Genomic DNA, 288,358 nt, shown 5'->3' with positions numbered 1-288,358 from the left:
TTTAAAAAGAGGTGCCTGAGTGGCTCAGTCAGATGAGCATCCAACTTTGGCTCGGGTCATGATCTCACAGTTCATGGGTTTGAACACCCCCTTGGGCTCTGTGCTGACAGCTTGGAGCCTGGAGCCTGCTTCAGATTCTATGTCTCCCTCTCTCTCTGCCCCTCCCCTGCTTGTTCTCTCTCTCTCTCTCTCTCTCTCTCTCTCTCTTTCTCAACAATAAATAAGTAAACATTAAAAAAATAAGTTTTTATAGAGGGATAGACACCAGGGGAAAGAAGTCATAGAATGAGGAGGTCAAGAGCAACAAAGATAAATTTGGAGGACTTTATAATCCTGCCCAAGATTGGCCTTGTCGACAGCCAAAGGAAAGAAAACTCTTCTGTGCAGTGATAGTGTCCTGTTGGTGCAGTTGATAAACCATGGAGACTCTCAGTTAGTATTTTTATCCTGACTATTCAAATCACTGGTCTTCTACTCTTAAGCGGGTCCAACAAAACCTGAAGTGTGCAGCCACCCTGCTTTCACAGACGTGCAGGTCCAGATATCTTTCCAGAGCATAGAGACCCCATGGAAGCACCAGGCAGAATATGAAGAGTGGGTATATATGAGGTTATGAAGACAGGAACCTAGTCGCCATTCATCAAGGAGTACTGAGTGTCCCACTAAAGGAGGGATCACATACACATTTAATTCTCGTGTCTTCTCCGTAAGGTGTTAGTATACTGGTTTTAAGAACAAAAAATGGAAACAGAGTATTTAATTTGATTCCACAACTACTGACTCCAAAAGCCTTTGGTCTTCCTACAGCATCATATTCTTCCCTCCTTCATATCCTGCAAAAACATTCAAGACTCACAGGTAAAATTTCCAGCTACATGGACAGTCCCAGCCTAGTTGCCTGGGTTGGTGCTTTTTCAGCAGTGACATATTTGGAAACATTCCCGGAGCTCCGAGCTGGGTGTTTCTATCCTAACACTGTAATCAAGTATATTAAGCATGACTCAGAGGTGAACTAATAAAAGTGCTCACGAAACAGACCAAACAGCCTGTTCATTCCCACAGACTCATGGATGGAAGCTTGGACCACCACTCTCTAGGTATGAATTTATGCTCAGAAGCTTGAAGCTAGACGAGATCCCACTCTGCCTGCCAACCTCCCAAAGAAAAAGCTGGATTCCTGGTAGTCTTGGGCAGCGATTTCTAAAGTGTGAGCCTCAGAGCAGAAGCAGCAACAGCCCCTGGGAACTTGTTAGAAATGCAAATTCTCCAGCCAGTACCAGAATTACTGAGTCAAAAACTAAGGATGGAGAAGGGCAATCTGTGCTTTAACAAAATAAAGGTGATTCTAAGGCACATTTAAGTTTGAGGACCTCTGAGCCTCCCTCCTATACCTTAATAATTCCATCTCTCATTGGTCCAGTCGATCAGCTAAGCCACAAAGATTGAGTGATCCCCAGCTGTCCCAGACTTGATAGAACTATAAAAGAATTGTCTCCACCCTCAGCGTTACATACAGACATGGAGCAAATACTGAACAATTTGAGTTAGTGCGCAATATCACGCTCCAGTGTGTAGTTCATAGTCCTAGAGAGAACCATGTGGCTGTTACATATGGTTAGCAGAGATCAGCCAATTATAATTCAGGTGAGCAAGGAAAATGCATACTCAAACACCACTTCAAACAATGCGAAAGATCTGTGGATTGCTAAACAACTGTAGCAGCCAACGGCTGGCCTGATGCTAATCCCTTGGAAATGGGGTGGCTCTTGGAGAAAAGCATAAAGGACACGAAACAGAATCACAAACAGTTCCAGATTCTACACATAATTGCCTCTGGCTGGAAACCAAAGGCTTGCGTGCTCAGCGTGGGAAGTACTTTTGCTCATGCATCAAGCCATACTTGTGCCCACAGATAGTGATCTCCACATTAAAGGATTCCAATCGCAGGGTCTGGGCAGAGGACTAGGCACACCAATCAGTGTGGTAGATCAGAGAGTTGCATTTTGGATTTGGCCCAGCCAGAAAGGATTGAGGTGTCACACGAGGTCAGCAGAGAAGTGACTGTCAATTAGGCATTCATAGAGTGCCTTCTGTATATAGAACACATTGGATATAAGAGGTGGTTAAAACTTTTGAGAAGTTAAAAAATGTCATAGAAATGCCAAAAAACCCCCCAAAAAAAACAAACAAATAAAGAATTGAAAAGCACAAAGACAGAATCATGTAAATACAGACTGAACTGTCTTTACTGAGAAGAGTTATCCAAAGAGTGACTCGAACCAGATACTGTTAGCAAAGGAAAATGCAACTCAAGTATGGAAAATGAACAGAGGGTACAGATTTAACTTTAAGGAAAGGAAAATAGAATCGATGATGGTTGGAGGCAAGAGGGGGAAAAGAAATAAACAAGATAAAAAGCACTGATTTTTTTGAGAATAAAAACGTAGATCCCTTTGTCAGGGAGGCTGGGAAAGGCCCTGGGAAGACCAGTGAGTAGGGGGACGTTGAGATCTGTTGTCTAGAAACCTAACTCTGTTTCTTTAAAGTCTACATTCAGAAATCAATACAGACTTCTGGGAAGAATAATACCATGTCAGAAATTATGGCTCAAGACTACTCCCCACTTCCTAATAGTGCTGAGAGTGAGAGGGCTCCCTTCTTGCTATGCGGTTGTGAGTTAGATGCAAGGTCAAGAAAATGGAAGAAACGGCACAGAAATGAAGGGAAAAGACTCAGTGGAAAAGTTGCCAACACCCAGGGCATGGTTACATTTTCTCAACCCTGGCTGCGTTAAGAGAACCATCAAATGTCCAACTCCAACCAATTAAATTCTAATCTCTCCAAGCTGACAAGACATTGGGACCTTCTTAAAAGCTCTTCCAATATTGCCACTGTGCGGCCAGAGTTAAAATCCAGTAGGCTAAAGTATCAGTTCTAGGGACAAGGATAAAGGAGCAGTACCTTGGCTAAGATTAGGAGTCTCTGATTCGACATATTTAATTAGCTGGTTACAAGAATTTTCAAAATAGCTTAAGTGTGGTGAGAAGGAAAGATGGGAGTTTAGGGCAAAAGATAAAAAGTGGGAGTTGCAAACTTACAGGGATCCTTCAAGCTGCATTAGCAGGTACACTTCTAAGAGTCTATGGACAGAACAGACAAGCCAACGTGGACATTGTGGACAACTGCTTCGTGGCTTGTAAGAATCAAGGAGGGAGGGGTACCGGGTTGGGGGGCACCTGGGTGGCTTGGTCGGTTAAGCATCCGACTTTGGCTCAGGTCATGATCTCACAGTCTGTGGGTTTGAGCCCCACGTCAGGCTCTGTTCTGACAGCACGGAGCCTGGAGCGTGCTTTGAATTCTGTGTCTCCCTCTCTCTCGGCCCCTTCCCCGCTCGTGCTCTGTCTCTCTCTCACTCTCTCAAAAATAAACATTAAAAAATTTAAAAGAAAAGAATCATGGAACAGGTTATGGCTCAAAGAAATGGGAGATCAGTGAATGAGAGTCAAAGGCAGAGGTAGATCCTCAATGATGATGTTCAACTAAGTGTCTTATTAATACTGAAATCTGATTTTCTCCATTATTCTCTTCCTTCCTTCTGTTTCCATTGGATTTAGGATTACCAAGTGATATCCCAGTGTATCTGTAGACTTTTCCCTGTCTTTCAAGTGATGTTTCCTTGCCTTCTCATCTCTGACCTTTAACTTGTCATTGACATTCCAATAGTATTTTCCTTAGTTTCTGTGCTCTTTCATGCTGTGTACTGCCTAAAAATTATCAAGTGCCTAACTGTATGGATACATCAGGAATGGCTTTCTTATGGTTACCTATAGCTACCTATAGTTATCAAAGTATTGCAAACATCTAGGGCAATTCATACCCACTAATGTTACAATTTTTAACTGAACTAAGAATAAGTTGACCTGTCCTGGGTCTAAATTAATAGCACTATTTTTTTTTTTTGCCTCTAAGCATTGAAGCAAAATTTTCAAAACTTAAAAATCTCAGAAAGATACTCCCTCATGTATCCATCCTTGAAATCTTACTTAACTCAAGTCATTCTTAAGCAAATAAGTAGTAAGAGGAATAGATTACTGTGATAGGTTTAGACTAATCATTTGTAGTAGAAAAAGTTGGTTAGTCAGCCACAGTGATCACTGGGCTGGTCAAACTCTGGCAGATGTTCACCATCAGTGTCCATCATGCTCATCAGAGCAGTTCTCCAACATCACAGTCGTTGAATGTCTGAAACCCTTCATGGTTTCACAAAATTCGCAAAGTCACTCTGTATGTACGTGGCATTGTAAACAACGGACAGGCCGAGGGAGACGGACAACATGTGATGGTCGGGCATGGAATAGAAATGATAGGCGGAAGCCCAGGGTTATTTTGAAAGAACTGAGAATGGATTAATTTGGTCTGTGGTCAGTTCCTTAGTGAACATTTTTATGTTTTGATCACTCTCGCTCTCAACGATTATCTTGAGAGACCCACACAACTCATTTTTCTGATAAAAATATACTTATATTGCCCTACATGGGGGACTATTTGTGTTTATGAGTGTGTATTTCTTAGTTCTCTAGGTGATTTTTCATCAGGCATATCTTTCTGTTATGACCTTTGTTTTAAAAGTGAATCTTTGAAACACAGATCTGATGGAGTCACCTTCTGGGTTAAAACACTTCAGTGGTTTCCCATTGCTCTTAGGTTAAAGACCAAAATCCCTAACAGGGCCTCCTGGAAACAACCTAAGTATCAATCAATAGATGAATGGATAAAGAAGTTGTGATATAGATATAGATAGATATAGATATAGATATATAGATATAGATATATATAATGGAAAATTACTCAGCCATAAAAAAGGAAGGAAATCCTTCTATTTGCAACAAATTGGATGCAGGGGCACAAGGCCTTATGGTGCATTGCCACCTTCTGCCTCGTAACACGCTGAATCTTGTTCTTTGTGTTCCGGCATTTATAAAATGGTTCCATAAGAACTTTGCTCAGCTTATGTGTGACATCTCTTTTGGTTCTCCCAAGTTTTCCTACGCATCGTCAGCTGGATTATGGCAGCAGCCTTTTGGGGCCGCTTCACCTCGTCTTCCTGCCGGAACTTCTCCACTCACTGCTTTGCAAAAAGCCAAGCAGCTCTTGTCATTTTATCTTCCTCTACAGAACTGGCTTTCCCCAGAGAGACACACATTCCCCTTCTTTCCAAGTTCTTCAGGTCTCTGCTCAAATGCTCCCTTATCAGAGACAGACCATCGCTGACTATCCTGAGACAGTACCCCACCCCCACCACTACCTCAGCACTCTGTCCTGCTACCTGATTGATCTAATTTTTGAGCACTTAGCACTATCTAATGTGTGTGAGTGTGTGTGTGTGTGTGTGTGTGTGTGTGCCTACTTATCTATTGCTAATGGTCTGGCTCCTCTCACCAGAGTTGAAGTTCTATGAGAGCAAGGACTTGGTTTTTGTTCACTGCTGTATTCACAGCATATAACACAACACCAGGCAAGTGGCAGGTCTTCAATAAATATTTGTTGGATGAATAAACGAATGAATGGATCAATTGACATTTGTCTTACAATGTCTTCTTTCAAAATGTGTTGACATTTCCGTTCTCCTTGACTGAGTCCAAGCACGCCTCTCCATTTGGGCTGGATTCACAGAGTCTGCAGTGAGGTGCCTCCGTCTGCCAAGGGGTGGTTCCCCAAGGGGCTATCACAAAGAGAGCTGCCCTTTTGTGCGGGTCTGCATGCAAAACATTAACTGGTCTGTGCATCATTTTGTCAGAAGCTAGGCCCTGCCACTTTACCAGGGAGCCCATCAAGGCAGTCAGCAATAAAAGTGGCAGCTTTGAAAGTTCTGGAAGATTCTCCTCGGGGCCCTCGTGGTGAGAGTCTCATTTCGACTCCCCTTTTCCAGGACTCCTGACCATCCCAGTCTTCCTTCTGTCTCCTGCTCTCCCAGCTCGTGAGCACTGCACTTTAAAACTAACATTCGGCCATTCTCCACCAGTCAGGACTACAATGGTGATGATGTTGATGATGAGGATCAGTGAAATGACACTATTTCTCTGACCGTTTCAACCCGCGGGTAGACACAGTTTTGTCAGTCAGCAACGTTTATTGACCATCACACATGGTACAGGTGCCGAGGGAAATAATAAAGGTTTGTGTTATAAAGTAATTACCTTGGCCATGGAAAACACTCAATAAATATGTGTTGAGTGATTCATTATTGAATCTGTATTCACACTCTTATTCAGTTCTTCTTCTGTTAATTTTTATTCTAAATCCAAGGCCTATTTTATGAAAACTTTTATTACAACCCAATGAAAATAACTAATGGCACAAATGAGGAATAAAAGAAAACCAGATAATATAACAAGCCTAGCAATATTTCATTTGAAAGCATAACAGAGCTGGGAAACTGGCTCTTTCTCTCCAAAAGAAGCTCTGGGGGCTACAGCAACACAAGGAAGGTGAAAGGGTACCTGTTACCCTTGAACAAATTCTGTAACCCAGACTCAGATTAGACTGTGTGATGATCCACACAAGCCTAAATTGAATCATAGTCTTGCCCTGTATATATTTTCATGAGTTTTGTGAGACAATGAACAGCTTAAACAAGTTTAAGCGAATAGTTAACCTACTCCAGAGAATGAGGCCGATGGTGCTGGCTGCCTCCTTGGTATGCGTTCTTTCATCCCTCATTACTGACAGAGCCCAGACTTTGTGTAGGGCAGCAGCTTAGCCTAATAGAAGCATGCACCTTTCCAGAATCTTTGCAGCTCAACGTGGTTATACTACCCAGCACAGGATAATAAGGGTGAAGTGTAAGGTCATAGGGTTATTGCTCTAATGAAAAGGGTCTAACTCCGTTGGCAGGCGTCTTTTGCCCTCACCCCTTCTTGCTTTTTCTCTTTTGAGGGTAGATGCAACGCCTAGAGGTGGAAAGAGTTGTCTTGCACCCCTGAGGATGAAAAGTACATGGGGAAAATGGTGGGATAGGAAGCTAGAAAAAGCCATTGCTCCCAATGGTTTCTGTGGGTGGCTACACCAACCTTGAACTACCATGTCGGACCTTGTGGAAGCCACTGTAGTCTGGTTCTGTGCAGTCTAATGCACCCCTAACTGACTGAAGAAGCTTCTGCTGGCCCCATGAACATGCAATTTGATATAGACACTCAGACACCCCATAAATGATTCTTCTTGTCCATGTTATGTTTTCTATCTGCGATTTAGCCTTTACCAGTCTATCAGCCTGGTTCATATCACTATTGTTACTCATAAAATTTTGGTTCTTAAAAATAATGTACAATTTAAAATTTTTCACTGACATAGCCTTCATTAATAGGACTGTGGAATTGTTGCCATCTCTTAAAGTATAATACCATTTTTTAGTTATCTAGTAACATCTATAACATGGGCAACGAAATGAAGAGACACATCTTAGTAGGTAAGTAAGCACAAAGGTGTCATGGTCATAGAAATCGGGCTTGGATCCTTTCTCTCCCCTTTACAAACTTTGTGACCCTGGACATTATTTAATCTCTCCTCTTGCTGCCTGCCATCCCACAAGTCCTGTGCCACCACATCCATCACCGCACTTACCACATCACGCTGGGATCAACGTCTTACTTGTCTTTCTCTTCAACTGTACTGTGAACATTTTGAAATTAGGGACAGTGTGTTTTAAATGACTTCCTTTTCCCAATATCTAGCACAGTGCCTACCACCTAGAGGATACTCAGTGAGTATTTGTTGAATGCATAAGTAAACAACTCTGAAACCGTAACTAATGAATCAGCTTTCCAGTACGATATTTCCCTACACAGAGAGTTTAGGAAATACAGAATGTGGAAAGAGGGGAGGTAAGTTGGAAAGTGACTGTCATGAGTGCCAGGGGGAATATCCCACCAGAACGTAGTTCGCCAAACCATTATGGTAATGGCCTCTCAAATGGAAAGGCAATGTGCCTTCTCCGTCTCTCTCTTATTTGCAGTGCAACATGTGGGAACTTATACGGCTACTCAATGGAATTCAAAATCAGTTTGAAACAAAACCATCCGCTGGACGTGCAGTCCATTGCTTTCTGTAGGCTTGGCTTCCTTCCTTCCCACCCGTGGAGAAAGACTCTGTGCGCCCTGGACTGGATAGTGTGCAGGGAGGTGGAATCCCCCTCTGCCCGCCTACGACTCCAGCATCAGAGTCGCAGAGCTATGCACCATGTACACGTGGGACCTTCAGAGGGGAAGTGGTGCACAGAGGACAGGGGTGGGTGGCCTTGCCTCTCCCGACAGACCGAGTGGACGGCTTCTCTGAAACAAGAACCCACACGCCGCTATGAGTCAGAGCATCCACAACCCAGATGGAACACCCACTTTATGTAAAAACAAAAAACAAAATTCCTCCAGGAGCTAGGAAGGGGAGAGATATCCAGTAAATGGTGTCTGAGTTTTCTGTTGAGACCTTTTTGCAGCAGGCACTGTGCAAATCACTTTCCACGCCTACCTCACAGCAGCCCTGTGAGATGGGTGCTACTGGTGTCTCCATTCACAGATGAAGGAGCTCAGGCCCCGAGGGTCGAGCAACCTGCTGGAGGTTGTACAGCTAGAGAATTATGGCATCTGGATAGAACCCTCGGTCTGTGATTCCAAAGCCTATGCTTTTAAGCATTCTGATAACCGTCTCAAAGAGCCTAGTGCCTACTGGGAAACACACTCACACATACACATGCACACACATATGCATATCTCTCTCTCTCTCTCTCTCTCTCTCACACACACACACACAAACACACAGCATCCAACCTAGCGCTGCCCTTCTCCTTCACCTTCTGCTCCTCATAAAGGCCCTCTGAGTTAGTCAAGAACTCTCCCTTACAGAAAATGCCATGTGTTTAAAAAGTCTGCAAGGAGCAGAGTCTTAAAAAGACTTTTCAGGGCATGAGATTCTATTCCTGTGTGGGACTTTTTAAATGATCAATTAGGATATCTCATATTGACCTCTTAAAAACACTTTTTTTAATGTTTATTTATTTATTTGAGAGAGAGAGGGAAAGAGCAAGGGAGGGGCAGAGAGAGAGAGAAGGGGAGAAAGAATCCCAGGCATGCTCTGTGCTGTCAGCACAGAGCCCAGTGTGGGGCTCAGTCCCATTAACCATGAGACCATGACCTGAGCTGAAATCAAGAGTCAGACCCTCACTCAGCTAAGCCACCTAAGCACCCCTTAGAAATACTTTTTGATCCAAAGAAGTTGCTTATCTCTAGTCGGTTTTGTTAGAAGTCAAAAGGATGAGTGCACAGAGACCTAATCCTCTATTTCAGGCTTAAAAAAAAAAAAAAGTCCCATCCCATTCTGTGGAATGTTTCCTATTTTTTTTGATACAAAGAAAACTTACTTCTTTTGTTACACATGATGTCACAGACATTGAGAAGACAATCCTTAGAGAGCTTCTATTTGAAGTGGTTCAATTAAAAGATGAGTCACATTCTCAGTACTGTTTTCCAGGTTCTGAGATATTTTCCACTTTTTTTTCTTTCCCACAGCCAACACAAGGAAAATGGACTGTGGGTCAGGTAATGTAGGCAACAGACCACGAGATCATTGCCAAAAATGTAACCACCCAATCGACTCCAAAGGAAAATATTCATTAAAGTGACACATGTTAATAGTGTTGAACTCAAAACACTTGTTTGGACATCCAGATGTCGGAAAGTGCCATATCCTGATTAGCTGAAATATTCTCAGTTCTTTCAGATCTTCCTTCCTTATTTTGATTGCAAGTCAAATTTCAGGGAAATTCTTTCCCACTACTGTCTACTGATCACATCACCAAAGCATTTAAAAATCTTACTTGTTTCCTATAAGAAGAAATGGAAAGCATAACCACAAATATTTGTGTAAATGTCACCATGTATTATTGGAAGCTTTGTTCAGTCGGTTAGAGAGTTATTGCAGCAAGTTCTCCTGGGCGGACCCCTCTCAGACACTCCTACTCGGAACATGCACACCCACACACACCCCACACTCACTCACTGTCAGCTTTTTCAAGGTGGGAATGATTTTCCATTTCTTTTACCCTCTATATGTGGTCCTCAGATAGAAGGTATATATATATATATATATATATACACACATATATGTTCAATAGGAGTACTTTCATGCCAAGGGGAAGAGGAAGGGCAGGAGAGCTGTTCTCTGCCAAAGAAGACAGAAAACAAAACCCACAGAAAGAGAGAGAAAGCGCCTCTGGGAGGTAGCCAGTCCAGTGCCCCAGCCTGTCATTCACCAAAAAGGAAGAAAAAAGTGAGGCAGCGATATTCAGCCTTAACTCTTTCCTGGAATGCTCTGGATCAAATGCCCCGGGTTTCATTTCTATGGAATTAGATCATAAATGGGACCAAGCTCACTGTTCAGTCATTTGCCACCAAATAGCAAGAATGCAATGTCCTAACATGGAAAGAATGTCATGCCCTAAACATTTATTTCTGGCCATGGCTTTCCCAGCCTTGAGATCAAAACTTCAGCTCGTAGATAAACACAGGCCATCGACCCCTCTCCTACCCACTCCTCACTTCCCCTGATAGATAGCACCCTGCTTGTCCAGCCTGGCACGTTCATCTTGTCCACGTTTTAGCCTGGCTAAGCTGCAGTGATCTTTAACCGAAGTTATGTTTATACAAGAAATCTCCCTTGCATTTTCTCACACCCATTCATCCCTCTGGTAAGACCAGGATTTCGCTCTCCGTCCTCCTTTGTCTCACTGGTGTTTCTAGGAAAGCAATTCTGTATTTTATTAACTCAATAGCTATAGGTCATTTCTCCAACTCCGTCACTCATGTATGGCTGTTTCTATATGAGAGGTGTGTACAGGGAGAGTATGTGAGAGGGCACAGGGATCCAATGGGTTTTCCAAGCACTTGGGTGTAGTTGGATCACCTCTGCGCAACATCATGAAACGCCAGAATTGCTTTTATTTGCATAAAATCTGTGCATGAAGAGTGATTCATTGCCTCAAAATCAACACAGCTTCTTGCCCAATAGTCAAATGCTTTGGCCCCTGTGTAGTCCGTTCTGTATCAAAGGAACCGTACTTTCTGATACAGAGAACAATCTAGATTGGCAGTTTCTCCACATTCTATCTTGTAATACTTTGTCTGCCTTTCCATGCCCAGAAGTAGCATTTGCCACATGGTTGCACAGCAAAAATTCAGCGAATTTATTTGATATCAGATTTTCCAGATTAAAAAGAAAAATCCTTAATGATGGAAAGGAAAACATTGGCCAAAATGAACGACATCTGGATCCAAACCAAGAGTCAATACTTTTATCTCTGGTCACACCTTAGTTGTGTGCATTGCTTGTTCCCAAACTATTTGTGTAGATGTGTTGCTTTACATAAGAGCTATGGTACTCCAAAATATGCCACTGGGAGGAGGTGACTACGGACTCTAGGGTTAGACTATCTAGGATCCAGTCCCAGTGGCCCTTCTTATCACTGGGCAAGCTGTTCATTTTCTAAACCTCAGTATCTGAAAAGCAGGAGGTAGCGACAGTACCTTACCTTTTAGGGTGATTGGAAGATTTAAATGAGATATTTCATATAGCACTCTTAGCTCAGCACCCTATCCAAGAGACAAGGCTTATAAATTATTATTATTATTAATACTATAGCAAATCTTATTTTAAGGAAACTATGGCAACTCACTAGTTTATTCATTTACAACCTTATAAAGAATCATTTTGTAAAGGAAAGCAATTGTTTTACAAACCAGAAAACTGTGCCCTTATTAATTGTACATATGGATGGGGGGAGTGGGACAAAGGATGACTGCATCAATTTTATTAATAAATTTTACCAAATATATTTATACACACAAGAAGACATATTGATGTATGTGTATATACATATGTATATATACATACACACACACGTATATATATGTACTATACACACATCAGTGTTGTACGTATGTGCATATATATACACATTTTTTTCTCTCTCTTGAATCAAATATCAGTGCTCCACAAGTGGGAGGATCTACTGAGGACACATACCAATGTTTTCCTCTTCTCCAAAGATCCCAGGAGGGAAAATCCACTTACTAATTCACAGCTTCCTGTACTGCAACACTCCAGGCTCATTTCAGAAGATGAAGTTTAGTGACTTATACGTGTCATCACCATTACTCCTCCCACAGCCTCAGCTTGTAACTACCTCCACAGTCACTGTGGGCACAAACCTCCCAAGTCTACCAGCAGGACTGTGTGGGATTCCAGCCTCTCCTACATGTTCACAGCATAAATCATCACTTATGTTGACTTGAACGGGTCCACACTGAGCAGGACTTCTCCCTTATTGAGTAGTAGTCCTTCAAAGGATCAATGAGATTCTCTTTCCCTCTTTCCCTCTCTCCCTCTCTCCCTCTCTCCCTTTCCCTCTCTTCCTCATAAGGATAGGGAAACTTAGAGTGCTTTTAAAGCCCCTGGGTCCTGCAATATCTCCAAACATCATAAATCTTGCATTTCTCCATTCCATTCTATTCTAACCAGACCCCATCAAATTGTGTTTTAAGGGATAGAGTTTTTCCTTTTCAACAACAACAACACAACAACAAAAGTGGAGAAACAGAAACTATAGACAGAACAACATAACATTCCATCTAATATGCTTTTACCTCTTTGGTTAGGATTCATAAAGTCTTTGTCATTGGAATTCGGGGGTAAAAACCAATTCCAGCCGACATGTACTGTGTATCCAAATTGATGTGGATCCTTTCTCATCAGTGAGTAGAGGTTTCGTTCAGGAACTACCATCATTGAGCTAAACATGAGAACTGAAACGGTTGTTTTTTATCCTTCAATTCAGGGTCCACTTAAGCTTCACAAGAAAGAAGAGAATGGAAGAGGAATGGAAGGGAAAGAAAAGGGAGAGGTAGACAAGAGGTGAAGCAGTTCTTCTGTCTGTGTTAAGAAGCAAAATTAAAGATAGCAAAAGAATTGAAGCCCTGCCTAGTCCCAACTTTAAACCCTATCTAAAACGGTCTCCACCTGCCTTCTAACCCCTTCACTTTGCCTGGGTTCCTGAGCACATTCACCCATCACCTGATTGGCTAATATTAACTAAGAAGAGAATGTTCCATCTTGAATATAAATTTGTCCATACTTTTCATTCATCCTTTGTTCATTCATCCTTTGAATAAAATCCTTCTTGCCCATTAAGTTCAGTAGGCTATAATAGCCTTCTCAGTGTCTTGAATTTCCTTTCCCATGGATGCTGGCTCCCGGTCTTTGAAATAACAATTGAAAGCCGTTAATTTAATTGTAAAAATAACAATTAAAAGCACTCACGTCTAGTTATTTAGGCCCTTAGCAACAGCCATCCCCTGGTTTGTGTAAGGGTGGGAAAGGCTAGGGAAAGGAGAAGAGAAAGCAGAAACCCACTGGGCGTTATTCTAATCAGGGTTCTCCAGTTGGCATCAAGCACAAACGGGCTCCTGTTCTGCAGGGCAGTTATCCCCAGGGTGCTGGAGAGGAGAATAGCAAGGCAGAGCAGGTGCCGAGCTTTCCCTACTCACCATTCAGGAAGATTTCATTTTCTCTGTGCCAGGAAGTCGGTACCGCTAACAAAAGTCTAAACTTGCTACGGGTCATGCTCAAGGGGCAAAGCCAATGGGCAGTCAGTGCCTCCAGACCGGGTGAGGGTAGCAACCTGAGAAAAAGCTCAGAGAAACAAGAACATCTTGGTCTGGAGAATATAATGGCTATTTAGTCAGTGAGCTGGGCTGAGGAATGTCTTTCCCTCCCTCAGCCAACTTCATGGAGGCATATCTCCAAATGGATGATACCAGAGAGCAGAGATATGTAAATGGAAACTGATATCCATCAGCCACAGTGTAGCAGGCTACCAATGGCTCCACTGAGGGCCTGGTTCTCACCGAGGAAGGATTCCTAAATCCTTGTCACAAAAGAGCAACCTGAATGTGACCTCCTTTCTCTAAATGATATGAAAAGAGCCTCCTTGCCCGAAAGCACAGAGGGAGGTTTCACAGGGCTTTTTTTTTCTTTTTGGTTAAAAGTCTACTCTTACTAGAAAGGGGAAAATCTGTTGCTTCATAAAGATTATGAAAATTAGTGTGATAGCACGGAAAAAGCAGAAAGAGCACATGAAATGGGAATCAGGAATTTTGTCCCAGCCTCAGAAGACATGTCATGTAATCTCAACAGATCTATTTTCTCAACTTCAAAATGTGACAATTAGACCTGATTGACCCCAAGACTCCTGCCATTGTGAGATTCTGTGCCTTATGAGACTTTCTTGTCAGATACGGGCACCCTTCTGCAATAGAGCTGTACTGGACATCACACTTGGATGAACAGATCATGGGTCCAGATTCTCTGAGGTTTCTCTCCTTCATCTGTAACAAGAATCAATGCAATAAAACAAAAGCAGAAAAAAAGGAAATCAAATTAACTGTCAGTAATTAATAGCTGTTAGTCTGAATTGTTCATGCTTTTACAAAATGGTAGTCTGAGAGGACAAAATTAAGACTGCATACACAAAATTAAACAGAGAGCATTAAACAAATAAAACTTATAACTAATAGTGTATGAAGGCAAAGGATTAGCAAAATGTGGACAATGGGAAAATGGTGGCAAGATGGCTAGCATTTCATACTGGACTTAGTGGCAAAGTAGGGGGAAGAGTGATATAAACCAATTGGAAAACGCAACAGAAAATCTTGATTAAAAAGTTACTAATTGGTTGCAGTAATTACTAATTCGTAATTAGTAATTAGTAATTTGAGGGGTACTGAGTGTGGCCCCTCAGTTTTGTGGAGTCGTTATCTTCTCAGTAGTAACCATATTGGGATACCATATTGGGAAATTCACAGTCACTTGCCCTTCATCTGGAAAGCCTGGTCAGGTTCCCTGAGAGAGAACCCCTAGTGATCCATCAGACTGTGTAGATAGTGGGTTGAAAGTTGCCCATTTGAATTTCACCTCTTTCCACACCTGCTTTGTTCTCTGCTATCTCCCAGTGCTTAGCACGGTGCTGACACACGCAGGACATTCAGCAAAATTTATTGAATACGTTTGCAAACTAAACAGGTGTGTAATCATCCCTTTGTCTTTTTAATTTTTGTCAGTTATTCTCTACTCATTTATTCAAAAATGATGAATCAGTCACTCCACTAGTTGCTGGGGATAAGATGTGATCCAAGCAGACATCATTTCTCTTTATGGAGACCTCGCTGTAGTAGAAAAGATTGACGTTAGCCAGACAGCCACATAAAAATGCCATGTATAAGTACAAAGGACAATATTTACCATGAAGGAAAAGGTAGAACAATGAAAAAAGAGGCCTGACTTGGTCCTGGTCAAGGATGAGAAGACCTGTTCCAGAAGCTTCCTTGCAGCAGTGACCGTTGAACCAATACCCGAAAGCTGGGTAGTAGCCAACCATGCAAATATGGAAAAAGAGCAATCTGGACACAGGGAATAAATAGCATGACGTAGAACAGAGCATGGCAGGGTGGAGGGATTTGAAAGAAGACTGTGGTAGCTGGAGCACAGAAAACGAGAAGGCACCAGAGGTGTTGTGGCATCCTGCAGGCCCTTAGTAACCACAGTAAGAGTTACCATTGCTGAACAGACACTTTGTGTAGGACACTCTTCTACCAGCTGAGCCCACCAAGAAGGTAAGACTCAATCCCCTGCTCCAAATAGAACTCTAGTTTGTGAAAATAGAATATTTTTTGTACATGATGAAAAAAAAAAAAAGTTAACAAGTATCTTCTTCTAGGGACCAAGAGAATGGGTGACAAACATTCGAAAGATAGAGATCTCTCTGCACTTGGGAAGTTAGGAGAACCAGGAAGCCATCCCGGAAGAGGAAGAACTTGAAAGCACTGAAAATCAGGACAAATTACATAGAATTTTCAAGTACGAAGACGAGGGGAGGAAATTTGTAAGCATGCTTGAGGAGACATCCTAAGATGCCTCGGACATGACCTATCTGACAGCGTAAAAGCAAATGAAAAAAGGAGCGTCGGACAAATCTCCACATAAACACCCACGTGAATGCCTGTGTGACTGATTTCAACTGAGTTTTTCCCCTGAATTCCATCAAAACAGAGAGGAGATGACACACACCAATTTATTTGTTTTGTGTATGTATTCCACAAAGATTCGTTTAGCAAAGGCACAGTCTGCATGTAAATTTTTCCATCTGCAGCAGAAGGAAAATGGATCTGTTCCTACCAACTTAACCCAGGACTCAAGAGAATGAACCAGCAGAGAAGGGAGATGTATTTAGGCATTTGTACTGTCTCCAGGGATAAATTAAGCACACATCCCTATACTTACATGTTTGTCTTCGAACCAGTTTCAACTGCTTTCTTACCACACAATAATGTTAATAAGTGTGTTTCCGGAAGATTTTAAGGACTTGACATATATGAACTCATTTTATCTTCACAACTACCCGAATATGGTTAGTACTGGTATTAATTCCCGTTTCACATTTGATAAACCAAGGCACAGAGAGGATAGCTGACTTAACCAAGGCCATAGATGGTCAGGAGGGGAATTAAGATTTGAACCCAAGACATCTAGACCCAGATCTACACTCTTACCCTTTACATTAAACTGTCCCCCTGACATACATAAACCAGGGTCAGCAAATATGTTCTAGAAAGGCCCAGATAGCAAATGTTTTCAACTTTGCCGGTTATACACCATGACTCTATCGTTTCACTGTTGCAATGTGAAGGCAGCCACAGACAATATGTAAACAAATGAGCATGGCCGGATTTGACCCATGGCAGGCCTGACCAACCCTTGACATAAGCTGTCACTGCAAATAAAAAAAAAGGATCACATTTCATAAATTACACAGTATGAAACAGATTTCACTTATTGGTCTTTTTAGTTTCAATTTGTACATATTCATTTGTTTATCCAACCAAAATATATTGAGTGAATACTCTGGGCTAGGCACTTTTTAGCCTTAAAGAGACATTAGTGAGACAGATAGTCTCTACTCTCCTGGAGCTGTGTTCTTAGTGGAAGAAACAAGACAATAATCAATAAGAATATGCTGGATATTTATAGAATATCGTGTGACAATAAGTGTAATGAAGAGAAACAAAGTAGGACAAGGATCTAAGACTGACTTTGGCAGCTGCTGCTGAGATTGTGTTCAGGGAAAGTCTCCCGGATGGGGAGATTTGTGTTAAGTCTGGCTGAGATCACATAGAGAATACGTACAGCTTGAAAAGAGAATAGGTCTGAGGACCAAGCACTACAGTCCTCCAACATTTGAAAGCTAAGAAGTGAGGGATCCAGCAAATACTGAGAAGGGACAGCCAGTGGAGTAGGAGGAACTCGAGACAGTGATATCAAGAATCCAGGTAAGGAGAGCCCCCTGGGTGGCTCAGTCGGTTAAGCTTCTGAATCGTAATTTCAGTTCAGGTCATGATCTCACTGTTGGTGAGTACAAGGCCTACATCAGGCTCTGACAGCACAGAGCCTACTTGGGATTCTCTCTCTCTCTGTCTCTCTCTCTCTCTCTCTCTCTCTCCCCTCCCCCACTTGTTCTCATTCTCTAAATAAACAAACAAACAAAACAAACAAACTTAAAAGAAAAAAGAAGCTGAGGAAGGAAGCATTTCCATAAGGAGAGTGAAGTCAAGCGAACCAAATGCTACTTCCATTCACCTGGAAGAGGTCTGAGAGGTGCCCATCAGTTTTGGCAATGAGCATGTTCTTGGTGACTTTGACAGTAGCATTTCCAGAGGAGAGAAGAATGCTTGATTGAAGGGGATGTAAAAACAAGTGAAGGAAGAGAAGGAAGACGTTTCCTGATTGTGGAAAAACTCCTTCCAGGAATTTTGCTCTCAGGAAAAGAAATACAACAAGGTAGACACAGGATGGTACAACATAAAGAAAGCATGTTTGGATTTTTAAGTAAGAAGATAAAATACAATATGTTTTCTTACTAATAGAAATAATCCATTGGAGAAGGAAAAATTGACGAAAGGAGACAAACAATAAGTACACTTGCATTTGAAATTGGTATCCATCTAGTTAACAAACATTAGTATTCTTTAATTGTTTCATGTAATGCTGATCTCCATCTCATGTAATCTAATGTAATGTCCATGTAATGGACATCAGTCCATCTCCAAGGTACACAGGTATAATTCAGGTGTCATTTCCATGTAACAGCTCAGTGAATGCAACACAGAAGCGGGGCTGATATCTAACCAACCTTCACCAGTGCAAACATACCAGTTGTTTGTGGTCACGATTCTGATTGTTTGAGGTAAGTCTAGTAGTTAGACATTTTGATGATCATCCCTGCTCAGGAGCTTTCATTATAATCATCATTTTTATACATAGTCATTTTATACATAATCAAAGTCTCCTAAGAATTTTTGCTTTTCTGTAGAGGTCACCAAAAATGAAATAAAAAAATATATGGATGTTAGATTTAGAACACTAAGCATAGGTTAGTAATTTTCTAATAATTAGTCGATTTTAGATAAAGCACACTCCTCTCTTACTCTGTCTACATTTTGGGTAGTCATTCAGAGTTGCTTGATGTGGGCATTTTTAGAAATATTAGGGTACCCCAAGTAGAATGATAATCTCATTCCCAAAACATTTTGCTGCTGGGTTTTCTTAACTAAACTGTGGGGGATGCAGGCACAGAGCAAGTGTGTGTGGACTTACTGAAAGCTCTGAATGTGCCCAACCACAGCAAGGATTTCTGCAGGGTTTATGACAGTAGACCTGCTGGAAGGGCAGCCTCAACTCGCTGCATTCCTGAGATGCACAAATGCCTTTGAAGGAAAGGTATCCTGTTTGGAGGAAATGCCAGAATCATTTTCAAATTCCCAGGTATGGAGACAAAATTAAAAATTAAGTAACACCATCAAACTCCTATTAAGAATACATGATGAATAATGCCAAACTTCCTTTAAGATATTTTCCATTCAACGTTTTCTCATTTTCTCATTTTATTTTATACTATAGAACATATAAATTTGGTGTAAGAAGGGGGACAGTTGGAGTAGATTCCTGAGCTCCGCAAAGGCAATCACCCTGACGTTTTTGTATCCCACCAAATGGCACTTAGGCAGGTGTTTGATGGATGAATGGATAAATGAATAAGCAAACACTGAGAGCCCAACTTTGCATCATATCTGATCTCTTGCACACTGTTTTTGTGATTTCTATTGCGTGATTTATTTATGTCTGCTTTGTTTTTCATACCTAAGTAACTCAAGTCCAATCTCTCAATCCAGATTTAGTTAACAAAGCCTTTAATGATACCTTAAATATTTATGACCCAGTACTAGAGACATATTTGGGGTATTGTTTAGTGTGCTATTCATTTTTTATTTGGTTCCTCTTCTTTCTTTTTTTCCTTTCTTTTTTTATTTCTTAGAGAGAGATTGCATGCAAGTTGGGGATAGAGGCAGAGGGGGTGAAAGAAACAATCTTAATCCGGTTCCACACTCAGCATGGAGCCCAATGCAGGACTAGATCCCAGGACACTGGGATCATGAACCTGAGTCCAAATCAAGAGTCAAACTCTCAACCGACTGAGGCACCCAAGCGACCCACCTTTCTGTCTTTTTAAATAAAGATCTAGCCACCACTCTCTTATCAGGTCATTTATTCATTTAACACACATTCACTAATATGAGGTAGACCAGTGTCCTCAAAGCTGGAGACACTCAGTGAAAGAAGGTGCCAGACTTCTGTGAACTCACTGGCTAGAGGCTGTGGCCATGACAAAGCCTGGGGTTATTTTAACAACAGCTCCTTCCTCCATCACCACCCTCCTTGATGTCTCTAACATTCATCCTTGAATCATCCAGGTCAAGTCAGGGTCTGAATCCTGCTTGTTTACCCTTGGAAATATATCTCTTCAATGATCATTAGCAAATGAATTTCCCAAAAGCTGTAGCATTATCATATAACCCTCCTGAGGGCAAGACCCAGGATTCCTTAATATTCTTCAGCCTTTAAACACAGATGACGATAGCTATATGTTATCTTGGAACGATTTCTATTCCTGGTCTTGGCTGCTGGAGGAGCAGGAGGGTTTATAGAGTTAGAACCCCTCTAACCTTCAGTCTCCTTGAATATAAAATAAGATCGGTGGAGTTGATAGTCTTAAGATCTTTCTAACCTCCAATGACTGTGATTGTTTAATACTAAAGAAATGTTCATTACTCAGCTAGAAGGAATCTCTGGCACCTAAAAGTATATTTTGAAGGAAGTGTAGTTTCGTAGTGAAATTTGACCTCTGAAGTACCTTGAAGAATCAGAGACATGCTTTCAGATGCAAATACCCACTTTAATGCAAGTGACTTAAAATTAAGAGCTCTTAAAGAGTTGCAACTAAATAAAAAGGAAACTACTTTTGCTGAACACTGCACCCAATTTTCTCAAGCCAGTGGCAAACAAGTACTTAAATCTGCTCAGAGACTTTTTATTTTTAATCTGATCTTCATGTTCTGGGAAAGCCAAGGCAGCAAGTTGTAGGAAATGAGCCCTGGAGTTTGGAAACTCCAAAGCACGAAGACTTGCCACCCAGCATCTGATCTAACAGCAATAACTGAGGATAGTAGACACCTCCCTGTTTTCTTGTCCAACAAATCAAATGGTCATATCCAGAGACTACAAACAACTTATGCAGTTCTGTTGTATCATGGTTTTAGGCAGTCTATAACATTAGTATGGTTATATCCTAATATTTCAGAAGCCCTATACAGCATCAATGTAGCAACATTAGATACTCAATGATCCAAAAACCTGTCATTGTAGTTTTATTTTAAATGACAACAAGCTCATAGTTTCTCGTACTCAAGGAAATCCAGGAGGCACAGTTCAGTTCAGCTGATAACCAAGCACCTACATATACATGGACCTGGCTGGACACTATAGGAGACGTAGAGGAATCTATCATAGACTTTGTCCCCAGGAATCACAAGAAGGACATGCAAGGTACATACCAGTCATTCATTCCTTTACAATTGTTCAAGCCCGACAGTAACAATGCCAGACACTTTCTGCTCCGGGTCCCTTGGGAATAGAGTAGAGAGATAAAGTCGAGCACGAAGCAGTTAGAATTCGGCGGAGGGAGGAAACGTGGCACGTTATTGGGATTAAGAAAGTTGGCAGGTGAGTAGGATTCAAGAGGATGAAATGTGAAGTGAAGATTAGACAACGGGCAGGAGTCTGACAGGCAGAGGTAGAGAGAAGAGCATCAACAACTAGGTAGACTGCAGGGGGCATGGCTTTTCCAGTGCCACAGGCTGACTGGACATTAGAATATGGAAGAAGCTGAAGATGAGACTTGAAAATAGACTGGACCAGAGAAGCAAGTACTCGCATGTCCCTGTTCTTATTCAGCCTGATCCCACGAGGTATTACACGGATGCATGGACATTCACCGTGAAAGGGTAGAGCACATTGCTGCTTTAGAAAACTTCCAAAACATGCCAAAAGGAAGCACAATTCCTTCCTCTTGGGACCATCTTGCGTGACAATGTGTGCTTCAGGAATTAAAATAGAAGCTTTGTTTATTGTAAGTGAAAAACTGGCCAAAAGGAAGTGATGCCTTTATACAGTGACTTTCTGACTTTTCTGGATCATAAAATGTTCTTCATTATTCATTACCACAAAACAGAGGCATTTCTGTTGTTTGCATTGAAGACTTACGTAGCTATCATCCAAAATACATTATTGACCTTCATTTACCCAAAGGAACAAGTCTATTACTTTTCACCTATTGTTTCAAATCCTCCTTTTTCATTATGCTCTCCTTCCCTCCTTGTTCCTCTCCATGCTAATATATATTACAAAGGCAGAAAGGACTATCACGTAGGATATCAAGTAATAAAATAATCCCATTTACAAGTGTTTAAATAAGATCCCATATCTACATATAAGCCCATGTAGGCAAGTATTCGGAAGAATTATATAGCTGCATGGTCAAATTCTGCTTCCCTGAGTCAACAGATAAAGAAACTTATACAAAAAGAAACCAGAAAAATTATCAATGGTACAGTAGCAGCTAGGCAGTTGAAGAACCAGGAACAGAATACGGGAGCCCTCTCTGCTCATTCTATTTCATTATTTCTCCACACTGTCCCCTTTAGAGCAAAGATAACACCCAACCTTTCTTGGAAAGCACCACATTTTTCAGGCTATGTTTCTTTTGGAGTTGTTCTGGAGACAACAACATCATTAAAATTTGAGGCAAAGGACAGACATAATGTCTATCTGGTTGCTATTAGTATTTTGGAAACTCCAAATGAAATGCTTCTTTCTAGTTAGCAACTAGAGGTGTTGATCAAACAATAGTTTCCCAGCCAACCTAAAAACTGGATGTACCCAGATGACTTTGCACTCAAACATTGGGATTTTGAGGGCATGTGGATAAAGCTTGATTAATGTCGTACCGCCCTTGGTAAAGCCATAGAATACTTTGGTTTACGGTGCTAAGTAACATGACATATATATGACAAAAATCTCATACACTGACTCAGTGGTATTCCCGAAACAGTCACTTCACATGACAATACCAGCTTTAAAATCCAAAGCAACTTTGTTCCAATGCCCTAACCCATCAGAGTCAGCGGTAATCTATTGACTAATTAATCTCGTAACCACTCAAGAACTCTGTTTTACCAACTGAGAATATACTTAGGCATGAAAATATGGGAAAGCATTCAGATATGAATTGCTGAAATAACTACAAGGAAATCGCACTGCACACATACAAGTTATGTTGACATGGAAGAATATCTCCCCATCAGTCTGAGTAAACTATTACATAACAGCTAAGCTATAATAAAATCCTGATTCCAAATCAAATAAGTCTCCCAGACTTCTAAAATGAGTCACCAACAGCTTTATAAACATACAAAATACTTGACAAGGAAATCTCTGATAATTTTTTAGTAATTATGTCTGCAAATCGTTCCTTGCTGACATCACCATTAGAAATGGTTTCCCATAAGTTTGCATTGCCTCTTCACATCTGTTCATTAATCACTAATGCTTTGAATATTTCTATCATTATTAGGTAATTCACAGGGTTTACATGATTCCATAGCACTCTCCTCAGTGGAATTCTTAATTAGTGTAATCGATGTGATCAAAGCCATTATGATCATGGTCTCATGTTTCTTGCAGTATTTAGTGCAGGTTCACAACATTGACATACCTTTATCCTAAAACTGTGTTTCACAAACAAAGATGACACAACCTCTAAACATCTCAAAACAATGCAGGAGAAAGAAGGGAGCAGAGCTCGCGGGGGAAGTAGGGGAGGGTGGTCACCGAATTGACATATTTCGTGTTTAAAGACATTTCAAAGCCCTGGCGTCATCTCTCTTTGTGTTGGACATGAGATTTAAAGTTCTGTTCTGACATGTGATTCACAAACCAGCCCTGAGCCAAATATGAGTGTCCGAAACTGGGTTCTTCGTACTGTATTGTCTGGCAATGGGTCTAGGGGAGAGTAAGAACTATGAGAGTAAGTAAGCACTGCTGATCTGGAGTAAAGAAAGAACAGTCACAGCCTGGGCTCCAGGGTGGGTTCATCCTGGGAAGGAGGACAACATTGCTGAAAATTTCGGTCTAAGACGAAAGGAAAGGGGTTGGGAACAAGAGGACTCTTTGGCCTAAACCAGGCCATTATAATGGATGTGACCCAGAATAAACTAAGTCCTTGATCTCTCTGTAACTGTACTCATCCAGTGATAAACACTGGCTCCCTGGAAGCCTGAGAAAGTACAATATTTAGAGGAGTTCAAAATGTGTCTAAATGGAATTTGGATTTCTCCCTAAATGACCTGTGTGGTTGGCATGCCAGAAGCTTGCCGCTGGAATGCCACTGGAATGAAGATGGTTGAACAAGCAAAGGAATAAGCACAGTACTTCCTGTTGAAAAAAAAATTGCTGTCTTCACCAGGCCTGAAGCCTTCAGTTGAATATGTAGAGTAAGGACATGGGAAAGATGTTTTCTATGGGAAAATGGTAGTTTTGAGGGTAGGCTTTAGCTTCATACAAAAGAAAAGCTTTTTATCATGGAAGTTATCCAACATAGTAATAGGTTAACTAGTAAATTAGTATTTCAGAACAGGAAGCACTCAGGTAAAAGTTTTATATAAGTGGCATATAAGGGATTCATTCATTCATTTATTCATTTATGGCATGGCATTTATGGAGTGACTATTGAACATAAGGGCTGATAATGCAGAGACTAGTAACATAGAGCCCCTAACATCCAGCAATTCATGGAATACTGAATAAGCCAGACTTGCAAAAAGAAAAGTAAAATACAATGTAGTCAATGATGAGCTGACAACATGACCCAATTTGGGGCCATACGTAGAACACTACTTTATAAGGAGCTGAAGGAAATAAATATTCTTCTACCAGACTTGTGATTGGTGGCTTTTCTGTGCTTACAAAACAAAACAAAACAAACAAAACAAAACAAAACAAAACAAAACCTTCAGATCTATCATTTATATTCCTGGAAAAGACAATAAGCCTACTCCTTTAATTTAAAGAGAAGCAGCAAGTTGGAATAATACAAAGAGAATAGCAGAACAAGCACTACCACCAAAAAAAGTGAATCAGTTGGGGAGAAAGATAAAGGGAGAGTAAAATGATATCAGTAGACCCTTGGAATCATGCTTTCTATGGCAAAAACTTGTTCTCCCTCTTCTGTGATCCAAGAAGCAAATGTCTTCTAATTACCCTAGTTATAAGACCCTTGTGATTTCAGAAATTGCCCTGATGGGCAATTCCCTCTCTCTCTCTCTTTCTGTCTCTCTGTCTCTGTCTATCTCTCTCTCCAGCTTATTTCATTCAATAAGTTAATGTCAAAAACTTATAGTCATGTAACTTATGCCAGAATGTTTGAAAATTTAGGGAAGAATGAATGACGAGAAAAGAATGAAGAAAGACAACCACTTATTTTATATAAGATTCCTGCAATAAGAAAACCAAAGGATGAGAACCATGAGCCATGGTCAATTATTTTGAAGAACTCTGAAGAACAGGAAAAGTGACAGAAGCCTGGGGAGAGAAAAATGTGGTTCTGGACCAAGCTCACTCTGGGTTCACTGAATTAAGCAAGAAGTATTAACTTATTTCCTGTTCTGACAGCTGAGAACTTTGACCGTCTGGGGAGGACATTTGACAAGGTGAGTCATGATGTCCCAATGGGGAAAATGAAGAAATGTGTACCAAAATGATTAGTTGGTTGGTGACTTTATAACTGTCTAAATGACTGTAACCTAAGCGAGGTAGCCATAGAGGGCACCTAACCTGGAAAGAATATTCTCACAACAAGCCATGGATGCCCTAAACGTATTTCTCCCTGAATTCAATGAGGACACTGCTGATGTGCTGATGACCTATATAGACAACATGAACCAGAAAGAGATACCTGATTAATTAGTTGAGAGGATTCTGCTCCAAAAGAGATTTTGTCAGTCATGAACAATCAGCCAACTAGCAAGGAGAAACGTAATAAATTTAAATAGAAAATTCTGTAGCTGATCTAAAAAATCCTATTTCAAAAGTAAAAAATAGAGACACATGGTTTAAGAGAAGAAGACTTGAAAAGAACCAGAATACATCATGATATGCTACTGAAAGCCAATGTGACATTTCAGTAGTATTAAAGTATGATTGTGGGGCACCTGGGTGGCTCAGTCGGTTAAGCGTCTGACTTCAGCTCAGGTCACGATCTCACAGTCCGTGAGTTCGAGCCCCGCGTTGGGCTCTGTGCTGTCAGTTCAGAGCCTGGAGCTTGCTTTGGATTCTGTGTCTCCTTCTCTCTCTCTGCCCCTCCCCCACTGATGCTCTGTCTCTCTCTATCAAAAAATGAATAAATGTTAAAAAAATTTTTTTTTAAAAAGTATTATTGTGAAGGTAGAACACAGACTAAGTGTAGAAATTGAAAGCATGCAGATTTCAGTGCAAAACAAAGAAGAAATTTCTTATACCTACACTGTTGAAAATATGATGGCTTTCTGGAGGAGGGTCAGAGCTTATTGGAGTGATTTTTTTCCTTTGTGACTATATAGGTCTATGCTGTCTGATACAGTAGCCACTAAGTGCATGTGAGTATTGAGCACTTAAAGTGTACCTCGTCCAAGTTAAGATGTGCTTTAAATGTCAAATACACTGGATTTTGAAGACTTGGTATAAAAAACTTGAATGTGAAATACCTCAGCAATGTTTGTATGATTACATGCTGAACTGATAATATTTGGGGAATATTAAGCTAAATAAAATGTAGTATTAAAGTTAATTTCACCTGTTTCTTTTTACTTTTTTTTATAAAAATTTTTTTTAACATTTTTATTTATTTTTGAGAGACAGAGAGAGACAGAGCGTAAGGAGGGGAGGGGCATAGACAGAGGGAGATACAGAATCTGAAGCAGGCTCCAGGCTCTGAGCTGTCAACACAGAGCCCAACATGGGGCCCGAACCCACTAACTGTGAGATCATGACCTGAGCCAAAGTAGGACCCTCAACCGACTGAGCCACCCAGGCGCCCCTGTTTCTTTTTTACTTTTAAATGCGATCATTAGAAATTTTTTAATTACATATGTGGCTTTATTTTTGGTTCAGATTCTGTCTTTAGTGGATGGTACTGGTGTCTTAAGGGACTGGACATTCACAGAAAATGTGGGATGAATTTACACATTGGATGAGGATTGGGCCCAATCTCTACATCTTTCAGACTCCAAATTTCATGCTATAGGCTAAAAAGACTACCAATAAAAACTGAAAAAGCAATTAATGCTTCATTGCTAATTTGAAAAATGCCTTTCTAGCAACTACCATTTGTTGATTTAAGAGTCCTGCTTAGGTTAAGACCATTTGTGGAAGAAGCGAAATGGCAGTGACTCATCACACAAGTGTCTTTGGATTCTTGGCATTTTCTAATAGAACCATCATGTTGATCAGCCATCCTGTTGATATCTGTAGTCAGAATCTTAAACTAGTGTTCATTATCCTTTATAAAAGGCACTTTTATTGATCATATTCAAGAATTTTCTAATTCTTATTTCTACAGCATCTTATAGATACGATGTTTAGCAGTTTAACAAGTGAATGGGGAAAAAAGCTTCAGAAAAGAACAAAATACTCAACTTTGAGTATGTACCCTGTGTGTTAAGGAAAACCAAAGAGAACAAGTACAGTCTATGTTGATAAATTGCTTTATAATCATATGATGCTCTTCATGTTTCAAGGTTAAACTGTTTATCTCCTTAACTAGATTATTATATCACTTTGAAATCAGCATGCAAGTCCCTTATATGAAGGGTGAGCTTTGCATAAGAAATCTGTGAAATGCAGACAGATGCTCACTGCATGGACAGATTACTGTAAGGCTCATGATTTGGAAAGACTAGTTAATTTTCAGAGAGAAGTAGAATTTTCAGATAAGCCCAGAAGGCAATATAGGAACTCATTCTGTTTCAGATCACTGTAAATTCTAACACCCATCTACCTCCTTCCAGAAATCAATAAAGCCTTCAAAAAGTTTATAATCTAGGAGATCGCCATCATGGATCATAGGATTTTAGAGCTGGAAGAGCCAATCCTGAAATCTATATCTCCTAACTCTAGTCTTGACCTCTTACATTCTACCCGTATGTTACTACTTAGTATCTTGTATGATTGTAAGGTGTTAACATTTTATGGCAGGGGGGACGTCGTGGTTAGTTTCATGATAATCCTGGACTCAAAATGCTCTGCTTTTCAGTGGCCTTCATAAAATGCTGATCTAAAAATTCTGACCAAATTTCAGGATCCCAAGAGCTCTGCAGAGACTGTTTATATAATGGTTATTCATATTGTTTTACAGGCATTTGGCTCGATTGAAAGCTTATGATGGGCACTTAGAAGTCAAATGACAAAAGTCGTCAAAATAGCCATGAAGGATGATGTAAAGGCATCTCCATTTCAGGATGGGGAGAGCACAGAAATGTTCTACCTACTGGCTCATAGATAAAAATAGCTGCCTCTACTGGTGCCAGGTACTTTACACGATTCTCTGTTTATCCTCATAGCCACTTTATGAGGTGGATGCTATAATATTCCCATTTCATACGTGAGGAATTTAAAACAAAGAGAGCTTTTGCTACTTGTTGGACGTTACAGTCACTGGGATTGGAGCTCCACCTTACATTGATCTGATTCCATTGATCTGCTATCTGAAGACCTGCTGTCGTACTGAGGCCAGACTGCCCTTCCCAGCTGGGAGCCAAGACGGTCTCAGATGAGTCTCCCCGAGACCTTCATGGCCGTGAAGAGTTGTTTCCTCTGAGGTATGAGGGGTGCTCCTGAGAGCAGGAGAAAGGGCAGGTGAATTGCCAAGACACAACTTGTACCCTTGGGGGAGGCTGTGCCCAGAAAGTCCTTGATAATAAAGGACCTCACTCCAAAGATCCTAGAGACCTTGTAGCTCCATGCCTCACTCGGGAAGGTACCTAAAACAAACAAACAAAACAAACAATCAAAAACAAAATCAAAAATTACCTAAAATTAGGGCTCAGTAATATTGGCAGCCGAATGTCACTGACAGTTAACTCTTTAACTGCCACCAGAAAGAGGTAAAACAATGCCTCCTATTTCCCATTGAAACTTGCCTCTTATTTTTTTTAAATTATTTTTAATGTTTATTTATTTTTTGAGGGAGAGAGAAAGAGAAGATGAGTGGGGGAGGATCAGAGAGAGAGGGAGACACAGAATCTGGAGCAGGCTCCAGGCTCTAAGCTGTCAGCACAGAGCCCAATGCGGGGCTTGAACTCACAAACTGTGAGATCATGACCTGAGCCAAAGTCAGAGGCTTAACCGACTGAGCCACCCAGGTGCCTGAAACTTGCCTCTTAGTAAGGAGGACACTCTTCAGGATGAGCACTGGGTGTCATATATAAGAGATGAATCACTGGGTTCTACTCCTGAAGCCAAGACTACACTCTATGTTAACTAACTTGAGAAGAGAGAAAGAGAGAAAGAGAGAGAAAAAGAGAAAGAAAGAAAGAAAGAAAGAAAGGTGCCTCTTTTGTACCCTTCATCATTATGGTGCTTCAGAGGAGTTCTGTGCAAATTAAAACCCCTTATGAACTTGCTATCTCTGTCTTCTGATCCAAATTTAGCCTAAAAAGTGAAGGACTCTGGTCATAATCAGAGGCCAAGAAAAAAAAGGCATATAAACTCATTACCATTAAACCTCAGAGTTGTTATCCTAACAATGTTGAGTCAGAAATGTTATCTACGAGTAAAAGAAACCAAGCAAAAGAGAGATGATGGCATCCGTCTCCAAGAGACAAGCAGGAAATGATCAGAAATGTTGGATGACCCCACATCATTGCCTGTGTAAACGGTGCCAGTACCAGATCAAGTTCTGAAGGCATCCTGAGAAAAGGAGGCGGAGAAAGAAGAAGGAGGGCAATGACCACCTCCTGCCAGAAGGAAGCTGGAGCAGGAACATGGCATAACTGAAGGAGCCCAAGAAAAACAAGAGCTGGGTGAAAGAAATGTCAGAGGGGGTGAATCTCGGTTTTGCACTTCCTCTAGGTCCAATCTCTGACCAAATTTAGAAGTAAACAACAGCTGGGAAGGAAGAGGAAGAAAAGCAAGAAGAGGCACATTTGTCCAGGTGCTGTGAAATGTGAGGGGGAGGCGGATCTGCAGGAAAGTGGCATCCGATGTCAATGAGAGAACAGAGCGTCAGTGGGGAGCCCTGAAAGCCAGGGACAGCCAAGTGCCACAGGAGAAAATGCCGGCAGATGGCTCCCCAGCCAAAGCGACGTTGGAGGAGTCAGGAGGGAAGCAAGGTAGGGGAAAGGAGGCAGAAGGCCTGAACGGACAGACGGTTGGAAGCAAAGAAGACATACTTCCTGACCTTGAAGAGTTTATCTCCACATAACCTTTACTGCCTGGCTTACTTGTAACCACCAGATCCTCAAAATTATAATAAAGACGAAAATGTTTTCCACAGCTCACATAGTCAGTTAAGGTTAAAGGGGAGGGAAGGTGAAATAATGTGGATCCCTCCACCCAAACTCAGCCTTAAAAGGATAACTCAAATCACAGAGCCTAGAAGAGAGCACTCTGAATAAGAAGAGAAACTTGCTGGATAGAAGAGCGACGTAGTCAAGGCAGTCAATTATCAGTACAATTCAAGTGGCAGATATTTTAATCACCTATTTAACGGAGTTAAATTTTGTGTTTGCCCTAGCTGATAAGAAACAACAATCTGGCAATAGAACCAGTTGGTGACAAAGTACTATTTAGGAAAAAAAAAAAAACATTCCATATTTAATGTCATGTAAAGGTAATGGCCTCATAAATGTGCATCCGAATGACACATAATCAGTGCCATTATTATTATTATTATTATTATTTATTAACAAGAGTGGTATGGAACCCAATTTCCCAGTGGCTGAGGTCAGCCCCAAATGGATGACTCACACACATGGCTGATCTACATAAATAGCATGTGCTAAGATTACCATCTGGTATAACAATCTACATCACAAGACTCCACATTTCCTGTTACCCAGGGTAAGTAAATTTCAAGCATGAGGGAAAATTTTAGCAAGTTTCTCCAAGTACCTTCACTGAGAGACTAATGTGGCTTGTGCAGAGAGGAGGGGAAGGGAAATTATGAGGTAAAGGTTATTCTCTCTTTCATCTCCCCCTGACTTCCCCTCACAGGAGAGAAACACCACCTTTGCCATTCTGGTTCACCTCATTTAGAAAATCAAATTTGCCTAATTAATGTCTAACAAAGACACTCCAGGCATTGTGTGAGACAAGCACTTGAAACAATAATGGGTAGTATACATTTGAAAACCGTTCTCCTTTCCTTTCTCTCCATGTTCTCTCCTTTTTTTTTTTTTTTTTTCCTGGAATGAAGATAACAACATGTGTCATGAAAACACGCAAGGAAAGCCATGGCCCATGTAGATGACTCTGGTCTTTTGTATTTCGTTTAAATACACCCACATTTGGAATCATTCTCAGACCCAACTAACTTTGATTCATTTTTAAAGACTTGTCTGCCTATAAAGATGTGATTACTGTCATAACAAGAGCTGCTGGACTTTCCGTCTGAGGCAGGTAAGGAAGCTCCTGCCTGTCTGCCTGCAGGAGGCTCCCTGGTGCATCTTCTCAAAACCCAGCTCTTCTTCCGAGGGCCCCCCTGAGTCCACCAATCACAGAAGCCCCCCAAAGGCTTTGGGGAACATAAGACACAAGCCAGGAGCTCCCCTCTTAGTTTGGTTCTTCAGATTCTTTTTGGTTAACTTTCTCTTTTTTTCTTTACATTTTCACAAATCTGGAAGTTGGCAATTTTGCAATTCGGTTGTTAAAATGAAGATTATAATCCATCAAGGGGCACCTGGGTGGCTCAGTCGGTTAAGCATCTGACTCTTGGTTTCAGCTCAGGTCATGACCTCCTGGTTTTGTGAGTTCAAGCCCTGTATTGGGCTCTGTGCCCCCAGTGTGGAGCCTCTCTGCGATTCTCTCTCTCCCTCTCTCTGCCCCTCTTCCGTTCATGCTGTCTCTGTCTCTCCTAAAGATAAATAGACTTTAAGAGAAAAAGATTACAATTCAGCTAGGTAACAGATTTCTTTCTCTCTTTGCTATTTGTTAGAATGTGGTGTTATACAAATTAAAGTATAAACAAAGAAATGTACTATAACTAGGAAAAAGCAAACAAATAGTTTACAACAACCTTTGCATGTGAGCAAGAACTCTGCTTATTATTAATAATACAAAGCCCTTTGCCCAATATAGCAGGGACTGACAAGCTTTTTCTGGAAAATCAGATAGTAAATATTTTAGGCTTTGTGGAACCAGAATGGAGGATATTGTCTAGGTATTTAGATAATAAAAGAGAAGACAAATTGTCACAATTTTTATTAATAAAATTCAAAATACAATAATAAAATTGGCTGTAATTTTGTATAGTATGGGTCTACTAATAAGAAGATAGAAATTATTGGGGGGGGTGGTAACATGTTTTATAGTTGGGGTTTAGAGTTGATGTTCCCTATCAGTAAAGTGAGGCGAATGCTCACCGGTATCGCTCTTGGCTCACGGGCTGTGCAAAAACAGACAATGGACTAATTGACCTAAGCGGCCACCCACCGTCTGCCAAATTCTGCTTTGTACTCTTGGTGCTTTCACGTGAGTAGAGGTTCTCATATCTATTATCTTATTTGTGCTTCACAACAATTCTATGAGAAGTCTAGATAGATACATCATACCCATTTTGTAGATGAAGTTCCTAAAACTTCCACAAATCCTGAGGGAAAAGCTAGTAAATGCCGGGCCCAAGGCTTAACCTTGAACTTCCTAACTCTTCACACATTCCAATTTAGGGCAGATAGAGGAAGTCTTTGCTTCCTCTCATTTGCCAACATAAAAACGGTCAAATTAAATGCTAGTATTACTCCGAGATGGTATTAATGTTACCCCCAAAATTCTTGTAATCCCATTTTTGTACTGTCTATCAGAATATCTTCAATGACAGCACATTTTCTTCCTTAGACAATGATTTGACTTTTGGAAAGAGCCCTGAATTCTTTGATGCCAAGTTTCATAACACAAGCTTAGTTTGAGAAACAAACAAGGGTTAGCTACAATGTAATGAGACTTTCTCTCTGGATTGACCTGAAAAAACTAATTGTGAAGACAACGTCCAAGCAGAAATCCCTACTTCTGCCCCCAAAAAGCAAAGAAATCTTCCCTGGATAAATGAATAGCCTTTATATGATTATATGAATATAATCTTTATACCATTCTAGAATTAGAAAGGACTTTGAAGATAATTTTTCCAATTTCCATCATTTACAAAAGAAAAAGGAAAAAAAGACTCAGAAAGATTACTTTGCAGAATAGCATTCCTTTGGATTGTAAAATCTAATATTTAGTTTTGAAACCCCTTGCTCAGCAATAACAAACATTGAAGGAATTCTCTCTGCAATATAGCTTATAAATAACACTGGGTATAGTGACATTAAACTGGCAAGGGTAAGATTCCCCCCCCCCCAAAAAAAAAAAGATTGGAAAGTTTGATCTTTTAAAGGCAAGCTACTGGTTCAGATGACATCTCAAAAGGTTTTCCGGCCTCCAAACTCCCTGATACTGTGTAAAATCATCTGGAGTTAAAGTCACGTTTTGTAGATAGTAGTGACCATTTATTGAGTGCTCCCTATGTCTTGCAGAGTGCTCAGCTCTTAGCTCATATAATCCTCACAGCAATCCTATATGATAGTTGGTGTTATCCCCATTTTATAAATGAGAAAAGCCACATAGAGAGGTTTGCCTATGACCACATTTATAGCTAGAGGCAGATATAGGAATCCAATTTAATCAGTTAATTAGAGTTCAATCCAAGAAGCAAAATCACCAGGAACGATATATATTTGACCATACACAATCCTAGGAACTGGCTAAACAGTTTAAGTACTGTTGGACCTGACGTCAAAAGGGAAGGGTTTCAGGAAATGAAAGATGGACACAAAGTAGGGGAAAGCAAGAACAATCCATGAGGACAACTCAACAAATCCATGAAGATAGGCTGGAATCTATGACGCTAAACCAAAACCAAAGTGAGCCTCTTACTGCCTCCGAGTCTCCAACCCCAATGATAGATGCATCATTGTACAGAAGAGCTGTATACTCTGCCACGGTACTGCATGGGACCCTCTCCAGGTTCTCAACTTCCAGTTTAATGAAACCATTGCTGTTTCCATTGTCTTGGGAACTAAGACCTCTAGACCAACAGAGAATGGACATGAAGAAAAAATTCCACTCGTTTTTCACTAGGGGTGAGAATAAGAGAAACCATCCACATTTCTATCTCTGTGAGATAGATCAATCCTATCTAAAAGAGAAAAAGGACCATCTGTTGCTCACAAGTTTAGGGCAGATAAAGCACCTTGGAGGCTATTACTATGGTCATCCGTGCTGTTGACATCCAGTTGACTCTGTAACAATTCTCCAAAAAGCGACATTACCATTCTATCAGGCCAAATGCTTCAGAGTGATGGGGACCCAGTAAGACCACTGAATTACATGAGTATGAGCCCACTGCAGTATTTAATTTCCTGTAGAATAAAGCCCTTTGTCAAAAGCAATGTTCTATGGCGGTCACGGTATTCTGTAAATCCACAGATAGTAGTGTTAGCAGAAGTGTTAGCGGGAAGGTAAGGCGAAATCTACTTCTAGAGTAAATTCTAGCCCAATAAGAACAAAATGCTGGTGTTGTCCCTTACTAGAAGGAATTGACCCAATGCAATCAACCTGCTACCAGGCATTCTGGTTAAACCCACCAGGGAGTGGTGCCATGTTAGGGGCTCAGTGCTGCTCTCTCCTGTTGGCAAGGATTTGTCACTAATTTTCCAGTCACTAATTTTCCACTTGAGTGCCTTCCAATTCTCTGACCATCTAGAAAAGCCAATAGCCGCAGCCCATGAACCATTGTACATCTCCATCTCTTACTCTCTCCTTCTAAGCAAAACGAACAACTAATTACACTGCTTAAAGTTTTGCACACTAATAGACTTTTCCTTGCTCCTGTCTTTAGGGCCACCGCAGAGTGGACGTATAAATCTGTTACTATTTTCTTCTGGTTAGTTCCAGTATGCCATCCAGAACAATCCATAAACAAGGTATAAATGAACCTCTCCTCAGTCAATTGATAATAGGGAACTTCCATGAGGACATATGCCCATGCTGAGACAGAAGAAGCAATGTAGCAATGGGATGCCCTATGAGTATCTCTGCTTTTGCACGTGCAACTTACTTTTGCCTTCAGGAACTGTTTTAACCTAATCTCATCTATACCACTTCCACTTAATAACTGAGCACTTCTATGCACACACAACTTTACTGACCCAAATGCATGTGCCTCCATAAGCCATGATCTTAACTATTGTGTTCTATTGCTGTTGGAGTTCATAACAAACAGGAGTGTTGTATTTGACCCAGAAGGAGACATCAGGGAACCATCGTTCTTTCCAACATCAATGCAGACACTATTTGTGTTAACACTACTGATTTCAAATATAGAGCAGACTTAATGAAAGAGTTGTAGCCCAAGCAACCCTGGAGAAAATGATACTGGAGGACGCTCGCTTTACATTCTTGGAGATGATGACCTGTAACCAGTTAACTATACAGGAGAAAAGATCTCCCAAATTATATATAATTTAAGTTCTAAATATCTTTTTAAGTAAATAGGTACTTCCAATTTTTTATTGTTGCTGTTAAGGATGTATTTCCATTGCAAAGGAGAAAGTATTCAGCCTCCTATAATTTTTTTTTAATTTCACATATTTAAAAAAAAATTTTTTAATGTCTAGTTTTGAAGGAGAGAGAGAGAAAGGGACAGAGCACGAGTGGGGGAGGGGCAGAGAGAGAGAGGGAGACACAGAAGCCGAAGCAGGCTCCAGGCTCCGAGCTGTCGGCACAGAGCCTATTGTGGGGTTTGAACTCACAAACCATGAGACCGTGACCTGAGCCGAAGTCAGACGCTTAACCAACTGAGCTACCCAGGCGCCCCATCATATATTTATTTTCAAATTTTATTTTAGAGAGTGAGAGGTTGCAAGAGAGGGAGAGGGACAGAGGGAGACAGAGGGAGAGGGAGAGAGGGAGAGAGAGAGAGAGAGAGAGAGAGAGAGAGAATTTCAAGCAGGCTCCATGCTCAGTGTGGAACCCGACACGGGGCTCAATCCCACAACCCTGGGATCATGACCTGAGCTGAAATCAAGAGTCAGACGCTCAACCCACGGAGCCACCCAGGCACCCCGTTCAGCTTCCTGTAAACTCTAATTTTCTCCTCAGGTTTTCTAAAATAAAATATTATACAAACTATGATAACTGCTCACAAATATGTAACATTATTCCGTCATCAACCTTAAAGCATTTTGCATCCACATTTTGCAAATGTTATACACTATAACTAACTATAAGCTTGGTTGTCCCTTTGGGAGGTTCTAATTTGATTCAGGCACATTTGATTCCTTTCCTCCACAAAGAGGGAGAAGGTAAGAGGAAAGAGAAACACTTCTTTTGTGAAGCATGATGGGGGAAATATCTTATCTTAGGAAACAGAGTGCAAATAGGATATTGTACAAGTATAGTTTTGATGTCAGTATTACTATTTCACCCATCATGGACCAAAGGAAGACTCCATGTAAGTTGAACCTGTGAATAAAAAAATGTTGGTTTATCAACATTTTACAAATAATAATAAGGGTATGATTTTCTTCCAAAGAGCCCGCTGAGCACTGCATTTCCAACGATTACAATTAGAAGTAGAGCGAAAAATCCCCAGAAATTTGAGCAAGAACTTTTCTTTCTAGTCTTTGGGTGACTTTTACTCTCTGGGCTCCACAATGGTGGCTGAGGCCTGAAAATGTGGGCATCCCTACCTAAGCCTTTGGCACCCTGGGAATTTTTCTAGTTTCTCCTGTGGTGATTGTCCCACCCTGGCTACTATCGGACATAAGTTGAGAAAAGAGGTTGAAAATGCAATCGCTGTCAAGGCTTAAAAAAAAAAAGGGAGGGCGGGGGGGGGGGTAAGTGGTGACAAGGATAATCCAAGAACTGCAATGACTGTCGAAGGCAAGCAGAATCTAAGAATTGCAGTTAAGCCAAAGAGTATTAATGCTTGGCTTTGGAATGGATCATCAAATTTAGGAAGCCTTCTTGTTAAACTCTAACAAATACTAAAATGAGTCTATGCCCTGGGGAGATCCACCAACTCGGAGTTCTGGGAGGCCGGCCTGTACTTAACAGCTTTCTTCAGCTGACGTAGAAAATGGGCACTGCACATAGATTAATGGAGAATTGATTTTGTATGTGGAGTGATGAGAAATACCAGCGAGGTAAAGAAAGAGAAGAGGTGAAGCCCGAAGGAGACACATTTCGCAGGTACCCAGGCCCACACTGCCGTCAATCTGATCCGAAATTCTGTACACCCCGTACTGAAGAAGACACTTGCAACTGTCATGGGTCACAACACGAACTCCTTTATTCCCATGGCAAATAGCATTGGCAAATGGAAAATGATGCTCCATGCAATTAAGGTTGGTTGGGAATTTTTTTTTTTCTTTTCACATATGGCAATATTTATCTTCAAAGTTTTCCTCTTTGGCTCAGGGGCTCCTTTGTAGAGCAGCTGGTCTTGTGTGGCCTAATTGTGAGATGATTTGTTGTGTGATTCAGTAGCATTGTTTATTTGTACAGTGGTTCAGTGGAATTTATAAACTGCATAATATTGTTCTAGACTGTTTTCTTTTTATTAAGACGCCACATTTTCTCCAGCATTCATGACTGGGATTATAATTAGGTGGAGCATTCAAGATATTTTCATCCCAACTTCCTCTGTTAATTAATGGCATTAAACAAGAAATGTTTGCATTTCAATGAAAAGATGGAGGCAGGCAGGGAAAGAGGACGAAGGGATGAATTGACTTGAAATCAATCTTTGTTTTGCATACAAGAGCTTGTTAACAAATACTCAAATAGAACGAATACAAGCTGTAAGTTATTTCTAATCAGTCCTAGCTGTTCTCAGGAAAACCAAGTCAAATCATGGAGTCTTTTAGCAAAGATCCCTTTTGCTATTCTTGGTCTGTCCCTGAGAAACCCTCAGTAAATGGTCCCAGTGACTTGTCACACGTTCTTTAATGATGAAATGTTCCAGTGTTGCCAGGCCTATAAAAAGTTCTAAGAGCAATTTGACCTTCCCACTTAGTTTCCTTTATTAAAAAGAAGCCGCATGTGGGGTTTTTTGTTTTGTTTTGTTTTCTTTTTTTTTTTCCAATCAGAATATGTCTAAATAAAGTACAAATGGAATTTTCAAGGGGCTTTGGCCAGGGGTGGGGGGGGCGAGGGGGAGGTTATAATTCCAGAATCGAGAATGGGACTCAAAAGCTTACAATGCTAAGATATGTTGGAGCTGGAAAGAAAGGCTTGAGGCAACATAGGGATGTCACAAGGGAAAAGCCAGCTAGCTATTGGTCAGGCGGTTTCCAACATGGCATTGCTTTGGTGAATGAGTCATAGAACAGAGTCTGGCCCCTGCCTTTTCAGTCAGCAACTGGACCTTATCAATAATCCCAGACGTCGTCAGAATCTTGGGGAGAGACTCACACTCTCAGTTCACGGGAGATTAATGTTTAAACCAAAGGTCAACTTACTAATTTATTATGAGGGATATCTATGTCCAGTGTCCTAAATGCTTGCCCCTCCCATCTAAGACACCCCTTTCCATGGACGGAGTAGCTAGAAGGCTGGTTATTAATCTGAATGTTGCTTGGCTGGCGTGGAACTGAAACAAATGGGTGGGGGAATGTCTTGAGGATCATGTCATCTAAGCAAAGATAAGGTTTAATGAAATTCCCATCATCTCGGAAACACTATACAGATATGTGTCCCAAATTCAGTCATTTCAATCCTTCAGCTAAGACTTAACATAAATCATTAATTCTGTTTTTCCTTTCTTTTTGTGCTGCATGTCTTTATTTAAGTGTTAAGATTGGGGTGGTGGCTTGGTCAGTTAAGCGTTCAGCTTTGGCTCAGGTCATGATCTCAGGGTTCATGAGTTTGAGCCCCGCATCGGGCTTTGTGTTGACAGCATGGCACCTGCTTGAGATTCTGTCTCTCCCTTTCTCTGCTCCTCCCTCCCTCTCTCTCTCTCCTTCTCAATAAATAAATAAACTTAAAAAAATAAATAAATAAGAAGAGTGTTAAGGTTATTATTAACCAATTATCAAATGGCTATTCCTGTGGGCACCAGAAAGTATGCTATCTACTTCCATTATAGGCTTATTTAATGTCTCTAAATCTCTAAGAACATCTTTTTTTTTTTTTTTTTTTACCCCATCTCTAAGTTTCTTGGAGAATCCTTGCCATCATCCCAATGTATCAACTTCAAACTTCAGGATTCAATCATCCACTAAAGGTATGTTCGTTTATCTGGAATGTATTGAGCAAATGCTAAGCGCAGAGGACTAGGTTGGGTACAGTTAAAGTCATAAAAGGCAGAGGAGATGAGCCCTTCTGTCAGGAAACCTCAAATCCAATTAGGAAGATGAGCTCTCCTCACATGAATTCTAAAGAACAGTGCAGTACGTGGCTTGGTGCCAAATGTGTAGCGGAATTCAGAGAAAGCAGAACATAGGGTCCTGCAGAGAAAGTTCCATGGAAGAAGTGGAAATGAGGAGGGAAACTGTACATTGACCTCAAGTTAAGGCAGGGTTTCTCAGTCTAGGTGCTATTGACGTTGGGTGGGGACCTGTGCTACGCGTTGTAGGATGTATAGCACCATCCCTGGCCTCAGTCCAACTGGCTGGTGGCATCCACCCACCAGGTATGACGGCCACAAAATCTCCACACATTGTCAAATATCCCCTGGGGGACAACATCACCTCTGTTGAGAACAGGGGTTAAGGTGGCCACTCACCTAAGTGAATTATTCACCTGACCCTTAGAGATGGGTGACCAGTGCCTCGCAGACAGGTTAACGCTACAGACCTGGAGTTAGAGCGGGCAACACAAGGATGTGAACAGTAACATCAGGGAGGCAGGGATAGCGGGAAGAATCTAAGCGATGTGGGCCTGGGACTGGAGATAGCATAGTGCATAACTCTAGTTATGAAATTTATTTTTTATACTTAAGCTGATGTTTCAAAAATGTTTACAATGTTCCTGCCTTTATTCTGAATTGGTACTTCTTTTTTTTTTTTTTTTTTTTGATATGTGATTCATCTTTTATAAAAAAAAAAACCTCAAATAAAAAGCAAGGTTGGCTGCATGCAACTAATTATTTCAGGAGACATTTAAGTAACCTATAGGAACAGATAGGATTATAGGTATGACATCAGAACAAGAGGTTTTTTTTCTTTTTTTAGGGGCAGAGGGCTCACTCCTGACTATACGTGATTTTGCTTGAGAACATGAAATCTAAACTGAGTGCGGAAATATATTATTATTCCAGGACACGTTTCAAAATAACAATCACCACAAGCAATGTCATTACAATCCATTATATAATCCCTTTCCAGGGTAGTTTCTTTCCATCGGGGCTACATGTGAGCAAAAGTCTCAGCCATCAGCAGCCACTAGTTTTCCCGAAATGCCTAATGTAACAAGCCAGCTTTGGAGGAAAAAAAAAAAAAACCAAACTTGTTACCTCTGCACAATTTGTGACTTTGCTGGTGGGCCTAGAAGGGAACCCAGGAAAGGCCCGCCGGCAAAGGGGCCCCTGATCCTATGCCGGGAAGTCTTCCTCGGGTTCACCGTGTCCCAGATTCATTTTGTAATCGTGCTAGCAGGAAGTGAGAAGGCGCAGCGAGTGGTGCGGAATACATCCTTTAAAAAAACAAAAATCTAATTGACCTTTCCAACTTGTGCAGATGTTCAAAACCGTTTTGCGCTTTCTGCGTGTCTGTAACTCACCCAAAACCAGGTACCGTGTTGGTCCGAGGTGATCCGTTGACACAGAAGGTGGCGGCCGGGAGCCTAAAGAGGCACAGAGAAGGGCAATCAAATGAGAGAGGAGAGCGGGATCTCTCTGAAACCAGACTTAACAGCCGGGTTAAGTCAGCTTCCATTCTTTTGATTCCACTCTTTGCCTGGATGCTAGCACCTCGGGAGCAGCGGGGCAGAAACAACGCTGATTCAGAAAGTCTGGTTGCCAGACTTTCTGTCAGAAACAGAAAGACGGAAAGGATTCTGTGCTGAGAAGGCAAGCGGGACATGGTAAGGCCTGTTCTCCTCGCTTGCAGAGGGAACAATCAGAATCTCTGGAGTCAAAAAAACTCAGCCTGGAAAGCAGCCTTAATTTTCTTTCTTTTTTTTTTGAAGTGCTCACTTTCTTCTGATTTCCAGTGTCTGGATTGGCTTCCATGGGAAATGCCACAGTGGGGGAAGTGTTCTCACACAATGTCTTGTGCCTCTCCTCTCCCAGACAAAATCATTTCTATGCAATGGTTCTTTGAGGCTGTGGATAAAGGTTCAGGGTAATTTTTACTTGGTCCCAAGAAATTCATCTCTTCTTTTTAATCCTCTCCTTCCCCGTCCATGACTAGTTGCTTCCTTTAAAAAAAGAAGAAGAAACCACTCACATTATGACATACACTAGAATAACTCCAAGACCTATTCTTAGATTGATATATAAGGAATTTACTCACCACTCCCTTCAGGATTAAGGAGCATTAACCTTTGGAACACAGTCTTTATATGCATGTCAGAGTATTTTTAAGAATGGGAAAACCCAGGATACAGATAAACAACACGGGTTCCAAACGGGGGTTATTTTTAGACCTGAGATTCCAAAGTGTATAAGACCACAGATACCAAAATGGTTCTCATCCTCATGGACATGCCCTCCCGTCACCTTCACAGACTGTTCTCCCCTTGATCTGGTGCACTGTCTGTACATTTGCAAACACACGCACACGTGCACACACACACACACACACACACACCTCAGACCTCTTCTTAAAACCCCACTGACACAATCTCTAGTTTTGACCATAACCCAAACCATGATGAGGAGTAGAAATATTGAACTGTCATTTCCTGCACATAAAAGGCCATTCTTACTAAGCCTTCCTCCCAAAACCTTTCTTAAAAATGCTGGGGTGGCTGTGAGTTTTTCTATCAGCATTTAAATGTTAGTTATTCCCACGAACCAGTCTTGAACGCGTGAGGGTCTAATGGGAAATGCTGTGGATGCTCTCCTTCCAGCAGTTCCTACCAACAGCCAGTCTCCGAGAAATGGACAGAGGAACCGCTGAGAAGAATGGAGAAAGCTCCCTTACGTGACATGGCATATAACATGCACGATGGAAAAAAAAAGTACTAACACTTGAAAGTTTAACTCATTTGTGCTGACCTACAGCACTCCTTGGAGGTTTCACAGGGAACACGCAGAATCCCATGCTTATTCCCAAATTGTGGATCTGTCTAAAATACAGAGTACCCTTTCAAGGATCTTCTGTCTTCCTCTCATCTAGGACACACGTCATCCCCTGCAGGACTAATGGGATCTGAGGATAACGTGAACTGTTTGCCTGATTCTTTTGGAAAGAACAGCAGCTGTATGGTTCTGGCACCTGGAAGGAATCGACTTTTCTAGTTGGCTTTGCCCAAATTGTCTGAGTCTGTTTATGTTCTAGGGAAGGAAAAAATCTTTATGCTGATGATTTTTATCATCTTAGTCAACTGATCCAGTATCTGGGATTTGTTCCAGAATAGTGCAGTGAGGGGAAGAAGAGAGTGACTGAAAACGTAGACAAGGCCCGTGTACCTGAGGGTTTGTTGTGCTGTTCATGCTACTTTTGTGTATGTTTGAAATTCTCCATAATAAAAAGCTTTTTAAGATTTTATGTAGCCACTCATTTATTTTCAACATCAACTCTAAGTGACTCTGTCAAAAAAGCACATTTTCCCAGTTTAATTTACACGGCCCAAACATACTTACAGCTAGCAACCTAGTCTGGAGCATTATGAGGCCGAGCAAACAATAAGACACCCAGAAGCTCAAATCCTGGTTTCGCTACTTACTAAGAGAGAGATTTCAGGCAAAATTACCTGAATTCGGTAATTTCACATCTAAATTGTAGACAGTAATGCCTGCAGGATCATAGAATCGCTGTGAAGCTTGAAGCTAAGATATCGAAAAGGGTCCTGACACAATAGGTGATTAATAAATGTCGGTTTCATTTTTCAACAAAACCATTAATGGAAGATAAAATGCTGCAGTTAGCTCAAGCTCCGAAGAAACAGAACACGTGTTCCTTTGAGCATGTACTTGACCTACATGTATTAAGCCTGTTTTGTGTGATTCGAACTGAGCTGGACACAACACAGAATAACACAGGATCATAGATTTACAGGATTCCGTAGCCTAGTAGTAGGCGGGTACGTACATTTATACAACCAGCTGGGGGAAAGTCAAAATAAGGGTATGTATGAGGAACTCCTGGAGCCCTCGAGAAGACACCGTGAGCTCAGCCCACAAGGGGTCACTGAGTGGTTAATCAGGCACTCAGTTAGGGCATCCTACTGACCACTAAGCCCTGCTCCACAGTCTCCCGGGGAATCCATCCAAGCTCCCAGCCAATCCATTGCCTCCCCTGCCCATATCCTAGGTAACCAACAGACAGCCACGGAAACGGAGCATACACAGTGGAAGGAAACCAGAACAAATAACCTCTGGCATTTCCACTCATTTCAGGACAGTACGTCTGAATTGTTAATAAACAGAGAACAGAACTGTTGGAAGGAACGTTAGTAGATTGGAGGGTCCGGCTTGAGGGGCTGGGGTGAGGGTTTGGGAGGCCAGATACAATGGGGACACTTGAGTACTTGAGAGGCTCTGAGGGGTCAGTTGCAAAGCCCCCCGGGGCTTCAGAAGTCGGTCTCTTGGAGGCTCTGCCTTTGGTCAGGGGACAAAGAAGGTTTGAAAACTGACAAAGAGAGAAATGGCTGGGTGGTTGGGCACAGAAAGAGGCAATGTGCAAATAACTGCCCCCTCCTATTTTCTATTGGCACTATAAATACCATTCTAAAATGTTACCGTAACTTAATGAGTCTCTTTTAGGAAGCATTTGGTAGTGAGTCATCTCAAAACTATGTATGAAGCTGAACACCCGGCTCTGATTCTGTGGAGCTCCTCAGCTGGCTTTCACTGGATCTGCTTGGAAATCCCATTTCAGTGGCGAGGAAAGGCCGGGGCGGTGTGTAGACAAGGTCACCTTTGCAGCCACCGTATCACAAACTGCATTCACTCCTGTCTCTCCCAGGGGGCTCTCAGGAGAAGAAGGGGAAAGGGTTCAGAAGCCACTTTCAGGAAAGGAAGGCAGGGGCTGATTTTAACGAATAAAAGGTTTTTGGAACAAGATCCTTTTCACATGATGGGCGGCAGACAAAAGGGAACTAGGCCGATGGCTCAACACAAGGGATGTAGAGAGACTGGACACTATCCCCAAACATCCTAGATCCACTTCCCTCTGTTATCACTGCCGCAGCGCTGGCCAAGCCGCCATTTTGGCCAACTGCCTAAGTAAGCTCCACTCGCTTTCCTTTCAGACCTCGTCCGACTCTCCACCTCGTGGCTTCTCAGAAAGTCAGCGAAAAAAATCATGGGCCTGCACTGGACAACAGTCCTAGCAAAACTGTTACATTACCTTCCAAAGTGAGGGCCTTGCGCGTTGCATCAAATCCTCAACTGTGCTGTGCAAAATAGGCCGTGCTTATGAGCCCGAGGTTTTTGGTGTTGTTTAATGGTTCTGCCTTTTGAATGAGAATGATTTGTCAGTGTAATATTAATATACGTTTACTACATGAAGATTATAAGGTGAAAAACCAACACAGAGAGATAAGAACTATTATCCCACTCCTGGGACATAAGAGTGAGGAGCATTTGGGTACATTTCTCTGCTGAATTGCACAGGGCTTAAGAGCATAGACTTGGAGACAGTCACCTGCTTTTACATTAGAGCCTCCACTTGAGACCTAGGTGACTTTGGCCAACCTATTTGACCTCTCATCGTCCCACATGCCTCATCTGAAAAATGGGGGCTATAACAGAATCAACCATAAGGTCATCATAAAGACTTATCTTCAGAAACTGTGTGCTACAGCAAAAAGAGACATAACAGACAGGGGTTCTGGGGCACCTGGGTGGCTTCGTCGGTTAAGCATCCAACTTCAGCTCAGGTCACAGTCTCACGGTTCATGAGTTCAAGCCCCACGTCAGGCTCTGTGCTGACAGCTCGGAGCCTGGAGCCTGCTTCAGATTCTGTGTGTGTCTCTCTCTGCCTCTACCCTGTTCATGCCCTGTCTCTGTCTGTCAAAAATAAATAAACATTAAAAAAAATTAATAGATAGGGGTTCAGTAATCAAGAGCAGAGGGGAAGGAGGGGAAAATTATTCCTGGCAACCTGTGCAAACTAACTCCTGGGATTGATTATAAAATTTAGCTCTGACTTCACTGGCAGACAAAATAAAAATAGATCACTGATGCATCATGTTCTCTTATAATCTCATTAAAGAAAACTTCCTGTTATATCAGGAAAGACTTGTATTCTATTAGCAGATGACTGTAAGAGGAATATTTGTATGCTCTTTTATATGTGGGACCAAAAAGAACACAGTCAGGATATATTTTAAATATTTATCAAAATATAGATGTTTCCGGAAATCGCCTTTCATCTTCCCTTCATGCTCTCCAAGTACATAATTACTTGCTTTTAAAATTAAATAATACCTGTAAAAACAAACTTAAATCACCTCACATACAACAGATCATCCTTGATTTAGCAGCTTTTACTTGGCTTATCATAAGTCTATGTGGTTTAACATAGCATTTTATTTTAATGCTATATTTAAAACATTTTTTTTTTAACATTTATTCATTTTTGAGAGACAGAGTGCGAGCAGGGGAGGGACAGAGAGAGAGGGAGACACAGAATCCGAAGCAGACTCCAGGCCCTGAGCTGTCAGCACAGAGCCTGACACGGGGCTCGAACCCATGGACCACGAGGCCATGACCTGAGACAAAGTCGGACACTTAAACGACTAAGCCACCCAGGCGCCCCTCTTTTACTGCTATGTTTAAATTTTTTTTTTTTTCAACGTTTATTTATTTTTGGGACAGAGAGAGACAGAGCATGAACGGGGGAGGGGCAGAGAGAGAGGGAGACACAGAATCGGAAGCAGGCTCCAGGCTCTGAGCCATCAGCCCAGAGCCCGACGCGGGGCTCGAACTCACGGACCGCGAGATCGTGACCTGGCTGAAGTCGGCCGCTTAACCGACTGCGCCACCCAGGCGCCCCTTTACTGCTATGTTTAATTCCTACTTAACAGTTTCTTAATAGAAATATTAAAGAACAACATTCAGCTGAGTAAAATTGAAAGCCTTATTGGCTTCATTCAGTGATTCATGAATCCGACAGCACCTCACTGGACAGCGGACAGAGCAGAGCTCCAAAGAGTTGTACGATTTGAGAAGGTTTTATAGAGCAAAGTGAGCAGGAACAAGGAAGTTATTTTGGGCAAAACAAACTGGTTACTGTTATAAGATTACTTTTCTTATATGAAGCAAAGGGAGCCCTGTCAGGTAACTTGTGCAGGCAAGCACTGATTGGTTGACCTAAGCCTTTCTTTTCTGGGAAAGTCAAGCATAGGAATGTGGGTAAGCTTTGGTTTGCTGATATGGGGCTTAGCATAAGGGATTCCATCTTGGGCTCAGCCTGAGATAATGCATGAAGTTCACTCCGCTTGAGAAGAGACCATGAGTTAAAAAATAGAGCCTAACTAGTATGTTGATTATGGCATCAAAAACAATATTTTTTTACAAAGCTTGGAAAAATGAATTAGAACCAAGATTGCACTGAACTTATTAAACATGCTTGGGAATAATTTAAAGCTCTTCATAAGTTGTTTACATACCAAACACTGACAACAACTAAAAATAGCTCTTCTGTGTTTTATCTGTATTGTCCTTTTATTAAGCCTCCCAAAACCTCTATTCTGTAACATTTTCTTTCTCCCAGCACTTTGAAGTGGGACCGAAACTTTGAATACTTGAAAATATCAATGTTGCATTTTTAAGTGACATCTCACAAGTAGACTTTCGATTAATTCAAATGGTTCAATTAATGCATCTCTATAATTAAAGCTATGTAGATACTGACAAGATAAAAATAGCTCAGTGATCAGAACCAGGCCCCTAGAACTATAGAAAGTTCCAAAACCGTCCATGGAACAGGCTTCCTTTTTGAACAGCTGGTTTGTGTTGCAAAAGATCACAGAAAGCTCAAGATAGCATTTTCTTTGTATATAAGACTTGTGAGTAAGAGTTAACAAGATCTGTAGTTAGGAAATTCCATCACAAATTTTCAAGGGGTGTGTGTGTGTGTGGATTTATTTTGTAATTTGTGCACTGACTGGTGTTTCTGATAGTGATTGTCGCTCATGGAGGTGGGAAGAGGGGGAGCCTTTTCATACCACCTGCAGTGCCCTCCTGTGATGTGAGGCCTGCTTTTGGGCTCACTGTAATGGTATTGGAGGTGACTTAAGGTTCTAAACTACTCAACTCTTCAGGAATGGTCCCTGAGCTTTGCAGATTGAGCATCAGATGGCCATGTCCAAGTATCAGCCACATTACATAGCACCCAACACACCCAGGCTGGGGTGGGGCTGGGATTTAGGCAAGAGAAATGGTGATGTAGTAAAAGAGCCCAGCATACAAGCTGAGGAAGAAATTTCTGCTCTAAGGCTCCGTGCAGGATTCCAATTGGTTCCCTTTATTGGTAAAGTTTTTCTTTGTGGGTTTTCTTTCTGGTCTGTTGAGGACTTGACCAATAGCCCCTGGAATGTGTCAGCTCTAATTGCCTGTGTGGATTGGCACAAGTCATGCCTCAAAATTGGAATGCTGTCACATATAACATAGTCCTGCAGAGGAATAAATGTGGCCTGGAAAATGTTTTATCCAAACATTCCTTAAAAGCAATTGTGTTCTGCCATGGTAAGGGGGCAGACAACCTTTACAGGACCAGCTGAGTGAATCGCCAGGAAGCCGGAGTCTCGACACGCGTCAGGACGCTGCTACCTCTCCTGGCCCCTAAAAAAAGCAGATTTCCTTTTCCTCCCAGGACATCAAACAATGGCCAATCGCACTCTGGGGTACCCCAGCACCGTCGTAGCCAGGGAAGCTTTCCAAAAGAAGTGGGTAATTGGAGAGCTGTGAAGACAGACGAGGCATCCATGGACGCAGATTTGCTTTGGGGTGAGCCTCCTAATTGACGAGTGCCTTACACAAGTGTTGCCTGATGGGCAGGTAATAGCTGCCAAGCAAACCTCGTTGGAACAAGTTTGAGGAAAGCATGGAAGCCGTCTTCAGGAGGAGATCTGCCACTAAGAAAAAGGCCACGAGCTGAGGATATAACATGATTAGAGAGATGAAGAGAGAACACCGGAATCTATGCAGCGTCTCATAGGTGCCACTGTGAGTTGGCATTTTTACCAATATTATCTGAGGACTCTGAAGGTCAAGCACTCACATTCTTTGGCAGCACCTGTTTTCTTTAGAAATAACTGCGGCAATCTGGTTCCTGTGAACCAATTAAGCGGTAAATATCGGGGCGCATAGACACATTGGTTCTTTGCTTATTCACTGTACTTCCCTCTGCACCTGGCAGACAGGTGCTGGGTGAAAAAAACAGGTACCTGAACCAAATACTACCACATAGTTGGGAAAACATTCATTCCTCGTGTCATAAGCCCAGAATTATTCCTCTTGCCTCAGAAATACACCTCAGTAAAGGCACACGGCAGACACCAAAGCATTGTTGAAAATAAAAACCCCAGTTATTTTGGCTCCGTAAAACTTATCAACTAGGTGAGTGACTTAAGTTTTTGAGAAATTAGCAAAATTGACTTGCTCTTTTTGTCACGAAAGATTGAGTTGGGTGGCGACTAGTAGCGAAGCCAGAACTCTGTATCCGTTGGAGAGAGATAATCAAGAGCTGCCACCAGGGAAGGACTCTCTACAAGAGAAACTCTCCAGAACATTCCCATAGAAAAACTCAGACCCACAGGAAATGTCTAGTTGAGATGATGGATCACAGACCACCCCACTTGCCAAACTTCCATTTCAACCTCTTGCAGCCACCATCACGTGAAGAAACAATTCTCCTTTCTGTCCTGGGATACATCTTTTCTTGGGAAATGACAAACTGTGGTTTCTAAACATTTCATGTTTGATATGTGACATTTTCCCAAGAGACCTGTCCCTATCCTCACCGTGCAATGGAATGGAGACAAAGATGCTTCTTTTTCTAGGGGCGTCTGGGTGGCTCAGTCAGTTAAGTGGCCAACTCTTGATTTCATCTCAGGTCATCATATCATGGTTTGCATGATTGAGCCCCATGTAGGGCTCCGCACTGAAAGCACAGAGCCTACTTGGGATTCCCTCTCTCCCCCTCTCTCTGATCCTTCCCCTCACTCAAACGTGTGCTCTTCATCCATCTCTCTCTCTTTCTTTCTCTCTCTCTCTCAAAATAAGTGAATAAACTTAAAAAATTATGCTTCTTTTGTTAGAGAAGAACAACGCTGTTTTTGGAGGGCCAGGCAGATAGGCAAGCATCTCCCAGCAGAGAATGGGACCGAGACCATCAAGATCCCTGGAGACATGACATTATTGATACTATCTTCAGACTGATGGTCTGTCCAATGCTTGCAGCGTCTGTAAACTATCGCTTCCTGAAAGGGTCTTGTTTTTATGAACACTGTTTCATAAACTCAATCTCCTTGGCTAGACCGTAATTGACAAATGCTGGTGTTAGATGCTGCATCAGGTTTATCTGGAACATTTTTTTAAAACACTGTAAAATCCCCTTCCCGTTCTCCAAAATGATCTGATTCAGTAGGTCATGGATGCGCCTAGGAATCTTCAGTTTTAAAAGTTCTCCCCTGCTGTGTACCCTGGCTTGGGACCTTTGAGGGCAGGTGGAGTGCTTGTCCACATGGGAGTTTAGAGTTTTGCTCTACCCCACATGGTAGATTTTTCTTTTTCTTTTTTTTTTTTTAAGTTTATTTATTTATCTTAAAGAGAGCAAGCAGGGGAGGGGCAGAGAGAGAGGCAGAGAGAAAATCCCAAGCAGACTCTGAACTGTCAGGATGGAGCCCAGTGCAGGGCTTGAACTCGCGAACCGTGAGATCATGACTTGAGCCGAAATCAAGAGTTGGATGCTTAACCGACTGAGCCACCCAGGCTCCCCAGATTTTTCAAACCGCCTTCAAAGAGGACCTGGCAACAGAATTTGGTCTGATTGGTCCAAATCTTAATTATTAGCAGAAATATCCAACCATTTTAGATTGATAAAGCCTGTTTTGTATACAGTTTATTATTCTTTGAACGTTCTCAGGAATAAAGTAGTCATTCTCCTCTGTGCTTCTGAGTTAGATTGCTATAGGTTGAATCATGTTTCTCCCAAAAATGTATGTGGGAATCCTAATTCCCAGTACTTCAGAATGTGACCTTATTTGGAGACAGGGTCTTCACAGAACTAATTAAATTAAAATGAGGCCATTAGGGTGGGCCTTAATCCAATATGACTGGTATCTTTGTTAAGAGAGGAAATTTGGACATAGACACGGGTAGAGGAAAGATGATGTGAAGAGACGGGAAAAAGATGGCTGTCTGTAAACCAAGGAGAGAGGCCTAGAATAGATCTTTCCCTAACAGCCCTCAGAAGAAACCAGTCTTGCTGACACTTTCTGATTTTGAACTTCCAGCCTCTCTGGAAGGAGCTGTGAGGAAATAAATTTATGTTGTTGGGCCACCCTGTCTGTGGTGTTTTGGTACAGCAGCCCTAGGAAGCGAGCACATAAACATCAGTCAATCTTTGGTGGCCCAGCCTCTGTCTTCCTTCTTAATAAATGTAACATTTCTCCTGTGTAATTATGTTTTCCTAGTATAAGTAGTCTTGCTGGGAAGGTAACTCTCTTTTGCTACCCCACTGTAGAAGCCAAGGCAACCAGATTTTTCTTCTAAATCCCCATATTCTAGCAAAGGAACTGGCCAATGCCTTAAGCTCAGCAAATTGGATGCTCTCTTCTGGAACTTTCCATTTTGAGGGAGGGAAGCACAGACGGAGGGGGCCTGAGGGGGCTCAGCAGCCTCTGCAGCACTGGTGGCGGCCTCAGCAGCATCTCTGCGGGCTGTTTCTGTAGCAGGAAGGTGGTTTCTCTTTCCTGCCTCCAGTCCTTCCAGACCTTCCTTGGTCACCACTAATCCCCAAGTCTGATCTGCCGGAATCTTGTTTTTCTGAACATCATATGAAATTATCAATAGTCAATCTTTGTTATGACTTGCAAAAAAACCCAGTTTCATATGGTTCAACCTAGTAACTTTGCCAGAGTAATTTTCTACTATTTGTTGCTAAGAACCTCAATACACTTCCAATGCATTTCACACATGCATTATTATAACCCACTAATACAATTTCCAGGTGTCCAACACCATTATATTCCCAATACCTGTAGAGTGCTTACTGCATTACAGGTATTCAATAAATGTTTCGTGGTTTGGTTGTTTTTGACTTTCAGATTGTATTTTAGTTATTTGTAGATCTGTCTCTTACAGGAGACTGTGAGAGCCTTGTGGCCAGAGGTTGTGAATTTATCATCTCTGAATCTCCAGCAACTTACACAGTTCCTGGTAACATAAGTTGTTGAATGAATGAACTCGGTGAAAAATATAATTTTTGTAAGAAAAAAAGGATCCATGAAAGCACCTAGTAAGTTTTTTTACTTACAGACTCCTAGTTATATCAATAACTTAAAAGTCATGAAGCTAAGTTCTTAATTTCAAAGACAAAAAGAGTAATTGTTCCTGTTATCCTTGCTGTGTAACCAATCACCTTAAACTGATGGCTTAAAATGGCAATAATTATTTTTATTACCTTTCCTGGTCCTGAGCACTGACTCAGCTCAGCTGAGTAATACTTGCCTGAGGTTCTTTGTGCAGAAAAAGTCAATGGCTGTTCCTGGAACTGTCTGAAGCCTTCTTTACTCATGTGTATGACAGTTGATGTTGACTGTCAGCTAGGATCTCAGCTGAGGCTTTTGGCTAGAACACTTTTAAACATGGTCTGTCCATGTGGTTTCAATTTCCCCACGGCATGGTGAGCAGTTTCCAAGAACAAGTGCCTGAAGAGAACCAGATAAAAGTTACACCCCCTTTTATGATCAAGCCTTGTGTGTCATGTAGTACCACCTCCATTACAGGCCCAAGTCCAGTCAGATCCAAGGGGACAAGACATGACCCCCACAAGGAATGAGAAGATTGTCCATATCATAATGTATGATGGTCATGTGGGATGATATCTATTGTGGCACCCAACCCCTCCTTCGAAACTTCCATGTCTCATGCCATAAACTTGAAGTCTAGGATTTTGTCATTTAAATAAGATCCAAATATGGATAAAACCAAGGTGAAAATCCTTAGGTACATCACCCTGAGTACTGTTTCTCTTGATCTAAAGACCTATAAACTAAGTGTCCGATGTAAGATGGGAAGAGTGTTTTCTTTCCTCAAAGGAGATGAGAGGTTTATAAAACTAAGTAGGAAGAAGATAGGAGGCAACTTGATTAGAATGTAAAAGAAGACAAGAGGACCATGACCCCATAGCCTTCATCAGACTTGAGGAGCATCCAAGTCCCCATTTTCCCAGACAGCCAGCCTCACTGGGTAGCCAAACATGGGACCTGAACTGTGGAAAACAATGACTGAAGGAGGTGTTTGAAAGGATGAAACTAAGGAAGCATCAGAGAGTTTTACGAATTCGGCATGAATCAAAAACAAAAACAAAAAAACAGGCAAGAGTTTCCAACCCCTCTGAAAAAGGCACAGAAGTGTGGGAAGGTCAGCCAACCACTAGAAACATGGGAATGGGATGTGGACAATGTAAAGCATATCTTCCTGACAACGAGGAGGCCACAGCAAGTCCTCTTATATCAGGGCCACATAAAGCAAACACAGAGGGTATGGTGATGGGCCTGGGCTTGTCTGCCATGAGATCCATTCCTCATTGTCCCCCTACTCTGTCTGCCAATATGGGGAAGCTACCCCTTACAGACTGCATTTCTGTGATTCCCATCTCACGTGGCTTCCCACTGAGTTTAACTAGGGGAGATACCGGCAGGACATGGGGCGAGGGGAAGGAGGAATCTAGGAAACCTCTCCTGTCTTATTTTGCCTCAAACAACATTTCCAGCAAAGGTTGGGTGTACGTCAAGCCTTGATCTCCCAACAGGGAGGCTACTCTGATGCAGTCCCTGAGCTCTGGTGACACTGTTTCCTCTCTTGTCCCTCTGGCTTAGAGGTGGTGGCAGCTTCCCGCTGTTGCTCACCTTTGAGTCGAGCTAAAAGTCCCCCGTGTGGTTTCTCAGCTCTTTCATCACCTGGGTGACCAGTTCTGCACACTAGATTTCTATTTCAACACCAGTGTTTTTCATTTTCCTGTTTTGGCCCTGTCTCATATAGAAGATCAGTTCTTGGACATGATCTGATGGGTTCTGATATACCCCAGGGATCAGTGAAGAGAAAAGAGTACCACAGACCAAATACGTGCCTTCCATAGGCCCCATACGCCTCCACCGGGAACCACGTGTTACTTAGGGAAGAGAGAAAAAAGATGAGTGGGCAGAACAAATCCCATACTGAGTAATTAGCCAAAAGAAACAGCTTGTAAGCTGAGGTGATAGTTATTTTTACTTGGCAGGCTTTATTGTTCCGCTACCTAAATGAAATGAGAGGCTTATAAGTTAAGGGGATTCAGGATAAAAACCTACAATTCCTTTCTTCACATCTGAATACACAGTCTTAAAACAAACATCTGCCACGTTAAGGATTTTAAATTTGCCCTCTACACAATGGCAATGCTCTGAAGGCTTCTAAGCAGAGGCTGACATATTTGATCATTGCTTGAGAAAGATCCTCTTGCTGAACTGTGAAGAATGTTTTAGAAGGGACAAGATAAGAGACAGACAGACCTGTTTGTCTTTTTATAACAGCATAAATTGAGGGGTCCAGAAGTGACCTTTTTTAGGGATTTGAACAATCCGGTCATAGAGGACAATTTTATATACCCTCCAATAAGTGTCCCTATTGATAAAGATGACAATACAGTCCCTTTTCCTTCATTATCAAATACAGATCCCAAAACAAATTTCCTTAAAGACTCTGAGGAAAATACCATAAACACAAATCCAGAAAATAAAAAACATTAAAGCCTACTTTCCCAGACTTCTGAGCATGGGCAATGATATCACATTGCAAATGGAGCCTTTTGAATACACACAAATTGATGCAAAATTTGCTTCGAGACCCTCTGGTTGAAATAAACGTTGGAATTCTCCCTCTTGCTACCATGCAACTAGAGGGTCATTTCAGAAACTCATCGCAGTTATTCACACTATTTAATAATTTTTCACTGTCTCATGAAACACTTGGTAACTGACAAATGGTGAGGAAGTTCTTGTCTACATCAGAGTTTCTCAATGACAGAAATATTGACATTTGGGGGCCATATAATTCTTTATTGAGGGAGGCTATCCTGTACATCATAGGATGTTTAGTTGCGTCCTTGTCTTTAACCACCAGACGCCAGTAGCCCTTCCTGAATTGTAACAACCCAAAGTATCTCCAGATCTTGTCAAATATTCCAGAGGCAAGGGAGCAAAAGTGCTCCCACCTCAGAGTCCCCGGTTTAGATGGAGTCACCCATGGGATATAAATCAAGATACACACACCTGTAAGCTGCACTCATGATTTTGTAGATGATGGCACGCCTGACAAAAGAACGAATAATAATGATGATAACTTGGTTCATTGTTTCTTTCACTGTAAACTGTGAGCTCCTGGGGTGCACAACCAGTTACTTTTGACTTTCAAGGATTATAGTAGTGGAATGAACATCAGAAGCCCTATTTGCTGGTCCTCCATTTGCATAAAAAACATTGTTCCAGTCTTCCTTCTTTATGAAAAGCGGTTTATCGATTCTCTTGCGTGAATTTGCAGAGTTGGGTTATCTCACACAGGGTTTATATCCCAGCCTTATCTCTGTTTGGCAAATGAAAGCCTTTGCCCACTGACAAGCTCTGATGGAGAAAGCATTTTGGGAAGTAGAGGCTCTTCCTTCTCCTGTATCTATCAAATCAAGTCAAAGAAGTGACTGCGGAGTCTGCCTCTATCAGTGACGGAAACCACGTCTCAGTGCTGGCCACAGGGAAGGCACAGTGTGAGAGCAGATTTTAGCATCTTTCAGGTTTTCACCGAGTGAAATCCCTGCCCAAACAGAATTTACTAAGGGCAGAGGTTACTGATTCAGCCTGTTTTGTTCACGTTTGTGAACCCAAAACCTAAAACAAAATCTGGTATATAGGATAAGCTCAGTAATTATTTGTTGAATGAATGATAATTCCTACTCACTGGTCCCATAATAGAAAAACACAGTAGGGCAACCTACGAATCAGAAAAAAAAAAAAAATTGTTAAGCACTTTCATAGATCACCTAATCCACTACTTTTGTTTTATTGAAGAAAGAAATACTGAGAACCCTCTCAGACAGTGCCTCAGTTGCAGAGTTGGGGCTGTAACACTATCCCAGGCCTTTCCTCAATTGAACAAACATTTATTAGACTTCCATGAACTAAATTGTGCACTAGGTGCTGGGAACCCAAGATAAATAAGGGCTGGTCCAAAGTAGGAAACAAAGGATTGGGATGGCTCTATTCTGAGAGAGATGCCTGGGGATGGGATGTGACCATTCCCAAAACCCCCCTGCAGCAGGACAGAGGCAGAGAACAAAGAGCCACTTCTTCTGGTCACATGCAAGCAGCAGGTTGGCTTTTAAAGACTCCTAGTAAAAGATAAGAGCACCATGGGATTCCTCCTTTGAATCTTCCCCATGAAGTGAAGCCCAGTTGACCACTTCTCACTACACTTGTTTGGTTGCTTTGGTATCACATACAGACATCAAACCCTTTGGCTAAATGTGAGCTTCCTGCATAGGTGCTCACTATTCCCCCCCCCCCAACCACACATGCATTTCCCTTCTGGTCCCTTTCCCTGTGTCCCCTCCTTCCTTTCACTTCCACTGTGCCCTTAAGTGTTCACGGATCTCACTATTCCAGATCCCTGATGAAGAGTAAATAAATCAGAATCGATCCTAGCACCTCTGAGTTAGAATTGGTCCTTGTGCCACACCACAGCAAAATTGAAACACACACACACACACACACACACACACGGAAAATCCTACAGGAGTAATTCCTCATTGTTGACTATCAGAGGCTGTAACAAGTAGGCATATTCAGGGGATGGCCAGACCTCCCTGGGGCTCCATGACACCTGCCACAGCAGCTTCTATTGAGTTCACCTCTGTCAGGCTCTGAATGCAGCCAGTGGTTTCTCAGAACACCAGGATATGAGCAGGGGGAAGATGCCCGCACACACATGGCGATGTGAAATTCGATATTTCGCAAAATGAACCACCACCACTTGATTGAAAGTTCTTAGTTTTCTGTACTGTTTAATTTAATTTTGTTTCAAATGAAGAAATTAGCGTTACACCCATATTTGAGGACTAGCCAAACTGCATGACTTCACATCGCCTTTAGAGCAGTGTTGGATTACATAACTTTTTAGCTTGTTTGCTCCCAACATCCTGAGATCCGGGACTTTCTATATGGTTCAGAATGGAGATGTGGGCCTGAGAGGGTTTCCATCGCTGGGGCTGGCCAGACCTTCATGATGTCACCTGAGTAACACATCTGTGTTCTTTCAGTTGGGTTGGCATGTGTAGGAGAGAAAATCCTACTTTGGGGGAAAAGCCGGAGAGATTATATTGGGCCTTTTTCTTTACCACTAATTTCTTGCCTTGCTCTTTAATTATGTCTGTTCTCACAGGCTGATTTCCCTAGTTTTGATCACACAGTACAGAGCCTCCCTCAGTACGTTCTGTTCCTTTCACTAGGTCTCTGACCAATTACAGGAACATACTCCTCTCTTCTCCAAACAGCCATTACTGGCTGAAATCAAGAAACCAACTCAAAGTATTTCAGGGAAATTAAGACACAATCAGGAAAAAACCTGAAGCGATTCCTTCATTTTTTTAAAAATGCCATTAAAAAGGCATTCTTATTATAATTTCAGGTAATAACTTTAATAAGTTATTCATATCTATTGATATAATTACCAAATATGTATATTAACAATTTCTGCAATCTCATGGGATCTCGTTGGATATTTCAAAAGAGATCTAAAAATAACATTTCCTTCATTATCTCTGACCTGGAATATTATAAACCAGGATCTTATTTTCCTTTGTTCAGCACAAAAAAACGTGGTTGCAGAGTCACAGGGAGGGCAGAAAATAGAGCAACTGATTTAAAATGATTTAAAACCAATTTTTAGCAGATTAACAATAAAGAGATGAAACCCAGTTTTAGCTAGAATTACAAGGTAATAGTCTTTGATAGAAACAAAAGCATGTGTCAGCTTAAAGCCCAGAGGCAGGTTTGCAGTAAAGCTCTTAAAATTCACAATGTCCTGGCTTTTCATTTTTATAGGCCCTTTCTAAGGCTCTGAATCAAATTTTGTATTTGTAATTTCTATTCCTTAAAAAAATGACAAAAAACACAACTCCTCCCTTATGTAAGTTTCCTGAATATAAAGCCTAGATGCACCCATCTAAGGCCTATAAGCCAAGGAAGCTCCAATACACCTTATTTACAGATAGAAAAGCCATGTCTTCTCAAGACCAGTAACTCAAATGAGCACAATGAGTGTTTTGACTTTTTTCCCCCTTAGACACAGCGGTAAAAGTTCTCACAGGTATACAGATGAAGATTTCTACGGACTGAAAACAATACAATATTTCAATGACTCTAGAAGTAGGTTATACTGTCCCTCTTAGTAGCTTTGCTGCTATGTAACCATCCATTTTATCAAGAGTCTTGTCAGTGGGGCTTGTATAATATTTGTATTTTCATTACCACATTAGTGAATCGGTGCCAAGTGTTAGGTTGAACCCTAAAGAATTGCCAATATACAACAAATCATGACCTGAAAAACTAGTTTCATAGGGTTTAGCTTAATGGTGTTCAACCATATGTTAATTACAAAAGCAAAAGCTGGCAATATACCTTATGGGAGTAGTTTAGCTTTTGTTTCTAAAGAGAGTTGCTTCCAAATTCTACACTAGAGCTGTCTAATAGAAAAAGAACTTCCAGTTTCTGGTTCTGCATGTAAAGAGCTTGGAAGTGGCCACTTCATCTTAACAACTGGTACAAACCTGAACAGTCTGAAAAATCAGTAAGTCTTCTTGGATCCATAAAAGAGGAGAAAACTGCTGCCTCTAGAACTGGAGAAACAGACAGGCAAATACAGGCCATCACTGCTTACAAGGCTAGAGACTCACGGGGTGTCTGGGTGGCTCACTAGGTTAAGTGTCCAACTTTGGCTCAGGTCATGATCTTGCAGTTCACGGGTTCAAGGCCTGCGTTGAGCTGCATGTTGACATTTCAGAGCCTGGGGCCTCCTTTGGATTTTGTGTCTCCCTCTCTCTCTGCCCCTCCCCTGCTCTCTCTCTCTCTCTCTCTCTCAAAAATAAAACGTTAAAAATAAAAATAAAAATAAAATAAATAAAATAAAATAAAATAAAATAAAATAAAATAAAATAAAAAGACCAGAGATTCACAAGCAGGAACCAGTGCAAGAAACATTGCCAGGGTAGGAAAAACTGAACCATAATGCATGAATTGCAGAAGATTCAGTGCAAACAACTCTGAGAGATAAAAACTCCGGAGGGACACAGTCACACGGGGGACCCCACAATATTGTAAGATTTACCTCCAGGAGCTCTACCACGGGAGAACAATTCCATAGTACATCCAGCATGGAGAGCAGAAAAGTAGCCACTTTGAAATATACCCAAGCACTCTGTTCTTGACATGGCCTACCCTTGAGGGCAACTAATTAACCAAAGGTTAACTAGCTGGAGTATCAGAACTTAATGGACCTAGAAAAGGGAAAAAGCAACTCAAGCCCACTCTAACCATCATGTGCCACCTAATGGTGGTGGAGAAAAAAACTGGGAAACTCTTGTGAAGTTCACAGTCCAGAGGCAGAGGTTCCATAAAAGACTGAAACCTCACCAATAGACTACAGAATGCTTCCCCTGCTGACTCAACACTAAGCTAGTAAGACCTGTTTATTGCAGTTTCTTTTCCCCAATGTCGTGTATAGCTAGCAAGAAAAAATTACAAGGCATACTAAAAGGCAAAAACATAATTTGAAGAGCCAGAGATAGCATCAGAATGAGACATGGCAAGGATGTTGCAATTATCAAATTGGGAATTTAAAACAATTTTGACTAATGTGTTAAGGGCTCTAAAGGATAAAGTAGACATGCAAGAACAGAGAGATGGATAGATGGACAATGTAAGCGGAGAGATGGAAATCCTAAGAACAAAAAGGAATGCTAGAGAAATAGAACATGGGGTACAAATGTCAGCCACGTATGTAACTTTAAGTTTTATGGTAATTGTATTAAAAAAGTAGAAAGAAACAGGTGAAATTAATTTTAATAATATACTTTATTTAATCCCATATAGCCAAAATAGTATTATTTAGACATGTAATCAGTATCAAAAATTAATGAAACATTTTACATTCTTTTTTTGTAGTGTCTTTGAAATATGATGTGTGTATTTACACTTTGTTATATCTCAGTTCAGATTAGACATATTTCAACTGCTCAAAATCCACATATGCCTAGTAGCTAGTGTATTGAAATTCTAGACCCTTCCCTTACAAACTGGGGGATCCTGGACACATGATTTAACCATTCTGCATCTGCTCACTTCCTTGTAAAATGGGGTTATATATATTTTAAAAACCTACATCATAAGGTAATATGTGAGCTTAAACAGGTTAACAGAGAACAGTACCTGGTAGGTGCTCAGCAAACTGCAATTATAGCATCACCATCTTAGGAAATGGGTCATTCAACTAGCCATTTTGTCTCTTTCACTTTGAATTTTAGTTGGTAGACATAAGCAAAGACTTACACGAACATTTCCCCCGCTATTTTTAACAATTTCTGGTCAGACATGTAACCAAAAGTTTAACAAATAGAATCACAGAATATTCTCAGAAATAACTGATGGTTTGATCCATTTATGAGATTAGAGTCTAGAGGGCTTACACATTCACTCTCAAAGTGGGGAAATATAGGCCCAGGTTACAGTCTGAAGATAAAAAGCTCATTACAGTGGAATTGCTAAGAAGCCAAAGACAGAACAACTTGAGAAATATCAAGACTACCATTTACTGATCAGCAACTACAGGCCAAACACCAAAGGAAATTCTTTTCATGCGTAGATTCACTTAACAACAAGGAAGCAAAAACAAACTGTGCAAAACCTGTAAAGCAGGCAGTCTCATCCTCATTTTAAGATTAAAGAAACAAGGCTCAGAGTGGTTGACAAGCTTGGCGAAGTTGCTATGGCCTTTAGGTGATTCTCTTCTTTACCTCGACACCCTCTTTTTCTTATTCATCACATGAAGGTGATGTGGGCTGGGGGGGGGATAGGCCTGGTACTGGCCACTCTGCAGAGAAGTGTGAAATAATTGTGCTCAAGTGAAACACTTCCTTTATCAAGGAGTTGAGTATGAAAGATGAAACACAGAGGATCACAGAAAAGGGACTATTCTCTATTCTACCTAAACACTTGCATTGATGGTTTGTTTCCATGGGAGGTTTAGACAATGGGCACAAACTGGTTCTTTCATGAGATAAAGCAAGACAACCAGATTGAGCCCCAACTGCTTTTCTATTTGTTCCATTTATTAAGAGACTGGCAACTCACTTGCAAAGTCTGGTCTTATAGGCAACAGCCAAAGCACTTTGCGGGAACCAGGGTTTTTTGGTGCAGTGGTCTGGGTGAAACAGAAGAGTAGTTGCTCCCAACACCCATCCCAAAGAGCAACGTGGCTCTTGTTATATCTGGCTGGCTCCGCAACTATCCAAGTTATGGGGCTACAGGGGATACTGTCTAGACCGGTTCTTTTGGCCCTGGGGTTGGCAGAACATGGAACCAGAAAGCCGAGGCATGGCTCAAACATCTCTCTGCATTTTTTCTGGTAGACAGTCAAGCTGGATGGAAACTAAATCTGAAACAATGACCAAATAGCAATAAACAAGAGAATAAAAAGACTGCACAGGGCTTTCTTTAGTCCTTGGTACATATGCCCTGGCTCATGGGCTATAAACCATGACATTTCTGAAGTGAATATCCTTGAGAATAAGAGCACAGTCTTAAAGATGTATGACTTTCCCAGCTTGAGATGATTCTCATTGCAGGAGAGGTGTTCTCTAGTCTCAATGATAACACCATGATAGGAAAAACACATCAACATAGAATTGAAATAATTTATTTACCACTAGAGCACCACAAAACAGACATACATCATGTTAAAATACAGCATAATCAGTCACCAAAATACAAAACAGCTAATCTTATAGTCCATTTCTTTTTAAACCATGCCAACCAGAAAACTGTACTGCTGCTTAACATATAAAAACTGCAGCCCCACCCCACCCGTATACTAACATCTTCCCCTTCCCTCCCGCATCCCTCCCTGCCCGTGGCAATATTTACTTATGGGAAGTAAAGACCTTACAGAACCCCCAAACTTAAAAAAAAAAAAAAGATTCAAGAGATCTTAAAATAGAGCATTTAAAATATTATCAGTGCATTCATGAGGAAAGACAAAATAATACAAAACAAACGTCATTCTATCTGAGAGGAAAACACCTGCAGAAATAAAAGTGATTTACATAGAATTCATCGAAAACGGAAGGAAAAAAAATCAACACACTCATTTCTGGGATTGGGTTACCCCCAACACAAAGATTGTTCACCAGTAGGGCGTCCCCCCTCTCGCTTTTCCAGTTTTCAAATTTGCGAATCCAATTTGTCATTTAATGAACGGCCAGGAAAAGTCAAACATCTAGAAGTACAGGTTATCAGACAATTTCACTTGGATTCGCACCTCGCCATCCTGCCCTTTAGGTGACGCTGCAAATATTCCATTGTTTTACCTATTAACTTTCATCTGACAGTTGAATAAGGGACAATTGGCAAACTGTCATCTCCTACAAACCCTGGCGGAAGGGTACCTTCCCTGCAACGATGTGGCAAATCATTCATTTATTAAAGCAAGGTAAATTCTCGCCTCAGATCTAGAGAAGTCTCATTCAGAGAAAAAAATGACTTTTTGATCATGGGAGGATTTGGCTTGTACCTTTACAACCCTCAAAGAACACACATGAAAACCTTAACTTCCGTGAAATAAACTGAGTGACTTAGGCTGACCAGGGCGTTTTTTTTTTCTCCCTTAAAAAAAGAAATCAAGAAATATGTAAATCTTTCCATTTCCCCCCTGAACACTAAAAACCTGATTAAAGGAAAAGATGTTTCCTACGAACTGTCTGATCTCTACTAACAATAGAATTCGGTGAGCATACTGTTTAAGCCAAGTTGCAGAAACCTTTCTTAACTCAGCCACAAAGATTCCGAGTTACAGTCAGATCCTTAGGCCTCTGCTAAAACTAAAATATTTCAGCTCAATTATGTATACATCTATAATATTCCCCAATTTTCCTAAAATAGAAGACTGTTAACATCTGAACTGATTAGTAAGGATGCTTAGAAGACGGAGGAAGACTACTGAACTTGAATCTGTCCTTTTTATAAAAGAAAATCTACAGGACAAGTGGACTCAGGTAGCTTATGTCATAATAATGGACAATGCACAAAGCACAGTGGAGGAAACACTATAAAACACAGATTTGTAGTGCAAGTCAAACTATAGGGGCTTTACTCGAAAGTACTGGCCAGCTAAAGGAAACACACAGTTCTGAGCGATCATTAAAAATAGAGCCCCAATTTAAGTCCAATCTAAATCATAGTTGACATTATTACAGAACATTAAAAATATGGTAAAAATTTACACATTGCATGTAAAGTAGTTAACGTTTTGATTTAATAGTTTGCAAAGGAGATCTGCAGATGTGTTTCCAATTATACTGGCTTCTATACCCATCTATTATAATAATATAGGTATGGTTACATATATCTGAAACGAAGGAAAAAACCAATAGCATAGCTATACGGCAATACTTTCAGGTCCGAAGTTTGACCAGTACGTATCAAAAACATTTCAACATTTCACTGGTTTAACTAAACTGACAAAGAACCATTTACAATTAAAAAGAAAAAAAAATCTTCCAGACTTATTCTGACTGAAAGTTCCTTTATTAACAGGCTTTTCAGTTTTGAACCTTACAAGAAGCTTCCTTAGGCAGTTGGTACATAGCATGTGCTTTCAGGGTCTTTATCTTAATGCAGGCTGGCTTGGTCATATAATAACTCGCTTGGGTTTTCATCCCGTGAATATGACCCCTTTTTTTCTGGCTCGTTTGAGTTCAAGTTCCTTAAGCCATCCATGAGTTTCTGGCAAAGTATTTGGTCTCCACTTTATACACCTGTTTTATTTTCCAAGGGCAATGAAATGTTCGTTATATAGTAACACACAATAAATAACTCACCGTTAACTCTAAAGGTAAGAACGGGAAGGGTCCCTATTGCATAGCAATACAGAAAAATCAAGTGAGGCATGGGATAGGAAAAGTATGTACAGCAATTCCACTTAATGGGATTTTCCTGTTTGTTTGGTTGTTCCTTTCACATAATTAACACTAACAAATTCTTCCAGTGTTTATTTTTGTCTTAAAAAAAAAAAGGTTTTGCTTCTTGTCTCTCTCGCTTACAGAGTAGATGAAATGTAGAATAAAGCCTTCAATTTTTTGTTTTGTTTTGTTTCAGATGCCATTTTTAACAAACACAACCACAAACTTCCAACGTGTTTGAACTAGTACCGCTTTTTTCAAAATGTTTTTAACACTGTTGAAGCAAGGCTCTCTTACGTTTTCTTGTTACAAACATTGTCATTGTTCTTGTCGTCCTCATCATCATCACCACCATGTGATTATCGTCCTGCCACTTCTCCAAGAATCTTAGCTGCATTTGCAAGACTTTACAATCATATTTGAAAGCTGTTCAATCTTGGGTGTTTTGCCGATATAGTAGAGAATGGTTAGCGGTTCTAAATCCTGGGACACACAGCAAGGAGAAGCAGATGCTTCTGGATTTATGGTGTTATATAAGCTGAGAACCTGAAAGGACACAGGAGAAGGAAGAAAACATAGGAAAAGACCCAAAAAAATGGGGTGGCAATTACTTTAAAAAGAACCATTCCATACTGTTATCTTATCAGTCACAGTACTCAGTAGATAATTTAAATTATTTTTGGTCAATTTCCTTCTCTTAACCCCCAATTATGGTCAACTTGATATATGTTCCTAGTAATCACTGAATTCATCATTTTCCTACAGAATCCTTTTGTCATACATCGTAAACAGATGATTTGGTAGAAGCTCAGATTGCACAAAATCATTCATTCAACAGATTTTACAGTTTCCCCAATAATCCTTCACTTCGATCTCTACTTTGCTGCACATACTTGCCTGGCCGTCGAAAAAGCTGGTCCTCTCAGTATCTGTTCTTGTGTCTACACTTCCTTGTAACCTAGTGTATATTTCCAATTCCCATCTAGATTAGAGTTCCCTTGTGGTCAGAGATTCTCTGGACTTTGTTTTGACCTGATGGCCCTAGTAAGTCTTCTCTGGATGAAAGGAGACTCCTGTACTCGGTGAAGAAGTGAATATATGGAGAAGTGGAAGAATCACAGGTTTCATTAAAACTACCACCAAAGCTTTCGTCTACCCTTAGCCATAGAAAAAGACACCTGTCTGCAGTGTGAAACCTCTCTGTGCTGTGTCTTCTCAGGCCAATTTAATATCACCTACATTTTCATTTAAAAGAGAAAAAGATGCAAGTCTTTTCACTTATCATTGCTTCATAAATACGATCGAGAGTTCAGCAGTTAAGAGTTAATTAAGAATGATATTAAAAGAAATCTGTATTTTTACGCATTCACTTTCTCACGTTTTGCTTCAAACAACAATGATAATCAACCCTCCATTTAGATTTCACGTGGCAAATGGTAGTGCCTAAGTTGGAGGGCGGATAGCCAGCCCTAAAATGGAATGAAGAGAAAGTTCTAGAGTCGGTTCTATGCCCCTAACTCCATTTTATATCAAAGGACTATGCGACTTTTACCAGTGGAAGTATGTAGGTTCCCCAGTGATGATAAAGAGACATTTCCAAGGATTCCATTAATGTGTTAGGCAAACAGCAAGTGACCTTTTCCTCGACATTCACGGCCATTTTTTCAGCCTAAGACAGAAGGTCTGTTCAGTGCAGCAACACTGACTACTTTATTAAACTACCTCTGGCTCCCTGGGTAACTGTCCAAACCACATATTTGTGACCATGACAGTTATTCTTCCTCTCTCCTTGAAAAACAAGCATGGTCTCAGCCTGCACACACTCCCTCTGTGTATCAGGGAGGGGAATTATGTTTCTACTTGGCAATTGGGCCTTGCCCACATTACAGCTACTGTGGCCACAGCCCAGTTGAAGCAGGCTGGCCAGAGAGCTCAGACAAAGGGACAGACATGAGCAAGCTTTCCTCACATGGCCAAGCACATGGTCAGCCTGGAGTGCCAAAATCTACAGGGGAGTTGGGAAAACAGCTGAAGGAAGGAGAGTCCTATTTGTCAATTTAAAGTCGAGCATATGTAGGCATTTATAAAGAAATAGACTTCATGTTCTGCTAGCACATGATTTTTCATATGCATTAAAGAGAAATTTTATAATGCAGATGGTCTAAAATAATTGATAACCCCAAAACTCTTGAATTCAGCTGAATGCATTATGTGATCCTTCTGGCAGCAGATTCATTTTCCTACCCTGCAGTGAAGGCAATTTTTCTAATGCCTCTTTAATAAGGAGATTTACAGAGGCATAACCCCAATGTGTAGCCACATTTCAGGAATTAAACTCAGTAAGACAGAGCAAACGGAGGCCTGGTTATAAAGCCAGGAAGCCTGCCTTCCAAATGCCTTCCAAGTTTTGGTTTGTCACCAACTGTTTGATCCGGGGCAAGTAATCTACACAATCTGGACCCGGATTTCTTTAGAAAAATGAGATGTTTGGACAAGATAACTTTCCATCTCTAAAACCCTACATCATGAGGTACCAGGAAAAAACACTTGGCTTGGACAGGCATCACTACATAGAAAAAGTCTTTGCTGATCTGGGCTACTAACCCATGACATCCAATCTAGGACTTGCTCTCTGAATTAGCCTTCTACCCTCACTGAAGTAACTTGACAGAATATTTAGATTCTTGTTCACTTTGGGTTACGAAGACTTGGAGATCCTAATTTTCAAATCATTTTCACTTATTTCCTCGTCTTGCTCTTTACATCTATTCTTGAGTTTGGCATTGTTATTTTAAAGATCACTTTTAACGTAAACATTCCTTGTTACTGATAAGAAATTGAGGCTTAGAGAAGTTAAATGACTTTTTAATCTTTATTTTTTTTAATATAACTTATTGTCAAGTTAGCTAACATATAGTGTATACAGTGTGCTCTTGGCTTCGGGAATAGATTCCCATGATTCATCGCTTATATACAATACCCAGTGCTCATCCCAACAAGTGCCCTCCTCAATGCCCATCACCCATTTTCCCTTCGCCCTTGCTGCCCCCATCAACCCTCAGTTTGTTCTCCATATTTAAGAGCCTCTTATGGTTTGCCTCCCTCTCTGTTTGTAACTATTTTTGTCCCTTCCCTTCTTCGTGGTCTTCTGTTAAGTTTCTCAAGTTCCACACATACGCTATCTGTCTTTCTCTGACTGACTTATTTCACTTAGCATAATACCCTCCGGTTCCATCCACGTTGTTGCTGCAAATGGCAAGATTTCATTCTTTTTCATTGCCAAGTTTTATTCCATCCATTGTGTGTGTGTGTACACACACACACACACACACACCACATCTTCTTTATTCATTCATCAGTTGATGGACATTTGGGCTCTTTCCATAATTTGGCTACATAAATGACTTTTTAATTGCCATACGCTGGTGAGTCATGATGCCATGCCATCAGCTGAGGTCCTCAAAGTTTTCTTTACTATGACAGTCCCTGATGTAGGTGATAACAGATCCTCTTTTAGATGGGGACCTGGGTCCCTTCACATCCTAGCTGTATATGTGACACTAAGTGACATATTGATTTTTTATAGCTACCAATCACTTACAGCTGTTGAGAATATAAGATAAAAAGAAAGCAATTAAACAACACTGTCTTCGGGTTGCCTATAATCTCATCGGGGAGGCAAAACCTACTCTTCAAACTGGTCATTGTTACTTCTGATTTCACCTGCAGCCGGCATTCTTCCCCATCACTCAAAAGGATTTCTCCAGCACCCATTCAAGTGTGTTGATGAGTGGGCACCAGGCTAATTAGAATTCACTGGACATACTCTCAGCAGGTACACATTAGCAACCCAAGAATAGAAGAGACACAAGCCAAATACTTACCCTACTGTGCTGAGTGTCTGAACTCCATAAATACGGGCAAGCTCCAGCACAGAAGTTGGCATTGTACCCTTTAGGTTCATGAATCCATTTCCACCCAAGATCCCTCTTGAAATCAATATAAAGTGGACGTAGGCAGCAATTATCCTGCACATTTCTGTTAGAAGAAAGAGCGGTGGAGATTTTAAAGCTGATTTCCCCCACCCCTCATTCCAAGTCAGAAAAATGACTCATTCACTCATTCAAATGGCACCCAATGAGCACATTTCATGGGCCAGGTTTGAATGGTTTTATAGTAATCTCGAACGACTTCCACGATGGAGTGTTACGATGATTTGCTGGACTACTTTCCCTTGTGAATTCTATACCCTGAGTCTTTTGGCCATACCCTTCAACGTCAAACCTTTCCCTAGAATGACTATATATACGCAGAGAGGTGGCTGGAAGAGATCAGTTTTGCCAACCAGCCTCGATTGCCCTTTCAAATATAAAATGAATCAAGTATGACAGCTATTTTCAAAGAACCACCTAAGACATTTTCCTTTGAGAATGAATCCTTCATTTTATCTCATGTCTCTTGATCCAGGAACGAAACAGAGATCAAAAAACGTGGAGCCTTGCTTAGTGCAACCATCGACTGTGGCGAGCAAAAAAAGCCATTTTACTCATGAACTCTTGGAGCAGTTCTCATCAGTGAGAACCCCTCACTGCCCACCCCCTCCCGCCCCAGCTCTCAAAATAAAAAGAGAAACTTCCTCTTATGAGGCTTGATAAGAAACCACAGGAGAACACTAGCACTCTCTCCACCATGAACTCTTATAAGAATGGAAATAGATTTGAGTTGCCTTTAGTCCCTCATATTCTGTAGCTAACGACACAATAAATAGCATTCTGCTTCTATTTCTCTTATATCTGTTACTATGACAAAAGGTATGACCATGGGCACTCTACTGTTGGGGGTGGGGGAGGGGAGCGTTTTCCAATACAGATAGTGAGTCTTTCCAATTAAGGACCCATCATCATACCCCTCAAGTAAACTTGTATTTGCTTTGGGGAGCAAGGAGCTCAATTTCTTCTTCAGCCCCCAGGTGCTTCCGAGAGATCTGGGAAACAACTTCAGGAGCTAATTTTCTGACTTCACCCTTGGTTCATTGCAAGAAGCCGATGACTGCAACGCAGAAAAACTGTTTTAAGCCTCTGGGAAGAATGACCTTGGGAGATATGATGGCTATACTGTACTGTATGTACCTGGCCTCAAGCAATAAGTGCAGTTTTTAGGTCAATTGGTAAGAAAGGGCAAAGGCAGTACAAGAGTCAACAGACATAATTACTTCGTCTTATTTTTATTTCCTTTACCTAAAACAATAGGCTGCATCCAAAGCACGCTTCTTCCGCCGGTTGGACTGTTGTGACTCAAGTCTGTAGGAGGGCAACAACATTAGCAGGAGGTGTGGGGTCTTTCCACTGTTTTTTTTCCTAGTGGACTTTATAGTTTTCTGATCACCACTGGTATATGTGGAGGTGCCATCAATACCTTGAAAAAATGCATTTGGGTAACAAACATTTAGCTTTACCTTCATCAAATATAACCAGCCTTTTTTTTTTTTCCTCTGTATACTGTCACAAATGGCAGTGATGACCACAACAGCATCATCACCTGGCTATAGTCATTCCCCACGTGAATAGGACATAAGAAGACAATTGGAGGTGACAAGGAACACTTCTAACTGCAGCTGCTCTCGTCAGGAGGCAGCTCGGTGTCCAAGTCAGGGCTTGTTGGTTATGAGGATCACTACAGAAGAGGCCTTTGACCATAGTCCAAGGGCAACCTAGGTCGTTTATTTTAGTCAACCCTCAGTTGAGGCCACGTTCAGTCCCTCAGCGACTGAAAAGAACATGCCTTGTCACCCACCAGTCCACTCTCTTCCTAAGACTACTAAACTCAGAAGATTTCTCTAATGAACATAACCCGAGACTTACACTAAATTGCAGTGAATTAAGTTCAAGTGAAACAGAAGTCACCCTTACCTAATGCTATTTTGGGAAGCGGCGAAGAAAGGGCTTTTTCATTTATTTTATGGCATCCTCAACACTTTCCTGATTCCATCTGAGATTTAGAAACTCGAGCTCCCCAAAGCATGCTCAAGAGACTGCCAGTTTAAGCATTTAATCTCCACACTCTAGAGAATCATGGCTAGGTTAGAGACTGAAATAAATCTCTAGACTTCTGGGAGTGTTTTTCCATGAGTAAGGGCCACTGTAGCCTTCTGCATGAGGATGAAGGTCTCAGGTGGTGGTGGTTGGGAAGGGAACTCAGCTCCCAGATGCGGTGGTATGGAGTCCATACAGCACTAGCCCGCAGTACACTTCCTTCTTAACGCTCATCTCCAATCTGGTTATCTAATAAGAGAAGTTGCCTCAAACCCTTGGTATCTCTTCACTCTCCTTGAACTTTGGCTAATCACTAAGAGGGAAGCAAAATGGGGGAAAACTAAAGACTTAGAGTTATGTGTTTTTTAAATGATTATAAAAGTCTGGTAAGGAAGCCGTTTGCTAGGAAAGGTGGAGTGTTCTGATCCGTATAAGGTTAGTTAAAGAGGCTGTGGTGTGAAGAGATTCCCTTCTGTGAAATACAGTTGTGAGCTCCCGACATTGGGTCTGGGGCATTATCAATGGATTTCCTTGAATGTCCGCTATCGTCATCTATAATACCAGCACGGGTGGAAAGTTGGTTCGCTTAAATGAAGACCAAACGGGTTAATGGACTAATAGTTTGGGAAGCTGATGAATCAGCCAGTTACTACTGCCTGGTCATCACCGGGCACTGAGCAACATAAACAGGGAACCAATTCCTTTGTCCCAATCCTTTCTGCCTTTATATATGTTTATCCAACCATCTTTTTACCCACACAACTAAAACTCCCCAGGCCTCACCAAACAATCCCGATTTCACCTGCAAACTGATTTCGTCCCCCATGAGACTATCAATATAGGCCCTTCCCTCCCCCACCTCAAATGACCAAGTTTCAGTTACCTGCAAATCTTGCTTCTAGCTCTTCACTTTTATTGGGAATGATGTAATTATTAGATGGCACAAAGGTGCAGCAGGGACAGTGTAAGCTTATTTTAAATCCCAGGTTTCTGTCTGGAAAACATGAAGTCAAGGAGGTCATTTGGATGTGTGACAATACCCTTAAATCTGCAATCAACTTACAATAACTTAAGGTCACCGAACAGCTAGGGATGAACACAGAGGGTGGTTGTAAACCTTTATGGTGGAGCCATTCATGAACGGCGTCAGTTACATCGAAGGAAAGCCATTCGCCTTCTGCCCTTGTCTTCACGACTTTGCTGTCAATGTAGCGCTGGGTTGGAGACGTTAAGTCTTTGGATTTGAGAATCTGGGGAAGGAAAGGAGAGAGAAAGGAAAAAGCTCAGCTGGCATATGGACAGCATGCCTAACCCAAAACCATTAACGCTATTCCAATTCATTATCTAAACGTAGCTCCACTCTGGTATCATCCCCATGTATTGTCATTTAATAGCATGGCCGTGAGCATAAAAACATAACACCAGGCCATTTGCCATGAAAAATAGAGCTACTAAGTCATCTGTGTGTTAGGATAAAGGTGACAGGAACCTTAAAGCCAAGTGTCTAAAAGAAAGTGACAGTAATTATTTTTATTTTGCTGATATAAGCTTTGCAAGATTTCAGCCATAAATTCTATTCCAATAAGTTAATGGCTTTGTTGTTCTGCTTCTCCATTTTTTTTTGAATTTGGGGAGCTGGAAGGTGGGGAGGGACAGGAGGAGCGGGCCAGTTCAGAGGATCCATGCCCACACTCTGGAAGGCTCTGAATTAGAAATCTCCTTCTAATAAAGACAAAAAGGTCTCACCCTGGTTTCTAAATCCACCAACATTAATATATGTGGCATGCCTCAGCTTTTGAGGTAAATCTCTAGCTGGGATTTTTACTCTCAATGTGACTTGTTATGATTTATAAAGATATTCCATATCCCACAGACCAAGAATGAATTTGGGCAGGAGCAGTCTGGCAGTGTGTATTAAGAGCCTGAAAGCAAATCAGCCTGAACACTGAGACTTCAGAAGGATTCATTTATTTCAAATACGTAAAGAGCAACTATAGGGTTTCTATAGGAAGTGAATGTTTTATGTGGTTTTTAAAAATTCTGTCTGTCTTTAAATGATAGTGTTTTATGAACCAGTCAAACCAAGATCCCAGGTCTCCTAGAGCTTTATTAAATCCCTACCCAAACCTGTATCTTGCCTTTCCTTAGTACCTGGGGTCTCAAGCCCTATTATGTGATACCTGCCCCTCCTGATATTAAGTCTAACTACTCTGTGCTCATTTCATACGTGTAGGTTTAGTCTCTCCATCAAGTTCATAAGCTTCCCCATGGCCATGATCACATCTTTGATTTGATGCCATTTCAAAGCACTGCACTCAATTTAATCACTGTATATTACGTGACTCTCTGAATACCCAGAGAATCACTGTATATTACATGACTCTCTGAATACTCCTTTAAACCTTGCAAAACAAAAATGCATACTCTTCTTGCTGATTTCAAAATGAACTTTTCTTCCCTGTGTATACATGATTTGTTTCAGGTACTTTTGCAACGAACGCTTCCTAAGATATTTGGCGTTATGGTCGACTTTTTTCTGGATTAAGTACATTTAGAAAAGGAGAGACATTCACACAATTGAATTTTGGGAGGCCTTCAGTGAATTTTAGACAAAACCTACTCTACAGTCTTGCCCCTGAGGCTCAACAAACCCCCACTAACTGAAGACAATCTAGAGGCAATCATGATTCTACCACAGGCAAGAGATGTTCTTTGTGAATTAAAGGAAGCAAGTAAACATGGCTTGAGGGCTGTGCTCACTGGGTTCTGGGCTTGGCACACATGATTTCATTTCATTTAATCCTCAAAACATTCCTGTAAAGTAGATTGAGGAAACAGAGACCTGGGGAGGTTAAGTAACTCATGCAGTGCCTCATGGTGAACACGTATTGAGAGAGGATTCAAAACAATCCCCTAATTTTCCTGTTTCAGTGCTGGATTTTGAAGGCCAAAGAGTTATGGGGGTCAGTTTTGAATCATGATTCATGCTTACCCCTTTCCAGGTAACAAAAAACATTCAGTGATAGAAGCAGAGATTTTTTAATAAGATTATAATAAATGTTGGTACAAGACGGAAACATAACGTGTGGAATGTACACACAGTTAATGCAGTCATAAACCTATAACTTTAAAGGTACAGCTTAAAAGCAGTCCACTTCTCTGTAAATCAAACCATGTTTTGAAAACACTCCCAGTTGGGCAAATAAGACACTACACATCCAATTCATAATTAATGGTATGATTAATCTAACCTAGGATAACAATGATATAACAATGATTGAGAAGTTTTCAGCATTTCCATCTGCCTCACTGCTTAAAGATTAGTAGGAAATCCAGGGGCCCTTGGGTGGCTCAGTCAGTGGGGTGTCTAACTTCGGCTCAGGTCATGCATGATCTCATGGTGTGTGGGATCTAGATCCGCATCGGATTCTCTGCTGTCAACGTGGGGCCCAGTGTCTCCCCTGTTTGCACGCGTGCGCACGCGCGCGCGCTCTCTCTCTCTCAAAAGTAAACATTAAAAAAAGATTTTAGGGGCGCCTGGGTGGCGCAGTCGGTTAAGCGTCCGACTTCAGCCAGGTCACGATCTCGCGGTCCGTGAGTTCGAGCCCCGCGTCGGGCTCTGGGCTGATGGCTCGGAGCCTGGAGCCTGTTTCCGATTCTGTGTCTCCCTCTCTCTCTGCCCCTACCCCGTTCATGCTCTGTCTCTCTCTGTCCCAAAAAAAAATAAATAAACGTTGAAAAAAAAAAAAAAAGATTTTAAAAAATCAGTAGCAAATCCAGAACTCATTTTTCTGATGTTAAATTTCTTCCCCTCGTCAACCTCCTATAATGATGAATTATTTCATAATGCTTTTATTGGCTTTGCTCCTAATCAGCACATTGCTTTCGTTGTTGTATTAATTACATATTTTGCATATGTAAAATATATCAAATGTCTATGATATCTAGCTCTGATATAAATATATAGAGAGTCCCACTGAAGACACAGAATTTGTTTTAACCACCACATTGACCAACTCAGCAGGGAAAACACAGACTGGCAAGTCTATGGAAATTCTTCACCTAGAAAGAAGAGGTAAATTTAGATGATCTTGCTTTAAAAGCAGACCAAAATGGAGCGAGAAGATTCTGAAACTTGTTTTCTTTCTTAAATCTCATTTTCTAGTAAGTGGTCCCTCGGCCACAAAACACCACGAGGTTCTGACAGCAGACAACTTCATATTCTCATAGCACTGAGAGGTTCTCTATGTCTTCTCACCAGCTCAAGAACAAGCCCATTTAAACCACCCAAGAATGACAGCTAGTTAGCTGCCCACTTCGGAAACAGAGAGGTGGCTTTGGTCTTGTGGGTTTGCTGTCTCAAACTTTATGGCCAAGGAGGTCTTAAACCGACTTGTTGCAGTGTAACTCCATTCTTTCTTACCCAGTCCTCAGTGGAAACAGGAAACAGCTGCTCTCCATCACTCATAGACTATCCCTCATATTCTTGGAGACTATTATTAAGTCCCCCTCAGCATGCCTGCTCTCTCTCTCTCTAAGCTAAATAAACCCTGTTCCTTTAGCCCATATTTAGAGGGGCAATTTCCCAAACCTTTAATCAGTTGGGTCACTAACTAGGATGAATGATGCTATATAAAAATACTCCTCCTACAGCTTCATGGTGCTGTTTCAAAACTGGCTAGAAAACCTTCTAATCACATCTCAGAGTCTCAAATCTTAACTTGAAAGGTATCTTCTTTCTAAGAATAGGCACAGCCTCCCTATTCCCTGTTTATCTTCCATTTATCACCCACACAAAATTAAACTGGAAGGGAAGAAAATCAACCCACTGCTATTATCGATTAGTACTTCCTTAAATTCAAGAGTTCATACAAAAATGACTAGATCAGTCAACTCCCCACTCTATTTTAGCTTTTGCTGTCTGTCTCTCTCCTATCTCCTAACAAGTGTATTGAATGTGAACAGTCATGGGAATGCAGCTGTTGTTTTTTCTAGAGCCAAAGTCGCTTCTAAATTCCTTTATAGATATCGTATCATGACCAAGATAGTTTAGTTGAACAGTAGAAGCTTTCTTAGCTGTCCTCCACTTAGCTGGCCAGATTAACCAGGATTCTCCATTTGTTCTATAATATATATTAGCTTATGTTGGGGTTCATTTGCTGGAAAGCTACTCTCTACTATGTTCCAAGCACTTCTGATCTTACCCGTTGAGTCGTATGCTTAGCAAGTATCAATTGTACATGTTTCTAAACTTGTTTATGATAGCTGGACTTGATATTATAATGTTACAGGTGAATTAAATGGCCTAGAAATGATGAAATACAGGACCAAAAGTGAAGAGAGCTGTTGCTTCTGTGAAAACCAAGTTGAATGCTTTGGAAAGTCTTCATACATACAAGTTGCTTTAAAATAGTTTTTTTGGGGGGTGCCTGCGTGGCTCAGTCGGTTGGGCGGCTGACTTGGGCTCAGGTCATGATCTCGCAGTCCGTGAGTTCTAGCCCCGTGTCAGGCTCTGTGCTCAGAGCCTGGAGCCTGCTTCGGATTCTGTGTCTCCCTCTCTCTGACCCTCCCCTGTTCATGCTCTGTCTCTCCCTGTCTCAAAAATAAATAAACGTTAAAAAAAAAAAAGTTTTTTTTTAACAGTTTGGTGGTTCCTCAAAAAGGTAAACATAGAATTATCATTTGATTCAGTGATTCCACTCCTAGTATATACCCCAAAGAACTGAAAGCAGGGACTCAAACAGATACTTGTGCCCCAATGTTCATAGCAACGTTACTCATAATAGCTGAAAGATGAAAACAACCCAAAGTGTTCATCAATAGATATACAATCTAAATAAAATGTAGTATATACACATAACAGAATATTATTCAGCCATAAAAATGAATGAAATTCTGACACATATTACAACATGGATGAATCTTGAAAACATTATGCTAAGGAAGCCTGGGAGGCTCAGTCGGTTAAGCTAGTCTGACTTGATTTTGGCTCAGGTCATGATCTCACGGTTCATGAGATCGAGCCCCGTGACTGGCTCTGCGCTGGCAGCGTGGAGCCTGCTTGGGATTTTCTCTCTCCCTCACACATGCTCTCTCTCTTTCAAAATAAACATAAAAAAACAAACAAAAAAAAACCCATTATGCTAAGTGAAATAAGCCAGACACAAAAGGACAAATATTACATGATTTCATTTACATAAGGCAGCTAGAATAGGCAAATTCATAGATATAGAAAGTGGAATAGAAGTTACCAGAAATGGAGGGTAGGTAAACAGGGAGTTATCATTTAATGGGTACAGAGTTTCTGTTTGGGATAATGGAAAATTTCTGGAAATAGTAGTAACGGCTGTATGACATTGTGAATGCACTTAATGCCACTGAATCAGGTACTTAAAAAATGGTTACAAGGTAAATTTTATGTGTATTTTACCAAAACAAATTTTTCTTCTAATTTTAGATGTCAGAGAGACAGCTATTGAAGAAATAACAATAGGAATAATCTGATAAAAACCTAGAAGGATCCTGCACGCCCGTCGCTCAGCAAATTGGCCTGAAACTTCTTTCTTATTCAAAGAAACAAAAAACCCCAAATTGTAGATGATGCCTAATGGATGTCGTTCACGAAAAAAATACAACATGCGTTGGCAATAGGCAGAATCAGAGTCCAAGAAAAGCCCTTGGCCTTTTATAAAAAAACACATATATATGGTTTAAGTTAAAATACTCATCCCCCACACTCACTCACTCCTGTTTCTATAATCCGCCCGCCCCTTTGACTTTTTTCAAGTAACAGACCAACAACTGTTTCTGACCGAATTAGAAAAGACAGCTTCTAATACACTGACAATGAGATTTAGCTGTCTCTCACTTAGCTACCACCCACAGCGGTATGAATGTTACCTTCATTACATTATTGATATACACACATTATCTATAATACATGCAAAATATCCACATACTGCCTTTGGCAAGGCAGTGAATTACAAGACTCCCTACACAAAAGGATCCATTCATCTCTCTGCCACTGGAAAGCAGCCAATCAAGAGTGGATGGAGGCAAAAGTCACTGATGTTACCCAATCTTTTGGGGGGAAAAGAAAGAAAGAAAGAAAGAGGGGACTAGATGCAAATTACAGCCAGAGGAAAGCTTAGTCTTAAAGGTATAATGTTGTAAATCAACTCAGGATTTGGCTTAGACACCAAGGGCGATACCCATTCCGCTCCTAGGAGAGGCTGCAAAGAGGTATAGAAAGCATTAGGTATTTTATTTTACTTTGCATATGCAAACATCAACGGACCCACAGGAAAACCAGGGGGCCAATTCAACCACACTTCTAATGGAAAGAGAAATGTAACAATAGGGCTGTAGAGAAAAACCGGATCCTGGTTAACCAGTTGCTGTTTTTAAAGGCATTTAATGTTTTTATTGTACTTAACATTTAAGTGTATTTAAATGTTTGCGGTTACTTGCACAAAGTGATTAGCAGTTGCTGAATTAAGCGTTTACTCCATTGGCCACATTCTCTCAGATCTGCCTGACCTCACATTCTCTAACTTTACTGGCATGAAGCGTCCGTGTTAGAAAGGCACTTGGGGGCCATGTGTTCCAACCCATACGATTCATTCTCTAACATTTTGGTCTCTGTCTGAAGACTACTCATGAAAGTAGCCTCGCTACTTCTTGAGAAAGGCCATCTCGCTTCTGAGTAATTTGTATGCTGTAATTTTCCTTATCTGGGATTTTCAATATCGGAGCGCCTAGGGGGCTCAGTTGGTTGAGTGTCCGACTTCGGCTCAGATGATAATCCCGTTAGTGAGTTCGAGTCCCACCTCGGGCTCTCTGCTGTCAGCGCAGAGCCCTCTTTGGATCCTCTGTCGCCCTCTCTTTGCCCCTCCCTCTCTCTCTCTCGAAAATAAATAAACATTAAAACTTTTTTTTAAATAAAATCTCCTTGGGGCGCCTGGGTGGCTCAGTCGGTTAAGCCTCCGACTTTGGCTCAGGTCATGATCTCAAGGTCCGTGAGTTCGAGCCCCGCGTCGGGCTCTGTGCTGACAGCTCAGAGCCTGGAGCCTGTTTCAGATTCTGTGTCTCCCTCTTTCTCTGACCCTCCCCTGTTCATGCTCTCTCTGTCTGGAAGATAAATAAATGTTAAAAAAATAAAATAAAAAATAAAATCTCCATCAACTAGCCTTCCTTAATGACAGTACCACTGCTCCACATTCATACAATCACTTGCATTTATTCAAACATTTGCACGTTTTCATGTTTTTTAGTCTTCCAAAGAACCCTGTGAGGTGGACGTGATTATCTACAGTCTTTATTATCTACAGTCTTCAGCTAATGGAAAGAGGCTGAAGTACTTACTTGGGTTACCAGCGCCCTGTAGGATAAGTCTGGACTGACACGTTGCCCTCTGAATTCCAGCGGAAAGGGCTCCCCCATGTTGGATTTTGCTCTCCGGAACAGATGTAAAATGCTTTTTCCATGTCAGGCACCAGCCATAAGAGGTGGCTTCTCTCCACTGCTCCCTCAGGACAAGGTTTGAGGTCCCTCACCATCTTTGTCAAGCCCCTTTTCAATACTCGTCTATAATAATTTCCTCAACACACTCAGGTGCAATCTAGCAGAATGTGGAGAATATTACAGAATGTGCCCCGCGTGGAAGAGAGGGGCTCTTGCCCTCCTTGTTCTGGTCACTATTTTTGAGGCAAACTATTTACTTTTGTCAACAACCACACCACACCATTGAGTCAGGGTAAACGTTGTATAAAATAAAACTTTTGTCCTGACACAAACTGTTAGGTCGGATTTTCTACCCCAAATCCTTTCTGGAATGACATGGAATAAGGAGAAAGAAATGAAGGAAGGCAAAGAGGGAAAGAAAAGTTGGTTTATCTAGGCCCATGGTTCTCTAACTTCAGCCTGCAGTGGAAACACCTGGAGGGCTTATTCAAACACAGATTGTGGAGCCCCACCCCCCAGGTTCTGATTTTTTTTTTTAATTTTTTTTTTTTCAACGTTTATTTATTTTTGGGACAGAGAGAGACAGAGCATGAACGGGGGAGGGGCAGAGAGAGAGGGAGACACAGAATCGGAAACAGGCTCCAGGCTCCGAGCCATCCGCCCAGAGCCCGCCGCGGGGCTCGAACTCCCGGACCGCGAGATCGTGACCTGGCTGAAGTCGGACGCTTAACCGACTGCGCCACCCAGGCGCCCCCAGGTTCTGATCTAATAGGCATTTGCCTTTCTAACATGTTCCTAGGTGATGCCCAGGCTTCTGGTCCACTCTGAGAACCACTGGCCAAGTCTATGCTTATACAGTTCATTCTTGCAGTTGGTTAAGTGCAAATTACACATTATCTCTGTTAATTTGGAACTTATTGGACTCTGGCCTTTTGGGAGCTCTCTGAATTTTGTTTGTTACTCCATGTATATGCTATTCTTTGTGGCCACATAGCATCAGCAACTGTGTGCTTCATCAAGGTGATGAGAACAATGTTAAGTTACCCAGAGCCAAAACCATACCCTGTTGCCGGGTCCTTGGGTACTTCTTTCCTGGTGGGCCCTGTTTCTTTGATCAACATCCTGTGGTTATGTTGCATGTGGCAGCAAAAAAGGAGAACTTCACTCGTGTAAGGTGTGAGGCCCAATTTAGGCCAGGAGTCTTGCCCATCTTTGCCAACTAATAACCAGTCCTGTGGTCCCTTAAGTTTCTTTGAAGAACCCACGGGGTTTGCCAAGTGCCTTTGGAAATCATTAATGCAGTGAAAAGTTTCATAGGCTTTGAAGTCAGGCAAACATAAACTATCACTTACTGGATCTGTGATCTTCTTATTTATGACATGGGTTAATAAGACACCACCTTCTATGTTTGTTAAGAGAATTAAACAACACACAAGCGGAGAAAGCACCTATCACATTGCTGGTATTCAGTAAATGGGAATTATCACGATAATTATGTTCCTTATCTGGTCAAAATCTCCCAGAGGCTTCTACTATCTAATGAATAAGCTTCAGATTCCATAGGTCAGTATTTCAGACACAGCTTGTCACCAATCCGTCATCCCAGACTCACCTCTCATCCCTAGAAACCAAATCTAAACAGTATCCCTAAAATATATATTCCACATCTCAACTCTGCATTTAGACTGGTATCCCTCAGGACACCTTCCCCACTCCTCCCATTTTTACTTAAAAACAAAAACAAACAAAACAATAATGAAGACCTTCCTATTCTTCAGCCTAGCTTTTCAATGAAACGGTTACTTTCACTCTGAAGTCAGTTTTCTTATCCTAGGCCCCCAGCAATTACTGGGGGTGCTGAATAGTCAGCCCTTTGCCCACAGTGGCCTCGAGGGTAATGCTGCATGAGTGTAAGTATCCATTTTTTTTTCAACGGGGTAGTTAGTAAGCTACTAAAAGAGAGAGGGAAGCATGCACTTATTTATATCTCCATAATCCTTGCATTCCAGTTGGCTGACACTGGAGGCTTCAAGAATAACATTCACTGGGGCGCCTGGGTGGTTCAGTTGGTTAAGAATCCAACTTCAGCTCAGGTCGTGATTTCACGGTTCGTGAGTTCGAGCCTCATGTCGGGCTCTCTGCTGACAGCTCAGAGCTTGGAGTCTGCTTCAGATTCTGTGTTTCCCTCTCTCTCTCTGCCCCTCCCCCACTCATGTTTCTTTCTCTCTCTCTGTCTCTCTCTCAAAAATAAATAAACATTTAAAACATTAAAAAAAAAAAAGAATACATGTTCACTGATTTAATTTTGGAGATTCGACTCTCTGGGTCGAAATCTTGCTAATGCCAGCGTTTACTCTCATGCAAAGACACACTCAGCACACTGATGAAAGTGTTTCTTGGCTTATCCTCAGGAGGAACAACAGATTCTCCAACATACCACTTACATTGACTGTGGAGGAACCTTTCGCCCACATGACAAAAGCCAAAAGCCAAACCGACCTACATGTTCTACAATGTTTAATACAATCAGTTAATTTGTTTAGTTACCCATCCATCTGTTGGAAAATTGCTGGGCCATCTTATATGCGCCCGAGTCCTCATTTATTCATTCGTTCCCATTTATTTTAGAGCTCACTCTCCCCAGTTTAGTTCAACAGATATTAAGCACTTGCTGTGAGCAAGGCCTCGCCCTTCTGTCCAGGACAATAAGATGGTCCCTGTTCTTAACAGTCCACACGCTAGTAAGGGAACGCAGACCTCTCGACAACAAGTTGAAGCGATGTGTTCATGGGGCAGAATGAGGTCACCGAAGCCGGGCACTTCCTGGAGCAAGGAGATAGCTATCAACGAGGTAAAAAGGTTAACTACTAACATCTGAAAGGCTGGCAAGAATCCTGGGCACTGTGAGAACGCAGTCCAGGCCACAGAGATGTGCTGGCTCATTACAAAAGAGAATAAATAAATGTGTTTTCCTTTCTCTGCAGGACTCCTTCATCCATCCTAAGCACTATAAGCTTGAACTTAGGGAGAGTTTGCTCGGTAGGCATGTTAGACTGCCAGGGCTGCCTTAACAGAGAGGCTTGAACAAGCAGAAATTCACTCTACCACGGTTCTGGGAGCAAGAAGCCAGAAATCAAGATATTGACTGGGCCACGCTTCCTGGGAAGCCTCCAGGAAGCCTTCCTTACCTCTCCCAGCATCTGGTGTCTTGCCAGCAATCGTTGGCATTCATTGCTTTGAAGCTACCTAACTTCAACCTCCGCCTTTGTCTTCACATGGCATTGTCCCTGCATGTCTGTCTTTACACAGTCATCTCTTATAAGGACTCTGATCACACAGAATTAGGGGTTTACCCCCTACTGCAGTAGGACCTCATTTTGACTTAACTGATTGCATCTACAATGACTCTATTTCCAAATGAGGTCACATTCTGGGGTCCTGGGGGGTTAGGACTTCAACATATCGTTGTTGAGGGGACATAATTCAAACAGTAGGTGTTCACAGGTTATCCTGGGTTGCGTATGTGCTAAACGCTCTATGAAGTCCTTCAGAGCAAAGGACATTCTGGCCCGTATTCCGCGGAGTCTTTTCCACTGAATTTGCACAGTCCCTTCTTGGTAAATTCCGATCGACTCATTAGAAAGAGGCACACAATCAAGTGACAAATAAGCCCTTGGACAATCAGTCTTTGAGAGTGATAGAAAACTTCTTGGAATTTGGGGGTGCCAGGTGAGCATCCGACTTCACCTGTGAGTTCAAGCCCCACATGGGGCTCATTGCTGTCAAGGCAAAGCCCTCTTCAGATCCTCTGTCTCCCTGTCTCTCTCGGCCCCTCTCCCGCTGTCACTCTCTCTTTCTCTCTCTCTCTCTCTCTCTCTCTCTCTCTCTCTCTCTCAAAAATAAGATAAAAACATTAAAAAAATAAACTACTTCTTGGAATTTTATGTACACACATCACAAAGATTATGTATGTATGTATGTGTGTGGTACATCTCAAGGACAGAAAAAAATCATTACTGTAAGCAATTTTATACTGCATTTTTACCCTTCTATTTAATACATCTCTTTGTGGAATGAATATAAGGGAGAAAAGGCAAGAAAGAGCACCTGCAAGGAAGAGAAAGCAGGGCCTTACAAAAGAATCAGAAGTGGGTGCAATGGATTTTCTTCCGCAGACACAAATGTAGCTCTCTGTTCCTGCTGCCCCGTAGCCCCCCGTAACAACGCTGGGTCGCTCTGGGGGTGCTTGAGAAACTGACTGCTGGTTATCCTTTAGGAGTGGCTGAGCAGACCCGATACTTATCTTGCTGTTGCCACCGCCCTATCTTGTAGTTGCCATGGCTCCTTTGAAATTGCATCCCTCTAAGGCTGTATACCTCACAAGAGCTTCGAGAGAGTCTGCACAGTAGACTCCCAGGGAGTACGTATCAGCTTCAAAAGAAAGACACACATAAAAATACAGTCTCTCTGGAGCTCAGATATCTTCATTATTATGTCACGACCTTAAGTCTTTCTCCTTATAGTGCAGAGTTCCTGTATTACGTATACTCATGTGCGATTATGATAAAGAGTGGCACATATAGATCATTAGTGGTCTTTATGGAAAGGTCACCAGATACGTCTTCAAGCTACACACACACACACACACACACACACACACACACACACACAGGAAAGCCTTTCCTCTGTGATGAAAACACCTTATAATTCTCTATTGTTTCCTTCACTTTTTTAAATTCCTCTACAGATGGGCCTTTGTACTGACTGCACATATGCATAAACAAGTAAATTCATTTCCACAGGTCTGAGGGATGAAGGAGTCCTTTGTGTGAACAGAAAGTCTCTCAGATGTCACAGCTCAATAGCATTCATAAGACCGTCATATATAAATCACACAGCAGAGAAAACACATTCAACTGCACACAAGTCACATCAGTATAGGCAAGGAAAGAGATATGTGCAGGACAACCTTCAGTGAAAGCATCTGAAAGGAAACTATGTCAAGACATGCAGTCATGTCAGTCCTTGTGGCTGGACCACACAGCCTAGTGCTATGGAGTTTGATAATTCCAGTTGTTTCCTGCTGTGAGGGGAAGGAGCGTCCCCAAGAAGACGGCAAGCTCTCTGGGGCCACATCTTCTGATTTTCTTGACTGATCTCCCTTTCCAATTCCACTCTGACTTAATACCAACATACACATACTTGAAAACCACACTTCCAACACCCTTTCCTACTTCCTGGCTACCAATAACACATCTGGCCTACATTATAATTTAAGTCCCTTCTTATATTCAGCTGAGAACTTTAATTTAGGGGGTGTGATTATAGAGCAATGAGTCAAAAAAATAAAGTAATGAGCCTGGTTTTTCTGCAAACAGGGAGAGTTTATGGGTTACCCAAGAATATCAGTCTAATTAATCTCTTACATAATTTTCTTTTACCTCCATGGTTATTATCCACTTAACCAGCATTAGCTCTGAATATATAGCAAAAAATGAGTAGATAAGTTCTTCTTTCTTTATCAATAGTTAGATACCTTTCAAACAAATGTAGCAGAATTTCCAAACCCAAATAAAATGTTTCTCAAAAGAGTCCCCTTGGGATACGACACACTTATCTCACAACATTTCCTCGTACTTGAATTTTAGTTTGAAATGTTTCTTAAATTCATTGGAAAATGTTTGTTGAGCACCCACTACGCACCAGGCACTGTGTTCCGGGAACTTGTCCCTCAGGGTGGAGATGAGACCAGAAACGAGATAGAGACACAGCAGAAGATCAAGCACAGCTAAATGAGCAGGGAGGGAGCAGGGTGCAGCGGAGGGCGGAAGTAGGAAGTATTGGGAAGAGGGGCCCTGAGATGCTCAGGTGACCACGAAGGCCTCTCTAAGTGGGTGACATCCAAGGAAGCACCTAAGTGAATAAGAGAGCAGGAAGAAGCGTGTGGGAGGAGGGCACAGCGGCCGTAGGCTTTAGGAGGGAGTGAGCTCAGGTGTTTGAGGCACAGCAAGGAGGCCAGTATGGGGGAGGCGCCTGAGTGAGGGAAGTCAGGCTGGGACAGGTCCAGACACAGAAAGGACTTTGGCTCCTAGGCCAAGTGAGGTGAGAAGCCATTGCAGGACTTTGAACAGAGGATTTAGATCTGACCAACATCCTAACAGGAATCACTCATAACTGCTGTGCTAAACACAAGCTCTAAGGGGGCCGGGGGTGGGAGTCGTGGGGGGTGGGGAACGGCCAGACCAGCCAGAAGGCCATTATAGAAGTTAAGAGACGAAAACTGCTTAGGCCAAGTAGCAGCAGGCACGGTCTGAGAAGCAGCTGGATTTCAGATCTACCTTTTGAAAAGTGTTATCATGTAGGAAAATTCATTGCTTTCTCTCCTCCTCTTCAGCAGAATTTTGGCAGTTTTCAAAAATTAACACTACCTTTCTCGGAAGTTTGGATTTGTTTCCATTGAAGGAATTCCCAGTTATGTAGCTCTAGGCTCTGAGCACAGCCCTAGAACGGCAGTTCCAAAACCAATTCTGAAAACTTGCTATCAAGAAATAAACATCTGTCCTCCTTTGGGACAGTCTTCACTCCAGTGGAGGTTGTAGAAAAGTTGGCATACATTAACAGTATTTTTAAAAACTGGAGCCTTATTAAAATCAATCCAGGAAGTATACATCGTGCCTGTTCGTATGGTGGTGAAGCAGGAAGAGGTAATAAAGACGCCCGCCCCGGGGTCGGCCACTCCATAATCATTCTTCGAAAAAGCTTTCTTCAGAAGAAAAGCAAGACACATCATGGCCCCAGCCCGCCATTGGTGCCCTTAGAGTTTCGATACAGCAAACACGCGGGGCACTGCAACCATGCCTTCTCCCCACAACCCTGCACTGCCCCAGTGATAACAGGAAATCGGTCAGAGGAGACCTCGTCCAACCAGAGATGACTGACAAAATCACAAGCCATCTCTAGGGGAAATACAACCCACGTTCTGGATGACACGCAATAACGCGTCCCTCACACATCCAACGCGCCAGGCACTTTACATGGACCCTCCTCGCGGTAACTCATCAGACAAGCACCAGTATCTTCATTTTATGACGGAAAACAAGCTCAGAAACACGAGTAATTGGCAAGAGCAAAAAGCTAATAACCAGAGGTGGAAGATGAACCCAGGGCCCACCGGCTGCAAAGACTCTCTTCTCTCCCGTGTGGAGCTGCGCATCGGGAACTGAATGAGACCTCCATGAGCAGAACGAGTTGGAAATAGTATTTCAGGAGGCTCTGAAGCAAACTCCTGGGACAGCCATTGAGAACCTGACCCTGCAGCAGTAGAGGCCGGGCTGAGTTTCCATTTTTAAGAGATTCTGAGCAGATCATACATTTAAGAGACTGTTTCTTGTAAAATTTCAAACTCAGTGCTTTGGAAACGATAGGAATAATAACGATAGCAGCCACGGAGTAGACCTGCCTTGTGCTAGGGGTTTCCATGCGTTCTCTCTTTGCTTTCCAAAGTCCCGGCCAAGTAGGTGTTTTTACCCACATTTTCCTGATGGGGAAATCGTCTCATTGACGTGAACCCACACTGGCCCAAGTCCAGAGCCCTCAGTGTTCCTACTTGTATGGTAAAGTGGTCCAGAGCATGGCCTCTGGGGCCAGTCTGCCTGGGTTCAAACACGGTCTCTGCATGGCCTGGGCAAGTTATTTAACTTCTCTGTGCCTCAGTTTCCTCATTTATAAGGCAAAGATAAGAACCCACCTCATAGAGTTATTATAAGGATTAAACGACTCTATTTAAAGCACTTAAAAAAGTGCCTAGCATACAGTAAGCCTGTGTTAGCGATGATTATCATTACTGTTACCGAGTTCTATTACACAAAGCAAACATGGAATTATTAATTACTATTGCATGATTATCAACATTTCTTTGAATACAGTGGGGAACGACTACTATTCACATCACTTTTGGGGTCCTGTCTGCTCACAAGGTTAACAGACATTTGGTAATTTCATAACAATGCAAATGATAACGATCCGATTTTCTGCCGAGGCAAGCATGTCATTCGATCAGTCTGAAAAAACCTGAGATATTAACAGCCTTGTGCAAAGTATTGATTATACATACCTCATGGCTTTTTTTTTTTTAAGTGGGTTACTTTACTGTATGTGTCTCCAATGTGGCACCAAAGTTAGGATCAGCATTAAGGGGACCGTATGCTGTAAAATTCTGTACAACAGGAGCAAAGTATAACTTTTTTTTTTTTTTTTTGGTAGCACTTTTTGCAAATCTAATTGAACAGTCAGTTTTTTTGGCTGACCTCTTTTTATTTTACTTACCCTTGGGCTACATGAGAAATGAAAACCGACCTCTGTGTGTATGTGTGTGCCCACGCACATGTGCACGTGCATGTGTTTGGGGGTAGGGAAAGGGGGGGATTTTTATTAACCCCATTAGTGCTATGCTCCCCACAATGATAGGAACCTCACCCTTCATTCTGAAGCATTAGAGTCCCTTAAAAAGCAGGCCTTGACCATCAACCTTGAATTTGCATTGTAAAGCCTCAGGGGTAGGCATAATTTAAAATCTTTGGCAGAGATTTTATATGTAGCAAGTGTTTATTAAAAGTGGCTGGTGATTCACTCCTCCCTACTGAAATTTTTGCTTACTTATTTCACTTCACAAACATCAATTCATCTTTTCACCCCCAAATATGAAAAATCATTTAATATTTCCTGAATAGCTTAAAGCCAAAAGTAAACAGATACACCAATGACTTAGGATTCAGCCACTGTTTTATATATCCTTGCAAGTGATCTCCTAAAATGTGATTTCATCACCTTTGACAAATTGGTTACTGTCTAAATTCAAACTCAACCACGCATTAAAATCCAAATATCATAGCGCCTGCACGGCCCAGTCAGTTAAACATCTTACCCTTGATCTCGGCCTAGGTTACGATCTCACGGTTCGTGGGTTCGAGCCCCGCATCAGGCCATGTGTCGGGCTCTGCACTGACACGCAGTGCTTGCTTGGGATTCTCTCTCTCTTTCTCTGCCCCTTCCTCCCTCTCTCTCTCTCTCTCTGTCTCTCAAAATAAATATTTCTTAAAAATAAAAATAAAAATAAAATCCAAGTATTAAAGAAGAAGGTCAGAGAAAGCCGGAGGACGGATTTTACTTTATTCTTCTTTGTCAAAGTTCTAACAGAGTATTTTGTAAAGGGGGGGATTTCCTCTTGTCAGGACGAAGGTGACCGAAGCTGGGTGTTCTTCCTCCCTACAAAAGAGTGCCATTGCTTCTTCTAAGGTCGCGGACAGGAACTCTAATGTTCCTCTGAAATCCATTGAGCTCATTTCATCTCAGCACGTTTATCTTCTACTGACTAACAGGGACCCATCAGCAGATTGTATTCTACCAAGCTACCTGGCACCAATCCTGGGGGCCTCATACCTGGTGGCCATGTGAAAAGGTGACATTTTTCTCCCGATGCTATGAGGTATGAGTTTAGTACATCACACTGTCTCCCAAAGAATTACTCTGCGTGATTTTGTCAGTGGTCGGAAGCTAACAAATTAATCTGAAAAATAATCTGGAAACTGTCTTTGGCTGATAATTCTGTAGACAGCTCTTCTGCTTAGAGGAATCAAAGACTTTGAAGCCAAAATCTAAGAGAGGACACGGAAGGGAGTGAACTAATAGATGTCGCGTGCCCACTCTCCATCTGGCAGTTAGAAACGTTGCTTCATTTCACTCTTACAATAAATACCAAGCAAACCAGGATTATTACACAAACTTAGGTCACAATGTTCATGCCACTGGACACTCCACCGTGTTGCCTCACAAAGGGTGAACAGACAGCACAGACGTAGTCATCGAATCCCACGATGTTAGTGTGCACATTGAAACACCATAAAAGGGGTTCCAACATGAATAAAAGAAAATGCTGTGCATATCAACTACCCAAACCTGCTCCAATCTCAATCCAGTTTATTCAGATTTCCCTACTATAAATATTGTTGGGCTCAAAGGAATCTCTTGATTTCGATAGATGGCTCCACCCAAGGAGACCACCCAAGACATCAGGCTGCCCCCCCGCAAATTCTCACAGCACCCTTTCTGGAAGGAATGAGTCCTGAGGTATTTCTCTGGATCCTCCAGCTTTTGTTTTAAGAGCACCTTGGGTCTACCTCTATTAGTGGGAAGACTGTACTTTTGAGACATAGTGTCAAATAACCAATTGTTGTTTGAGGCCATGAAATTTTGGGGTAGCTTATTATTCAGCGAATGGATTGCCAAAACAGTCACAAAGGTACAAGTCTTATTATCCCAGAGGTGGTCAAGTTGGAAATGAGTAGTTAGTGTGAAAAAGGTGTGAGTTAGTGAGAGCAAGCTAGAAATATCTGAAAGCTCCAAGGTCCTCTGAAGTCAGTATAGCTATCTTAAGTATTGGTTGGTGGTCCCATGGGGCCATGAAGTCATGAATGCCCTTAAATAAGTTATAAATTTCTCAGGGACTCATTTCTTCACTTGTAAAATTGGGGCTTTACCCCAGTCCAAGATGGCGGGTGCCCTGGCTCATGTTGGTGATACTCAATGTGAAGAATATTTCTTTCCTTTTCTCTCTCTCATAACTCTGGGCATGATTTTAATCATAAATATAGGAGCAAGCTAATCAAAGAAAGATGTGTTCAAATTTCCAAATGAGCTGAGAGCTATTCTAAATATTGTAGGTTCGAAGGGACTCCCAGAGCACTGGGGCTTTATCTGATCGTATTCCAATAAAGTCTGCCTTTGGCATAAAGCTTTAAAAACATGGTAAGGGTCATTCCCATTTGGAAAAAGTTCAGTTTTTATCCTTTTTTTGTCTTTTCTTTTTCTTCATCTATCAAAGGGCTTTATCTCTTTATTCCCTCTAATATTGGTGTATATTTGAAGTCATACAGTGATCACAACAGTATATGCTATTTAGAGTCTGTCAACAGAAGTCAGAGAGAGCAGGAGGACAGTAAGGCTTTATTTTACCACCATTCATTAAAGTTCTGGCAGACTATTCTGTAGAGACAGGAGAGCAGTGACAACTCCGAGATCCTTTGCCAAGCTAAATAGGACTTCCATGGAAGCTCGGGTGTCCTCACCCTCCCAGGCAAGGAGAATCAACAGATGCACAGCCCTGGACAAGTCAAGCTCTGAACTCACAGAAATGCTATCTTACGCCCTTCTAGCCTAGTATTCTGACTCTAGAGAGAATACCTATACACATTTTATGATACAGAATGACTCCAAAACCCTTCCTGAAATCTGTGATTCCCAGTGGAGAATGATCATATTCAAATAACTATGAGAGCCTTTTCAAACCACATCTGTCCAGAAGCAGTTCTTTTTTTTTTTTTTTCTCCAGGGAGAATCAGAATCTCCAGAAAAGGACTGGGGGAGTCCTTGCAAAAGCTCCCCGCTGCAGGACTTTCATAGTTGGGGGAGTGCCTGTGCACACACATGAACCTGCATGTGCACACACATAGACACACACATTCTCCCCCTGCACAAAACCAATGCCCTAAGGAATCCTAATACATTATCCATTCAACCATCTGAACAGCCTGAGAACTTATTCAGTCACCCCACCCTTCTTCATCTAGGGAGCAGAATGTCAATTATGTGTCAATTAATATGGTAATCAAAGGGCATCTAGAAACTTCAGAGACTTTGTTCTTCTGAAGAGTTGAGCTTTCCAAATAGCTAAATATCTTCCCATGTAAGCACCAAGCCTTTTTTTCCCTCAAAATAACATGTCAAAAATTCTGGACATTAAACTCTCTGAAATTTTACTGCATGTATTTAGTTTCCTGAATATAATTTAGCCTCACCTTCATAATTCAAGGCTCTTATCATGAGCACCGATTTCCATACTGGGGCTGGAAAAGGGAGTTTACTCCTGAAGGCTGCAAAGGCCTCCAAATGGCTGCTAAAGGCAAGTGGAAAGTCGGAGAACAAGCCAAAAATGGGACTCCAGAAAGGCACCACAGTAGACTTCAGAAGGCCAGGTGGGATGCCATAGGTATAAGGACCGGCTGGGTGAGTTCTAAACAGGGTAAGATTTAGAGAAAGTGTCCGCAACAAGCATTGTATTCATTCTGTGACCTGACTTTCTGGCCTAGCATCACCAAGGTGCACGGGCAAAAATCTCGAGTCTAAAGCATCATATGCTCCCGTCAGAGTATCTCCCTCCAGCCCTCCCCTTCTAATTCAGTGCTTCTAATTTCCTGTGGTTCTAGAGATAACCAATCTGGCCACAAGTGAATAAAGGGCCAAAGACTGCCTTTCTGGTAACTCAGCTGTCTATGTATTTTGTGTCTTCTGTTAGGGTGTTCAGGAATCTCTGACTGACTTCCTAGACCTTGGCTGTGTTTCAGGAGGTTAGATTGCTGCCCCGCTGAGTTCCAGATAGATAAGGAGTTGTTTTCTTCTTCACTTTTCCCCTAAAATTATCTCCTTCCAGGTTCCTGTGTTCAGTGACAGTGAACCCGCCCACACTCCCCCTCTTCTTAAAACATGCTTCAATCTTTGGCTGTACCTTTTCCACCTGAAGACTCCAATCTGTGGATCTTATGGCCCACGGGATGGGGGCAGCAGGTGCTGCAGTAACTCTAAGAAGGTACACATCCTCTAAGAAATCACTAAGGACCTCTAAATTACCAGCCTCAAGGGACACATCCCTTCCTGGACGTGAGATGGCCTCTGTGAGTAAGGCAAGTGATCAGTAATTCCACTATCAGAGGCCACTCCTCAGAGCACCGGGCCAGGGGCCAAAGAATGACAGCTTATGTTACAGGCAACAAAATGTAAGAGATCAGGCAATTGAAACAGGGCCTGGGAGAACAATCCATGATGCTATTGTCCCTACCGAGAGACATGTGTGAGCGACTTAATTGAAAAAGAAGAAAAAAGAGAACAAGGAATCATATTCTTGTTTTTGTTGTTTGGAATCACCTCGCAATCTACCTGGCTATCCTTGATCTAACTTCTTTTTCAGAGAACCAGTCTTTGCTTTCTTTCCAAACATCAACCCACTTTCTAGCTGGCCTACTTTCTCTTATTTTTCTTCTATTCGAGCTGATACTGAGGCACAGACGGAGAGAAAGCACAGTGTGTGGTGAGAAGTGAGCATCTGGGAGTCACAGCTGGATAGGTATTGCCACCCTGCCACTTTCTGGCTGTGTGATCCTGGCCAAGTGACTTACTTTCTCTGTGACTCAGTGTCTTTCCCTGTGGAAAGGAGAAAGGTCACAGTAATAGAAAGAATACCTTAAATGGGTGAATGTGGGGTCAAAAGGCACAAACTTCTCGTGATAAGATAGATAAGTCCTGGGGGGTTAAGGTACAGCATGGTGACTATAGCTAACAATGCCGTGTCGTATATTTGAAAGTTGGTAAGAGAGTACATCTGAAAAGCGCTCACCACAGGGGGAAAAATGTGTAACTTTGTGAGATGATGGATGTTAACTCAACTTACGGTGGGAAACACTTTGCAGTATGTACGTCTCTCAAATCATTATGTTGTTCACCTTAAGCTAATATAATGTTATATTGCAATTATATTTCAATAATTTCTGGAAAAGAAAAGAACACCTCATCATGCCAGCTTCACAGTATAGCTGTGAGTATTAATGGAGACAATACTTGTAACATGTTGAGCTCCAGTACCCAGGAAGCTGACTCTGACACTATCCTAGGGGACAGGAAGCAATGGCAGCCCTCACGGTGCTCTCAGAACATGCATTAAGATTTGAAACTCTCCAAAAACTAGGTCCTTGCGGATTCATTTTAAGAAGTAAGAATTATTTTTCATGAACACACATGTAAACTAGTACTTGAAGACTCTTTTCAAAACTTTAAAACTTATTGTCTGTGGGATGCCTGGGTGGCTCAGTCGGTTAAGCATCTAACTCTTGGTTTCTGCTCAGGTCACCATCTCACAGTTCATGGGTTTGAGCCCCGCATGGTGTGGAGCTTGTTTGGGATTCTCTCTCTCTCTCTCTCTCTCTCTCTCTCTCTGCCCATCCTCTACTCATGTGCTCTCTCATTCTCTCTCTCAAAATAAATGAATACAATTAACAAAACCATATTCTCTGCAATCTCATACACAACATTTATTACTATGGCAATTCCCCATTTTCATAATAAACACAAAGAAGATTCTCATCCAAATACTGAAGTTTCCAAGTGCTTAGAATCCAGAACATCTAGAGGTTTCTGCATACAGATGCCAATTCCTTTCTTTTCCTCAAGTAAGCCCTCTCATTAGCCATGGAGTCGTACAGGCCTCCTCCTTAGCGTCGTGGTTCTCCTATCAGTTCTGAACACTTTTTGGCTTCCCCTCCCTCGAGTCTCTCCTCACCTCTCCTGAGCACCATCTATGCGGTTCCCTCAACAGGCCCCTTCAAGACTGTTTTTGCACAGTTCAGTCCTCTGTCAAGAATGATGGTCCCTCATCCTGTTTCAACAGATACTTCTTAAGGCCCCCTGCTCTAGAGTCCACTCCCTGGTGAAATCTCTCCAACTCTGCTCTCCACACACACTGTTCATACGACACAATGACACACGTAAATTCCCCGGGCACCGGTCTGCCTCCATCCCCAGACTCGGGGCTTTTAGACCAGTGCTTTAATATGTACGGATCACCCAAAGGCCTTGTGAAACACGTAGGTTCTGCTCCACATCTTGTGCATTCTGGTTTGGTGAGTCCGGGATGAGGCCTGAGATGCTGCTTCCCTCACAGCTTCTAGATAATGCTGATCTAGTGCCCTGCAATCCCCTTGAGAAGCTTTTAGGAACCTGAAATGTCAGTGACTTGGCACTTCTCCATCATCATCATCATCATCATCATCATCAACAACATCTTTTAACACAGCTGCCCAGCAACTGTACTTAAGGGAATGAAAGAGATGTCACAGTGGCCTGAAATAATGCAGGGGAGGGGCAGACAGAGAATGGGGACAGGGATGCACTGGAGAGAGTGGGTAGAATCAGAAAAGGAAAGGAGACAGAATGAGGTTAGGGAAGAGGCAGGAGACAGCAAAGAGAGGAAGAAAAGAAAGTGAAAAACTACAGGAGGAGAGATGATAATAGGAAGGAGGGGAAAAGGAAAAAAAAGGAGAAAACGATATCCATAGGATGAGAAAAAGAAGGGGGCGCCTGGGTGGCTCCGTGGGTTGAGCATCCAACTCTTGGTTTCCTCTCAGGTCATGATCTCAGGGTTGATAAGCTCCAGCCCACATCAGACTCTGCACTGACAGCACGGAGCCTGCTTGGGGTTCTCTCTCTGCCCTTCCCCCTCTCGTGCTCTCTCTCTCTCTCCCTCTCAAAATAAATAAATAAACAAACATGAGAGAAAGAAAGAAAGAAAGAAAGAGAAAGAGAGAAATAGAAAGAAAGAAAGAAAGAAAGAAAAAGAGAAAGAAAGAAAGAAAGAAAGAAAGAAAGAAAGAAAGAAAGAAAGAAAGAAAAGGAAAGGAAAGGAATGCCAGCTAACTTCTTCCCTTGGGGTGGAACTGAATCTACATTGTCTGACTTTCCAGATTGAGGGGTGGACTTCTGGACGCCATCCCTCCCAAGGGTGGGTACTCCAGCCATTTGTGCCATTGAAGAAGTGTGCTCAGACCTCCATCACTTCCTTCCAAAAGTTCTTCCTTCCAGACTGACTGTGGAATGAGCTGCCACTGGCAGAGTGATAGCCAATGAGAGCCTCTGTCAGGATTGTGCATGTACAGAGTGGTTGATATCAGCTCAGAAAATCTATGACCAAGACTTCAAACTGATTTTCCACCAAAACAACCCCCACAAAAGTTACCTGATACAGTTCGATCCTTTGTTCGGGCACTCTGGCCTTCGGGTTCTGTAAACGAAAGACTCTGAACTCCGCTTTCACCAAATTGGATGCATTCTTCTCCATCGCTGAGACGTCAAATCGGACAATTCTGAAGTAAGGTCTGTAGAAAGTGGGCGGGATGGCATCTGTAAAAAGTTAGGGCGATCATTGAAAATGATAAAATCCATTGTTCTCTCAAAAAGACTGTGCAGCATGAGATAGTCTCAAGAAAACATAAGGGATATATCTACAAGAACCATTTAGTTTCCAATGGCCAATTTAATACCATTAACAATTTAACCAGAAAAAAAAAAAAAATAAACGTGCATGTGGTTACAGGGGCAGCAGATTAATAGAGATTAACAAACCACTTCCAACTCCATTTGAGGGCATGCAGTTAACCCTATCCTTTGAAAGTTGACAGCACAGTGGAAAATCCTAGATGGTTCTGAACTGGATCAAGATCTTGACAGTTGATGCCTGGAGAGACATGTTGGGCTTGCATACACTGTAATCAGATGTGCCAAGAAAATAGCTCCTAATGGCCAGCAGTTTGCCCACGTATTTTTTTTTTTCTTGAAGTTTTGGCATCCAAATACTCTATCCAAGTTCATGTATTGCCTCTTTTCTGTCTTCAATATTTTGGTTTTTCCCACACATATGACCAAATGCACCCTCTAGTTAAGTCAGGGCGAGAAAAATTGAATTCACAAAAACTAAACCCCCAAATTGGCTGTATCAGGTCCAATCTTAACATTCTTCACTTAACATAACGTCCATTGGTGGGAGGGAATCCCGGCTAATGAAGAGAAAGAATCAGCCCCACTTCGTTCTCTTCTGAGCCATGGAAACCACAAAGATGCAGATGGCACACAACAATTTCAACTTCATGGGTTGCTAGAGTTTCACTATTGTTTTGGAGTAATCTGCCGTTGCCTTTGAATGCGCCACTGGGCCGCACCAACAAAACCAACGGAGGTCCTAATTCTCTCCACGTGTTTCACACCCAGCACCCATTTATTGAGCACGTACACTGGGCAGCCCACGTGTTACAGATGTTTCTACGATTCTCTTCTATAACCTTCTGCAAACGTTCTCTCATTATTCCGGAATGCTCCATCCAAATCTTGTAGCTCCATTACTTTCTACCCTACTTCTCAACTATGTAGCTTCATTACAACATAATAATTCACAGTTGTTTATGGCTTTTTACAAGTGCTTTTATTACTTCTGTGTTATGTTTGTTTATTTTGTTTCCCCCCAGGAAATTTTAAGAATCTTGAGGGCAGAGACCATATTTGTCAGGTCTTCCCTATTCCACATACCTAGGGCAGGGCCCTGCACACATGGAATTCACCAACTACCCACTGTTTGTATAGTTGGTCATCAATGGGAGTCTTGAAAGACTCAGGCATCTGGCTACTGGCAAGACTAACTTCTTATTAAATAAATGAGCCGTCTTGCCAATCTTAAAATAGAAATAAATACCTTTCGTGATTTCTTGGGAAATCCATGCCCTGACGATCACACTGGGGAAAAAAAAATGCTAGGAACACACCGACATTTGCTGATCTTAAGAGCCCAGCACTTTTTTCCCTCAAGGGGGCTTTCCCCCGTGCCCTTCCCCGTGTCCTGTGACTCTCAGAAAGCTGTTCATGGGGAGGCAGTGGACTCCAAGCCACGTTCTGCCCGATGACTGCTTCACACACGCCTATGTGAATTGAAGCTTTGTAGCTCGTGAGCCAGGAGCCTCAGAAACAAACAAACAAACAAAATAAAAACCCCAAAAATCTAAAGCATCCCGGTGTCAGAGAAAAGGAAGTATTCATGCAGACACAGTGATGGCCCACTGCGTTACTACCGTGAGTTAGCTGGTGGATGGTTTTCAGGCAAACATTTCATCCAGGCAGCCAGGATTTTGGAGCCCCCTAGCACTGCAATTTGAAAAGGTAGCTGCTGGGAAGAAATCGATCTTTCTCTCCTCTGGAGCATGCCCACCCCAGGTGACTGGACAAGCTGGTACTGGCCTGACCAGCTCAGCTGAAAACCGGCCAGATGCCCAGGCAGAGAAGCTGGGGCGAGGCTGGAGCCAGGCTCTCTGGCTTTCTACACCCTCTAGTTTGGCCAGAACCCTCCACAGGCCTAGTGGCTGCATTCTGCCTTCCCGTTAGACAGCAGAAGCTTCAAACATGCTTTGAAAGAGCATCCTGAAACAGCAAAGCTAATTCAGAGCATTTCCTGTCATTAGGAAGAATAAACGTCCTGGGTGTTCTCCCCCCGCCCCCACTCAGTGGAACCCCACAGGACAGCTCTCCTTCCCCAACCGCCCATCTTTCACACCCACCCGCCCCAATCTTATCCTTCCATCAAGTTTGTAAATAAGTGCTCTTGAGATTTATTTTTATTCTCTTTTGTGTTTATTAAACTTTGAACCACTTTCTTCCCTTTCTGGTCTTCTGCCCGAACTCACTCTTTCTTTTTATGGCTGCTTTGGACCACGAGGTCAATTTTGTTTCTTCTTCTTCTAAGCAAATCGTCCAATGATCCTGTCCTAGGCTTTTGAGCTTTGAAGGGGCGTTTGCAAATATTTACAGGGGTAGCTTGATTAGTTAAGTGCAGCTGTTCTCTGCTCCCTATACGTTGGCAAACAGCCTTCCTCTCCTCTGGCTATTAAAACCAGTCATTTGTGTTCCAACTGCCTGGTAATACCAATCTGAGTGTGTTTTGTTTTGTTTTGTTTTGTTGGTGCTTGATTGAGAAAGAGAAGGAGTCAATGCACCAGGTGACATGACGGCTCAGCAGCCCCCACCAACGACTCTGCTTTGCTCTTGTCACCACAGTGAAGGGACCAGGCCAGGAGGAAGCAGCAGCCTCCCCCACACCCCCTGCTCCAGCTCATGAGAGCACGAGATCATTCGGTAAAGACTGTTGACCAAAGAACTGACTACCGCTTCCAAGGGCCGCCTGCAGCTGTCCCCTGCTGTCATCTGCTATGGGTCACCAGCCCCCCGCCCGACGGAGGAACTTGAATGACTTGGCATATGTTTCTACAATTGAAAAAAAAAAAAAAAAAGGCACAGCAAATTGCTCCGGCCTTGTCTGTGAACCTACCCTTACCTCATAAAAGCTTTTGGATGCGTGGTGTGGGGAGAACAGACAGTGGTCCATCTACGCCCAGCCGGGAGGCAGCAGGCTCGCTCCCCGGGCTCAGGGCGCAGAGCGACAGGGTAGGTATTTAAATGGCTTGTGCAGCCCTGATCCACCCACTTAGCCTTGGAGGGATGGAGCTTTTTCCTCTGCATTCTCCAAGAACTCATTTCCCCCTTTGGAATGGGAGTTCTCCCCAAAGTCCTCTGTAATTCCAATCCCAGTTCCTATTCCATCGCCAGGTGGTCAGGTACTTGGGCTTGACCCTTGCCAACTTACCCACACTCACATCCTGCTTGGCTCTTCCCTCTCAATTTCTGACCCACTTTTTTTTTTTTTTTTTTTTTTTTGTTCAATCAAATCGATTTTCCTGCAACCCTTTGGATCAGACCACCAGGCTGATTCTGCCCCTCCTCCCGGGCTCTCCTGTGTGCCTGCCTCTCAGGGAAAATCTTACGCATGGGAGATTCCAGAATGACATCAAGTGAGTGGTGTTCCCCTCACCTCAACCCTGGCCACACATCCTTACCGAAACAAATTTTGGGGAATGGACAGAGGGGAAAAAAAATGAGGAAATCTAACTAGTTATTAATTTACAAAGTAACAGTGCACAGAAAGCCTAATTCTAGCACTTCATCACAAGCTGCTTTTTATAAGCATTGTACATTGACTTGTTATCTGTTCCAAATGATTCACTATTAGCTCGTTGTATATTATCTTCTCCGTAAGTAACCACTTCAAGTTCAGGAACATTTACTTGCGATTCTTTGGTTCTCCACAGCCCAGGGCTGGCTTCATGGATATGGGACCAGTACAGTTACACAGAGACTCCATGCTCAGAAAAGCCTCACACTGAAGTTTAATGCTCTATGCTCACCATCGTGAAATCCTTAATAATTTCATCTTTGAATTTCAGTTTTAGAAGTTAAGTCTGATGGGATAATGAAACAGGGGCAGGGGACATAAAACTTGGGCCCATATGCTATCCCACCTCCCATGACCTGCAGGCTTCCCTAAGATTGGTCTTTGGCCTCCTACCACTCACCCTCTGGTGCCCCCAGCCTCACCTGGGAGAGTCAGGGTCATGTACACATAACCAAACTATCCCAGGGCAGCTGCCAGGCTGCCCCCACCCGAGGCTGGCAGTGTTGCAGAGCATTCAGAGGGCAACTCTGGCCCACTCTTGATCCGGGTACCAAGCACGTCACAGAGTTTGCAATCCTATGGGTCGAAGTGGTGGTCCCATGGGAAGGGAGATGCCAGGTTCAGTGTGGCATCAGCCTGGTAGCTGGAGGCAGGGGGAACCCAGCTGCCCAGCACCAGGGTAGTGGACAGGGCCCCCAGTGCCTGTGAGCCTGCTCCCACTCTGGGACCATCCCCATACCCAGGGAAGCACGACATCAAAAAGCACATGGAGGGGCGCCTGGACGGCTCAGTTGGTGAAGCGTCCGACTTCGGCTCAGGTCATGATCTTGCGGTTTGTGAGTTCGAGCCCTGCGTTGGGCTCTGTGCTGATAGCTCAGAGCCTAGAACCTGCTTCGGATTCTGTGTCTCTCTCTCTCTCTGCCCCTCCCCTGCTCGTGCTCTGTCTCTGTCTCTCTCTCTCTCAAAAGTAAATAAACATTTAAAAAAAAAGAGCACATGAGGGGCACCTGGGTGGCTCGGTCTGTTACGCATAGGACTTCGGCTCAGGTCACGATCTCATGGTTTGTGGGTTTGTGCCCTGCATTGGGCTCTGGGCTGACAGCTCAGAGCCTGGAGCCTGTTTTGGATTTTGTGTCTCCCTCTCTCCCTGCCCCTCCCCTGCTTGTGCTCTATCTCTCTCTCAAGAATAAATAAACCCTTAAAAAAGTTTAAAAAAAAAAAAAAAAGAAAAGAAAGAGCCAGTGAAAACACCACAACGGGTCAGGAGAGAGGAGAGAGAGAGCATGGAACAAAGGGGAAAGTTTTACATTTTAGAACCTTCAATAGTGTCTCTTCCCTGCTTTCTAAACAAGAGGCCCCACATTTTCATTTTGACCCTCTTCAAAATGAGAGTGTCCCACACATTTTACAGCTTAGCCCCACCACATTGAAATAGAGATACGGGATCTTAATGCAATGAGGAACCTTTAAGGCCATCTGAATTTTAATCCCAAGTCATCCAGAGCAGGCTATATGGCAACAAGGACGTTATTTGGCTTTTCTGAATCTGTTTCTTCATCGATACGATTTAAGTAATTGCCTAGATCACACGCATCGAACCGTGCGGTCAGGATTACGAGAGTAAGTAGATGGAACATTTGAGCACTGGTCCTGCACTGATGTCACCTCAGAAAGGTCCCTTCCTGTCCCCTTTCCCATTCTGCAGCAAAGCTGTCAAGCGGCCATTGGGCCTTCCCTGAATATGTGCAGGGAGACTAACACCGAGAAGAGAAGGGAAGAAGCAGAAGGCGCTGAGTGTACTGGCATTTGGTCAAGGACTCTACCGGAGTCATCCAGAGTTCCCTCGGACTCTCCTCCACAAGCCTTCCGTATTCCACCTGATTTACTGAACCCTGACATCAGAAAGGTGACAAGAGAATCTTTCTTCTCATCAGACTTCTCCACGATGCTCATAATAGGAGTACTAAAAAAGAAAAATTTAAAAATTTAAAAAAAAAAAAAGGTGAGCAAAAAAACAAAATCTGAGGAAGGTTTTCCAACATCACCAGCATGTGATGAGCTCTGACAAAGAATGTGGATTTGGGGCCTGAAAGAAATACCCCCAAGAATGTCCAGAGCTCAGCCTTTAGGGAGGCAATGCCTCACTCACCCAGCTGTTTTTATTTCCAACTAGTTTTGTCTTCTTGCCCGAGGCCTTCGCCAATTACCTGAACCTTAAATACAAGGGAGTCTCCCCTTCAGAGAAAAGGCTGCAAGAGGCCTAGAGAGCAGTCCAGGCCCCTGATGGTTAGTGGGTGTGGAGTCTCCACAGTTTTCAAAGCGTGGGCATGGGGTAGTGGCACCCGCAATTCATCAATCTCCCTGGGCGATGCTTATGTTCCCTAAAGTCTAAGAACCACTGAAATGAAGGACAGAGGAAGAGAAATCCACACAGAAAGACAAAGGAGCACCTAAGATAGGTTTTTAAAAATTTTTTGAAAGCACTGATCATCTTCTAACATACTTCTAAAATTAAAAATATTAATTAATTGGTCTATTATTTATTATTTATTTTTTCAATGTTTTATTTATTTCTGAGAGAGACAGAACATGAGCCGGGGAGGGGCAGAGAGAGAGGGAGACACAGAATCCCAAGCCGGCTCCAGGCTCTGAGCTGTCAGCACAGAACCCGAACGGGGCAGGGGGGGGGGGGGGGGTTCGAACTCGCGAACCACAAGATCATGACCTGAGCCGAAGCAGGTCGCTTAAACGACTGAGCCACCCAGGCGCCCCAATTAGTCTATCTTTTTTTTTTTAATTGTTCATTTCCATAAATTGTCCATTTATATTCCTGGAGAATATAAACTCCATAGACTGATCTTTGTTTCGTACAATGAAATATCTGAAGTATCTAGGAAAGTACATAGAATGTAGTAGTTCAATAAATAATTTAGAATGATTTTTTTTAAAGGAAAAAGGAACATCTAGACCTTCTTAAGAAGAAAAGTTATTTATTTGGAGCATCTATATTTTTGGTCAGGCATGACAAACAAAGAGTAGGATGGAGAAAAGACACAATTGCAGCAACATGAGATTTTGAGGCTCTTATTATAGAAAAATAAAATCCCCCCCATAGTTTGCACTAATTGTCTACCTTGACTACGCCTTTCAAACTAAAGAACTTTGAAAAGAAGAATGCCTGGGACCCGGCCCCAAAGACTGTTTAATTGATTGGACTCGGAGTGACTTTTCTCAGCTCCTCAGATGATTCTCAGAGACAGGAGCGAGAGCCCAATCCCTTAAAAGGAACTGATAATACTGAGCTTGAAGAAAATTCAACTTAGAGACACCAGAAAGATTCCAAGTATCTCAGGGGCTTGCACATGGGAAGTTCTTAGTCTCCAAAAGGGCAGGGAGGTCATAGTTTGGCTCAACATACAATTTTTCTAATAATTTAGAAGAGGTTTTAAAAAAATTCACTGTCCTTCTGGGTTGGGAGCTCTCACCTCACTGGAAGAATCCATTTGGTTGCAAGCTGAAGGATGCAGCGGGGTGTCTTGGGTCTGATGGCAGGTTGAACTAGATGGCCACCCAGGTCACCTGCTGCTCTGCCATCACATCATTCTCGTGTTCGTGTTCCCCACTCATGAAACCTCCAAAAATTGTTTTCCTTCCCTAAATTCTGCATTAGATGATTGTCACTCACCGCCTGAGTCGGCGTTACCTGGGTTGGCGGGGGATTTATTATTATTGTTGTCTGGCTTCATCCCCCAGACCTACCATCATTTCAGATGGTTCTGTTTTACATTCAGGTCTGGGAGCATCTGCCCTAGACTATGGTCCAACCACTAAAAGTTGGCCGGCCTTCCCTTCTCGTTACTCAGTGTGGCGAACTAGCCAGAGATGAATAAAATATGTCCATCACCATCCACACCCTAAGAAGAATGGCCTGGTCTCACTATAGCCTCAGAATTCTGCTTCATGACCCTTCCCATTTTATAATAGCTTCATATACTTCGTTTCTGCTCAGAGGGTGCTTTGTTTGTTCATTTTTTTTATTTTGATTTTTTTTAGAAGGAGGGTGCGTGTGCACATGCATACAGAGTGGGGGGGCTGGGGCGCAGAGAGAGAGAGAATCTTAAGCGGGCTCCACGCTCGGCATGGAGCCAGACACGGGGCTCTCTCTGTCTCACAAACCGTGAGATCATGACCTGAGCCGAAATCAAGAGTCGGATGCTTAGCCGACTGAGCCACCCAGGTGCCCCTCAGAGGGTGTTTTTAATCCCCATTTCACAGATAGAGAAATTAAAAACGAGGGGAGTGAAACAGCTCTTGGCTAAGGTCAAGGTGAGCCTGCCCATTCAGTCAGTATCACTGGCTTTTCATTATGATGCCTGCCTTTTGTGCAAAGGAGTCCCTTGCCGGGAAGGCATGAATACCACCCTGGGCAGAAATACCCACACGGGCATTAGAGCAGAAAGTCGCTCCCTTCCCACTAGAGATCAGCTCGACCTCGCCTTAAAGGTCAAGAAAGTTCAATGCAAGATCAAATATTTTCACTGATACTCCTTAAAAGAATGTCCCTGATTTGGAGATCCTGGGGGCCTGCTCGGTGTGAATGTTTCCCTATGAGACCCTCTCTGCTAATACCGGTATTGTCCAGGATCTTATGGACCCCGTAGAGCTGTGCCTGGCGGCCGCAGCCCCACTACCCTCCACTGACTCTTACCCCAAGCTCCTCGAGTGAACACAACGACACCTCCCTCTCCAGAAATGACCACTTTTCCTGCAGGTCTGCAGTAACTGGCCCGGACTCCCGACATGCTTAATGAGCGTAGCAGCCCCTCATTCCTGACACCCCCCAGCTCTGAGGGAAGCAGTTTGGGGTTCACTAGACATCCCCCGGAGCGCGGCAAGACAAGCGACCCACTGAATGGTTGGAGGGCAGTAAACTAGCTTCTATTTGCGTGTGCACAGACACAGCCAGCAAGAAACGAAGACAATTGCGTTCTGGGGTTTTCTGAAATTTGTCTTGGCACACCGGCTATGGATTTTATTTCACTACCACATCCCAAACGCTGCTGACATTCAAGTCACAGCAATTTAACACAAAACGACTGAGAAATAAACAGCGCATCAGCGGTGGTTTCTGATTTTCTCTCCCGGCCATCCGTCCTATTAAATGTAACACAGCACCAAAGCATCTGCCATTTAAGGGGGGGGGGGGGAGCGTCTCCAAGACGGGGACAGTGTCTCACTCGACATGCTGTTGGCATCTGCGAGGCTAATTGTGTCAGCGTCGGCTTACGTGACTTGGCCTCCGCCTCACTGCTATTTGAGACCCTGCGCACCGTCAGCCCGAGTGTTCGGGCCCCTTCCCGCACAGGGCAAAAGCGGTAAGATCACAGTGGTGCCGGCCCATGGTGGTGGGTTTTCTTGAACTGTGGCAGACACGGGCTTTCTAGCGTCTGCTCCCCAGCTCCCATCAGGCTCCTAAAACCCCGCCTACGTGGAACCGCCTCTTCCATTTCAATCCCTCCACGCTTCTCAACCGTCACGGTCAGGGCTACGTCGGAGACGCGCGTAGGGCCTGCTGGGCGTTGGCGGTAAAATCCATGCCTATGGAAAGGGGCGGGCCAAGCGGCGCTGCCGAGAGGCCAGTGGGTGACACAGAAAAGTATCACAGACAAAGAGTGTGGCGAGGGCTCCTGGACACTCCTCTGTGGGCAGGCATCCCATGAATGCAGCATCTCCTTTTCGAGTGACCTCACAATGGCAGGCTGCCCTCATGGTTGCAACAGGCGTTGGTGGCGCTCTTCTCTGCCACTGCCTCATTCTTTAGAGCATATAGAGCTCCCTTGGTTTGGGTTCCTTCCTTCCTTCCTTCCTTCCTTCCTTCCATCCATCCTTCCTTCCTTCCTTCCTTCCATCCTTCCTTCCTTCCTTCCTTCCATCCTTCCTTCCTTCCTTCCTTCCATCCTTCCTTCCATCCTTCCTTCCTTCCTCCTCTCTCTCTCTCCATTCTTACCTCCTCTCCTTCCTTTGGTCCATTTTCTCTCTCTGCTCTTGCTTTCTTCTCTTCAATGTGTGCTTTTTATTCTCCCTAGGATATCTAGGGGGCAAAATAGTCATGATTTTGGTTCCTTAATGGCACTTAGAGAAGCCAGTGACCCCACCACATAGTTATCCATACAGCTATTCTAGAATTCAGCAACTGCTCCCAACAAGGGCAACTGGGGAAAAAAAGGCAGTACGGGCTGACTTCACTAACAAATCAAACTTGGAAATTTAGTAGGTCGACCTTAATCTCTTCATAGATCAGAGGCATGCTTTTAATCTCTTTTTACAGACTGAGAAACCGAGGAGTAAAATCTTTCCAGGATTACACCAAACGTTGACAAAATATGGATTAAAATGCACAACCTTAGGGATTCTTGTCCATCCCTGCAAAGAGAGCATTCTTATCCCCAAACTTCAACATCCCCCTTTCCAGAAACTACCGCGCTTTCCCCTGCAGCTCTATAATGCTTCGCGTGGATTTTCAACATGCTTAATGGGTGCAGTGGCTCTTTCCTGGGCTGAAAACCTTTCTCTGATCTTTCTAAAAGTATGGCGGGGATGCACATCATGGCCAAAGCATGTCTGGTTCCGCGAGCTTCTGTGTTTGCTGCAAGCTTCTTGCTTGTGGCCGAACCTCTCTGTCAGGCAATTGCCTAATGACTTTGGGGCGCTGTGCTGCTCTGTTACTGCTCTGCCCTGAAGCTGAGCTAATAAGCCGCGAGGCACACCCTGCTAGGATTGCAAGCTAGTTACCAACTTAACCAAGTAACATGGGCTATTATTACGAACGTATTAAATTCATGGCTTGGGAGTCAGTAAATATAAAGAGGAATGGATGGTTCGGATTATCCAGTTTGGGAGAAGGAAAACAAATACGGCCAACATTCTCTCTCTCTGCAACTCTTCACTGCACTTGGAAATGAAGTGCAAGTCTGGCGCCTGTCAGGGCCTCTCTCGGTGGTGTTGGTACCTAATTCCTCTTACTGCAGTGTTCTCTCCAAGAGGAGACCGGACCGTAGCTCCCAGAACTCCTCAGTGACAGAGAACTCAAACTTCAGGCAGATGGCCTCCTACGATCTCTGGTGGCTCCAGTTGCCCCAAATCTCTCCCCTATGCTGGGCTGAGATCTGCGTGCTCACAGCCCTTCCCGAAGGATCCAGTTCTGCTACACGAGATGATTTACTTCCTTTCTGCTTGACTGTGCTCAGAAATTTTGAAGCCAGTTCTGAAGTCTCCCCGCCCGTATTTCTTTCCTTTTCTAAGAAAACATCCTCACTTCCTTTCATTATTTTTCACGAAAGCCTTTTACTTTCGTGGATGTTTCCTCTTTGTTCCAATCTTAAACTCCTATCCTTCAAGCTGAACATAATCCCCAAGGCAGAACAGAGTAGACCTATCACCTCCCTTACTGTGGGAGTTACATTTTTATTAATGCATCCCAACAATAAATTATCCTTGCTCTCTCTTTTTTTTTTTTTTTTTTTTAAATTTTTTTTTTTCCACGTTTATTTTATTTTTGGGACAGAGAGAGACAGAGCATGAACGGGGGAGGGGCAGAGAGAGAGGGAGACACAGAATCAGAAACAGGCTCCAGGCTCCGAGCCATCAGCCCAGAGCCTGACGCGGGGCTCGAACTCACGGACCGCGAGATCGTGACCTGGCTGAAGTCGGACGCTTAACCGACTGCGCCACCCAGGCGCCCCATCTTTTTTTTTTTTTTTTTTTAACATTTGCACTCATATTTTTCTGTGTGTTTTTAATGCATAATAAATTACAAGTCTTGGGTCTTTTCCATACAAACTGTTTTACAGACGCTATTGTCTTATTTCTTACACCCTGAGGCTTTTTGTGTATGTGCGAATTTTACAATCATTCCACCTTTCTTCAAATACCCCTCTTTATTTGACTTGATTCCTCATTTCTGGTACGCTGAGATGGATTTGAAATCTGATTTGGCAAGCCTGTGCATTCATTTGCTAAATGATATTGCAGAGGACAAAATCTTAAAATCAGAAAGCCACTTGGCATATATTTCATTAAATCCCCTACATTCACAGATCATGAACAAAGTTCCTAAACTTTGCTTGGGTGAATACAGACGTGAATCTATTCTAGAACTTCTTCCTTTGAGGGGTCTCCACTGTGGCAGGCACCATCACTGTGCCACTCATCTCTGTGGGGACAGCCAAGTGCATGGGAAGGGACCCCCCGATGCCACACAATCACCCACTTAGTGCCACAGAGGTTTCCGTCTGCCCAGCGGCACAGTTTGCTCAAGGCAGATCGGCAGGCCAGCTGTGTCCAACTGCAGATCACCAAGTAAGTGGCCAACGGGACACAGCTGAGGAAGGTTCTGGAACCCACCTCACCGAAGAATGCCGATCTTCTATGAATCAGCACTCTGAGGGTTAGTTTCCAAAGCTGCATGGAAGTTCTGAATTGTTCTTTGTGCTGAATGCCAGCCCTGAATCTCAACTATAACAATGGTAGGGAGTAAGAATTGCTTTGAAGGAATTTTTAGTTATCAGATATTCTTCTGAGCATTTCAGAAGATGGCCACTCAGTACCTTGTAAAAAAATATTAGAGTTTCAAAGGATGGTGCTTTCCTTGGGTTGGTAGATGTATTCAGTAAGGGTGTGTACTCTTTCCCCATCCTGTTTGTACTGGCAACACAGCTACGGGCAATTAAGATATGGGACCATACAGGAATTATAGGAATCCAGATTAACTGCGGCGTGAATGCGTGCTGGAATGGAGCCGCGGGTGTTAGGCTTGTTTTAAGAAATCGTGTTCATTTGGGTGCTAAGCAACTTTCTGTTCAAGGAGGGGCCGCCATTTTGCGGGAGGAGAAGAAACCATCTTTAGAACAGGAAACCTCCATGGCAGAACTAGAACCACAGCTGAGTACTTTAAAATGTTTGAGTATGGTTATTTTTATGTAAGGGTCTGAGAGCAAGCCCAATGGTTTAGCGTCAATCCCATGATTTGGGTGTACAGAGGCTATAAGATATATGAAATGTAGCCGCTCTTAGGGACTTAGAACTGATGCAACAACAAGATCCAGGACGTCCAAAGAGTTAATCCAACCCATCCACTTTCTTTAAACCCCCTGCAAAGATGGAAGGGGCTGCAACTTTGAGAAGAGAGAGAGAATTCTTAAGAAGAAGAAGAAGAAGAAGAAGAAGAAGAAGAAGAAGAAGAAGAAAAGAGGTTCTCCTCTTTAGGAAAGCTTAATCTTCCAGCTCTCTAATTTTTCTTTGTTCCGGAAAACATCAGAAGTCTTTCTGACAAAGGGTCAAAACTCAGGTGGTTTCTGAAGCTTTCTCTATCTACTCTGTTTTCTCACGGCACAGGACAGATGCTTCTCCTCAGTCCCAAGTCAGCGGCTCTCCTCCGCTCCCTCAAAAGCATTTACTAAGTCCCCTTTAAAGAAGAGCTCTTTGAACAAGGCTGGTGCTTCTTAAATGAAAGCAAACAGAAGTCCCAGAGAACCAGAGTGGTATCTACTCACGTGCTTAAGCAGAATAAAATAGCACACGAAGGTAAAGAGATCGGGTATACAAAGGTAGCAGAGGGCTACATAACGTACATCCAAATGTACCTTAAAGTCAGTGGAATAACTGTTGCCATGTTAGGGGGAGTGGGTTATGCCTTTTTAGATGCCTATTTCTTGTCATTTTGCACTGATTTCATTAAGCTGCTTTTTAAATGGAGATATAATTGACATATAACATCGTATTAGTTTCAGCTGTAACTTTAGACCATTTTAAAAGGCTAGACAACATATTTGAAAGACTTCCCTGTGTCTTGTCTCCATTATTATTGCTGAATAGCTATTTTTAGTGCCAAGAGCAGAAACATCTTCCTCTAAAAGCACAGCAGCCCGGGGGTGCCAGTGCGGAGAAGGGGCCGAGATGCAGAAAGGGACTGATGTTCATTTCAGGCAGCCACCTTGGGGACCGTGATATACCATGACCTCTGTTAACTGGGACTCTGAGAATGACCTAGGAATGAGACAGAGAGAGGCAGGAAGAGACTCATGTCCCCCAGTTTCAGCAGGAGATGTGCAACCTCTTTAGAACCCTCTGCTCTCTTCCATGGTTGGGGGGGAGAGACTGGATCACGGGCAGCTGCCGCGGTGGCCGCAACAAAGACTTTGAGGCACCTTTTGACCGTCAGCCTCAATGACAAAATCACTTTTCAGAGTTCAGAGAGAGTCTGGGAGTTTATATAAATAAATGTGTGTGTGTGTGTGTGTGTGTGTATTAATTCTGAGACAGAGCAGGGGAGGGGCAGAGAGAGAGAGACACACACAGGGAGAGAGAATCCCAAGCAGGCTCCATGTTGTCTGCAGAGCCTGATGTGGGGCTCAATCTCATGAACTGTGAGATCAGGACCTGAGCTGAAATCAAGAGTTGGACGCTGAGCCGGCTGAGCCACCCAGGCACCCGTACAGCGCTTTAGAATCTCCCTTTGGATGTGGAGCACCAGCTGTGGGCTCCCTTCCCCTAAGATGGCCTCACGGAGGCCATTCTGCTTGGACAGACAATCAGTGCAGCCCAAACACAGATGGACTTTTACAAACTCCAACTGATCCCTTTGCTAATTTTTTTTTTTTTTTTTTGAAACCAGCTGACCACACATTATGCTTTTGTTGTAGGAGGGAAGCTAGGAGGGCCCAAAAAGGCAAATATGGCTTCTCCAGAATGCTGTAACTCGACCCTATGTCTCATCTCACACCCACTGCTCTGTGGGTGCACTGTGTCCTCTATGGATTCTAATCTTGCAGAACACATAGATGTGTGGCTCTGCTCTTGGTGGACCTTCCAGGCTGCATTCATTTCTTTTTTTTTTTTTAAGTATATTTATTTATTTTGAAAGAGAGAGAAAGTGTGAGTGAAGGAGGGGCAGAGAGAGAGAGAGAGAAGGAGATAGAGGAAGAGGGAGAGAGAGAGAGAGAAAGAGAGAATTGCAAGCAGGCTCCATGCTGTCAGCACAGAGCCTGACGACGTGCGGCTCAAACTCTAAACTCTTGAACAGTGAGAACATGACCTGAGGCGAAGTCGGATGCTTAACTGATTGAGAAGCCCCTGGCTGCGTTCATTTCTATGACGAATAACACTGAGTAGGTGGGTGATAAGGGGATGGGGTAAGACCAACAGAGACATGAACTTCATGGCACGCTTTGGCACCCTCAAATGTCTTGGAGGAGGATCCCAGAACCCTAAAAGTACTTTAGAGAGAGAGGGAGGGAGACGGCCAGCATGGAGTCAGTGTTATTTTCCCAGCCTTCAATCGGACCTAAGTCCAGGTGGATGATGAGGGAGGGGCTTTGCAGAAATGAGACTGAAGAGACTGTTTGTCCACAGCCCTCACTGTGGCGCATCAGCAAACCCTCCCGCGCTCAGTTCCTCCACACCTAAGAGGATGCTGGGCTTGGGCTCCACGCTTCCGTCTAAGGCTGGGAGAGTCCCCGCCTTCCGCTGAGGTTGCTGGGCTTTAGAAAGCACGGACTCGGCTACAGCTTGGCATGCCTTTTCTAGAAGGTCGGGCACCACGGGGCCAAGCAAGCTCGCCTCCATGCTTCCCCATCCTCTCCTCCCTCTTAATCTCCAACCACCGACGTCTCTACAATAACGTCCAATAGCTTCAAAGAGACAACTTCACGACACGACTGGCTTTGTGACCCTGTGACCCCAGCTGACCTTCCCAGCTTCACGGGCCCTCTGCCATCTGTCCTCCCTCCCGCCCCTGCCACGGTATATTCTGCCCTAAGTGCACCTGTGATTTCCCAACCGGCCAGATGCCAACCCACCACCACATCCACATCCCTGCTGCATTACTTCTTCTCTAAGAAACCCTTGACATTTGGCAAATTCTACTCATGCTGGAAGGTCCAACCTTGGTGCCTCCTCTCCTCAGAAGAAGTTCCAGCTCTTCCAGAGCGAAATCGATTTCTCCCCTCTTTGTGCCCCAACGGCACTGGTCGTATCGTATATCATAGCCAGCTCTTCACATTTTTTACCCCATAAGATGTGAGCAGCGTGAGGGCAAAGACTCAGGCTCATTTCTGTTTTTAATGAGCTAATGCCAACTCTTGCCTCTAGGAACTGCTGTGAAGGGTTAGATAAAATAATGAATAGGAACATAACAAGTAGCCAAAAAAACGTAACGTCGTATTGTAACTGACCATCCAGAGTAGCAGCAGGAAAGCTGTATCTACTCCAGGAGACTGGTGTCAAGGGGACTCTTCCAACCAGGAAGAAAGAAGAGGTCCCATATGTCAAAACTGCAGCTGTACCCAAAACCCTGGGGACGGGAGCCATCCTTTTCTCTGCTTTCCGGAATCGAACGCACACCCTCAGTGCAGCCCTCGGGCCTGCCTCTGCTGTTCAGTTTACAACGACGAGAATCAGAGACCTGTGAGCACAGGGGAGCCCGATTCAGTAGGACGTGTCTTAGAAAACCACACTCGGTTTCACCAGATTTGCTGACCCCCCGGCTTACTCCCATCTACACCAGGGGTAGAAGGAGACTTCTAGTGATTCTGCTATTAAAAGTACCCACGTTCACATACCACTTACAAAACACTTTCTTGCACACAATCTTTTGAAACCTAGTGACATCTCACGTAAGTACCGTCTGTTGACAGCGTCTGCTCTGCGTTAGATCATCTCACCCCTTGCGGCTCCCAGGGTATAAGTGAAAGGACTGGGGTTTACAGGCAAGCCACTTGTGAAGACAGCCAGAACAGAGAAGGGGCCAGAAATTGCAAACCGAGTCTCTCTGTTCCCAAGTCCACCCTCTATCCGTGGCCCCACGTCTCCTTCCGATAAAGGTCTGTTCTGTAGTACTTTAAGGACCAGGGGGTGGAAAGTCCCAGAACAACGCAAGCTCATTCAAGCCTTCCATGGGTCGAAGCTATCCACAGAAGAAGCTGGTAATTTGGGAGCAGTCTTACGACAGGAGTCAAGGAGAGATGGCAGAACCAGATGGCCTTTCAAAGGCGACCCCCCTGAGGATCTGCCCACTATGCTGAAGTTTATCAAGCCAGCCTGGTACTAGCAGTTTGAACGTTCAGTTTTCCTAAAGAGGACAGAGGGAGGGGTCAGACACACCAAGAGTTCAGAGACCGAACTCGTAAAAAGCCTCATTTGGATTTTGAAGGAGCCGCTCTGAGGTCTGGGTCACAGCTCCTTCTCACCAGCGGAGGACCCGCTGTGTGTGTGATTTGCTAGCCCCGGACCCAACGCTGTCTGCTGTAGCTCAGTGGGGAGACTTTGACCTTCGCCTTGACATACGGTTTTATCAAAACGCTTCGGTTAAAAACTCCCAGACTGTACAGGGAAGGGGATGGGTGGTTTATGCCATTTCTTAGTAAGAATTCCCATTTGCCTCTGAAGCGGTGTTGCCTGGGGGACGACCCCATAGCCTCTCTGTGCCTGGCGAACTTGTGACTCGTTCACGGGGCTCCAGTTAGGTTCAAATAGGGTGACGTTAGTGCAAGCGTTTTGTCCAATGTAAAGCGACAAATAAGCGTAAGGTGACAGAGCTGTACTTAAACTTATTTTCAGGCGTCACTGAAGAAGTTCAGGCCGTCCACACACCGGGAAGTCATTCCAAGATAACAAGCATTTGCTTACAGTACCTTACTGAGTCCCCTGGAAATAACTTTGGAGATAGATCTCTCGCTCTGCAGATAAGTAAACTGAGGCCCAGAGCTTGAGACCGGACAGCACTAACAAGCGGTTACCAAGCCCAGATCCTGACCCCTGACAGGTGTTCTTTCCACTCAACACATCACCTCAGACTTGGGAAGGGTTCGTGCAGATTTCAAGGCAGAGAACTCAAGCCACCCTCAGGACGGTTATGTGCGATCCCTGTGACACCAGTCCCATGAATGACACTTGCCTGGGGCTCCGCCTGCACCCGGGGCAGCCTCAATACACCTGCAGCCAACTATTGTTTGCTCTCCCAGCTTCACTGAGTGGCCTTACAGGTCCCCCTTCCCGGTCCCAGGTCAATCTAACCATCCATTCGAGACAGATTGGAGTTTTGCCTTCTGTTCCTTTTTGGCCACACCTTACGGATGGGAATGGACTATCCATGGCCCCTGAACTTAAGGAGGTGAAGGGGTGCCTGGGTGGCTCAGCTGGTTCAGTGTCCAACTCTTGATTTCAGCTCAGTTCGTGATCTCACGGTTCGTGGCATAGAGCCCCATATCAGGCTCGGTGCTAATAACATGGAGCCTGCCTGAGATTCTCTCTTTCCCTCTCTCTGCCCCTCCCCCGCTTGCACATGTTCCTCCTCTCTCTCTCAAAATAAATAAAATAAATCCTTAAAAAAAAAAGGAGGTAAGAAGTGAGGTGAAGCAAACATATGGTAAATCCACTGCCTGGAAAGTCAGCCTCCCAACATGGAAAGGGCCAATAATAACACCAGCAGCTAAGAGCCTTCCCTGGATTCTCCCCTTTAAGGCTCACAAGGAATCTACGAGGTATATCCTATTTTCGTTCCCATTTGCAGATGAAGAGGTAAGGCTTAGACGGACTAAGTGCTGTATCACTGGTCACACAGGCAGTCAATGGCGCAGTCAAAGAAGTGTCTTACAACGGACCAGTTGTAGTGCATCACTTCAAAAGGTAACACCAGCCCGTATTACACAGAAGCCTGTTCATAATAATGGAGTATTTAACATTCTTGCTTTTCTCAGCGTTTCAAATCTCCCACATACCTGCAATGCTTTTCCATGTCAAGTTTTTCTAATTCTATTCTCACACACATAGGTATGTTGATTCTCTACAGGAAAAGGATTATAACTTTTTAATCCTATAAACCAATGAAGAACCAGATGCAGTCATTAAAACTAAGAAAAATACCCAATGATATTGAATTCCTTGTCTCTTACTTTCTCCTTTTTTTTTTTTTAATGAATTAAGAGGTCCTGGAAGAGGAAGAGGGGAAAGCCCCGCAAATTACTTTATATGATTTAAATAAACTTTCTGTAGATCTCATCCCTATGGAACTGACACACCACCACAAAATTGTCGTGTGTGACAAAAACTCCCCGATGCCAAAATGAAGGAAAGGGTGGAGGGGAGGCATTCTAGGTCATTTCACAATTCTCGGGATGCCCCAGAATGTGGTACTTTTTTGTCGGTACATGTTGACTCTCTACCTTTTTAGGTGGGGAAATCCAAAGGCAATATTTTTTTATTTAAAAATGCCCTTCATAGAAAGTTCTTCAGAAGCTTGTGGTTAATTCTGTTGCAATTTCTAACTCCTTGAAACCTGACTCATGAAACATATCACCAAATTTTGTGAGCCCTCTGACACGCACTTTTGTTGAAATTCGTCAGTAAAAAACTCCCAAACATCATAGTTAAAGGGATGAGCAGTTTCTGCAAGGATTTTCTAGTTGCCTCTGAAGCCATGACGAGCCTGAGAATCTCCTTCCTGCAAGTTACCAGCTTTCCCATCAAAAAGAAGGGACCTCCGAAGGACAAATTAACACTCCTGTCATTACAGTTCAGAATGTTATTGTGTTTTTGTTAGTGTAGGTTTATATTTACAATGGATGATACATTTTTTTAAAAGACACATGCTTTCCAGCCTTGCATTCTGAAACCTCCTAAAAATCCCTTACAAATCCCAGGAGGATTAAACATGGAAAAAACAGGGATGTCAGATTCTGTCTACACGTGAGGTTCTTTTGCTCTCACAGTGTTCCAATTAAACCCCTGTTTACATCATAAATCCAGTTCTGCAGCTTTCCTGGAATATCCACGGGCAGAATCCAAAAGTTTAAGACTCTTTCACAGTTTTCTTTCCTCCTGGTGGAGCGTTGCCTTTCCATTGGCTGTTTTACTCTTCCCTGAAACCCTTCTTTGTCATCTAATGTTGAATTTAAAGCCCAATTCTTTCCAAGAAGACTCTGAAAGCAATTTACAGTAGGTTCGTGTCATATCACAACCTCCTCACCCCCGTAAAGACTTCTTTGCAAACACCGAGAGAATGACGAAAAGACTGACAGCACGCCATACCTCCATACGCCCCCAGTGCTTGGAAAGGAATGTCCGCGAAGCTGGGAGCTCCCCCAGAGACTAGAAGTAGCCGTTTGAAGATGGTCTCGCACGGTCTGGGGAGCCGGGGTTGGTAAGTCCGGTCCTCCTTGGCCTAATCCCGACTCTCAGCACTGGCTGCATCCCTGCAGACCGGTCACCCTACTATCTCCTGCTTTTAGGTTTCAAATGATGGACTCAGTTTCCTGTGTCCAGATGTTCCACAGGACCCAGTGGCACTGAGAAGCCAGGGGAGAAGAAAAGCTAAATTTCCAGAGAATGAACCTGACTACCTCCTTTGAGTCGGAAGTGAAGCCGGGTGCCCACAGCCCGTCCCCGGACCAGGCCAGCGTCGGCAAGAACCAGTGCCTGCTGAAGTCTCGAGGTCCGTCTCTGCACGGACGAAACTACCGGGGAGCTTCATTTCCCCTTTACTTTTATGATTTTTCCATCTTCGGCTAAAACCACTCCGTTCGGAGTGAGATTCAACCAAAGCACAATCCCCCAAAGCAACAGGCACGGTGGTGGAATAAAGGCTCTCGCACGGGGCCTCAGGGCCTTCTTGGCTCTTCTGTGGATGTTTCCAGCCTCATTGGAAGACAGCCCCGAGCACTATGGGGCGGAGGTGAGGGTGGGAGTGAGGGGCTGCTTCCCTGGCCGGGGCTGAATTTCCTGACGCTGCACCACCCGCCGCGCACCCCCCTCCCCTGCCCCGCCCCTGCCAAATCACAGCTCTGTTGAGGGTCCTAATGGCAGAAATGCCCATCTGGTAAAGGCAGAAAGAACTTTCACCATCTCCTTTCGCTGACCTTGGGGATCTTGTTCTCGGCACCATTTACTCATCAGATGAAGTGATAACGAAACCAAAACACGGGACATGATACGTGTATTTCTCTGGCAACAGCTGCTCCCTCTGATTTGGGAATAACGCTCGTCCGCTCCAGCCTGCAACTCCCCACGGGTGCACACGTGTACACACACACACACACACACACACACCCCTAATAAAGTATCTCATTTACGAGCTCTGTGTATCGACATACGGGGTTCAGGACGGGCTGTCTGCCTCAAGCCCCTTCTGTTTTCGGAACAGCACACAACGCTGCGTTTGCCCAGAGCTTTGGGGTTTGCTTTTGTCCGTAATCTTGGTGCTGGCACCTAATGGAGACTCCCGCTTTAGCACAAGGAGGCTGAAGTTTTGTGATTCGGCCGGCCCGGAGTCCACTCCTGGCTTTGCCACCGAAAAGCCCGCCTTGGGACGAGTCTCTTCGCTCCGTTAGGCCTCAGTTTCCTCATTTGTAAAATGTGACTAACACCCAGTTGGAGGGTGGCTGGGAAGGCCAGAGGAAGGGAGAGTCAACGGAGGGGCTCGTCTGACCCGGCTCGGCCGCCCTCACCCCTTGCTCTTAACCAGTTTCACTTAAAGTCAAAATACAGACAGACCTTGGAACGCAACCCGGGCAACCCACTTCAGCCTTGAAGACTGCACGCTCCCCATCTGCGGAATGGAGATGACACAGCGTCTCCCGCAGAGCCATGGGGGTGCAACAGGATTGGGACCTGAGCCTGGCGCTCGGTCAGCACCCCAGCACGCGGGTTGGGCCTCTATCATTTTTTCCCGGACTCCAAGTTCGTCAGCAAAAGGGCTGTCCCTGGCAAATGTCTGTTCACCTTCCCCGCTACCTACTCATTCAGAGATTCCCCTGAACACCCAGCTCCCTTCCAGGCGGCCTGCCCCGCCCCCAATTCGGCTCAGCTCTGCTCCTCATCACCAGATGAAGCAAAAATCTGGTAAATATTACACTTACAAGGTAACAGGTCTGGAATGCTTGGCATCCCGGGCCGAGTGCTGTTACTTGTTGGCCCCAGACACGTATATGCTGCAGTCCAGGGCCAAACTACATTTGGCTGCTTTGTGCAATTCAAATAAAGATATTAAAAATCCTCCAAGTCTATAAACATTTGTACTGTTTGCTAATCAAAGGGCTACGTTTCTTTCTATTTTTTTTAAAGCCATCCGAAGAGAACTTGGCATGTGGATTGCTCTTTCCTGTTTAGAACGCAAGGAGCACTGTGCATATGTGTGCCACATAGGCTTCCAATATACATAGACACATGATTTATCTATTTTAGTCCAAGTGGACTCTACTTCCAGAGTGGACTGCCTTTCCCCGAAACAACAGACCTAAGCAACTTTCATTCCAGAGTCTAGATCTGTAAGCATCGCAACAAAAGTCACTGCTTTTGGGGCGCCTGTGTGGCTCAGTCGGTGAAGCGTCCGACTTCAGCTCAGGTCACGATCTCGCGGCCCGTGAGTTCAAGCCCCGCGTTGGGCTCTGGGCTGACACCTCAGAGCCTGGAGCCTGCTTCCGATTCTGTGTCTCCCTTTCTCTCTGCCCCTCCCCTGTTCATGCTCTGTCTCTCTCTGTCTCAAAAATAAATAAACGTTAATTAAAAAAAAATAATAATAATAAAAGAAAAAAGAAAAAAAGAAAAGTCACTGCTTTTGGGTCACATGACTGGTGACCGATAGGAGCTTCTAATTCATGGAGGTGACAGCTATGGGGGGTATGTGTCCTGTCTCTACCACTTAACTGCTGTTGAACTTGGGCAAGTTATTTAATCTCTCTCTGTGCCTTGATTTCCTCCTATGTTGAATAGAGACAATAATAATACCTATCAATTATTGCCAGGATCAAATGAACCAATATCTCTGAAGTGCTTAGAAAAGTCCCCGGAGTATAAGAAGCACTACATAAGTATACGTAGTAAATGTTATTGTTGTTGCCATTATTGTTATTATTGACCAAATACCAAGTGTAAATAAAAGACAGAATATAAAGATCCTAGCAAAGGGTAACTTGTTCCTTAAGCAGAAGAAGCTAAATGCAATTAGACTTTACCAGGCCTTCCTTTCTCCACTAACAACAAGTAGAGGAAAATGGTAAAATTAGATTACATCACAACCAGCGACTTAAAGTTGGACTTCACCAATTCAGATGTCAGGACTGAACTTTTCTCAGTCATAAGAACAGAAAAAAAAAAAAAAAACATTTTTTTCTTATTTTTCAGTTTCTTATGTATTTATTTTTGAGACACAGATGGGGTGGGGGTGGGGGGTAGAGGGGGAGGGAGAGGGAGAGGGAGAGGGAGAGGGAGAGGGAGAGGGAGACACAGAATCCCAGGCAGGCTCTGTGCTGTCAGCACAGAGCCCAATGCGGGGGCTCGAACTCACACACCATGAGATCACGACCTGAGCCAAAACCAAGAGTCAGACACTTAAACAACTGAGCCGCCCAGGTGCCCCTAACCTCAGAATTTTTAAATAAAACCTCGTCCCAGATGGCCACCTTGAGAAAGCACACGAGTGGTGGCTTTGAGGCGCAGGTAGGAACAAAGAAAGGGGCAACATTTTCCTAAGGATAAAGAAAATGTCGCACACTCTCTTGGTTTGCTTTTGCAATTAAAGGTAAGAGTGAGGCCTTACTTCCCCCATGGGTGACAGAAGGTCATGTTTCAAGGACAGCTCGAGCCTGCTGGCAGACATCCCTCTGGCTCACTGGCCCTGGAAGGTGCTGCTTGAGCCGGTGATGGCCATGGGCCCAAAGAGCAAGCAGGTGAAGGCTACCTTTGTGCCCTTTCTACACCTGTTTGTCTCTTACCCTTCTCGTCCCCTCCCTGCGTCCCCCTGGCTCCCTCCACCCCTCCTAGTACATCCACAGCTCTTGCTGTTCATTCAGGTCCCTTCTGTGTAAGAAACAGAAGAGACAAGCACTACCACATAGACAATGAATTAGAACTAAGGAGATGGTGGCAAACAGGGGGCCCCCCGCTCACGTTACCGAGGAACAGTTAGAAGCCAGTTATAGTTGTTAGAGAGACAGAAGGAATTTGTATCCAGCAAGACCCTCTGGGACCTCGGACTGCATCCTTTGGAGGCATCTATCTCGCAACCCCATGACATGGGGTAGACTTTCTCTCTGGCCACAGCCGGACAAGGTAGAGGAGAGGACTGGGCTTCCCGGGGGTCAGCAGGGGCAAAGCTATCCCACCAAGGCTCAGGCACCAAGCAACAGAACAGGACTTCTGTTCTTTGTACTTGAAGAAGGCTAAGTCTCTCTCCATATAAAGTATATTAGGGGGAGGAGCACTGAACTGAATGAATCACAGTGCTGATTTGGGGGTGGGGTTGGTGGGGAGGGATGTCCTTGTGGTTAACCACATTTTACTGGGGTTTTTTATTGATTGCAGTTGTATTGAAAGAGACATGAGTCAGACATACCATATCCGAAGCCACGTATAGCGCTGGGTTCTAATGGAATTTCAATGTAGGAGAATGTCACGAACTGTACTGTGAAATGTGAAAAGCTTTGTTATCGACATAGACCTCGTTTGCTTCTGTCCTTCCACGGCTGAAGAACAGGCTGAGTTTTTTCTAGTTCCCTTCTCCTTGTAAGGCTGTGGCTATTCGCTGCTGAGGTACACACACTGTTCCGTGGACAAGTACAGGTGGCTTCTCTTAAAAGGTGGTTTCGTTAACCAACCACCTTGCCCTTGTGCTACCATTGTCCTTTGTTGTAAATATCATTCAGCAATTTTCTACGATTCTGCTTTGTAGAGGGTTGCCAGTGTGTAGACCTGTCCCCACAAGCAGGCTACAAGTTACTTGAGGGCAGATGTAATAGAACAATAACAATTTAAAAATTACAGCAATAAAAGGAACATGACTTGTTTGGAAAGGCGTGCCATCCGTCGCGTACCCCACCAGGATTATCCCATTTTGGTGGAAGATAAGAAACTGAGGCTTAAACAGGAAACATGCCCAACCCAACATATGGAACTAGAAACAGTGCCACCTCGACTGTATCTGGATTATGTGACCCCAGCGTATTCCTCTGGGCAGTGCGCACTGCCTCTTCCAGAAGGGACCCGCTTTTTATCCGCCCGTGTGGTTCAGGTACCAAGCCCTTGAGGCACTATATGCTCAGTAAATATTTACCGAATTAAACTGAATAAAACAAAATTTTCCACATCAGTGTTCCCAGGGACAAGCCAGGCAGGGATTAGAGACACAACAAGGGAGGCAGATGTACCCACTTCGTTGCAGAAAGAGTTAACAACACACATAGTCCTTTTAGGCAAGTTCTGAGAGCTTCAAGCCCTCCGAGAAGACAAAGAATGTCATTCTGCCTTACTTACTTCCATCAATTTTTAAACACTATCTCTGATATTATTTCCTCTTATCAAAGTTGCTGGCACTTCTTAAAATTCTTTTCATAGACTTTTTAAAAAATGTATGCTTGGTTTTCTCAACGTATGGAAATTGAATATTAAAAAACATGGGCTGGAATTTATGGTTTCTCTATAGTTCTCAGGATACAAAAGCTAGAAAGTGAAGATGTCACTGATCACCCTGAAATGAATGAATGGATGAATGAATGATGACGGTTTACTTAGCCCCTACCCTGTGCAAGTTATTTTTATGTATTATTTTTTTGAAGTCCCCTTAAGAAGCAGATTTTTAAAAATTCGTTCTCATTTTAGAGAAGAGAAAGATGAGGTTCAGAGAAGGTAGCTGACTTGCCCGATATTACACCGTTAGGATTTTATCCAGGTCTCTTTTATGCAAAGCCTGTATTTTCTTTCTATTATATCATAGACTAAGTGCCACACTCAAGAGTCATCTTTGGCTCATGTGTGAGTCACTTTCTTGGCTTTATCAACCATAGGTTAGGATCAAAAAAACCAAAGGCTGTCATCTTCACAAGTTTAAAGGAAGGGACCACCGTCTGTTATAACAAAGCAAAAGAAACAGAGAGGCCCATTATATGAACCCGTCTGTCTAGACAGATGACTAAACAGGGGTCCCTCCAGGGTTAGACTTGAATTTCCTCCGTTCAGCCTGTTGGATATTTAGCAATAAAAAAAAAAAAAAAAAAAAGAAAGAAAGAAAGAAAGAAAAAAAGAAAAAAAAAAAAAAAAAGCGCTGCTTAAAGGCTGTAGTGCTAATCCACCCCCTTCGACACTACCCAGAGAGTAGTTTAAAAGTCATTCCAGTGCAGCCTGCATGTGTTAAAGTTTCGAGCAGAAATCAGATTGAGACAAGAAGGGCCCTAAAAATACTTGTGCTGTCTGGCTAAAGACCCAAGAACACAGGCCTAACCGTCCCTTTATAACTCCAGTGACAGCAGTGTGAACTCGCAGAGGGAGCAGGGTGCAATCCAGGTGTCCCCGTAGGACTCTGCAAGGCAAGCCAGCATCAGAGTGGGGCTTCTCCTCTTTCACACGGGCTGGGAGGTAGCTCCTCCTCCTGCTCCTCCCGTGCCCTTTTTCTAACTTATAATATGAAAGACACTACTGCCAGCTGAAGAACAAGTCAGCCTCCTTTCATCAAGGCTAAGAGAGATAAGCAGAGGCTGGTGATGTTTTCAAGCCCATTCATATTGCTAAGCTTTGTGTACAGAAAGGTCTCCCAGGTAGGCAATTAGGAGTTGGCTACCAGACTATGTGGCCCCAGGCAGAAACTGGAAGCTTACCCATTAACTAAGATCTTTCTCATCTCCCCGAGAAATCCTTAGCAACATGGAAGGCACTGTTTCAATCATGGCCCATATTTGCAAAATTCATTCACTCCCTCATTTAACAAATAGTTACTAGGTGCCCGAATCTACAACATGCTTTCATATGTATGGGGATAGATAGGACTGCCAGGAACGGTGGTAGAATCTCTAGAGCCTTAGCCTGGTACCATTCTGGACTTTTAACAGGCATTCAAGGATAAATGCTGTAGTTTAAGTAAGGACTCAGATTTACCAGCCTGCAGAAAAACAACAACGATAACCACAGAAAGGTTGGTCTAACCAAGGAACAAAACGAGAGACGCCCGGATTTTGTGTTCCACACCCCAGTGATTCCGCGATCTGGACAGAAGAACTACAAGGAGGCACCACACTTCATGGCAGTTCACATCACAAGAAACCATTTCCATTCCCCAAATGGGGAACACGGAACACAGACGCGCTAAACTCGGAAGTCACCGCCTAATTCCCACATCCGTGTTCAAGCCCTCAGGTTCTGGCGCGTGCCTTGAACTTTCCTAGGTTTTTAGGAGCAAAATACCGTATTTAAGGGAAAAGAACGAAGACATCCAAACATAACATTTTTTCTTTTTTCAAAAAAGAATAATTTCTTAATACTATAGACGCATATTATTCTCAGTGAATGCCCCTTTTCTGACATCTCATCCTTTCATCCAAAATTTTATAGTTAAGTTTATCATCTCAGGGGCCTGACTGATAGGATGAGCTTTGGAATCAGAGAGACCAAGTTCAAGTTCTGGCTCTGTCACTTATTAGCTGGGTGACTGTGGGGAAATTCCATGATGCCTCTAAGCCTTGGTTTCCTTACCTGTCAAACGGAGAATGATAATTGTGTTTACCTTGTAAGGCTAATATTTAGCACGGCACCTAGTGCAGCTATTCGATAACCGATGGCCAGCGTTGGCATTATTTTTCACCTTAATTAACGTTACTAAAGACAGAAACTGCCCTCTCCCTCTACCAATACCCCTACTCAAACATATGCCCTTTCTTCATGCAGAAATTCACTCTAGCTGGACAGAAAATCATAGTTTCAACGAAAGCTATGGAAGCCCCCAAAACAGAGGTTCTCCACTCTAGCTGAACATTAGAATCACCTGGGGTTCTTTGGAAAACAAAAGATGCCCGTTCCTCCCCTGCCCCCACCAGCTGAGTCAGAACTTTGGGAGGTGGCCCCCAGCATATCAAATGCCCCCTAGGTGACTCAGTGCGCAGCGACGCGGAGAATCTCGACACTACAGCCCTCAGACGGCGACCGAGGCGTCGACAGTCAATGCTTCCAATGAAGGGTCTGAGCACGGTGTTATCTGAAGTCCACGGCCAAGTCCCTGCCACGGGGCCAGCGAACCTGTAGGTTAGCTGTCCTTGGTGCTCCCCTGATCCCTCTCCGAAAAGACCGCCCTCTCCCTAACACTCACACTCAAGGCAACAAGCCCTGAAGCGTCCGTGGCCACAGTTCCAGAGGGAGCCGCCCTCTCGCTCCCCTGAGTGTGGGCAGCGGACAAGGTAAGTAGCAGCCTTGGAAAAACAAGCCACACTGACCAGGAAAACAGAGACGCAACCCCTGCTGCCGGCACCAACGCATGCGAGTCAGCTCCACTTCAGAGCAAAGGTACGATCCAACTGAATATTAGAAAAACGTGGTCTGACCGTTTCGATTTCAGAGGATCCAAGACCAATTGTGACTCGAGTCAGCGGACAAAGTTCACATTCAGCAAAACAGCCCCAGCAGCTGCCCCAGGCACACAGCGGGCCGATTCAGAGACACAGATGTCCAGCCGTGCGCAAAACAATGCTTTCATTTTTTTCTGCTCTTTCCCACCACGGACCTCAAGGGCAGGATGGAAAAGCCCATCATCTGCGGCCACTAGGGACAGGCCGTGGAGATGATTATGAGTGTGCCAGACCAAGCCACCGAGCTTGCTCAGGGGCCATCAGCACGGACAGGCGGTTGTCACTGTGTTGGGAGTCACACGGGAGATGCCCCATGCCCGCAGGGTCACTCTCCATTTGCTCACTGGACACAGCAGGAGGGAGCATGAGTCTAAGCAACCTACCTAGTAGGTCGCTGTCAGGAGACCAAGGTTCGGATTGGACAGGATTCTAGGCAACCACACGGCACGTGACGTTTCCATTGTCAAACGGGGATGGAACGCACATGCATCTTGTGACCTACTCTCCTGGGACGCAGCCTGGGTCTTACTGGGGACAACATCTATCAGATACTGCTGGGCGCGTCAGGACCATGGTGGCAGTCTGAAACCCTGAGGCTACGGGATGTCACTACACTACATGGTGGGGAGGCAAGCTTGAGTTTTAGGCTTTCCCGGACATACGTAAGTTTCACCTAACACATCAGGGCTTCCTTCAAAAACCCAGTACTGGGGCGCCTGGGTGGCGCAGTCGGTTGAGCGTCCGACTTCAGCCAGGTCACGATCTCGCGGTCCGTGAGTTCGAACCCCGCGTCAGGCTCTGGGCTGATGGCTCGGAGCCTGGAGCCTGTTTCCGATTCTGTGTCTCCCTCTCTCTCTGCCCCTCCCCCGTTCATGCTCTGTCTCTCTCTGTCTCAAAAATAAATAAACGTTAAAAAAAACAAATTAAAAAAAAAACAAAAAAAACAAAAAAAACAAAAAAAACCCAGTACTTGCCAACTGCGCCATTTATACCAGATAAAAATGGAGAATGACATTTATGTCTGTCTTATAAAATCAACCTACTAATTATTCAGTAAATATCCATTGTAAAAGTCCCCATAATTCCACAGACAAAGCAAGAGTGTGAATCCAATCACGTCACACACACGATACAGAAAGTTTTCGGCATGAATGAAATCTTTCTTCCTTCCCCAACTCCTCCACCTACACTGTGGTGAATGGTATCAGTTGTTCAAAATGTCTGCCCCTCTCCCCTGGGCCCATTGCCCCCTGGTGTTCACTTTTGTGCTCCCTTCCTGTGCTGTTGAAATCAGGTGTGGCCAATGGAACCTGGGCATGGAAAACGGCCATATCTCCTGGTCCAGCCAGGAGGTCAGCATGCCCAAGTTAGAGGCTGCTCCTTTACCTGGGTCCCGGAATGAGGATGTCATCGAGCAAAGCCATAGCCAACCCAAAAATCCTTATAATATGAGCGAGAGGTCAATTTTGGGGGTATGCCATTAAGAGGAAGAAAAAAGCTCTAGATAGTGACCTTGAGCTTGTAAAATAATGCCATATTCCACAGAATCCCATGTGACCACAACACATCACCATCTAATGGATTTTATAGGCAACAGGCAAATTGTGTCTGCTGAATGTATCAGCCTTGGATAAGAAATACTTGATATAAAACTCCTATCCCCTAGGCTCAGTATTTCCAAGTGGGTCTCCTTAAGGAATGTATCAGTTTTTTCAAAGACCACACCAAGTGCTCTGCTGTTTCATGATTAAGATGGTAGTCATGCAAACTCAGAGAGGAAGGAAATAATACAAAAAGGGAAATCTCTTCTTCCAGAGAGCATACACGGCTTCCTATTGCTGCTTGAGGACTGCCAAACGGTAATTTCAAAGGTTGTCCCTCAAGCGGCAGGTATCACCTCCCCCAGGAAGACCTCCTTCACCTCTTCAGGACAAGTTAAGCAATTCTTCTTATTTAGAATCGGGCCTCTTACTTAGATAGAATCGACCATCTGGTGTTGGCTTTTTGGTTTTGCTTGGTTGGTTTGGTCTGCCTGACTTCCTCACTCAGTTACAGGCTCCCTGGGGATAGGATCCACACCACATTCCTCCACCTGTTGGCCTACCTAGCACAACACTTGGCCCACAGTAGACTGGATAGATACTTCTCGTACAGACGGATGAAGGAATAAGATCGACATTCCAGTCTTACGGTTCAAAACTTAAAAGTTAGAAAGCAAACTCTGGTCCAACAGAAATGCTTTTCAACGAATAAGAGACACAGTTTTGCAAATTCCCTGGCTTATGACCTCATTTCAAAGTTTAGGCAAAGGCACTAGGCACATCTGGACACATCCAAATACGCTTCTAAGCCCAACTTTCTAGCTGACACGAGGAAAGGTAGTTTGTCCTTCTTTCAGGCCAGTACATCATCCCCAATGAGTTTAGTGCCCCGTGTCCCTGGCCGCTGAGTCAAAGATGGCTGAGAAGAGGCATTACAGCGAGTATGAACTCTAGTTCTGCCATTCCACACTTGTCAGCACAGATGGGAGACCCAAGAGGTTATCTGAAAACACAGATAGCTTCTTCCCAGAAAAGAAAGGGCAGGTGAGTTGACGATAACTCAGGAATATTCGTTTAAAACACTAAAAACAAACCATGTTCTACATACAGAACCCATGGTAGCTTGCCTATCAGATGATTACTAACGGAAGAACTCAGCACTATTTGAAATGCTTGATATAGTGAAGTTTCACACAGAAATGCAGCTGCCAAACGGCCGTCGCGATGCATTACGAAGACCTCCTCACTGCACCTCATGCCCCTACGTCAGTCACCCTGCGGACTATTCTCAACTTCACAGCCACCAGGACAACCTTGACTAAAACCACCATCCTCCCTCTGTTGCTCAGAGGAAAAGCCACAGGCTTTACAAGGACCTGTCTGTCCAATACCATCTCTCTCATTTCCTCTCCTAGGACGCTTTTGATCATCCTGGAACACGACCAGAGCAGCACTGGCTGTCCCCTTTACCAGAAGTGGTCTTTCCCACACAGCTCCAGGCTCTCTCTGACCTCCTTCAAGCCTCTGCTTAAATGCCACCCTCTCCACGAACGCTTCCACGCCCAGCTTCTCTGAAATTCCAACTCCCCTCTCCAGCCACGACCCTGCTCCACGTTTTCCGCTCTAACGTTTTCAAAATTCTGCCATTCTTATTTCGTTTTTTAAAATGAATTATTTATCTTCCTCCAAAAGGTGGACCTCTCTAAGGACAAAGGTGTTTTGCTGTTTGATTCACTTATCAGGGTCACTAGCGCCCAGATCGGTGCCTGACGCACGGCAGACACTCGGTAAATACTGTAGAATGAACTAATATCATAAGAGTGTCCTGTTTCTACCTGTGCCTTCCCACAATCTCTGCATGCATTTGACATTCATTTCTCTCAGAACTGTACCTGTATTTGTAATTAATGTAGAGATCTTTTCATTAAAAGCTTTGGGGGGAAATAGTATTTTTTTAAATTTTTTTTTTAACGTTTATTTATTTTTGAGACAGAGAGAGACAGAGCATGAATGGGGGAGGGGCAGAGAGAGAGGGAGGCACAGAATCGGAAGCAGGCTCCAGGCTCTGAGCCATCAGCCCAGAGCCCGACGCGGGGCTCGAACTCGCGGACCGCGAGATCGTGACCTGAGCTGAAGTCGGACACTTAACCGACTGAGCCACCCAGGCGCCCCGGGGGGAAATAATATTAATACCATCTGCGTTCATTCTTTGCATACTTTTCATTCATTTCATTCTTTTCATACTTCAATCGTGTGGGATGGTTGGTGATATAGTCCATGTAGAACTGAACATTTCTGTAAATAGTTTGAGAGCCCCAAAATCCTACAGTAGTTACAGAATATCCATAATGTGTGGCCGGATTCAAAATACTTACGGTTCCAAAACCACATCAGAATAACAGGAGGTACAGGACTGCATAGATACCAAGCAATTTATCATTAACTTTTCTTTTCAATAGCTGGTCAGATTTGCACCTGCTCTACTACCTCTCGTTGAGAAAAACAGCATTTGGAAAGAGGAAACTGCCGTTACTCAAAGCTGAGTTTGGCTGAGAGAGTGAGTAGAGTTTACATTCCATTGTTGGCTAGATCCTTACCCCATGGAATGTCTGAGAACAGAATTCAGGCCATGAAGAGGCCGGCAGTGCTTTGATCCAACAGAACCTCAAGAAATTAAACACTATACATTGACTTATACGTTATCTACGTCACTTACACATAATACACGAGTTTTCCAAATTCTCCTTCCACTCACAGTCGCCCGGTTGAAGGCACTTGAGCGGAAAAATTCACCCCCATGCATAACTTCCAAACTAGGCACCCATTACCCCGTGTGTCTAATTTATTTCCTTCCGCACTCATCGCTCCCTCTGTGGTGAAGAGTGAGCAAGGGAAATGTGTGACACTATTGACAACAGCCCTACCTCGGTAAGTGCACGCGCGTGGGAGAATGGAAGGCACGGGGCCAAGATTCTGCTGTGCCGTGGATTAAGGGTCCCACGCTTGCAGGACCAGCTGATCAAACCGAAGCCCTACTGGGTCTGAATCCTTCCATGCTGAAGGGCTGTGAGTACACAGACCTGCACAATCGGAGCATCCACACGCGCGAGTGAGGTCAGAACAGCCCTCGGTGTCTGCTTAGGTGTCCAGGTGCCTCCACTGCCCCCGCCCCCCTCCACGGATCTTGAGATCCACGGATCTGGTCTGAGACCAGGCCAGGGGATCTGCTTTCTGTGACACCTTGGGAGATACAAATGCAGGCCACGCTTTGAGAAACACCATCTTTAAACCTTCACGGGGCTACTTAACAGCCTCTCATTCAGTAAATTCTCAAAAAAAAAAAAAAAAACCAAAAAAAACCGAAACCAAAACCAAAACAAAACCCCAAACCACCTGAATGAATTTGCCTTCACAATTTTCAATCCATTTATCCACAGGGAGCCCGTTCCAGCTGCTGATCTTCTGGCTTCTTCTATCTCATTAGGAAAAGCTTCAGGCAGGCTAACCTGATCTCAACCAAGATGTTGGGGGGGGGGGGGTGGTGATGAATTTAAAAAGAGAAAAATGATTCAGCAGCCACATGGGCTGTGAGAAGCAAGGACCATTTCGTCCTCCAGAGGATTTCATTTCCAGCTGATGAAGCATCAGCACCGCCAGTCCAGTCGTGGGTGTCAGAACACGGAGTTATCAACTACACCCAGGTTAGAGAGTGAGAACAGCAAGAGGCGCCACAGGCCCAGCTCCCTCCGGCCGCTCCCAACATCTCCTTGGAAGGGAGAGGCGGTTCACACAAGGTGACAGGGATGGCCGTGGAGCCGCTTGGCACAGGCCAGCCTCCACTTAACGAGCGCTCAGGATCACACTCAGCATGGAGAAATTCACCCTGACCCTGGACACTTGCCCCCTGGCACCCACTCACTTACATTTTTACTCAATTACTATTTCTAAGAACAGAGACAAAAAAAAAAAAAAAAATGCAGAGCCCCACTGCTCAGCGGTCTTCTATGGAAGGTCTGAAAGGGGTCCGCGGGCTCTTCCCACAGGCCTGAGGCCGGGGGTGGGGTGACAGAGCCTCCCACTGTACGGGAATCGACATGGGGCTGGTGCCCTATCTCTCCTTTCCACACCCTCGGAGACACTCCTGATCTTCCCAGACTCGCTGAAGAGCAGGGTGGGTTTCCAGTGTTTTTTTTTTTTTTTTTTTTTTCACCAAAGAAAGAAGGAAGCTTGTAGCAATTAAATGACCGAAAATAACCCCAAGTGAGGAGTGTCTGAGAGGAAAAACCACACAAGGAAGCAGAGTGGGGCTCTCAACTCGTTTACTAGGGGAAGAAAAGCGGACAAGGAAACGAACCCCAAGTAGTCACCGAGAAAGTGAGAAAAATGAAGGGGGCGAGATTTCAAAGGGGACGCAAAAAGGAGGCAGGAAAGTGTGGGAGCTCCGTGGCCTGGTGGAGGGCGTGGAGGCCAGACCTGAATTCAGATTCTGGCTTTGCCTGTGCTGTGCCCGAGGACAGGGTCTTTCCCTGTCCAAGCCACGGTCTCCTGACACGTGGGGATCGTCATCCAGGCCGTGCCCAACCCACCGACACGGGGAAGGGGTCAGGATGATGCCTCTTAAATGCCAGGGACACAGGAGGGAGTCAACAAATGTTTTCCTCCTCTCATTCCATCCTCCCTTTCCTTTTCCAAAAAGCTAGTGGGACAAACACCAGACAATTAACTCTTCTTGGTTTGGACAGTGAAATGAAATACACATTACGGACCGAAAACAAAATCTAATCTGTCTCACAAAAGGGAGATCTAAAAGCATGGATTAAACTTTTCACTCTTTTCACATGGCAGTTCTTAGCCACTTCAGTGCATGAAAATAAATGTATCGTCTCAGTAGAATCAGTTCTTTTTGAGGAAACCCGGACTAGCCCATTGGAAATAAACTACTTTAATCCTTCATTCCTTGATTCCTAAGAAGCAAGGTTGGGCATGGTACATTGCAGAGGAGGATATACCAGTGAATCAGGTATCTACCAGGGTAATAAAAACGTTTCTTTTGTCCCTATCCGGGACCTCCGCCCACATTTAGCACCAATATCATCCAAACCTTCTTGGGGTCTCAAAAATGCAAGTGAACCAATGCCAGGATTGCAAATTCATTTCATTTCTTCCTGAACATGGATCGGGGCAACTTCGGACCCCTGAGTTCTTGAATACCTCAGGATCATCTGAGTCCTATTGTGCTGTGGTCTCCCTGCTCGGCATACAGTAGGCACTCAATAAAGGCTGGCTGAATTGATTACCGTTTCGAATCAGAAAGCACTGAGACCGCTGGCTTCAGTGCCCCTCGGCCTCGCACGTGGTACTGGCTCTGAGGGGTGTGCGCTTGTGCTGAGGGTCAGGGCTGAGTGGCCAGCTCCCACGTCCAGTGGGCCAAAGGCCTGACCCATGACAATCCACTCTCAGGCAACCCACAAATGACACCATGAAGGTCACAGATAATGGCAACTTTCTCCTAGGCTTCCCTATGAAGAAGAAAAGCTCCTTCTTCCCCTTCAGTCGAGTACAAGAAACATTAATTGAGCAACTACTGTATGCCGGGCAGAAGAACATAGATGCAAAAAAGATAACAAACAAATGACACTTGATGTTTTGGCCATGCTGTTCAACCCCTCAGAAAGCATCCTCCATGGGTCGGGGGGGGTGGTGTCGCAGATCCGTCTTTCGGATCACTATGCCACCCCCCGGGACACACATGTCATATACCCACAATCCGTTCTTTCACATACAACAATTAAGTCATCGGTTACTGCAAAGCTGTTCACAACTTTTTCTCAGGTAAACTGTGACTGACACTTTGGGGCGCCTTTGTGACTATTCAGCAACAAGGCTGCACGTCAGAATTCTATCTTGCCTCTGACAAGTTCCCCACAGGAGACACACACGAAAGATGGACTGGATGTCACTACATCAAATGAGGTATAAAGCAGACAAGTATACTCACCAAGGTACCCACAGAGCACCTGGGAATGTCTGGAACACAAGCTGCCCACTGAGCCAGAGGGTGTTGTAACAACTGGGCAGACAGCTAGGAGTTTTAAAAAGCACAGTCATTAGCTATTTTACTGAGGAGACGCCTCGCACAGAGCTATACAAAGATTCAAAGTCCAAGGGGCCTCTCTGAACATACTTATTCCCCCACATACATAAGGTCCCTGCTACTCAGGGACCAAGGAGTTACGAGGGATTCTGGATTCTGGTCCCAGATCTGTTGATCTCTTAACCACCAGCCATGCTCCTGAATTCCGTTTTCCCTTTAACACTTAGCTCTAGCGTCAAAATAACAATGCACAATTTATATACGGAAATGGTAAAATAAATACCGTGACTTATATTAAAGATGAACAGGAAGGGCCTTGACCTCCTTTGACAAAAGACAGCCTACCTACTGTGAATGAAACTGAATGTTTCATTTGGTTGGCCTAGATTTCAGTTTTCTTAAAACCCCCATCGTCATTTCTAACCCGCGTGTGGAAACTCTTCGAATAAGTCAAAAATGCGAGTGGATCTTGGTTCGGGGCTGCTGAGCTACAGTTTAGAAATCTAGGGCTGCGTGGGATGGATTAAACGCATCTGCCATGACCGTCATCCCGTCATGAAATTTTGAACTTTTCTTTCTCTAAAGTAACAGCAACTACGTCTCGTATATCGCCCACCATATTTTTATAAAAGAAAATGCACCGAAAAATACCTCTAATTGAAGAGAAAACACTCTTGAGTGTTCTGTCTGGGGTGGAGTGAATGACAAATGGATTTTTGCATAAGAACATGTAGACTGAGGGGCGCCTGGGTGGCTCAGTCGGTTCAGCGTCCGACTTCAGGTCAGGTGGTGATCTTGCAGTTTGTGGGTTCAAGCCCCGCGTCAGGCTCTGTGCTGACAGCTCAGAGCCTGGAGCCTGCTTTGGATTCTGTGTCTCCCTCTCTGTGTGCTCCTCCCCAGTTTTGGCTCTGTCTCTGTCTCTCTCTCTCAAAAATAAATAAACATTAAAAAAAAACAAAATGTAGACTGAAACCTTTACCCTGTCCCTGGTTTCCTGTGAAACTCTGAACAAATCCCCGGACTTACCCAAACCTCTGTTTCTGTAAGATGAAGCATATGTAACGCTACCCCTGAGGGGTTTTAGAAGATCACAATGACACTGGCAAATTGAAGGTGATCGAGGGACGTAATACTATGAGTTATCTCATCTGATAGACGAATCCCCGACCGGCTTCCAGACCTGGTGTGAACCTACTTCTTCCCGAGCTCCCCACCCAGATGTAAAATTCATGTACCTTCTGTTCACCTAGGGTACGTCCTCCAAAAGCGGTTATCACTGCCACTCTTCAGACCTGACTTGCAAACTTCTTTTGACCAAAGACAAAAGCCTTGTGGTGGATGCTTCTCTCTCTCTCTCTCTCTCTCTCTCTCTCTCTCTCTCTCTCTCTCTTTTTTTTTTTTCCAGATTTGTGCCTATTTTATCTCTCACTTTGAAAATGGATAAGGAAGCCTTTTTTTTTTTTTTCCATACCCTGTAACTTACCGTCTCCAACGTTCCGCCCACTACCAAGACCCCAAGGCCATGCTTTCACATTTCTGTGGGTTACACCTTCCGGCCAGAGCCCTGTTTTGTGGAGACTCTGGGACTCCGGATGGCCCGGATGGCATGGAAGACGAAGGCCAACACCCAGGTTTCTGCAATATGCCACTATCATCTTGCCACCATATGCCGCTACCAGCCGGCATCTGCTCACACGTGTTCTCCCCAATGAGCAACCATGTTGTTTATTTTTAGAGCCTCGACACAGCCTTAACAGGGAGAAAATTCCCTCGAATAACCCGTCAGCCAAGACAGGAAGCTACACTGGGTATAAACTGTTTGTCGCAAGATTAGCAAGTCAAACAAAATCCTCATTCATATCTGACCTCTAACAAGAGATGCTGAAAGTTATCTCAAATAAAAATCTCCAAGACTATAGCCAGAGAAAAGCAGAATATGCAGAGGAAGTCGCTTGGCTAGCAACACTTTTTCTTCCAACTATGGCCCTGTGCATTTCTTGGGGGGATTTAACTCCTTTTCCTGGGAAACAGCACCTTCTTCAGGCCAGTGGATGTCGTGGTGCCGGAAGAGGGACAGTTCTAGTAACAGAATCCCGATCTCTGAAATGCCCCAGGTCACCCAGGTCAGAGGAAGTCTGGGTGGGACCAAGGCAAGGTAACTACCGTCATTTGCAATTTCCGGCAAGTAGTCTTCAAGTATGCACCTTTGGTTTACTTTTACTCTGTTATAAAGCTGCTGTGTTAAATCCTTTCTTTCCTTATTTTCTTGCTTTGTTTTGTTGGTTTGTTTTTGAGCAAGGCCAAAAGACAGGGCGCTCTGGTGCTGATCCGTTGTGCAGAAGTAAAGACCGGAAATCGGATGGAGACAGAAGTGATGCTAATAGTGATTATTTAGGTTAAAGAAAGCAATTCTTAGCTTTTAAAAAAATCAGTCTCAACAATCCATATGACTAAAGTGGCACGGTGGTAGGAATATGCTTTTTTAGATCAATGAGTCTTTGGATATGTATGAAATGCTGTATAAAGTGTGAACACCTATGAAATTCCGAGACATGAATTAGTTTTAGAGAAACAGTCCTTTTTAGAAGTATTTGGGCACTCACTGAATGATAATGGAGGACTATCACTCGTGTTACGTCGGAAGATAGAAATGGTCCTGAATTAAAATTTTGCATGGGTAGTTTGCAAAATGCCTAAAAGATGACGATATTAACTGTAAAAGTTGTAAGGTTCATTTTGCCTGTGATGACACAGCTAAGGAATAAAGCTAAGGAACAAAACAAAAACAGAGTGTTTCCGGAGCGTCTTCTGGAGCTCCTGCCTAAGAATCACCTGGCTTTCTTGTCAAAGGGCAGGTTTCTGGAGCCCACCTTAAAACTACTGAATCCCGGGGCACCCTGGGTGCCTCAGTCGGTTAAGCATCTGACTTCAGCTCAGGCCATGATCTCACAGTTCCTGAGTTGGAGCCCCGTGTCGGGCTCTGCGCTGACAGCTCGGAGCCTGGAGCCTGCTTCCGATTCTGTGTCTCCCTCTCTCTCTGCCCCTCCCTTGCTCCCGCTCTGTCTCTCTCTGTCTCTGAAAAATAAATCAACATTTAATTTTTTTAAAATAAATAAAACTACTGAATCCCAGTGTGGATGGAGGGTAGGAGACAAAAGTTTGAGAAACCCCATTTATAACAAGCACTACTACTGACATAGGGAATTCTTTTGCATGGTAAAATTTGAGAAACTTCGGTATAGGTATTTGTGACTTATAGTTCAAAAAGGACTTTTACAAAATCTCACTTGACCTTGAGGCAATCCAACCAGGTGGATCAGGGAAAAATCAGCCTCTCATAAAGTCTACTCTTCTGGGTAAGTAGTGTTTTTTTGTAGTGTGAAAGTGTCTATGAAAGAGAAAGCATTTCTGGCTGCAAGATAGCTTAACCATAATTAAATGCCATTACAAATGCTCCAGTAAACTTGGTGTGGAATTAGTCCCCACCTCAATCCCTCCAAACCTGCCCCACAAACATCCTTCTCATGACTGCAGCAGTTTCGTACGTGGGTACTATCATCTCTTCCCAACACTTACTACAATGAGTCTCTACTTCGCGAATTCCCAGCAAATGTTACTGAGAGAGGGCAGACTGCTCATCCCAAATGTATAATGACTCGGGGTCAGCTGGGCTCGAGACCCTCTTTCTAGAATCTGGACACTAGTGCCAAAGAATTAATGAAATTAGACATGACTCTCTACACATAGTTTCATTGTTGACGGTGACATTTTGTGACAGTGGAATTCTCCCAAAATATGTCTCTCTCCAAGACAAATTAGCACCAGTCGCCTTATTCTATGGGGGAGAGAAGCACAAGTTTAGGGAGTAGGCAAAACAGTGGCGGTTCAGGGTTTAGTTCAGACAACTGACCAGTAACTTCCATTAACCAGTGACTTCCATTAACTTCCATTAACATACTTCACTTTCATTAACATACTTAACTAGGGCTTTATATTCTGAGGGGTACAAATGAGTGACTAAAATTATTATTCAAATCAACATGACTTTTTAACAGACTATTTATTTATGAGAGAGAGAGAGAGAGAGAGAGAGAGCGTGTGTGAGCAGGGGAGAGACAGAGAAAGGCGGACAGAGGATCCAAAGTGGGCTCTATGCCAACAGCAGTGAGCCTGATGTGGGGCTCGAACTCACCAACTGCGAGATCATGACCCGAGCCAAAGGTGGATGCTCAACCAAGTGAGACACTCAGGTGCCCCAAAAGACATATCTACAGGTGAGCACGGATCCTTCCGAGCTTGAGGAGGCGGCCAGAACTCAGCTCTGGTTCTTGTCCAGCTACTTCCAGTTAAAGCTAGGAATTCTGGCTCACTCCCATCTCTGTTTCTTCCCCACTAACATCCAGAGCCCCAAATGCCAAGGTATGAGCTTGGATGTGGGAACATTTCCCCTCAGAAAGCCCAAACAGACCTCTGAGGGGGCAGCTCTTTTTACCAAATCGCCTAACTTCTGGGAAAAAAAAAAAAAAAAAAGTCCTCAGTCTGTGATTTTTTTTTTTTTTTTTTTTTTTTTTTTTGTCCTTCTAAAGTAGACTCTGAGTATGTCATCCACTCTTTTGGGTGCTTTCTCAGCCAGGCACTTACTTCTAAGCCTTTATCATAAAGCAGGGAGCAACGACTTCAGTGGTATTGTCATTAAGACGTCAAAGCAGAAGTGAAAATGAGATTAAGCCAATGGATGGAAAAATAAATGACCAAATAAGAACCAAACTCCCAAGTGGAACCACTGTTCCACTGCCGAATCTGGTCTAGAGAGAATAATCTCTGATCGATCTGGTCTAAAAACAGCACTGAATTACCAATACTGAAATGAGTCCAAGACTCAAAAATTAAATTATATTTTCCCGAAAATTCCCATTGACGTTTTGAAAACCATACATGTTTTAGTGCGCTTAAAAGACACCAAAAAGTGCTTCCATCTAGATTTGCAAAGGCCGCTGGACTTGTGGTCTTTCTCAGAACCAAACTCTGCATTCCTATTCCCAAGATGAAGTAACAAATAAGGATCCTTACAACAGCCTAAAGTTATGAATGAGTAGTTATTTGTGAACCGGCTCGTCAAGACAGATGTGGTATTTGTCAGCGTGGTGTGGGTCAGATAGGGAAAGCCAAATGAGCAGAGCCAAGGTCTAAGTCGCAAACATTTTTCTTTTTCTTGCAGGAGACTGGAAAGATGCTGCAGGATTTCCTGAAACAAACAACATCTCCCAAAAAAGCCGTCGCATGCTGAAATAGACATTGTCAGCAAGCCAGTGTCTCTGCTTCAGGAAGAGCCCGCTTCCCCGGTCCCAGCATGCAGGCAGCAAGGAGGGCCTGACCGAGAGCGGTGCTCTCGCTGAGGAACGCGTGGAACGTGCCAGCAAGGGCAGACAGCTGCGGGGGGAGCAAGGAAATGCATCTGAACTATTTTCAGAAGGTTTGAGCTTCACAACCTCCAGAAAGCATTTTCCGTTTGCCTCCAATTGCTCAGTCCCCGCGGTGAAAGGGGTATCGAAGCCCCACGCTTCCAACTTGTCGGGTGATAACATATCCAAGGGCTCATGCGAGAGAACGAAGGGATCGTCCTGGTCCACAAATGATGGCTTTCTCGCCTGTTGAGAAATCCAGCAGAGGCTACATCCGGTAAACGCAACTCCGCCTGGACGGCAATGTTTTTCTCACACCAATGAAATGGCTTCAGTCGGCTGCCCCAGGAAAGCAGGAGGCTCCCTCGCACGGAGAACATCTTGCACTGGGAACAGCCGCCCAGGGCCTGGTGAGGCCTCTCCTCTCGGCTATCACCTCCCAAGTTTTCATTTCCTCCTCAGACCCTTTGTGGTGACCCTGGGCCACCCTCTCTCCTTCCTGCCATCCATCTTCCTCGTGAAGACTTCTACTCCCTGATGTCATTTGTCGCTAAGGCCTTTTTAAAAATGAATCACCTGACAGCTAAGAAACTGTTGCGGCCAGTGCTTGGTTATGGAGGTGAAATGAGGTCCACCACAGCTTAACTTTGGCTGCCTGACCTGGCTCAGCCTTGAGTGCAAACGGCCTGGATTCCATCTCAGCAGACTCTCGCTTGGCGGGAGAGGGGGCGGGGCAGGGGCAGGAAACCTGTGAAGAAGGACTGAACCAGGCCCAGAAGCACCTTACACAGAAGCACCCTCTTAGTATCAGCCTCTTAGGAACGACATCCGCTCCCTGCGTCACTGCATTTCAAACTTTCTGGCCGAGAAAGATAAAGGGGTGAATGCTACGTGAGCCATATGCATAGTCAGAGAGATCCGTTAAAATACTTGGGACATGTTTTCCCTAAACATGTATACACCCCTTGAAACAGTTGGTAACATCTTGAGATGTCAAAAAAAAAAAAAATCAAAACTGGAAATTAACGTGCTGAACTTGCGCCACAAGATGCCCTTGAGATTCAATGCAAAGCAAGCCTAGTAGGTGCCGGAAACAGCTGCACTCGATACTTTTTTACCCACGTCTTCATCAGTCCTTTCTGACGCTAGGGAACGGGTGTTATTGTCTTCATCTTTACTTTTTTTTTAAGTTTATTTATTTATTTTGAGAGAGAGAGAGAAGAGGGAGAGGGGCAGAGGAGAGAGAGAGAGAGAGAGAGAGAGAGAGAGAGAGAGAGAAAGAATCCCAAGCAGGTTCCGTGCTGTCAGCACAGAGCTGAATGCGGGGCTCGAACCCACAAACTGCAAGATCATGACCTGAGCCAAGGGTCGGACGTTTAACTGCCTGAGTCACCCCGGTGTCTCCTTCTTTATCTTTAGAAGAGAAGAAACTGAGGTCAGGTTAAATAAGGGGCCACAAAGCCGCGAATGGCACAGTCAAGCTCGGAATTCAGCAGGAAGCAAGTTAAACGTCCCTCAGGCAGTTTGGACAACAGGCGCCGAACCAGCGAAGCTGCTAACTAGCTAACTAAAACAAGACCACGTTCTAACAACTGCCATCGGCCTTGTGTTTGATGCTATCCCCGTGCTCATTACCACACCAACCTGCCTTCCCCAAAACACTAATTCTCTGAAAGAGACAGGATGAATCCTCCTCCCATCAAACCTATCAAAACGTTGGTGAAGAAATGGCTGCAGCTCCAGGCCAAAACCAGGGACTTGATAAATCAGCATTTTTGCATCACCCAAATATAAAGATAAAAGTTGAATGTGTTAAAGGCAGGGAAGAGGACCATGGGAAAAGGACCATGGCCTCAGTGGTATAACGCCTTCTGTAGGGAAAGAACTCGGAGCTTAACAACATAATTCATGGTAGGAGAGGAGAGATACCACTCTTCCGCGGATGTGCTACATCGTTTTGCAAGAGGGCCAGGAAAGTCAGGCTCTCCATTTCCTGGTCTCTTATTTTAGGGTCTCGATTATCTGTGGTACCTAGGAGCCTTACTTTAATAAGTCACATCCCTGATAGAAATAGTTACGTCCAGGTCCTCATATGTCCCTGGGAAAATACTAGTACGGACTTTATAGGGTTACTGGTGAGGATCCAATGAGGCCTTGCATGTAAAATATTTAAGACTGTGCTCGACACATCGTCAGCGCCCAGCGAAGGTTGGCTGCCATCATTATCATTCTCACCATGATGCTCTTTATTATCTGTAAAACCGGAAACAGGAAATGTATGGGTACGAGAAGCCCAGTGTTGCCGTTCCCACAGCGATAGGATCCATGGGGCACATTCTCTCTGATAACGAAGGGGAGTCGATTTCATCTCTACATCTCCTGGTCCTGATGCTTGGGAACCATAAATCCTTCGTCTGGTAGGTCGATCTTCTTCTCTAAAGGGAAATGCTCATTCGTTTATGAGGCAGGTATTGAGCAAATACGATGCGCTAGTTTCTGTGAGAGTCAGCTCCCGTTCTGAGGCAACTTACAAACCGGTGAAGAAGCCAGCTGGAATTTGGCTAGATTTTCCCGACGGCAAAAGAGAAGAGGCCGCTTGCCGTAGAGATGAGTTATCCGTCTTGCGAGGCTGCACAGGATGAACTAATTCACAAATCAAAGGCTTTGACATCTGCCTAAAGCTCAAAGGCTGTTGAAAGGTGTTAAAAGATGGATCTCCAAGCAGAAGACACAGCACAGACAAAGGCCCGGAGGCACAAAAATAAATGGCCCGTTTGGGTAAAGGCAAACAGGCTGCTGTGGCCAGAGTGTAGTTTTCATGCAGGGATTTAGCAAGACGTGGGGCTGAGCAAGGAGGGGCCAGACCCTGAGAGGTCTTGGATTTTATCTAAGAAATCTGAAATCTTACCTAAGAAGCCTAAATTCTCAAGGGCTTCCTGTACGAAGACAGACAGCACTAGACCCAGTGGATTACCAGCCCTTCCCGCCTTTGTTCCCCAGTCTCTTAGGCCACAAAGGTCACCTAAAGTCCGATCCAAGTAAGCAAGGGAAATGGATCCATTGAGTGGAAGTAATACAAAGACAAGAATGAAGTGAAGGTACCGGTGATATTCCAGGCTGGCGGGAGTAGTTCCCGGAGCCCTGCTTTTAATCCCACTTTAATATCTCTAAAATCCCTCTTTTTAATGAGTCTTACAATTAGCGGCATGGTAGAATTGATGGTCAGTGATATTGCTTTCTTGGTGCCACACAAAATAATGGCGCTTCTGAAAATCAATGATGTTTGAGATTCAATGAACCAATAGCTGCAAAGAAGACCTACTACGTGCTGCACGCAGAGCTAGGCGCTTCTTTCCGCAGGCCATCCTCCACCCGACAACCCTAGGACACAGGTATATTCTCCATCTTTAGAAGGGAAGAAAGCGAGGCCTGGTAAAGTGAAGGTAACGGCCATGCACGCAGATATTCCAGAATAGCTGAAGAAGAAGGTAATGCAGAGACTGTGGGGAAGAGGTCAAAGGGCAGTTTTATGCAGAGCCAAGGCCACCAAGCCGGCCCCAGGACGCAAGGTGGTCACAGGGCAGTGCAGTTCAACACCCACTTCCGGATTTCCGACGTTAGGAAAGAAACAAATGACTACCCACCCCGCGGTGGTTGCTGCAGGATGCGAATTTCTCCTAAACAAGCGAAGAGGCCGGCTTTGAGTCTAGGCAAACCCATCCAAGAATCTTTAGCGAGCTATTTAATTTAAAATACCTGGAGAACGCTGAATCCCTAGGTTTAAGACGATCTTTGTTTAAAGAATATTAAAAAACAAAAGCGCACCATATGGTTTCAAAATGACAATGGAAACATTTGTTTATCTGGGCCAAAAGCACATTTCATCAAGCTGTTCCGAATCTGCAAAGTGGAATACACCCTGCAGGAGAAAGGCTGCCTGCGTAGAGCGAGCACATCTGGCAAATCCAGATCCTCTCTCCAGGATCCGTCAGGACCGGAAATGCTACATCAAGACAGCTGAAAGGGCTGTTTTCAGAACTCCTTCTCGCAGCCTCTCTGCCCTGAGGCTGCTCACCTTACAGCAGAAAGCGGGGAGGGGGGTGGGAGCGGCGGCAGGGGGCGGGGGGCGGGGTCGGACCGAGAGCCACCCGGTGGTCGCCAGCACGCCCGCCCGGGGCCCGGCTCCTCCACTCCGTCTCCCTAACCTTCTAAAAATGCAGCCCGAAGTGTGTTGTAATCTCTGGGCGAAGGCCTAACAGTCAGTGACCTCCTCGGTGCTAACCCAGATTTGATGTGGGATCAGCAGTGAGTCATTAGCCCTTTTTTTTTTTTTCGCGTCTCAGTTTCCTCTAGGAAAAATGATCTGTCATTCTTTCATATCTTTATATGAAAGATGCTCGGACTAGGTTACATCAGCGTCTTCTCGCCAGGGAAAAGTCAGAATTTAGAAAGTGCAGCTCCGTGAGTAGACCCCAGGGGTCGCTGTGGAGACACAGAGGGCTCCAGGTCCCTCTGCCGGGTCAAGAGGTCCCCACCTGCCCCTCTAGCTTCGCAAAGCCCAGCCTCCACGGGATGGGGACGCCTCAGGAGAAGCTTGCAGCGAGCTTGGTCTCACCTGGCAACAAAAGCGGCCCAACTCCTTCGGTTATAAACAGCATCTTTCTCCCAGTCTTTGAAAAGCAAAAGGAGGAAAGGAGAGGAAATCCTAAAAGAATGTGACCTAAGTTCAATGGAACCACAGTCAGGCACTAGAGTTAGGACAAGCAATGATACAATTAAAAATGCAGAAATTAAAGTCTGGTCCATTGTGTGTTAATAACTCAATCATGGTAGAAGTCAAGGGGTCAAATCCGCTTGTCTTTGATCTTGCTCTCTTTCTTTCTCATACCTCCGGACACACAGAATCTTAAAAAATAAAACCCCTGAATATAAAACAAAAATACTACTCTGTTCCAGCAATTGCTAACATTTGCCTTCATTGGGCAGCTGGCCAAGAGTCCAGCAATCCGTATACAGAAAGACATGTCCATGAATAGAATCTTAAGTCGAAGTCACCAAAACCATAGTGCTATTGGTATTCATTCTACATTTCATGATTTCACTTGGAAAATTACAGGGGAAATAGAAAAGGAGGTTGTTTGCTATTGAATGCTTAACTCTCACGTGCCACAATTACAAAGGAAACCTCATGGTGATGTCTCGGGCTGTAGCTTTCAGTTTATCTAGCTCAATTGGATAGAATGAACCAACACAATTATTTACTTTCTTCCGGTGCCTAGGGTGGAGGGTCTACTCTTCATTAACACGAACTGCTGATTTTCCTTGCAAGGAAAATCCAGGACAGCTCCTCACTTCTTCTTGCTCTGTTCTAACATCATATTGCTGCTGCCCGAAGTCACTGATGGGTGGGGCAACATCATTATTTAGGCTAAATGAATGGGGAGTTTTGATGTCTTCAACTTAGGTGCTCGGAGAGCATAATAAGAATGTACATATCACACCACACTGGTCCAGTACATACTCCCACTTAATTAAGATAACTTTCCGATTATCTTTCTATTCGATGCTCTCAGGTTAATGTCCTTTTGGACACTCAGTTATTTTATGGTTAGGATATTACTTTTAAAATGGCACTCCTAGCAGAACTGAATAAGCCAAAATCAATACCAGGCTTACTAGGGCTTCTCAACATGCACATTATTGACATTTGGGGCTGGATGAGTGTCTGATGTACGTGGTGGTGGGAGTGGAGGGGGGGAATCTGTCCTGTACATTTTAGGGGGGTCAGCAACAGAACCCGGCCTCTACCCAGTCAATGCCAGTAGCACCCCTTCCCTACCAAGTCATGACAACCGAAACTGTTTGCAGACATTGCCACAGGTTCCCGGGAAGGGAGGGGGAGGGCGGAATCACCACCTGTTAGGATCCCAACACTGCCCGATCTGTGATGATGAAAAAAGTAAGAGGAAAGATAGAAAGTGAAACTTTCTCTTTCTTCTCTTGATTGTCCAAGCCTCTACCGATTCCAATTGTCAATCATTTGGATTCTTACCCTAGTTGACGGAATCACTCTCAAAATTTCTAAAGCTGTGTGCAGTGTCTTTCAAATCAATGTGCCTTGAACATCAAGTGCATTGTCAAAAGGACTAGACGGCTACTAATTCCCACTGGGTAAACTATCGGTAAACCTTAGCATAACTCCACTTTGAGCCTTAAACCAACAGCATGTGAAAAGATCAATATGAATAAATTCAAACCTAATCAGACCCCTTCTTTAAATGTTGACACAGTATTATTTATATCCCATAAATACCTTCTTGACTAAAATTCATCCTAGGAGATTGGCACCTGGCCAGTTCTATTCATATTTACTATATTTATACAGTATGCTGGGCCAAGGATAATATTTAAAACAAAATATGCCTGAGGGCATATACAATATCTCTTATATTTTTACTTTTAAATCTCCACATTGCTAAAAATATTTAGTCTGAACTGTATAAAATGTCCCACAAAGGGCTATCAGCAATCTGTAATGATATATAGCTCATTGAGTATAATTAGAGCATATTTGTAATATTTGAGCTGAAGTCACTCCCTGAACACTAATAAGTTGGTGGTAAAAAGTGAACCAGTGATCTTTCCCATGCCTTCATCTCTGGGGCTTATGACCCTTGCCGGATTCACTGCAAGAAATGACAGGCACACTCCTCCCCACGGTTACTTCAGTGACGCCCGAGTTAAAAGCTGGGTGGAAAGTCCTAAAGAGGGAAAGCTGGTATATAAGCCAAAGCTGTACTTTCAATTTGCTCTTTAAAAATATGGTGGAGTGATTTCTTCTTTTCTCCCTTTTTTTTGGAAGGCTTCACTATATTCCAGTATAACTAGAAAGTGCTGGTAAATCAGTTAACCTACTTTCTATAAAATTATCCACAGCCCTTGCACAGTAGTATCGAATCTGCTCTTAATATGGTTTTCTGCTCCTAAACTTCCATAGAAGGCTGCATTCTTTGTATGAAAACTGATAGGATCTGCATATATTTTTTATACCGGACTTTTCAGAGCTTTTAATCTATTTGGTGGCCGGAGGTAGGATAGAGAAGAGAATCCACAGGCTGATCTTCAGTGACATCCTCTGAAATCCCAACAATCTGAGGATTTTTCCAGTTTGCTGATGATCATTATTCTGGGCTGGATCATCTCAGCAATTTGGACCGAGATGCACCAGAAAGGGCAAGGAATCAACACCCTCTTAGGTAACTTGCTCTCTCCACACCTGTCTTAATGAGGAGCAGAGATCAGACCTCCTGTCTGTTATAAAAGTGCTGGCAATTCATCTGAACTTTCGCAGGTAAATACGGTGCAGATTCTATATAACCTCCCTTACCTACCAGCCCAAATACCCGTAGAACGGATACACGTGCTTGAGAAAGCACACGGACTCACTCGACTTTCTGTTTGGTCTCAAGCACTGTGGGCCAATTACAGTCAACTTTCTTTCCTAATATCTCCTTGGCTCCACCCCAGGTAGAAAGCTTTACTTCCCGAGGGGAGTAAGCGGGGTGTCTGCATTTATCACCGCGGTTGAGGAAGGCCCTCATGACGGTACTAAAACCATCCCGCTGGCCAGGATCCCCCGCATCTGCTCTGCTCTTGAACAAGAAGTCGAGAAGGTGCAGCCAAAGAAAGGTGGCCAGGAAGACTGGGGTTAGATACACGGGCTGACGTTCTGAGACCCGCAAGTACGAGCCATGGGAAAAGTCGCAGGACTGGGACTTGTCAGACTAAAAAGAAATATTAAGAAGGAGAAGTAGCACCCTGCAATTAGAGCCTCTAGGACAAAAGTACTAAGATGGCCATATTATCTATTTAGGCAAGACACAGAGACTTTGTGAAGGCGGCCAGCAAGTATATAGGGCATGGAAAGGGGAGGAGAGAAATGGGCAACCAATGAAAAGTTTATGACTGGGGATTTGGAATAGCAAATGTAGAAGCTTTTTTTCTTCTTCTTCTTCCTGGTATTTAACCCTCTCAGGTATCACTGGAGGATGGTGCTTTTTTTTTTCTCTTTCTTTCTTTTTTTTTTTTTTCTTTAAGAACTTGGATACCATTCTCAGCTAACTGTCCTCTCCCCGCCCCCCCCCCAAAGGAACTGCACGATAAATCACTTTACTACTCCCTCTGCTACTATATGCCAGCTGCCCTCCGAGAAGCCAGTTTAAAAAAAGAAAAAATCGGCTGTCTTCTACCCTACGTGAGATTTAGGAATGCACCAAAGTTACTGCAAGGAAGCCTGTGCAAGGGCCGGGAGCCGAGGCTCTAGGAGTAGGAAAGATAAACGGTAAACCCCGTGAGGAAACCGATCTGCTCCAGCAGCGATCTTAAGACAGGTCTGAGTGGATTCTGGAAAATAACGCCAAGTAAAACGCTTTTAAGCCCCGTCAGAAGCGACGTTGTCCCTTCTACCACTCCAGGTGAACTCAAAAGGGGACGTGGTGACGAGGGCTCGCTCTGCGGGGAGTGTAAACACCCAGCTGTGGCAACAGATGCGAGAGTCGAGGGTGTCGAGTTAGTGTTCGAGGGGTCTCCAAACCGGGTTTTGTGTCGACGATGCTGACATTTTTCGGGGCGTTAGAGACAATAGGGAAGGCTTGGGGAACCCGCTGATAGGTCGGCCCGGAAAGGGGCGCCTTCCGGAGAGGCTAGCTCTGAGCCACTTTTTTTTTTAACCCTTGGTGCGCCGGCCCGGCGGGCTCCGCGCCAAGCCAAGAAAACGAGCCCACCGGGACGTCGCAGCTTGACCCTGCCCTAGGGAGCGCCTCTCGTTTGACAGAGGAGGGGGGCTGACTCCTGGCTGGTGGCCGAGAAGAGACTTTCGGGGGCCAGAAGGACAGAATCGCGCCTCGTACGGGACCGAGGCGTTGGGGGAAGGGAGAAATGGAGAAAATTAAGTCGAAAGTCGCCGACTGCAAGCCTAACGTTCTCAGGCACCCGACTGGCGAGGAGGTGGGTGGGACGGAGGACGGGGAGGCGGGGGGGGAGCGCAGACGGGGACCCGGAGCGGGAAGGGCGATCCCTGGAGTCGTGGCGGCCCCGAGAGCCTCGGGCAACGCTAAGCCTCGGGGAATGGAAGCGAAAAACAGTACTTACTTTCCGAGGGGAAGAAGGGCGGCATGTCTATTTTGTAAACCTCCTTGGCGTAGTACTCCTCGTCGCTCCTCTCGCGCTCGCAGGCGGCCGCCCTCCGGCTCGCCTTCTCCTGGAGCAAGTCCCGGGTGCTGTTGTAGATGGAAATCACCTCCGGGGGGACTTCCTCGGGCTCGGGATAGTCTTCTGGGGGGCTGGTGAGCTTCAGCTTGCTCAGGATCTGCCCGCGGATCGCCTCGATCCTCTTGCGCATGAACTGGTCCATATCGAGCGTGCTGCAGGTAGACAGGCTGAGCGCGGCCGTGACCAGATGCAGGAGCAGAAAAGCGCTCAGCACACAGTAGTGCATTTTTTTTTCAAAGGTGGAAAAAGTTAAAAAAAAAAAAAGGTAAAAAAAAAAAAACTAAGGAAAAAAAAAAAGAAACCGACAACTCTCAAGTACAGATCAGGTAGATTTTTTTTTTTTTTAATGCGAAACTTTTGCAAACAATCGAGAGTCAACGTCCAATGGAAAAAGGTATCTTGCTTGAATTCCTTTAAAAAGAAGATGCAGGTCGTTCCAAAAGTGGAAACATTAACACACGGTGGGCAGGGAGAACCCTAACTTTGGGGAGTAAGAAAAAGTTTTCTTGGAGCGACGAGTTGGGGGGGGGGAGAGACGAGTGGCTATTAGGCAGGAATAAATTTAAGAGGAGGAAACGGAGTTCAGTGTGTCAGTTTCGGGTGCGGAGTGGCGGATCTGAACTCGGCTCCTCCGGCCAAAAGGGAAGAGATGAAAAGGTCCCGGGGCTGGCAGCTGGCGAGCTGGCGGGAGGGGCGCCGGGAGCGCTGTGCGGGGGGCCGCCGAGGCTGGCCGGGCGGTAATTTAGGTATTTAAAGAAGGAGCGGTTCGGCCCTGCCTTCCACTGCGGCGCTGAGAGCAGGAGCAGCCGCGGCTCCGGAGCGGAGAGCGCACACGTGTGTGAGTGTGTGAGTGTGTGAGCGAGTGTGTGTGCGCGCGCGCGTGTGCGCGCGCTGGGGGCGAGCCCGGCGCGCCGCGGGGAGGCGGGTGCGCTCCGCACGGCGCTCGGGACTCGGTCGGGTCCTGCGCGGGCCGCGGCGGCGGCGGAGGCGGCGACGATCCTGCTCCCGGAGCTGCGCGCGGTGGCCGACACCCCGGCCGGCGCGCGCCGACCCGCCCGGCTACTCCACGTCGTGCCGCCGCTCGCAGACGCGTCCAGCCTCCAGCGCCCTCCTTCTCCTGCTTCTCCTCCTCCGCTCGCTCCGGACGCCAACCCGGCCACCGACGACCAGCTGCCGCCGTCGCCTGCAGCCCCGGGGACGCGCTGACTAGGGAGCGTTATTCCTTAAGGGGGCTGCGAGAGGGGTCCCTTGGACTCCCACCCTTCCCCACCCTCTCCTGGGTTCTCTCCCACTCGGACTTTCTCGCTGCGGGTAGGTGGGCACTTGGCACCCTGAAAGAGACCCTGTCCTTTTCCTTTCTGCAGCCGGGCAGCTCCTCACTTTGTTCCCGAATGGCTCCCTAGACCGTTATACTATGTTCCCCATCCCTGTCCCCGTGTCTCCGTCACTTGCGCTCCTGCTCTTCTGTTCCTTTCTCTGCCTCTCTCGGTCTCTGCCTCTCTCCTGTCTGCCTGCCTCTCTCTCTCTTTCTCGTCGGGAGCTTCTGGAGCTCCCCTCGGAGCGGACCTTCTGCTGCCAGCAGATAACATCACGATCTTGCCTGGGAGGAGAGATTTATAAGTTCTCCCTGAACCACGTGTTTGCCTTCAACAAAGTGACGTGCTAGGATTACAGTCAGAAGTCCTCTCGTTTACTTAGACCACGAGCTCTCCCTGAACCGTTGAGGGGGTGTGGAAATGAGGACGGCTGTGGGGAAGGGAGGGAGGAGGTGGAGTGTGCGCCTGACAACAGTGATTTATGGTATTTACTTTATATAGTCATTTGGACGCGTCTGTTGAAGGACAAGCTATCAAGCCTCCCGTTTTTACTCAGCATGGCTCACTCACAGCCTCCCAAACCAAATCACTTGCTCTAGAATGTCTTTCCTCCTATATTGTACACACACACACACACACACACACACACTCTCTCTCTCTCTCTCTCTCTCTCTCTCTCTCTCTCTCTGTCTCTGCAAATGAGCATCAGTTTATTCAGGATTCACCCAACCCTGAGACCTGCTTCCAATCCAAGATTCACCTCTTACTTTTTAGTGGAATTATTTTCTGGGATTCCACCAGACTGTTGCTAGTACCTTTATCCTGAAGCTTATTACAGTTTGCTGTTTACTGTCTAGTCCTCCATTTGACAGTGAATTGCTGAAAACATAAAACAGATCTTCATCTTTTTTATCTAGAGAATGAAATCCATTTACTTGTTTCATTCTTGAAATGAATGAATGGGTATCTGAATTGGCTGCCCACACCACTTTTTGCTATGGCTCTCTCTTCACCTTCTTCCCCAGCTAGACATGAGTAACCACCTTCATTCTTTCCGTAGCATACATCCAGGAAGCTGGAATTGTAAAGTGTTTGATGTCTGCTGTTGGGCACTACATACAACTTGACATTTTCTGTTTCACTCTAGTCTCAGATGAATCCAAGAATGATTCTTGCCACTGTTCACTTTTCCCTTTGTCTTTTTATTTTATTTTATTCAGTTACTCAAAGTCAGCATTTTCATTTCATCATGACTGTGGCCATACTGCCTAGCAGATGATTTCAACTGGAAACTCTCGTTTTCCCCCAAACTCAAAGCCTCTACAAGCTTTGAGCTCTACATCCTTTGTTCAGATGTTCTTTATGATAGAAAGGTCACAAGGAACTTTAACTTCAGTTTACATGGGGGTGGGGGCCCGTATCATTTGTAAATAAAGGGTTGAATAATAGTCATAATTATAGCGGACATATACTACCCTTAGTAATGTGAGACAGATAGGTAGAGGTATATATATGGTCTTTTAATCTTCACAAGAACCCTAGAAAGTATTACAATTATCATTATTTTGCAAATGAGAGGACTGAGGTGCAGAGGGACTAAGTACCTGGTTCAAGAGCATAGTAAGTGTAGAAATGGATTTTAGAGTCGGGATCCATTGTCTATGTCCTTACCCACTATGGACTTCTAAGATGCCCTGGGCACACGGCTATGTCTGACAAACGTGGATTCCATAGTGAAGTAAGTTTGGGAGATACGTGGATCCCCGTTGCTTCTTGCAGATTCACAGTCCCCATCATCGTGTTAAAAGCTCTGAGAATCTTGCAGGAAAAAAACCCAAAACTGTTCTGCTCTTTTATCTAGCATATTCTGAACTCTTCTGAACATGGAATTATTTACCTATGAGGGCACATCGGAAAACTCTGAAATCAAGAGACTGTTCCAATCCACTTCTGAAAATTATGTATAAATCAGCATTAGCAGTTTCCTTTCCTTGAGGCCAGTTTCAAATCCAAGCAGCTCGAAAAGACTTGGACAATGAACTGCCATTCCAATAGCCGAGGCAAAGTGTCACCCAGAGGAGATGCTGTGGGGCTCGCAGTTTCAAGTTGCTCTCCCCTTGAGTTCAGTTTGAGAACTGCAGTCTGCCTGTACATGAAGGGGGAAAGGTGAATATTCGCATACCTCAGGCAATTCTAGAAAGTAGAGCAAGGCTTGCAAACAGGACCTCGGGACTACAGATGTTGCCTTGGAGTATGGCCGGTTACCTCCTTCACGATACTCCACTGAGGACATAGGGTCAGCCTCCCCGCAAATCAGGGAGACTACCCCCTCGGTGTAGACACAAACTCACCAGAGGTTGAGTAAACTCAGATTAGAGTGGGTTAGGTTAGCAAAAGTCCACCTGCATTACTTCTAGGAAAACAACGGAAGCCATAAGCACTTCTGACAGCCCTTCCCAACAAAAACAGACACACTTAGGCCCATAATACTTGGTTTGTTGAGCACTTATTGCTAACTTAACAACGCCTTGGACCTCTTGCTTATTCATAATAAACTACTTTTAATTTCCCCAAAGCCCAGGAAGGTAGGACAGAGGAGGGGTTGGTGAAATGTGGAATGGACAAGTAGAGCCACTTGAGGCCACTGGAGCCACCTGATACAGGAGACGAGTCCCTTTCTACCTGTCAGGTAGAAACCCTTTGAAGATGTAACAGGTTAACCCTGTAAGAGATGCCTCCCTGAACACCACAAGTGGATCCTTTCTTCTATTAAATAACTCTTTTGGAACCTTTTCATCTCTGTATTCAAGAAGTAAACATTCACTAAATTTATTGAGATCTTATTATGTGGTAGGCACTTTAGACAGTCTTCACAGTAAAAGGGTGTTTAACCCAGATAGATCATCTTGCTTACCTCAAAATGGTATTTAACCTACATAAACAGGCAGGCTCCAGAGTCAAGTTTTCATGAGTTCAAGTTTCTGCCACTTTTTGTTTCTGTGATCCTGGCCAAGTTACTCAGATACTGTGTCAGTTTCTTTGTCTGTGAAATGGGGATAATGCATGGTACCCACAAGACTACTGAGGATTAAAATACACAAGGTACACAAAACAGTTCCAACAAACCTGGCACTTAATATGTGCTCATTAAATGACCCACCATTTTCATATCCTGTCACTTCTTCATTTTTTCAGGGAACGTGTAACAAAACACATGTGGCCTCTCCTCTTTCTCAGATATAAATAGAATGAAAAAGCCAGGGTAGATGCTAATAAGACTTTGCCTCATGGTTACGCCTCTGAGGAGTTTGGGGAGGTACATTCCCATTCAGTTGTTTTAAACATTATGGCTTTTTGCTCCCATTAATTCTAAGAAGAAAGGACAAGAAAATATACTTTGGGTGAATAGAACTCTAAATGACTGAAGTCCAGTTAGGCTGAAATTCAAGATTAAGGTCTCTTATTATTTACCACCCTAAAATGGACTTCTTTGTTTCCCAGATCAGAGGGGAAAGGGTGCAGCTCTTTCGAGCACTAGACCTTCTCTGCTCATTAATGGGTCCATTCACTAAAGGCCTGCAGAACTCCGACAAGATGCTAAACAAATGTTTGATATCACAACTACTCATCTCTGTCCAGGGTTTTACCCTCTGAATCCTAGGCAAGAGTTTATGATGTCATAGGTCCTTCCTGACTCTAATGAAAGAAGAACTTTATTTGCAACAACTTTGAAAACTTTCCACAAGGGTTTCAACTATTAAAACTCAGGAGGTAGAAAAAAGAAATCTATAGAACTACTGTAATTGATTACATTTTCCTCTAGTGATACCTGCTAAATGCAAATAACGCTTGAATGTGAAAATATTAAGCCTTTTTTAGTTCTTCTAATTTTATATTTGATGCAGTTCAGAAACACTGGCCGTGTCCTGTTCTGTTTGCATTTCTAGAAGTAAACAAATTTCTGCTCTGGACTAATGAAGCGGAAAGGTTAGTGATTTCCCCAATTATTATCTCCATTTTGTAGCTACAGGTTAATCTAAGACAAAGTGATAAAGAGAAAGGAGGGAACAGCGGGCAGGGAGAAAGGCTTAAAGAGAAGATCAGAGGTGGTGAGAGATAAAGGGATAAACTCACGAGATAGGGACAAGACAAAAACAGCACAGCAGAGATAAACACCCTTTAATGATACTCTGTGGGAACATTCGTCTTACCCTCTGGAATTTATGATTAGTTGATGGATTACTGTGTTGGCTTTTGGACACTCCTATCTCTGCATATCACTCCATTTCTGCTCTGTGAGAGTTCCAGCAGGAGGAAGTCTTTCTTTCGGAGGCAGTCTCTCAGTGGCCTGGGCTTTGTCAGCCCCAGGTCTACTAAAATCTGGTTTGCCTCTGGTGAAGTTCATCCACTAAAATAGCATTTAGGGACTGATAGAAAGAAATGGACATACGAGGACAGTTGGCACCGAGTATAAAATGGACACCTGCTTAATAAAATGCTAGTGTTGTTACAAAGAAGCTAGCCGTGGGATTTTCCTCAGTCAGGGCAGCGTTTGCTACTGAAGCTTACAGAGCGTCTATGACTTTCCTCACCCACCACCCAGCAGTCCAGACACACTTCCCAAAGCAAGAAGCCAGGAGTAGGTTGCTGGGGAGAAAGGCAGAGAGAGAAGTATTTCAACAAGGCACAAATAAAAATGAAAGAAGAGTAGGGAAAAAGAAAAGGCAAATGATAAAGACACGATTAAGTTCTCATACTTAGAAAACATGAGCATCACAATGTAAAGTAGAATTTTTATTTTCCAAGATATGTCATCTTCTAAATGAATTTGTCATCATCTCAGTGGGTATCACTGTGTGAAATTCTGAACGTGTGCATTTTCATTAGTGAAGTTACCAACCTGTCTCAAACAACCTTGTCTTCCCGTTGCCCCGATTATCCTTGCAACTAAAAAATGAAAACGACACAAAAGTCAACAGAGCATAGTAATTGCACATGAAAAGAAAACCTGGGTGTAGCTTTTTATGTTGGAAGGGAAAACTAGTGAATAATTATTTTAAAAAACAGAATATAAGTATACTCAATAAATACTTTAGAAAGCAACATTATGTGAGTGGCAATAATCTGTAAAACCGGAGACTCAAGACTACAAACTTTCCCTGATGTGTAAGTCTCAGAAAAGAAAGCTCCTACAACTGGGGTGACCATACAATTCATCACACAAGCCTGAGCACTTTTTTTTTTTTTTAACGTTTATTTATTTTTGAGACAGAGAGAGACAGAGCATGAATGGGGGAGGGGCAGAGAGAGAGGGAGACACAGAATCGGAAACAGGCTCCAGGCTCTGAGCCATCAGCCCAGAGCCCGACGCGGGGCTCGAACTCGCGGACCGCGAGATCGTGACCTGAGCTGAAATCGGACGCTTAACCGACTGCGCCACCCAGGCGCCCCATGCCTGAGCACTTTCAAGAGTAAAGAGGATGCTGTTCATAAATACATTAAGATAGAAAGGGTAAACGAGGATTGTCCCAGATAGTTACCCTATTTTGAAACGAAGCCACTTTAAAATCTGAATCTGTAATATCAGTTAGACATTCACCCGTTCTTGGGTGCAGTAGTGATATATTTTGCACATTTCCAAGCCTCTTGGTTTTTATCGATGCTTCAGATTCCAATAATCACTATCAGAGCTTAAATTTGAAAATGCTTCCTTGTACAGCCTTAACATTTATATATGCATGCACCACCCCAAACTGAAGGCCCTAAGAGGTGCTTGGTCAAGATTCTTTTGAGCTCCATGAAAGCCAGTCTCCCAATGGAAAGGAAGAAGATATTAATAATTGGGATTAATGAGCATTTCATGTATCCTGTCCAAAAATTGGTTTTTAAATTTTGGAAAAATAACAATCGATAAACGAATTCGAAAAGTAAAAATGAATTCTGTCCTCTCATTTTAGTGTATGGAAAAAAGAACAGAATGTTTCTGTTTGCTATCTGGTGCTTATGGGTCACCTAATACTTTTTTACATGTTGATCTCCCATGTTTTAATAAACACTAACAGCTTCACAAAACCAGAATTTCACTTAATTAAAAGTGTTGTTTCCTGTTAACTTGAAAATTTTTGCGATGGAAATCCCTACAATTTCTTCCTCCTTAGATTATTTCAGTTATGCCTACATGCTCCTTTAAGTACAAAGGCAGTATCCTTACAGTTTCTGTCAATGGCAGGCTATTTACCGTAAACGAAAGAAATACATTTAGAAAATGGGTGTGTGTTATGACCCAAAAACAGACTTCATAATACACAAACAGGATTTTGGTTGCCTGGTCAGTATAGATAAGGTTTTGGGTTTCGCTTCTTTCAGAAATCATCATCTGTTAAGGTTAATTAAGGTTATTAAACAACAGACAATTACAAAGTCAACCTAGTTATTTGATGAGTTGTAAAAATTAAATCTAATCAATGCCACAGTTGTATCCATTGTTCAGAAACTAGCCACTCATCTGGTTGTAGGGGGAAAAAAAATTCTATCAATCAGTTAATTCAATGATAGCTTAAATCATGCCACCTAGAGGAGAGCAGTGATATTTCTCACAATTTACTATTCGGAGAAAACCAACATGCTCAATTTTCTGAGTATTTTCATCACAGCTTATTAAACAATCATACAGTTGTCATTTTGCTGTAACACCTTTTAATAAAAACAATCAACGGTTTCTCCTCAAGAATATTTCCCACTGATTTGTTGTTACATTTCCAGAGGAGAAACACTACCTAACGAAAACTACCGCACAAAAAAATGAAAGCTACAATTTGACATTTTGAGAACATACACTTTTAGAAAAGATCCCAGGTCAGTAGCAATGGAACTTCCTTAATTCTAGTTATCTCCCAGTCGGTATCATTCTAAGCTAAAGCCTAGTCTTCATTCCTAAAACATAATTTAAATATCTAAGTTCGTAATAGCAAAAATGTCAGCACTTACATTTTCATGAATCATCGAGTGTCATTAAGGAATGAACAGAAGCATCTGGGCCATATATTGTATCTTGGGAATGAAAGGAGCAGCCGTCATGTTCTAATAGACAGAACTACTCGATCCTAACCCACTAGTGACGGCAGTTGCATTTTGCAGGATCCAGATAATTAAAACGTTTCAATCACCAGACATACTCAAGACCTAAAATAAATTCTTCAATAGTACATCGTAAGCTGACAGCAGCTATCAAAATGAAGCTTGAGAGGATAGGTGTTACTTAAACTCTAAATTGCCACTTCCAGGAAGGTTTTCGCCTTTTTGATACTTACCCGTTTCAGGCCATAGGTTGGTGTCCTAAGTAAATGAGACTGAAAAATAGAACATGTGCATTTAGTTTTTCGGAGCAAAGTTGGATTTCTAGAATCTCACTGTCTATGAGACACTAGTATCATCTAAAATGTAAGGAATTACTGTTGTGGATAGCAGCTCTGTTGATTCAAGCTTGGACTTGACTGTATTGGCTGTGACCTTGCCTGTTCCCTCAACTGTTTTTTGGGGGACAATAACAGCATCTAAAGGCATTATAAGACACTGTACTCACGTCTGGCACATGATAATTACTGTATAAATGTTTGTTGTTATAATTACTTGTTCTGTTCCAATCTAAACTTGAATGAAGGATGGGGCTATCAAAATAAGATGGTTGAGTGTGAAGCAACATTTTTAATAAATCAAGGAAATATTCTTATTTCAAAATAAATTCTCATCAATCAAGAAACACAGAGTGACACATGAAGAGACAAGATTCACATTTTTTATGTTAGATGGTCAAAGCCAGGTAACTACTAACATTTAAAAGAAAAAGGATTCTAGCCAGCAGGACTCTTGCTACAGTCGTCTTTGCACTTCTCCCTATCAACCCTTCAAGGGTCCTAGGTAAGACGGCATTTTAATGTTTCAGTTCTGGAACAGTGTAAGTAGGCAAAAAGATAGGTTTCGTTGTAATATCTCATTAAATGTCACAATCTTTTTACTCAGTGTGAGACTTGTCTTTCACACTGTCAAAATTATCTTTACAAAAGAATGTATTCTTATATTCATCTAATGAATTTTGGCATTTAAAAAAACTGATCCTATCCATGTTTTTAATTTTACCTTTTCAGTGACTGTACCACTGACACACGTGTTTCCACCGGTCTTCAGAGCCATCATTCTAACTGGGAGCAGAAATGTGGAAGGACCGAAATTGGTGTAAATGATCTCTTATCACTGAACCTGTAGGTTGTCCAAAATTTCTTGCCATTTAAAACAATGCTACAGGGGGCACGTGGGTGGCTCAGTCAGTTAAGCATCCCACTCTTGGTTTCGGCTCAGGTCGTGATCTTGAGTTTGTGAATTTGACTCTACATCGGGCATATGAGGCTTTGTGCTAACAGTGGGGAGTGTGCTTGGGATTCTCTCTCCCCCGCCCCTCTCTGCTCCTCCCCCACTCGCTCGCTCTCACTGTCAAAGTAAATAAATAAACCCTAAAAAAATTATTAAAAAAAAAACCAACAATGCTGTAATACTGTTCACACAGCATTTTTATAATCAGGATTTTTTCCCGAGTAGGGTTTCTAGAAGAAGGATTACTGGGTCTCAATATGTATCTACTATCTGCAGACTATAAACTTTTGTTGGGAGGGGGGAGAGGAGACTCTATCTAGAAGAGAAACATTTACCATTACATAGATCAGAAACGAATGACAAGTCTACACGCACAGCACCCGGCCCTCGAAATGCATAGTAGAGACCCTCCCTACTCCACAGCAGGCACTGTGCTAGATAGGCATTGTGAATACATTATCCCAATCCTCATTATATGAGCAAGTGTATCCCAATGCCTGATTTATATGCTAGTGATATATAATTTCACCTATCAGTAAGTGTACTTGGGAGAACCAAAACATGGCACTCGTGTGTCACGTGATCTAGTTATTACTAGTGCTTGTAGAGAAAGATAATGTGACCTGGAATCTTGTGAACTATCAGCTTTTATATTAATAATACATTTAAGAGAGCCCAGCGTTCTTGTCCAAAGACAAATATTATATAGAAACAACCCTGCCGTTATGCTTGGGACTACACGGTATTTCAGGGGACTGCTGTGTCTGGCTGCCTTGCTGGTGTTTTGAGGGCTGATGTCAAGCCACTGTGTATGTCCACTCCATGGGAGGGGACACATTTTTACCTCAGATTGAAGTCTGGTTCTGCGAGCGCAAAAAGGCAACTGTCTAGTAGCCTGAGGGTGAATGGACAGCTGCAAGGCCACCCACGTGTAAGGACACAGCTCTCAGCTGTCTCTCCATTCAGAGCCCCAGTTGGTCCTGACCCCATACAAATCTGGTGTTCTCGCTTTGATGTTTATGAACCGATTGCATTGAAAATGCAGGATAATGATTCAGGGGTTAGAGAAACTGTTATTTATACAAATGTGGTTAACACCTCATCATTTTAAACTGGCCGTGCTAATAATGCTCATTGCGCTCTTTGTTTTCTGTTTTTTTGCCCAAATCTGCAATCTGCATTTGCTCTGGCAGGATGTCGAGTGTGTGCTGAAATAGACTGGAACTGGACAAGTCTAGAGCCCTGCAACCGAAGGCACGTCTTCAGGGAACTTCCTAGCTTAGATGGGATCTGGGATCTGCGGATCTGGCAGGTCTCCAGATGTCCTTTTTCCTGTATCGGGAACCTGTTCTCTTAGAGAATCAATATGATTTATTGGTGTGTTCATTCTGAAAGCTGCAGACAATTACACTTAAAAAAAGTGAAATGCTATTTGTTATTAATAGTGGCCTCACATTTGAGGGCAACAGTTACCTGAGAAACAGTGTTAATTGTAAAGCAACTTAATATATCTTCTTCAAAATACAAATAGTGAAAAAGAGAACTCGACAAGAATTCCATCGATAAAATGACACCGATATTTGTATGTACTTAAACTGTATCCATAAAAGTTTGTCAGAACGCATAGACATGATTTCGAAGTTTACTGATATATTATCAGACTAAATATATGCTCTGTAACATTATTCTCTTTAGTTAGACCATGACTAGCCACATGTAGCTGTCAAAATTTAAAGTAATTAAAATTAAGTAAAATTTAAAACTCTGTTCCTTTGGATCACTAGCTACATTTGAAATACTCAGTAGCCACTTGAGCTACTGTATTGGATAATGGAGATTTAACATATTTCTGGCACCACACACGTTCCTATTTGGACAGTACTGACTTGAACACTGAAATTATAAGGAATTATTTTCACTTCTTTAACACACATGCCTGCTTACATCCTTGGTTGTGAATGCTACTTACAAAGAGCATTTTAGCAGAAAGCTCAATATGAACCCCTGCTATTGGAGGGAGGGGCAAAAAAGTGGGAAGAGGTGAGCAGTGCTAGATTGGTGATTCTTGACAAAACATGTTTTGTGACTCTCTCAGGACACCTCTTGTGAGCACAAAAGGTTTATCACACATGTAGATAAAAAGCCCTACATTATAACTCCCTGAAATCATGCTTAGTAGTCCAGATGAAAAATATTACTGTGGTTCTCTAAGCTAAAGAGCACTCTTTAGAAAATCGAAAATTATTTGAGAAGCATTAGAAGTTATCTTCCACCTATAAAATTGTGATTAGATTTGTTGCAACTTAGTATTTTATCACTGTTCTAAATGTCTTAACATGAACTTCGAAGACCATTCTACTTCCAAACCTGTTCACAGGCCCTCTTGATTAATACATCTAATTAGGTCTCAGGAGAAGTTCACCCAGTGAAAAAGTTCACCGGGCCTACCTTTGCAGCAACAGTCACTGAGATTCATGTATCCAGCTGGCCAAAATTCAGACTCCTGTTTTCTTAGGGAGAGAAAGAGAGAGTTTTTTGTAGGTGTGGAGTAGTCCTCCCTCCTGTTTCCAGAATTTGTTCTTACTGCCAGTTCACCTCAAACAGTCCTCATACTCCTATCTCCAGGCCTTAACAGTCTCTCTACCTATCACTAACATATCGAATGGAGACAAATATGTCACATTAATTCTAAGAGGTGAATTTTAAAAAAGAGCAGAATGAATTCAGCTTCCTTCATTTAACTTTCTAATTGTATTAAATTTAAGTCAAGAAACAATGGTAAAATTATTCTACATCTAAGTTAAAAATGTACAGTTTGCTATTTTACATACTGCTATGGATTGAAGATGTGTCTTTCCAAATTCATATATTAAAGCCCCAATCGCCAATGTTATGGTATTTGGACGTGGAGCCCTCTGAAAGGTAATTAGGTCACGAGAGTGGAGCCACGGGGTTAGTGCCCTTCCACAAAAGACTGAGAAAAGATGATCTTTCTCTTCCCCAAGGAAGACACTGCAAAAGGTCAGCTGTCTACAAACCAAAAAGAGGGTTCTCACCAGACATCAAATCTGCTGGTACCTCAATCATCCCACCCTATGGAACAATGGGAAATAAATGTTGTTTTAGCCAGTCTTTCCTATTCTAGTATAGGAACCCAGGCTAAGACAGACACAGAAAGACAGACACACACGCTTCTCCTTAAGAAATTACAAAGGTTGGGTGTCCAAACACTTCACTTTGGCTCAGGTCATGATCTCACAGTTCGTGGGTTTGAGCCCCATGTGGGGTTGTGAACGACAGTGCAGAGCCTGCTTGGGATTCTCTCTCTCCTCTCTCAAAATAAATAAATAAACTTAAAAAAATTACGAAGGTCCAAAAATGTATCTAATTTTTCAAATGTTTTTAAAAGTGAAATTCATGTTGCACAAACAGATCTACATACTAAACACAATAGTAGTACTCTGAAGTCATTAAAAAGACTGAAAAAATGAAACCTACATCCCATTTCACTTCAGACTCTTTATTTAGCACATATATTTATTAAAATCTATCATAAAAATAACAAAAAATAAGTAAAGATAAATAGTGAGCAAAAAAATTGTCCAAAGGTTGTGAAAGTATCACCTTATTTATTTGACCTCCTCCTCTCTCTTCTATAGAAATACTTATGCTCTTTGGAGATTCCTTTTCAGGCATGGCCTAGGCTTTACAACTCCTCTAACTCCTGAGCAACACAATTTATATCTTCAGTCTGTCTATGTTTCTGTTCACACTTCAACCTCAGGACGTCTCTGCTACTATATGTTTAACTAGGACATCTTCAGGCATCCGTCAACTGTAATCGGATGGCTTGGTAATGAAGTACTGTACTCTCATGGCCTGAAGACCGGCACAGGGGGCAGGATTCGTTGGTGGCCACTGATTATTAAGTATATTCATAAACGCAAAACACAGTGATTAAAAGAGTCCTAAGAGGTTTTCCAGAATATAAACATTCCCTTTTCACTCCCTTGTAAAACACACAAAATATTTTAAAGAACTTGGACGTACCCTCAAATAAACCTTCCAGAACCTCCTAGTGAGTCATTTTCGGCTCTGAGTACTGAAGGTGAGCCTTTGAACTAGCCCATCTAAAGGGTTCCGAGGTATGCTTTTCAATGAGAACCATACTTGATCTATGTAGAATTCTAGGGAAGTTGAAAATAAATCCAGTACTCCAACTCCAAACTACAGTGCTAAACTACTAAGTTTTTCCAGTCTGAAACACGTATTAATTTTGACTTGGAGATTTCAATGCCTAAAAACAATTACCGACCAATACTAAACTACGCTCAAGATTGAGAGCATTCACCGCAGCCATCTAAATATCCGGATAAGGGGATAATACCTAGTTATGAGTTATCTGGTTACTATTTTTCATATAGTCTTTCTAAACAAAAAAACCTTCTTATTATTATTGTATTCTAAATAGTTAACAAAAATACAATCCAAATGTTATATTTGGATAAATTGGGGGGGGTGAGGGTACACAAGTGCAGTTCTTTTTCTTTTCCCTCCTTAACTCAAAGACAATATAGGAAGATGGGAAAAATGCAGACTTATCTGGCTGATGTGAGAACTTAAATGTTGTAAGTCAAGTACTTAGGGTAAAGATGACAGAGCTAGAATATTTAAAATATTCATTTCCAGATACATACTTAATTTCTAAAACAATAGGCTGGTACTTGGATTTACATTCACATACGATGATACTCTGGCTACACATTGTACAGCCAAGAGGCACCATTACTAATATGTATATCAAACATCCCGAATCTTTATGACAGAAATCATTTCATGTACTGTGAATATGCTTCACAGCCTTCTGAGAGAAGTGATAAAATTTTTTCTTACACTGGCAACTCATTTTTATTTTGGGATAAAATAATTTCCAAAAGAAGAAAATTTGCATATATTCTCTTTCTTACTTTCAGTTAAAAAATCTTGACAAAGTTTTAAAATTAAACCAAAAACCCTAAGTGTATGTTTCAAAAGTGTTTTCGTAAATGAAAAGTGATTTGCCCATTTCTATCACCCAAACGTCCTATTTAGAAGAAGTTTTGCACAGTTTTCATATGCTCCAGAATAAGATTAGTAGCAAAAAGAAGTATAGCCTTTAATTTTAGGGAGAAAAAAAGCTTTTAACTGCTGCAGAGAATTTTCTTTTCCAAAATTATGTATGCATTAGGTTATAATAAAATACCTATCTGTGTTAAGTTATATCGTGATATTTAGCACTCTTAATTACTATGGAGGAGTACTTGTCCACATTTAAATTATCCTGACAAAATGGTAGTTCTATAATTTAATAAGACATTAAAATTCAAAAGTTGGGATAATTACAAAAATGCATTATGAGCTTTGCTGGTTTAATCACTTGATCTTAGGTGGACACCTTCCTTTATGCTGACAAATACCAGGCCACGGACTAATTTAACCTTAGATACCTAATACCTGTGACACTCAAATGGCTTTGAAAATATCAGTATCTCTGCTCCAGCATAATTTTGAGGTGAGGATGCAGGTATTTGCAAATGAGAAGGGAATCATTTTATTATGGAAAAATGGAGAAATTTATTATGGAAAAATTATTTATTAAATAATTCTTCCACAAGCTTTACATCTTAGGCCCAGTCTCACAGAAACTTTGGAATGATTTCAACAGTCTTACTTTCTCTTTTCTTTTTGTTTAACAGCTAGATACTAAGTCACCCAATGTAATCACTTTTAAGGCAACAATAAAGACCCGAATCTCCAATCCCATAGAGGATTCTGAAGCAGACTACCAGCAGTCTAACTGCCATTTCACTGGTTTTAGTCAGACCATAAAAGAGAATTTAAGCTAACCCAAAAACAGGGAAAAGGGGGTGGGGGGAACTAAAACATGTCAAATATGCTTTCTAAGAAATTGGGCCTCACCACATAAGTTAAACATGAGAATTTCCGCCCCAGTAAGTCTCTCACACAAAAATAACCTAACACTTAAGATAAATCTAAACCATTATATATGTATTACTCAGCATATAAAGGGCCATAATATAAAAGTAAAGATTTGGTGTGCTCCTTAAATCTTACTAACCAGAAGATCTAAAAATGGAATCATCACCCTGAATCAGAAATACTGTATCACTTTAAATGTCACTACATAGGTTTTCTCAATAGCTCACCCAAACGAATGCCCCAAATCCACCCCCTGCTGCAAACACACACACACAGGTCTAAGAAGTTGGAAAGCTGAAACATCCTGACTTCAAGGAGTTCATTTTTAATTATGAAGAGTACTGTATTTCTAGAAACTAGTGAAACTGGAAGAAAACACCAATGTCCAGACCAGTGTGTAAAACTTATAATGTCCTGGCAAATTGTGCCATCTCGCTGATCAATAAGGAACACTTCTTTTCACAAATGTTGTGAGGAACAATGCTTAAAATTATACATAGTCTGAAAACCTAATTTTCACAAAGTTTTCATGAAAAGGAAAAACACCAAGTTGGTAATAGTAAAAGTCTTCTGGATTTCTTACAAATTTTAGCTTTATAAATGTCCAACTCAGAGAGCATGAGGTATTTTTCTAGGAAAAATACGACGACGGTATATGCGTTTCCTCTACAGCCTATGTGTCCGAGTCGCTTCCAGACCCTGGTCTGCTGTTATCCGCGCCATCACTTTCTTTGTCCCAGTCTTTCATGGACGCTCCCATCATGAAATCATCTCGTAGGATTGTCCATCCAGGGCCCTCTTCTGATTTCCCTTCAGTCTGAAGGCAATTACAGAACCAAAATATCAAAAGGCAATTTAATTATAAGGAAATAATAAAACCCAAGCTACAAAACTTATCAACACTTACTTTTACAATAGGAATGAAAACAAGACAAATTATAGACTGATGTAATTTATATACTACAATATATGCACAAATATGTAATAGAGCTATACATTAGTATTTTAACCCCATAAAGGAACAATGAAAGCAAAATAATTTTTTTGCAGGGGGAGGGAATATAGTAAAATCTAGGTTTATTGCCAATTTTTTAAAATCTGGCAATCAAAACCAACAAATATTATTTAACATTCAGTGACAATTTATTAGAAAAATGTTGGCAAATTATTTTAAAACAAACAGAAATTTAACAAAGGCTTTTAACCGCTCCCCCCAAAAAAAAGAAATAAAAGGAAAGTAACTTGGTTCTGTGCTAGATTTTTATAGATGTTATCTCATTTAACACTTGATAAAAATTTGAACCAAATGTTCTTTATTTAAGTTATGATCTCACTGCGTGACCTAATCATGTAATCAAAAGACTAATCACATGCTAAAATGATAAATAACTGAAGCAGGCAATAAACATAATAGGTAGTCAATTCATTTTGCTTATTTACAGGATTTACGTAAAACTGTATGACAGCCTAAGAATTACAGCCTTTCATTTCATGGTACAACAGTACCACCTTGTGGTATTAATTAAGTAATACAACATATGCGGAACTCAAGCTCTGGGATATCTTTCCTCCATTGCACAAACATTTACTGAAAACTGTGTATCAAGCACTGTTCTTCATGTTGGAAATACACTGATGAACAAAACAAAGTCCCTGTCTTCCTGGAGCTAACAGTCTATGCCTTTCTATTTATACCATTTACAAAAATACACAATGTTGGAAAAATCTCCCTAAACATGTAAGAACCCAGGATATTTAGTTAGAAAATAGTGTTATCTTTATTGGGGCTATGCAATTTTTAAGAGAAAAGATATTAAAGACATTTTCTAGGTTACAAGAGACTACTTATCTAATTCTGAAGCTACCTTTTATTTTAAAAAACATAGCCCTGAAACAGTCACTCCATTTAGGGGAAAAAAAAAAAAAGAAAGAAAGAAAAGCACACTATTACAAACCAGAAAACATGTCCTACTAGATTACTCGTGTCTTCCTGGGATCAAAGAATCAAGCAGAGCTTGTAAATATAATGGGAAGACTGGAGAGCATATAAGTAAATGTGAGCAAAAATTTCAGAATTGACTTAGTATGTCAAAAGACATACTTGTACTATAATTTAACCAACGTAAAGGACAAAAAATATCTGCTGGTTAAAAACCAACAGTAAAACAGTTCTAAAGGCTCTCCTGCCACACCCATAGGGGAGCAATCAAGTAAGAAGGAAATCTGTAACTCTCCTCATGGAGTATGCTAACACCTTCCCATCCCTCGTTTCTACAATATCAAACCTACTTTCCTAAAACTAGTTTTGCTTCTGTTAGATTAAGTTACTTAACCGGAAAAAAGGCTATTTTTATTTTCTTTGTTTCAACTGAAGTTATGTTTGCTAATCTCCTCACCCTAATTAAGAGAAAGAGTTGTTCCCATGAAGGGATCCACTTTGACAAAACAATTAAAACACCTCCCTGCCAAATTAATCATTCAGTTTTCAAGTAAATTCTAAAAAGTGTATGCTTCCTGGTATAGCCACATGCAAGTTACTGACTAGTAAAGACTTACCCTGACATTGACGTTTGTGTTTACGTATAAATATGCAATCTCAACGGTAAGCTTCCGTGTTCAGACAAATGCACCCAACATGCTATCAACATGTTACCAACCAGAAGGCAGATCCCACATGACTGAGCTCAATCCAGACTGTTCCTACATGAGAGCTCATCCTGACAGCCAACTTCTGCTGGACTGACTTACTCCTCTACCAGGCGGCGCCACTAAAGCTCTTAGCACCTGAAGAAATGAGGGAGGCAGGAAGGGTGGGAAGGGACAAAGCCTCACACCCATAGTTCAGAAAGAAAGAAAGGAACAATAGTGGACCAAAGGAAAGGACTCCTTAAAATGTTGAGACCATGCTTATCTTGAGAGACATATTTTAGGAGAGGAGAACAACAACAGTAAATTCAAAGCATCTCTCAATTGACCAATTTGAAAAATAACAATGAAGTAAAGCTTTACTGGGGAATTCTGGTGGTACCGTTTGTTTAAGCATTCAGTATCATCTATATCAGTAATTTTCCAAGTGTGGTCCCCAGACCAGCAGCATTAGCATCAGTATCACTTGTTAGAAATTGAAAACCTCAGACCCCACTCCAAGTCTACTGACTCAGAAACTAGAGGTTGGAGGCTGCAGTCTCTTTCATAAGCCATCCGGTGCTTCTGACACTTGCTAAAGTCTGAGAATCACCAGTCTATAAAGAACAAATATTTCTTAGTGAGTTTCATTCACTGCTACAAAACCAAGTACATTTTATAGCTGAAGAGAAAAGATTTTAAGTTTTGGAAATCCAATGTTAGACACATCACTGGATATTTTATAAATTGCCATCATTCAAGATTTCATATTACAGTTGTATTTTTATTCTGTGAAGCAAAAATATGGAGAGAAAAAAAAACCAGACAATAGAAAACTCAGTATAAACAAGTATGGGTTAATACATTTTAAAAACAGACTTTTTCCTATAGTATCTGTCATGATGGCAGTTCAAGAAAGAAAACTCTGTCTTAAAAACAAAAGGATAACCCTTTACTCTCTATGCCTACACTTGCTAAAGAAATACACAGCAAGAAAAAAGACAGGGGGGCACATAAGGGGATAGTTTGAACAGAAACAACTAGTCTTGCTCAGCTGCAAAACTCAATAAAACAACAGAAGAGTGATTTGTTGTTTTAAAGATATAATCCACAAGGAGAAGATCCAAATAGACAACAGCAACACAATTTTAGAAGGTGAAGCAAGACGGACTACCCTGGCAAACCCAAGAAAGCTGACTCCTAAGACTGCAATTGTCAAGTTGCAACCAACCCAGTTTACACTGTAGGATCTTCAAACACCAACCAACCAACCAACCAACAAAACCCCCAGGAACTGGCATTGACTGGATACTTTTGGAAGTGAGGGTAGGAATGGAAGGATCAAAATAAAGAGAACTGGGCAAACGTGATGTTGAGAATCAGATCTCTGGATCTCCTCCCAGTCTCACACAAGCTTGGTGGAAGACTGTTCAACCTCTGGAGAGGTCACAGGTTGGCACAGATGAAGGCACATGTACATACCAGAAACAGGGGATTCAGTTATATCTCCTGCTCCCCAATAATGAGTCCCAGCCCCCTTCTCACATTGGGCTCCTGAAATACCGGGAGGCAGACCCTTTCCTTCAGACAGAAGATCAGGAAGGCTCTAGAGAAAATCTAGCCAGTTGCTAATAAATAATCGAGAGAATGTTATACTAAAGTTCACGTCACATGGGTAACACCCACATGGTTCAGAACTTCAATCGCCTCTGGGATTATTTGTTCTAATCATGAATAGACATTTTAGGATTATCAGAAAGAAAACAGAGTATAACAAACACAAATGTTTTGAAAGCAACTTGTAGGAAAGCAACACTGTTCAGAGAGAAGAAAATTTAGGGGAAAATACCATTAATATCCTCAAAGTTAGGAGATTACAGCGCACCCACAAAACTAAAGTAGTTTGCTATTTAAAAAGAAACATTAAGAGAATAACAAAGACCTTGAAATTAAAAATGTGATGGAAGAAATAAAAAATGAATACAAGGGTGAGAAGACAAAAGCTGAGGAAAATAGTGTAAAAAGAAAAAAAAGTAGTGGAAAACAGGAGGATGAGTTCAGGGGGTTCAACATACAAAATAAGAATTATACAGAAAGAATGCCAAAAAGGAGGGGAGGAAAATCAATGAAACACTTCCAGAAAAATTTCCCAAAAGTAAAGGACACACATTTCCAGAACGAAAAGAGCCTTCCTGAAGGTCCAAAATACAAAAGAAAAACCAAGCCACATCAAGGTCATCTGTAAAATTTCAGAATTATAGATACTAAAAGAATATCCTATAAGCTTTCAGAAGGAAAACAAGTCACATACTTAGAGATGATCAGGAATCAAAATAGATACAGATCTTCCTATAGCTATCCTGGATGCAAGAAAGAGACAAATTCTTTCAAAATGCTGAAGGAAAATAAATTCCAATTTAAAATTTGATACCTAGATACGTTGTTATTCAAGTATGAGGACAGAACAGAGGTACTTTCATACATACAAGTTACCCAAAAGTTTACTTCTAGTAGTTCTCAGGAAACTACTGAGAATGTCCTCCACAAAAAGGTGGAGTAAACCAAGAAGAGAAAGACACAGGATAGAAAAACTAGGAGATCCGACACAGGAAGGAGAAGAGAAATTGCAGGATGAGAGAAAATGGAGACTCCGGAATGGTAACTAAGCATCAGGCAGACAATCTGGAGCATGACCATCATTTTAACCTGACAAAAACATGGAGGATATGCTTTACCAAAACAGTGGGAGTAAACCAAGAAAGAAGAAGGAATGAGAACCAGGAAATATGGAATCCAATCCAGAAGAAACTCCAAAGATCACAAAAAACTTAAGTCCCAGGATGCCAACTGTGAAGCAGCTTCAGAGCGCAATCAGCCCAGAGAAAGAACGGAAGACTCCAGGAGAGAATATCTCAAAGAAAATAATTAAAATAGATGTATTGCCTGAAGTAAATGGATTGTGAAAACCTAAACTAAGAAAGTTACATACGAAGACCAAGACAATAATTAACTTCAGGAAAAAACAGAAAGGAAACGAGTTAAGAATACAGAGATGTGTATTCAATGCAATTCCAATCAAAATTGCACCAGCATTCTTCTCGAAGCTAGAACAAGCAATCCTAAAATTTGTATGGAACCACAAAAGACCCCGAACAGCCAAAGGAATTTTGAAGAAGACCAAAGCGGGAAGCATCACAATCCAGACTTTAGCCTCTACTACAAAGCTGTCATCATCAAGACAGCATGGTATGGGCACAAAAACAGACACACAGACCAATGGAATAGAATAGAGACTCCAGAATTGGACCCACAAAACTATGGCCAACTAATCTTTGACAAAGCAGGAAAGAATACCCAATGGAAAAAAGACAGTCTCTTTAACAAATGGTGCTGGGAGAACTGGACAGCAACATGCAGAAGAATGAAACGACCACTTTCTTACACCATTCACAAAAATAAACTCAAAATGGATGAAGGACCTGAATGTGAGACAGGAAACCATCAAAACCCTAGAGGAGAAAGCAGAGGAAACCTCTCTGACCTTAGCCGCAGCAATTTCTTACTTGACACAAAGGCAAGGGAATTAAAAGCAAGAATGAACTATTGGGATCTCATGAAGATAAAAACCTTCTGCACTGCAAAGGAAACAATCAGCAAAACTAAAAGGCAACCAATGGAATGGGAAAAGATATTTGTAAATGACATATCAGACAAAGGGCTAGTATCCAAAATCTATAAAGAACTCACGAAATTCCACACCCGAAAAACAAATAATCCAGTGAAGAAACGGGCAGAAGACATGATAAAGAAGACATCCAGATGGCCAACAGGCATATGAAAAGATGCTCAACGTCACTCCTCATCAGGGAAATACAAATCAAAACCACAATGCGGTATCACCTCACGCCAGTCAGAGTGGCCAAAATGAACACATCAGGAGACTATAGATGCTGGAGAGGATGCGGAGAAACGGGAACCCTCTTGCACTGTTGGTGGGAATGCAAACTGGGTGGGTGCAGCCACTCTGGAAAACAGTCTGGAGGTTCCTCAAAAAATTAAAAATAGATCTACCCTAATGACCCAGCAACAGCACTACTAGGAATTTACCCAAGGGATATAGGAGTGCTGACGCATAGGGGCACTTGTACCCCAATGTTTATAGCAGCACTTTCAACAATAGCCAAATGATGGAAAGAGCCTAAATGTCCATCAACTGATGAATGGATAAAGAAATTGTGGTTTATATACACAATGGAATACTACTTGGCAACGAGAAAGAATGAAATATGGCCTTTTGTAGCAACGTGGATGGAACTGGAGAGTGTTATGCTAACTGAAATAAGTCATACGGAGAAAGACAGATACCATATGTTTTCACTCTTATGTGGATCCTGAGAAACTTAACAGAAGACCATTGGGGAGGGGAAGGGGAAAAAAAAAAAAAAAAGAGAGAGAGAGGGAAGGAGCCAAACCATAAGAGACTCTTAAAAACTGAGAATGAACTGAGGGTTGATTGAGGGTGGGAGGAAGGGGAGGGTTAGGAGGGCACCTATTGGGAGGAGCACTGGGTGTTGTACGGAAAGCAATTTGACAATAAATTTCATATTAAAAAAAAAGAATACAGAGATGTGTAAAAGCCAATATAACAGCTAAAGGAGTAACAAGTGGTTGCCCTAGGGTAGGAGTCGTAGAAAGTAGGCAGAAGGAGGCAGAAAACTGTTTTATAATAAATAACCCTTTTGGCAAAATGAGGCCTTTTAAACCACATGGATAAGTAAAAATTAAACAGAAAAAAACAGGACAGCAAGAAAGGAGAAAACGAACTATCCCTCAATCATTTTCACAAACAGAAGTTTTACAAGCCTCCGCTAAGATCTTTCCCAAAAATCTCCCCTAAGGCACCCTCTGGTTTTATTAACCATATGATTCTGTTTTCCTTTCCAACTTTTTCAAATGAAAAAAAAATATTAAAAACATGAATTATACTAGGAAGCTATTATATGCCGGACAGCTTACATAATATTGCCTTTTTTCTAAGTCTCTTAAGATTCCTAGCCAGACAGTGATTGTCTTTCTCACATCTTACATAAGGAAGTTAAGGCTCAAAGAAGTGAAGCAACTTACTCAAATTCAGTTAATAAATGGCTGAGTCAATACTCAAACCAAAATCCAGGATTCCAAGTCCAAGCTCTTTCTGTAATACTATACTGCTCTACAACTTAATTGATAACAACTCTCTATATTACCATATCACCTGTTATAACCTATACATTACATAGTAGAATAAGTACTAAAATACACTGAAAATGCCATCTATAAGAGTCAAAACTTGGGAAAATTATTTTACACAACAGATTTACATACTGTCATTTTACCTTTTTTTTTTCCCGTAAAGATGACCTGCCATTAAGTATAAAAAATCCTGAATATCTAGAGCATCCACAAAGAAAAGATGCATCAGAGATAAGTATAAGAAATAAGGACGCCAAGGGAAATCCTGTATGTGTCATCATTGGAAAAACTTGCCTAAAGTGATTTGTAAGTAGATTTCATTATGTGTTAAGACTCAGGAGATCAGGTTTTTGTTTGTTTTTGTTTTGTTTTTTTTTTTTTTTTTTTGCTTATAAAACAGAGGGTAGAGGTAATCTGATGCATTATTTTCACACCAGGAATGAAACCCAAAGAGTTCTGGATTTGAATCACAGGAACTATTGATTACAACACTGAAAATCAGAGGGTTTAGACATCTAGGACTTGAAAGAAATTAAAGATAATTCCCTTAACCTTGGTATATAGTGCATATCTGTATGTATTCACTATACTATATATATTTACTACATATATATGCATATATTTACTATCATCAGATGGACATTGTATTAACATTAAACACATAGACTGGAAGGATCAAAATTTAGCAGCTTGTAAAGCCTGTCAATGTTGCTGCAGGCAGTACTAATTCAATAACCAAAAGCAACCTACGAGATAACTCTCTGGGCCTACATCAACTGAAAAGGAGAACTGATTAAATGCAAAAACTTAATGAAAACCACATGATACAAGGAAACAAAATAGTCCCTTCTCTCATTGGCCTGGTTTTATACAAATATTTAATCAAGATCATACAGAAGCAGTCTGTGTCAATTTTGATGATGACAACCCTTAAAAACGTTAATCAGCTTCCATTTCAAGGTTCAAACATACATTGGCAGCTAATGAAAGAAAACTGAAACAGAGGTTTGGAATTATTCATTAGTCTAATACCAAATAATTAAGAGCTTAACCTCATTTCAGTTTTTGAAGGGAAAAATTAAAGTCAAATCCTAAAACAATAAACAGTATAATCACATCTATATTAGCAATCAGCAATAGTTGTGATTTCATTGCTTTCCCTGAGAAGAACGTTCAGTTTTCATTTTAATTTTAGTTTCACCTAAATTAAAAAGGTTCTTAACACACTGGCTAAATTCACCTTAATACCTTTGTTGTTGCAAATTTTTTGTAAGCTGTTTACAGCTGTAGTTAGTAATCTCCTGATTACTGACTACCACTTATCCAAAAGTTCTGCTGGAGAAATGAAGGATATATGGGAGATCCCTTACACGAAAGATATACTCTGGCAGAAATCAACAAAAGTGAAATACAGCCCCAAATGTTTATAATTTGAATAAGGACATCAATGATTTTCTCATCATGTCAGTTATTAAAACATCCCACTAACCATAAAGGATTGGAAATTTCATCATGAAGCATTAAAATTTTCAATCTAGAATGTGTAAGAGTTCTAATGGAGTCAAGCTTACATGGAAGATCCATATCCGTACACACTCAACTTTCCTCTGATTCTCAAGAATTTTTTTATAAGCAATTTCTAATTGTCTTGACCAATTTGTGCCTTCTTCATTCCTTCACAAACTTATTTTAATTCGCCTTAACTATATTACTAGAATGGTATTCCAGGCAACAAGCCCATTTGTGCTTTGTTTTTGTTAACTATTATATAGCTTCCAGGTTCTTGTACAGTTTACAAATTTAAACAGGTCACTAATAAAACCCAAGCAAACTAGAAAAGATCAAGATGCTAAAACTATGTCACCTTTAGGTAGAGTCCAAGCACATGTTAAATGTATAAAGTTCTCTAAGAAAACCTAATTCTGTGTAGCTTGCCAAGAATTCAGGCCTTAAAAAAAAGTTTCCTTAAAAGTTTCCTTAAAAAAAAAAAAAGTTTCTTTGATGCAGTTTTCTTTTTCATTCTGCTGCATTCTTTTTTATTTTAATTTCATTTGCTGCCCTTGGTTTTACTATGTACGCAATACATATGCCTTTGCTCAAAGTGATTCTATTTGGTGGCTTCTATTCTAAATTGCTATCTAAACACCTCACTTCAGAGTTAAATCTGAGAAAACATCCATGCAAGGGAGCTTCTCCTCATTGTTTATAATATCTTAAGAATTGTTAAATTAAGTTGAAGTTGACTAAACTGCCAGGAAGACAAATGTATAACACCTCAAGGAGCCTTTTTGACACAAGTGCTCTATGTATTTTTAGACTCAGTTAGGAGCTTGAAACATTCAGAATACATTCTGCCGATTAGTCTCTTACAGTCCATTCTTTTACCAGCTATACTACGTAGTAGTACATAGATGAGAATTCAGATTTATAAACTAATTAGGAAAGCCCAGTATTCATCTAGAAAACAGACACTGATGTTTTAATATCATAAATTTGTTAAAAGGTTTAAGTGAGAAAACACTGTAAAAGTTCTTTGTAAAACTATGAAATATAAAGAAAAGTAAGTAATATCTAGTAGAAATATGCATACTACCAATCTACCTACTGAAATCAACAAAAGATTTAAAAATATATGGACAGTCCTCACTCAAACTCCTGGAAAAGCATGTGATTCTGGGTCTGTAATCTAAGAGCTTATTGTCCCAGAAACCAAGAAAGTACGCCAAGAAAAATGAGGTCATGTCAGAACGGCACAAGAAGCTAGTTTGCATGGTTCTCATTGTTACATTTGTGAATTTAAACATCAAAAGAAGCATAATGATACTAAAATACTGAAAACTAGACACTCATTCCTATGTCTGTGATATTAAACAGAGGCAAAGAAAAAGGTGGGGGCGGGCGGAGAAGGTTCACTTGCTACTACTGGAGATGACAGTTAAGCCAACACCTTACTCTGGAAAGCAATAATTAAAAGGAAAGGAACATTAACCCTCATCTTTTGGAACTTAAAACATATTCCTAAAAAAGTAAGTAGAAATAAATGAGAAAATCACCATTCTGCAAATTCCAGTAACATACCTGTTTTAAGCAGGGGTCATCAATTGGCGCTAAAAGACAAAAGATAGATGGGGAAAGGTATATTTGCTCCTTTCATATTATTCATCCCAGAAATACTCTCTAACCATAGAGGGGAAAATGCACCTTTAATAAGGAAAAATTTATTACCACTTGAACCAAATGAAACAGGACCATCACTAATATGGGACATTCTGATAATCTGTCTCCTGATGTGACAGCATACTAACTATACATTTAAGTATCACACCTATGAAACAGTTATGCCAAAAAAAGTTTAACTTAAATCCTGACCTTTGGTCCTAACTTTCCACTTACAGTGAAAGGGCACAGAGGAGAAAGTTGAAAGACATGATGTGACAGACAGATTTAGAACCTGGATTCCTTGTTCAAGACACCTGGTTTAGTTATAAGTGAAACTTCTGAATTGTATGATATATGAATTTTATCTCAATAAAGCTGTTAAAAAGAGAGAATTTCTAGGATAGTATGGGTATTACCTTCAAATAATCACCCCAAACAAACAAAAACTAGATGGGGATAAAGACAGGCAGATAGCTCTATAAAACAAACACACAGACAAGTGTCAACAAATTTAGAACCCACGTGAGAGAAATACTGGTCTTTCCTTACTTTCTTCCTGTTTGAAAATTTCCATAAAGTAATAGGGGGGAAAAAAGATTCTAAAATTTCTATTAGGCAAACAGTGATTAAATACAGAATGCATTTGATATCCAGTAAATTTTAATTAATTCCTTGATAAAAGAATAGAAAGTCAATTCTAACAGTAAACTTATAAAGAATTCCTTAAACGAGTTTAATGAGTTTGTTTTATAATTCTTAAATGTTCTACCATGGTAATATTTTTATCTTCCTTAACAATTCAGTTAAGTGTCTGACTTCAGCTCAGGTCACGATCTCACAGTTCAAGAGTTTGAGCCCCGCGTGTTAGGCTCTGTGCTGACAGCTTGGAGCCTAGAACCTGCTTCAGAGTCTGTGTCTCCCCTCTTTCTGCCTCTCCCCTGCTCGCGCTCTCTCTCAAAAATGAATAAACATTAAAATTGTTTTTTTTTTTAAACCTATCAGTCGGCATGTGCTGCTACCCATCCAACAAAGGGGATGTGAGACCCAGGGAAAAAAACAGACTGCAAACCATCTCTCCCATCATCCTCCTTCTGGGCTGGGGCAGGGGTGGGGGGAGGGACCATGTTGCTCACTAGCCAGACCCACCTCTTCTAGCTCATTTAGGTGAGAGAGGGGAGGACACAGTTTTCAGTTCTGCTTCTGAATAGAAGTACCTCAAATCTTCTTAAGTAGCAGGCACAAATGACTGAAATGATTCTGGAGCAATACAGACAAAGTTTTAATCCAGATTCTACCAATTACTATCAATGTGACCTGAGGCAAGTCACTTAATATTTCTGATTTGGGGTTTCTTACCTCTAAAATGAGAATTCCAGTACTTCTTCAAATGGTAATTATAGAAAAACCCCTTTCAGTACCTGGAACAAAACAAACACTAACAAGCCCCTTCCTGGTCCCTCTACCACCTTTCCTACTTAGTAATGCCCCGAATCATCACATATACGAACAGAATCCCCAACTAGGGACATGTGTAATCTTCTAATGATGTTCACAGTGTTCACAAAGATGAGAGCCTTCAAATACCAAAGTACGAAAACACCCGTTTAGAAACCAAACTTTCCTTGGCAAGAAAAATCTTGTCAGTAACAGAGTTAGCTTAAGCATAGCTTAAAATGTGGAAGAAAAAGTAGACAAACTTCTAGGTCCTCAAAACCGAGTTTTATTATTTTGTAAGAATTATACATTACTAGAGTAGATACACTTAAAATTAGAGAGAACTTTCCAAATCTAAACATAATTTTTATTAAATTATTGGATAATTCAAAAATTCATAAGCAGTAACAGTTTCTTTTCAAATTGGTTTCCAACTGAAATTCATTTTTGACTACTATCTGTTAGGAAAAATAAGAAGTAAATACAAGGAACACAAAATTTAAAAAAAGACTGCCAGCATTTATTTAAGCACAGTTCTAAGCACTTTACCTATACTAACTCCGTTGACTCTCTGTTATCTCTAGGAGATGTTTACTACTACTAGAATGATTATCTTAAACACACAAGAAACCTGAGGCATGGTTTGGGTAAGTAATGCATACACAGTAAATGCAGACCAAAGGGTTTCAACCCAGGCAGTCAGGTTCCAGGCCTTTGCTACCATCTAATTCGTCATGCATCCCCATAAACATTCTCAGCTTCCTACAACTCAAAACAAAAAAACAAAACAAACAAAAAAGCCAAATCAAACCCTAAAACAAAAACCCCCAACTAACCCATAGATGATTTTCAGCAAGAAACAGCAAAATATTCTTTAGATTTTTAAAAATGCACCATCTAAGGGTAAGCATGTAGCATAAGACTCACCGTGCACAAGACAATTAAAAATAAAAAAAAAGCTTCAACCTCGCCGATGAAAATCCTAAACAAGCATCCACTTCAACTTCAAATAGAACATTTCTTAAAACAGGGCCAGGAGACATATGGCACCGTTAGTAATTTTTACTTTAATGGTAACTAAAGATTTCTACACAAGCTACGTAATTAGTTCTTTTCTTCCCTCATACCCATACATCCCCCATGTGAAAATGCTGCTCGTACCACTGTGCCAAACATAAGTTGGCTTTGATTACAACTGCTGTCCAAATCTGAAACCACACTACATTCAAGCTAAACAGCCTATTTTAAAAGGAGTTGAGAAACTCGCTTTAAGCTGTTCCCATCAACAGCAATATGTACAATCATGCTCATTCTCATTTCAAACTTTGGAGTCTCTCTTTTGTCTAAACTCTCATCTATTTAGGCATTTTCAGTAAACAAACATGAAGCTGAATTATTTACAAAGTTAGCATTCCACACATTCCAGCCGGGGCTGCTTTCATGTGCAAGTAAAACACTGTTGCCGTGTGATGCGGGGGCAATTTAAGGACAGCATCCTTCTCTATCAGCTTGCCTGCCTTCCATTCCCCCAAGAAATTAAATCCTGAAAACTTCTGGGGGACCACCTAGGGAGCTGTGTGAGGGGTCCCTCCATTCCTAGGTTTCTTACTTCAAAAGCAGGAATTTAGTAGGTCTCTGAACCAGTTTTAACAGAATACAGCAGTGCAGAGTCTAGGTCTAAGTTACTAAGATTCCAAAGAAGCCAGGTATTTGAAAAGTATTCCCATCACTAAATACCTAGCTATGAAGGCAATGTGACTGCCATTAATGACAAATGTATGAGAGACACAGCCCCCAAACTTACCTCTGTGTTTGACATGCCAAGTGTTCGTATCACAAAAATCAGGGAAAAAAAAAAAAAAAAAAAAAAAAAAAAGAACAAAAGCAAAACCTTTTCTCCCCCAGTAATTTTTTCTCCAAGGGACTTTTTTATAGAAATTTGTTGTCCAGCCATCACAAAGAAAATTACATTTTAACAAAAAACTAGCTAACATTTTCCCTTACTATAACAAAAATTATTGTCATGGCTTCATCATACACATAGGTGAACGTGATATATTGGCAACTTCGAATAAATGAAAACCACACAAGTGTGTAATTCAAGAGTTTGAGTACCATACAGTCAGCCAATGCTTTCCTGTAACAGCAGCCAATATATTATTCTTTTAAGATTCACAGACTTAAAATTAGTCATATACATAGTTGCTTAAGGCCCACCTTTAAGGAAATAGACCCTTAAATTCTAAGAAATTTGACTAAATTTAGTCAACTTTTCAAGAAAAGAGCAAAAGGAATAACCACAAATTTGGAGAGTATGTGAAAAAAAATAACAGCTCCAGATTATTAAAATCTTGACTATTCAATATATTGGGACAGCACAACACTCTAGATAGGTACGTGTTCTGAATGCAGGAAGGAAAGAGATATTCCCTAAGGGATTAAAACTTAAAGTTTTAATGAAAACCTTTCTTATACAAAATGTAAATTTTGTTGCTTCCTTAAACAGAGTGTCCTCAATACAATCTTTTTAAAAACCATTCAGGGTCAAAATCAAGGAATCAGTCAATGTGCCTTCTCACATGTTGGTATGTGGCTGATATGGGGCTTCATTTATTTGGTTCAAGAGTGGGATCTTTAGGTCCCGGATTATAGAACTCTCTCCAAATAACTGACAATTCTTTAAACCTAAAACATTTAAACCTAATCATGTGAAAAACTCTCTAAAGTACAGTAGGCATCTTCCCTGACTAGGTAAACGCGTTCAGTTGTTCTTAAAATTTCAGGGCCCTAGAGAGACATACAGGACTCATGAACTTCTGCAACGAGGGGCCTCAAGGTCCATTGCTATTCTGGCTGTCTGCTCCTCTGTGCTCATGTTTCCTGCACTAAGCCAGCGCTCTCCCTACACTTACTGTTTTTAACCTGCTCTTTACGGTCATTCTTCTCATTCTGACTACAACCTGGAGCAGACTTCGTCCCATAAAAGTCTTCAGCTCTAGAGGGGAGGGTGGGAGGGGAATGGGTGAAACAGGAGGTGGGATTAAAAAGCCCACTTCTCGTGATGAGCACCGGGTGATGTATGGAAGTGCTGATTCGCTCTATTGTACATGGAAAGCTAACAGAATACTGTATGTTAACTACACTGGAATTTAAAATACAATAAAGTAAATAAATAAAGGCTTCATCTCTCAAACATGTTCCACCTTTTATAGTTTTGATTTTGTGAAGCAGTCACCCCTTTTGAATCTCCCAAGGCATAAACCTCACGGTCCTCACAACTTGTCCCGAATCAGGTCAGTCCCAAATCAAGTCAACCTATTCCTCGAAACTACCTCTCCAACCTGGCTCCTCTCTTCCGCCAACCCCCACCTCACTACACCTTAGTTCAGGTCTCCCCTCTTGCTTTATGGCAACAGCCAGCCACCGGCTGGTCTTCTGACAGTCTTTCCACCCTTCAGCCTTCTCTTCCTTAAAAAGAATCAAATCCGATCAGGTTGCTTACTGATGAAAATTTACAGCTGGCTCCCAAATCCCTATGGAATAAAGTCCAAATTCCCTAACAGAAGACAGAAGACTTAAAAATCTGACCCCAACCTACTTCTTCAGAATCCCTTTTTTGGCTTCCCACCCATCAGCAAACACCCTGCACTTCCAACCTCTATGAAAGAAAAAAAGAGGAAAGAATGGAAATTATAAAGGATGTGAAAAATTGGAGAACTGGTAGGCTTTCTTCCCCTATAGTAGCACGATGACTGCCAGTTGCTTTTCCTTGGATTACTACTGCTGAAAATGTCTACTCATTATGACTTCATTCTTTGACACTTATTTCACTTCTTTTCAATGTTTTCAAAGACGCTGTTTCAATATAGACTAGTTTCAACAGCATTGAACACTGGCTCTAATTTATGACTTTTTAAATGAAATTCTTTAGCTTACAGGTAAACATTTCAACAGAAATACCACTCACTGGTGCTTCCTTTCCTGTTATCATCAGAATTCACATCACAGAAAGGAAAACGCTTCTTCAGATACTCAGAGCAGCTTTATCTACAGACTAGGTTAGTCCAATGAATAACTAGTGCCTTCACTATGCTTGCTTCTTGACATTTTAAAATTATTTAAAAGCTAAGTGTCCTGTATTCTCTGGAAGCACATTCCTCTTGAGAGTCCTGTTTTCTGTGAACATCCTCCCATCATAATTTTTCTGACTTCCAAACCTTCTAATTTCATAAGCAACATATCACGTATATTACCTCGAACACTTGTTTAAACAATTTGCAAATGGCTTCTCTTCTGGTTTCCTTATAAGATGTCTGGTGGACTGATTTATCCCAAGAACCAAACCTCCACTGAATTTAACACTCAGTACCTTACCCAAAATTTCTACCGTTTGGATAAGAATCCCTCTTTTCTTAGGTTCTCTCACTTCCACTAACAGTGTTCTTTCTCATGGCCCTATCTCAGAAAAATATACATGAAATAAAAACAAAAAACAAAAATTATCTAAGTCTCTACTATTGATTTAACAAGAATTTTTGTGACATGACATGCTAGTGAATCAAGAAAACAATGGGCATTACTGAGTAGACATAGGGTGCTGAAGTCACAAACACAAGTGACTTCCTTCTGTACATAAGCTTTGTAATATAAGGAATTTAAAAGAAAAAAAATAGATGCTACATTTGTAAATGACAGAGATGTAATCTACATTTATTACATGTACATGTAAATCTACATTTATTAAAGTGATGGATATCCACTGTACAAATGGCCTGAGTTAACATAATGAAAAAGATGTGCAATTGTTATTAAGAAAAAAAAGTTAACCCTTTCATATGTAACAGAAGAAACAACTCATTTGTTTAATAGATGAAAAATACTTAGAATACTACTTACCCTAAGTTCTACTGAAGGCTTTTTGATTTACAGATATTAGCTGTTATCTCTTCTAAAATGAGCCCATCAAGTACCTTTTTGTTTTACTTTGCAGGATCCAGGCTCAGCTCCAAGAAATAAAGTATAGTAATTAAGGACTCAAATGTAATTTAATATATCAGTTTGACATCTTTTAACTTATGTCTTTTCAAACTCCCTTGCCCTAAAAATGATCTTTAAAAAGCAATTATACCTTTTTGGCCTCTAAGGAAGGCTTTCCCAGAAAGCCTTTACTCCAGAAATAATGACGGCATATAATAAAATTAAGAAAAAACAGATTTAAAAAATTCAAGGGCAACAATATTCTCCAAGTCAGCAGAATCAGAAGATTAAAAATACCTTGATAAATAGCTAATGATATGAAAGGCAGTCTTTGGAACATATAAAAAATATGCTCCTATCTAGGAATCAAAAGCCTTTGAAAAAGATTATGGTTTTCAACCATTAACAAGAAGACTTTTAACAGTTAAAGTTGTAACTCACAAAAATAATAAATATAAAAATATAAAATGAAATAAATCAAATGTAGATGTATGCTGCATAATACAAATGACCCTTCAAACAGATTTAAAGGAAGGTCACAGCTATGTGACAGTAAAGAGATGATTTACTAATTCTGCTTATCAGATTAAAAAACAAAATCAATATACTATATATATATTTTTTAAATCATACCCTCTCTTTTCTTTATTTTCTAAGAAACAACGTTAACCACACACATGCCGGAGCATGAATTTAGATATCTAAAGATCCTAAAAGGAATAGGGATATTCATAAAGCTTGCCTCCAAGAAGATGCAGACCCAGAAAAATGCAGGAAATGCACGTATCTGCTTTACATGGACATTTTCCCCTCCATAAGGCTAAAACTTTAGAAAAATGTTTATAAACAAGTAGTTTTTAAATAATCCACTTCAAAACATTAAAAAATCTCTATTATCAGAGCGCCTGGGTAGCTCAGTCAGTTGAGCATCCGACTTCAGCTCGGGTCATTATCTCACAGCTCCTGAGTTCGAGCCCCACATTGAGCCCCACATTGGGCTCTGTGCTGACAGCTCAGATTCGGTGCCTGCTTCAGATTCAGAGTCTCTCTCTCTCTGCCCCTCCCCCACTCACTCTCTCAAAAATAAAAATAAACAAAAATTTTTTAAATTTTCTATTATCAAATATTTAAAGATTTACTGTTAGTGAAATATTTTTACAATTAATTTTTTTGTTTACTTTTTAAAAAGTTTTTATTCTATTTTTTGACAGTGCATACGTGTGCAAGTGGAGGAGGGGCAGAAAAAGAGGGAGAGAGAACGCCAAGCAGGCTGTCAGCACAGAGCCCAACATGGGGCTTGAACTCATGGGGCTTGAACTCACGAACTGTGAGATCATGACCTGAGCGGAAACCAAGAGTTAGATACTTAACCGACTGAGCAACCCAGGCACCCCTTAAAATTAAAGACTACCAATAATTCCATCAAAGCAACAGGAAGTTACGAGATTAACCTCTTTGCTTTTAAAATAAAAAGGAAAACTTCCAATTAAATAGCAGACATGTATTTATCTCTAATTCTTATGGAAAGCCAACTAAAATCAAAAGTATAAAAGTTATAAACAAACAAGGAAACAACACAGAAGGGGAAATAATTATAGACACAATATGCCAACAAGTTTTGGGATATAAATGAAAACTGGATAGAGTAGTGGTAACCAATTAGAAAGAAGAAAAAGCTAACGTTTAAGTGAGAAATTGGATCCATGCTTAGGAACTGGACGCAAGGGGGCAAGTGGAGGTGAGACGGTGTGATAAAAATACAAGATTGGCTGACAGTCTGTGTTAAGAAGCAGTTGGACTTCTAAGTTCCCTCCCTGGCTGATGGAGGCTGGTGACAGACCCTAACATGGACAGGTAGTTTAGTCTCTGAAGATACTGAACCAGAAAAGTCTTGAACTCAGGAACACTGATTAACACAGGAGACTGTACTGAACAAGCCTACATACTGAATGCTGTCTGCCTCGTGGGCCACATCACCCTCCTCTCTGACTCTGTGGTTACTCTGCCTCCTCCTACTTTTGTCTGGCAAATCTCCCCTGTGCATCTCTTGTAAGGATACTTAACACTGGATTTAGAACCCACCCAGACAATTCAGAATGATCTCTTCACCTCAAGATCCTTAAGTTAATTATATCTGCAAAGCCCCCTTTTCTAAATAAAGCACATTCACAGGTTCTGGGAATCAGAACATGGACTTATCATTTAAGGAGCCACCATGCCACCCACTACATATAATCAGCCAACACATCAGCCCAAGTTCTAAGTGTTTCTGAAGAATAAAATAAAGCAAAACAAAACAAAAACAAACGCAATCCTAATGTATGTTCGTATAATGGATCCAATCTCTAGTTTATATTATTATAATTCTATCTGGCTTTCTTAACATGAAACTGCTGGCTTTTTTTTGTTTTTGAACATAAGACTTTAATGCCACAACTACGAATAACAGGACAGGGTTAAGGAATTGAAGATATAAAGAAGGTTTTCCAGACTGGCATTCTGATAGACAGCTGCCAGTGAATGCAGTTTATACATGGACTGACTCTAAATTTTAAAGATTTCATAACATTAGGAATACAGAATGAAAAGCCTGGGTTCTGACCCATTATGCCCAGGAAAGGGACAATGAGAACTTTCACAAAAGCTCTTCTGTTAAGACTGAGAAGGGAAGGGGCATCTATTAGGAAGATGTGCAAAAGCAATAGCAATGGTGCTAAGAAAAGGCAAAATAGGAGAAAAAAAGGAAAATCTTATTTTTTACTTAATTAATATCCTCCTTTATCCATTTATCTATTTCTAATTTCTGAATAGCATTTTGGCCCACCATTCCCACCTTTAAATTGTCTCCTTCTCTTCAACTGCTTTAAAATCCACCCATTCTGGGGCACCTGGATGGCTCAGTCAAGCGTCTGACTCTTGATATCAGCTCAGGTGATGACCTCACAGTTTGCGGGATCGAGCCCCACGATGGGCTCTGCGCTGATGATGTGGAGCCTGCTTGGGATTCTCTCTCTCTCTTAAAAAGTCCATCTATTTCAAGTAACTTCACAGGTTTGCTGACCTACGTCCTAAATGCATATTACAGTTAAATCAAAACTTCTCCCACAAAAAGGGCAGTCACTGAATTTACCTCTTACTATGCCTAGTGTAACTGATAACATGCAGTCTAGACATATTAATGTAGAATCTGTTAATCTTATTTACCTTAAGTCATCTGTCTGTCTGAATTGTAAGACTTTAAAAGATACAAGGATAGCACCAGGTACAAACAGGCACTTAGTAAATATTTTTGATATTAATAAATGACCCTATCAGAAATACTATATTACTTTTTTTACGTTATTCACATGCAAAACCAAGCCCAATAAAAATAATGACTCTGGTGGTTTTCCCACAAAAATGAAATCACAGTGAAAGCAACATTTTAAAAATAAATGTGCCAAAGTGTTGTTAGTATGGGGTAAGAAGTTTTAGAAACAAATTATTTTGAGAGCAAAGCCACTGGTTTGACAGTGATGTAGAATAAAAGGAAGTCAAGGGCAAAAATGCAAATGGTAAGAAAGAAGAAACAATGGCACTGGAAAGAACCCTTTATGTCTTTTCACAACTCATGGAAAAAAAAATCCCAGATCAAAACAAATGCTTCTATTAAAAATTATTTTGAAATGAACAGAAAAAAAGAAAAAAAACAAAGATCTTTCTTTTTCCATCTTCCCGCTAGCTCTTTCTTGCTCAATGCTGCTGGGTCTTTCTCTAATTTTTAGAGTAAAATGTCCCTTGTGAGAACAAAGAAGGTTAGATTTTTTTAACTAAAAAGCATACATCCCCAAATACAGTATTCATGTGTTTATACGTAATTCTGACAAACACTTTAAAAGAGCAGCACCAGTGAGCATCAGTATCATACAGATAATTAAAAAAAAATTGGGGCCCCTTAATATGCAAGAGATAAAGTTAAACAGCCTAGAAAACTTTTGTCAAAATTAGGTAAAATGGCAACTTAGTCAAATAACTTGAAAAAAACCTTGAAGCCCTAGGCTAGCATGAAATTCCTGAATGCCCTTCTTGCCAGAGGTCCAAATGGCAAACCGAAAGACAAGCAAACAACTTCTAACAGAGACTCCATTCCCCGATGCAACAGAAATGAAGCCATCAAGTACACCTGCACTTCGCTTTCATTGAAAAACAAAACAAACAGCCCTACGGAGAGTGCAGCACATTTCAGAACCTCTCACCTGGCACATTAAGAAGGAAACTATTGGGGCCCACAGGTGGAAAGAACTGGAGAAGCAAAGTTACGGTGCCAGACGTTACAAACGGTAGTTATACTCTTATCTTCCAACCCGTCAGACATCACCAAGCGGCCTCAGCACAAGGATGACTCTCCACAGTGTTCCCCAAAGCTCCGACCCTTCATATTTTGAAGTTACACACCATCACGGTTACCTCTGTGAGTGAACATCTCAAACCGAAGCCGTATCCCTCACTCAGGTTTCTATTCTCCAAAAGGCACAAAGGGCAGGGTTTCAGATACAGAGATCCCGCTCCATCTCGGACTCCCCTGGTTCCCGACCGCTAAGAGCAGGGGTACGTATGTCACTTTTAACTGGCAACTTCCATACTGAATAAATCATCATGAAGCTTAAGAATCCAAACCTTTACATCTGTAGTGTGCTTTTTCACCCCAAAACTTTAGTTTAAGAGCTAAAAGTCAGATGTACTGAATCCTACATAAAAGTCTTACCTGTTTGGCTTTCAAGTTCTTTCCACTCGAACTTTTCTCACTTGTACCTGCATCCATCCCTCTCAGAACGCTGATGAAATCTTTCTTGGAAACAGTCGATATCAATTTAGCACGTTTTCTAATTGAGCTTCCGGCTTCCTTAACCTTTTCGTCAACGTTCTTTTGATGCTTCTGAACAGCATTGAATAGCTGTACCACACCCCTACAGAACAGAAAATGACCAGAACAACATTAAATACAATTACACTAGAGTACAAACATGGAGGATGAAAACAATGTATTTTTACCACTTAGGAAAGAGGCAGGCATTTAATAGGCACTCAGATAAAAACAGCTGAATCTGAAAAATGAACATACATTTCAATGAAGGAATATAAATTTCTGAACAGAGAATAAATATACGTGAATTTATAGGTGATTTTTCTTTTCAGCTTTCATCTTTCTAAATCAACTTCTGTGCAATTAGAACTAAAAATTACTTTTAACAAAACATTTATTTCTCAAAATAGAATTCTACAATAACTGAAGGCATCATAATGTGCTGGAAAGAGAGCAGCCTTCACAGTTAGCTGTCTAACCATCTGACTGTAGCATCTAGAAGGTTTTCTAGATCTCAATTTCTTATATAAATGGGAAAAATTATACTCAAGTAGCTTAAAAATATTCAGTTATATTATCTGCAGTTCTTCTAATATAAAACTAATTTTAAAATCCAGTTTTAAGAAATACTTATTCAAAAAACTTTGTTCTGTAGTTAAGTTCATTCCAAGATGAATTCTGAAGGTTAGGACCTGCAGTGTCCATTACAGTAGCCACGAGCCACACAGAGCTAGTGAGCCATGAAATAGAACTGGCTAGTCCAAATTGCAATATAGTCCAGGTTTACGATACACACTCAATTCTGAAGACTTAGTATGAAAAAAGAGGATTTTAAAATCTCATTAATAATTGTTTTATACGGACTATATGACAAAATAAAAATGACTTGGATATAATGGGTTAAATAAAATACATTACTCAAGTTAATTTCACCCCTCTCTTTTTTAACTGTTTTCAATGTGGCTACCAAATAATTTTAAAATATATATGTGGCTCACATTATATTTCTAGTGGACAACACTGATTTAAACTATTAACATCCTTTCCAGCTCTAAAATTCTATCACTGGGAGAGGTACTCTGCCATGGACCCTGAGCATCTCTGTACATTCTGCTAAGTTTTTCAAGGATGCAAGGCCCTGACTGTTCCTTACACAGGTCACTTCTGAGAGTTAGTTTACGGTATGCAACCTTGAGGGAAGAGGTAACATCTCCCCAAGACAAAGAGCAGGCTTGTTACCATTCACCATAAAAGCAACAGATTCCCAAGAACAGTGTTCTCCTGTAACACAACCCATCGCACACTCAAGCATCCATACAGGGCACCTGTGTTGCCCCTGAGGGACAATGGTAACCAGTGGGAACGTGACGCTCTGGCTACTGCTTTGCCAACAGTCCTTTGTCTCTGACCCAAAGTCTCCTGTCTTCTCCCAGTATCCAGGAAACTAACAGGCTAGCTTATTAGCTTATAAGGAGGATAAAAATCCGTAGCCTTCCAAGCAGGGCTGGGACCAAAGTGAGGAAAGTGAGGTACCTAAGGTATAAAATTTAAGGAGGTACTTATTCTTGTGCACCAACCATACACTTTTCTAAATTCTTTTTATGTTTTTAATTTATTTAATTCTCAGAGAAATACTGCAGGGTGGACACAATATTCTACTGTTTTTACAAGTAAATAAACTGAGATGGAGAAAAATTAGGTAGCACGCACAAGGACACACAGATGATTAAGTCGGCACTGGGATCTGAACCCAGCAGTCTGGCTCTACTGTTCAAACTCTTATCTCACTGTAGAACAGTCAGATGGATTTAAAAAATGACCCAAATAATGTAGGTAACTAGAAAATTAAAAGTAATTCCGTTACATATAATTGCTATATTCTTCAAGTAGCAGCTCAAATGTTCTCTCCTCTGTGAAGTCTCCCCCACTGCCCTGACAATCTGCTGCTGTATGTTCCCAACACACAGGATATACCTCTGGTCTCAAAGAGACTAGAATTCCTACAGGTGAGTAGGCAAGGACCACCCAGCAGCCACCAGGTTCTATTTATCTTTGGACACAGAGGGCATCAAGTAAACATTTGGTGCCAATGATAAAAAATGCAGAGTGAAAGGCCTGCATAAAGCTGCTATAATGCAGAATTCCTTATGCCTCAAGTACAATGCAAGATAACAAAAACAGTCATCTAGTGCCATAAATTCAGACAATCGTCATAAGAGAAGTGCATGTCTAATTACACTGTTCTCGTGACTATAAAAACAAGATGATCTCAAATTGGTTCAAACCAAATATACACTGAGGACATGGTATTCTTGCCTCATGAGACCTGCAAAACCTTTGGCTGAATTCAGTATTAAGTAGGCAGGTTTTGATATAAATCACATGGCTCTGAGAAGGCAGAGCTTAAGAATCAGGTCTAGTCAGAAATGGATCACTATCAAAGCTTTAGTATACTTATTTTTTAAAAGGGCAAGAACAGTCTTACCTTGTTGCAATTCTCTGAAGATTTCTCTCTGTTTCTTTGTCTTTGACAACATCTGGCTTTACTCTGCACATCATTTCCCATTCCCGCTTCTTATCGAGCTGTGTTATAAATATTGTTATGTGAAAGAATATTAGGCATTTTTGAAAGTGCAGCATACTTTGATATGATACTCTGTGAAAGGACAAAGGTAATAAATCATTCTGGCTTAGTTTGTCACAAGGACTGAAAAAACCCACATTTGGGGGTTCAGCTCAGGGGGCCTGTGGTTAGCACTCAGCATGTCATGTGAGAAGCACAAAGTGAGTTTCCGTCAGGCTCTCTGACAGCAGGGGCCTGACTGAGCCAGGCAGGACAAGGTGGGTGTGAGAGAGCCACCTACCTGACCTGCCACCACCAGATCATCGGAGGTTAAACATCAGGCAGACCCCGAACTACCGTCTTTGGTAACCACAAGTTTAAACATTCTTTATTTTTCAGAAACTGTCTTTCTCAGTAGTCAGAATTGTTACGAATTTGTATCAGCTTTTAAAAGCAGAGCATCATATCCATTAGTACTCTGGTCCCAGGCACATGACGTGACACATCGGCACACTCCATTGGCATATACTGCCGTCTCGGGCCAACGTATCACCTAATATCAAATACATCAAATACACCAAATACGATGAGCTCATCCCCAAGAAGCTGGTGAGCATCAAAGGCATAATTAGAACCAGTAGGAAAAAATCTCCTTTCATCTGTTCCTTTTCTCCATCTGTGTAATGTCTCATTTTGTATTAATGAAAACGTCTAATCACAGTAAAATCAAATTCCTGCTCTCGCTATAAAAGATTAGCCAGATTCCTTTCTAAGGGAATAGATTCCTCCCCAGATCAGATAATTTACTTTAACTGTCATGAAATTCAGTAGATTATGCCAGAAATTTAAAAATCTTACTTGTAAGTTTAAAACAGCTGAGTCTTAATTATCTGTAGTACCCAAGGCATGCATAATCCCCAAATACTTTTCAAAAAATTTGAAGTATATTTTTATACTTATGATTAGAAATAAGTACTTGATATTCCAGAAACTGACAATATTTAACAGTAAAAAACAACGTGATTTGCATAGACTCTACTCAGAAATATATAAGAGCGTTTGTATCTATTGTGTCCTGTTTCTGGTATCAATAGGTGTGTTTTCTTTTTTTTTCCCCCCTTTGCAAATGTATATTTTTTAGCGTTTATTCACTTTTTTGAGAGACAGAGACAGAGTGTGAGCAGGGCCGGGGCAGAGAGAGAGGGAGACACAGAATCCGAAGAAGGCTCCAGGCTCTGAGCTGTCAGCACAGAGCCTGACGCAAGGCTAGAACCACGAACCGTGAGATCATAACCTGAGCCGAAGTTGGATGCTTAACCAACTGAGCCACCCAGGCGCCCCAATGTTTTCATACATTTTGCGAACAGTATCATCACTAGCTTACAAAGCACTGGCCTGGAGCAGAGTGAAGAGACCCATTTCTCTTGGCTTCAAAATGTTCTTACCTTCACTAGAACACTGGGGCTAGAAGTAATTAAGGATCTTATTTTTAAAGCTTTCTCCAGTTTTGTCAGAAAATAAAGATTCAAATTTTCAGTTGAAAAGCTATTAGTAAGATTTAGAGATAAAATTTATCTTAAAGTAAAATGAGAATACTGAATTAATAACTTTCTAAACGCAACACTTGAAAAAGCTCATCTTCATACAGCCTTCTGCACAGAGTAACTAGCATTAGAAACAAAGAAAACAATTCCCTTGAAACAAGGGAAGGGGGATGATGAACTTAAAAGGAAATATATGCCAATTCAAATCTATTTTTCTTTTTTTTACCTAGGAAGTACCTCTTGGAAATCAGTACTTTTACATTGTCAGTACGATTATAGAAAGTTATTTTTCTTTCATTAAAAAGTATTTTAGACATAGAAATACATCATCAAGTACAAGAGATTTAAAAATCTTATTGTTTATTTTTATAATATACAATGGCAAACTGAAGTCCAACTTCTGCCCTCTAATCAGCAGACAGTGTGAGTCTAACTTCTATCATCAGTGCTTTAACCAAAGTTATAATGAATTCAAGTTTATCTAGCACTGAAATAGTCCATTTGCAGAACTGCAACCAATCCCTGAGGATGACATCTTCATAGATTTATATTACAAAATAGGTTTTTAGCAAAAAGTAACTAACAGGATTATATTGGTTCAGAACCTAATGATGATGATACAAACAGCAAAACTAAATGAAATACTTAGCCCTAGGAGTCACTGCCACATGTATAACTTACTTGCTTTTAAAAGGATAAATTTCTTGGGAGTTTAATTTCTATTTCTTTGTTTAGATGCTTAAAAAGTGAATGTGCTCAGGGGCGCCTGGGTGGCGCAGTCAGTTAAGCGTCCGACTTCAGCCAGGTCACGATCTCGCGGTCCGTGAGTTCGAGACCCGTGTCAGGCTCTGGGCTGATGGCTCAGAGCCTGGAGCCTGTTTCCGATTCTGTGTCTCCCTCTCTCTCTGCCCCTCCCCCGTTCATGCTCTGTCTCTCTCTGTCCCAAAAATAAATAAACGTTGAAAAAAAAAAAAAAAGTGAATGTGCTCAATGGAGTAATTTAGATGAGGTTTCTGAACAAAACTGTGGTTATTCACCCCTGTGTCAGAGCCAGTTGACAGCCAGAATGGGAACTGGACCAACACCGCCAGGAAGGATTCAGTGCAGATAGTAACCAGACGAGGCAAACAGTCTGATCTACAAAACAGCCAGTAAGACACACCTGTTTTCTTTTCTCCAGTCTCTCTTGTTTTAACTTTTCTTTTTCCCTTTCCAGCTCTCTGTTTTTGACCAGGATAGTGGGTTTGCTTTTAGGAGTTTTTTTGTTAAGAATTTTGGCCATGGCATCCGCCCAGCCCACATTACTTCCAACACTAGCTTCGGGTGCATTTCCATTTTCATTGCTGTTGGGTTCAACTTCATCTTCATTATCAGCTTCCGCTGCTTCATCATCAGAAGAAAAGTGATCCTTTTCTGGCCCACAGCTTCTTACAGAACCTAAGAGTAGAAACAAGTTAACTCTAACACCTGAGGAAGAGGCTGCCAAGGCCATGCCGACCCCCAGGGCCTTTCTAAAGCTGACAGTCCTCCATCCGCCTCTGTTCCTGCAAGAGGGGGCTTTTCAAGTCCCGCAGCTCAGTGCCAGCAGAGGGCAAAAGGACCCTCCACCCTGCAGTCATCAGGCCCCAAAGACCTGGCCCAGTCATGCTGGGCCTCAGCACCCAGAACCCAGGTAGGAGAAACAAATCCAACAGCCCACACCACCTCTCAGCCATCAAGGTAGCAGCAGGTACTGACTGGGGGCAGTGTAGGGTGTGTTCAAGTCCATGGGCCTTAATTGTGTCATTAAACTACTCAAAGAGACTAATGAAGATTATATTTTTAAAACGATTAACAAACAACTTTAATCATCAAGAAAATGGTATAATGTCTCCATGGTACAGGAAGTCAGAATAACCTCTCTGGAGATTTGACCCAGAGATTTAAAATTCTCTATTTGTGTGTGTGAAAATCTATAAAACAAACATAAAAACACAGTCTTCTTTTATAGAATTTGCACATAACATTATAAAGTTAGGTGTTTTAACATTTCTGAAAAATAATCTAATAAAGTAACATCCACCCAAGATACTGATGATTAAATGGCAACTGAATGACAACATCAAGTTCTGAGCCGCGGCTATGAAAGTGGACTGCTGGAATTTTATCGTGCACAATCTCCACGAAAAGTACAGATGGGTTATTTGCCACCTGTCCATCTGGGTTTTTTTTTTTTTTTAATGTTTATTTATTTTTGAGAGATAGAAAAAGGGAATGCAAGTGGGAGAGGGAAAGAGAGAAGTGGGGACAGAGGATCCTAAGCAGGCTCCATGCTAACAGCACAGAGCCCCATGTGGGGCTCGAACTCACAAACCATGAGATCACGACTTGAGGGGAAGTCAGACGCTTAAACTGACTGAGCCACCCAGGCACTCCTGCCAGCTTGTTCATCTTTTAAGACTCAAATAGCTGGGGTCAGAAGGTCGGCAGAAAGAAGAGTCTAATCAGTGGCCTTGCCTAAAAATCAACTTGCTGAGAAGCTCTTGAACCTTAAGTTTTGCATGCTTTCTCAACTTCCGGAGCTCAATGCACTTGACCAACAGGACCACCAGCATGGTATGCCTACATCGACAGGAGCCACAGCCTTCTGGACAGCTTCTGTTTTGTTCTTCAGAAGCCTATGGAGCTTATTAGGAAATCCTTCAAAGGAGACAATCATCCAACAGCTTAATAACTTGGAATATTTCTTCATAAGCAGAAGAGGAGCTAAAAAAGCACCACGTTCTGGGGAGTCTGTGCTGGGTCTATCTCCCCACACCAGAGTGAAGCATCATAACCAGGACATCTGCTCCTACCTCTGAGAAGTCTCATTGTTTTTCGTTCTTACTTCAAAATAACCTGCCTGCCCCTCAACTCAACACCCCCCTTCCTTAAGTAATTTCAATTAAATGTGCATATTGTTTTAAATATCCTTTCTTTTTTCCCCTTAATTCAGCTTATTGTCATGACAAAAATAAAAGGAGCTGAATGTATAGTCAGCTGATCACTTCTGGGTGATCCTCTCTATCTCCCTTGTAGGTCATGAATTAAGAGAGATGTGCCAGAAAGATCTGACTTTGCTAGTCATTGTAATACCTGCAATTCTGCTATTAATACCTTTATTTAAGTATTGGGAATTTATGAAATGAAAAAGATGTAAAACCAAATTATTTAATACATTTCAGATGAAAATTTCTAACATTAGGAAACGGAAAATAAAAACATATGAAACATTTTACACATATAGAAAAAAATGAACCTCAAGCACATAAGCAAAAATAAAGTATCTTCAAAGTGTGATAAGTGTGTCAATGTTATCAAAAAGTAAATGAGATAATGGGAGAAACTGCTAATAATTCTACTGCCCTACTATGCTATGCTGCACATTTCTTTTCCTTTCTTTTTTTTTTTTTTTTTTTTTGAGAGAGAGCGAGCACGAGTGGGACAGACACAGAAAGGGGGGGAGGGGAGGAGAGACAGAGAGAGAGAGACAGAGAGAGTCTTAAGCAGGCACAGAGCCCAGTGAGGAGCCCCACACAACCTTGAGATCATGGCCTGAGCTGAAATAAGGAGTCAGGACATTCTGCACATTTCTTTATAAAGAGAAAAAAATTTTAAGTAGAAACTCATTTGCCACATATTTAATCTGAAGCTTTCTCTGTATCCTGCATTCTGGGCAAATGTACAAAATCTAACAAAGTGTGACTGTAAGCTTTGACAAGCAAATACAGGTGATTTAAGAACTTTATTATTTATAAAACATTTTAAAAAGTACCTAGATTTTGCCAAACAAAAGCTTTTAGCACCATCATTCAATTCAATGAGTCTGACTGTCTACTATATACCAGATTTCAGAGTCACACAGTTTTTCCCTGAGAAGCATCTCCTAGGACCAGTGTTCCCTGGAAAGTACACTGAGAAACAAAGTTTAGAGAATGTAATTGGACGAAAAAAAATATACATGTTTTATTCCTGAGTTAGTAGCACTGCACCAATATTAAAAGCAAAATAAACAATTCTGTGACAAGTGCTTCTCCTAGTAAGAAATGAATCTAAATGTAAAGAGGCATAACAGCTTAAAAGTTTGTGTTGATGAAGAAGAGCTGGGTGATTAAAAACAGAAGTCTACCAGCTCCTGGTAAAATGTCAAAACTACAATACTGACATCTAGTGTTTTGTCCTGATGAATTCACACACAAACTGCAACAAATTTCACGTTTTCAGTTGCACTGTAAAGGCAGCCAAAAGACTTTACGACTGTAATAAGCTACTCCAATTCTCTATTTCTAAACTTTAGTTATTTTTCTTGATGTTTCTTACTCAGACTATTGCAATTTGCATATTCTAGGCACACAATAAATCCATGAAAAGTTTTATAACACCATTTTATACAACCCATATAAACCAATTAAAAAATCCCAAAATATCCACATGATTCATAAATTTTGATCTTTAAAAAGAAGTTCTAACTCAGAGGTGTCAGGCATTCACTGCAAAAATGGAAATGATCAGGTTTTATATAAATAAAAAAATGCCAATGTAATGAGGTCCTCCAGCATACTAAAAAACAGGATTTACTTCAAGGATACCGAAGATAAAGCAAATCAGAAAGTAGAACTGGTTCTTAAAATTTCACTGTACACTATGAAAATGAGATTTTTTTTGAATTTTCTACTAACTGATCTTTAACAACAGAAGTGAATATATCCACAGCACCATATAAGTAAAACCTCCTTTGAAGTCTTGTGTGTTACCTTAAACATTAACTCTAAGTTTACATCCTATTTTTAAAATCTGGAAATTAAGGAAGGGCTACAAAGAATGCTTACTGGAAGTAATAACTAAAGGTTCCAATGTAACTTTCTGCATTCATGGAAATATTCTATCGGAGCTGCCCACTAACCACCAGGTATTAGAATCTACTGAAGTGCTTCCAATGAGGCCAGGACATCTGAGGAACTGAATTTTTAATCCCTTTACATTTAAAAAGCCACGTGTGGCTAGCGGTTACTACCTACCATACTGGCAGGCCAGGGTTAGAGCTCTGCGGTACTGTGGTAGCCATGGGCATTTCCATCTCCTGCTGCCTTCTCCCCACACTTCCAGCTCCCTTTCAAATTTACCATCTGTCTCTGATCCCAGATTTAGGGAGCTACTTTCCTTAGCCTTTGGAAATGGGATAAAGTTTTAAGAAGACTCAGTCCTTCAATATTTATTGGGCATTCATGAATGATGGGGAAGGAAAGGGAAAGTGAAAAATCTAGATGTAGGTTTCTCTCCTTGAAGAAGTCACATGTTTTAGTAGGGTCGATAAATCCATTAACCAACTGCAAAATTTGGTTTTACAATTTGTAAAATTCTTAAGTGCTCTTTTGGAAAAGAAAAGGTAATGAGGAAAGGGTGACTGGGGATATCTTTAACAAAGGATATTAAAGTTACTTCTTAGGTTAAGCAAGGGTTTCAATGACAAGAGAAGGGAGGAGGCCAAGGAAGTAAGATTCCACAACCCAGGGGCATTGAAAGAGGCAGGGAGCATGATCACTAAAATCTAGAACCAAAAACGTCCTAGATCTGAATCAATGCCCTGTATAAAAATTAAAATTATTATGATCATCATTATTATGGGCATTCCAGGCAGCATAAACCAGCACGTCCAAAAGCATGGGAATGTTAAAGGTGAAATGTTTATGAAATGACAACAGGTTCAGACCAGCTGAAACCGGATCTGGGAACTGGAAAGTAAGGACTGAGTATAAAAAGCTGGCTGGTTTATAAAAAAGCTGGTCTGATTTACGATCCAAGAAATAAAATATGCACATTAACCCCCAAATTAAAACCAAGCAGTTTAAAATTACAGCACTATACGTGTGTTCCAGTAAGAGGCCAAATTTCTTGTGTTTTTTTCCTTTTGGTACTTACCTTAGGACTTTATTTTTAAACAGTTTCTCTACTGGATTAAGAAGGTTGTTCTTTTAAAATACAAATACCATCTGGGAGCATTAAGGCTATTGGTTAACATTTAACTCACTTCACACCTTTAGAATTTACTCTAAATCAAACAGAATCCCTCATAAAAACTTGGTAGACATCAGCTAGTGGTAGTTAAAAGTATGAAAACAGAAGTCTGGCTGCCTGAATTCAACCTCAACTCCAGATATAAATCTATGTGACTTTTCTGACGGTTATTAAGTTCTCTGCCTTAGTGTCCTCACTTGTAAAAATGGCAATAAAATAGTATCTACTTCAGTATCTGATACCGTTTATGACGATTAAGAGTTAATATATATAAAGTACTTAAGAGAGTGCCTAGCCCATAGTAAACATTTAAGTGTTGATTACATATCACACACATCAGACACACATGATAAGAATTTTAATGTGGTTGTGGAGAAGGAGAAATGAACAAGCAAGGAACACCTCTGGTAGCCGGAATCTACAAGACATGTGAAGAGTTGAATGGGAATCTTTGGACGACCAGTTAGTTATACAGCTCAAGGATGACAAGCTCAGGTTATAAAATCAGACAGACTTGGCATTAAGTCCTGATTCCATTACTTCCCAACAGTATTGTCTCCTCTTTGTCTCAGTTTCTTTGTAGCAAAACAGGCATGAAAACAGGATTTACCTCATTGATTTGTTATGTTGATTAAATGAGATAACACATGAAAAGCACTTCCTACAGATCTGGTAGTCAACATGAAATAAATAACAGAGAGTAACCAGGCAAACAAGGACACTGAAAACCTGGAAGACAGACCAGAGATGAGAGATAGGAAAAGCTTTAAGGATGCCAAAAGGGGCACCTGGGTGGCTCAGCCAGTTGAGTGACCGACTCCGGCTCAGGTCATGATCTTGCAGCTGGTGGGTTCAAGCCCTGCGCAGGGCTCTATGCTGACAGCTCAGAGCCTGGGGCCTGCTTCAAATTCTGTGTCTCCCTCTCTCTCTACCCCTCCCCGCTCGTGCTTTGTCTGTCTCTGTCTCTCTCTCTCTCTCTCAAAAATAAACAAACATTTTTAAAAATTTAAAAAAGAAAAGGATGCCAAAAAACAGAGGGTAAAACAAATTTTGCTTCCATTACAATTCTATCTACTGTCTCAGTTACAGCCTATGAGGCACGTGCCAGGGAATTATCAAGTGAAGACTAATTTTGACTTTATTTTAGAAGTGATCAACGTCACTGTCCCATGACTTTTTTTTTTTTTTTAAGTAAGCTCTACACTCAAAGTGGGGCTTGAACTAACGACCCCACGGTCAAGAGCTGGATGCCCTACCAACTGAGCCAGCCGGGTGCACCATGTGCCACAACTTTTCAAAGTACTCTAAAATACTGACAATTCTAACTAGCTAACATGTATTTAGAGCAAGACACTATTTTTATTGTTTTTTTTTTTTAAATTTTTTTTTTTTTTCAACGTTTATTTATTTTTGGGACAGAGAGAGACAGAGCATGAACGGGGGAGGGGCAGAGAGAGAGGGAGACACAGAATCGGAAACAGGCTCCAGGCTCTGAACCATCAGCCCAGAGCCTGACGCGGGGCTCGAACTCCCGGACCGCGAGATCGTGACCTGGCTGAAGTCGGACGCTTAACCGACTGCGCCACCCAGGCGCCCCTATTTTTATTGTTTTTAAAGTGTATTTATTTTGAGAGAGAGAGAGAGAGAGAGGGAGAGAGAGCACGCACCAGGAAGGGACAGAGAGAGAGAGAGACAGACAGAGAATCCAAGCAGACTCTGATGTCAGCACAGAGCCTGATGTGGGGCTTGATCTCACAAACTGAGATCATGACCTGGGCCAAAACCAAAAGTTCGATGCTTAAGCAACCAACTGAGCCACCCAGGCATCCGGATGGAGCAAGATACTATTTAAATAAACACTTTTTATGATTACCATTTCATCTTCAAAACACTCTATGAGTTGCTCTTATTCTTCTATTTACACAGGGGATGATTCCAAAGCTTAGAAAAGTTAAAAATCTGTCCAAAGTTACAAAGTTAATGGGACAGAGAAATACAACTGTTTGATTCCTGAGGCCCTAGAAAGCTCTGAATCAAAGATTCAACTCAGACTAATCTGTACTGAGCTAAAACAGAAAATATTCATTAAATAATTTAAGAAAGCTTGAATTAAAAAGAAATTTCTAGGGGCACCTGGGTGGCCAAACTGGTTAAGCATCTGATTCTTGATCTCAGCTCAGATCGTGACCTTGCAGTCTTGAGATTAAGCCCCTTGCTGGGCTCTGCCGGCTTGGGATTCTCTCTCTCTCTCCCTTTCTCTTTGATCCTCCCCACCTCACATGCTCATGCTCACGCTCTCCCTCTCTCTCAAAATAAATAACTAAACACTAAAAAAAACTTTTTCTAAGCCTCAGTAACCAGAAGAGTCCCTTCCTCATCCCCATTCTGAGTCTGCCTAAGAATGCACATTGCCCTAGTTATCAAGAGTTTTGAAACTACTGCTCCCCATTCTAGTTGTAAATCATTTGTTCTGCTCAAGCCACATGATCTTTCCTGCCAATTACTACTGAATTTAGAATATTCGAAATTGATGTTTTAAAAAATTTTAAAGCACTTATCTTTGAAAAAAACGAAGTCATCCCAGCTTTCCATAAAAATAACCAAAATTAAAATTAAAGTTCTACTATAAGACAAATTAAAAGATGTGCTATCTAGGCAAGCCAAAGCATAGGGCCTGGAGGTAGTTTGTTTCCTGAGTCTGTCCTATAAATTGTTAAACTACTCAAGTAGGACTACGATATATTTCATTTCTTAGACGTGTTCCTTTGCTATTTTTAAGTAACTTACATGATGAAGGAAGCTATAAGCTACAGTTTGATGAAAAGCACATTTATCTGCTAGGTTATTATATCTAAAATACAGCTTTATAGTTTATCAAAAATGAGGCGATAGCTCTTAGGACCTTCTAAACTGGATTGTTATCAAGTCTTGTGTTAGACGTATATGGCCATTTTTCACATATGTGACCAGAACAATTTAGAAAACATGAAATTACCATTCTTCTCTGCCAGGTTACAGTCACATGAGCCCATGCTATGAGGGAGGGGTTGATTGCATCATTGCGCTGGATAATGACCGAGGCTTTTTTCACCTGGGTTAATTTACTGACTACAGAACCTTTTTTTTCAAACAGACTACAAGCTTAAGAATAAAGTTAGCATTGTGTCTAAACCTCCAACACTGCATCAATTCAATAAATCTGAGTAGTTCCAGGATAACACAGAGGTGGAGGTTATCAACCTCCCCTGCATGATACTTGATATCATCAACCATTGTTTTTACGTCTTCACCTGACTTGTTTTACTAACTAGGGAGGCTATGTGTGCCTGTGTGTGTTTTAAGAATACAAACTTAAGAACCAACTATACACTGTATCAGAACCTGCAAGAAGGTATCAGTTCAATAAATTTGAGCAGTTTAAGGTTAACTCAGATACAGGTGTCATCATCCCCTTTATAATGCTTGATATTTTACCTCCCACATAGCTCTGATTTGTAATCACTTGTGATACTATGATCAAATTCCAAACCTTACTGAAAAGTATTACAATTTACTAAAATTCAGTCTGAATCATTTTGCTATCAGGTAAGTTTACATTATATACACTTTGTTAATTTTACCCTCAACAAAACCTACTACAAGAGAAAAGTGTAAAAAATCACAGTAAGTGAAACTTCCAATTTATTCAGTGACTAACTAAATGGATATTAAGTACTATATCATGTATCAGGTTCTATGCCAAATTCTGATACTGCTGTTACCAAAGCTGACAAACTCTCTTATCAGAACCAGGAAACTTCTGCAAAGTCTCACAACAATACGTAAGAGTTTTACACTGGTAAATGCATCTATGTATATATACACTTTTATGTTTCTTACATAATGTGTCAAAACAAATTAAAGCCAGAGGGAAAAGTTCAAACAATGCATGGGTTATACCTGTGTGTTTTCTACGAAATTTAAGTAGCATCTTGCTAAATGAATTTGCTTTCAAATATTCATGATAAGGCACATCTTTATCAATTTTTAGGATCCAATTAAAGTTCAAAGAGAAGCCTCTGATTCAGTTTCCTGATAAAATGAGTCGGTACACTTCACTTTAATAAGCCTATAATTTGCACACTGATTCATTGATGTGTCTGAAGCCAAATTCAATCTTCTGCCTTTAAAGTTTCTCAGCGTCCATTAGCTGAAATTTTTTGAAACCTTACTAGTTCTGCTAAGGCCACACGTACATAAATAACTGAACTACCAAAGATGGGTCACCTTTCCAGAAACAACTGATTTCATGAGAGGAAAACAGCGAATCCTTATATTAAATAACAAATTCTGAATTAGACAAAGGGAGGACGTGCCATCTTATAACCAACGGACCTACATTACTCAATGTATTATTAAATAAAAGCCTTTTTATAATTTACCTCTGTTGCAGAGGTACAGTCTAAATCCTGAAGGAAATCCTGATGGAGACGATGAAGTCAAAACTTACAGGGTACAGACCAGAAAGTGAAGAGAAAAGAAGTAGGGGTCAAGAGTGTAGACACTAAAGCCAAACTTCAATAATGGCTGTCATTTATCAACCCGATGATCAGCTTATGTATTGGGATAAGCAGATTATAACTTCTCTGGGGTCTCAGTTTCCCAGAAAACTGAATGTTTTCCTTCTGAAAAACATTTCAAGTGGGTCCCTTCTCTCTCTTCAGAGTCCTGTCCTAGTGCAAGCCCTGACACAGGTTTGCAACTGCCAATCAATGGTTCTGGCACTCCATGTCAGTCGCCATACAGCCGGCAGTGGTATTTATAAACATGTGTCATCCTCTGCCTTAAAAGTTCTCAATTGCTCCCTACTCCCTACAAATGGAGAGTCCAATCTCCTTCATACGACACACAAGGCTCTTTACAATCTGGCTTCACCCTCTGTTCCCAGTTTCACTTGTTTAACTTCTTTGAATAGCTACAGCCATAGCAGACAATTCATTGTGTCCTAACTAGCCCACACATCTTAAGAGATGGCGTGCCATCGTACTTGCTTTTTCCTGTAGGCCTGAGGAAACTGTCATCTCCACCCCCAGACTTGGGAAATTATTCATCCTTCTAAGGCCTAGATGAAATGCCACCTTATCCATTTATTCAACAAGAAAATCTACCTAATACTAAAATATGCAAGGAAGGCCCTATGAAAATAAATAGGACATAGTTCCAGCATTTGGGGAACCTATATCTATAAGGAGAAAGACATGTTAAAATAATAACAGAGTATACTCTGAGTAATATGTGTAAGACAGAAAGCAATGCCTAAGCTGGGTTCTACGGGATATGAGTTTCTGTTTCCATCCTTATACCATTTTAATTGGACCGTGATTGTAACAACTACTTTTTAATAATACTCAAAACATACTGCAGTCCTGTGTTTAATATCTATCTTCCCTAAGACTATAATTCTAGAGCAGAAGTTTACTCATCTTTTGTATCCTTAACATGAAGTCATCCAACTACATTAGATAGTTAGGTTTCCACATTACCCCAGACCTTTCTTAATCCACAATGTAATGGATCTACAGTAGTGAGAGAACCTCAGGACCTAATCAGCATTGACAATACTGCACTGAGAAGTCAGAACAGCTCTAACTTGGAATTATTCAGTACTTGAACAGACAAATCTGATTGACACCCAAATTTGTAAGCAGTACTGACATTCTGCTTCAAATGCAGGGTTTCTTTCTCTGACAACCCCACATGAACTAGTCTGTTGAGTACAAGAAATATCAGAACCACAACTTCTAATTCCTGCTCAACAAATGGACTGTTTTCCTCAACTCCTTTGAAAGGGGATGAGGAGTGTAATTACCTAGAGACTGCAGTAGTAAATGGCAGTTTCTTCTTCTTGGTCTTGGGAAGTCCAGGTTTATCCATTCATTTACTTAAATTTCTGTGAAAAATCCAGTATGCAGCAGGCACTGTTTTACGTACTAGGAAACAGCAATCTCTACTCTTAGGGAACGTACATTCCAGCTGGGAGAGATGCAGAGCAATTACACAATATGTCAGATGATTGGGGAAAGACAGAAAAAGAAAGCCTGAGAAGTCAAAAAATGAAGGCAAGGAGGCAAGATGAAGGAAGAGCAGTGGCAGTACGTTGCGGAGGGTGATCAGGGACAAGTCTTGCAGATAAAACACTGAATCAGAGATGGAAGGAAGTGAGGGAGAAACACGCAAGCATTTGAAAAATACTCCAGGCAGTGAAGCCCCAGGGAACGCTGAAACCCTGGTGTGGGAGCCTGTCTGATGTGTTAAATCACAAGGATATCAATGAGGCTAGATTACAGTTAGTACTTAGTGGGGGGCAGAGTAGGAAATTAGGAGAGAAGATGGCCTGAAGGTCACCATACAATCTAAGGATTCTGGATGTTATTCTGAGATGGGGAGCCACTGGACCATCTTGAGCAGATAACTCCCATGACCTGTACATTGTAAAAGAGTAACTCTGGCTATTGCAAAGCTCTAGCTAGTACAAAGGAGCAATAACTGGACCGCAGAAGGTCAGGGGCTGTCTGTAATTTCTTGTAACCTAAGAAGTTAATGCCAAGGACGAAGGTAGAGAGGTGCAGCACGGTCACATCAGGGCTGAAGGCCTCAGAGTATCTTTCCTTCCTTTCGATAGCAAGCGTTTCTGAGAGTTCAACTGATACTTTTATTCTACTTCAACCATGTACTCGTTTCCTTCATCGCTATCAGGTCTCTAACTCCCAGAGTCACGCAACTACCACACAAGAAAAGTCAAGTATACCACCTACCTCCCTCTAACCTCTTTTGGCCTTTTGCTCCTTCCCTACGAAACCTATCCCACTCGTAATTTCAAATGGCCCCCCTTCCTTGTGCCTTCCGTCTCTGTAACCTTTTTGCTTCTGTCAGCACTAGTTTCATCCGTTTTCATTAATAACAGTGACAATGGAAATGTGTAGTAAAAGAATATGGAGTTTCAAAGCGTCTGCCCCCTGAACACCGCTTCCTCGTCTTCTCACTGGGCCCAAATCGCCCCTTCGAGGCCACGCCGAGATAAAACTAGCGGCAAAGCCACTCGCATCCCCTCCTTGCCACAAGTTCAACTGGGCCTTCTTTTTCAGCAGCCAAAGCTCAACCCTAGTACGTTACCTCCACTGTCGGCAGCGTCTTTGCCCTCTTCTTCCAGCTCCGAAGCCACTGCCTGGGCTACCATTTTCATCTTCTTTTTCTTCTTCAGTGAATTTTTCAGCCTTTTCCCCGCACCCACACGTGAGTCCCGAGCGGCCGCGGCCATCTTTCCTCACCGGAAGCGACCCGTGAGAATTGCGACCGGTGGTAACAAAAAGAACTTCCGCATTTAGTTCCGGGAACACAAGGTTCCGGGGCGGGGCTGTCTAGCCGGGAGTTCCGGGACGGGGCCTCAGACTGTGAATTGGTAAGTGTCCAGGTGAGGTCCGCTCCTGGGAGAAAAACCATCGGTGACTGTACGTTCTCAGCCGACTCCTCGGCCAGCTCGCCCTTGCCCTGGACCGCTGCCGCAACCAGGAGCGGTTCACTTTGATTTCCTCCCTACACCGCTTCCCGAAAGTTGGTTTAGGAGGTTCCTCCAGTGCCCCTCCCGGGCCTACTAACCGCGCCCACAGCTGGGAAGCGAGAAAAGCGTGCTCGGCGGTGCCGATTAGAATATCTGTATCCTCCCCTCTCCCCATGCACCACCGCCAGAGACTCACAGCGTAACACACCGGGTCTGTCTCAAAAACTTAATCACATAATCTCCCTCTGATTAACCCTTGCCGTGGCTTCCAATCGCGAAACGAATAGAATAGAATGTCGCATTCTTCCCCTGGGTTCGAGGTGGCACGGGGCCCAGGCCGCCCTCTCCTGCGGGCCTAGCTCTGGCTCCGACCGCGCAGAGCGGACGTGGCGTGCGGATCCTTTGCTTCCACGCGGTGCTCCTGCCTCCCTCCCCGGCCAGCTTCTCCCCAAGGCCAGCCTCTGCCTGTGCAGCGCCTCCAGGCAGCTACTGCAATCTGCCCCTGCCGTTCCCCGCCCCTCCCACCCAAATTGTTGGCTCCTTCAAAGTAGGGACCATAGCTCATTCTCCATTCCATCCCTCAGGCTAGCAAAGCTGGCCCAGAGTAGGTGCTCAAAAAACATCTTTGGAGGGGGTGAATTAATGAATGACCATACAACTATTGACAAAGTTGATAAGTCAGACTAAGACAGTAAAACTTGGCATCACGTTCTGTAGGCCAGATACATTCCAAATAAAGTCTTCTCTTCTTGGTTTTTCATACCTAAAATCTGTAAAGGAGTACAGATTTCTCATTTCCGCACATCCCAGCTGGTGTTTATGGGGGGACGGGGGATTATATTTACATAACCCCAAACTCAATATGTTTTAAAATAAAACGCTGTTTTGTTTTTAACAGCACAGGAAGTGTTACATTCCAAATACAATTGGTGAAAAGGATAAAATTCCAGCATAAATCTTTTGAAAAGTGCAATTGCTGTCAACTCCAAAAGTACATCCCCTTAGGATATAGCTGGGACAGAGAAGTTGCCCAATCCTGGTCAGTGTCCATCTGCCATTCAGTGTCAGTCACCTGTGACCTGCTGACTTTCATACTTAACCCTTGTTTTTGCCTACTGTTCTACATTGAGTTCAAAACAAAGTTGGGAAAGCCTTGAAGAAAATTGCAGGCAAGGAAGCAAACCTGAGAGAGAAAGATGCTTACAGTACAAAGGAGGCGGTGTGGCATCCAGGTACCATTTGCCAATATTACTGGAGGTCAGCATTTTACATCTTAATGTGATGGTTTATTTATACGTAGGGATTTACTATGTTTAGCTGCAACTTAGGTTGCTTGGGGACTTGAATTGGTTGATGGGTATTCATTCAATTTTTTTCTTTTTTAAAAGTGACACAAAATAGGCTCCAGATTTTCCTGCAGAAATGTGATTTTCAGAAAGGGATTACTACTACTAAGTGGGAGATTCCTGTATTAACGTATTTAATCTTCACAATAAGCCAGTGAGCTAGGTACTATTGTTCCTGTTTTAAAGATGAGGAAACTGAGGCACAGAGAAGATTAAATAATTGCTCAAGGTCATGCAGCCAGGAACTGACAGCATCGCATTCAAACCTAAGTAGTCTGCTCCAGGGTCTGTTCAACCACGGAGCTATACTGCCTATTCATACTGTTGCACTTGTGCATTTAACAAGTAGGTACTGAGAGCAGACAATGGAAATTTCTGGCAAGCACTGGAATTCATAAATTTAAAAAATGACAAATTTCTGCCCTTATAATGAACTAAGATAATCGAAAGGTTTGCAAATAAAATATCCATTGTATGGTGGAAATGACTAAAGTCACCTATATCCTTGTATAAACGTACCCATGACAGTTGTCAGCTTGTTACCTCTCAGTGCCACATTCACCCTTTTTGGCTGCTCTCTGAAAAAACAGGCAGATCCTTTAAATATTTTTCTGTTGCCTACCAGCAGGACGTTGTCAGTAGAGGGCACTATAATGACATTGTAAGAAGAAGGAGCCCTCTTCCCAGGACGAGTATGATCCTCCGTTCAGACTCCTGCCTTAGCTTTTCTATCCCCAAACTCCTGTGGTACAGAAACCAGCATCTGGTTTCTGCAATGCACAGTGGTCAGCAGTACCTAGTGGCCAGCAGCTTTCCCCGGCCAACCCCCTTATGCCTCACATAGCAGAATACTTCCAGCAGGACACCTGCCCATGAACAATTTTCTCTGGCACCTTAAAGGGCAGCAATTTCCAGAAAGTTCTGGAGGGTAAATTTCCAGCAAGTGTTGCTGGCTCAGCCCCAGTGAGCCACTGCTATGCCCTTTCCAACAAGATCTGAACCTCAGTTATGTGTGTGAGTTTGGTGAGGGACTTCTTCCTTCGGTGCTTTATTTCAGCTCTGGGGGTATTCTCTGTTCCTTTTATCTGCTGTTACTATACCCCTTAGAATTCTCTTCATTTCTGACTAGCCAATCCCTTGTTACTCCAGTGCTCTGTTATAGTTAACCATTCTTTATATTAAACATTCCTATTTAAATTGGTAAGTAATTTTCATCTCCTGATTGGCCCTGACTGATACAAAGCTAGAATAAGTGGTGTGATGGAAATATTATCAGCACCCACATACTGTCCCTGTCTGCCTACAGCACTATTAGAAAGTTCCATAGAGGGTTAGTCATTTTTGGAAGAATCAGAGGAATTAAAAGAAAGATTCCTTGTTAAAACACCAATATTTATAGGAGGAAAACAAATAAAATAATTTCTTCCAGGTGACTTGCCCCAGCTTGGCTGATGTCAGTACACTGAAGTGCTCTAAACTGAGGAACACGGAACAGATCAGAGGAAAGGTAATTGTACAGTGTATCTGGAGCAGAGGGCGCTGCTATCTGTCAAGGTCTGAATGCAAAAATGGTTGGACAGGGGCTGTGGATAGAGATTCTGGGTAAGTGATAGTTCAGGGGCTCTCTACACAGAGAAAAATCTATGAAGGGAGACCATAAAGAGAGAGAAGATATCTTAGTGACTATTAACACTGCTACTTGGGAAAGCACAAGAAAGAGGGATGGGGATAGAGAGTTAGGAGAAGGAAAAGCACCGCTGGGACAAATTCCCCCAAAGAAGAGATTGTCAGTGATGTTAAATCCTACTGTGATCTCAAAGGAAAAGAAATCACAAAATTTAATTGATGTGTCACTTTAATGAGAGATATAAAGGAAAATTTTTAAAAACTGAGATTATATATTGTGTTCCTAAAGGAGAGATCAAGTGTTGTGAAGTTATTTATTTATGCCAACCCAAATCCCATTTGAATGAATTTTGGGAGAGAAGAGGCAGAGAGTAATGTCTTGATAAAATAATTCTAAGATTCAAAATAAGTAAATGAGAATAATATTTTTTAAAAAGACGAGACTTGAGGTGAAGCTTCTCTGTTTAGATATTAGAATATTATAAGTGTATGGTAATTCAATTTTTGTTTGATGTTTACTTATTTTCGAGAAGAGAGAGAGCATGAGTGGGGTAGGAGAGAGAAAGACGGAGACACAGAATCTGAAACAGGATCCAGGTTCTGAGCTGTCAGGACAGAGCCCAACACGGGACCTGAACTCACAGACTGTGCGATCATGACCTGAGCCAAAGTTGGACGCTTAACCGACTGAGCCACCCAGGTGCCTCAAGGGTATGGTAATTAAAATGTACAAATCAAAAGAAAAAACAAGGGTAAATGAAACAAATTCTAGAATATATAAAAACAAAATATTACACAGGAAGTATCATGAATAAAAAAGGGGCATTATGCAACACTTATTTCAGTAAAATTAATTTACAGAGAAAAATAAGATTAGAGGCTCACATCTTACACTAAAATTAATTCCAGAATTAAATATGAAACAAAATGTAAAAAAAAAAGAAAAAATAACCGATTTATTGGGATTGTACAAACAACTCTCCAAACTTAAAATCAATGAGAGTGAGTTCTAAAAACAAGAATAATAGATGTAATATATAAACACCAAAAACTGTAGGGGCTACTGGCTGGCTCAGTCAGTTAAGCACCTGACTCTTGGTTTCGGGTCAGGTCTTAATCTCTTGATTTCATGGGTTCGAACCCCGCATCAGGCTCCGTGCTAACAGTGCAAAGCCTGCTTGGGATTCTCTTTCTCTCCCTTGCTCTCTGCCCCTCCCCCACTCACGCTGTCTCTGTCTCTCTCAAAATAAATAAATAACCTTAAAAAAACTATATATCTAAAAAAATAACCAAAATAGCAAATTGGATGTGAACGAGACAGAAAGTTAATTTTAAGATGATTACTTAGAAGAATTCATATGATTTCTGCATCTGGTCAAGATGGAGTAGCTAGAATCAAATTTATACTCCCGTTTGAAACAACCAAACAATAGACAAAAATACATGGGGCGGTGGTTTGCAAGAACTAGATATCAGATCATGAAAGGTAATGATCACTGAGAAGTGAGAATTCTTCCCAAACCTAGGTGAGCCCCATAATTTACCCCAGCATACTTCTTCAGGAAAGTTCCCAGACCATGGCATGGGGAGGGGAAATTTAAACTCACCCCGGAAAACTTTCCAAGCTGAAAAGATGTAGCTGAGAGTCAGGGAAGTCAAGGCAACTGGAATTGGCAGGGCAGAGTACCAAAGAGAAGAGAGAGAGAACTCAGGAGATTTGCAAAGAGGCTCCCGCAAGAATTTAGGTGACTACCCATCAATGCTTGCATGTGAGAAAATACCCAAGACCAGGGAAAGACCCACCCAAAAGAATTAGAGGTGATAGTTACCTATGCACATAGAGGACTAGGAATGATGCTTATTCTCACCAGCCAGACTAGAAAAACCTCACTGTTCACAGAGCATTTGCTATAGCACATGTCAGAAACTGTAACAGGATATGAGATTTTATTTTATTTGCAAGCCAACAAGCAGCCATGAAGGCTGGTGGAAGACACAAGACTCCTAAGCATGAGAGGAGGAGTGTATTGATTATTTAGAGAAATCACAGTAGCAAGAGTATCTGCTGTTTTTCTAACAATTCTCTGAGTCCCAGTTCCCCCAGGGTGACTCAAAGAAGGCTAGATGAGCCTTGCACATGTGGTGAGTTGCCTTATAGGAGAGAAACTTGAGCTATTTCCAGTAACATCGAAAAGTGTGAAACAGGGATAAAAGGTGTGAAAGACCTACCTGTGCACTGAAAACTACTGAGCATTGCCGAACAAATTTAAGGAAGACCCTCCAAATTGAAGACGTACACCATGTTCACAGGTCAGTTGAGTCACTACAATCCTGATCAAAATTCTGGCAGACTCATTTGTAGAAATTGACAAGTCGATCTTAAAGTTCATATGAAAATTTGAAGGAGCTAGAAGAGCAAAATAAAAAACCTTGAAAAAGAAGAGCAAAGTTGAAGGACTGGCACTATCTGCTTTCAAGACTTAATATTATAACCCTACAATAATCAAAGCGGTGTAGTATTGCCATCAAGGTAGACCAATAGATCAACTGAACAGAATGGAGAGTCAGGAAATAGACACACACATATATGGAAAACTGATTCTTGACAAAGGTAGAAACAAAATCAATTCAGCAGAGAAAGGATAGTATTTTCAACCAATGTTTTTGGATAATTGGATATCCATATGCAAAAAAAAACACACACACACAAAAACAGCTGTACGTCAATTCATACCTCACACCATACATAAAAAATTGATTCAAAATGAAATAGACCTAAACATAGAACATATAACTGTGAAGTTTCTATAAGAAAGCATAGGAGCAAGCCATTGTGGAAAAACATACTGTGTGATTCCAACTTCATGACATTCTGGAAAAGGGGAAACTATGAAGACAATAAAAAGATCAGTGGTTGCCAGGTACTGGGGGATGGGCAGGGTGGAGGGAGATGAATAGAACACAGAGGATCCTTAGGGTAGTGAGAATACTCTCTGATGCCATAAATATGGATACATGTGATTATACCTTTGTCCAATCTGTAGACTGTGTAACACCAAAAATGAAGAACGGTAGTGTGAACCATGGCCTTTGGGTGATTTTGATGTGTCATGTAGCTCATCAATTGTAACAAATGTAGCAATTCTGTTGCTGGCTGGTTGGTAATAGGGAGGCTATCCATGTGTAGGAACTCTCTGTGCCTTCTCAAGTTTTCTGTGAACCTAAAACTGCTCTAAAAATAAAGCTAATTAAAATTTAAAAAGGAAGAAAGGAAGGTAGGAAGGAAAGAAGAAAGGATAAGCCACACACTTGTAGAAAGTATTTAAAATGCATATGTCTGAGAAAGGATTGTGCCCAGAATATGTAAAGAACTCTCAAAACTCAACCTTTATTTAAAAAAAAAAATTTTTTTAATGGAAAAGATGGAGTTTTGGGAGTTCTTTAAACTGACACTTGATCAAAGATGATATACAATAGCAAATAAACACACGAGCTGTTCAGCATCATTAGTCACTAAAGAAATGTAAACAAAGCCAAGATGAGATACCATTACACTCCTTTTGGAGTCACTAAAATGAAGAAGACTGACCACACCAAATCTTGGTGAAAATGTAGAGTAAGTGGCACTCTCATGCACTGCTTGTGAGAATGTAAAGCGACCGACCACTTGGGGAAAAAGTTGGCAGTTTCTTAAACTTTAATAATTTATCGAACTGCTAAATCACCAGAGGCTAAAGCCCGTGTTCCAGGCTGAATCATGTTCCCCAAAGTTCTTACGTTAAAGCCCTACCTGCACTGTGACTATATTTGGAGATAGGGCCTTAAAAAAGATAGTTAAAGTTAAATGAGACCATATGGGTGCCTCAATCCAATAGGACTGGTGTTTTTAAAAGAAGAGGAAGTGGGGCGCCTGGGTGGCGCAGTCGGTTAAGCGTCCGACTTCAGCCAGGTCATGATCTCGCGCTCCGTGAGTTCGAGCCCCGCGTCAGGCTCTGGGCTGATGGCTCGGAGCCTGGAGCCTGTTTCCGATTCTGTGTCTCCCTCTCTCTCTGCCCCTCCCCCGTTCATGCTCTGTCTCTCTCTGTCCCAATAATAAATAAAACGTTGAAAAAAAAATTAAAAAAAAAATAAAAGAAGAGGAAGAGACACCAGGGATGCATGCACGCGGAGAAAAGACCATGTGAGGACACATAAGAAGGTGGCCATTGATAAGTCAAAGAGAGATGCCTCAGGAGAAAACCACCGTGCTGGCACCTTGCAGCCTCCAGAACTGTGAGAAATAAAGGTATGTTGTTTAAGCTGCCTGTCCGTGATATTTTGTCATGACACTTAGAAAACTAGTACTCCCATCCTATATCTGTCCTTCCATTAGTAAGATAAATTAGATCATCGTTCGGTTTGTAATAAGTCAGGTTTTCCGTTCCTTGCATCCCCAAATCATTACACTCAATATACTATGTGACCTTTGTCAACTTGCTTTACCTTGAAAAAGGTAAAAGTGTTTCAGTTTTCTTGTATTTAAGATGAGTGCGGGATGCCTGGGTGGCTCAGTTGGTTAAGAGTCCAACTCTTGATTTCAGCTCAGGTCATGATCTCACAGTTCGTGAGCTGGGGCCCCAGGCTGGACTCTGTGCTGACAGCATGCAGCCTGCTTGGGATTCTCTCTCTTCCTCTCTCTCTGCCTCTCTCTCTCAAAATAAATAAATAAACTTGAAAAAAAAAAAAAGATGAGGCTACACTAAATAAGCTTTTAAAATATTTTCAGCCTACATGTCTATGCAATGTGGAATAAATTTACAAGTAGATTTTGTTTTTCTAATAATTCCCCCTTGATCTAAAATCCATGATTCACTGGGGCACCTGGGTGGCTGAGTTGGTTAAGCATCCGACTTCGGCTCAGGTCATGATCTCACGGTCCGTGAGTTCGGGCCCCGCATTGGGCTCTGTGCTAACAGCTCAGAGCCTGGAGCCTGCTTCAGATTCTGTGTCTCCTCTCTCTTGCCCCTCCCCTGCTCACGCTGGGTCTCTTCTTCTCTCTCAAAATAAATAAACATTAAAAGATATTTTAAAAGGGGCGCCTGGGTGGCTCAGTCTATTGAGCTTCTGACTTTTGGCTCAGGTCATGATCTTATGGTCTGTGAGTTTGAGCCCCGCGTCGGCTCTGTGCTGACAGCTCAGAGCCTGGAGCCTGCTCCAGATTACTGTGTCTCCCTCTCTCTCTGACTGTCCCCCATTCATGCTCTGTCTCTGTCTCAAAATAACTAAGCATAAAAACTTTTTTTTTTAAATCCATGATTCATGACCAACATTAACAATCAGGCAACAACAGATGTTGGTGAGGATGTGGAGAAAGAGGATCTCTTTTGCATTTGCTGGTGGAATGCAAACTGGTGCAGCCACTCTGGAAAACAGTATGGAGGTTCCTCAAAAATTAAAATAGAACTACCCCATGACCCAGCAATTTCACTAGTAGGTATTAAAGGGATACAGGTATGCTATTTTGAAGGGGTACATGCACCCCAATGTTATAGCCGCAATATCGACAATCGCCCAAAGTCTGGAAAGAGCCCCAAATGTCCATCAATGGATGACTGGATAAAGAAGATGTGTTTATATATACAGTGGAGTATTGTTCAGCAATCAAAAGAAATGAAATTTTGCCGTTTGCAACTATGGAACTAGAGGGTATTACGCTAAGCGAAATTGTCAGTTGGAGAAGACAAATATCATAGGACTTCACTCATATGAGGACTTAAGATTCAAAACAGATGAACATAAGGGAAGGAAGCAAAAATAATATAAAACAGGGAGGGTGAAAAACATAAGAGACTCTTAAATATGGAGAAAAAACACAGGGTGCTGGAGGGGCTTTGGGGGGTGGAGTGGGCCTAAATGGGTGAGGGGCATTAAGGAATCTACTCCTGAAATTGTTGCACAATAATGTTAACTAACTTGGATGTAAATTTAAAAATAAATAATTAATTAAAAATAAAATAAAATAAAATAAATCCATGCTTCAAGACTAAAATGCAAACCTCTGCAAAAATAGTTAATAGCAGTAATCTGACATTAATAATACTAATACAAATAATATAATGTGGTTTTTTTTTCCTGGACTCTAGTTTGAAAGTAGTCACAGAGTGCAGAGACTGTAAAGATGAACCTAAATCCTCGTGTGTCGACAGGTTCTGAACACAGCAGTGAGTAACCTTCCTTTGTGGGGGACAGGGAATCATAGATTTAGATGCCTGCAAGCGTATGGCATTCTGCGTCTCCTCAGGACATTGACCCTTTGGACAGAAGAAATTACTAGTAATAATTTCTCATGTGTGTCTTAAGACTTTTGAAATCCATTAAGAAGCAAGTAACTAGAACTCCATTTTCTCACAGACTGGGGAATCTTGCTCTCTTAAGGAAAAGTGGAACTACCTCCAAAGTTCAAGTATTGTAGACTCCTTTTGTTCATAAGGCTGCTTCTGAATCTCACAATCTTTATTTTTAAGGATACATGTCTCCGAATCCTTTGGAACATCCTTAAAAAGAGGATAACTTTCCTTTCTTTATTCTCCCCCAACACTGAACTTCTGCTTTAATTAAGGCCCAGGCAGTCACCTCATTATTCCTAACCAGACTGAGGCAATGTTTGATTGCCTTTTTAGAAACATCCCTGTAAACAAGAAAGGGACAGATTACATCATCTGGTTGGTGTTAAACAACAGAACAGGTGAGTACTGGCAAGACGAATAGGCTTTATTTCATTTGAACAAATTACTCTTGGACTCCTGGTCTCAGAGCCTGCATTAGTGAGACAGGTACTATCATGCATCAAGGAGACATATTCCACCTTGCATAAAACCTTTCCATTAAAAATTCACCTCGCTATGGGATTTAACAGTCTCTTAGGCAGTATCCATCAACAATGACAAGATTTGCCCAGCATTTCTGAATGATCAAGCAAACAAAAGAAAAAGTGGGCTACTTTGATCCCTCCAGACTTTTAGGTTCTCATTTCTGCTAAGAAAGTGCATCCTAATTGTATACAAGGAACTTCTTTCTCATTGTGACAGGTAAACTTGACCTGTGTGTCCCTATTAGATCAATGACACAAGTGAAAGAGGCATTAAAGCTGGGCGTTTTTATTCCATCCTTCCAAAGTTGAACAGCCACATCATCCAAGGCAGGTGACTATTTGTGCAATGGTAAAGTCCCAGGGTTAAGGCTTCCTAGGCAGGTCATTTATTCCTCAAATATTTAATGAGCTCTTACTATGCACCAGGTTCTACATTAGGCACTAGGGATTCCTAACAAAACAGACAAGATCCTTGTACTTATGGTGCTTGCATTCTATGTGAGTGAAACATAAGTAATAAGTAAATAAAAATAAATAGCTACAGCTAGTGATAAGTGTCAGAAAGGTAGTAATATGTGATAATATAATAGAGAATGATTTGGAAAGAGGGGTGGCTGGAGTGAGATACTTTGGAGAGAGGTCAGAGAAACTCTTAAGGAGATGTCATTTGAGCTGGGATATGAGTGGTAGGATTGAGACGGCCATTGTGACAATCTGGGGGAAATTCTTTCAGAAGAAGACAACAGCTCCTTTGGGAAACAGAAGCCTGCAGGAGTAAAGCCTAGTGATCAGGGGAGGTGTAGCTCATGCAGAGGTGACAGGGGTCAGAAGGGGCCAGATCAAGCATATCTATGGCAGACACTCAACTTTATCCAAAGAGAATGAGGAGCCTTGGTATGATTTTAACACAGTGATAATAGGATCAGAACTCATTTCTCAATGACTCTTTTTTAGTTCTGTTGGAAATTGTCGGAGTCAGAGTATAAATGCTCAGACCAGAGAGGAGGTTACTGTAAAATTCTATGTGAGAGATCATGGTGGCTTGGAATAGGGTGGAAATACATTTAAATGGACATATAAGGAGTTAATTTTAGAGTGGAAACAAACTGTTGTTGATGGATTGGATGCATACAGGAAGTAAGGAATAAAATATTATGCCTAGATTTCTTACTAACATCTAGGTGGATGATGATGCCATTTGTTGATATAGGGAAGGCTGGGAAGAGCAGCTTTGCAGAAAAGATTGTTTCTATCTGGACTTGTTAGGTTTAAGATCTTGATATCTAAGTAAAAATGTTGACTAAATATTGGATGCCAAAGGAGAGGCCAGGGCTAGAGATGCGAGGTATAAAATTTGACAGCATCAATTTGGTGGTTATTAATGCCCAGGAACAAATGAGAAAAAAGGGAAGGCCACAATCCAGTTGACAGGAACTCTGGTATTAGAGATGAGGAGCTCTAAACATATAGCCAGAAAGTAGAAAGACTTGGGACATTAGGAAAGCGAGAGAGGAAAGTGTTTCAAAAAGGAAGCAAGCATCATCCTTTCATAGATACTGTTGTGAGGTCAAGCTAGGTGAGGGACGGGATGTATCCAAAGAGGAGATTACTAGGGAATTTGTCAAGAGTTCAGTGGAATGACTGGAAAGAAAGCCCTGGCAGAGGGAGCTAGCAAATAAACAAAAGACTCTGGTTTTCAGCAAGATGGCAGACCATATGTGCAGAGAAATGCCTTCTGGTATGGAGAACCTAAAAATAATTGCTTAGGTTATTTTAGATGCTTAATAACTACTTATTAAGTGAATAAATGAATGACTCTAGGCTCTCCCAGATGGCCCAAAATAAACACAGTATCTAATGCCCCAGCTCCTTTTTTTTGGCAACCCTTATGATTTCATTAAAAACTCAGGTCTAAAGTTAAATCTGCTTTCCATCTCATTGGGCAGGAGAATTGAGCACTTTTGCCTCCTTCTGTGGGATGGATGGGAGTGGGTTGAGGTGGAAGATCTGCTTCTACTAAGAGTCAAGTCCTATTCCAGAATAAGTAAATCCAAATCTCTGGGGATAGGCTGTCAGCACTGGCATTTTTTAAAAGCCCTCGTCCCGGCTGAATCTGATGCACAGTGAGAGTGCCACAAGTCAATGTGAAGGCTGAAGTAACCCAATGATGGTAGCAGGTGCTACTATCCTTAGTAAATACAGTGCTGAGATTGAGGCCAACACAGTAAGGTGAGTAAGGAGCAGAACATTTCAGGAAAATGTGGTTTTAGAAGAGGAGAAGCAAGATTAGCAGAGAAGAACGTGAAGAATACTTGAGCTACTTTAGGTACAGGTGGAAAAGACAAACAAGCCTTCCTATGAGGAACTCCAAGGTCAGCCAACTCCATCTAAACAAGGGTATGAAAAGAATCCTGCAAGAAGAGGTTAAATATGTAGAGGGTTTGCTGATGGCAATTCTGGTGATGTAGAGCACAGTAAAGGGGTTTGAAAGGACAGGAAGTAGAGAGACTGGATCAGGTAAGGAATCTTTGAAGGAGCACTGGACAAGTTTCTGGATGAAATGATGATCCAGAAGTGGTGACTGAGGGAAACAAGGAGATGCAGTAACGATGGAGTTCATCTGATCATCAATATTGGAAGATGAGCAAAGTCACATACAGTCCAGAATCCAGTCTTTGGTGGATCTGAGCTCACTGTACAAGTATGAAATCCCATGGCAATCTAGGAGGGATATGTCAACTGGGAAAGTTGGTCTGATCGTCTGGTGGTGACTGTTTTCCACTCAGTATGGCTTCCCTATACTGCCACCTTAGGGTAACCCACCACTCCTTGTTCTAGTTCCCAGGAAATTCCTCTGCCTCCTTGTTATTCTTTTATTCTTTTTTTTTAATTTTAGAGAGATGAGAGAGCACATGCACAAGTGGGGGAGAGGGGCAGAAGGAGAGAGAGAGAAAGAATCTTAAGCAGGCTCCACACTCAATGCAGAGCCTGATGTAGGGCTTGATCCCATGACCTTGGGATCATGACCTAAGCTGAAATCAAGAGTCAGATGCTCAACTGACTGAGCCACCCAAGCACCCCTCCCCTTTGTTATTCTTAAAAGTATTCCCTACTCTTCCTAACACCACTGGGACACACAATCTCTAGGAAAAAACACATGATTTTACAAAGACTTGAGGAGCAACGGATTTCAAACAGCTTGCTTATCACTCTGCAACAGTCCCATGATCAATGTAACTGCAAAGCCTAGGTGTCTGCTCACAACTGGAAAGGAAGGAGAGATTAGAAAGCAAAAGACAAATTAATGTCTCAAAATTATTATCCATACTCACCTTACAGGAAATACTTAGTTCGGGCAAATGTTAACTGAAAATCATAGTTATCAGAAGGAATCTCCATTGTCCTACGGGGATCTGAAATTATCTTATATTTCATTATTTCCTTCAGTCAAAAAGTACTTTGGGCTACCTTTCTTAGACAGTATTCTGTATGCTTATGATACAGCTAAGAACAAGACCAAAGAGGGCATTCTTCTTTTAGAGATTATATTTTTGTAGGAGTGGGCTAGACCTAATCCTATCAACCAACAAGAAATAAACCAGAAAACTGTCAAGTAATGATCCTCTGAGGCATCTCTCACAGAACTCTTACCGTGTATGGTAAATACTGCCATTACCTTCTTGCCAGAAACTTACTTCGGTCTCGCCTCAAATAGATAGGTCTGGACAAGTCTTGCCCATTCTCTCACTCTTTCTGTTTATTAAGGTATCATTTAATACACTAAAATATGAACAATTTGAGATGCATAGTTGTGAATGCTATAATTTTATAAACCTGTGTAACGACCACAATCATCAGGATATAGAAAAAATCTCCTCTCCCTGAATTCCCTTGTGTCCCTTTGTATTAGATTTCCACAGCCCACCATCAGCGCCTAGCAACAACTGATACACTTCCTGACATAAGAATGTTGCCTTTTCTAGAATTTCTTATGAATAGAATTATACAGTAGACTTTTGTATTTAAGTTCTATATTGTTTCCTTTTTTATAATTTAATTAAAAAAGTTTTTTTAGACAGAGAGAGCAGGGGAGAGGGACAGAGGGACACAGAGAGAATCCCAAGGAGGCTCTGCACTGAGGGATCATGTGCAACCTGGGATCATGACCTGAGCCTGAATGAAGAGTTGGATGCTCAACTGACTGAGCCACCCAGGCGCCCCTTTAAGTTCTATTTTTATTGACTACGTAGTTGTCATTTCATGAGCACCATCTCATTGATTCAGGAAAGATAACACATTCAGCTTTATCTACAAAGATAGAATGTTTGTAAACTAGTTACTTTAAAGCCATCCCCCTCATTTTTGTTAATTGCACAATAAAGCACTGTAGACAGATGCTCATATACCAAGTGCTATGAGATTGATGGCAGGGATATTGAGTTTCTTGCTTCTAATAGACCATATGTGTCACAAAATCTCCCTACCCCTTCCAAAAAAAAAAAAAAAAAAAAAAGAAAGCAAGAAAAAGCAAGAAAGGAAGAAAAGAAAGCAAGTGAGCATTTGAATGCAATAATACCCATCTCTTCTGTGCTTAGCCAAAGCCTGTAAATTTTTGGCACATCAAGACAAAGTCATCAATATATGGATACGATTTTAAAATAAATAAATAATAAGTTGTAAAATAAAAAGTAAAAATAAAACTGAAATGACTTCTCAACTTATGTAGATTTCCCAAATATTTCTATTTTTTCAAAATTAAATTTGCTGTATTCTTTTTCAAAATTAATAAAAACATTTTAATTTGTTGTATTCTTTCAACAAATTGATACATTTTCACTGTAAGAGTTTTTAAAAGATGTATATAAAGAAAAATATATTTACTTATATTTAAATATAATTTGCATCATAAGCTGTGTATAGTACTTCTCTACTAAATATTATGACATGACGATTTTTGTCATCAGATTTTCTGCCATCTCATTACAATATTGCTAGCACCAAAATATTCTTTCCTTTCAGTACCTGGAAGGGAAGCTCAGCACTGAGCACCGATGTTGTTACCCTACAGGTTTTTCAGGAATTATTTCTTATTGAATTTATGGGTATTGGTTACACTTACTGGGATCAAAACATGGAACCAGCATGTGGCACAGTGTGCTATTCCACATCCTCAGGCTTCTTTGTCCAAAAAAACAGGGATTTTTGTTTTTGGAATCTCTGCTTCACAGATGGGTAATAACAGGAAGCTCGAAGTTTAGACAATGGAGATTTTGTCTACCCTGCCAATCTTGGTCTGAATATTTGCTGCCTAGTGGTGTGAGAAAAACATTTCTATTTTCAGAATGATCCTGGACGTGGACAGAAAAGGATCACAATATGCACTGAGTCAGGTGATGGAGCTCCCAAGTTGAGAAAGAGATTCAGGAACAAATCACCAAAAGACAGATCATTCATTTGTGGGCAAAAGAATTTATGTTTCTGTTGCCTCTCATGGCCATATAAAGTCATAGAGGGTTAAAAAACAACACAGGCAATCTTGTAGATTTTATTTCTTTTTACTCATAGAATTTTAATGCTTGCAATCCTTCAGTAGAAGAGACTGAGTTTGGTTGAGATACTCCCAAGGCCACACAGGAGGAGGAACATTCCAGCACTCATGTGCTTGACTCCCAGCTCTGTGTTCTTCCTTCTGTGCCATGTTGCCTCTCCATAGATAACAAGATTGGTTTTTTCAGGCTCTAATGAATATTAACTTTCCAATTTCTTGTACTCTGCTACCTCAGGGTGCTGTTGTGGTATTGATAGAACTTTAAAAAAAGAATTGGGTGTGGTCATGTGTTTGATCAAGCCCAATTATAGTCATTATCACAAGAAAGAAAAAAAATGGCCATTATCGTAACAAATACCTTCTAAGGACATTGCCTCCTTGGCTTTTCTGATTTTTCTTTCAAGTTCTTTCATTTTGTCATTTCAAATGGATTTATTTATATAAAAGTGGAAAACGTGACATTTAATTTTCTTTTTTTTTAAAGTTTGTTTACTTATTTTGGGAGAAAGATAAGGCATGAGTAGGGGAGGGCAGAGTGAGAGGGAAAGAGAGACTCCCAAGCAGGCTCCAAGCTGTCAGTGCAGAGCCTGATGCAGTCACAAACTGTGAGATCATGACCTGAGCCAAAATCAAGTCGGTTGCCCAACTGACTAAACCACCCAGACACCACAAAACTTAATTTTCTTAAGAAGGAAACTAGACAACATTGGGCCTTGACTTCACCAAACTCATTGCACTAGGACCTTGTCGTTGCACTGGAAGAAAGATAATTGGATGAAGAATGTTAAGCTTTGCAATAGGAGTTAGCAGCTAGCTTCACTTCCAGAGTAGAAGTGTGTCCATGAAGCAAGTGATTCTCTTAGTGACTTGAGACCAGATTCAGATGTCCTAATTCAGACATTTACATATAGCTCTAGGTTGAAACGGTACTACCTTTTTGTTATTATGTATATTTACACACAGTTTTGAAGGGGTCTTACTAAATTGTTCCTGGAACACTGCTGGCTTTAAGGACACTTTGATGACTTTCTGAAGGAAAAAGTTTTCTTATAGGCATCAATATTATTTCCTGAACTTGCCATTGAATAAGGTTCACAACTATAAAACTAGATATTTAGAATTGCTTTGGATCAGGAGGAGGTCGCAAATGGTCACCTGTCCATAAGGTTCTTTAATATGAGGAATATTAATAGAATCCCTGGAGCTGGAATTTCGTAGTTGGAAAACCCATCAATAAAATTCTTGCTACCCTTTGAATATCCATTGATGATCTGTGTCTCACTCACAGGAAAACCAATAAGAATAAAATTGTATATTTTTGATTTCATGGTGGGATTCAGTAATGGCCCAATTATGTTCAGGCTTACCTAGTAAAGGGTCTCTGTAATTAGTGTATAGAAATTGCAGGAAAGCTATGACCTTTTGTTCCTTCTTCTAATGGAGAAAGGCTTGTACTGTGTGAGGGTGGGCATAATGAGATTGTTACTGAAATCCACTAAGTAGGGTAATAAATATATTCTGACGACTGTTGATTTTTCTGTGAGATAACCAAAAGACCATACTGTGGCCTTCAGCAGATGCTTAGGCCATGGTACACTTAACAATTATATTTCTTTTCCTTTAAAACTGAGATTATTCCTGAGTTTTTCTTGGAAAATAAAGATCAATGTAAAGATGCTAACAGCTTTGACAAGCTTCTAGTAATCCTGCTTCCGGGACAAACAGGTAGGTAATCGAAAAGGGCATGTGTTGCTTGAGTTTCACCTCAAGTGGAAATCAAACAGTGTCCGTCAGATCACAGTTCCAAGGTCAACCTTAATAAAAAGTGTAGAGTTAGAAATTACAGGGATGAGCAATAACTAATAAGCAAAGAAGGTTCCTGGATCTGAAAAAAGGATGCAACCAATTGAATCAGACAATAACAGGAAGTCCTGGCTCTGCTGGTTCTTTCCTAGGTCTTGAGCAGGGTCAGATAAAACAGTGAAATGGTCATTTACAAAATGCCTGGCAAGATTATCAACACTATTCATATTTTGCTTCCTAATTCCTCTTGAATCTACCAGCTTCTTTCCATCCTACTGCCACTATCTTGGTCAAAACCTCCAAAATCCCTCCTGTGGACCTCTTGCAATGGCCTCCCAGTTGGTCTACGTGCGTGCGCTAAGCAGAGTGATTATTTTTATTTTTTTCAAAATGCAAGTCGATCGTAGTGACCTCTTGTCCTTTTTCACGTGGCCTGCAAGTGGTTCTCCATCCCAGAGAGTATGTTCCTTAAGGGGCCTTTTGGCAGTATCTGGAGACCTTTTGGTTGTTACACTGGGGTGTACTATTGGCGTCTAGTGATTATGCTGCTAAACATCCTGCAAAGCAAGGACAAGCCCCCGCAACAAAGGATTATCTGACCCCAAATGTCAATAGTGCCGTGGTTGAAAATCTTGGCCACCCCCCCCTACCTCTCAGCCTTATCTTGGACTACTCTCCTCCTCACTATGCTTCAGGCTTGCTGGGTTTCTATTAGTTTTACAAGTATGCTATCTTATCTCCCATTTCTAGGTCTTTGTAATCTTACAACTCCTACTCATCTAAATGTTACTTGAAAAGTCCCTTTTTCGTGGAAATCTTGCCTGATGTCCACCCAGCCTCTTATACACTAACAAGCATGGCTAGGGTTATTTCAAAGCCTGAGGAGGGAAGAGTCTACAAATCTAAAATCTTCAGTATTTGCAGCCATATGGACACCAGTTCTGAAAGGGTTGAAGAAGACATGTCTAAGTGCTGCTGCTTCTTCCAACCTTACGTTTTCTATTTAGAATGATTATTAACTGACAAGCTTTTAGTCTGATAAATACCAAGTGCCTTCTATGTTCCGGGGATTGTGTCAGGTGAGGGGCAGAGGATTACAAAGATGCCCATGATACACTCTCACATCGTACGGTTTAATGTTTGAAGTGCTATACTAGTTGAATGAAGACGAGCAGACCAGGATGTGACTAATTTGATCTGTACTGGTGTTCATAATCACACAATAAATATTTATTAAGTATTTGCTGAATGCCAAACATTGTGCAAGATGCAGGGATACAAAGGTAAATAGCAAATTGTTTTTACTCTTAAGGAATTTCCAATCCAGTGGAAATAGTAGCTAATATTACTGGGCTTTTCAACGCCCTTCACATGTATTATATCTTACCTATTCCTTACTTTCCCCCATGGATAAGGTGTTAACCTAATTAGCCCCAAATTAATAGAGGAGGAAACTGAGATTTGGAGGAGAATGACACTTCTTGAGTAAAGTTTCTGTGTCTGACTTGTAACTCCAGTATCTGGCACATAATGGGTGGCCAGTATAGAAAAGATCCTATTTCCAAGTAAGATCACATTCACAGGCACCAGAGATTAAGATTTCAACATATGTTTCTGGGGGAGACAAGTCAACTTACAACAACCACCTCCCCTCTCTTGTTCCAGTGTGTCTTCCATCCTTCTTTAAAGTTTATTTAGGGGCGCCTGGGTGGCGCAGTCGGTTAAGCGTCCGACTTCAGCCAGGTCACGATCTTGCGGTGCGTGAGTTCGAGCCCCCATCAGGCTCTGGGCTGATGGCTCAGAGCCTGGAGCCTGTTTCCGATTCTGTGTCTCCTCTCTCTCTGCCCCTCCCCCATTCATGCTCTGTCTCTCTGTCCCAAAAATAAATAAACGTTGAAAAAAAAAAATAAAAAAAAATAATAAAAAAAAATAAAAAAAAATAAAGTTTATTTATTTCTTTTTGAGAGAGAGCGAGAGAGAGCGAGAGCACAACCGACTGAACCACCAGGCACCACATCTTCCTTCTGTCTTTACCCAGCTGGCAGCCATTCTTGATGTCGACCAGGATTCACGCTCCTAGATGTTGCATGACTTGGAATACATTTGAGCTGCCTCTCCTGGAGTGGACGCTGTTTGGATCGATGCTAATCCGCAGCTTCGGGATTTGGGCTGCTGGCCCTTCTTTGTTAAGAGGTGAGAGTGGGCAGAATGGGGGGCTGCGGGAGCAGGGCCACACGAGTCTCACAGTTTCCAGCTCCCCTGCAGATGTTGTTGATACACTTGTGTTTGCTATTGGCAGTGAGGCCTACACATAGCTCTGAGCAACGGCTATTCCACTTATGACAAATCTGTAGTCATATCGCACCCTCTTGACACGCTTTTCTTTGTTCTCTGTCACACTCAAACTCAGAGAAAAGAAAGGACAAAAATAAGTACTTGCACCTAAATACTGATAGTATCATGCCTGAAGTCCCGGTTGCAATTCCCTGTATAAAACACTTTTTTTCTCTCAGTAGTAATACTTTGGGAGACCATCAGATTCTGAAAGGGAGGAAGATTTTGTTGTTCTTTTTTTTTTAATGTTCATTTATTTGTGTTGAGAGAGAACGACAGAGAGAGAGGGAGTGAGAGAATCCCAAGCAGGCTCCGTGCCGTGAGCGCAAAGCCCGAGGGGTGCTCAGTCTCACCAGCAGTGAGATCATGACCTGAGTTGAAATCAAGAGTCGGACACTCAACTGACTGAGCCACTCAGGTGCCTTAGGTTTTTTCTTGATTGCTGTATAACTTTGAACTTACCACTATTCTTTAGAGTACAGAAATGAAGAATTCAAATACATATATTTATATGTATATTTAAAATTTTTTGTTTATTTATTTATTTTGAGTGAGAAAGAGCATGAGCAGGGAAGGGGCAGAGAGAGAGAGAGAGAGAGAAACTCCAAAGCATACTTTGTGCTGTCAGTGCAGAACCTGACCTGGGGCTTGGCCCCAGGAACCACGAGATCATGACCTGAGCTGAAATCAGAGTTGGACACTTAACTGACTAAGCTACCCAGGTGCTCCTATATTTATGTGTGTGTGGTGTGTGTGTGTGTGTGTGTGTGTGTGTAGTTTACACGGAATGTTACATTAGTGTCTGTTGTACAACATAGTGATTCCCCAACTCTATACATTATGCTGTGCTCACCAAAGTTTAGCTGCAATCTGTGACCATACAATGCTATAACAATATCATTGACTATATCCTTATGCTGTACCTAATATTAGACAAACTCGATTCTATCCTTATGCTGTACCTAATATTAGACAACTCCGATATTGATGCAGAGTTCCCCCCAAGGGGACAGTACATCAAGATTCCACTGTTTTCATGTTTTCAATATAATTGAAGGGGGACTCTAGTGTGATAGAAACTGTATACCTGAGTAACTATACCAATTCCTTAAATGTTCTTTCTAATTGATTTAATTTAATAAATCCCTAATTTACAGTTTGCTATGTAATCTAGATTTAATTTTTAATAACATAATAATAAAGTCCAGATTTGGAAGGAAAGTTTTTTTCTGACATAGGAATGATTGATACAAACTAAAATAGAAAAAAGTCATGCCCCCCCAAAAGTGTATCTAAATAGCAAGAGACAGATAAATGCTTTCTGCCTTGTCAGCATCTTCTAATTGTAACTACAGCTAAAATATTTTTAAATAATTATTGGTAAGAAATTGTTCAACATCAAATGAATTTCTAGGCATTGGGAAAGTTTTTCTTCAACAGTGTTTGCTAACATGGAGAAATTAATGAGGAGAAAACCGGGGAAGACCGTTTAAAATTGACATGGAATGCACCAGATCCTATGAAAATAATTCCCATCTTGCCACCATCCTGATTTCTACTGTCGCATTTCCTGCATGACAATCTTGCTGTTGTTTTAACGGACAGACACACATACCTATTTACCTGGCCAGTTCAAATACTAATGCCATAAAGTAGAAAGGAGTGGTCGTTTCCAAATTAAGGACTAAAGAACTCTCTGTCCCTGAAGACCATTCCAGGATGTGAAAAGCCCAGGCACATCTGAAATCTGAAGGGTTCTGTTTCCCCTGTGGTCATCTTTGCCTTGGTGAGGGGGGGGGGCATTTTTCTCCCTTTCTGGGGAATGCCATCTGCTGGCCTCACTTTCGCATTCTTTATTTGCATGTGCTAGCCTTTTTATTGCAAATAGGGCTCTAAATCTTACTTTAGGAATGGATATTGTGCTATGTGTGAGTGCATGTGCAAAAGAAGCTATCAATAATGTTAGTTATGAAAACCTGATCATAAGTGTTTTTAGTCCATTAGCCATTTCACTTTATTTATGTCCCCTTTCAGGCAGGATTTGAAGCCAATATTCACAAGATGAAGTTTGGATGAAGAGCAACACAAGAGGGTATAAAACACTGTCACATTTTTTCATGCCAGCAAATATTTCTTCCTCGTATTATTTCTTTAAATAGCTCTTCACAATAAGCAACCTCGGGGAATAACAAGTCCGAAAAGAAGAACCGGGCCAAGCACAGGTATTTAATATCTATCCACCCACCTACCCACCCGTCTGTCTCTTTCCTCTCATTACATTTAATTATATTTTTATGAGTATTACCAAATTAAAAAAATTATTTATTATGCCCCCAGTACATGTGCCCATAGGCAATTTTGACCTATTTTGCTCCATTTCCGCTCCTAACAGAAATTCAGCGCATGATTTATTAATAAGACCCTGTTTGCTCTGAGTCGTCGTTTTATCTCCCAAAGAGTACGTAGTAGGAACAGTTGAGCCTGCAAGGAGAGGGTGTTCCTGTGCCTTTCCTGGAGTACAGCGGCTGGCTACTGTTGAGAATCTCGTGTGCGGTTACCGATGCAATGTGGGCCTGAAGTCACTGCCCGATCCTGCCACATAGGGAAGTGTGAGGAAATGTCAGCCCATGGCCGAGTCTCTGCGTCACCACGGCCCCGGATAGCAGTCTCCCCAAGCTTTGCTCATTTTTCAAAATGCCCAAGGAGAGCGAGGAGAGAAACAAGAATCAGGGAAAAGGATGCCTGGATAATCTAACTTTCAGTTATGTCATATTACAACCCATAATATATAAGTGTAAAGGACATTGCAATTTCTCCAGGAGATTAATAGGCATTTGAGGGCCTTTTAGAAAAGAATAATGTTGATCTAATGCCCCCAAACAGTAGGAGATACTGTAACTCAGTGTTGGGCCAAATGCTTCATCTGAGCTCTGCACACTTCACGGTGAGTCTCTGACTTTTACATTAATTTCCATGAATGGCCACGCAGATCCCGTGTTTTAAATCCTCGTGCAGACCCGGATGAAAGTGAACACTAGCTCCTAGAGTCACCTAGTCCTTCTCTGTGGAATCATTTCTAATTGAATGTTAAGATCAAAGTTTAAGTTTATAAGAAAGAAAAACAAGTGCAGATAAATAGTTATTATCTGACACCCTTATGAAATTCATGACCTGCACTTTTATCAGAGACCTTATAAGAATTCTAATTGTGAAGTATGCGGAGCCATTAAATGGCGAGTACGCTTCAGTCTCTTGATAAGAAGTGAGTTAAATAATTGTCCTGTTTAACTTGTGCTTGTTAACCTTTAAGGTCAACTAGTTTGAACATACGTTTAATGAAATCCTGGAGCCAGAATTTATGATACTGCTGCCGAATGCTAAATTGGACAATTTACATAAGCAGGACATTAACCTTCTGAGCACTAAATAGCATTTAGCACTTAGGCCGCTGGGGACAATAAGGGACATGTTCTATATATTTGTGATTAGCTTGCCTGGAAACTCTCATGATGACCAATTGGCCTACCAAGTTTAGCAGCATAATTAAATGAATGGACTCAGCCTAAGTAAATTATCAGTGCTGTGTACAGTATATCATTATAGTCCAAAGGAAAAAAAAAGATATGAATAATTTAATAATACATTACTAATTTATCAATGCTAAGTGACTTTGAGGAGGCTCTTTGCAGTTCATTGTTTTAAATTTGATATTTGATTTATTGCTCGCGTGATTGAAATTGAGCCTGTTTCATTTCTTACTAGAAGTATATAGAAGCAGTAGATTTTATTTTATTTCATTTCATCTCATTTCATTTTATTGAGGTGAGACTGGTGGTGTTTCCTGCTTTGGTGATATTACAAAATACCTCCTACTGTGCACTGATTAGCAGGTAAACTAGTAATTTGTCACAATCAGATGTATGCAGTCCCTACTACTTGGTAGCCTTCCTGAGGGGAGGGCACTAACCCCTGAGTTGTTCATAAGTCCAGCTTGCAACACAGTGGCAATTATCATTATGGTTTGGAAGGGTCAAGCACCAGGGAAGGCAATTTGCGCTTCACCTACAAATGCTGCTGCTGATTGTGGATAATCAATCCTCTGGGCCGACTCTCCCGGAGTTGTGCTCTGTAAACTCAGTCTAACATTAGGGCGTATTGAACTTTAATGGCCAAGTACCTGTGTGGGGAAATAGCATTCACCCTGAAGTCGGCTGGGGCCCCTGCCCCTTACTCTTCTAAGATAAACCTGAGCCGGATCTCAATCCATGGGCGTCCTTGGGTTTTTACTTCCTTGTGCTTCTCCCTCTGGGTCTGCCTCTCATGCCTCCCTGCCTCCGTTGTCTTGAGAGAACCTGTGAATGTTATAGTTAGCCTTTTTACTGGCTTCCCCCAAACTCTGTTCACCTTCGCCATTTTGTTGTTTCAGTGACACATGGTGTGGCAGGTCACAATTGCTGAGCCCCCGACCTTTTGTTGGTCTCAACTTTCATCCTTTCTCTCTCTCCTCTTCACCTTTTTCAAAGGAGCAAGGACTGTTTCTCTCTGTCTCGCCAAGGTCCCTCTCGGTTTGGTTCTACCCAAAGACTCATTCGAGTATTTCTCCAAACAAATATTTCCTCTAAAAGGGAAGTCATGAATATTTTCACATCTAGTTGCCAAACAATAGGAATATGGTACTAAGTACAGTGAGTATTGGCAAGTATTTGGTTGACCCCTCAACGTAGTCCGTCAAGCTACCCGTGGTAAGTCTCGCCTCCTGACTGCGTGTCTTTCCAGACAGGACCAGAACCTACCTCACCACGTAACCACAACAGCAACAACGACAACAATTTTTATACTTTGGAGACTGCTTTACTGTGTATTATCTCTCAGGAACTTGTAGATGTAGAGTGGATACTGTGATACCAATTTCTCATAAATGAAATCGTTACTGAAAGAGAGATTAAATACCTTGTACAAAAACTCTGCCCTGCTAGCTTATGATAGAACCAAATTTAACATTTTTATCTGTTTCCAAGCCAGTGTTTCTGGATTAACATGGCCCATGTGCTCTAACCATTGTTCAGGTCAATAAACATTGAACCTGTTATTTTTTATTAATGTTAAAATAATCTTAAGTAATTCATGCACATGACACAAGGAACAATACCAATAATTATACATTAAAAAGTAGTTTTGGGGTGCCTGGGTGGCTCAGTCAGTTAAATACCCGACTTCGGCTCAGGTCATGTTCTCGTGGCTTGTGGGCTCAAACCCCACATAGGGCTCTGTGCAGACAGCTTGGAGCCTGAGATTCAGCGTGGAGCCTGCTTCAGATTCTGTGTCTCCTTCTCTCTCTGCCTCTACCCCACTTGCTCTCTGTCTCTCTGTCTCTCTGTGTCTCTCAAAAAAAGGAGCCTTTCCCTTTTCTCTGAATCATACACCCCCTACAGAGACAATTAATGTCAGAACCTTGTAGATCCTTCCAATGATATTATATTTCATGTAAGTTTGGGTATCTATCCTTTAAAAAATATTTGTAACATTACCAGACATATTACTTAACACCCGGATTTTGAACTTAACAATACATCTTAGTAATTGATCTGTATTAGCACATACGAATCTACTTAATTTCTTTTCATGGTTATATGTATTCTATCACATATAATTGTCAGAATGTATTTATTCCTTTGGTTCCATACAAGTGTTTTTTCCTATTATAAACTGTATTAAAATCTTTGTAATACGTATTGGCATACAAATTCAAGTTTATCTAGAAGATTAAAAGGGAACCACTTCTGGGTACTATTCCTGGCCAGGTACTGGTTCCTCAGCTTGGCACCAACTTTTCCCCATCGATCAGAAAGTAGACTTTTTTAAATTATCTATTGTCTATTCCATTTTGCTTCCAGTTGATTGAACTTCATTCCGTCTTTCCAAACTAAGCTATCTTTAGGTTAGATAGCCAGAATGAGTAATATAGCAAAACATTAGAAAGTTCACTGAGAAGCAGGATGTGGCCAAAGTAAAGCCAAGCCAGCATGGTCAAGGGGCTGGACTCTGGAATAATACAGACCTGGATTCAAGTGGTGGCCCTGCTGATGACTAGCTGTGCAGTGTGGACAGTGTACCTATGCCCTCAGCAGGCTTTTTTGCATATTCTGTGTGGCTAATGACAGCGCCAACCTCCACAGAATTATGGGGGGATGAAATTACATAATGCTTATAAGTGCACAGTTTCTAACTCCTAGTAAGCAGTCAAAAATCTGTTATCACCTATGAGTGTTATCGAAGCTTTCCAGAATCATTGATTAGCTAGCTGAGTCAATATTACACAAAGTTTCGTTGTCTATTTTTAATTTTAAAACTATTTACATCAAGCTATATTTGACAGTTGAGGGTTACTTGGTCAGGGTGACAGCCAGAGCAGCCTTTTTAACCTAAAACTGTTTAGAACCATATTATTATATTATTATTATTATTATTATTATTATTGAGAGAGAGTGAGAGCGAGAGAGAGCATGAACAGGGGAAGGGGGCAGAAGGAGAGAGAGAGAGAGAGAGAGAGAGAGAGAGAGAGAGAGAGAGAGAGAATCCCAACCAGGCTCCACGCTCAGTGCAGAACCCAACTCGGGGCTTGACCCCGAGACCATGAAATCATGACCTGAGCCAAAACTAAGAGTTGGACACTCAAACAACCAAGCCATCAGGCACCCCAGAACCATATTAGATGTAAGTATGGCCCAAGATTTACCAACGCCTATATACACATTCTGTGTAAAAGTATCACTGTTAAAGTGAATATTTTCAACTAAGACCTTTTCCCTAAATATTTTATAGGTGTGAATTCTAAACTGCTCTAAATTATTTTCTTTGCTGCTAGTTTGTCTTTATTTTAATCTTATATTGTTCATTGGAAATGAACATTGTATTGTACATTGGAAATTTCTCCCTTCTTTATTTCTTTTAAATAGGGGAAAGTAAAAGAATCAAGTTGCTTTTCTCCCTGACACCTAGCCTGGGTGTAGAGATCTGGAGTCCTTCCTCTAGAATTCTCTATAAGGACTACTCAGATCAAATGCCCTCTGGGATATTTGATTCCCACTTGGGTTGTATCAGCCCTCATCAGAATCTGCAACCTTGCCTCCGGATATTCTACCCAACTGATATTTTGGTATAGTTTAGCACAGTGAAAAAGTACTTGGATTTGGAGTCAGAGGACCTGAGTTTCTGTTTTACTCGGCAGCTTTGCTCCCCGAAATGGGAATTGCTGAAGTCAACGTCTCATCTGTCAGGTGTTATAAAAAAAAAACTGACCCTACTTACCTCACAGGAACAAGTGAGATGATGAAAGTTCTTTGTGAATAGCAGAGCATGGGGCAAACGTTAGTAATTATTGTCATTATGATCATTACTGATACCGAAAATAATGTTCAGAGTCAGAAATCGTATCTGAGACCAGCAAAATAAGTTTTACCCTGTTGGTACAGTATCCCTTTTGTGATAGTTCCCTTCTGTTTGGCAAACACCTTATCAGTGTTTTCAGACCTCTTAGAGTTTTTTCTGTTGGCAGAATTTCTCTCTACTCCAGGGTCCAGCTTGAAGGTTTACGTGTGTGTGTGTGTGTGTGTGTTGACAACAACACTGAATGATTTCCTCACCTTTCTTACCACTCAGGTAGTGTACTTCTAGCTGGCCCAGTGTAAAAGTTTGGATTCTGACTCTTTAAATCTTTCCATCTCTCTCTCCTAGCCTGTCTCCCAGGGACCTCCAACAAATCACTGTGTATTCTGGAAATGCTAAATCATTAGAGCAAGAGCCATATCAAGGTGAAATGAGAAATGTAACTTGCTACAAGGAAATGCTATGAAGCTTATTCTGCTTTCAAAGCTAAATAGGTGTGCTTTCTAAATTGGCTGATGGCATGGCGTAGCTAAATTCATAGTCTCCTGTAATATGTTTGATACTCAAGAGTTATAGGCGTCATTACTGGCTTAATTCTTTTTTTCTCTTAATCCTTCTAAAGCGCTCAGTTGTTTAGAATAATTTCTGACCAATAGATGCAGTCAGATAGTATTTCCATCTTTGCTCCCACCTTTCCTTCATAGCATAACTGTCTTATGAAGACATCTGTAAATTAAGATTTTTTAGTATGATTAGATATAGAGAATAACTATTTTTTAAATTTTTTAACATTTATTTATTTTGAGAGAGAGAGCACCAGCAGGGGAGAAGCAGAGAGAGAGGGAGACACAGAATCCGAAGCAGGCTCCAGGCTCCGAGCTGTCAGCACAGAGCCAGACGCGGGGCTCAAACTCACAGACTGTGAGATCATGATCTAAGCTGAAGTCGGATGCTTAACCAACTGAGCCACCCAGGTACTCCTAGAGAGTAACTGTTGAAACGGGTAGATCTTGGAACCCAGATGTCTATTTGGAGTCTGTCAACACCCCTACCGGTTGGTTACCATGTTCATCATTAACCTGAAGTTAATCTGCTTTTTCTCTTCAGCCATATTGCTTGCCACTAGAGAAACAATAGTTTCAGAATATTTTCCAAAGGACGCAAATGATTACATGGCCCTCTTCTTATTGGCCAGTGTAATCTCAGCTATGAAAGCTTTTCTGTAAGTATCTGATACCTTAATGAGCAGATTTCCTGTCTTTCTTATTGTTCTTCCGTGTTTCCTACATTTTCTTTCTTCCTTGGCTTGGAATAAATTACTTAGTTGGACAAGAATAACCTTACATTATTCCCAGTCAATACATGACTATATAAAGATAGGTGTTTTCATCTGTAAGGACAAACTTAAAGGATTCCAAGAATGAAAGTGTTGGTGTAGCTGTCTGAAGAGATTTGAAACATTCTTTTAACTTTATTGCAACCATCGCCCACGTTGTGAGGAACACTCTTCCTGTTAACTGGAAGGAAAAGAAATTTCTCTAACATATTTTCCACTCAGCCCTCTTTAAGATAATTCCTTTCATTGCTTTGGTAAGTCATTCACACTAACAGGTACCAGTTTTTCTGTGCCTGCCTTGGGCTAAGTAGAGCAGGTGACAAAAACCCTTTCAGGTTGTCAGATATTAATGTAAAATACCCCTAGACCTCACTACTTATTCATCTTCATCTAGTTGACTAATGCTTTTCCCATGTTCTTACATGTTGGTAAATTAAAGAAACCTTCCAGACAGTTCTGTCAACAGTTTACTGAAATGTACCTCATTAGTGAGGTTGACCTGTCACATGAGTGTAATTTAATCCTATTGAATTATCACTCAAAAATGCCTAAGTGCTGGGTTTTTATACACTGGATAGAAGGTTTGCTACTAACACTGTCATGTTTCCAGTTGATGAGAGAGGAAACAAGCAAAAAATATGCAGGGTCCTCTCTGCCTCTACCTCCCCACGCCCAAAATAGTGATACTTATGTCATCTCCTGAACAGAATATTACATTTCACTGTAGATCAAAAATATCCCTGTGGATCATTTTCTTTTCAATCTAAAAGGGAAAGAGTGAATGTTGACTGCTACCCCCTTTATTTCCCTGTCCGGTAACAAAGGAATCTCTGATACAAAGCCCGATCTGAATGAGGAGTTTCAGAATCTGCAGCGTTCTCTAATGTTAATGGGACTCTTTACTGTAAGATATTATTTATGATTTGCTGCGATATTGTGTTTTCTAAATGGCAAAGCAGCACATGAGATTAATTATTTTTCTTCAGTTGTTTCTGTACTGTGACTTTACACTATCCCAAGGTGAGCTGGGTAAGAACTGATTATAAGCAATGAACGCAGAATGTGTGGAGCACGCTGGGAACATTTGGTTAATCTCTCCTTTTCAGAACCACACTTGTAACTATTTCCTCAGTTGTTCAGATAATTGTGATGCCATTGGTCAAGATGTGAGCTTTTCATTGTCGTGACTTGGCAAGTTGATTAGGCCAATCTATAGAAATTGAAGAGACTCTCTTTAGTAGCGAGAGATGAATGGCCAAAAAATACGTAGCTTGACCTAAAGAAATAGGGAGACATATCAAAGACACACTGATGAAGTATCTGTCATAATCCTAAAGGCTAGTATTTAGTGTGTGCTTACTAGAGACCATGTTCTGTGCTATGCATTTCACGTGGATTAGTCTCTTCGTTTCTCTTAACAACCCTAAGCATTTGGCTCTATTCTGATCACCACGTTACAGTTAAGGAAGCTGAAATGAGACATGTCAAAGTGAAGGTTATGGAGCTCACAGATGGCAGAATTTGAACCCAGAGCCAATGCCCTGAAGAGCTATGTAGCACTGTGGTCACAACTGTGAAGTCACCGAATCAGAGTTTGATCATTAAGTTCTACAGATTCTAACTCATCATGGCTGTTCTCCAAAAGAATGTTGGCCCCCAGGTAATGTTGGTTCTGTGGTTTGCATTCAGCCTCCTTGTTACTGGGAAGTGAAGGTATACGATTTTGCTCTTGTTGTCCCATTCTGTCACAGTAGATTAGCTATGGTCCTAGAGGGAGATGTCTGTGCACTGCAATGCAGGTCATGGGATAATGAAATGAGATCCTGTAGCTTTTGGAGGCCTGGCTGGTGCCTCTGTGACAGCATGCTCGACCTTACCTGCTTGCTGTGCTCTTACGGGCATGAGGATTGTAAATTATGTGGTTGCTTTCTTAGCCTTCTTACCTTCCTCCAACCTCCTCCACCGACCCTCCATGTACCTGTCAGGCTTTGCCAAAGATGCACTAAATTCTAAATGGTGGAAAACTGACTCTGCATAACGGGTGGGTGAAAAAGGTCATGGCGCCTCATATTCCCATTCAGATGGCAGCCTACTTGGCCTGAGAAATAAAAAGGGAAATGTCTGGGAGAAAAATCACAGAAAGAACGTATATTTTTATTCTGCTTTTTTTTCCTCCAAAAGTAGAGCAAATGAACCCAGATCAGATTGGCGGACACGTTATTTTTCCCGGTGGAATAAAACCTCTAAGCCATCTCTGAGATTGCTATAGACAAAGAACTCTCATTGACCTCAACAGCTATTTTATATGGGAGACACCAGGGCAGGACACCTTTTGGTGATTTTATAAGGTCTTGGAAACCTCATTTGGCAAGCATGAAAGAGGGAGAGGATTTGGGTCAGGAGTGCTGAATCCTCGTCTCACCACTGTTGACTTTCTGTGTAACATAATATTTGAGAGATTACATTGAAATGTCTCAGGATTTATTAATCCCATATGTTTTTTTTAAGTTTCTTTTTGAAAGAGAGAGAGAGAACAAGCAGGGGAGGGGTAGAGGGAGGGAGAAAGAGAATCCCAAGAAGGTTCCAAGCTGTCAGCACAGAGCCCCGTGAGGGCTAATCTCGACCTGAGCCAAAATCAAGAGCTTAACCGATTGAACTGCTCAGGCGCCCCTATCATGTAAGAAGTTTTAAGGCATTGTGACAGATGTTTTTAGTTACGATTGATCCAGAACAAGACACTCTTCTGAGAACCTTATCTTTTCTCTGCATTAAAATTGTAACATTGTCTTTTCTTTAACATTTTGTTTCTTTAAAAAAGAAGTTTAGTGTTTACTTATTTTTGCAAGAGAGACAGAGTGTGAGTGGGGGAGGGGCAGAGAGATAAGGAGACATAGAATCCGAAGTAGGCTCCGGGCTCTGAGCTGTCAGCACAGAGCCAGATGCGGGGCTTGAACATAGGAACCATGAGATCATGACCAGAGCCAAAGTCAGTCACTTAACTGACTGAGCCACCCAGATACCCCAACATTTTATTTTCAAAGAAATAGAATAGCTTCAAAGGGGAATTTATGTTTCTGACATATTTTAATAGCTAAGCATAAGATGCAATTTAAAATTCATGTATGCCCATCAGCTGGTCCAGAAATATCTTTAATTTTCTAGAAAAGTATCACTGTGTCGACATTCCATCTTTGGACACGTCGCCACGTGCTTTTATACAGGAATAGGAATTGAGGGTGATAGGCCAAGCCTAGGAAAGACATTCTCAAGAGCCACACAGTGAGGAATAAGTTGCTGATGTTTCCGAAGCGTGGCTCAGAGTGGAGTCCACACCGAAACAGCGGCACTCATCTTCCTTGCTGCAAACCACATGGAGCCAAACCGCAATTAGTTTGAAAATGGTCATGATTTTCAGATTTTACATTCCCTCCACGCTCTTAATAAAAATGAACACACTCTGTGACTTTTAACAAAAAATAAAAACTGATGATACCATGTATTTTAAATAAGAGCTAACGCATCAGTTCTATTCCTTTCAATGTCTCTTCTTTGCCCTATTATTTTTATTTTCTAAAGAATTTATTATTTATTTATTTATTTATTTATTTATTTATTTATTTATTTATATTTTAGAGAGAGAGCATGAGCGGCGAAGAGCAGGAGAGAGAGAATCTCAAGCAGGCTCCACGCTCAGCGCAGGGCCCAACGGGGGGCTCAATACCTCGACCCTGAGATCATGACCTGACCCAAAATCAAGAGTCAGACTCTCAACTGACTAAGGCACCTGGGCACCCCTGTCCTATTATTTTTCTTGGTAAACCAAACAGACAAACTGCATACACATAGTCATTTAGTCATTCGTTCATTCGTTCATTCGTTTACAGAGTGGTCACGCATGTTCCCTGTTCCAAACCTTTATCCCGTCATGCCCGGACAATTATAACCATCTTTTGCTTGTTTTCTCACCTTCTCTTTCTCCATCTTGTGTGTTCACTTCTTCTTTTCCAATCCCATTGTCCTTCATCTGCCCTCAGGATCTTCCAGGTGTGTTGAATTACAAGACTGAGAGCAGCCACTCTGCACATGGGTGGGAAGTGTTGGAAGAAAGTACAATTATAAGGTGGGTGGAAAGGAGAATCTGAGACTTTCTCTATTTGAGGTGTCCATGGGACAAATGTGTGGAATTATTGTCGGTGAAGCTCTAGATCTGAGAAGAGAGATTTTATTTAATGAAATAAGGACACACAGATAGTTCAAAGTCAAGATGCTGATTCGATCACTAAAGAGATAAAGTAAAAGAAAATGAGAACTGGGCACAGAGTGGGTGACAAATAAATATTTGCTGTTTGTGGTGTCTTACCTGGGAAACTTACTACCAGTATGTCTCCTTGATGGTCATGACCTGTTCCTTTAGGGTGTGAAACTCTTTCGTTCCTGGTATTTATTATAGATTTGAACTCTCCACTTCAAAAGTCATTTTAAAGAGAGGTATTCATAGAAACTTGCTCTCGGATAATCAAATAGCAGTACAATGGACAAAAACCTTCCAAAAGAAATACTTAAAATAGACTTTAACCCTTACTCACCTTGAGGTTAAGAAAAGAAGCTTGCTTTTTATAAAAGAATATCTAATATGAATCAGAATTAGAGAAGTAAGGCTGGAAGGAATTTCAGAGCATCGTAGCTGAAGCACATATTTGCTAGGAGAGTAAACTGAGGCAGAGAATGACTAAGAAGTTAACCCAAGGCTTCCTGCCTTAATTGGCAGAAATCTTAGCCCCTGTTATCTGAATGACAAATATAGAGGAAGAATCTTTTCTAGAAATTCTGATAATGCTAGGAATGCTCCCTGGACCCAAAGCATCAGAATAAAAACCTATTTTACAAATTAAAATGTTAAAATTTCAATTAAATTTCTATTTAGTTGAAAAAGGTAAAACCTAACTGCTTTACTTGGGTTTCATTGTTTCTTCAACTGTTGTTGGTTTTTTGTTTTGTTTTGTTTTGTTTTGTTTTAAAGAAGGGGATGTGGTTTGGAGTGGATAATACTGGGCCACTTTCAGCTCCAAAAACATGGCATTCTATAATTTTTGAATCATAATATATTTGTAGAAGGAATAAGGGAAATGCCAGCAAATTAAATACTAATACTAATACTAATATTTCATAATTATAAGAAATTCAAATTCTTGGTCAACACAATAAGTTGTAAAGTGAAGCTTTATTCTGTTTTGTCAACTCATACCAAATAATTGTTTTTTAAATTGCTGTTCATTCTGATAATTTGTATACACAAGTCTTTTAAAAATTGGATTATAATAGATACGGGTGATTTCTACAGATTAAAAAGCCATATTATAACATCCACAAGTAAACTTCAGACTTTCTTTTATTTTAGAAGAGCAGGTAAAAACTAATCATTCCCTCTTTCTTTATACTGTATGCTTTTTTTTTCTCCAGATAATGAATATTTTAAGTGTGAAAACCCAAACTTCCCAAATACCTATTCTTCTTTTAAAAAGAATTGATATTACCTTCTTCCTCACCACCACCCCCCACCCACACACATAAATTGGGGGCAGTGGGGAGTAGGGGGCTGAAGTTTAGAAATTGAAGAAATGATCATCTCTAATATTCTATTCCATTCTGCAGATGAATCATTGCAACCAATATCAGTGAAACATGTTTTATTCGTAGTCAGAATTCAAGAAAATGCCAATTATTCATTCATCTGACATTGGCTCATTTATTTACTTATTCATTCATTCAACAGAAATTTTTGACCCTTGGTTTCTGTGCTAGGTAATCAGGTAAAAATGTGTATAATGTAAAACCAAACCATTGCCTTTGGTGAACATAGGGAAGAAACTCTTCTATCAGACAGCCAGGACTTTTCAAAGGCAATTTGGAGCATGATATGAGGAAGCAGGCCACAAAAGGAAAAAGAGATAACACAGTTCTTCCATCATTTCCCATGTTAATCCCATTTGTAAATCACTGAGAATCCCTAAATCTTTTGCCAGATTCACAAGTATGCAAACTGATTCACAACTGTAAGATTAGACGAAGCTTACTATTCAGTAGGAACACAAAACAATGTTTTTATAAATTACAAAGATTTATTTGAATTCCTCCTCTTTCCCCCATATAACACATACAAATCACCCTTTCTTCTGAAAATTGGCCAATCATCAAAGTCACTCAAAGGTTTTGATGCCTTTATTTGCCATCCAGTCATTGTCCTGAGGCTGTAACAGAATAGAACAGTAGAACAGGAGCTGAATCGGTGGGGCAGAGCAACCCTAAAAGAAAATCTTGACCCACTGTCCTTCACATACTCAATGTGGTTGTATAGTATACTATAATTCTAGAGTTATATCATAAGGATGCTTCTGGAATGAATGTTAAACCTTTAGAAAATTCAGAGTACCAACTCCTTAAAGGTGGAGATAATATAATATAGTATAGTATAAAATAGTGTAGTATCGTATCTTCATATAGTGAAGAGAATATAGATAATATAGCAGAAGAAAGATTGTGGTTAAATGACCCAGGCATAAATCCTTCTATAAATCTGAGTCTTCCCATTTTTAAAATAGGCATAATAATGCCTACCATGCAGGATTGTTACGAGAATAAATAGGTAACCAATAAATTGTTATTTATACCGGTAGTTCTAAACTGGAGATGATTTTGTGTCCCTTACTCACCCCCTTCCACCAAGGGGCATTTGGCAAAGGCTAGTGACATTTTTGGTTTACACAACTAGAGAAGAGGTCAAGATGCTGCTAGATAACCTATAATGCATAAAACATTCCTCACAACAAAGAATTATCTGGCCTAAGTGTCAACAGTGTGGAGGGTAGACAACTTGAATGTGTACAGAGCACATAGCAGGTGGACAGGAGGTGATGGTTATTACTATTACCTGCAATGTTTCAAAACTAGATCTAATGTAAAAACATTGTGTGTGTAGAGTGAATAGACTAAATATTTCTCTAGCCTTTATAATGAATTAACTCCAAGATTTCCTTGGAGATGTACATAATCAATTACATACTTAAAAACTATTCTCAATAGCTCCAGTGACATTCAAAATGGATCTAGGCTGAAACAGACTTCTGTGCATGCATAAAGGAATTTTCCTGTCAATATTATTGTATGTCAAACAGAAAAACTCTTGATATGCAAGACAACTAGAGCAAGAAAGGCGTAGTCTGAAAATAAATTGAAAATAGTTTTCTAAGCTTCATTTTCCAATATGTTCTGTTTTGGAGCTCTTATGGTTATCTGGATATTCTATTCCCCTCTTTCCTCTTTATGTTACCATGAACTGAGATCCTCACAAACTTTGGGTCTTGTCCTTCACACCTGTCTTCCCAGGACACTTTGGCTTTGGGGTCTGTGGGGCATTGCGTGCTATCAACAAAATACATTCTAAAGCCTGTGGACTCCTGAAAGTCTTCAATTTTTATTTCTGTGCATTCCTATAAACATAACATTCCTTTGTCTTCTCTATTATGGAATTGTCCCATGGTGTTCCTTTGTAGGAATTTTCTTCCATGATAACATTGAAAAATCACACAGTGCTTGGAATGCATTACAGTTGGAATATTTTTTTTGACATACCATTCAAAAACTCTTTAAAAGCTCAATCTATTAAATCAGATTCTGACATTAGTCTACACTAAATTTCATCTAGTTTCTTGCTCATCATTTTAATGGTATATTTTAGATCTGACATCCTCATGTAAAACCTTTATTATTTTGCCCTGTGACAATTCAAAAATCTTCTCTCTTATAACTTCTTTCCCAACTTGCCCCAACTGTCCACAAGACAGTTCAGTTCATCATTTCTGCCTCACTATAACCACTGTGCTTTCTGCATATTACGAAACTGCTCATGTACATTCTTTCATAATCAATGTCGAATATTTATTTACAATAGACTGAAGACAGTGGTTGTTTTAATAATCTTTGTATTTCTACAGCTTAGTGCAATGCAGACATACCACAAACCCTCCAGTTAATGTTGATTCAATGGATAAAGATTGACACACATCAAACCAGATTATGCCATAGGTATTGCAGATTTCCAAAAATCTGCATTCTTTTTCTTATCAATGCTGCTTTTCTTATCAATGCTGCTTATCAATTTTCTTATCAATGCTGCTTTGGTTCTTTCTGTTTAATGTTAGAAGCATCATGAACATGTCATAGGTGGAATATATCTTTAAATAACACCAGAACTTAGAGTGGATCTAAGTTTTGGAGCCACGGGGAGGATTCTGAGAATAAGTATTGTTAAGAGCTTGTGTTTGTCTTGAACCCCTTAAAGTTCATGAATAAGATAGAACTTTATATCCTTGCTAAGTGTGAAAGAAGGGAGAAGAAATGAAGTTAGGCAAAATCTTAATTATAAATAAAGGAAGCCCCCACACTGGTGGCATTTCATTTACTCCATAGTTGTATGTGAAATCGCACTGGACTAAAACTTCTTTGCCAAATATTTAATTTTATAATATACTGTCCAAATGAAGGATTTTGACATTCCAATCTGACTTTCAAATAAGTTATTAATTAAAGCTGAGAAAAAATTTCAGACTTGCCTTCAATTCAATAAATATTTGTTGAATATTTATTATGTATTAGACACTATTCTAGGTACTTGGGACATAGCAGTGACCAAAACTTCTGTTCTTAAAACTTACACTAAATCTATATTCATTTGCAGCTGGAGGAATAAGAACCAAGTAACAGTTTGCTTCCTAAATAAGTTAATAGTTTAATATACTGTTTGCATTTTTCTGATATGTTTATGTGATTATCTGGATTTCATAAGAAAGAAAGAATGCATGAGTTCCTTTTGTATTCATTCCAGGTAGCTGAGACTGAATAGTTTGAAAGCTGTTTCCTAGGAAGCTTCAGTGATGGTTTGGTGAATTCCCAGTTAGGACGATTTTCTACTGTGCTTTGTAATTTGCTGTTTGACTTTCCTAGAATCACTGTTCGTTGTCTCCTAGAAATATAGTAAGAAATAGTTTTATCTAGCTACCCATTTAGGTGATATGTTGAAGTTTTAACCTTTTATTTTAGGATAAACAAACACAGAGAGTTTGTTCAAGGATGGGGAGAAATAGGGAGAAAAAAACTTACTTCTGGTCGTTAGTGTAAATCCAGTTGTCTGTACATTATAGGGAATTAGTCGCTTTTTAGAAAGAGCTTTTAATTGCCTAATCTAAGTAATGTGGGCAATGGCATACGTGTTTTATTTTAGGGTCTATCTAGCCCACTCAGAAAATGTAATGGACCTAATTTTCATTTAGTATAGGTCTGTGCAGTTCCTAAAACATCTAAATGGCTATTAATTTAATCAGGTAATTTAACTATAGCTCTAGAAAAGGCCACCAGCTAGTTGTCACGCAATGATTATGAGGATGACATTTCTATCCCATGATGCCAGAGGCAGACTTTGATACATCATTTTCTTTTTGAAGGTTAAACTCAGATAACCTGCCTTTGGCATTTAATTAGCTACATATTAAACACTCTTTTAATAATAAAATGATTAAAAATTTTATTGCTTCTCAAATGAGGCCCTTTTAGATAGATTTAATGACTTGGTTCGAGCTCTGTAGTTTGTGAACCAAACCTTACTTAGGCCAGGGTGTAGTAATGATATGCTTTACAGCTTGCAAAATCTGTATTTTATTCAAATGATGGCCATAATCATTTTGGATAAAACTTATAATGCTTTCTTCTGTATTTTTAAGTCTAACTGTTAAATGTCATTGGAAACTAACCAGAAACCCATTGATTCAAAATTTCCAGAAATTGTCAAGTTCAAGATTCATAAAGAGACCATGAAGTCTGCTTAATGTGCTGAATCTTATATACTAATTGTTTACCCTTTGAAAAATCATTTGTCGTCATTGAATGCCTGCAAGGAAAAAAAAAACTATTATAGAAATGACAGAGAAGTGTGAGTGGCCTACAAATGCCCATCCATATTTTCAGCTAATATTAGCTGTTTAGTGAAAATGGTCATCAAGAGACCATTCGTTGTTCATCCTCAGCATGACTTGGTGGGGGTAAGGGGCAGTTACAATGTCTGTGAAATAGGTGAAAGAGACAGAATGCTGTCACACCAGAACATGGATAACTAGAGTCTGAATAAAGGTGACCATTTTACTTTTATTCCTTTTAAAAGTTTTTACTTAATTTGAATTTATGTTATTTATTTATTTATTTTGTTGTATATGCAGCAGCTTTTAGCACTCAGTTCAATGAGATTCGACAGAAATGTACACCCATGTAACCACTGTCTCGATCAGGCAATTAGCTGTCAGACTTCCACATGCTTTCTTTCCCACAACTTCCTTCTGCTTGTTTTACAACATCATGTAGATGTAACCGTACAGCTTCTTTCGCTTATCACATTATTTTTTATATTTACTTGGGTAATATAACAGTTGACAGTTTGCAGATTTTTACAGTTGTACTATTCCATTGTGTGAAGGACCAGTCACCTGTTGATGGAGGTTTGGGTTGTTTCTAGTTCTTTATTCTATTACTCAAGCTATGAACATGCTTTTGTCATTCTTTGTTGAATACATGGTCTCATTACTATTGAGTAAATATCTAAGAGTGGCATCATTGGGTCATTATAATACTTGCCTGTTTCACTTGAGGAGAAACGGCCAATATCTTCACTTTCGGTGTAGTTGTGAATGAGCTAGCACCCACTTCTTTTAGCTTGGAAAGATAAAAGTATTCAGTGAATAATATTCAATGTAGTGAACGCTGCAAGTGTGTTTAGAATTGTAATGGTGATTTTCTTCTCTCTGTAGATGTAGAACTTTTCATTTTGGTGATTTGACAGAGAAGTCCCTTCCTCCCCATTCAAAATCAACAGATTATTGCTTTTATTTCACGTGTAGGTAAATGTGAATCAATATGGTTCTTTGGGGTTTGGCTTGTTAGAGAAAATAAGGGAAAAACCCACCAACACACAAACTGGCAATCAAATTAAGATGAATATTTCAGAAGAGGCCACCTGTGACTTTGTACATTAAGGAAATATGTATGTGGCAGAGGGCGATAATTCTGATCGTTAGCACCCGGAGTCTGCAACAGATTACCAAATAGCGTTAGAAAATATTGTTTCTCTTTGCTTTAGAATACAAGATAGCTGGTCCAAATGATGAAGATCCCAGATCTTCCTTTAACTTTTTCAGCATAGTTGATTGCAATTAAGTGAGGTCCCATGAAAAAAAAAAATTTCCCACACCAGATTTGTTATTGTAAACTTCTTCTGACTTGGGGGTGTGAATTCCTGAGATCCTTGAGTCTAGGGAGAGTACTTTCTATTAACAATTGACTTACTAATATTTTATGGGCATTTCTTCTAAATCCTATGCTAGTTTTTTCCTTGATAAATTGTACATTTGGGTTTCTTAGGCCAAGAGAGATTGTTTTAAAAAGATAATCAATAGATAAATGTGTCTTTTTATTGCTTTATTAGAGAATGGTTTTTGTTTTATTAGAGAATAGGTATTTTTTGCAGAAAAATTAGAAAATGCAAATATGCAAAAAGAAAAACTAGTTGTAATTCTGCCACACACAGTCATTAATATCACAGTGAATATCCTTTCAGGTTTTTTATGCATATGTGTATGCATGTATATACTTTTTAAAAACAGTAACCTATTTACAAAATAATCTATTTATTACCAAAATATAAAAATGTCTCTGTAGTCAGTATTATCTACAAAGTAATTTTAAATATTTGAACAATACTATATTGTGTCATATTTATGTAACCGACCTCATACTGTTGGGCATTTATATTGCTTACAATTGTATTTTCTTATACACAGTGATGAAGTAAACTTCCCTATAGACAGATAATTTTATACATCTTAAATTTTTCCCTTAGGATAACTTTCTGTAAATAGAATTGTACAATTAATAGGTATCCATAATAAAGGTTTTTGCTTGGCAAATTATTTTTATACAGGGAGCAAGCAAACTTGAACATACTATTCTACAATTAATTCTTGTTACTCAGTTGTAACTTTTTATGGAACATTTGTTATTTATAGTACAAAAATATTGAAAAGTTTTGTGGTCTACAGAAATATCCTTGACCTTGGACCTTGTGAAAAAAAACTTTCATTATAGTTTGATTCCATCAGCTGAGAGTAGATTCCTGTTTACATAGAACCTATATCTTTAGTGTAAGTGTATAACTCCAGGTATACAGGTCTCTCAGTAGAAACTAACCAGTTTTGAGTCAAATGAAATTGGCTTCTCTTCAGAAGGCACTTTATTTTAACTTACTTTTAATGATCTGCAGCCCCTTTCTGATGATCTCGACCTATACTGCCCAATAAGATAGCCATTCGCCACCTGAAAGATGGCTGGTCAGAATTGAGATTTAATATAAAAAAATGTAAAATACCCTATTAATAACTTTCATATTGATTACAAAATGAAATTATAATATTGGAGATACATGGAGTTCAATAAAATATAATATTAAAGTGAATTTTACCTGTTTCTTCTTAGTTTTTTCAACATGGTTGTTGGAAAATGTTCAATTACCCTATGTGGCTCCCGTTTTATTTCTATTGGACAGAGTGCATCTACATGTATATTCCCCTGATACAGAAAATATAAAACAAGTATCTCCACATGTTAATTATATTTTCATGGCTATGAAAACCATAGTCAAGGGAGGGAGGTTTCAGTGGGTCTACAAAGGTGCCTTCAATGTGATGTCTGATAAGTGAGGAAATCACTGAGAGGAGAAATCTCACACTTGCCTTGAGCGCCAGGATTCTACAGATGGCAGACCAGTTCTTCTTAGCAGCGTTACAGACCCTCTCTCTGCTGAAGCTCTGAATTGTTGAAAAGGATGATGTGTTCTCACAAGGGGAATGGATAAAGCGAACAGCATTCCATTCCAAATTCTCTCTGTTTCCAATCTTGATGATCACTTCACATATGCCTAATTTTCATTTATCCTCATGCAGTCTCAACACAAAAGACGTGAGTAAACTCAAGTGAAGAACCGAACTACCCCCAGGCAGCTAGAGACATGAAGTTTGGAAATAGAACTCCATGTGAATTTTTGTTGAGGTACTGCCTATAACTTCAGAATGCAGTGGAGAATTGAGGCATATACCCTTCTCCAAAAAGAATGAACAACAATAACAACAAAAGCTGATAGATAAGTGACTGAATAATTCAGATTAGGCAATTGACTTGAAGCTCTCATATAATTGTCCCCTTGTGTGTATAGACCCTGCCAACTGTGGAAGACCATCCAAATAGAGAAGGGTAATGCTAATGCTGCAACACAAGTCGTGTGGTTTGGAGCCTGCACTCCTGATTACTAAATTATCCTGCAATAAATGTCTTCTGAATGAACGAAAGGATGAATACATGCATTATGCAGGACAGATTTGCCATAATATTTTCAAGGATTTGCTATCATATTATTATTGCTAAAGCTCCCTCCAAATAAAGCTACTGATCTTCAGGAAAAGATTTTTCTGGAGGAAATCTTGGGATATGATAGAATAAATATGCATATGGTGTTGGTTTAGCATACACAGGTGATTAAAAAAAAATCTTAACGTTTATTTATTTTTGAGACAGAGAGAGACAGACCGTAAACAGCGGGGGCCGGGGCGGGGGGAGAGAAGGGCAGAGAGAGAGAGAGAGATTGAGACACAGAATCCAAAGCAGGATCCCGGCTCTGAGCTGTCAGCACAGAGCCCCATTTGGGGCTTGAACTCCTGGACCATGAGATCATGACCTGAGCAGAAGTCAGACACTCAACTAACTGAACCACCCAGGTGCCCCACACATAGGCAGTTTTGAACATGACATGCACTGTGCCTCCAGGGAAGTGTGAGGTTGAAATACACAGTAATCCCATCGAGGGATGAAGGTGAAATGGAAGCCTTGTCTTGGAGAAGAATGGCTCATGCTCTGGAAAGTCAGGCTAGCAGAGAGTATGCACATCGATTCAGGCACCAGACTTCCAGCTATCTCTGACCCCTATGACATGTAAGGCAAGCCACTAACTTTTTTGAGCTTCAGTTTTTTCTTCCGAAAAATGATGATAATATTAGTCCCTACTTCCTGGGTTGTTGTGAGAACCAAATGAGATAGATGTGCGTGAAGCACGAAGTATAGTGCCTGACCCACAGCGAGTCAATTAGTGTCTGATGTGTCATTGGTGCTGCGGCTCTAAATCTCCTGCCTATACTCTGCTGAGGCATACTGTCCTATTTTTGGTTTTATCTCTAAAGAATTGTTAGGGAGCTCTCGTGTTTTAGTCAGGCTTGAAGAAGAGGTTTATTATAAAAACAGATCTTCATCATCAGGCCGGTTCCGTAGGTCACTTGCTTCTTTCTCAAGGCAGGGGTTGGCCAGAAGGCCAAGCAGCATTTCCTCCAACTTTCTCTTGGCTTGGGTCAAGTTGCTTCAGTATACCAGCATCTCTCTCCCTTTCAATCCAATTCTCCTCGCCTCCAACCTATAAATTGGCTTCGGAAAATATTTTTTTCTACAAGTCCATAGAAAGGGAAAAAATAGACTTAGTTTTCCTCAAAGTCCCAGGAGTGTCTCTCTCTGGGACAAAGACGGGTTACTTGTTTTCCAGAGCAATAGGAGGGCCATTAGTGCAACTGTATTGATATACTTCCCTAGTCAACAAACATCCCCAGCCAGGGACCTGGGTAGTGGTAAGATACAAGCCAAATGTGTATTTAATGACTGAGTCCATAATTTTAGTTTCCAATATGACATCTATAAATTGGAGATTTTTTTTCTATTAAAGTCAACATGAAATCTTTTTCTGTTGAAGTCTGATGATTGACTTGATTTGTATATGGCAAATAAACAAAATGTAGCTACTTTTTAATGTGAACATCAGGATTGGTTAAAGAAATTATAATATAGCCATACAATAGAATATGCGCCAGCCATTGATAAAGCTGTCTTGGGAATATATTTATAGACATGTAAAGCTGTTCACCGTGTTCTTAAGTGAAAAAAGGGCGAATTTGTGAAGCAGTATGGTTCCAGGTTTTCAGAAAAACGTCTGAATGTCTAGGAACAAAAGTGTTAATGATTGTTAATTTTAAGGTGGTAGGAGGGGCCACCGGGTGGCTCAATCAGTTAAGCGGCTGACTTCGACTCAGGTCATGACCTCACAGCTTGGTGAGTTTGAGCCTCACATCGGGCTCTGTGCTGACAGCTGGGAGCCTGCAGCCCGCTTCCGATGGATTCTGTGTCTCCCTCTCTCTCTACCCCTCACCCGCTTACACTCTGTCTCTCTCTGTCCTTCAAAAATAAATAAACATTAAGAAAAAAAAATTAAGTTGGTAGGAAATGGGAAATTTTTATTTTGTGTGTTTTTAAAAATGTCCTCATTTCTATGAAGTGAAAACAACATATCTCTCATTTATGAAAGACGTGCTGAATCAAGCTATAATACATGAATGCAATGAACACTGTCATGAGCCACTGAAAATTTTAGTGGATTATTTGTGAACATTTTGTTCTCTTTAAAAAATAGAATGAGAATTAATAGGAAAGAATCATTCAACAAGTATTGCAATTTCTTGAGTGCCTATTGCCTGTGAGGTGCTAAGTGAATAATATTAACACTTACAGGGTAAGTTTACTGTATCCATTTTAGTGTTAAGAAACGTGAAATCAGGGAACCTGATTTGCACAAGTCCACAATGATAGAACAAGGACTCAAAGTTGGGTCCCATTCTACCACTGCAACGTCCTTCTCAAAATGAAGACCAGAGGAATCAAATCATTTTTTCACTGTCTCAGCTAACATATCGCAGATCTGTGAACTGAACCTGGGTCTTGCTGACCCCAAAACCCAAGTTTTGTTTACTACACTGCTCTTGTCCTCATGTTTGCTCGTGTTTTACTGGCCAAAGCAAGTCATGGCCAAGTCTAGAGACAACATAGAAAGGAGCTAACACAGGTCTGGGTATTGGGAGGTGTGATTCATTGGGGGTCATTCATATATAATCTACAAAACTGAACGAGCATCAGAGTAACTAAAATGGTTGAAGACATGAGATGGGAGGAAAGTACCTGTAATAAGAGTGTTAAAATTTCTCCTCTGAAAAGGAACTTGAAGACAAGAATGTGGGTAAATAAATCTGACCATCTTTATAAAGCCAGAAATACTGTAAGAGAAGCCACCATTTGAAACTAAGTCTAAATAAATTTCAAACAAATTTTTTAAATTATGATTTATAATTTCAGTTACCTAATAATTAATTCGGGGGATTCAGTATTCTATGAGGAAGCCCTGGAATGAAATACAAATTGATCAAGAAAGAATGTAAAAAATTCATGTATGTTAGAACTATAAATGGGATTAAGATGAGCAATGGTTTCCAAAAATCATCAAAATCATTTGGGGAACTTTGAAGCATATATATCTTGGGCTCCAAACCCAGGGATTTTACTGTTTAAGTGTTTAGAACACTTCAGGTCCCAACCTTCTCAGATGATGGTTTTGCACTAAAACCCCCAAATTCCAACCTTCTCTAGATTTCAAAAAATGGTATGATTTTTCAGAAAAGGACTAGACCTTCAATACTTTTTAAAGCATAAAACTTTCTCAGAAGAGGGACTAGCTGTGTCAACTTTGGGTAAGGTAATACATTCTTCTCAAGCAACTCCCCACTGTTTCTCCATCCTTCATCTGGAAAATGCAGACAAAAATACCACCTTCATAGGGGTTTTGGTAAGGATTAAATGAAGCAACCTATAAAAGTCCTTAGCAAGCCTTGTATACACTGAGGGCTCAATAAATGGCAACAATTAGCACTATTACTAACAATTTGCTGATAGTGTTTTTTGGAAATAGACTACTTGAGTGGATGGGCCCTAGTTTTGGCTGAGTATGACCCTTCCTGTTTCTATGATCTCCCTGTGTTGAAACTGATAAGAAAAGAAGATGATTTACTCTTGAGGTAATAGAATTACCCTTGTGCTTGAAACCTGTATCAAAGTAGAACTATCAGTACACAACTGGAAGGTAGCTAACAGGACATAGGGTATGTCCGAGAAATAATGATGGCAATGATAATAATGATTCTTGCTGTCATTTACTGAGATCCCACTATGTTGCAAGCACTGTTCCAGCTATTTATGTCCAGTATCTGGCTTCAGTACCATGGCAGTCTATTAAAAATATTCTACTATTTTCTGGGGCACCTGGGTGGCTCAGTTGGTTAAGCATCCAACTTTGGCTCAGGTCATAATCTCATGGTTCATGAATTTGAGCCCTGCATGGGGCTGACTGTCATCAGTGTGGAGCCTGCTTCAGATCCTCTGTCTCCCTCTCCCCCCTGCCCTTCCCTGACTCACACACACGTGTGTGTGTGTGTGTGTGTGTGTGTGTGTGTGTGTGTGTGTGGGTGTGTGTGTCTGGGTCTGTGTCTGTGTTCTCTCTCTCTCAAAAATTATTGGACATTAAAAAAATATTCTATTATTTTCATTTTACAGATGAGGAAGCTGAGACTTGAAGAGATTAAGCTCCTTGTCCACAGTCGGCCCAGTGTTCCAGCCTTCTGCCGTCCGAGTCAGATAGAGACTTGACAATCCAGTTAAAGATAGGAATTTTACATTCATTATTATCGCTGTCTCCTCAAGTTTTTATTGAGGGAATGAATGGCACAGTTTGGAAGTGTGCAGTTTGGAAACTTCCTTCTCTAAGAGATTTTGTTTTAGCCTCTCTCAAATAGGCTTACTTTTCTAAGAGCTTGCTTGTTCTTGAAGCCCATTTCTCAACATTGCTATGGTATGAATGGAGAACCGTGGGCAGTTTGGGAAAAACCATGTTTGAGTGGTTTGTGGTAATGAAGAGGAGATGGTCATTTCACATTGTCTATGTCTATTCTTTTTTCTCTAGACTTTTGGGTGAGTCATAGCTTTGTCCAAGGAGGCAACTGGTATTTGCAACCTTACTTTGTCAATGACACCTGTTGTATTCAAACCTTCAAACTTAACGTCAACTGAAAAAACACATAGCATTTTACTCCTTTAATATTGCTGTAGAATTGTCCTATTTTTCTTGCCTCTGGATGTTTCTTTTGTGACATTCTTATCTAACAAGATTTATTCGAGTAGCATAGTCACACTACTCTTACCCAAACCCGTTTTCTTTCTTCTTTTTAATCCCCTCTGTAGATGCCTTCTCTTCATGCCAGTGTTATGATTTGGGGAGGAGTTTTGGTTCTTTATAAATCTCTGCACACTCTGAGGGACTCCAGGGGGGCAGGGCAAAGGCTCCTGATTCTATCCATAAATCTCAGTTTGAGGGAAAAGCTACAGATGGGGACAAAGGGGAGCGTTTCTACTCTTCTGTGATTTTACAGGGTTCATCTCTGTACTCTGTGGAATAGGGTGGAAGCTTCCACACGCTAACACAGATCAACAGATCAGTTTTGTTTTTTGTTTTTTGTTTTTTGTTTTTTTTTTCTCTTCAGATCACATACTCACTAGAGGAGAGTGACATCCTGGCAAAAACATCCCCAAACACAAAGCTCTTCTGTTGGGATTATACTACCAGTGGTCATTCCCCTCCAATCTCAAATGCTCCCAGCCCCAGAGCAAAGCGCCCCTCTGCACGAGGGTTGAAATTGCTTCCCAGCTGTGGCCATAACAGGGGCATCGATCCTCATCTGTTCCCCACCACTGAATTCTCCACTGTGCACTAGAAACAGGAATCACACCCTCCGACACCAGTGGGACCTGACTTTTAGAAGTAAGATTGAATAGCTATTAGAAGGGGTGACGGGTATAACCTAACACTGTACTGAGAAACCATGGTAATGAAGTAATAGAATCGTAGGGTAGTAGACGCGGGATGGCTCCTTAGGCGTCATACTGGCCAACCCCTTCACTTTACAGGTGAAAAAACCCAGGTCCAAAGAGGTTAATTGACTTATCCAAGGTCATGTTGTGAATTATTGTCCTTTTGTTGCTCCAGGTCACTCTTACACAAAATCTTTTCTCAAGGTTTCTTAGAGTTCAGAGTTCATAACCCGTCAGTTATAATAGTTTGAAATGCTTCCCTTTATAACTCATTGCATTCGGCGGTATATGATGGGAACCCACAATGAATGTACTCCACACTTATAAGTGATTTAAAAAAGGTGCCTGCACTTAAATATCTTACATCTTAATTGGAGATTTAAGAAGTATAAATATCAACAGGAGAAATGAAATGCCTGATGTATGTACGTAAATGCTGAATGTGAAGAGAATTCTAGTGAACGGACATCTTAAGCTTTATTTTAAAGAAATTCATGGCCAGGGATTTGTATAAATATGTGGAGGGCCATCAATGTATTAGGTATTGTGAGATAAAAGTGTGAAATAAGATTTGACACCTTATGATCTACACCACTGAAGTTTTCTGGATAGTTGAGTGGCCACTCACATCATTGAGAATATGCTTAGGACCCAGGAACAAAATCCATTTGAATCTCGGCTCTTTGAAGCACAGCTTCCCCTTGTACCCGGTTCCCTCCTCTCTGATATAAAGTGGTCAGATCAGGGGCGCCTGGGTGGCGCAGTCGGTTAAGCGTCCGACTTCAGCCAGGTCACGATCTCGCGGTCCGAGAGTTCGAGCCCCGCGTCGGGCTCTGGGCTGATGGCTCGGAGCCTGGAGCCTGTTTCCGATTCTGTGTCTCCCTCTCTCTCTGCCCCTCCCCCGTTCATGCTCTGTCTCTCTCTGTCCCAAAAATAAATAAACGTTGAAAAAAAAGTTTAAAAAAAAAATCCTTAAAGTGGTCAGATCAGATGATCTTTAAGGTCACTACACGTTTTCACCTTCTATGCTCCCTTGATTAATGAATGACCAAAAACAAAATGCAAAACACTCCAGATGTTCTAGCAGATTTACATTTGGATCTGAGAAAAGTCTGGATGCACCTCAGTCTTTTTAAATTATTGTCTGAGTGGTGAAATACCGCTGAGAATTTTCTATGAAATTCTCCCGCTAGACTCACTGCTTTTGGAGCCGTGCACTGTCGACCTTGTACTTCCAGGACAGATTCGGGTTAATTATCATGAAGCCCGCTGGGTAGAACCGTATTTTAGAATCAGAACAATCAAACCCAAGTTACACATGCATAGCAGTTTAACAGATGTAACATATATTTGACGATTCTTATCAGACTGTTGAGACCCTTTTGTCTGCCTCAGCATAATTGTCAAAGGTAAATAAGCATGGGGTGTCCCTGTAAACTATCCTGTGTTTGCTGCTACAAAATTGTTACTAAGGACACGGTAGCATTAGTCACCACTGACAGCCCCAAGCCAACAGTAATCGTTTAACTAGTTCTTGTGAATGCTAGAGCTCATATGTACAGGTATTAGATACCAGTGTCTCAAACACATTCAAACAACCTTGGCCAAGGCAGCTGCTGCCCAGTGGTGTGAACCAATACTGTTTGAATGCCAACTGTGGACCAGGAACTATACTAAGTGTTTTGCACGTATTATCTCATTTAATACCCTCAATAATCATATGAGGTAGGTATTGTTATTATCTACATCATTCAGATAAAGAAACTGGAGATTAGAAAGGTAAGTAGGTTGGGGTGCCTGGGTGGCTCACTGGGTTAAGCGTCTGTCTCTTGATTTCGGCTCAGATCATGATCTCACAGTATGTGAGTTCGAGCCCTGTGTCAGGCTCTGTGTTGATGGCATAGAGCAGCTTGGGATTCTGTCTCCCTCTCTCTTTGTCCCCCCTGTGCTTTCTCTCTCTCTCTCTCTTTCTCTCTCTCTCTCTCTCAAAATAAATAAAAATAAACTTTAAAAAAAGAAGAAAATTAAGTAGTTTGCCTAGGACACATCTAGAAAACAATAAAACTGAGGTTTTGAAACCAGTTAGTTTGACCTCAGGGGCAATACACTGATTACTATACAGTATCGCCTTCTGGCTTGCAACATTCTACAAAAAAGATTATTTTTAAGTTGCTTTGATAAATACACTTCATGTAGCAGGATGCTGTGTGTGCAGGTTCGGGGCTGTGCATGACGGTGGGGGGGGGGGGGGCGGGGGGGGGGGGCGAATGGTTAATTTTTATTGACTTTAGCTAATTGTACTTCATTTGCATCTTTCCCTGATTTTGGCCGAGTGCACAGTTTGCTGGTCTGCAGTATCCCCGGAAGCAGAGGAGTTGATGCAACACTTAGTATGCACCCTTCCTTCAGAACCTTCACTAACAGACACATACATGCATCATCCTAACCCAGGTCCGAACAGTGAGTTCAGAAGCCATTTCCATTATTTAAATTTCTGATCTGCAGTGTTGTATGAAATACCGTTAGGAACTCTGTGCTTGAGGGTCTGTGGAATATCAACACACTTCCAAGCCTAAATCTAAAGCGATGGTGCTTAATAATTTATATGACCGCATTTCCCCCACTCCGCCCCCCGCCCCCAGTGTTGTTAAAAATAATGAAATAGAGGACCGACGCTCTCAGAGAATGTAACAGGCCAATTTATGATTCTAATTCTCTGTTTGGTCATCTGAAATATACTATTTTAGCAGCTTTATACCTTTCACAGGTATTTCTTCAAAGCAATTCGTACTTGCATTACTATTCCGTAAATGTTTTGGCTTGAAAGAGAAAATGTGTCCTTCAAACAAGTTTCTTTCTTTCAGGGCTACTTCTGTATGTGAATTCCTCGTGGTGGCTACCCCGTGTTTTCTGTTATCGTCTTCTCCGCGTTCAATTCATTACCCCTGTTCATTATTCAATTTGTTGGGCTTTGAGCACCTGAATAATTGAAAGCTATGCAAGTATTATAAATTATATTGTCCACACTCATAATCCCCATTTTAGAGTTTATAGCTTCACTGTAAAATTCACTGTGTTGGAACCTTACATACAAGGTCTTATATTGAAAACAAATTAATTTATAAATACATTTTTTTCTTCCCCAAACTCAATATTTATCAAATCTTATATTTTTCAGTTATGGTTTTTATGGCTTTTACCACCACAGCAAGACCAATGAAAAGAATGTTTTACACGTTCACTATTTCATTCTTTTTTGCAGCGGATATTTATGGAATGACTATTCTTTTGACAGGAGAAGGCTGGGGCGAGGTCAGCCTGTTCTCTTCCAGAAGAATTCAAGGCAAAGCAGCCCTTTCAGTGATGGCCTCTACCTCCTGATGGCCCGCCAAAAACAAGACAAGTAACAACAAAACCCAAAACAAATCCTCAGTGGCCCCGTCTCTGTACAGGTTTTGACCCTTGACTCTCCCTGGTCCACTCAGGGCCATGAGATTGGAAGATTCTCTTGCTTCCCGTGGGCAGGTAGCGTTTCTTTTTTGTTTTTTTTTTGTTTTTTGCCCTGCAAATGAACAATGACATACATGTTTCAATGAGAGTAACAGACCTGTGCTTTAAAACTTTAAAAAGATGGGGTGCCCGGGTGGCTCAGTCAGTTAAGCAACCGACTTCAGCTCAGGTCCTGATCTTGCAGACTGTGGGTTCAAGCCCCGCATAGGGCTCTGTGCTGACAGCTCGGAGCCTGGAGCCTGCTTTGGATTCTGGGTCTCCCTCTCTTTCTGCCCCTCCCCTGCTTCACTCTGTCTCTGTCTCTCTCTCTCTCTCTCTCTCTCAAATAAATAAATAAATAAATAAATAAATAAATAAACATTTAACAAAATTTAAAAAGAAACTTTAAAAAGAAAAGAGTATGTGGGGAAATAATGTGGGAGTAGAGAATAATGCTCCTACCTGGAAAGTGCCAGAGCAGGAAAAAAATCTGTAGGAAAGTCTTGTGGATGCAAATCTAGTAGGGGTTTAAATTTCATCAAGACTGCCTCTGCATTGCTAGATTGATTAATCGATTGATCGGTTAGCCACAATAAAATAGCTTTACTATTCCCCCCCCCCCCATTGCAGTACTCACCATTCTTCTTCTAAAAGCTGAAACAATGGATGAAGGCATAGAGTAGGAAGTGAAAATCACTTCCAAATGAGTTTATTGGGCATTATTTCCGAGCACATATTCCATAGCACTCGGGCCTGGATAAACAGTGGTGACCAGTACAGATGTGGTTCCTACACTTGGCCGGCATAAAATCGGTCAAAGACACAAATAATAAACAAGAAAGCAAACAAATGAGTATATATTACACTCTTATGAAGGCTGAGAACAGAGAATCATGGTGGAAAATCAACAGAAGAGGCATTACCTAGGTCAGGCTGCTAAAGACAGTCTCTCCGAGGGAGCGAGCGGCCTTGCAAGAGAGAGCAAGAGACTTCTAAACTGTTTGCAATGTTTGTGTTCAGACATTTTATTTTTTACAAAACTATAGACACATACTGTTTTACAACTTGCCTTCTCAATATAACACTGTTAATGTAAATCTTCCAGGTAAATAAATACGGATTGTGAATATTATACAGTGTGAAGACATTATAATTTTTACAACTCAATCTCCTTTTGATGGATTTGACTTTTTTTTTCTTTCACATGCATTGCTGAAGTGTGCTTCCTTTGATAATCCATTGGTGCATTTTACCATGCTTTCTTAGCACAAACATATAGAAATATAATTTCTAAATTTCTCAACACTAAATGTTTTGATACATATTTCAAAATACCACGTGAAAATCTGTACCAGTATATACTCTCTGCAACCTCAAGTTCAAGTGCGGAGCAGAACAGAAGAATAGTATCAGAGGGCTGGCTTTGGAGTTTGGTCAAAACTCAGGTCCCGCACTCACGAGCTACGTGACTGTGGACAAGTTGCATTACCTCCCAACATCTGTTTCCCTCATCTAGAATGTGGGCATGATCATCTACGGGGTTGTTTTGAAGATTAAATGACATAAGCTATATTAAACATTTAACACATGGCATTTATTTATTTATTTATTTTTAATTTTTTTTTTTCAACGTTTATTTTTATTTTTGGGACAGAGAGAGACAGAGCATGAACGGGGGAGGAGCAGAGAGAGAGGGAGACACAGAATCGGAAACAGGCTCCGGCTCTGAGCCATCAGCCCAGAGCCTGATGCGGGGCTCGAACTCCCGGACCGCGAGATCGTGACCTGGCTGAAGTCGGACGCTTAACCGACTGCGCCACCCAGGCGCCCCAACACATGGCATTTAAATGCACAATAAATATTAGGTATTACTATATTCACCCCATCCATTGGTCAGTACTGCGTATTATCACTTTTCTAAATTTTTAATATTTTTATTATATTATATGGATTATATATATGCATTATTTTATATTATATTTTATATTATATTATATTTTATATATTATATATATTATATCTTTTATATTATATTATATTTTATATTATAAAAATAATGCATATATATAGGAAAGAAAGTCTCAAACTATGTCAATGGATATGGACATGATTATTCCTCCTTTGCTATTCCAGTCCGCAGAGATAACCACTTAACACTTTTAAAACTGCCACCATAACTCTAAGTTCAATGCCTTCACGTGCCATTCCCAAATGTCAATTTTAGACAGAATCTCCAGACAGGCCACCGTGAAAGAGAATGATTTCTCTTCCCTTCTCTCCAGGCCCACCTGGATTTTGTTAGCTTATTTTCCAGTTTATCTAAAAATAGCACTTCAAATCAAGTGTCTATGTTGTTAGAAACCTAGTCTAGGGGCGCCTGGGTGGCTCAGTTGGTTGAGCGGCCGACTTCGGCTCAGGTCATGATCTCACGGTCCGTGAGTTCGAGCCCCGCGTCGGGCTCTGTGCTGACAGCTCAGAGCCTGAAGCCTGTTTCAGATTCTGCGTCTCCCTCTCTCTGACCCTCCCCTGTTCATGCTCTGTCTCTCCCTGTCTCAAAAATAAATAAAACGTTAAAAAAAAAAAATTAAAAAAAAAAAAAAAAAGAAACCTAGTCTAGCAACACTGCCTCTCTTCCCCAGTTGCCTCTGTAGAATTCGCTCACGTAGGTAAACCTGCTGGTCAGTGTGCCTCTTCAGCCCAGTTTGCCCAGGATGCTTCTGGTTTACATGTTTTGTGCCAGTGTAGTCTTTAACAGTGTCCCTAGTTATTTTCAAACTATGTTATTTGGATAATGCTCTGTGGTCACCCAATTTATAGAAGGAATGTGAGCAGAGGGGGTCTTTCTCAAGAGGGAGGTCGCCGGCAGAACTGGCATCTGATGGCTTCTTGACCACGATGGTCTCTATTCATATTATTCTTGAGGGACTCAAGAGAGTGGCTTCCTTTGTTTTCTGCGGTTTTGTCTCTCTTCTTCCGGGTTCCGTATTTGAGGTTCGCATCTCTTTGCTAAGCATGATCTGAAAGGTGCCCCTCATGTCAACACGCCATTCTATTCAAGGTGGTGTTATCCTTAACAATTTGGGGATGGTAAGAAGAATCTAATTAAGATGTTTATCCCATGGAAGAGTAACTACTATCTTGTTAATGTTATTTTCTTCTTCCTTTGAAAACCATTACAGAGCTACTGAAAGGTGAAGAGAATAGGAGTAGTTAAAAATCTCGTTTTCTTACCATCCAGCTTAAAAAGTAAAATGTCACTGGGGCGCCTGGATGGCTCAGTCGGTTTAGCATCCGACTTCGGCTCAGGTCATGATCTTGCAGTTCGTGGGTTCAAGCCCCACGTTGGGCTCTGTGCTGACAGCTCAGAGCCTGGAGCCTGCTTCGGATTCTGTGTCTCCCTCTCTGTCTGCCCCTCCCCTACTCACACTCTGTCTCTCTCTCTCAAAAATAAATAACATTAAAAAAAAAAAGTAAAATGCTACAAATACATTTGGACTCCCCAGTGTCCTGGGTTCCTGCAGCTCTCCATGACCGCAGTATCCTTCCTTGTGCCAAGGCAACCATTTTGCAGGACGCAGTGCTTTTTTCCTCTATGCATTTAAAATAAATAATTATAACATGTAGTATATAATATAGTATAGTATTGCTTTCATGCTTCAAAACTTTACATAGTTAATGATGTACAATTTGGTTTTGTTTTCTCAACATATTATTTGGGAGAGTCATTCATGATAACCTGTGCGGGGGTAACTGACACTTTTCCACTGTCCTATGACCTTGTCTTATAGGAATATACCCTCTTTATCCATCCTTCCGTTTTTGTTCTCAGGAACTATACTGCTATGAACATTCTTGACCGGAAGTATGAAAAACAGGTTGCCATTCAGATGGTTGTACCAATTCATGTTTCCACCAGCTGTGAAGAAGAGGTTTTAAATCACTGTAAAACTACTTATTAACTCAGAAAATCAGGCAAACAAATAATACTTATTGAACACCTACTGTGAATAAAGTGCCTGTTCTAGGCATTGATAATAGGTGCAAAGAAATAGTAATAGAATATGTATGCACAATGGGATTTTTATGGGGAATACATCAACTGAGTAACTACTACCTGCTGGGTACTGTGCCAGGCAGTAGGATTACCAAAATGGTTAAGAAGGCAAAATTTGACCAGAAAGATGAGAACAGAGTAGGTAATAATCGAAAACATCCAGGAAGAAACGCTGTGTGTGACCTGAATAGTCCCTTTGCTATTTCTATTGTCCCTTCTATACAATGGTGAATATGTACCACGTTGATGAATTCTCCCGTCACTAAGACACGGCTCATAAATAAAAATATTTCTAAGTGGTAATAAATGGCTTGATTACTTAAGATTTTTTATTATTATTGACAAGTTCCAATATCTGAGATAAAATGTAGATTTAGGTAAATAACTCTCGATTATTCTAGTGCACTTTGGAAAATTCTAGGTCTCCATGGATATTTCTACATCCAGACTTTTGTTTGCTGGAGAACAAGAATTGTTATAAGATATAAAAGCTACTTATTCTTTATGGGACTTCTGCATAAATCTTACATCTCTAATGTGATCTAGTGACATAAATTTTAGCAGCTTGTTTCTGTTTTCACTCCACTGTGGAGCCAGTGCTGTCCTACAGCAATATCCAGGAGTGGAATTGAGCTATTTGCTGGTGTCATAAATAAGAAAGGATGTCATGGCTGTTTTCATTTGACTGAGCAGTAATGGAGTTAATTATACTTTCCGTCTCTTTGTTTTTGATCTGTGTTTCCAAAGGTCATCTAAGCTTTTGGGAGTTCTCGTATTTTAACTCTTCCCTTGTCGATTGGATTCGGTAGCTTTTGGGATTTCACAGCTATCGATTATTGCTTTCTTTCAACTTCCACCTTTCATTTGTAACTGTGCAAGTTGTATTTCACATTAACTCTTCTTCAAAGAAATAGGAGAATTGACAGCCTCATTTTGTACCTGATATATAATTTTTACTTTTGAGGATTTATAGAAGTTATCTACAGAGAAGGAAAGATTTTGGTCCAGTTTTGTAGTTGAGACAGACACAGGAAAGATAAGTACTTCTGAAGTGTAAATTAGCAATCCGGTGAGATAGTCCAGGAGGAGATTTAAAATTTCCTTGAGTATTTTTGTTGAGATTAGGAACCATAGTTGAAATGCAAAAGTTTCATGATATTTTTGCCAGGCCATTATTTATTGATTGGAGTTGAGATATTATATAAATACATAAATACAAATATGTATATGTGTACAAATATTTGGAGACATTAAATTAATTTTCCATCTTTGTTGATAATATTTATATCCCCAGAGCCTGAATACTCAGATTATTAAATCCGTAGGTATACTTTAGCTTTAATTAATTTTCCCTCTTAACTTTTACTTTATGTAGATACTCTCTTCATTTAACTGGCAACTAAGCTCCTAAAGAAAAACATGAGAAAAAAAATTATTTGCATGTTTTATTATTATAACAATAAACATTAAAATATAAGGAAATAAGGACATTTTTAATTTTTGTTTTTATTAATTGCTGTGTAATTTATATAACTGAGACATAAGAAAGCAGTATAAGTGGGAGACCTGGTGGCTTAGTCAGTTAAGCCTCTGACTTTGGCCCAGGTCATGATCTCACTGTTGGTGAGTTCGAGCCAGCGTCTGGCTCCGTGCTGACAGCTCAGAGCCTAGAGCCTGATTCGGATTCTGTGTCTCCCTCTTTCTCTGCCCTTCCCCTGCTCGCACTCTGTCTGTCTGTCTGTCTGCCTCTCTCTCTCTCTCTCAAAAATAAATAAAAACATTAAAAAATTTAAAAAAAGAAGCAGCATATGTTATTCCCATATATACATACTCACATACCCATATCTAACATACAGTAAAAATAATAAAACAACTTTACAATTTTGTGCTTTAATTTGATTTAAAATGTGATTTTCCTTTTAAGTGGCTCAGCTCCTCTTTGGAATGTTCCCTAGCTCATGAACACCTTTACGGAAAAGCTTTCTGATCCACCTTCAGGTTGGATTTGTTTCAAAAATGATTTAAACAATTCCCAAGCTGCTTATTTTCAGTCAAATTAACAACACTTAAGAAATCCTGACATAAAATCATGTCATCTTGCATTTGTTTTCCTGCAATGTCTTTTACCATTAATCATGCTGTTATGATTGCCATCGTATTAATGAAGACCCAATGAGTTGTTTTTGGTTTTGTTTTTTCCCACCATGAAGAGAAACAAGTTAAATACAGGAGACATACACTAAAAATGGGGCTGGGAATCATGGAAGGGATTATGTTGAAATCTGGGTGAGATGCTGAGTTAGAGTCCATTAATGGGTACAAATAGATCCTTAATTTGGGGCCCGAGATTTTTTTTTCCATAAAGCATTCATGGAATTCTTTTAGTAGGCAGGATATATGTGTAGAGAGGTTGGGGTGGCATTAGTTGTCAAGGATTTTCGACAGAGCAGCAGAGGATAATTTTCTATTCATGATTACTGAAGTATGATTCCCATGGACTTCTTTATATCTTTTAGGATTTTGGTTGGTGACTGTTAGGTAACCCTGAACTCACCATAACAGACCCTAGCTAGTGCTGCTATGGCAAATTGCTTTGCAAACAGATAGAAAAAGTAATCTTGGGTGAGATTCTGCACCTTGGCATAGGAAATACCATTCAGTGAAAACCTTCGAACATTACAAAAAGAAAAAGGTGGGGCAGAGAGAATCAGCCATTTTTGTACTAATGTAATAGCTTGGTTCCAACATGTTCATGATTGAATTTGGACCTGTTTTGTTCAAAAGTAAAGAGAGAAATACACCTAAGAACACCTCCAAAGGAGTGGATTTGAAAAGGAAAAACAGCCTGTCGACCCCTGGCCCTTCAGTAGCTGTTAAGTTTCAGCCTCGACATTATGTGCTTAATGTGTAGGAGAGACATGTGTCCCTAGCTCTTTAACAGCCACGTGTTTCAACCATGGGCTTCAACATGAATCACTGTGAAAATTTGAAACATCTTCGGTATTTAAGAAAACTGTACAAACAAGAATCCCCGCTTTTAATTTTCTCAGTCATTTAGGGAGTGGCTTCCAGGGAAAATAGACATTCTTCATGTGTTTTAGGAATGCTACAGAAATTCCATACTTAGAAGTGAATTGCACTGAGCAACAGCCTTTCTCTAAGGAAGGTCAAATTTTCTTCTCTTTGAAGCCTTTCAGGCTCCCAAGCCAGTTTGCATACTGAGCTTCCCAGAACTATTTTCAACTACCCGGAGCAGTTGAGCATGAAGAACACCATTCTCGATGTCTTTAGCTACAAATTGGTAAGCAAATGGGCTCCAGAGGCCTGAGGAGGAGGGGCACACCCCTGAAATCCAGTCTGTTTATTACTAAGGAAGTTCTGATCAAGTTTATGGTGTTAAAGACTCCAACATATCAACTCCACTGAAGAGCAGGACAAGCCATTGTAAATATGAACCATCAAAGCATTAGCCATTTCAATGAAATGAAGCAAATCAATTGTTTTTTAGAAAGGTGCCTTTCAGATCTCCTTTCTCAGGCTCTGAGTTTCTGTATCAAGTTCACAGTAAAACAACTTGTGCTAACGGGATTTTAGCTCAGGATCTTGGAAGGTCAGTGACTTGGCCAATAACCATGATTTCCCTAATCTGTGGCAAAACAATCACCTTGCTTCGGTAAGGCCATTTAAAACAATTCAGTGACATTAGGTTAGGGTAAAAATGAAATATCTAAAATAATTGCAGTTACTCAGGTTGTGAATTCGCTTCTATCAGTTACCTTTTATTTAATTTGGCATTAATTGCTTCCCCCCGACTCAATGTGTTATGATTTATTAAAATTGTTATATATGTCAGGTGTAGGCAGACCTTAGAGATATTATTTTTTTAAATCAGACCTCTTTAGTAATCTATTGGAATTTTGTGTTCTGTAAAATAATTTCAGCTGCAAAGAGTATGCTAAATGTGATTTCTGTATAAACCAATAAGGTGGTAATTACTATATCCTATTCTGATTATTTCTTTCAACAAATTGATCGAGTACTTTCTATGTGGCAAAAACACTTAACTGGAGACTCTATGTTGCCTCCCTGAACGTGAACATTATCAGCCTTCATACGCTGTGAGCTTCTAGAGTTCAGAGATCTTGCTTTACAAATCTATCCTTGGGACTAGTAAGTGCCTTCCATGTGATAGGTCTTCAAAATCTTTCTGTTAGACAAATATAAATATAGGTAGTTAGCTTTAAAAAAATTAACTTCTAAAAATTTTTAATTAAAAATTAACATTTAACTTTTGGGCAGAGAATTTGAATTCCAAAGTATTTAGTACTTTGGAGAAGGCAAAAACAAAGGAATAACCTACAGAATTTTTTTCCTCATGTGGTCACACCAAAATTCTATAGTGTTTTAGAAGTAGACAATATTTTTAAATTGGGAAGGGGTTGAGATGAGAGGAATACATTTTGCCTAAAGATTACATTTGTAGTAATGTGTTATTTAGTATAAAAATTAACCAGCAGTTAGGTAGAAGGTTTGGGGAATTTCTTTGAGGTGAGCTATAAATGAACTAAAACTAGAAAAATGGAATACTTACCCATGGTCAAATAATTAACTGTCTTTAAATTGTTAGTTTTTGTGTTCAATTGACCAATTAGATAGGTTGGTAGGCACATACATGCATATAAAGAAGTTTGTTTTGTTTTGTTTTGTTTTGTTTTGTTTTGTTTTGTTTTGTTTTAATTAGGAGCCAGGCACCAAGCTAGGTACTGCAAAGTATAACACAGAATTTGAAGAAGATAAATTTTCTGCCATCGGTGCATTCACAACCTCCTCAGTCTGGAAGCAGACAGTAAACACTTCTTTTAATTCATGTCAAGTAGATGAGAGAGGAGTGAACTGGAGGGGGGGGGGTGGGTTGTACAATCCAGTCATAAGAACTCGAAAGACAAAAGCCTAATCTAGGGGCCCCTGGGTGGCTCAGTCAATTAAGCGTCTGACTCTTCATTTCAGCTCAGGTCACGATCTTGCTGTCATGAGTTCGAGCCCTGCATCAGGCTCGCGCTGCTGACAGTGCGAAGCCTGTTTGGGATTCTCTTCTGTCTCTCTTTCTCTGCCCCTCCCATGCTCATTGCTTTCGCTAAATAAATAAATAAATAAATGCCTGTATCTGTTAAGTTTGCGGAGTCTCTGATACACTCAAGTGAAAATATTCAGTAGTTTCTAGATTAGAAACAAAATTTGAATAGAGGAAGAAATTGGAAACCATTGGGCATGCTCTGAAGCCTGACTCTGGTAGTACATGTTCTTTTTCAGTTCCAAAATGTTCTGTGAAATGTAAGTCATCTAAGAAGTCTTTATCTACATCTAAATCTATTCTCTTATTGTCTATGTTTCAGAATATAGCTTTCTTAGAGTATTGCAATTTGCAATTTTTTAAGGTATTGCTTCATAGAAAAAAATTATAGTGGCCATGATCAGCAGTTGTAATCAGGCACTTCTGAGTTCGAATTCCAACTTTCTTACTCTCTAGCTGTGTGACCTTGGCAGCCTGACCCTCCTAGTTTCCCTACCTGTGAAGTGAGGATATCATTAGCTCATCTGAAGCGTTGTCATGAGATTAGATGATACAGTACATGAAGTGGTTGACAGAAGAGATGACGTGTTATAATAGCTTAATAAATGGCTATATTAAAGATTTTTTAAATGTTTCTTTATTTATGTTGAGAGAGAGAAAGAGAGAGAGAGAGAGGGAAAGGGCATGTGAGCAGGGGAGGGGTAGAGAGAGAGAGGAAGAGGAGAAAATCCCAAGCAGGCTCTGTGCTATCACTGTGGAGCCCCACACGGGCTCGATCCCACGAAATACGAGGTCATGCTCTTAACCAAAGTCAAGAGTTGGACGCTTAGCCAACTAAGTCACCCAGATGCCCTGGCTATATTAATGTTAAAAGGATAAACAACATTGACTGATAGTACAAGTAGGCATCATAATCGATATTTCTACTAAATTGTTCTCTATTATAGTTCACAAACACCCTGGAATCCTTCCAGGATTGAAGGAAGCTCGGTAATCAATAAACAGTTGTAGACCCAGGGTCTGAAACCAGATTTTAAAATTCTTATTTCTGATGTTTTATTAGCTCTCTTACATCTTCCAGAGATTATGGAGATTATGACAAATGTTCTTGTCTATTTCCAAGGAGCCTCCAGCTTTGTACTGTAGAGAAAGATACTCTATATCTTACACTGTACTATATACTATATGTATATATATTATATATATTATACTGTAATATAGATGAACAGTTTCAGGACAACGCAAATATTTATTGAGTCTCTAATATATGATAGGCACTGTAATATGCTCTGAGAATAAAAATAATTCTTGCTTCACTCCTGGTATCTTGACACAAAAACATTTTTACAGGTAACTACCATCCAGTGGGGTATGTGCTCAACCAGAGATAGAAGGAAATAAAAGAAAGAAAAACATAGCACAGTGAAGGGGGGAACAACTTATTTTATCATTAGGTTGGGAAAGGAAGTGAAATAAAGCCCCAAATATTCTCAAAGGTGGTGAAATCTGAACGCAGCCTATTTTGGAAAATTTGATACAGTACGTAAATAATTTTTATCCATGTTTCTATAAATTGGAGGGCCATAGTTGATTATGTTAGATATCTCTTCTCGCAGTTTACCCAATACTAGAAATAACACTGTATAGGTAGTTAATAATAATTGATGAGACTCTCTTATAAAAATAATCTGCCTACATCAAAAGATTTAGATTTTTGTAAATTCAGATTTAATGGACAAACAGTATTTTTAAAAATCAGATGACTACTCTGATGGCCTGAATTACTTGATTATGTAATCTTAGGAAGTTATTTAACTTTTCTGTCATTCAGTTTTTCTACTTGTAAAATAAGATTGTTGTAAAAACTTAGGAAGAGACAGTGTAATGGTAAAGGCTCAGACTTTGGAGTAAGCCTGCCTGAGTTTGAGTCTACACCTATTATTGCCTCCAAGCTGTTTGACTATGGGCACCTTACCTAACCTCTCTGTGCCCCAGTTTCCTCATTGGTAACCTGCTTTAATTGTGCCAGAAAATTTAATGAATAGTTTGCCATTTCTTCACTGATTCAAAAAATACCACCTTTATCATATATTAAACTCCAACATAAATTAGGTAGATTTGGGACTTTCTAATGTATTCATTGTTTTGTCTCTTAACCGTTGAACTGATAATGATATTTTATTAAATGTTTTAGCTTTATAAAAATTTTTTTTTACATTTATTCATTTTTGAGGGACAGAAAGAGACAGAGCACAAGCAGGGGAAGGGCAGAAAGAGAGGGAGACACAGAATCTGAAGCAGGCTCCAGGCTCCCAGCACAGAGCCCACCGCGGGGCTCGACCTAAACAAACCGTGAGATCACGACCTGAGCCGAAGTCAGATGCACAACCGACTGAGCCACCCAGGCGCCCCTAAATGTTGTAGCTTTATAACACATAACCTGAATACATAAAAATTCAACTCTCCCCTCATCATTCTCTCTCTATACTACAGCTGATCCTTGAACAACTCAGTTTGAACTGCCTGGGTTCAGTTGTATGCAGATTTTTTACAGTATAATGCTATAGACATATTTTCTCTTCATTATGGTTTTCTTAATAACATTTTCTTCTCTTTAGCTTACTTGATTGTGAAAGTACAGAGTACAGTACGCATAACATACAAAATATGCATTAATCGACTGTCTCATTGGTGAGGGTTCTGGTCAACAGGAGGTATTTGTAGTTAAGTTTTTGGGAGAGTCAATAGTTATAGGTGGATTTTTGACTGCGTGGGGGTCGGCATCCCACATTGTTCAAAGTTCAACTGCATATACACACACGGTGTGTATGTACATGTGCATACAGAGGCTTATAGTTCCTTGTGGTGAACATGGAATCGTTTTATAAAGGCAAAAAATAAATCCCATTGAATTCTGAAAGAATGTATATTAACTCACAAACTAATTTAAGAGAAATTGGCCGTTAGATCTTACCAGCTAGAAATAAGCCATTGTTTTCAAGTCTTCTTTGTATCCCATAGGAAAATGTTCTGATTTGCTTTGTGAAAGAAAGCCCGTACCTTGCTTGTATTTACGTCTTACTCGTCTACATTTATTTGTTGTTAATGCCAATGGAATCGTAATGTTCCCATTGACTTTTCTGATTAGTGCTCGTCTATGGAAATGTTACTGGTTTTGAGATTTATTTGCAACCAGTCACCTTTCTGAATTATCTTGTTACATCTGATAGGTTTTTGGTGGAGGATTTCTGACTAACAACTGCACTTTGCACCATAACTTTCCGAACACTGAAATTATGTTTATAATGTCTATGGACCATTGCTTAAAAATGTAGTTACATTCCTCCAAGGCAGAGAGGTTAAAAAATAAAAGCGAAAAGAAATATGATCCTCCCCCAAAGCTTCAGGAGTTCGTATTAAAATGTTGAAGTGAGAAAATTTATATTTAACAATTTTAGGAAATGCAATTCTACTCTTTCTTATAACTGAATGTTTCCCACTTAATAATGCACCTTTTTCCTAAAATCTGGAACATTATAATTCTTTCTCTGCCATATCTTGCTCCTTTTAGCTCCCTAAATTACAGGGAAATTAGAAGTCCATTAAATGCTGTACATTAACCCCTACCGTTATAGGGTTAGCTACGGACAGCCAGGAGCTGCACTGCTTGTCAAGTTTGATCACTTTGAAGTCCAAAAACAGGATTCTTTTAACGGCACTCATTTATTTGTACAAAGAAATAATACCGATCTATGAAACGGTTTGTTTTGAAACAGGTGAATGGCAGGAATGTTACGCTGTTTCCACAAGCAGTGTGAAAAATGACATCTGTACGTAGAGGAGAGAATCCATTCAAACTGAAAATATAGCATTTTTTATTAGCTAAGGAAAAAATTGAACATCCTATTTCTCTATTGTTGCTACATTCAGTCTGAATATTACTTTGCTAGCAAATTAAATTGGACTTTGTGAAATAGTTCTCTTCGGAAAACTGTTTGTTACTTTGGGATTTCACTAACCCAAATTATGACCGAACATTAAGAAAATACCAATAATGTTTATTCTTGTAGGTTTGGACAATAGAGGTATCAATGAAGCATCCACTGAATATCTAGTGCTAACGTTGTAAGATTTGGGATTGTGTATATACAAGTGGATGAACCAGGCAATTTTTATTTATATACATATAAGGAAAAGGGTTATTTTATTTCTGCTAACAGGTTCCAAAGAACTGAGTAAATTTTCATTATGTGAAAAAAGGCAAAGGCAGGAAAGATTTTCAATACCAAAGTGGCGATGAGCTATGAGAGGCAGACTAGAGAATTAGATTTTAAAAACTGAAGAAGGCGTCAGAATTTCTGATATTGATGCTATCAGAAAGTCATCCTGTCATTAACATATTAACCATATTTATGGTTATAAATATTTTTGATAATGTATTACATAGGAAATTAATTTTTAAGACAGCGCATAATTAAGTAATCATGCAAGAAGTTCTATTATTCTACCAGAGAAAAAGCCTAGCTCATTGTTTTGTTTTGTTTCTTTGGTGTGATATATCCTATTTACTTTGATGTTTCCATCATTGAGGATAAGCGGTGCGAGAACACTTCTGTATACTCAATTACTTGTCACAGTGTTTTACTTCTAAAACTCACTGAATAAATATTTTCAATTCAAAGTATGATTCTTCCAGTGATACTTGTAAGATCTTAGACATTCTAAAATTGAAAATCTAGTTTCAACTTAAATTACATGAATTGAGGCCAACATTGTCCATGTACATTAAAATATGTAATTAAACAGTTTGTATAAATGTCATAGCATTCTGAGATTTTTACTAAATGATACATATGCCAACCATTATTATGGCCAGGGCATATGCTACTTACTACTACTTCTAAGAAGGGAAAGTGTTTAAAAATGTATTTTGGGGGGCACCTGGGTGGCTCAGTCGAGTAAGTGTCTGACTCTTGATTTTGGCTCAGGTCACGATCCCAGGGTCCTGAGATAGAGCTCTGCGTTGGGCTCTGTGCCGAGCGTGGGGACTGCTTGGGATTCTCTCTCTCTCTCTCTCTCTCTCCCCCCTGCTCACCTGTCTGTCTTTCTCAAATAAAAACTACATATAAAAATAATAAAAAATAAATAAATAAAATAAATAAAAATAAGAATATAATCTTTTATACCTCATTGTATTCTACATTATATTTAAAATGAGACTATCATCTTGTGATAAAATGTAAATAAACCTCATCTGTAAAAATATAGAAGCCCCAGGAAAAAGGGCTGTGCAACCCTAAGACCTATTAATTTTTTTGGCTTTTTTAGCACAACATCGTGTATTATTTATTAAAGCTAATTCCTGTTTCTTTTTTTTTTAATGTTTTTAAATTTATTTTGAGAGAGAGGGAGAGAGAGAGAGAGAGAGAGAGACAGCATGTGTGCCCTAGCAGGGGAGGGGCAGAGAGAGAGAGAGAGAGAGAGAGAGAGAGAGAGAGAGAGAATCCAAAGCAGGCTCCACATTCATCACAGAGCCCCATGCGATGCTCTGTCCCCAACCTCAAGATCTCGACCTGAGCTGAAATCAAGAGTCAGACACTCAACCAGTGGAGCCACTCTGGCACCCCAAAACTGAGTCCTCTTTCTGATCTTGTTTGCTAGTACATACCTAAGTCACTAATGCAGCCCATCTTAAATTGTTTCTTTATCTAGATGGTAGAATTGGAAAATATAACAGGAGGAACAAATGAAAAATGACGTTTTCGAAAACCATGTTATATATCTATCTATATATCACGTTGGTACTTGGAACGATGCAAATGAAATTTTAGTGGCCAGTATAAAAGGATGAAGGTCTTTAAATGTATATCTATTCTTTTAAAAGTCAGTGATGTTAAATATATCTATTCTCTCTTTCTTCCTGAAGGAGATGTGAAAAAATGAGTCCAAGTAATTTCTGACTACATAAATGTAAAAAAAAAAAAAAAAAAAAAAGACTTAGAGACATGGCTCCTTGCCAGTAAATCATTCTTCTCCATTATTGGCTACTGTCTATTTTATGAGCTTGACTAAGCCACAAATACTCTAACAGCATAAAGCCCTAATTCAGTAGAAGATGCTATGAGAAAAATGTCTCCTACATTCTATAGGTAATGAAATACCCTTCAGGTAACATTATTATGGTGTTTGCATTTTTTTTTTTGATTTTCACTAATATCCAATCATCCTGAAATGAATTAAATTGAGATCCAAGAGTAGTAAATGTACAATTATCTGACACACATACACAGCTAACAAGTATAAAATTTTGCATTATGCGCCATCCATCAGATTTATGCTATTTTCCACGTTCATTATGATTGCAGGCTCAAATGGCAATGGCATTAAACCGGTGAAGACACTGGTGTGCAAGCAGTTGTGTGATGATGAAAGCTTTCAGATACAGCAGGTTTCGAAATAGTAATGGAGAATTTAAAATACGGTTACTTTAAAAGATACACGTTGTATGTCAATTGTCCTTCAATAATAAAAACTGAAAAAAAATAATTAAAACTTTAAAAATACATGAATCATTCTTATCACTAAGAATGTAAGAATCAACGATTGTAACAGAAGAATGTTGCATCCGGGGACTGGACTGGGTAAGAACACACTGTGTCTAGTTCTAGCTGAGCAGTGCTTCCTACCAGAAAGACTTTCTGAACATTCCTGCTTGACCGATGGCCCCTCCTCTTCATAACCTATATCCTTTGTAAGGCTGTTCTCAGTCTGATTAATTTCACAGAATATCTATTTCTTTTAGCTCAGTGCCTGTTTTTTTGCTTTTGTTTTTTTAATGTTTATTTATTTTGAGAGAGAATGTGAGCAGGGGAGGAGCAGAGAGAGGGAGAGAGAGAATCCCAAGCAGGCTCCACACTCAGGACTCTCGGGTTCAATCTCAGGACTGTGAGGCAAAACTCGAGGCAGATGCTCAACCATCTGAGCCACTGAGGCGCCCCTCAGGGGCCTGTTTTTATTATTTTTGTATGTTCAGTGTCTCGAAAAATACTTGATGCTAATACTCAACAACTCTTTATTAAACTAACCAGAGAGATCATTTTTACATTAATGTCTATTAAACTAATGTTATTTGAACATATGTAATATTAAATAAGCTTTTTAGAATCTTTAAGATGTAAGCGTGTCCTAATCCATTTCCCCAGGGACATTATTTTGGTAATGTTATGATTAAAATTTTAAAATGCCACATTGCAGGTATCAGTAATCTTTTCCTGTGAAGGGCCAGATAGTGAGTATTTTCAGATGTCTGAATTTTCATACAATCTGACCAGCCTCTACCAACAACGAATCAACTCTGTTTCTGTGATATAAAGCAGCCATAGAACGAACATAGATTACTGAGCATGGCTGTGTTCCAATAAAACTTTATTTTGGCATACAAAGTTCGATTTCATGCAATTTTCATGTGTCATGAAATATTATTTTTCTTCTGTTTTTATTTTTCCAACCACGTAAAACATGAAATTCATTTATAGGACAATGGGCTGTACAAAAACAGGTGACTGACCCCTGCTTTACAGCATTTAATTTTACATTGCTATCATCCTTATCTAGTCGTTAACATAACAGCTGTTCCCTCTATACTGTATATTGTAATAAACATTTGCTGTCAATAAATATTTGTGAGATGAATGAATGAACATAAGCCTCTGCTGTCTGTGTGGTAGCTGAATCTGCGAGGTTAATACTAGAAGCAGGAGGTTTTGTAATAATCCTCATGAGACAAACTAATGGCCTGAACAAGAAGGAAGGGCAAATAAGAATTAGAGCCCAGAGATATTCAGGAAATTTGGACCCTGAGCCTTTATAATCCATTGTTGGGGGAGGAGTCAAGGGTAAGCTCTAACTTTGGGGGTTTTGTGGATGTGGTACCATGAAGACTAGGAACATGGGAGAAGGAGCAGGTTGGTGGAAGGATGTGTCCATATTAGACATACTGAGTTTTAGGTGCTTGAGTAAAGTGGCACCTGGGTGTCTCAGTCAGTTAAGCATCTGACTTCGGCTCAGGTCAGGATCTCACGGTTTGTGGGTTCAAGCCCCATATCCGGCTCCGTGCAGACATCTCTCTCTCTCTCCCTCTCTCTCTCTCTGCCTCTCCCCCACTTGCACGTTCTATGTCTCTCTCAAAATAAATAAATAAACCTAAAAAAAAAAAGGTAACTTAGTGCTCTCCAAACTTTAGGTGCTTGAGTAAAACCTAGACTGAGCTATCCGACAGAGGGTTTGAATAAATGAGCCTGAACCTGAAGAGAGGTATGATCTCAGGGTGTGAATCTGTTAGTCATCTGCATACAAATGGTTGCTGAAACCATAAGCAGCAGTGGGTCAATCTAATCTCTCAGGAAAATCATATAAACAAGTTAGTAAAGTCTTGGGAGAAATGTAGGAACATTTAAAGGTGGGAGGAAGCAGAGGAACGCTTGAATAAGACAGAGTGAAGGAAATGGCCAGAGATGTGGGGAACGGCCAGCAGAATGGAGAGTTTGGAGCTAAAAAAATAGATGTAGGTGTCAAATACCATACAGAAAAATGATAAAGTGTCAATCTGGATTTGGCAATCAGAAGGTGACTGACATTTCGGCAAGTGCAGCCAGGAAACAGAAGTCCAATACGCAGTGGGTCGACGTGCACTGAGAATATGAAATTAAATAAAACAACACGTTAGAGGAACGTTAATACAAAGGGAGAGCTGGCCTGAGCTAGAGAGCTATGAGGCGAAAGCCAGGTCTTTTTGGTCTGGGAGACACTGGGCTCTGCTCCAAGTTGGGGACAATGAATTAGCAGAGAGAGGAGGGGAAGAGCCATTGAAGATTCAACAGAGAACGTGAGAGGAGATGATTGAGGGGCAAAGTCACGGTGTTGGCAGGTAAAGGAATTAAGGGCACAGACCGGGCTGGAGTAAGTGCAGATCTCCTTTTCTCTAAGATTGAAAGGAAGGAAGTTAGGAATGAGCATGAATAGAAAGACACCATTAAACCGGTGGTAACGTTGAGAGATAATGCCTTAATTCTATGTATGAAACAGGAGTCTTCGTGTGTTTTGACGACTGGGAGGAGGCAGGAGTTGAAAAGAGAGTTTGAGGACAATGATGAAGATGTGACGTATGTTAAGGGCGATGAGAGTCGGTTAAGGGTCAGCAGAGATCTGAAATTACATACTTCCAGGGGTTTCATGACTGCTTGATTTTTCTTAAACATTATGCAGGTACCTGGATCGAGTGATGGGTTGGGTGGTAGATGCTAGACATACAAATAAAAAAAGGAAATTGAGTCAATTGGGTTCAACAGGAAGAGAGAGCAGGAAGAATTTAAGACTTCCAGGGTTCTGGACCTGCTGGAAGAAAAAAACAAAACAAAACAAAACAAAACAAAACAAAACACCAGCTTCATAGAGTGGCCATAGGAACTTATATTAAAGAGGAGGCTGGGTGAGGTCATTGACAATTTGAGGTAGTAATGGATGAACCAGTCTGTAGAATAAGGAGTGAGTAACATAGAGGCAGGTTGAGGGATGATCAGTATTAGTGTGGAATATACAGGATGACAGAATATCAAAGCAGGATAGGAAAGATATACGTATCCTTAAAGATACCTGAAGGGATTCTATGACTGTGGGCTTCATAAAAGCATTAGCAAATATCACGAAGCATGAATGGACCTGTGCCCCACCCTCAGAACTACAAACACAATGTATGAGAGATCAACTAACAACTCCTAGTGCCTTATATTTACCAACTGGTGTAACCCTAATCTAGAAGTAAATGAGAGAAAAAGGTGTCTGGGCTGATCTTACATGAATCTTCTTTTCCTTCTTCCTCTTCTTCCTCTTCTGCTCCTCCTCCTCCTTCTTCTCCTCATCACCTTGACTCTGCATTTTCTGTTTTTTTTTTTTAATTTTAATTTTAATTTTAATTTTTTTTATTTAGTTTTGAGACAGAGAGACACAGAACATGAGCAGGGGAGGGGCAGAGAGAGAGAGAGAGAGAGAGACAGAATCCGAAACAGGCTCCAGGCTCTGAGCTGTCAGCACAGAGCCCAACGTGGGGCTCGAACCCACAAACTGTGAGATCATGACCCGAGCCAAAGTCGGAGGCTTAACTGACTCAGTCACCCAGACGCCCCTGTCTTTTAATATATTTGAACAGAGGAAGATTTTAGAAATACCAGGAGTGTGAGTGGATCTTCCCTATTTCTTTGTGGTTGTTTCCCTTCCAAATAGGCTTTATCTGAGAAAGGCGTGGCTGAGCACAGAGCTGCTTCAATGATGAACGGTCGTAGAAATCTAAAACCAGGTGTGCAGGAGAAGCGCAGTTCTCAAACTTTAATGTATATGCATATTACCTGAGGAATCTTGTTAAAATGCAGATTCTAATTTAGCAGGTCCGAGGCGGAGCGTGAGATCCAGCGTCGCCGTCAAGCTCCCAGATGTCTTCTCCAATGGCTCGCAAGGGCACACTTCCGGTAAGTAGTATGGCCTTAGCAATTCTCTAGCTTCCAGCTTCTTTCTCACCGTTGAGGATTTCCTTACAACAATTCTGCCCAGGCATGTGAGTTGTGGGTCTACTTATTTCAATGTATGTTTAATTTTCATTTTTTTAACGTTTATTGATTTTTGAAGGAGAGAGACCACATGCATCAGTGGGGGAGGGGCAGAGAGAAAGGGAGACACAGAATCCCAAGCAGGCTCCAGGCTGAGCTGTCAGCATAGAGCCCATTACAGAGCCCGACGTGGGGGCTCGAACTCACAAACCGTGAGATCGTGACCTGAGCCAAAGTCAGATGCTTAATCAACCGAGCCACCCAGGCACCCGTATTTCAGAATGTGGGGATTATTTGGGATTACACTTGGGTATATTCCACATGAATAGCCTAATGATGGTTGTGGCATCACGTAATTGACTCTATCTAAGGGAAAAACAAAATTGTTTTAAATCAGCAGGTATGTATTGCGGCAACATTTGCTTGGATGTGGATATGAAGCTTGATGGGTGCTGTTCCTGAAGCTGGAAAAACCGGTTGACAGAATAATAAAGGAGCAGCTTTGTTACAGCGAAAGCCAGCAATGTCTGCATTCATTGGGAGACCCACCTTTTTTGGTAGAAGAAGAACACGAGTGTGCCCGACACACGTATATGGAAAAATCAGAGAGCAGGTTACTATAGGGTTAAAACTGAGTATGTGGGCAGCTAAAGTACATGCCACTTTTGAGAATAAAAATAGTGTGTACCTTATTAAAAAGCCGCCTGACAGGGTCAGCAGCCCAGTCACAGAATACCTACCAAGAACAATTTCAATTTTAATAGGTTTTACTATGTATTTCATAAGCATGCCCATTGAAATTGAGTCATCAAAGCCTCCCAGTTCCTTCCAGACAGATTTTAGCCTGAGAGCTTGGAGTAATTATCCCACTGGATGTTAGCCTGTGTAGCTATTTCAGCCTCGTTCATCATTTCAAACAGCTACATACTCTGCCTGCTAATTTCTTCCGATGGATTAGCTGCTCTCACTTGTCTATCTTTTTTTATTTCTGGGGGGTGAAATATTGCCTTCTTCCCATGTTTTAATAAGCTGAGCAGGCATGCGCCACTGCACAGCTCCTGACTCCTATTTCTTTCAGCTCAAAGAATGATCTTCTGGGGGAAGAGCTGGGTGTAATGTGAAGGTGAAAACTTGGCCGTTACTACCTGCAGCCTGAAACCCGCTGCTTCACACAAGAGCTGAAAACACAGTTCTGAGCTGGTCTGCACTTATCTGTTTATAGTACATCCTAAGCTATTCGTCTTCCGCCGTATTGCTGGATTATTTCTGCTTCTTTTAGACTCTGATCTTTATTTCCGACAGCCCTCCCCACCCCCCGTATTTCACCTCTGCTCTGCCTGTGTGCCTCCCATTAGAAAACCACAATGCACAGAACTATTCATTGCAGGATATAACTTCCTCCGTTCTTCACAATAATGACCCTGGTTGAGCTTTTGAATTCAGGGGTTCAGTGATTTCTTTATTCTCTGACCACCCAGTGAGAACACACAATTTCACATGCTAGAATATCATTCCTTCTTAAGTACGTGGTTAAAAAGCAGGATCCTGGTAAAAAACCAACTCAGGATTTAATCCTGTCTCTGCCATTTAGAAACTTTGTGACCCAGGGTTAGTTGTTCAACCTCTCTGAGCCTAATTTGGACTGACCTACCATAGCACAGGTGCCTCAGCACAGGGAACTTAGGTTTCCTTTATGCTGGTCATTTAACCAGGAGGCTTTGCCCCTTGCACTTGCTGTTAGTGTCAATCCGCTGTTAGGGCTCCTACAGCTTTGCAACGGGTCCTAAAATACCAGATGGAATAAAAGCAGAAGCTGAGAGGGCTCACTCACTCAACTCATGAGTCTGGAAGTCTGGTGTAAAGTTTACAGCAATCCTCACCGAACAGGCTTCTGAAGCCCCGTGGCACCAGTCTGGGTGACTCCATTTTACACTCTCCCAAGATCCCATTGGCGCATCTTGACACGGGTTGGAAAGACAGGGATTTTCCCTTGACCCGAACCGGGAAACTGACCCTGTCCCCCTAGGTAAAGAGGACATTGTATGGACTGCTTCCTCAGATAAAGTCTTCAAACTGATGAAGGCCAAGGTAACAGGGGCTACATCTTCTAACCAGTAGAAAAGGCCAGTCTCCCGAGAGCTGGCAATCTAAGGAAAAGCTTCTTTTACTCTTGGCCACAGAACCATAATGTATCTGCTGATAAATTGGAGATGGGTAATTTTTATCCAGCTCCGGAGGAAATGCAAGACAGTAATTGGTAATTCTTAGAGCGGCACAGCCCTCAAGTCACTCTAAGGAGATGTTTTTGGAAATGTGATATCATTTGGAATTATATTAATGGGAGCACTGCCTGGGATCAGAAAGTTGGAATTGGTAGAAGTGGGTTTTTTTTTTTTTTTCCTTCAGAAACATAAAGCATCCATATTCTTCATTTACACATAAATTATGTAAGTGGATAAAATCCTCATCATTAGAGAATGACCTTGATGTTAGGACACAGGATATTATAGGTATATTCTTCTTTGAAATTTTGCAAATTTTTGACATTAGTTATGGTTCAGTGAGAGTATCAAGACCATTAGTGTTGAGTCAAATACTTTTGTACTCACAAGGTAGTAATTAACATGACGTTTCCAACTATTTATATATATTTCATCCAATGAGATTACATATAAAGTATATTTCATCCTCAATTTGTCACTCTTGTGCTCTCTTATTTCCTTCCCCCATTTTTTTGGCAATAGGTGAAGTGAAATGGAGAATGTGTACGAACCTGGCAAAGAAAGGACTTGATCCAAAGGCCTCGCTTGAGCAACTCACCCATCCTATGGACTCTTTGTTCACCCGTTTGGGAAAATTCCCAAAGTATGTGTTGCTTTCTTTTATTTATTTTTTTCGGTCTCCCTGTCACTCTCCACCCCAACCAGTGGAACACTCTCAAAACAATGTCATTATCTTAAGTGAAGAAATAAAACCAAGTGTCAGAGAAAATCTCCTTTTAATAAGATGGTAACTTTGCTTATTCAATAGAGCCTGAATTCTATAGAAGAAAAAGATGGTACATACATGTACTTTATTGTGAAGGTTAATTATTTGATAACTTAAATAAGAACCTAGCCATAGAATAAAATTATCTCACAAAATATTGACTCTGTATCTCATCATGTTAACATATATGAGATGTTATTATAAATGATGGAGATTTTTAAGGTTAGCCCTGTGTGTGTTATCCTTAAAAATGGTTTCTGATGCAGGATTCCTACAAAAGGCAGGCTCCACAGACATTTGGAACATGAGTATATTTGATTCAAGAGGATAAGAGAAGGTTGGAAGGAGGCTACCATACACACATCTTGAAATGTGAAGTAAATGAGTCACATTAACTCAATACCTTGTAAACTCAATATTAAGTCCACAATCCTACATCAACAAACATCATTTCTCAAAGTGAGGCTGAAAATGTGAGTTCATCCACATGGTGAGAGATTGAGAAGAAGAACCAGAATTGAAGTGAATGACTGTGCTCGTCGTTCTTCCCTGATTCAGACGTCATGGCTTGTCTTCTAAATAGGTGTTATCATAATGAAAGAAATAAGCATAATACAGAAAAGTTTGAAAAGAAGGTAAATAAGTAAAAAGTTCACTCATTATTGAACACAAAAATAGCATAACAATTAGCGTTTGCAAGTTTTCTTCTAATATTTTGTGTGCATATATATTTGTACTTATTTAACAATTTTAATTAAACTTTGCATGCCATTTGATGATTATTTTTTCCAGTTAAGCATTCTCCTTGTTTTTACCTAATTATCATAGTCTTTGGTGTAAATTCATGCAGTACCTTCTCTTTGGAGATGTCGCACATAACTTGTAATCCTTTTTGTTCATGGGCATCACAGATATATTTTTTTCATTTTTTAAGATTATAAATTATTCTGTGATAAGTTTCTTAGTACATAATTTTCCCCACAAATTCAGTATTAGTTCTTAGAATAAATTTTGACAAAACATGTTACTTCCTAATGAGAAAAAAAAATCTTAATTTTTGAGAGATTTTTAACCCATTCTAGTTGTAGAAAACCTTGAAAATACAGAAAAGTATGAAGATGAAAATAATAATTAAGCACAATCCTACAAAATAGAGAAATAGTTACTGATATGTTTATACCAATGGTCTTTTTCCTATGCATGCATAGACACACACACACACACACACACACACTCAATATATGATTTATAAAATTGAAACCTTGTGTATACAAATTAGAATTCTGCTTTTCTTTAAATTTCATATTGACTAATAAGCATTTTCTCAGGTTATTAGTTTTCAAATATGATTTTTAATGGGTATACGATTACTCATTAGTCATTTCTTTGTTGTTGAATTTTAGGTTGTTTCCAAAATTTTACTGTTAGTATAATAAAACTCTGATTTTTTTTTTTTTTAAGATAGAGTTCCAGAACCCATATTACAGGGTGTAGGGCTGTACCTTTTTAGATCATATTGCCCATTTGCTTTCCAGATCAGTCATGTCAGAGTCTTCCTAGCAGTGTATGAAGATCCCTATCTCATTGAACCCTCATAATATTTAATAATATTATCAGATTTTACTATTTTTAATTTATGGAAGTGAAGAATGACAGCCCATTTTTAAAGTTTTCACTCATTTTAATCCTAGCCAAGTTTTCTTTACTATGTGCTTAGTTTCCCAAATTGTTTGGAAAATTACGATTTTTCACAAAATATACATGCCTTTTAGAAGAAATCTCATTACAAAGACAAAAATAACTATTGCTAAGATATTTCACCATTCAGATATAATATTATATTAAGTGATCATCACTCCATCATTAGGAAATTTTAAATACACAATACAGTATTGTTAGCGATATGTACTATGGTGTATAGTAGATTTCCAGAACTTATTTATCTTGCATAACTGAAACTTTGTACCTTCTGTCCATTACCTCCTGATTTCCTCTCCTCTAAGCTCCTGGAAGCCACCATTTTACTCTCTGCTCCTATGAGTTTGACTATTTTAGATTCCACATTCGTTGATTAAATATCATTGTGCAGAAGTGTTTGTTCTAAAGTCATAGACAAGGGTGGGCCCCTGAAATTGGAGGAACCCTTGGGTTACAAACCACCACTCTCATTCATGAACATGGCTTCCTGCAGTACCAAGATCCTCCCAAGCTTCCTCCATGGTAGTCCTTCTATTCCCATTCTGGAGATGTTGCCCTGAAAGCATGAGATATTCCTTGCATGCATATTAAACATGGACATGAAGTATGCAATATGCTAGGTCTGAAGCACTGTAATGTCCCTCTATGAAAACTTTCCCATCTGGAATAGAGACTTGCATCATTTCTCCATATCCCATCCTTTTGAAACATGGAGTAGTTTAACATACAGGTTTTCCCCTAAGTTCACGTTGATTTATATAATTATAATAACATCTACCATTTGTATACAGGTTTAAAACAATTTCACTTCTGTTGTCTCATTTTCTACTTCTAGTATAATATCACTGCCTTGATTTAAAATGGCTTCATCAATTGTCCAAGGTCATACAAACATCCCTCTTTTGTCCTAATTTTGAACCTATGCTATAATACATCAACCCATTTTGATTCTAATAGTATTTTGTTTCCTATATATTTTCTATAACTTTAATATAGGTTGCAAACTCCTTACAGATTTTGTCTACTGTGTTAGTATTGTACTGTATCTTGGAGGATTCATAAGGATTTATATATACAATATTTTGTTATATTAACAGTAGTGACAGAATTGCTTTGAGTCTGATAAAGCAGGCACATTTCTGAATTAATTTTTTAAATCTCAGAATATGGTAGAAATCAAGGCATATATGTTGCTTTATATTGAAAGATAGTGCTTTTGCAATATCACGTCACAATTCATAGATCTTTAAGCTAGAAATAGAAAAGAAAGGGAAGGGAAGGGACTGAGATTGACATTGACATTGAAGTTAAAAGAGAGGTTTTTTTTTTTCATTTCTTTTTCACTTAAAATATAACATATGGGGTACCCGGGTGGCTCAGTTGGTTGAGTGTCTGACTCCTGGTTTTGGCTCAGGTCATGATCTCACAGCCCGTGAGTTCGAGCCCCGCGTCGGGCTCTGTGCTGACAGCTCAGAGCCTGGAGCCTGTTTTGGATTCTGTGTCTCCCTCTCTCTGACCCTCCCCTGTTCATGCTCTGTCTCTCTCTGTCTCAAAAATAAATAAACATTAAAAAAAATTAAAAAAAATATATAACATATAACAGTGCCTAAAGAGAAGCATACTACAAGTTCATGGATACACTCATTCTGTTTACTTGCAAACTACTTCCTTTTTATTTCAGAACTTCTGAGGTTCTTTCATTGCTACAGGCATTAGGACTCAATCAGTAGCATGTATCAAATGAATGCCATATAAAATAAACTGTATTTGAAAACTTTAATATTATTTTCAGACAAGAACCCAATTCAACTATAGCTTTGAAAGAGCTTTGATCTTGGATTGAGAATATAAAATTGTTGCTTAATTATTATGAAGTAAACCGCAGAAAGGTAAGAACAATACTATTCTGAGTATTTCTAAAACATCTGCAGTGCTTTGGGGCTATCCTAAATATTTTAAGAATTTCGTCATATCATTTTCACTTAAATACACCTATGTTTTGTGAACAAGTACATATACTTTGGTATGTATATACAAACATGAGCATAAATATCTCTAGCCAAGTGAACTTGGTAATAGCTAGTAGGTATGGCCAATGCCAAATTGTTTTGAGTTAAATGTTAATTTACTGATAGGAAATGGAATAAAAAAGAAAAATAATACTAAGGACTATGAAGAAGAAAAACATAATAATATTAGGTTTAGGGCTTCAATATTTTTTGGTCAAGATCTTTTGCCAACATTAGTTAATCAGTATTCACGGTACCTTGGGAGGTAAATATTATCATCTTAATTTTAAATAAAATTGAAAAATAAAGGTTAAGTGGTTTCCCTCAGGCAACAGAGGAATTAGATTTTATTTTTTACAAGGAAAATGAAAATGACTATTTAATAGCGATATTAAATAAGATAGAGAACATAGAAGTCCCTATTTATAACACTAGACACATAGTAGGCTTGAAATAAATGTGTGTTGAATTTTTTAATCATTATACTAGTTAAGGAGAAAAAGTTCAATATATCTGCTTCTGTTAACCTGGAAATATATATGTATGCACATATAGTAACAATTTTTACATATGTATTTAGTTACTGATTAGAAGAACTAGAAAAATTTTGGTTTTTAATTTTTTTAATGTTTATTTATTTATTTTAATTTTTAAAAGTTTTTTTGAATTTGAAAACATTTTTTTAATGATTATTCATATTTTTTTTTGACAGAGACAGAGCAGGGGAGAGGCAGAGTGAGAGGTAGATACAAAATCCAAAGCAGGCTCCAGGATCTGAGCTGTCAGCACAGAGCCTGATGTGGGGCTCGAACTCACAAACCGTGAGATCATGACCTGAGCCAAAGTCAGTTACTTAACCGACTGAGCCACCCAGGTGCCCTTAGAAGAACAAGAAAAAACTGAATGCATCAACGTTGTTTATTGTTTTTTCTTTCAAAAGAGCCTCTTTCTTTGAGACAGGAGGGCAGGTGTTACATTTTTCAACATCTCCATGGAATGAGATTATAGATTCTCTTTAGTACTTAATGACACCCATGTTGATATCAAACTGTGTGGTAAATTTAATCAGGTCAATAAAGAATTCAGTAAATCATTAACAGGCTTTCTAGATCTAATACCACCATGTAAATGGCTTGGTTGGTTTTTTTCTTCTTAATCCAATTGGCTGAAATTTGATCAAAATTTATTACGGATTCTAGCATCATGTTGAAATATTCTCCATGTCAGGTTGTTCTTCCTTACAGCCAACGTAAGTTCTTTAGAATATTCTTTTTGACTATCAAAAGATCCTTGCATTTTCTGGTCACTGTTGGACACACACCCAGGAACAAGACTCACTTTCCTGCCTTTTTTCATAGTAAACAAAGATTATTCCAGTTGTGTTGTATGAAAGAAGCAAACAGTTATAACAATTTTACTCCACCGCCCCCTGCCCCCCCCCCCCACACACAAAGAAGTTCAGTGGTCTCTGGAATTAAATTGAACTTTTCCAAATAATTTTATAAATCCAGCCACAATATTAATGACAAATACACTCAAAGAGAAAGCTGAATGAATTCTTTGGTAAAAATTACTTCATCAAACTCAACTGTTGAATATCGCTTAATCTCAATGCCATACTTCGCAGTTATTAAGACTGTCAGATACTTCAGTTTAACGTTGAATAAAACTACTCTCAGGCGCATATGACGTATAGAATGACCGAAAAGAGATTTATTTTTTTCTCCGATTATTAGTGAAAGCTCATGTTGGAGACTTTGGCTTTTAGTTGGTAATTTTGTGAGCCCTCGTGTTTACTAGAAAAGATGAATTGGCATCAGAACCGACAGAACAGCTCTCTCTCGTGTTTTAGTTACTATTGCTGCATAACAATCTATCCCAAAACATAGAGGCTTAAAACAACAGCCAGTCAATTATGTTGCATAGGTTAGGAATTCAGCTGGGCAATTCTTCTGGTCTTTATCTTAGTGACAAAGATCGTGTAGTGATGATACTTAATTGGTAGATGGGCTAGCCCAGAAGATCCACAAAGGCCTCATCCCCATTCCAGGCACCTTGGTGGGGTGGCTGGGAGACTATCAGCCATAGTACCCCCCGTGGCCTCTATAGCATGACATTCTTGAGGTACTAAGACAAGACAACTGGATTCTCCCAGAGCAATTGTCCCAAGAGACTCAGGGGACACTCCACGGCCTTACTGATTTAGCCTTCAAAATCGTATGGTTTCACATCCACCCATCGCATTGGTTATAAGCAAGTGCTGTTTAGCCCAGATTCAAGGACAGGGCATTAAGACCTCAACTCTGGATGAGAAGCTGTGAATGAATCAATGGCCATTTTTTACAAACTGCTGTAAACAGGAAAAGGCAATGCGGAGAATACGAGAGGTTATCGTTTCATGCAAATCCACACTCCATTTTATTTACACAGAACAGATAGAAATAAACAATATACTCCCTGATCTTAATTTAAAATGAAAGAAACAGGGAAAACTGAGACTATAGTTAGTTTGCAGTCACTAAGTGAGTAGAAGGGGAAAAAATATACCTCACCTTCTCCATATAAACATACCTGGGCTCTAGAAAGGAAGGTGCTTACAGGAGATTTTGTGATCTGGTAAAAGAGAAAACATTTTCTTCATGACATCATTGATACCATCAGAGTTTGTCCTGTGATTTCTTTTTTTTCTTTTTTTTTTTTTTTAATGCTTATTTATTTCTGAGACAGAGAGAGACAGAGCGTGAGTCGGGGAGGGGCAGAGAGAGAGGGAGACACAGAATCCGAAGCAGGTTCCAGGCTCCGAGCTGTCAGCACAGAGCCAGACGCGGGGCTTGAACTCACAAACCGTGAGATCATGACCTGAGCTGCAGTCGGTCGCTCAACCGACTGAGCCACCCAGGCACCCCCCATGTCCTATGATTTCAAATGGGCTGTTACCATCATATGTTGGGTATCTCCAACTGCGTGAACTTATTACTTTAGGGGTGAACTATTACAGTTTTTACAGTTCCGGAAAACAGGTCAAATACCAAGATTGTAACTCTTTTCCAACATTGATTTTTGTTACTTGGGAGAAAAGAAATCAATGATATATTCTTGAATTTATTTTTTCAACATATTATTACAAAAGTAATCTGCAGGTATTCAAACATACAGACAAGTTTAAAGAATTGTACAGTAAAAAATAGGTAGGTGGATATATGTACTTTCTACCTAGATTCTACAAGTAACATTTGACCACGTTCATCTTTTTCTTTAGAAGCATTTCAGAGTAAGTTGTAGATGTTTATACATGTTGCCTTATTGGGCTTATTTTAAATGCACACCTTGGTGCAGGAACAAACTATACAAACATTATTTCCACAATTGAATGTAACCAAAAGGAGGTTTAGGATTTTACTGGCTGATATCTCTCATGGTAAAACATTACCCCTTCCAGTTTTTGAATACAATATGCATGTTCACTTTGTATCTGACAGAACATCAAAAATAATTTACATTGAGAATTTACACCGTTATTTTTTAGCTCAAGTTAATGGCGATATTCACATTGATCTGATAAAGTCACTTGTTTCAATTTCCAATGATCTGTAACTATTAGTTAAAATTTTCTAGTTTAGAAAGGAAAAGAGTACACTTTTTTTTTTAATTAAAAAATGGAACCAACTGGTTATGGAGCCCGACCTGTGGTGCAAGCCTCTGTTGCACTCCAGCACAGAGAAATTGGTCGAACGTTGCAAGCAGTATTATAGTTCCAAATGCTATGAAACTATTCCTCACTTAAAAAAAATTTTTTAATGTTTATTTTTATTTTTGAGACAGAGAGACAGAGCGTGAGTGGGCATGGGGCAGAGACAGAGGGAGATACAGAATCCAAAGCAGGTTCCAGGCTCTGAGCTGTCAGCACAGAGCCCGATGCGGGGCTTGAACCCCCGAACCATGAGACCATGACCTGAGCTGAAGTCGGACGCTTAACTCAGGTGCCCCATGAAACTATTACTCACTTTTAATTATGCTTTTAGGTTTTTGTATTTTCACACTTGTAATGAATTTTTAAATCAATCCCTTAAAAACAGTGAGGTATGCACTACATGTCCTTACGTCCTTGGATGCAGCTTGTATTACACCTAAGTCTTTAAAGAACAGAACATTTGACATAATTGCTTAAGAGTTAGTAATTCGCAAAAGTGGTAGGAATATGGTACCACTGACATATGGGCTCGGATTCCACATTTGCAATTGTACATATCAGGATATCTCATCATCACAAAACCAGCTTTTAGGGAATAATGGAGGCTTGCAAATGTGCACATCTGCTTCTTTATTGTATGCTTGCAGAAGAGAATATTTAGAGAAATGAAGGAGAAATAGTCTTTCTCCTCTCTCTCTCCCTCCCTCTTTCTAACAATAAAAAGCATTTTCTACGGACTTTTCTACCCTGGTGGCTGAATGGAGTCATAGAAATAATTATCCAATTATACCTAAGTACCCACAATGCCCACACTCGATAAGAATATTTTAAAAATTCTTAGCTAATAATCTGATCTCACCATCTTGACAAAATGGTCTATTAAGTAAACTAGGTTAAAAAATTGAGAATAAACTATATACATGTAAGTCATATATACATATACAAATATCTGTTTAATCTATAACATCTTTATATATATATATATAAAGATGTATATATGTATCTCATGAAATCAATGCTGTGTTCAAAATAATTGAGGCAAAGTTTCAGTGTTTTAAATATTATGAATAGGTGTTTCAACTGCTTCATTTTTGCTAGGGTAGACTTAGCAATATGGTCAGGTCGCTTAACGCTGAGTAGGTGACCCTGAAAGATTCACTCACATGACTGTTTTAGTAATATGTTAAGCATTTTTACCAATTGGAAGACGAATGATGGAATTAGAGAAGATGGAGTGAAGGGTGAGAGAAACGTTTAATTGTTACGGGTAAAGTCTGTTGCCATAAGCGTTCATGTTCTTTTTAAAAATTTTTTTTTCAACGTTTATTTATTTCTGGGACAGAGAGAGACAGAACATGAACGGGGGAGGGGCTGAGAGAAAGGGAGACACAGAATCGGAAACAGGCTCCAGGCTCTGAGCCATCAGCCCAGAGCCTGACGCGGGGCTCGAACTCACGGACCGCGAGATCGTGACCTGGCTGAAGTCGGACGCTTAACCGACTGCGCCACCCAGGCGCCCCTCATGTTCTTTTTAGAGAGCTATCTAGAATTCACCCTCAAGCATTTCATTTCTTGATCAGTATGGATCACAGGCAAACTGGAAGCATTCAGGCCAAACTTTCTCTTTCTTAAAAACAAAAAAGCTACGTATTCTGTCTTTTAGTGCCAGCACGTAGGTATCTTAATAACCCTAAAATCATCAAATTCTGCCAACATTTAATTTTATTTTGAACATGAATATCAATTCTGACTTAAAAGAGTAATATTATGTAATATACATTTATATTAATCTGTGTACAAAGAAAAACGTTGAATAGGAATTGTGGTTTTTGCATAAAGAGTACTCCAAGGGTTAAATTAATAGCACGGTGGCTTCAAATCCTTGCTTAAAATATGCCCCTTCTTAAGGGAAAAAAAAAAAAGAAAAATGATGGGTATTCACATGATTGACAACCTTTCCAAATAGAAGTGTTGCTATAATTAAGCAATAATGTATGAGTGAGTGTACATTATGACAAATTGGAAGCTTGGTTGATTAGATTGAGCATATAAGCTGTCAGTATAATTATCATATTTTAATCATTTTTCTCCATTTTTTATAACAGCATTGTCTTCAGCCTCACTTGGTGCTTATTAGATTGATATTCTAAGAGGAATTGTACATCATAAAACATGTCCTTAAACAGGATGAACTTTAGATAAGGCTTTAGTTATGTCTATAAACATTTATAATGATTGCTGTTATGTTTCTATTTCTATCTACTCTTCTACTTTGTGTGAAAATGAAAACTTCTTTTTCAAGATAAAATGGATAAACTTGAGCATATATGTCTCTGTGAAATACCACTATGTTTCAATAGAAGCATATAAAATATTTATCAAAACTGCCTTCAAAATGTAGATTTTTTTTTCCTTTCCATTGCCTGTTCTATCAGAGACAGATCATGTAAATGGCTACCTCAACCCTTAAGGCTGAATATTTTGCTTCTATTATTTGGTTTGACTCTCTTTAATCACAAATGTTGAATCTGCTAGCCACACAGGCAAGGAATTTAGGGGGAGGAAGGAGATGGAGGTAATGGGTCAGTTTCTGCTTACTAAAGGTTGCTCATGCAACCAATGAGGAGGGATTATTAAGGGGAAAGCAAGACTTCACTTAGTATCCGAGTTTTGAATAGAAAGCCTGTAAACTGATTATTCTGATGTTCTGGTGTGGAAATTTAGGAACGATATTGATGGACTTGAATATTAATGGTTATTTCTCTTCCCCAAATCAGGATGCTTACTGGACAGTTCCAGCCATGCATCTTCCTAACATGGGAAGAAAGTGCTCAGCAGGCTCTCAGGTCTGTAGTTCTGTCTTTGTGAGACACAAGTTAGAGTAGTCTGAAACACAGGAGTGTAGAAGAACATGCACACCTAGAACCTGGTGTCACTTCTTTCCTCTAGTTTTTCAGGGTTTTAAGAGAGATGCCAGAGCTTTGAATACAATCCTCCAACGAGGTATGCCCTTACCTCAAGGGGGTGAGAGTTACAATATTTCCCCATTTATTCATAAACTTTTACTGGGGCCCTCAAAATGGACCTTGTTAAAGATGTTGGTTGCATGGAAGTAAATGATATGATGGGAACCCCATCGCCACTTTGTGGCAAGAGCAGTCCAAACATTAATGAGTCAGTTGGCATACTAATGAATCCAGAGTCTCAGGCAATCAGTGGAGAGTAGACCACTCTTCTGGATGTCCTGATATCTGTATTCACAAGCGATCTCGCTGTTGTACAGAAGCACAGTTTTAAGAAAGACTTTGAAGTTATACTGAGAGATTTTATATATATGTTGATTACAGACTATACTTTTGCTATAGTCTTAGGCAAGCAGGAAACCATGGTATGTTATTTGGCACCTATAAGCTAAATTAATTATTAATCACACTCAGGAGGAAATTAATATGGGTGCATAGGTTACTGTGCACAATTGGTAGTATTCTTACACAGGCATGGATAAACTCACAAATCTGAAACTGGAGAGCAGAAATATAACTCAGAACAAAGGCATATGAGGAAGAAAGAATGAGTAACAGGAATAATTATTGACTTGATATTCTTTTGATGTCTGTTATGAACTGAATGTCTGTGTCCCACTGAAATTCATGTGTCGAAATCCTAACCCCCAAAGTGAAAGTATTAAGGGGAGGCGCAGTGGGAGGTAATTTGGTCATGAGGGTAGAGACTTCATGAATGGGATTACTGCCCTTATAAGGGATAGGAGACAGATTTCTCTCTCTTTGCTCCCCTCCTTTCCACCATGTGAGGTTACAATAAAGATGGCCATCTGCAAACCAGGAAGAAGGCCCTAATCAGACACCAGATCTTAGACTTTCTAGCTTCCAGAACTCCAAGAAATAAATGTTGCTTAAGCCACCAAGTCTATGGTATTCTGTTATGGCAGCTTGAACTAAAACAATGCCTTTGTTTAAACTTGTGATTCCAGTATAAATATTGTTCTCCATTTTCTATAGAGTATCCAAAAAGTAAAATTCAGAAGTAACTTCTCATTTACTTTTTTTTTAACCACCTGAATAAGTTTGACTTCTTTAGCAAAAGCTTTCCAATGATTACATTTTTCCTTTTTTTTTTCAGATCTAAGTCCAGGATCTTAAGATAGGAGAGTGTCTAGAAAACGTGTATCTCCACGTTAATCTGTTGGAGACTTAGTTTTTCCATCTCTAAAATGGGGACGCTATTATCCTACCTCATTATCTATAATCCATGCAAAGTATAGCACAGTCCCAGTGTTGTCACACAATAGCCATTCAAAAAAGGTTAGCACCCTTTCCCCTCATTTAACATTTAAGGAAACTGAGACCAAGAGAGTTTAAATGGTTTGAGTAGGATCCAATAGAGCTAGAACTCTATTCCTTTGTGGCCTCTCACCAAATTCTAGACTTGCTTCTCTCTCGTACTTCAGTGATGTTTTAGAGGGAAAAAAAAATCATGTTTCTTCCATTTTTAGCTGTTTTGTGCATATTACTTACCTACCTATACCTTTGTTTCCTCATCTGTAAAGTGGGTATAATTATAGAGCCCCCTCTAGGGTTTGCTGCAAGGATTACATGAGATAATCCACGCAAAGCATGTGACACATTACCTGCTACATAGTCAACTCTCCATAAACGTTATGTGTTTTGTGAACCTTTACTACGTGCTTGACTCCATAGTCATCACTGAAGACACAGAAATAACACCATTTGTGCTCTTTGCTAATGCATCATCTCCTGGAGAGAGTTGGTTCTCACAGTGACACACACAGTGCATTGCACAGTGAGAGAAGTGTGATCAGGGGCCCTGGAGCACAACGGGTGGCTTGGAACTCAGGCTAAGGGTCAGGGAAAGCCTCAGGGAAAGAGAGACCCGTGTGCACAGACTCGAGGAATCAGGAGGCAGATACAGGTGACTTGAGCAGGCAGAAAATAGAATGGATAAGGTGAGGCCTGGGAGCACATGAGAAGGTGGGCAGTCCAGCCAAGACTTTAGGAAGTCAGAGGCGAACCACGTGATTCGAGATGTGGGAAAGTGTCACTGCATGTTGGCCTGATATATCAGGCCAAGGAAGTTTTTTTTGATTATTATTCTTTTTTAAATTTCAGCATGGGAGCCATTGTTTTGAAGGCCTTTAAGAAGGATTACTGATTAGGTTTGAGTTTTAGAAAGATTACTCCGACAGTTTTAGAAATACCACTCTGTTCTGGAACAAGACCGAAACAGAAAATCACCAGAGGTAAGTTAATGTTGCATATTTATGAAGCCTCTTTTAGGGTGTGTAATACATATATTAGTTTGCTCATCAGACTAGGGTTTGCCTCACTGAATGTTCAATAATGAATGAATGAACGGATTAGCTCACATAATCAACAGATACTTAATGAGCACATAGTAAATGTTAAGTATGCCAAGGGTTTGGCTGCAACGTAGAGTAAGTCCTCAACGATCTTTCTATTTATTTACATGAAAGGCCAACTCACATAGAGAGGCCAGAAACACAAATGGCTTCTCTGTTATACAAATTAATCTAAAAATCCAGGTACCACAAAAGCTGTTATCCAGGACTATTATTTGAGTCTGAAATAACTTAGTTTTGCAATCTGAAAGTTGTTAGTTACCCACAAATACTTCTTTTCTAGGTGTTTGAGCTTGATGGTTTTCAATGTCAAAGACTCTTTTTCCATTTTTACCTAATGCGTGCTTACGGTAGAAAACATCAGTTCATAGTATGCACCCTGTTAGACTTGCATAAGGTGTGGATTACACAGGTGTGCAAATGGACCGAGTACGCTACGGATAACCACGAAATCCCTGAATACTTAGACAAAGATCACACTGAAAAACTTAGAAAGTACATCTGCTGATATTAAACACAGCTTGGTCTCACAATTACGTCAGCTTTCACAGGAGCCCAAAATACAAGAAAGGAAATTAACTCTTCACTAGGCGTTTGTGCTTGCTCAGGAACGTCCCCCAAGTCCACGGAGGTTGAATATGCCAGCATGAGGGTGAATGAGGCCAATTATTTAGGTTAAACAGTCGAAAGCATTGCTTAAATATCCTGTCTCCAATTTCCATGTTGCACAAAGACATACAAACTCGTTCAAAACAAAAATCAAACCAAACCACAAGCTTTCTACACTTTCTAGTATACCGTGAGCTTTCTCTGTGGTTGTCACACGCCAGTGCGAGGTCTTCCGGTGCTGCTGTTCCCCTTCATTAGTGAATCGGAATCTTCTAGGCCCCCAGCTTGAGAGATTCTGATTCAGTTAGTCTGGAATAGAGTACAATAATCTGTGTGTGTAAAAAAAAAAAATAATAATCTGTGTGTGTGTGTTTAAGTTTATTTATTTCAAGAGAGAGAGAGCATGTGCACGAGCAGGGGATGGGCAGAGAGAGGTCAAGAGAGGATCCCAAGCAGGGTCTGTGCTGTCAGTGCAAAGTCCAACGCGGGGCTTGAACCCCTGAACCTTGAGATCATGACCTGAGCTGAAATCAAAAGTCTGACGCTTAACCAGCTGAGCCACTGAGGCACCCCAATAATCTGTGTTCTTAACAAACAGCATCCCAGATAAATCTGATGCCAGGTGTGGTAACCTCTGCTATATTTTATGTACAAAAATACCCCTGTAAAGGACCCTGTCGAATGTAAACATAATTAGAATGAATCAGATCATGTCCTCAGAATGTCCTCAGAATGTAAGCCGGATCGGGACCTCCTAAAAGGGAAAGATTGTATCAGTGTTTTGTTTCTGGCCCCTCAAAATAGTATTGTTAGAATGGTTTACCATTTGATCATATAAGTTACTGTCTGGTCACATGCGAAAGGAGAAGAGAGAGAAGAAAAGTATTATCATGGGGTTAAATAGTCCATTATTGGAATATGGAAGGTCCTTAAAGAGCTCAAAGCATTACACAATCGGATTTTAAATTGAATAACTTTCCGGTTGCAGACATTTCAAACCTTGAAGTAATAGTAAGAGAGAAAACAGCCATTTGCTGAGTGTCTATGATGTGGTGGCTGTACCTCTAGGTGCTTGGTGTTGTGGGTTTTTTTTTTAAGTTTTAAAATGTTTATTTATTTTTAGAGAGACAGAGAGACAACGTGCGAGTGAGGCAGGGGCCAAGAGAGAGGGAGTCATAGGCTCCAGGTTGTCAGCACAAAGCCAGAGGCGGGGCTTGAACTCATAAACCTCAACATCATGACCTGAGCTGAAGCCCCCTACGTGCTTGACATTGTATTAATCCTCACATCTGAGATAGGCTTAATCATCCCTGTTTTACAAATACCGAAATGAGTGGCTGGATCAAGGACACACAACTAGCAATTGGAAGAAAGAGCCAATATTCCAACCAGGTCTGCTTGATGCCTAAGTCCACATGATCTTTTCTATTCATAAACAGTTGGAAATGAAATGAAGTCTTACTGGGAAAGGAAGGTAATAGCCATTTCACATGCTTAGTCACTCTTCATATTAATAATAATAATAGTTGTTATTATAAAAAATGGAAAAGAATTCATTATAACATCTAGAAAAAATAAGCAAACTGAAAGTGATGGGTATGTTCATTGTCCCGATTGTGGTGATAGATATAGGTACAGATATAGATATACATAGATAGAGGTATATGTCAAAATATAGCAAATTATGCGCTCTATGCACAATTTATCGTATGTCAACTATCCTCCATTAAAGCAATTAAAAAAAACCCCCACGATTACACACTGGTTAGGTCAGTCGCTTAGATGGCAGGAACAATAAGGTCACAATTCTAGTTTAAACTCCTGCAGAGTCCCGATGACCT

General features: G+C 41.1%; 2 protein-coding genes and 3 long non-coding RNA genes across 8 annotated transcripts; 3 read left to right on the top strand and 2 right to left on the bottom strand.

Annotated features, from left to right (window-relative positions):
* Positions 1-61,425: 61,425 nt before the first annotated feature.
* On the bottom strand, positions 61,426-144,465 carry TGFB2 (transforming growth factor beta 2). Of its 3 annotated transcripts, none has more exons than XM_030302859.1 (8): positions 144,082-144,465; positions 129,434-129,517; positions 93,711-93,874; positions 70,530-70,662; positions 70,296-70,406; positions 68,618-68,795; positions 67,265-67,418; positions 61,426-63,926 (listed from the first exon to the last, which is right to left on the bottom strand). In XM_030302859.1, exons 1-8 carry the CDS (start codon positions 144,425-144,427, stop codon positions 63,768-63,770), a joined length of 1,329 nt encoding a protein of 442 aa, XP_030158719.1. In that variant the 5' UTR covers positions 144,428-144,465; the 3' UTR covers positions 61,426-63,767. The 3 variants fall into 3 exon arrangements, with proteins under 3 accessions (XP_030158719.1, XP_030158720.1, XP_030158721.1); XM_030302861.1 differs by having other exon boundaries at positions 63,827-63,926; positions 68,618-68,680; XM_030302860.1 differs by lacking the exon at positions 129,434-129,517.
* A 12,918-nt stretch (positions 144,466-157,383) lies between these two features.
* Positions 157,384-199,610, bottom strand: RRP15 (ribosomal RNA processing 15 homolog). Its single transcript, XM_030302400.2, has 5 exons — positions 199,426-199,610; positions 187,403-187,677; positions 184,619-184,716; positions 182,035-182,236; positions 157,384-160,680 (listed from the first exon to the last, which is right to left on the bottom strand). The coding sequence occupies exons 1-5, from the start codon at positions 199,568-199,570 to the stop codon at positions 160,537-160,539; spliced, it is 864 nt and encodes a 287-aa protein (XP_030158260.1). The 5' UTR covers positions 199,571-199,610; the 3' UTR covers positions 157,384-160,536.
* A 7,306-nt stretch (positions 199,611-206,916) lies between these two features.
* LOC115505241 lies at positions 206,917-221,598 on the top strand. Its single transcript, XR_003965958.1, has 3 exons — positions 206,917-207,067; positions 219,022-219,176; positions 221,352-221,598. It is a non-coding gene; the product is annotated as an uncharacterized LOC115505241 (long non-coding RNA).
* A 6,046-nt stretch (positions 221,599-227,644) lies between these two features.
* On the top strand, positions 227,645-231,709 carry LOC115505242. Its single transcript, XR_004343140.1, has 3 exons — positions 227,645-227,677; positions 227,811-227,925; positions 231,673-231,709. It is a non-coding gene; the product is annotated as an uncharacterized LOC115505242 (long non-coding RNA).
* A 25,898-nt stretch (positions 231,710-257,607) lies between these two features.
* On the top strand, positions 257,608-273,248 carry LOC115505243. 2 transcript variants are annotated; one of them, XR_004343120.1, is made up of 3 exons: positions 257,608-257,756; positions 269,963-270,046; positions 272,869-273,248. It is a non-coding gene; the product is annotated as an uncharacterized LOC115505243 (long non-coding RNA). The 2 variants fall into 2 exon arrangements; XR_003965960.1 differs by lacking the exon at positions 272,869-273,248 and adding an exon at positions 270,522-271,095.
* The last annotated feature ends 15,110 nt before the right edge of the window (positions 273,249-288,358 follow it).

The sequence above is a fragment of the Lynx canadensis genome, chromosome F1 (genome assembly GCF_007474595.2).
Source record: "Lynx canadensis isolate LIC74 chromosome F1, mLynCan4.pri.v2, whole genome shotgun sequence".
Lineage (NCBI taxonomy): Eukaryota > Metazoa > Chordata > Mammalia > Carnivora > Felidae > Lynx > Lynx canadensis.
Note: the sequence above shows the minus strand (reverse complement) of the source record. Positions and strands in the feature narration are given on the sequence as shown.

Bases quoted from the DNA above. Each gene is read 5' to 3' on its own strand.
- TGFB2 (XM_030302859.1), bottom strand. From the start codon at position 144,427: ATGCACTACTGTGTGCTGAGCGCTTTTCTGCTCCTGCATCTGGTCACG. The intron at 129,518-144,081 runs GTAAGTACTGTT...TAAAACTCCTAG, and splicing joins GCCCTTCTTCCCCTCGGAAA to CTGTCTGCCCAGTTGTTACA. The intron at 93,875-129,433 runs GTGAGTATACTT...AACTTTTTACAG, and splicing joins GGTGCTCTGTGGGTACCTTG to ATGCCATCCCGCCCACTTTC.
- RRP15 (XM_030302400.2), bottom strand. From the start codon at position 199,570: ATGGCCGCGGCCGCTCGGGACTCACGTGTGGGTGCGGGGAAAAGGCTG. The intron at 187,678-199,425 runs GTAACGTACTAG...TTCTACTCTTAG, and splicing joins AGACGCTGCCGACAGTGGAG to GTTCTGTAAGAAGCTGTGGG. The intron at 182,237-184,618 runs GTAAGACTGTTC...TCTGTTCTGTAG, and splicing joins CTTCAGAGAATTGCAACAAG to GGGTGTGGTACAGCTATTCA.